Source organism: Euleptes europaea, unplaced genomic scaffold (assembly GCF_029931775.1).
Source record: "Euleptes europaea isolate rEulEur1 unplaced genomic scaffold, rEulEur1.hap1 H_3, whole genome shotgun sequence".
Lineage (NCBI taxonomy): Eukaryota > Metazoa > Chordata > Lepidosauria > Squamata > Sphaerodactylidae > Euleptes > Euleptes europaea.
The window spans coordinates 404,812-649,704 of NW_026612051.1; the positions used below are offsets into that span (position 1 = coordinate 404,812).

A 244,893-nucleotide genomic window follows, 5' to 3' on the forward strand; every position below is an offset into this window, starting at 1 on the left:
GCTCTAACTGCTAGAAAATTCTTCCTAATGTCTAGACAGAAACTCTTTTGATTTAATTTCAACCTGTTGGTTCTGGTCCGGCCTTCTTGGGCAACAGAAAACAACTCAGCACCATCCTCTATATGACAGCCCCTCAAATACTTGAACACGGTTATCATATCCCCTCTCTGTCTTCTCCTTTTCAGGCTAAACATACCCAGCTCGTTCAACCTTTCCTCATAGGACTTGGTCTCCAGACCCCTCACCATCTTTGTTGCCCTCCTCTGGACACGTTCCAGCTTGTCTACATCTTTCTTAAATTGTGGTGCCCAAAACTGAACACAGTACTATAGGTGAGGCCTAACCAGAGCAGAGTAAAGCCAAAAGGCTGCCTATCCATCCAAATAGGGTCCCCAATATATTGTTGCAAGTATGTATGCTGAGAAGCTGTGATTTCCCAACATGAGTGCAACCCAACATGGCTTCTGTCAAGGTACGTCCTGTTTCACTAACCTTTTAGTTTTTTGAAAGTGTCAATAAGCATGTGGGACAGAGTGAGCCTGTGGACACTGTGTATTTGGATTTCCAAAAGGCTTCTGACAGTCCCCCACCAAAGACTGCTAAGCAAACTTCATAGTCATGGGATAAGAGGACAAGTCCTCTTATGGATTGAGAGCTGGCTGAAAAATAGGAAGCAGAGAGTAGGAATCAATAGTCAGTTCTCACAATGGAGGGATGTGAGCAGTGGGGTCCCTCTGTAAGCTCTAGCCCTGCGGCAAACCCATAAACAGATTCCAGCAGACGGCAAGTCCACGAAAGCAGTTTTATTGATTAGACTCGACAGGTTACAGAAGCCATATTCAGAATGACACTAGTAAGGGGCTAAGGCAAGGCACATGGCATTTATGGAAAAGCAAAAGGAGATAACCAGTAACCCAGGCAACCCCCCTCCCAGAGGCAGGAAGGAGTACTTGGCAATTCCCACACTAAAGGAACCTATGAAGGACTCTAAGAAGTATAAACATGGGGCACGGACTGGCCTTGGAGAGAACTGCAAAACAACACCTGGGAGCACAACCATGAACTGTCTTCATGGTCTGCTCCTGACACCCTCAGGGATCTGTGTGGAGACCAGTGCTTTTCAACCTGTCATCAATGACCTGGAGTTGGGGATGAATAGCGAAGTAGCCAAGTTTGCAGATGACACCAAATTATTTAGGGTGGTTAAAACAAAATTGGACTGTGAAGAGTTCCAAAAAGATCTCTTTAAACTGGAGGAATGGGCATTAAAATGGCAAATGAGATTCAATGTGAGCAAGTGTAAAGTGATGCATATTGGGGCAAAAATCCCAACTTCACATATACACTGATGGGATCTGTGCTGGCAGCAACAGACCAAGAAAGGGATCTTGGCGTGGTAGTGAATAGCTCGATGAAGATGTCAAACCAGTGTGTGGCTGCTGTGAAAAAAGGCAAAGTCCATGCTGGCAGTAATTAGATAAGGAATAGAGAATAAAACTGCTGCCAACATACTGCCCCTGTACAAATCTATGGTGAGACCACATACTGTGTACAGTTCTGGTCACCACACCTAAAAAGGGATATTGCAGAGCTTGAGACGGTACAGAAAAGAGCAGCCAAAATGATCAGGGGACTAAAGCAACTGCCCGATGAGGAGCGGTTAAAACGCTTAGGGCTGTTTAGCTTGGAAAGAAGGTAGTTATGGGGAGACATGATAGAGGGCTATAAAATTATGCATGGTATGGAGAGAGTGGGCAAGGAGAACCTTTTCTCCCTCTCGTAATATTAGAATGTGGGATCATCTGCTGAAGCTGGAGGGTGAGAGATTCAAAACAGATAAAAGGAATGCATAAATTGTGGAAATCCCTGCCCCAGGATGTGGTGATGGCTGCCAACTTGGAAGGCTTTAAGAGGGGAGTGGACATGTTCATAGAGGAGAGGGGTATTCGTGGCTACTAGTCAAAATGAATACTAGTCAGGATGCATACCTATTGTCTCCAGTTTCTGAGGTGCTGTGGAACGCAGGCAGGATGCTGCTCCAGCTGTCTTGTTTGTGAGCTTCCTAGAGGCCCCTGGTTGGCCTCTGTGTGAACAGACTGCTGGACTTGATGGGCCTTGGTCTGATCCAGCAGGGCTTTTCTTATCTTCTTATGTGCATATGCACATTGTGACTGTATGTAAGCATTTAATTCTCCATTCAGAACCAATTTGGGGGGAAAGGGGACAAAAGTCAGGGCTAACAAATGGATGTGTTAAGCATATTATTATGTCTTTGCTGTTAAAATCAAAATAACGTAGGGATGCTTTGACTGAATTGTTCCCTTTTTGTTCTGAAATTCTGTCATAGCTGGCACAAGCTTCAGGTATGAAGTTCTTATGACCCTCATTCCAGTGATTCAGGTGCATTGCATTTAAAAAATGCCAATAGTTGTATAACATCGCTGTTTACTGTTGACAAGGCCTCATTCCCCCTCATAAAGTTTTCTTCTTATTTCTCTTTGTTTGCGGAACTGTGCGGTATAGTTTGATTTGCTTTCCTCTCTGGGAACCGATATCTGTTTCTTTGACTAAGAATGAGAGGCACAGATCCAAAGTCCAGATATGTTATATGGGACAAAACCAATACATTCAAAGAACATTTATTTGGGGAGGGGGACCTGAAGTTTGATCCAGTGGTGCATGAAGGGAAAGGAAGATATAATTTGCATAGTTCTATTTCTGCAGGCAGCAGCAAAATGGCTGCAGCAACACAGAGACAGCATTAATATGACTTTTAATGAAATACCTATGTGTGGAGTGATGGAACATACAACTGGTGTTCTGTGTGATTTCATTTAATTTCGATTGGGGATTGCATCAGAAGAAATACCTTTCCCACACACAACCACTTGTACAAGCAGGGAGTAACTTCAGCACTTCCACTTGCAGAAGGGCTGTTGCACACACAGAGATCTTCCATTGGGATCCAACCCCTCATCCTTTCATTCAAGGCTCTCCCCTCTTAGTTTGACTCAGCTTCTTCGCCTAGCCTCCCTTTCTTGCGTGCCTAGGGTAGGATGGCCAACTCTGACAGGAACGTCCTGGAGATGTAAGGGCCCAGCCTGGGGAGGGCAGAGTTTGGAGAGGCTGGGTACCTCAGTGTGGCATAATGCCATAGAGTCCACCCTCCAAAGCAGCCACGGATCTCTGTAGCCTGGAGATCAGTTATCGTTCCGGGAGAAATCCAGCCCTCACCTGGAGGTTGGCAACCCTGGTACCATACCACACAGCCAATCACTATGGGCACCAACACGGGAAACCTTACAAAGCTTTCCTCACTTGTCACTAGGACACAGATATCAAGTATTATTACTATTTCCCCCTCCTTTTCCCTAATTTTCTTTCTGTGCCCTTATTATTATAAGAAAAATAAAATAATTATATAAAAAAACCCTCACTTTTAAGCAACAGTTGAGATCCCCCCCCCTTTCTTTTCTTTTACATTTACAGGCAAAATAATAGCTCAATCCCAGAAGAGGCCTCAAAAATGAATATCTCAGTGAAGTCTCTGTACGTGTTTTTCTGCTTTGAAGACACACACCACAGCCAAATAAAAATTATAAATTTTGGTCCTCAGACTATTCCAGTTCTCACTGAAATAATGACATTGGATTAAAAAGTAATTTTACCACATTTGTTGATTTTCCAAGCGTGACGAGGTGGTTAAGAGCGGCGGACTCTAATCAGGTGAACTGGGTTTGTTTTCCCGCTCCTTCTCATGAAGCCTAATGGGTGACCTTGGGCTAGTCACGGTTCTCTCTGAACTCTCTCAGCCCCACCTGCCTCACAAAATGTCTTTTGTGGGGAGGGGAGGGAAAGGAGATTGTAAGCCGCTTTGAGACTCCTCAAAGGTAGAGAAAAGTGGGGTATAAAAACCAACTCTTCTTCTCTCTGAACTTCTCCCCTCAAGAGTTTTGGAGTTAAATTTAAGTGAGATGCTTTAGCTATTGGCGAATTCTTGCTCTCTACCCACTAAAAATCTACCCATAGCTAAAAAAATAGACGTACACTTCTAAAGTGAGCTCCGACTCATGAAAGCACAGGCTGAAATAAATGGTTGGCCTTTAAAATATATATTCCTGCTCCTGTTCAGAAAGTCAAGTGCCTATGTGCCAAAGCACGTGAACAAATAAAAAACACCAAAAAAGGTCCCGAATTATTAATTTTTTTAAAAAAAATCCAGGTAAAGCTATACCAATGCTTTTTAACAATGCTTCTTAACTTTGTATCTGCTAAGATGCTCCAAGATGACACGTAGGAATCCTGCAGTGACCACTGTAGTAAATCTTAAAAGAATCATGATCTAACAAAAATAATCTAAATTTTAATTGCAGCAGTCCAAGCCTTCAATGAAATAAAGCTACATCCTGCTTCCAAAAGCAAGTTGGAATAAATATTGGAGCTAGGGTTGCCAGCTCCGGGTTGGGAAATACCTGGAGATTTTTGGGGTGGCGCCTGAGGAGGGCGGGGTTTGGAAAGGGACTTCAATAATGCCATAGAGTCCAATTGCCAAAGCGGCCATTTTCTCCAGGGGAATTGATTTCTATCGCCTGGAGATAAGTTGTAATAGCAGGTCTCCAGCTACTACCTGGAGGTTGACAACCCAATTTGGTGCAGGCAGGAGGGAAAGGAGGGAGGGAGGGAGAGGAAGTCTGGAGATAGCAGGCTCACTCTGCTTGACAACCCTGCTTAAACTTATGGCCAGAGGCAATTGCCTCCTGAATTCCAAAAGCATGGGGTGGAAGGAAGGAGTAGATATTTAGTGATAAGGCAAAGGCAGTCTGCATTTTCACAGGGGTGTCTGCTACTAAAAACACCCCTGGTGAGGTCTTTGTACAAAATAAATGAGGAGGGAGCAGAATAGGCATGGAGAGTTTACATATAAACAAGAGGAAAATGAGGAAACATAACCCATTTTTGAGAAGTCAAGTGCACAGGTGAATTTTATTGGGGAGCAGAACGTGGTTTGCTGATGGAATCACTGTTTAACTTCTAAAGAGAAGGGAGCTGGAGGTTTTCGCCTGTGTGGGAGATACTTTCTAAACCCCGCATCTTAATTCTAAGTGTTTGGAGGGTTAAGAGCCTGCAGCTGTCCAGTGTGCAATAAGTGAGGGACACTCCAAAGGAAAAGTAAATGTAATTGTTCCTTGACAAACACAGCATTCCCCTGGCTTCCTTTAAGGATCTCCAACTCTTATTGACTGTAGTAGCTCCTCCCTTCTAGCCAGCAGGGATTCCATGCAAACTCCCATCTTCAATATTCCTTATTATAAGGATGTATCTCTAAATTACAAAGAACCATAGCCCAATGAGGAGGGGAAACAACTCTGCATATGCTCAGAGATACTTTCCTTATTATTCTTTGTTTTTCCTGTTTATGAATCTGAGCCACAAATGCATTGACTGAGGTTAGGCTGACCATAATGCTGGATGAAAGCCAGCATCTGTCAATGCATCTGTGGCTTCAGCAGCTGCAGACTACAACACTGCCATCTATAAATGGTCTGTATCTGGTTGGCCACTGTGTGAACAGACTGCTGGACTTGATGGGCCTTGGTCCGGTCCAGCAGGGCCTTTTTTATGTTCTTATCATATAGTATGTTTGTATGTACGGCAGTGTGTGTGTGTGTTAAGTGCCGTCAAGTCGCTTCCGACTCATGGCGACCCTATGAATGAAAGTCCTCCAAAATGTCCTATCTTTGACATGTACGGCAGAGGCTAGGTGAAAGTAGGAATTTCGTGGTCCACCTTTCTGTCTCTTATGAGCCACTTAAAGCATTTTCCACAAAACTGTTTCTGTACATTTGTTCCATAATCCCCACAAAAATCTTATGTAGAAGGCCCATCTTATTACCACAGGAAGGGACTGAGAGAATATTAACTTGCCCAAGGCTGCACATGGCACACATCATATTAACAACCAACCGGGAATTGTGGGATGTCAGGTTTTCATCAGCACATGCCCAAGGGAGCCTTGACCTGGATAGCCCCAGGCTAGCCCGATCTTGTCAGATCTCGCAAGCTAAGCATGGTCTGCCATGGCAAGTATTTGGATGGGAGACCTCCAAGGAATACCAGAGTTGTGAATACCAGGCAATGGCAAACCACCTCTGAACGTCTCTTGCCTTGAAAACCCCAGCAAGGGTCGCCATAAGTCATCTGTGACTTGATGTAAAAAAAAAAATGCCCAAGGGAAGGTTTATAACATGTATTTCAGGCAGGTTTATAACATGTCTGCTGCCTGCCACACTCTAGAACAGCAAATCCTGGTGGAATCCTGTGATGGCTTTATACATTCAGACAAGAGGGGACTGAAGCAAAGATCTGATTTTTGCACAGATCTTGCTGCCAACTTGGAAGGCTTTAGAAGGGGAGTGGACACGTTCATGGCGGAAAGGGGTATTCACGGCTACTAGTTAAAATGGATACTAGTCATGATGCATACCTATTCTCTCCAGGATCAGAGCAGCATGCCTATCATCTTAGGTGCTGTGGAACACAGGCAAGACAATGCTGCTGCAATCGTCTTGTTGTGGGCTTCCTAGAGGCACCTGGTTGGCCACTGTGTGAACTGACTGCTGGACTTGATGGGCCTTGGTCTGATCCAGCATGGCCTTTCTTCTGTTCTTATCTTTAATTCACACTCCCTTCTTGCTCACGATTTCCCACCTCTCACTCTCAAGCCTCAAAGCCTGGCTGATTAGGCTTCCTCCCCCTCAGATCTTAATTATATTAATGCTGTTATTCTGTGATCTATGGGCTATACCCAGGGCCACCTGGATTGCACCCATTTTATCAAGACATCATCTTCCTGCTGACTCTTGGGTGGTCCCATTTCTGTTGTGTGATGTTGACCCAGAAATAACCAAATGTGTCGCGAAATATCTGGTAACAGTAGTTTCTTTAAAGGCACAACAAGGTTAAACTAGCGATATTATTATTATTGTAGTTACTGTCATGCTTGTAAAGTAACTCAATTTTTGGTTATTGGGATTTTAATTTTAATGTCTTTCAAGCATTTTAAGAATTTAAAGTCACTTCTGTTGTACATTTTAGTAATTTATAATGTTAAAAGTATTTTATCCCATGCACGTTGTGCTCAAGACCTCTGGTCAGATGAGCCTGAAATAAAAGGAAATGAATTATATTAATGCTTTCCCAGTTTCTAGTTCCAATTGGCTGGTTTTAGCACACACACAGTGGTTGCCTAATTTTGCATCAAACTGCTGGAACGAAGATATAAGGAAGCGGATTCCTTGATCCAAAAGCTCCCTGTACTTTGTGAACTAGCCCTTTCCCTGACATGCTAGTTTTCGTTTGCAGGGATTTGTATATGGAGGAGTATCTAATTGTGTTACTCTCTACCTACAGTCTGAACTCATGCATAGGTTGGCCAGCTCAATGAGAAATGCAGGATTTTCTATGAACTGTTAAGCTGAATGAATACCAAAACTGAAGTCTGATTGTTACAGTCTAAAATCTATGTTCAGACTGCCTTGGGGACCCTGATTTGGGTGAAAAGGCAGCTCAGAAATGTTTTAAATAAAATAAACAAAATACCGGTACCTTCTAAGGTAAGAGTGGAGTGGCTGAAGATTACCTCTCCCTTCCCAAAACTCTTGCTCCCTCCTCCTCCTCTGAATGCTATGGATGACAGGATCTGCCCTCCCGGAGCTCCCAAGGACAGAGAAGCTATTTCTATGTGGCCTAGGGTTGCCACCTCCAAGTTGGGAAATTCCTGGAAATTTTAGGGGTGGGGTTTGGGGAAGGGAGGGACCTCTGTAGGGTCTACTGACACAGAGTCCACCCTCCAAAGCAGCCATTTTCTCCAGGGGAACTGAGCTCTGACGTCTGGAGAACAGTCGAAATTCCAAGAGATCTCCAGGCCCCACCTGGAGGCTGGCAACCTTAAAGTGGCCCCATCTCTTGGTGACCTCCGGTGCCTTGGGAGGACTATTTAGGCAAAGCATGCATGCCCTAGTCTGAAACAACTCGTAGGACTTGCTGTTTTTATTTCCAAGGTCTGTCTGCTATATGGATTTTTAAGATGCATTTGCTGTTTCAAATTGTCTGCTGTTTTGGCTAGTGCAATGTAGAAGTTTTTAAAAAGGCTGCTTATTGCCGTCTTTTAAGAACCATCTTCTGCTCCAATAAGTGATACTGCAGTGTTTTCTTTTTAAATATGGGGGGGGGGTGCCAGTACTCATATACACATGTTTGCACTGATTTCTACCAATTCCCCCCTCAGGACTTAGAAGAGCCACCCAAATGTTGCTGGTACTCAATAACGGTGAGTACCATCGGGGGGGGGGGGGAATCCTGTGAAAGTGGAATTATAAGACTTGGGTTTGTTTTGTTGTTGTTTTTCATCTCGGCTCTTCTCTGCTGGTTAACAGAATGCATTTTGTGTAGCCAAATGGCCTCCAAAGGCTTCTTCTTCTACTCTGGGGAATGCAGAATCTACTAATTTGACCCAGTTCTGCAACTACAAGACTGTAATGAGTAGCTACATTCCACTTCTAACACAGACACACACATTTTTTGCTTCCATCAACAGACTATGAATTAGATGTTCTTTTTCTGGGTAGTCTATACTCTAAGCTCCCTATTTTTTAAGGTACTTCTTTACATTAACAGCTATCTGCCTACGCCAAATCTCCATGGAAGACAGAGAAGTGCTAAGAATCTCATTTGTTAATGTAACTGGTGGTTAGGCAAGCATCTCCCAATCTTCTCCTCATAGAAGAAGAGTTGGTTTTTATACCCCAATTTCCTCTACCTTAAGGAGTCTCAAACTGGCTTGCAATCACCTTCCCTTCCTCTCCCCACAACAGACACCTTGTGAGGTAGGTGGGGCTGAGAGAGTTCTGAGAGAACTGTGACTAGCCCAAGGTCACCCAGCAGGCTTCATGAGTAGGAGCACGCTGGCTCTCATATTTTGGCAAGTGTGCGCCAAGTTATGTGGGTGCGCAATGACCACCATAACATTAATTTCAGAAAAGGAAAAAATTAACTTTACTGGTCTTTGCAGTCATTGCTTACAGAAAGGAACGAGGTGTGAATTGGATAATTTGAAGTTTCTTTCAGCAGGGGTGGATTTTAATATTACATTGGCAGTTGCCAAGTTTTCCCCAAATTGATTAAGATTAAAATTATTAGTTCTTGATTGTTTGTGTGTGTGTGTGTGGTTTTAGTCTGTTTAGTCTTAGTCTTAGTGTGGCACTGTTCAGAGCTGAATTGACTGTATGAGCAGTATCATTAAAGTATTAAGAGGATGATTAAGAATAATCTTAAAGCACCAGGTTTCTATTTCAGGCCAGGTTGAAGCCTCTCTCTTTCCTAGCCATTCTTGGGCATCTTCGTTCAAATGTTTCATCTTCCTGAAACTTTTCCCAGTGCAAACCAAGTCTTCCTCTGTCAACACCAAGTTCTTTTCTCCACAAAATTAAAAAAGAAATCTTAAGTCTTTCAAAAAATGGGCAGATTTCTTCCTTCGTATCTGATGGGAAACAATTACTGAGACTTACAGTTGAGCCTGGAGTTCTGTTGCCCATCTCACATCAGCCATATGGAAAGCCACTTTTCACACCTAGGTTAGTTAGAAAAACTTGCCTGGCAACCTTTTGCCTACCCATGAAGGTAGTTTTGGCTTATCTGTGAGCATCAATTGAGTGCACATTAAACATTTACCTTGCAAAATTGTAATCTTTACATAAACCTTTGTAGGTACCTTTTCATTTTACCACCACTTGGAAAAGTTTTGAGCCCATCACACCTTTCCAAAGGGACACTTTTCCTTGGCTGATGTCTTGCTACTTCCAATTATTATTTACCTCTTAGTGAACATTCCATTTCAGATTAAATTAGGTGCTGGTTTTATTTCTTTCACGGAAATCTTTATCTACTGATGCCAACTAAAGTCCTTTATTGGAAAAATTCCAGGGCCCTCAAGAAACAGCCTCATTTGATCATAACTTTGGGGGTATGCAGTGTTTAGTGAACTAGCCACAAAGTTAGTACTGCCTATATTAGAAACTAAAATAACTATTAGTGGGATTAATTCTAAATTGGTGGAAATACAGGCAACTCTTCTCACTATCTCACATCTCCAAAAGCAGATGTATGTATTTCTGTTGCAAGAAAAGGTGGATAAATCTACTTCAAGATATTTTCCGAATCCAGTTTAAGATATTTGCTTTGTAATGAGGAGTGATCTATAATATATCTTCAGTCTGATAATGATGGGGGAGGCATGTGACTTCTCAGAGATTCCTTTGCTTTTCAGCATTTACATTACCCAAAAGATATACTGTGTGATGCAGATCCAAATCCCAAGTTAAAAGCCCATCTGAAATGCCAGATAGGTCAATGTATTAAATTAAGAGGGTTTACTGATGTAAATATACTTCCAACCTTAAGATCAAATAAGTCCTACTTTTGCTTCAGATGAACTTTCTTCAATTATATAGGGATATAAATATCTGTTATTAAAGCAAAATGTGCAGGTTACTCACATGTTTCACAATACAGCTATTACCCTTTCGTTTGGTGTGGGGTATCTCGTAAAGGTTAGTAACCAAGTTGATGCCAAGACCCATTCTAAAATTCAAATTCAAATACCTTTATTGGCATAGTAAGACCCATTCTAATGCCGACTCCATAAAATAAAGATAGTGAGAAGAATATGCAAGACCAGATAACTGAGCTGAAGAAGAGGTAGTAGTAATAGTAGCAAATTATGTGGTAGTCTCCTCTCTGTTGATCACTCTTAGAGAAGGATAGGCCAAATGGCTATTGACTTGGCCCCTTCTCGAGATTTGGTTGATCTGACCACTAAACCTATATCCTCTCAACAGGTTACATCTCAAGTTGATGTTATTTTTTATCTTCCCCTCTTACTTTTGTACTCTATAATAGGTAATTCTAATTATCTCTACCTTCTGCATGACAGCCCTTCAGACAGTGATTATGTCTCTGCTTCTCTTCTCCAAGCTAAACATGCCTGTTGCTTTCATTATTTCCTCACAGGGCTTGGTTTCCAGACCCGTCACCATCCTGGTCACACTCCTGGATGCACTCTAGTTTATCAATGTCCTTCTTCAAACATGGAGGCCAGAACTGGACACAGTAGTCCAGATGAGGCCTGACCAGCGCAGAATAATTGTGGAACTCTTATTTTCTGTGTTCTGGAGGCTGCTGCTTCCGTTAAATCAGCCCAAGTTTGCATTAGCTTTGATAGCTGCCACATCACACTGCTGGATCATGTTCAGCTTGTGGTCAAATAAAACATCTAGATCCTTTTTATAGGTGCTTCTGCCAAGCCAAGTTTTCCCCATCCTATAGTCAAGACTTTGCTGGGTTGTTGTTGGTTGTTTTTATTCCTACGGGCAACACTTACCTTTATCCCTACTGAAATTCATTCCGTTCATCTTGGCCCCATGTTCCAGCTGAAATTCATTCTGTTGATCCTGGGCCCCATGTGCCAGCTGTTAAGATCATTTTGAATCCTGACCCTCTCTTGAACACATGACACTTCCTTATATTAAATCACACCTTTGGTCTACTCAGTCTGGCAGCAGAAATTTAAATACCCAGGTGCAGACTCATTCTATCTCATTTTCATCCCACATTTCCTGTAAGGATCTCAAGATAGCATAAATGGTTCTTCCTACTCCAGCTTATCCCCACAACAACCCTGTGAGGCAGGTTAGTTTGAGAGAGTGTTCCTGGTTCAAGGGTACCCACAGTGTGTCGAGTTTCATGAATGAGGATTTGAACCTGGGTCTTCAAAATCCTAGTTCAACACTCTTTACTATATCACTCTGAATCCCCATTAGTTATGCCAACATCATAATGAAAACTCTGGGACAGATTTCCACTTCCAAAGCCATCTGCTGAATTATGTGGAAAATGTTCTAAGTAGGAACATTATCATAGTTGAGGTATATTTTCCACTGCATATTTTTGGTAATTGTGAATTTAACTATTTGTTTCCGACTTTACTTTTGTATTAAGTACATTACGAGTGCACCGTCTTTCAGCAGCTAGTTCAATTTGCTTGTCCAAAATCTACATTCACATAGTGGACGTGGTGGTGGAAAGTGACGTCAAGTTGCAGCCGACTTATGGCGACCGCATAGGGTTTTCAAGTCAAGAGACATTCACAGGTGGTTTGCCATTGCTTGCCTGTGTGTATTCTGATCAAAACTTCCATCCATAGCCACTTCTCTGATGGCCAGGAGTTCTGGTTCTGCTCTCCCGGAGACCCATCATGTGGTTCTACAAGGAGGTGCCAAGGTGCAAAGAATGAGAAGTGGTATAGTCAGTTTCATCTGTGACAGATGACCCAATAATTTCCTGTTTGCAGATGACAGCCACCCTCAGAAGACCTCCTCTTTATTGGGAATTCTGTCTTGTAATCCAGGAAGCAAAGAACATATATACTGACAGTTTTGGAATATGTGGTGACATAAAACAACTCCCAAAGATGGCTTTCATCCATGGAAACTAATGAATATCTCGCTCTGCCATTCTCTCCAGAGTCAACAGCACTGACCTGTCCTATGAAAACAGCTTGGCTACTGTATTCTTTCACATACAGATGTTTGATCTCCAGGAAATTGTCATTAATATCAAATATTTTCATGATGATCAGGCTAGCAGTGGCAGTGATCTTATATCTTGGTGCTTTCTCTCATTCAAAGATCTTCTTATAGGAATCTTGATTTCAAAGCAAGAAGAATGTCTTCCCCTTAAGATACATGCCCTTTTGTTTTATCCTCATATCTCACTTTCTGAGAATGAAAACAGCCATGACGTCCCAGGTCTTTGGAAGGATACAACTTTAATTTCTGGAGTATCATCATTCTCGTCTGGGACAGCAGCCAATGTGTAGAGAGACCCATTCCACATGTGGTGTGTTTTTCTAGTCTTAGATTGCTGTTTACTTTCAAAATCTACACACCTTTTTGAACTGAATTGCCTCAAGAAGTTACATTAAATGATTTTGAAGCTCTTTCCACATTCTGAACAATTAGAAATATCATTTTGTCATTCCTACCATCTTCCATGCACATTTTTGAAACAGCAATGAGTAAAAAAAATAATCCTTTGGGTTTGTTTGAACTTTATAAGCAGAGGAATCTTGTCAATCACATGCAGCAGAAGGACTTACAAAAGAACACTGTCCACTTCTGTGGGAACCCCATTTGCAGCATGAGTTTAAAACTGATGTCCGACTGCACCTCTAGGTCTAATGGTTGTTCTGGCAAACAGTATTTTTTACAGTCATATGCTACACTCACAAAACTGCTATAATTGTGGATGCTTTTATTTCTCTCGCCTAAAAATCCTGAGCGGTTTTCTGAAAAAGTCTGTTTCCAGTGTACTGCTTTCCAAAGTAATTATTAATTAAGTAATGGCTTAGGAATGCAGGCAGAGTTTTTTTTTCTTTTGTTTAATTATAAAAGCAATAAAAAAGTATATAAAAAAAGGAATGCAGGCAGAGTGATTGTTTCTTCTATAAAGAATTCTTAGCTCCACTCCATAGGGCTGCAGGGTATTTCCAGTAGCTATCTCCAAGCGGGGGAGACTGATCTTCTCCCAACCTGCTCTCTGGCATGCAAACAATTTCGGCTGTGCAAACATGGACGTGACCTGGGTATTTAGCAACAAAGGCCACGCACGGCTCGCATTAAATTTCCTGCAGAATACAACAGAAGACCCCGCGAATGGAAATCAGCAAAGAAGTCTGCGGCGTTACTTTCTTTTGCAAGAAAGTCTGCGGCGTTACTTTCTTTTGCAAGAAAGTCTGCGGCGTTACTTTCTTTTGCAAGAAAGTCTGCGGCGTTACTTTCTTTTGCAAGAAAGTCTGCGGCGTTACTTTCTTTTGCATATTCTCCGCAGCGTTGCCTGCAGTACAAAGAGAAAGCTGGAATGTGTTTTGTAAAAAAAACAAAAAAAAAAACCCGATTCTTACCTATCAAACGACTTGCTCGGAGAGACCTTTTTCAGGGCGGTGTAAACGACAGCGCTGGAGAAAGCACAATGGAGAATGCCTTCCCGGGCTGCAAGAAAAGCAACGGAGCTGCCGACGCCCCTGCGGTAAAGGCTGCACTGTGGTTGTCAACAGCGCCACCACGTGTTTGAATGAAAAACTACACCGGATTCAATGTGAAACGTGGAAAACCTCTCTCAAGAAATGCACGCAACGGAGACCATTTCCAGCAAAACGTTTAAAGCGGTTTGAAACCACTCACGTCTCGAATTGATAAAGCATACGAATATATAACAATGGCACAGTTAACTGAAACACTACAGAAAGAGACTCAGAAACAAAATAGAGACAAATGGAAACCCTTCTATGAATACATTAAAACCAAAAAATGACAATAAAATCCTATAAGACTCAGCAGATTCATATTTGAGATCGAACACAACTAATTTATAAGTTAATGTATTACGACACCTTATAAGGGGGTGGTACAAGATATATTAATGCTGTACAATATCTATATATTTATCTATCTATATATATTCTTTTTTTATTCCCTTGCCCTTCTTTCCTTCTGTATCCCATTTATAATTAAAAATCAATAAAAATATTTATAAAAAAAAGAAAAGAAACCACTCATGACTCTTGTGGCTTTAACATGAAGCAGGGACATAACATGTAAGGAGAGATCTGTGATGGATGCTTGCAGTGTTTTACAGTACCAATGGAACAAGGTGTGCCTGTCAATCGTAACCTTTCTTACAGAAAACAACCTTTATTGGCATTTGCAGTAACAAAACACATAACCTTTCTTAGTTGACTGTGAGTGATGGTCTATCCCAATGGTCAAAATTAAGAGGTTAACGGATTTTCCTCTTAATCTCAGAATATGAGAGAACAGTCTGGGGCACAAACCTTTGAAGGGTGGAATCGTCAGTGGGTTGAACAACATTAAGTGGAACTAATGGTCGTTTGGTATCGTGTTACTTGCTTCTATCTTAAATGTGCTGCATATTCCCCGCACACAGAAGCCATAACAGTACCTGTCCAGATGGCTTGCAGCAGGGCAGCGAAGAGAAATTCTCTTAATTCCTCTTTACCCAGATTTCCCCTGAAATCCAATAATCAGTTTCTTTCCTCCTTTTTAGGAATTTGGAATCGGTTTTTAATCAATTGCATTTTGATCAAAGAGAAATCCCAAGAGAGGAAGGGCAGGTTCTGCAGAATTCCATAGCATCACTCTGTAGATGTTCAGAGACAGGCAATGTCTCCCCCAACCTCCCTATCCTTCTGCTAGAGTGCTACTGGGAATGTTTTCAAGCAGCACGACATTTCACAAGAAATTTAAGGCTTTGAGAAATCTTACATCCTAAACCTGCAGCCTCCTCTTGCAGAAATCTGATCCTTTCTCATCAATGATCTCTGGTGTCCTGTCTTCTTTTCTGTACCTGTTTGTGTGTTCTGCTGGAGAAGCAAAATCCTTAGCCCATTCCTCTCCCCTAGGGTGGCCAGATCCAGGTTGGAAAACTCCTGGAGATCTGGAGAGCCTGGGGAGGACAGGGACCTCAGCAGATATAATACTATAGAGTCCACCCTCCAACATATCCATTTTTTCCAGGGAAACTGCTTTCTGTAATTCTGCCCCTTACTACAAGTAAACCATAGAGAAGGATTGCTGCCTATCCACTAGGAAATCATTTGCCTCTGAGATCCCTTAAAGGGCATGGACACTAATACAGGGGGGAGAGGCTGAGCCTGTGTCTCTTTTTTCTGCTGACAAGTGGGTACGTGCAGGTACAGACCAGGAGATTGGAAATAGATCACACAAACAAGATGCATGTTTACACAGACTCAGAAATCTCTCCTAGACCAGTGGGATGGTGCAGTGATTGACAAAAAGGTAAAGTAATGCAGATATGCCAGTCATTATTATCCTGTTCAGCAGGAAGATGAGCTATCTACTGTGGTTGGATGATATCTCTGTCATACACGCGTCTGCTGAGTCAATCTCTCCACCTCCTTCCACCTGCTCCTCAGGAAAAGAAACCCAGATTATTACCAAATTATTATTACCAAGATATTATTACCAAATTCAATAGTGGGAGTGATTTTGGATTGTCTGTTAGATTATCATTGGACTGAATACAGTCTGAAAAAAGTCCTTTCATTATATATGTGTCCATACATCTCAGCAGTTTCTCCAGGTGCCATAACAATTCTGTTGTATGAGTTTTCCATTGGGTTGATTTACTTTGTGAATCTGCTTCTCAATTTAGTTTTAATCTTTCAGTCCACAGATTGTACTGTTGAACAAATATCCCCCCTCCCATTACATTTTCAATCCAGATCAGCATCAGGACAGTATTTAATCATAAATGTAAGTTTTATTGGGAAATGGAAAGCAGAAAAATGAGACCTGTAGTACAATTCATTGCAGCATTATTCCTGTCTACACCCATTAAGTTCAATTGACTAAGACTGGGAGTAACTTTGATAAGTATACCCCTGTTAGGGTATGATTGTTGGAGCATAAATAATTAGGATTTCCCCCCTCCTTATCACACAAGTGCAGCCAGCAAAGTAAAGAGCACTGTGTGCAGTTTATGTATGTCCTTACATGGTAAAGGATTGCACTAATTGATTCTGTAGGAATGTCCAGTTATTATTGTTCTTCAAAGAAGGTTGTGTTTCTTCTGAAATTTTTGAACTGCTCAGTTGACATAGGAAAGGAGTGCAGCTAAACCCTTTAGCCATTACCTTTTTGTGGAGAGAGGACAATCGTGTAGGAAGCCAACCAACCTGGTGCTAAAAGAGTCTGTTGCTATCTAAAACACCATGAGCAGTTTGTCAGGAGGAAAGAATTGATGTGAGGTTGCTATATGAAATCGACCCAGGCCTCATTCATTTCAGGTGGCACAAAAAGTATTTGTTATGGATGCTTCCCCCACCCCCATTCCAATCTTGACAAAATAGTGTCTTTGCAACTGTCAAGCAGGGCAGTAATTGGATTACACTAATTAGATTAAAGCTGCCCACATGGCTAAAGAGATGCCTTTAACGAACAGTGATGGAGGTGTGTTTGCTGCAGATTCAGGGGGTCTGGCATGGGAAATCTGAGGCTGGCACTAGACCTTACAAGGACGTTGTGGTTTCGGCCAAACAACGTATCTCCTCTCCTGCCTATTTCCCCGGTAACATCTAGTAAAATACAGTGCAGTAAATGGAACGGAGAAGGGTGTTTGATGGGATTTACAATACACAGGTGATATCATGCTTTAAAAAAATATATTAGACCTTCCTGGAAGAAAGAGGGCCTGCAACAAGCCAAATTGTTCCAGTCACATCTGGTTCTGCGTCATGTTCATGTTCTGTGTCGTGTTCATCCTTATCACAATGGCATCCTTTCCGTTTTGGATTTGAGGCATGATTCAGGGTCCCAGCTGTTGTGAGGATTGTCTGGCACACGTGATGAGCCTGACTAACCATCCATTTCTTCCTGCTAGGCCTGTGACCTAGCAATGCTCTCCTGTAAATCTGAGGTCTACAGGAATACTCTGTTTCAAGGAGTACATCAATGATAATTAGAGATACTTTACAGATACATGCAAGCTTCATCTGCCAGCAGTAATGAAGAGCGGGGAAGAAAACGTTTCCTTCTCGTAGTTTTGGAAATCAGAGTGGGAGTTGATTGGCAGTAAATTCAGGGCAAACTAGAGGAAGCCCTGACAAAAATGATGCTTTATGGGCAGATGAATGTATGTCTTTTTTGGGAACAAATTTTTTCTCTATTAAATATTTCACATTACTTGAAAAATGGGGGGGGGGCAACATCTAAGTCCACTCCAGCTATGAAATGATAGCTTATAAAGCTGGATTCTGCTTTGAAAATCATTTATGAACAGTTTTTAAGGAAGTGGTTTTATTATTTTATGAACATACAAACATAATATTGAAATCTGGCAAATAATAGGTAAATGTTTCCAGCATTTCATTTTCATCTCAACAGAAAGGAGAGAGCACACATAAGAAAGGTTTACCAGCCTTTCATAACTCCACAGGATTATGTTTTACCAAACTTCGGGTACAGTCAACATCCTTTGAAAACAGTGGGTTGCCGCTGATTATTCCTTTCTGCTAAAGTGAGGAATCTTCCTCCAACACAGTGATGCTCCTTTTCTGGAATGGGGCACCTTGCTTAGTGGAAAGGACTCATTGGCTTTAACACACTATTTCCTTGGTTCCAGTTGGGGATGGACTGCCCACCTCTTCACCTAACTTTTCAGCTATTCCATAATACTACTTGTTTACTCTCTTTCATCCAGAGGTCAAAATATTTCACCACTGTGAGTTTTCATCATTGCTTAAATACAGTACAATTCCCAAAATACAAATGTTTACCAAAAAAAACTAGTCCTAACCCACACAATCACGTAACCACAACTGTGTAAGCACACCACTGTAATATACTCTACAATTCTTTTGTTAAGATGTGAGAGCTTTACCATGGGATTGTGCCTGGGTTTACCCCTGAACTTTCCCTTTTGTGGAAGAGATCAGATTGGTGGCAAATCCAATTCAGTTACCATGGGGAAAGTCTCCAGCACTGGATGAGCCAGCATTTAAAGGATGTGCAGACAGTTAAAAAATGTAGGGTACTTCTCCGGTCCTCTTGAGCAGGAAAGGTGGCTAAAGTCTCCTTTTGAAAAGCAGTCATTGCAAAGGAATTGTAACTAGCTGGCATATTTTTCCTCACCATGAGGTAAATAAGAAAAGTTAAATTTCCTGAGACTTGTGCCCAGACCAGGGGTTCCTCAGCAGGGTTCTCAGCTCCAGGTTGGGAAATATCTGGAGATTTTGGAGGTGGAGCCTTAGGAGGGCAGAGTTTGGGGTACAATGCCATAGAGTCTACCCTCCAAAGCAGCCATTTTCTCCAGGTGAACTGATCTCTGTTGCCTGGAGGTCAGTTGTAATCCCAGGAGATCCCCAGCCACCACCTGGAGGATGGCAACCCTGTTCCTCAGCCATTAGTACAGGGATTAATCAGCTGAGCAAAACGGAATCACTGCCATTGTAAATGGTCATATCTTTCAAGAACACATTTGGATTTCATGTAATAATGTCCCACCTTGTACTTCTTGCATTTGGGGGCCTTTTGGCCCTGCTGTTAACAATTCCCCCCCCCCTATAACCATCCATATGGAATATATGTCTGCCAGCTAAGGAGCCACCATTCATCTGATGAAGTGGACTCTAGACCACAAAAGTTTCTGCCAGAAATACAAATGTGTTGGTCTTTAAACTGCCACAAGACTCTTGTTTTCATTTTGCTATAACAGATTGATATGGCTTCTGGAATTAAATTTTAGTGAAAGTGTGTGTGTGTGTGTTGTGTGTGGATACTACAAAAGAGAGGTTTCTAGCACTTGGCTAAAGAAAAAAGAACAGAGACAAGCATTTTAAAAAGTAAGTATACACAGAAACTAAATATGACCAAGTAGCTATGAACACAATTCACAGGAAGATTCTCCCAACTGAAATGAACGGGAGCCGAGTGATAGCACCACTCCCGTTCGCAGCTCCTGTCCTTTTCCCTGTGGCTTGTGAGCTCCCCTGTGCTTTGTGTGTCAAAGCTCTTTCTTGCTTACTGCTCAGTGTATACATACTTATTCACTTGGGACTTCCCAGGAAGGGGCAGGATACAAGTAACAATTGCGGGCCAATCTTCTATATGACAGAGAAGGGGCAGGCAATGGGATTTCTGAACGATTGCAATAAGCATTGAAAATACTTTGAAAAGCAGCAAAATTTCTACAGTCATAAACTGAAGATTAGGAAGAATCACAAGCAAGCATGCAAGGGTTTCTCTTACGCTTCCTTCACAGCTAGATCAACGGAGCAGCTGTCTGTTTTCAAATTGTAAGAAGCAGAAATAATGAAGCAGCTATATAACAGGGAAGCATATGGGTACAACCCACCCAGAAGTTCTCCTGGACAAGCCCTACTTGAATGGGTGGCAGCTGAGTTAACTGGGATTGTGTAGGAGAACTGTTGGGTGTTTCTGCCTGATGTCTTTCTCTTTTTCGTAAAGGTCTCATCATGGGGGGGGAGGCAGGCTTCAGTCTTCTTGTGCGACACTTGGTCTCCTGCTTCTTATTTGTCCTTCAGTGCTATTATGATGGACAGAGTTGGTCATCTACTGATAAGAAAGCCAGTCATTTTGGCCAATGTTTGCATTTGCAGTTATAGCCTGATTCCCAGCGCAACCTGGGCCTCCAGATCTGGCAGCTGAGTCTTCAGAGACAGCACCTCTGGCCTGCAAAGAATATAAAAGGATATATTAGCATTTCTGAATATTGTGTATAGTTTTCTTTCCATAAATGCTATCAGGTTGTTTAGCCAAAATTGCAAGTGTTCTGTCTGAAGATGAAGACATCCTGGTTACTGTAAAAGTTAATGCTCAGGTCATTTAATGGTGGGTTAAAGCTGTACCAAAGGAATCCCCCCGCCTTGCCATGCCAGCAAAAGCAAGGGGTAAGTGCTGGGTTACTACCATCTTGACAGAAGAACTTTGCTGGAAGATTGGACCCAAGGGGTTAAGGGAAGCTGCGAGTTTAATGGGGATACAACCAACATCATTCAGATTGAGTTACCCCTGGGCATGTAGCCGGGGCCATAACACTGGGAAACCACATGTATCTAGAAAAGGATATATCAAAAAATATTACAATACTAGTCTAGCAGCAGTCTAGAAACAACTCTCCACTCTGGTTGACTTAATGACCACGTTGCAATATTTTCATAAGAATGATAATAAAAATCACAATATTCCCCTGAGTATCTCCACTCTACTTTCCCCCTTCCCTCCACAGTAATCCCCACTCAGGTCAAATGTTGGCCGCCATGATACTATCTCAATCTGCTGGTCTTATAATGGAGGGCTAGATTCTGGAATGCTGTGCCTAAATAGACCAACAGACAGACAGACATTTTTCTACCAGGACACTGTGATAGAAGAGATCAAAGGAGAGAAAAACCCAACATGCTACATGAATGTAGTGCTATGTCATTCCAGTCTCTTACTTTTATTAAAGAAGTAACAGAGGTGCAGATGAAGCAATTAAGAACAAAGTAAAATTGATTAAAGGAAAGTCAAGGAACAGTGGCCAGGTATTCACCTACAGCATCCTTCTATCCTGATCTGGATCTCATCAACCCTGGTTAGTACTTGGATGGGAGACCACCAAGGAAATTCAGGGTTGTTATGCAGAGGCAGGCAAAGGCAAACCACCTCTGAAAGTCTCTTGCCTTTAAAACCCTACGGGATCACCATAGGTCAGCTGTGACTTTTTTTTTAAAATATATTTTTTATTGCATTGGAAGTCATTTTACATCTCCATACCTTTATAATTACAATTTACACTTTCTTTCTTCCAATACAAGTTTCCCCCTTTCCCTCCCCCCACGGACCAATCCATAATATCATATTTTCATATTTTCAGCCATGAGCATAACCTTTTTAGTTTTACTAAAGTCTCTTCGTTGGATTCTCCTCTTTTCACCCAATTAATATATGGGTTCCACTTAGTCTTCATTTCCATTTCTTCTGTTTCTCCCATCGTCTGTTGTTTTAAGTATCCCAATACATCTGTTTGCACGTATTCGAACACATAATTATTCCACCTGTCCATAGTCCACTTTGTTTTATCTTTCCATCCAAAAGCTATAACTGCGTGAGCCGCTAATATCATCGCTTTAAACATCTCTTGTTCACTCTTTTCTACCTTCTCACAACCCATTATTCCCATAAACATCAGGTCTACAGTTACTTGAAGTGTAATCTTAAACAATTCTCTAATTTTACTAAGTATTTTGTTCCAAAATTCTACTACCCTTGGGCACTCCCACCACAAATGTGAGAACCACCCCTCTTTCGCATTACAATGCCAACAATTCGGTCTCATTCCTTTGATCATATGTGCTATTTGGGCCGGTGTTCGGTACCACTTCAGCATTATTTTCCTTTCCAACTCTTTATATCTATCTATCTTCAACATTTTAATACCCTTCATCATTTTATTCACCATTTGTGTTGATATTGTGGTTTCTTTTGCCCATTTTGCCTGTATTATTCTAATCATAAATTCTTTATCTCTTATCATCATTCTGTATATTTTCCCTGCTAATCCTTTTCTAATATATGCTTCACTCTATTAACTCTTCCAATTCATTGTCCTCTCTTTTCATACATTCTCCCCATCTTCCTTGTTTTACTGCTTCATATAGTCCCCTCAGTCCCAGCCAATGTCTTTGGCCCACTTCATCTAATACTCTCTGAAAAGGTTTCAAATTTCCTTGGTGATCTAATATGTCCTTCACTCTATAATAACCCTTATTTTTCATTTTTAACCCTAAGTTACCATCTATAACACTTTCTTTCACACAAACTATTGGGTCCAAGGTCAGCTATGACTTGACAGTACTTTCCACCACCAATATACTGCAGTCAGTTATTCTGTATTATACAACCCTTTTTTGGTTGTATAATACAGAACAACTTAAGTGACCAAAGTCTGCCCCACTGTTGATAACTTCCTGTGCCATGCATCTTTAAACAATCAACACAAGGCGATTAAGCGTAAGACAAAAAGGCGTTTTGTGGTGCTTTAAACTAGCCGCTTTGGTATGTCTTTAAGATTAGTCTTTTAGGTTTCAGGTTAGATTTAGTTACTGTCCAGCCATAAAAGCTTATGCCCCAATACATTTAAGGAGCAACAGGGCTCCTTTTTAAAGCTGCCACAGGAATGGGGAAAGTGTGGATTTATTCTGAAAGCAAAGTGGCTTCCATACGGGGATGGCTTCCCTGTTGCTGGTGTAGCTGCAGATAAAGCACAGCAGCTATGGGGCATCCGCATGGCAAGTTTCTCTGCAGTTTCCCTGCTGAAATCCCCTGGAAGTGATCACTTGCTCTCCCCTGAGACACCAGGAAATCTGCTGTTTTTTAAAGAAAATTTATATTTATTTATTTTACATATTAATACAGAAAAAAGAAAAAATATTAGGAAGAAGAAGAAGAAGAAGAAGAGTTGGTTTTTATATGCCAACTTTCTCCACCACTTAAGGGAGACTCAAACCAGCTTACAATCACCTGCCCTTCCCTTCCCCACAAAAGGCACCCTGTGAGGTAGGTGGGACTGAGAGCACTCTAAGAGAGCTGTAACTTGCCCAAGGTCACCAGCTGGCTTCGTGTGTAGGAGTGGGGAAACAAATCCATTTCACCAGATTAGCCTCTGCTACTCATGTGGAGGAGTGAGGAATCAAACCCGGTTCTCCAGATCAGAGTCCACAGCTCCAAACCACCGCTCTTAACCACTATACCACTTGGCTCCCAGACAAAAAACAGACAAAAAAAGGATAATATAGATAGGACTGGGATTACTACTACTCATTAGAACACTTAATAAATTCAGAGCAAAGCCATAATTAAAACTTAATGCTTTAAGCTTACCTAGCACAATATTAACATAGTGTAAAAGAAGAGATATCACAATGCTTTAGAAGTCACACCACATTTGAAAACATCTTCACTGATTATCTGATAAATAATTTAAGAAATAGTTAAACCGATGAATAAGATATATGGCCTGATTCAATTATTTCTATGAAGCCCATAATTATTTCTATTCGTCCTAGCAAAACAGTCCCTTCTATATTCCCTATAGTTACTTAAAATATGTTAATAAAATAAAACATATTACAGTACATTTAAAAGTTTGCTTCTCTAAAGAAATACAATTCACATTTAAGACAATAGCCTAACTTTAACTTGGTTTTTAGAAGCAATATGAATAATATAATTTCCATTTATTTTCAAAAACATTTCTTGGCCTTTTGTTAACATAGCTTGTCAGTTTTGCCATTGCCACATATTCAGCAATTTTGCTATTCCGTTCCTCCAAACATGGACAATCTTCTGATTTCCGTTTCATTGCTAATACAACTCTCGTGGCTATAACCATATACTTAAATAGTTCTACTAAGATTTTAGGTATAGTAAAATATCATTATACCAATACAGTGTCATAACTATGGGAGTAGCAAGTTCTATAAATTCACAGCTTTTTTTTTTTTAAGTCCCTATTCCCTTATGTTATAAAGCTATACCTTTTCCCTTATATCCCTGCAAGGGAAGGAGATAGAGACTTACTTTTAAAAAATGAAAGCTGGGAATTCAGAGAACCTACTTTAGGGTTGCCAACCTCCAGGTACTAGCAGGAGATCTCCTGCTAGTACAACTGATCTCCAGCTCAGACAGACCAGATAACCTGGAGAAAATGGCCGCTTTGGCAATTGGACTCTATGGCATTGAAGTCCCTCCCCTCCCCAAACCCCACCTCCTCAAGCTCCACCCCAAAAAACCTCCCGCCGGTGGTGGAGAGGGTCCTGGCAACCCTAACCTACTTCCCCCTGAAAATTCAGGGAATGTTGTATTGTACAGTGTTGTTTCACTATAACAATATTCTAGCAGTGATTAAAAACAACAACAACCCAGGTGGCAGTGGAGGAAAAGGCTGCCATGGGGATAGGATAAGGGGAAACATCTGTCATGTGGGCTGGAAAATCCAAATCCTCTCCTCACATACACAAACACATACACTGAGCAGATATCCAGGCTTTACTGTAATCTTTTCCAAAATTTCGGCACAAAGCAGGTTTGAGAACAATCGGAGAAAAGGTGAGGAAACCCCCAGAAGTACATGAATACGCCATGATGCTGTTGGGGAAGCAGGGAAAACCCCACTTCACAAAGCACTGGACTTGGGGCAGATAACCCATTCAGAAGCCACCCAATAGTCCTTGTCATTGAAATCTGAATGAGCAAACAACCCTTTTACTACTACCACAATCCAGCCAATATATCGTTTTTACATTCATATACATAGGTAGAAGACAGCTGAAGGCTTTTCTATAAATTATACTTCCATTGATTTGGGAATTTCCCACATCCATATTTCAAAACGTTTGTTGGCTTAAGTATGCACCCATATTTTATTCTGCATAATCAACGTTCACAAATGATACAGTACAGATTAACATCTTCAGCTATTGCTTGTGAAAAGATCTTGAGTTTTCTTTTGCACCCTCTTGGAAACACTCACCATAACACATACTAATTGATGTAATATAGTCATACTTATTTGTAGAGCGATGGGTTTCATCAGTTACCAATGGGGCTTTCTTACATTAATAGTTTAATATGCCACTCGAAGAATCATAAACTGTGAATACGTTCACAACAGGAGAGTAGAAAATGCATTATAATCAATAATCAAATGAAACATTATTTTTCATACAATAAAATGGAAGATTACGCCTTATGACTGACCCAGAACTTTCGTTTAGGGCCGATGCAGGGAATAGTCATGTCCACATGGCAAGTAGCCTATGTGAGGGAACAGATATTCCCCCCTCTTTTAGGCTGGTCATTTCCCCAGACAGACACAGTGCAGATACTTGCAAGTGTGGTATGTTTGCATTCTCTCCCCCTTCCAGGGTTCAGTATTTTTTCTGGATTGGGCCATTATTTGCGCAACATAATTCAATGCATTATTTACTCAGGTTTTCCTTAAATACGTCACACATACATATTTTGGCTTTACCTTACCTGAGAGTCATTGTTAGATGCCATAGGAGCTTTAAGATCCACAGCTAGTGAAGGCAGAAGAGGGCTGAGAACTTTAAATTCGTTGGTCCCATACCCGGCTGTTAAGAAGACCTCATAGCAATTTGGATGAGAAAGAGTCCCAGAACCATTCGGACCAGAAGAATTAGGAACAAAATCAGCATCACAGTAGAAATTCCCAGAAGAAATGTGACTTCCTTTCTGGCCTTTCCTTGTTTTGTGTATCCGAATGGCTATAACTGTTATCACAGAAAACAAGAAAAGAAAAGAAATGAAACATAAGGATATTATTAAATATAAGGTCAGGGAATTGTCCTGTTCTTCTTCAGATGGTGGATCCACAATCTGCATATGTGAGTCTGAAAACCCATCAACGAGAAGGATGCTGAGACTTGTCGTACTGGACTTAGGTGCTTTCCCATTGTCTTTCACCACTATGAGGAGTCTCTGCTTAAAAGCATCCTGATTGGTAACAACACGGGTGGTCCTTACTTCTCCATTATGAGCTTCCACTGAAAACAGACCCGGTTCTGTGGCCTTCAGGAGCTCATAGGAAAGCCAAGAGTTCTGACCAGAATCTCTGTCCACGGCCACCACCTTGGTGACTAGGTAGCCAGCCTCAGCCCCCCGGGGAACCAGGTCATTGGATGTGGTAGTGCCATTCTGAAGAGGGTACAGGATGAACGGGGCGTTATCGTTTTCATCCATGACAACAACTCGGACCTTAACTTCGGAGCTCAGGGGAGGAGAACCACTGTCCACAGCCCTCACAGTCACCTGGAAATCTTTTATTTGCTCATAGTCCAGAGATCGGATGGCATACAGATTCCCAGTTTCAGAGTTGATGGAGACATAAGAGGACAAAGGTTGATCCCTGACTTTCCCAGGCAAAAGGGAATAGGTCACTTTGGCATTCTGCTCCGCATCCAGGTCCTTGGCTTGGACCAATCCTACAAGCAGTCCTGGAATATTGTTTTCCCATAGCTGCATATGATACAGTGATTTCTCAAAAATTGGAGAGTTGTCATTGATGTCAGAAATCTGAACGTTAATTATTATTGAGGAAGAGAGCCTGAGAGAACCCCAGTCTGTGGCTGTGATGGTGATGTTGTACTCAGAGACTCTTTCTCGGTCTAAGGGCTGTTGGGTCACCAGCTGGTAATAGTTATTCACTGAGGTCTTCAGTCCAAAAGGGAGGCCTGGTTCAATGGAGCAAGATGTTCTGCCATTGTCTCCAGAGTCTCGATCTGTGACGCTGAAAAGCACAACCTGTGTATCTAAAGGCGAATCCTCTCGCAATGGACTAGTGCGTGATATGACTGCCACTTCCGGGACATTGTCATTCACATCCTCAACCAGCACTAAGACCTTACAACCTGCTGAAAGACCCCCGCCATCTGATGCTTTAATGTTCATGTCATAGCTGATTTCTTTTTCATAGTCAATTGGACCCAAAACTGTGATTTCTCCAGTGCTTTCATTCAGATGGAACAAATGACGAATTTGATCAGGCACCCGATGGAATGAGTAGAAAATCTGTGCATTTGATCCAAAATCCAAATCTCTGGCTTCCACTTTCGCCACCAGTGTACCACGAGGACTGTTTTCCTTTAGCTTCACTTTGTATTCAAGTTGTGTAAACTGAGGAAAGTTGTCATTGATGTCCAAAACATTAATTTTTATTTGAACTGTACCTGTTCTCTGTGGCACCCCTCCATCAACAGCTGTCAGAGTTAGCCGAACCTCGGCCCCCTTCTCTCTATCTAGTGGTTTCTCTAGAACAAGGTCCACATATTTGCTCCCAAATTCATCACTTTGTACATCCAGCCTAAAATGCCCATTGGGACTCAGTGTGTAGTTCTGGATACTGTTTTCACCCAAGTCTGCATCTTGGGCAGATTCCAAAGGGAATCGGGTATTTGTAGGAACATGTTCAGAAATTTCCAATTTGAATTCATTATGAGAGAATCCAGGAGTGTTGTCATTCACATCTTGTATCTCTATCTCCATATTGTAGATCTTTAAAGGGTCTTGGAGCACAATTTCAGACAACAGTAAACAAGGCTCCAACTTGCCACACAAAGCTTCTCTGTCTATTTTGCCATTTACAATCACATTCCCAGAATGGGTATCCAGCTGGAAATACTGCTTATTGCTTTTGGAAACCAGCTGGGCACTGTGAGCAGAGAGCTCCCCTGGTCCCAGTTTCAAATCCTTCAGCACATTAGCCACCAGAGACCCACTTTTCTTCTCTTCGGGCAAATAATAGCGAATGGAGACACACACCACTCCAGACAGAGAGAGGAAGAACAAAAGGTACAGACCTTTTCTGATCCTGAAGCTATCCTCCATGGTGCCAGCCTCTCCTTGGTCAGATGTTTTATCTCTTTAATCAAAATCTTCTGACTTTTATTCAGTGGGTACCTGTAATGCTGGAGACGTGAATGTTGTTCTGCAGTGCTGCTTGCTGCTTGTCACTGCTGAAAACTAGCTGTTCTTTGGTTTTGAATCCTCCATTTATTGGCTCTTTAAATAAGGTTCTCGTTTCCTGCTACATGTGTTTGCCAATGCTGCCACCAAGTGGCTAAATAGCAAAAAAACATGGGAGATCGCAAATTTTCCTTCAAATGGCATTTATATGCACAATACACCATTAGGAAAAAGTTTATATTTACCATATTATGTTTTAAATAGTGGAATGCCTAAGTAATAGCGAGCTGTTGTGGCCATTACTGTACGGGCAGGCAGCCTTTTTGGACCAAATATTCCCCAAATCTGCAATGTCTGATGACACTGGTGTGGGGGAGAAGCAAGGAGAACAAAGAGGCCCTGGCTCGTGCCAGATTGACAGGTCCATGAGTCAGTGATGGGCATCAACCAGGACCACTACCTTCTCCAAGATGGTCAGTCTTAGAAGTGCTACTGGCATCTTGCTTGCTTGAGTTGAGAAATGGCCTAGTATGCCATATGCCTAGACAGCATATGCTGGGGGCTGTCTATCCCTGGGATAGTGTTATGACTCTTGATATCACACAGAGGAAAAACTACATGCCCCCCAGACAGAATCTCATCCCATGCCACTTTTGAAAAATACGTTTCCCACCCACAATTGCAAATATCTGAAAAAGTGAACTGTGACTCACGAAAGCTCATACCCTACCAGAAATGTTATTCGTTTTTAAGATGCTACTGGACTCTTGCTCTTTTCTGCCCCAGGATGTGGTGATAGCTGCCAACTTGGAAGGCTTTAAGAGGGGAGTAGACATGTTCATGGAGGATAGGGCTATTCATAGCTACTAGTCAAAATGGATACTAGTCATGATGCATACCTATTCTCTCCAGGATCAGAGGAGCATGCCTATTCTATTAGGTGATGTGTAATATAGGCAGGATAATGCTGCTGCAGTTGTCTTGTTTGTGGGCTTCCTAGAGACACCTGGTTGGCCACTGTATGAACAGACTGCTGGACATGATGGGCTTTGGTCTGATCCAGCATGGCTTTTCTTATGTTCTTAAGTTCTACTGCTAACAGATTGACTAACACAGCTATCTATTGTGATCTATCACAATGACAAATAGTTCAAGAGTCAAGGAGGGCAAAACAGAGAGATGTGCAATCAAGTTACATGGGATACTGCACAACATAATTATTTGTGTAAGAATGGGAAAAAACCAATATACCAGGATACAAAAGATACATAGAAATAGCAAATAGGAAAAAAGCGAAGGAATAATTTCAAAGTATCAGTCACATTTTCTGAAATGCAGCACACTCAGGTTTAAGAGTTATTGAATCAACAGGGGGAAGTCATAGACAAATAGCACTGGACTGAGGATGAGGTTTTTATACAGGTTCATATATTAAGGATGTAAGAGCATAAAACCATAGGAATGGGATGACTATTATATTCTTACCTGATTCATGAGTTGCCGTTCTGCTGCATGGCTAGGAACTTCTTGGGAGCCAGTTGAAATCCTTTGAACCCCCTGGGACTGAGCAGGCTCCACAGAAAACACAGGAAAGAGTGGCCTGAGAAACCTGAACTCGCTGTTCAGAGATCCACCAGCTAAGCACACCTCATAGTTGTATGCCCGGGAAAGGGATCCAGCATCAGCATCTCCACAGTTCTCTGGGAAATTAGGTCCTACTGGGAAATTCAGGGCTGAGCTCTCCACAAACTTCCTCTTTTTCTGTATCTTGATAGCGACAAACACCACTGCAGAAACCAGAAAAATGAAGGAGATGACAGCCAAGCATATGACCAGATACAGAGTCAAGGTACGGTCTTCCTCCTCCACCACTTCATCCTTAGGGATATCCACCATTTTCATATAGGGGTCAGAAAAGCCATCCACTAGCAGAATGCTCAGCGTTGCAGAGGTGGACTGGGGAGGACTCCCGTTGTCTCTGACTCCGATTATAAGTTTTTGTTTGAAGCTGTCTCGTTTATTAATGGGTCTCATGGTTTTCACTTCTCCATTCTGGACCCCCACACCAAACAGACCCGGTTCTGTGGCCTTCAGGAGCTCATAGGAGAGCCAAGAGTTCTGACCGGAATCTCTGTCCACGGCCACCACCTTGGTGACCAGGTAGCCAGCCTCGGCCCCCCTGGGAACCAGGTCATTGGATGGGGAGGTGCCATTCTGAAGAGGGTACAGGATGAACGGGGCATTATCATTTTCATCCAGGACAACAACTCGGATCATAACTTTGGAACTCAGGGGAGGAGAACCGCTGTCCACAGCCCTCACAGTCACCTGGAAATCTTTCACCTGCTCATAGTCCAGTGATCGGATGGCATACAGATTCCCAGTTTCAGAGTTGATGGAGACGTAAGAGGACACAGGTTGATCACTGGCCTTCCCAGGCAAAAGTGAATAGGTCACTTTGGCATTCTGTTCTGTATCTGGGTCATCAGCATGTACCAATCCTATTAAATGACCTGGAATATTATTTTCTCGTATTTGCATTTCATATGTTGACTTCTCAAATATTGGAGAGTTGTCATTGACATCTGAGATCTGAACATTAATTATTCTTCTTGAACTAAGCCTGGGGGAGCCTTTGTCTGTGGCTGTGATGGTGATGTTGTACTCTGAGACGCTTTCTCGGTCTAGAGGCTGTTGGGTCACCAGTTGGTAATAGTTATTCTCAGAAGCTTTTAGCATGAAGGGCAAGTTTGCCTCAGTGGTGCAGGCAGTTCTTCCATTATCTCCAGAGTCTTGATCGGTAACACTGAAGAGAGCTACAACAGTATCTGGGGGAGAATCTTCTGGTAAGGGGCTGGTGAGGGAGGTTAGGGTCACCTCTGGGGCGTTGTCATTCCTGTCCTCAACCTCCACAATGACTTTGCAGTAAGCAGAGAGCCCCCCTCCATCCGAAGCTTTGATGTTTATCTCATAATTTCTCTCCTCTTCATAATCAATGGTTCCTGCAACAGTAAGTTCCCCAGTATGCTTGCTTAACTTGAACGATCTGAGCACATTTTCTGGCACCTGGCTAAAGGAATAAGTAATTTCTGCATTTGTACCAAGATCCTGGTCGTTTGCTTCAACTTTGGTGACTAATGTGTCCAATGGGCTGTTTTCCATTAGTTTCACTTTGTACAGAGATTGGTGAAAATGAGGAGCATTGTCATTGATGTCCAGAACATCAATGATTAATTTTGCTGTTCCAGTTCTCTTTGGGATCCCTCCATCAGTAGCTGACAGAATCAGGGGGAAATGTGACTGCTCTTCACGGTCTAATTGTTTTTGTAATACTAATTCTGCATATTTGGTACCATCGCTGCGACTTAGCACATCCAGTCTAAAATGGTCATTTGGACTAAGTGTATAGTTCTGAACAGCATTTTCTCCTCTATCTGCATCTCGAGCTTTCTCCAAAGGGAATCGAGCATTTGTTTGAGTCTGCTCGGGTATTTCAAAAAGAAATTCTTTTTGAGAGAACTGCGGGAAATTATCATTCACGTCCTCTATTTCAATCTCAATTCTGTGCACTTGCAATGGGTTTTCCAGCACAATCTCTGAGAGTAAGACACACAGGTCTTTCTGACCACACAAAGCCTCTCGGTCTATTTTATCATTTAATAGCACATTCCCAGAGTGAGGATCCAGCTGGAAATATTGCTTGGTGCTTTTAGAAACCAGCCGGGCTCTACGAACAGACAGCTCCTTCACATCCACCTTCAAGTCTTTTAACACATTTGCCACCAGAGACCCACTTTTCTTTTCCTCTGGCACTGAATAGCGGAAGGACTCACATATTGCCCCACACATGCAGAGATACAGGAAAAAAGACCAACCTTGCCAGATGCTGTTGTGATTTCTCATTGTCTCAGCCTCCTTCAGTACAGATTTAACACACAGGATGGTTCTTGGTAAGTTGCCTCATTTATCTCCAATATATTTTAGAGGCAAATATTTCCACTTGCAGTATTTATTTTGGGAGCTGCAAATCCAAGCCACTTCCCTGTGCCGTTTCCAAAGATGTTCTCTCGGTGAAGAGTTGTTGCCTTTCCCTTTCAGATGTTTTTTTTTCTAATGACCATTGCTTTCCAGGAGATATTACTTCAATAGTCTATCTTGTGTTGTGCAATAGCACCACCTTGTGTTTACTCTACAATACAACTCCCCTAAATGTTAGCCTTTACCAGTTTTATCACTGGTGTGCATACAAAGTTCCTTCTAGACACAGATGTAGCAATAGATTTTGAGGGGTGAGGTGAGCTGGCTGCAAAATGTGCACAAGCACTGTGTAATTGTTCACAGTAATCTGCAAGAATGGAGACTGTGCAGAAACTGAACATGCCACCAGGTAGGGTTGCCAGGTCCCTCTTCACCACTGGCGGGAGGTTTTTGGGGCAAAGCCTGAAGAGGGTGGGGTTTGGGGAGGGGGTTCAATGCCATAAAGTCCAATGGCCAAAGTGGCCATTTTCTCCAAGTGAACTACCTCTATCAGCTGGAGATCAGTTGTAATAGCAGATCTCCAGCTAGTACCTGGAGGTTGGCAACCCTACCACCAGGGGATTTCAGCGATTGCCTGGACAATCTGGATACTTGCCGACCAACTAGGTTTGCCAGCTCTGGGTTGGGAAATACCTGGAGATTTTAGGGGCAGGGCCCGAGGAGGGCAGGGTTTGGGGAGGGGAGGGACTTCAATGTCATAGAGTCCAATGGCCAAAGCGGCCATTTTCTCCAGGTCAACGGATCTCTGCCGGCTGGAGATCAGTTGTAATAGCAGGAGGTCTTCAGCTAGTACCTGGCGGTTGGCAACCCTACCACCAACGTCAGGGCAAAATTAGCTATCTTGTTGGAGATCATTGATTAGGATCTGTGATGAGGTTCAGGGTGGGTATTTTTTATAGCTGTTATTCAAAGCATCAGCAGGGGTTGCAGCAGCTCATAGGATGAGGCCTCTATCACTGTGCACTTCTGAAGATGGAGGGGAAGGTGTTGATTGGATGCAGTGGTGGAGCTTCTGGGGCTATGACTGAAACATTGCAGGTATGCAGCTTTTGACTGGACAGTGAAATCTGGCACCAGAAAGTGATGTCATCACACTGCACTCATACTCCTTACTGTAGAATGGTAATTACTTTTCCTTGTTTTCCAATTTTAATCCCCTCCCCACCACCACCAAGCTGCAATGCATCCCTCTGGAGAAAGCAGATCTCTTGACAGCTGTATTCAGGCCAAGTTGATTCATTAGATGTTCATGGAATTCAGGGTCCTTTTAATGTTAGTCTGGAATTCCTGTTAGTTTTCCTAATTAAAGTTTTAATCTTGGCGAGCAACCTTATAGCTTAGATCTCAAATCCTAGCAGTTTTAACATCTGTGTATATGGATTCCTCACATAAATGGCATGTAAGAACATAAGAACATAAGAAAAGCCATGCTGGATCAGACCAAGGCCCATCAAGTCCAGCAGTCTGTTCACACAGTGGCCAACCAGGTACCTCTAGGAAGCCACCAAACAAGACGAATGCAGCAGCATTATCCTGCCTGTATTCCACAGCACCTAATATAATAGGGATGCTCCTCTGATCCTGGAGAGAACAGGTATGCATCATGACTAGTATCCATTTTGACTAGTAGCCATGGATAGCCCAATCCTCCATGAATATGTCCACTCCCCTCTTAAAGCCTTCCAAGTTGGCAGCCATCATCACATCCTGGGGCAGGGAGTTCCACAATAGGAGAGATATTTTCACTGATTTCCTTTCTTCCACTGAAGACCCCTGACTTTGCTCCCTAGTCTGTTGCTGAGGGTCCAAGACACCTGGGAACAAAGTTTTGGATGGCTCAATCGGCTGCAGAAGGAGGGAAAAGCAAAGACCCATTCTGCAAAGTCCATGGATGGGTGGATACATACCGTTGATGCTGGTTGGGTAGAACTGATGTCCAGTTCTTCTGGATAATTTTTGATTATTCTTTAAAAGTAAGGACATTTATCTTTGCAGGATGGAAGAGGGCCTTATTTAGGTTCTGGAGACATGATATTTGTTTCTAGTGGTTGTTGTTGTTGTTTTCCATCTTGGATGTCATGTGGAACAGCTGCTTCCTCATAAAGAATTTCAAGACTTTAAAAAATGTAATATCTTGTAATTTTGCAATTTGTCTATAGATTTGGTCCACGCAAACAGATTTGTTAGCCATCTTGCATATGCTTATTCTTTTTTAAATTTCGGTGCTGAAATTCTAGACTTATGTATCGTTTCGTAGAATCATAGAGTTGGAAGGGACCACCAGGGTCATCTAGACCATCCACCCGCACAATACAGGAAATTCACATTCCCCCCACACCACAGTGACCCCTGCTCCATGCCCAGATTGGGGAGGAATCCCCCTCCAGGATCGCTGGCCAATCTGGCCTGGAGGAAAATTGCTTCCTGACCCCAAAGTGGCAATTGGCACTACCCTGGGCATGCAAGAAAGGGCCACGAGAGCCAAAAACCTCCAAGGAAGGAGAGCCCACCCGAGGAAGCCTGTTCCACTGAGGAACTGCTCTGTCAGAAAGTTCTTCCTAATGTTTAGCCAAAGACTTAATTTTAACCCAACCTTTTGAGGCAACAGAGAACAACTCTGCACCATCCCCTATGGGACAGCCCTTCAAGTACTTGAAGATGGTTATCATATAACCTCTCAGTAGTCTCCTCTCCAGGCTCAACATACCCAGCTCCTTCAACCTTTCCTCAAGGGACTTGGTCTCCAGACACCTCACCAACTTCATTCCCCTCCTCTGGATATGTTCCAGCTTGTCTACATCCTTCTTAAATTGTGGTGCCCAAAACTGAACACAATACTCTAGGTGAGGTCTAACCAGAGCAGAGTAAAGCGATACCATTTGTGTGATCTGGACACTACACTTCTTTGATACAGCCCCAAATCGCATTTGCCCTTTTAGCTACTGCATCACACTGCTGACATGTTCAGTGTATAGCCTACTAAGACTCCTAGATCTTTTTCACATACACTGCTTCCAAGACAAATCTCCTCCATCCTATAATTATGCATTTGATTTTTCCTACCCAAATGCAGAATTTTACATTTTTCTCTGTTGAAATTTATTTTTTTATTAATTTTAGCCTAGTTCTACAGCCTGTTGAGATCATCATGTATCCTGGCAAATTTAATAAGCATCCTCTCTATTCCTTCATCAAAATCATTTATAAAGATGTTTAACAACACAGGGCCCAGGACAGAGACCTGAGGACCTCCACTTGTCACTCCATTCCAAGAGGATGAGGAACCATTAATAGACACCCTTTGGGTGCAATCCATCAACCAGTTACAGTCTCACCTAACTGTAATAGGATCCAAAACACATTTTACCAACTTGTCAACAAGAATATTATTTGGAACCTTATCAAAAGCCTTACTGAAATCAAGAAAGATGTCTACAGCATTCTCCTGATCCAGCAAGGTAGTAACTTTCTCAAAAAAAGGGGATAAGATTAGTCTGGCATTAGTTTCTTCATTAAACACCATCATATTTATTTTTCTGAAAGTTTTCTCCTTTGTCCCATGTTTTGATGTTCTCAGGGGGCTTAGGGTATAGGATTGGCAGGTGCCAGACAATCTCTTGTCACTGCACCCTCATGCCCATGACCAATCATTTTGGAGGCAGGAGGGAAAAGGGAAGGGAAATGGCATCACCTATGCTGTGACATCTGTTCTGGATGAAAAGTGATATCACAGCCCCCTGTCTCATGGTGCTCTAGGAATTATAACTAACCCTATGGTCTTTACTAGAAAGATTTGGGGAATTCCTAGAGTATCGGGAGGGGTGATGTTGCTTCCAGGTTTTGTCTAGATATGATGTCATGGTGTTGCTGATGCTGTTTTCCAGGGCTCTCCCAAGGGTCATCATCAGCAAGCTGGCAATCCTATTAGGCTGCCAAAGAACAAACTCTAGCCTTAATGCAGAGTAATTACTAAACTTAATGCAGGTCTTCCTTCCTGCAGTAGGAAGCTGGTGGCAGTCTAAAAAAGGGTAAGGAGGTTTTGATAACTGATATTTACTGCTTTTTAGTGTTTCTCTTTTTTATAATTCATCACAGGCTTATCAAAAATACAGAAAGCAATATTAAGCAACATTATTTTGATGTAGTTAATATGGGCAGCCTTTGAAACAAGTCTGGAACCTTCAGCTAACAGAAAATTCGACTTCCCATCTGTGATATGGGTGGCCCAGAGGGAGTGCATGGGTCCACCTCTAGCATAGTTGCACTGGTTACCCATTATTAATTAATCAATCAATTAATTAAATATTTAATAGACACGTGTCTTTCTTATGGAGCTTAAGGCAGATCACAGTAAATATAATAAAATATATAAAGTAGATTACATACAAAACATAAAACCAAAATTTAAAATCACAGTTTAGGACTACTTTAGTAAAATGCAGTCCTAAATAAAACTGTCTTTAGCTGCCTCCTAAAGATCAAAAGTGAAGGGGCCAGGCACACTTCTCTGGGGAGATTGTCCACAATTGTGGGGCTGCCACTGAAAAAGCCCTCTCTCGTGTACTTACCAAGTAAGCTTCTTTGATTGATAAACAGTGAGGAGGTCCTTTCCCTTTGATCCAGATAGCACTTCAGATATCATGGTCCCAAGCTATGTAGGGCTTTAAAGATCAAAGTCAACACCTTGAATTGGGCTCACGAACGAATCGGTAGCCAGTGTAATTGCTGTAATATTGGGGTCACATGCTCCCGACAGCTGGCCCCAACCAGCAGTCTTCTGAGCACTCTTCAAGGGTAGCCCCAAGTAAAGTGCATTGCAATAGCCTAGTCTAGATGTAACTAAGGCATGGATCACTGTGGCTAGTTCTGACTGACCCAGGAATTGTTACTAGGTGGGCAGCCTGACCTCCCGCCCTGGTCATGGCAACCACACCAGAGACTCACTATACTGCCTAAGCGGTAATGCCCGTCGCTTTGGCAAGCGTTCCTTTGCTTTGTGCAAGCCAGACTGTCTAGGACAAGAGACCGGGTCGCCCCTAAACAAGCCAGAGGGAAGCCATGATCCTGATTGTCTCCTGATCCAAAGAGAAGCCATGGAGCCAAGGCGAGAGCACCACGTAGCCATCTCCTGCATTTCCCCGCCTCCCAACAGTTCAATCAGCAAAACATCCGTTGCAATCTACATTAGCAGCTGGAGACAATTCCCACAGATGCCACATCCTGGAAAGCCGAGATTCGCACCTTCTTGAGACATCGCCATAAATCTCCAAGAGATAAGAATCAGATTCCAGCCAGTCCCGCGGATGTACAAATCACTGGTGTCAGGATAGCATATAATATTGCCACATCACAATAAGTCTTTGATCCCCATTGTTTTGAGAAGGAGCCATCTGAGGTAATCTCTACCCCCCCCCGGGAAGCCCCTCACCACCCTGCCCCCAGAGTAAGGTATAATTGAATCCCCCAAAAGTCCTTAGGGCTCTCTCTCTTCCTGTCTCTCTGATACTGACTGTCACTCGGCCAGAGTGAGCAGCCATGCTGGAACATACAGGGGACTCCCCCTGCCCCCTTTTTATTCCTCTCTGCCATGGAACTCGGACATCTTCTGGATTTGGTAATGTATTACCCACCAACGACCTTAGAACCGTCTCTGTATATACCACCTTTTTCTTTCTTAGGAATTTCTGTATGTGTGTATGCATCATTGAACGTTTGCTTATATAAACTCTCTTAATCCGAAAGCCATTTGCCTCTGTCTTTATTCAGGGGTACTGAAAACAACTCTGGTATACACTGGGTGTGATTCCACTATATAAATAAATATTCTGTGATTTCCAACTGCTGCTATAATTCACCAAGTTAAGAGCAGTTTGGGTAACAGAAAGGATGCAGCTGATGCACCATCAAAAGGTGGGCAAAAGCATTCCAGATCACTGCAACCATTTGGTTTTCTATGGTGACAACTTTGTTGAGTAGCTCTCCCAAGCTGTGCACCAGCCTGGCTTTTCAAGGGGAGTATATCCCCATCAGTGGGTTCTTCCACATTCTCATTTTTTATTGCTTCAGGGTTTCCCCCCCTTTTCTACCTGTATTTCGTTCCCTCTGGTGGTCAATTTGATATTACATCTCTGTAACTGCAGGGAAATATGCCAGACATACAGCGATGTAATATCGAATCAACCACTAGAGGGAGAAAAACACATGTGCAAAAGGTAAAAACCCCCAAAACAATAGGGACACAGAAGTGATGAAAATGAGAATGCAGAAGAGCCCTACGGCAGGGGAGATCTGAGGTCCCTGGTTTGCCTTTCTACTAAACCAGAGAATATCTGTCATATCAAGATTAAGTTTCACCGTGTTGACCCTCATCCAGCCCATTACTGACTCCAAGCACTGGTTCAGAACATTAACAGCATCCTTGAAATTAGGTGGACAAGAGAGGTAGAGCTAGGTATCATCTGTTTATTGGTGACACTATAGCTCAAACCTCCTGATGACCTTTCCCAATGACTTCATGTAGATATTAAGTAGCATGAGGGATAAGATAAAACCCTGTGGAACCCCACAGGTCAGTGGCCATGGGGCAGAGCAGGAGTCCCCCAGCACCATCTTCTGAGTGAGAGGTTGGCAGCTAGAATGTAAGGAGGAGAGTAATGTAGGATCAAGGAGGATCCTGAGATAGGGTAGTGAAACTAACAATCTTTCCTTGAGGGGAATAGCTCCAAGGAAAAGGGGGTGATCCTTACCAAATGTTAAAAAAGGCAAATTGGAACCTGTGTGTATGTTCCTGCCTCCACAGACTTTAGAAATTTTGTGTCAAATAAGGTTATGCCAGTTTATCTAAGGAGTGACAGCCAAGTGATCTCTCTCAACAATTACAAACACCAGCTGGTAGAACAAAACAGATAAATTCTTGAGACAAACTATCTACTGCATAAAGTTATACAAAGTTTCCCACATTCCTATAGCCTTTTCACCTGCCAAGTCTAAACCTGAAATGTCCCTGACAGTCTGACTTGACCATTTTCCCCAAAGTGAAAAATAATACCGTTTTTGTGTTGAACATTCATATCAGCCTCTCATGTGCCAAAATCAGACCTATACTAATGAAGGGGTTTTCTGTTCCTCAGCCTCCTAGGCTGGGACAGAATTTGGAGAACAAATTATCTTAAATAATAGGAACAGCTCTAGGGATGCAGGGGGAAACTCAGACCTAAGTATTCTTGCCAATGAGAGCCTTGAGCTTCAAGCTTAAAGCAGCTGGAGGCAAGATCATGCTGCTCCGCTGAGCACGAGCGGGAAGTCATAGGCATTGTTTCACAGCAGAAACACTGAAGACTAGGGTATAATAAAGACACATACCAAGAATCTTAGTGGGAATAAAATCATGTAAGAATGAAAGGAGCAGCATCAGACTGAAAGAACAAACTTTTAAAAATGTACTTAAAATAAAGGGAGGTTAAAATTACCAGTGACGAGGACCTGAGAAAGGGAGATGTTAAGAATCATATATTAAATATGACATTTTGCCTAATACAATCAATTTTCAGTGATACTGTGCCCTGTTCTAATGTGACCAGTATGAGGTAATCAAGAAGAATATCTCACTTACCTGTTCTTTTGGTTTTCTGCCCTCCAACTGCTCAGGAGTCTCTTGAGCATTAAAAGAAATCCTGTGATTCTCAGACACGTTTGGGTCTCCCATAGAAAAAACAGGAATGAGTGGCCTAAGAAATCTGAACTCGCTGCTTAGTGATCCACCGGTTAGGCAAACATCATAGTGGTAAGTCCGGGAAAGAGACCCACTCTGAGAATCAACACCAGTTTCTGGGATCTCAGGTAAGGCAGGTGGAAACTGAGGAAGGGCAGTGATAAAACTAGACTCTTTCTTGTGCATTTTGATGACAACAAACAAAATGATGCAAATCAGGAACACAAAGGACACTGCAGCCAAGCAGATCACCAGATACATCGTCAAGGAGCCATCTTCTTCACGTGCTTCATGACTGACACTTGCAATATTCAGATAAGGGTCTGAAAAGCCATCCACTGGAAGTATATTCAGCGTAGCAGTGCTGGTCTGGGGAGGGTGGCCATTGTCTCTGACCAGGATAATCAGTTTCTGCTTGTTTGTGTCTCGCTCTGTCAGTGGTCTCCTTGTTTTCACTTCTCCATTCTGCACTCCTATGCTGAAAAGGCCGGGGTCGGTGGCCTTCAGCAATTCATAGGACAACCAAGAGTTCTGTCCCGAATCCCCATCCACAGCCACCACTTTGGCCACCAGGTAACCAGCCTCCACGGACTTGGGAACCAGGTCGTTGCAGGGGGAGGTGCTGTTCTGAAGGGGGTAGAGGAAGAAGGGAGCGTTATCATTTTCATCCAGGATGACAACTCGAACAACAACCTCCGAGCTCAGTGGAGGAGAACCCCCATCTGAAGCCCTCACTGTCACTTGGAATTCCTTGATCTGCTCATAATCCAAAGATCGCAGGACATAAAGATTCCCAGTCTCAGAGTTGATGGAAACATAAGAAGCCACAGGAGCACCACTGGCATTTCCAGGCACAAGAGAATAGGTCACCTGGGCATTCTGCTCCATGTCCAGGTCAACAGCATGTATTGAGCCCATCAGTAGGCCTGGAATATTGTTTTCCCACAACTGCATTTCATACTTTGCCTTCTCAAACACTGGAGAGTTGTCATTGATGTCTGAGATTAAAACCGTAATTGTTCTTTTTGTAGTGAGCCTGGGAGAGCCCCGATCAGTAGCTGTGATGGTGATGTTATACTCAGGGACTTTCTCTCTGTCCAAAGGACTTTGAGTCACCAGTTGATAATAATTATTTACAGTGGTTTTTAACAGAAAGGGCAAGTTCATCTCCACAGAGCAGGAGGTCCTGCCATTGTCTCCGGAGTCCTGGTCTGTGACACTGAAGAGCATCACCAGAGTATCTAGTGGAGAGTCTTCTGCTAAAGGGCTGGTGACAGATATAACCAATATCTCAGGTGCATTGTCATTCTCATCCTCAATTTCCACCAGTACCTTGCAGTGGCCTGAAAGACCCCCTCCATCTGTTGCTTTGATGTCCATGTAATAGTTGGCTTCATTTTCATAGTCAATTGGACCCAAAACAGTGATTTCTCCAGTGGTTTGATGTAACTGGAACAAGTGGCCTATTTTCTCAGGCACCTGATGGAATGAATAAGAGATCTGCGCATTTGAACCAAAATCCAAATCTCTGGCTTCCACTTTAGCCACCAAAGTACCATGAGGACTGTTTTCCTTTAACTTCACTTTATACTCAGATTGTGTAAATTGGGGGAAGTTGTCATTGTTGTCCAGGACATTAATATTTATTTGTACTGTGGCTGTTCTCTGTGGTACCCCTCCATCAACAGCTGTGAGAGTCAGCCCAACATGTGCCTGCTTCTCCCTGTCTAAAGGTTTCTCCAGAACAAGGTATAAATACCTTTTGCCACTGCTGTCACTTTGTAATTCCAGCCGAAAATTCTCATTGGGACTGAGGGTGTAGTTCTGGATACTGTTTTCACCCAAGTCTGCATCTTGGGCAGATTCCAAGGGGAATCGAGTATTTGCAGGGACCTGCTCAGGAATTTCAAGATTAAATTCATTTTTGGAGAATTCTGGAGAATTATCATTCACATCTTCTATCTGCATCTCAATACTGTATATCTTCAAGGGATTTTGGAGCACAATTTCAAACAACAGTAAGCAAGAATCCATCCCACCACACAAAGCTTCTCTGTCGATTTTGTCATTTACAATCACATTGCCAGAATGGGTATCCAGCTGGAAATATTGCTTTTTGCTTTTGGAAACCAGCTGGGCCCTGAGAGCAGAGAGCTCCCCTGGTCTCAGTTTCAAATCCTTCAGCACATTAGCCACCACAGACCCACTTTTCTTCTCTTCAGGCAAAGAATAGCGAATGGAGACACACACCACTCCAGACAGAGAGAGTAAGAACAAAAGATACAGACCTTTTCTGATCCTGAAGATATCCTCCATGGTGTCAGGCTCTCCCAGGTCAGATATTTATGGTTTCCAAAACATAAAAGAAGCTGGCTACTATTGAGAGATATTTTATCCTGTTGGAAAATTAATTTTGATCTGATGTGTTCACTGTTTTCTTTCTTTAAATATGCCAATCCATCCAGCCATCACATTTCTTCTGGCTTCAGATTCTGTCTGTTTATAGCTTTCTGCTAGTGCTGCTTCAAAATAAGACTCTTTTTGAAATTCCATTTGCAACTCATCTGCTTGCTCATACTGCCATCTTGTGGCTCAACCTGAAGAAAACCATAAATGTTCTATATTGTTTAATAAACTACTAATTCCCAAAGCTTTTGAAGTGGGGTCCACTTTAAAACTTACTCTGTCTTTTGGAGTCTACTTGCAGAGTAACTCCATGGAACATTCTCACCATCATCGCTTAAAGTGCAAGAATGTCATATCAAGTGCAAAAAAAGATTATGGTATTTTTTTATTGCTGTATAAAGATCTCATGGCCATTTGCGTCATTATGCTAGTCAAACTCAAATTTGACATTGAATATATGATTGACAGGACCATACCTTTGATGAGTTTGTTGTTTAAAATCAACTTTTATGAATGTGTAAATGCCCAGCATGGGAGGGAAGGCAGCATGGTATAGCCTGATCTCATCTGATCTCAGAAGCTAAGCAGGGTTGGTACCACCAAGAAAGACTGCCAAGGTCTTCCTCTGCAGAAGAAGGCAATGGCAAACCACCTCTGCATCTCACTTACCTTGAAAGCCCCTTGCTGGGGTTGCCTTAAATCAGCTGTGAGTTGATGACACTTTACACCCACAAATGCACAACACATTTTATATTTTAGGAATATACTTAAAATTATTAGGGGTACTCCTAAAACCGCAACATGTTAAGTGGCTCCTACTGTCTTGGTTTGAGAAACAGGATTTGGCTGGAAAGATGAAACACATTACCACTCAGTGGTAAGTTAAGGCAAGGCAAAAAAATTATGTCTTTATAGATGCAGGCCAGGACTGATAAGGCAATAACAGAGACACGAAACAAATAGGAGAGGGTGAAGAATTGAGAAGAAGAAGAAGAAAAAGAAGAAGAGTTGGTTTTTATATACTGACTTTCTCTACCACTTAAGGAAGAATCAAACCAGCTTACAATCCCCTTCCCTTCCCCTCCCCACAACAGACGCCCTGTGAGGTAGGTGGGGCTGAGACAGCTGTAAGAGAACTGTGACTAGCCCAAGGTCACCCAGCTGGCTTCATGTGTAGGAGTGTGGAAATCTACCCGGTTCACCAGATTAGTGTCCACCGGTCATGTGGAGGAATGGGGAATCAAACCTGGTTCTCCAGGTTAGAGTTCACCGTTCCAAACCACTGCTCTTAACCATTATACCATGCTGGCAGCTCCATCCTCTTTTCTCTTGTTCCCTCTGCTGAGATGAGGTGAGCCCAAAGCCTCCTCTTCCAGCTCACCTTGTTCTTCCTCCTCCCTGTGAGAGAATGCCATTCCACTTTTGAGTCTTGATCTATTGCACTAAACATTTACATAATGTACACAATGCTTGTGTGTGTGTAAAGTGCTGTCAAGCGGCAGCTGACATGGGTTTTCAAGGCAAGAGGTGATCACTAACAGAGGTGATTTGCAATTGCCTTCCTCTACATAATGCTTATATTTATGGTAATTCAACATTTATATTTTAATTTTGTAAGTGGTTACCTTTCATAAGAGAGATTGTTATTGTCTTTGATATGTTAAGCCATATAAGAGCAGACAGAAAAGAAGAGAAATACATACAGAAAACAAACTATAATGGCACTTGATTCCCATTCATTCACTAGAATTCAAGCATCAAAGATTTACACTGGATGAATGTAAATACTGATATCTTAGACACTGAACCATTAGATATATTACATTAAATTATTCTCACCTGGTTCATGAGCTCAGTTTTCTCTGCATCACTGGAAAGATCTTGGGTACCAACTGAAATCCTTTGAGCCCCCTGAGACTGAGCAGGCTCCACAGAAAATACTGGAAAAAGGGGCCTAAGAAACCGGAACTCGCTGTTCAGAGAACCACCAGCTAAGCACACTTCATAGTTGTAAGCCCGGGAAAGGGATCCAGCATCAACATCTCCACAGATCTCTGGGAAATTCGGTCCCACTGGGAAGTTCAAGGTGGAGGTTTCTATGAACTTCCTCCTTTTCTGAATCTTGATGGCAATAAACACCAACACAGAAACCAGAAAAATGAAGGAGATGACAGCCAAGCATATGACCAGATACATAGTCAGGTTACGGTCTTCCTCCTGTACTACTTCCTCCTTTGGAATATCCACCATTTTCATATAAGGGTCAGAGAAGCCATCCACTAGCAGAATGCTTAGCGTTGCAGAGGTGGACTGGGGAGGGTGTCCATTATCTCTGACTCCAATGATAAGTTTCTGTTTCAAGGTGTCTCGTTTATTTATGGGCCTCATGGTTTTCACTTCTCCATTCTGGGCCCCGACACTGAACAGACCTGGTTCTGTGGCCTTCAGGAGCTCATAGGAAAGCCAAGAGTTCTGACCGGAATCTCTGTCCACGGCCACCACCTTGGTGACCAGGTAGCCAGCCTCAGCCCCCCTGGGAACCAGGTCATTGGACGGGGAAGTGCCATTCTGAAGAGGGTACAGGATGAACGGGGCATTATCATTTTCATCCATGATAACAACTCGGACCATAACTTGGAAGCTCAAGGGAGGAGAACCGCTGTCCACAGCCCTCACAGTCACCTGGAAATCTTTCACCTGCTCATAGTCCAGAGATCGGATGGCATACAGATTCCCAGTTTCAGAGTTGATGGAGACATAAGAGGACACAGGTTGACTGCTGACCTTCCCAGGCAAAAGAGAATAGGTCACTTTGGCATTCTGCTCTGTGTCTAGGTCATTGGCTTGGACCAAACCGATCAGCAGACCTGGAATATTATTTTCCTGTAATTGCATTTCATATGTTGACTTTTCAAATACTGGAGCATTGTCATTGACATCTGAGATCTGAACGTTAATTATTCTTGTTGAAGTGAGCCTAGGGAAGCCCCTGTCTGTAGCTGTGATGGTGATGTTATACTCTGAGACGCTTTCTCGGTCCAGGGGTTGCTGGGTCACCAGCTGGTAATAGTTATTCTCTGCCACTTTTAACATGAAGGGCAGGTTTGCCTGAATGGTACAGGAAGTTCTGCCATTTTCCCCAGAATCTCGATCCACAGTGCTGAAAAGGGCCACAATGGTATCCGGGGGAGAATCTTCTGGTAAGGGGCTGGTGAGGGATGTGAGGGTCACCTCTGGGGCATTGTCATTTCTGTCCTCCACCTCCACAATGACTTTGCAGTAAGCTGAGAGCCCCCCTCCATCCGTGGCTTTGATGCTTATTGCGTAATTTCTATTCTCTTCATAATCAATTACTCCTGCAACTATAAGTTCCCCAGTATGTTTGTTTAACTTGAAAGATCTGAGCACATTTTCTGGCACCTGGCTGAAGGAATAAGTGATTTCTGCATTTGGGCCCAAATCCAAGTCGGTTGCTTCCACTTTCGTTACAAGTGTATTTGGCTGGGTGTTTTCCATTATTTTCAGGTTGTACAGAGACTGAGGGAAATGAGGGGCATTATCATTGACATCCAGAACATCAATGATAATGTTTGCTGTTCCTGTTCTCTTTGGGGTTCCTCCATCAACTGCTGACAGAATGAGGAAAAGCCGTGGATCCTTTTCTCGGTCTAAAGGTTTCTGCAACACTAATTCTGCGTATTTACTCCCACCTGGGTGACTTTGCACATCCAGCCCAAAATGATCATTATGATTAAGTGTGTAATTCTGAACAGCATTTTCACCTTTGTCTAGATCTTCAGCGCTCTCCACAGGAAACCGAGTATTTGTGAGCGTCTGCTCAGGTATTTCCAAAAGGAATTCTTTTTTAGAGAACTGGGGGGAGTTGTCATTCACATCCTCTATTTCAACTTCAATTCTGTGCACTTGCAGTGGGTTTTCCAGCACAATTTCAGATAGTAAGACACATGGGTCATTCTGACCACACACAGCCTCTCGATCTATTTTATCCTTTAATAGTACATTCCCAGAGTGGGGATCCAGCTGGAAATATTGCTTGGTGCTCTTTGAAACCAGCCAGGGTCTGCGAACAGACAGTTCCTTTACATCTATTTTCAAATCCTTTAGCACATTTGCTACCAGAGACCCACTTTTCCTTTCCTCAGGCACTGAATAGTGGAAGGACTCACATATTGCCCCACACATGCAGAGATACAGGAAAAAAGACCAACCTTGCTTGTTGTTGTGATGTATTTCCATGGTCTTAGTCTCCTTCAAGGCACATCCAATGCACAGGATTGTTCTTTTTATAGCAGCTGCTGGAAGTGATGGTCTCTTGTATGTTCCCAAGGCAAATATTTCCTTTTTCTGTTCCTGTTTTTGGTATTACAATGTCTTTTTTCCTCCTGAAATTTCCGAATCTTTGTCTGCTCGTAAGGTGTGCTATTTTCTCTATGAGATCTCTATTATGTGAAGGCAACAGCTTTGTGGGAGAGCCAATACTCTCTGAAAGTGTGTCTTCTTGTGCAATTGCACCACCTTGTGTTTGAATGATAATATGACTTTCCTAAACTATAACTTACCAACAGGCACATAAAGATGTTGTGTTATAAGAGAGTAGTAGTAGTAGTAGTAGTAGTAGTAGTAGTAGTAGTAGTAGTAGTAGTAGAAGAAGAAGAAGAAGAAGAAGAAGAAGAAGAAGAAGAAGAAGAAGAAGAAGGGTTGGTTTTTATATGCCGACTTTACCACTTAAGGGAGACTCAATCACCTTCCCTTCCCCTCCTCACAACAGACACCCTGTGAGGTAGGTGGGGCTGAGAGAGCTCTCAACAGAACTGTAACTTGCCCAAGGTCAACCAGCTGGCTTCGTGTGTAGGAGTGGGGAAACAAATCCAGTTCACCAGATTAGCCTTCGCCGCTCATGTGTAGGAGTGGGGCTAACCCGGTTCTCCAGATCAGAGTCCACCGCTCCAAACCACCGTTCTTAATCACTACACCGTACTGACTCCTATGTCATAATGTGAACTCTTTTAATCCAAACTTTGTAGAGTGGATTTTTAAAGCTGCTTGGAATCTATTGAATCACTTATTCATCCCCCACCCCTGAATTATTAGTGTACTATCTCACAGGCTGCCCCAATCTTGATAGCCCAGGCTAGCCCAATCTCGCCAGCTCTTGGAAGCTAAGCAGGATTGGCCCTGGTTAGTATTTGGATGGGAGACCACCAAGAAAGTCTGGAGGCAGGCAATGACAAACCACCTCTGAAAGTCTCATGCCTTGAAAACTCTATGAGGTCACCATAAGTCGGATGTGACTTGACGGCACTTTCCACCACCATCCTGCAAGTTGGAACCCTTGTCAAAATACCCTGATTTCTACAATACAGTTAAAATGTAAGCATGTGTGTGTGTTTGTTGAAATGTGGTACTTAATGTGTCCTAAATTGTTAGATTCAACAGCTGAAACTCATAATGATTTTACTGATTGATGTTTTATGAGGTAGAATCTCATAGCAATTTATCTCAGACATGGCTAAAGTATGTCTTGTATCTGGGGAGCAAGATTCCTAGCAGGTACCAGTAATTCATGCCTATGCTTGCAGAATATACGTTTTATTTGATATTGTATGTTCACATATGGTTCCAACTCTGAGATCGAAATGAAATGACCCTCTGTCCAGAGGAACCATTCTTCTAGGAATGCTTTTCTGTATGTATATATAAGAACGTAAGTAGAACCTGCTTGATCAGACCGGTGGTCCATCTAGTCCAGCATCCTGTCTCACACAGAGGCCAACATCTAGAGGGCTTTTCCTGCCCTGGCCCCTGCCTGTTGGAACAGTCACTCAAGTGAGACCAGGGCCCTGTGGGAGCTTAAGGAATTCTGCAGGGCCTGCAAGACGGAGCTATTCCACCAGGCCTATGGTTGAGGGTAGCTATGGTTTACCATCAGTGCTGGCCTCCCTTTCGCATCCCCCCTTACATTCAATCTGTTTTATGCTTAATATCAATGGTATGGGGGGTCCTGACTGCTCGCAGGCCCCGCTGGAGTGCATATTTCTGCGACTGTCACCATCTGAATTACCTAAATTATTTCAATTATTGATTATGATTTATGTATTATGATTGTTTTATGGGGCCTGTTTTTATTCGATTGGTAATATTTTAATGTCATTTCTTGTATTTTATTGTATTGCTCTTTATTTTATTGTATTTATGAGGTTGATTGAGTTATGAGTCCAACTTGCTGGGAAGGGTGGGATATAAGAGCAAAAAATTAAAATAATAATAATAAATAAATAAAAATGACAGGGCACACAGGCCAAGGCCTACCCCTGATGCTGCCTCCCAGCACTGATACTCAGAGGTTTGCTGCCTCTGAACAGGAAAGTTCCTCTTACTCATATGGTTGCCAACTCCCCTTAGGGAACCTGGCAACTCGCTGAAATTGTCTGTGCAACCAAGTATACTGGAAAATTAATATCCTGACTCAGGAATTCATGAAATGGAAACTTTGTATATGGTTGCTTTTTTCATCCCGACGGGAAAATTGTACTGAGAGCTGTAAATGCTGTTATTTAAACAAGTTGGCACATTAACGTTGAAATTAAACGGGACTGAGGAAGACTTGAAACGATCGTATCCCTTTCTACTCACTCTTCGTTTGAAGACGTCGACCTTGGATTGATTGTTACTTTATTACTATTCAGACCAACCTTTTAACCTTACCTTGTACATACTTACCTTTAAGATAGTTTACAATAAATTGTTGTATGCTCTATGTTCAATATATTTCATTGTTAAGCCATGCTATCTTTAGTCTTTCCTGTGCTAAGCTTCCAACCCTTGGGAATAGCGCAGAGGTGTTTATTTTTGGTTGCAACCTCCAGGTACTAGCTGGAGATCTCCTGCTATTATTGCAACTGATCTCCAACCAATAGAGATCAGTTCACCTGGAGAAAATGGCCACTTTGGCAATTGGACTCTGTGGCATTGAAGGTATCTCCAGGTATTTCCCAACCCAGATACCAAAATCTCCAGGTATTTCCCAACCCAGAGCTGGCAACCCTTCTTACTCACCACGGCTAGAAACCACTGATGGACCTATCTCTCATGAATGACCTATCCTCGTTTAAAGGCATCTAAGCTTGTGGTCATCACTACATCCACAGACAATGCATTCCTTAATTACTTGTTGGGTAAAGACGTACTTCCTTTTGTCTATCCTGTATCTATTGCTCATCAACTTCAATAGATGCCTCCAAGTTCTAATATGAAAGAGGGATAAAATGCTCCCTCTATTACCTTACTCCACCCCATACATAATTTTGTAAACATCTATCATGTCCCCCCTCTTAGCTGTCTTTTTTCTAAACTAATAAGTCCCAGATTCTTCAGGCTTTCCTCACAAGAAAAGCGTTCCACCTCCTTGATCATCTTGGTTGCCCTGTTCTGAACTTTTCCCCCCAGCTCTGCAATATCCTCTTTGAGATCCCCAATTAGAACTGTACCCAGTATTTTAGTTAAGGTCGCACCTTGGTTCTATATAAGGGCATTATATGTAGTCTGGCCAGATGGGCTGGGAAAGGCAAAAAATGAAAGTCATTATTTACTAAGCTGCCATAAGCTGCCTGGAGTTCTGTAAGGAAGGAAGGCAGCTAATAAACATTTAACTAAATAAAATAAAAACTACAGCGGCAAAATATTGGGCTAGATATCACTGTATGCAAAAGCCACAGAATAATTTGGGGGAAGGAACATCAGCATTAACCTACAAATCGGGACATTCCCAATGGCCACCAATTACCTGTCCATCCAAGGAAAACACTTTCAAGAAGCTGGTTACAACAGAATCAGATATTCTTGCAGAAGGCAAGGTCAGCAACATGGCATTTTCATGACAAAATGTACAATTGCTGTGTCACACATATCATGCATATATAAAGAACATATGAATTTATTCCTTGTTGCAAAGTAACTCTGAGGAGGGAAATAGGGTTGCCAACCTCTAGGTGCCACCTGGAGATCTTCTGCTATTACAATTAATCTCCAGACGACCAAGATGAGTTTGCCTGGAGAAAATGACTACTTTGGAGGGTGGGCTCTATGGCATTATACCCTGCTGAGGTTCCTCCCCTCCCCAAGCTCCGTCCTCCTCAGCCTCCATCCTCAAATCTCCAGGTATTTTCCAACTCACAGCTGGCAACTCTAGAGGGAAAGACACACGGCAGTTTCCAAACAGTGAGCAACGTGGCGGAGAACGTATATCAATACAAATGTAACAGCCTAACAGAGCATTCCTGAGATGTGCTGGCGGCTGCACCGAAAGGCCTTTGGAGGCTGGCAATGGCCTCCACCGGCACAGGGGCCCACAGCACCGGCGCCCGGAAGGCGCACACTGGCGTTGGTGGCCCCAGCACTGGTGTGCAGACCTGGCCGCTGGTGCCTTGCCGCTGCCATGGCAGCGATGGGCCCGGACACTGCCGGAGCCTCCCGCCGGCATCTGGACGCCAGCACAGGCTGTGGCGGCGCCCCAGGAGGCGTTCCCAGGGCGTTCCGGCGCTGGTTGGGGGGTAGGGCCGCCGTCAGGCGACCTCTTGAGCCGTTTTGGCTTGGGAACACCCCTTTTTATTTTTAGCGAGATACGCCACCTGTATCTCCTGTGCAACCCTATGCGGGTTGCAAGGAGTTTTGGCGCCGGGCGGACATTTCGTCTGGGCCGAAACCTCCTTAGGAAGCAATGCTGCTGGGTTGCCTCCTAAGCTCGTTGCCTGCATTCCTCTCAGAAATGCGCTGCAGCAGAGATCCAGGGTTTTTCTGAACTGAGAAACTCGGGCAATAAGTCTGATAACTCCTTTGTAAAGAGAATTGACAGTTTCTCACATTTTGTATGTTGAATGCTAACAGGATGAGAAATTTCTTGCTTGCTCTTCTGCTTATTTCTCACAAGGGGGTGGGTGGGAATTGTACCTCCATGCAACATATCACATCATCAACTTTCAAGTGGGAAGGGAAGTAAGAAAGAAGCAAAGGCCACCCCTTTAGAAGACAGAGATTGGGATATGACCAGGTATTAAGAAAATGGACATCATAAGTTAAGCAGGTTATGTTAATGAGAGACATCTGGCTTCTGGGACTATGGTCTAAGCTTCTATAGCAAAGGACTGCTGGCAAGACATGGGTTGAACCTCATGACAACTGGAAGAATGTGTTTGGACGGAAGCCTGGCAACCTGATCAAGAAGGCTTTATAAGGAATCCCGTGGGAAATTGAGACAAGGTTCAAAGGTAAGGTGGCTCTATGGAATGGATCTCGGTAAAAATAAATGGAGAAGAAATAAATTGAGAAAAACAATAAAAACCATACTGTAGTTGGAATCTACTATGGGCTACCAAACGATATTGCTTTCCTGAAACAAATTACATGGACTAAGAAATAGTATTAATGGGAGACTTCAGCTACTCTGATACAGCTTACCTATAACTTACAAATTGTAAGGTAAAGCTTGGCAGAAATGGCTCTAAATGAAATGAGTGTAAATACATTTGCTGAGTGACAAATGAAAGGCAAATGCTCCACAAATATTGAGCAGCAATGAAGGAGCTCAAAAGTCCTTTACTGAGTTGGGCAAAGAGTGGAATCTATCTTCAGAGCTAATTAAAAATGGAGGCTTTTTTGTGTCTTCTTTATGTTCCAAAGCTGATCTATTTTAATTTTGATTAGTTTCAACCTTTTAAAGATAAGATCCACAGTTCTTGCAGTCAAATGAGAAAAATCAGTTACAGTATTAACAATACTGTAATTTAAAAAGCATTTTATTAAATTTATTATTAACAAAATTACAATAAACAAAATAAAGAAAAATTAAAAAATTAAACAGACGAAAAGATACTTCCGTTTTTGTTTGTATCAGATATAAATCTAATTAAAAATTACACCCTGTTCTCTAGCTACATATACAAAATTATTTTTAAAATTATTCTTGTGTGTGTGTGTAAAGTGCCGTCAAGTGACAGCCGACTTATGGCGACCCCTTTTGGGGGTTTTCATGGCAAGAGACTAAGAGAGGTGGTTTGCCAGTGCCTTCCTCTGCACAGCAACCCTGGTATTCCTTGGTGCTCTCCCATCCAAATACTAACCAGGGCTGACCCTGCTTAGCTTCTGAGATCTGACAAGATCAGGCTAGTCTGGGCCATCCAGGTCAGGGCAGAACTAAAAAATCAAACTTTTCTCTATCATACCTACATTCTTATTCTTCTACTCTTCAAACCCAACAGGTGAAATATTTGGGTATCACAATGACAAACATGAATTACATGTTATTTAAAAACAACAATGTTAAGCCATGGAATGAAATTAGAAAGGATTTGACAAGGTGGAACAAACTTCAATTATGTTGTTGGGGAGAATTCCTGTAATTAAAATGAACATTCTACCAAGAATGTTATTTCTATTTCAAACAATACCTGTCTTGAGAAATGAGAGTGTATTTAAGCAATGGCAGAAGCATTTGTATCAGCATTTGTATGGCAAGGAAAAAAACCTCAAGTAAAATATTAAATCCTACAAGATGCTAAAGAGGAGGATTAAGTTTACCTGATTTAAAGTTATACTTTGCTGCCAGCTCCTTACTTTGGTTGAAGAAATGGGTTATGTTGAAAAATGGAAGATTGTTAGAACTAGAGGGCCATTTAAATTATGGCTGGCATGCCTATCTTTGGTATAATAAAGTCAAAGTACATAAAGACTAATCATCATTATGTTCAGCATGCAATCTTGAGAGTATGGAATAAATACAAATTCAGAGTGTGCCCAAAAACTCCTTTGTGGTTATCACCAAAAAGAAGCATTACTTAGGTGACAAATGATACATGAAAATAGATGGATAGCATATCAGGATATGATAGAATTTTCACAAAAGGATTGTAAAATGAAAAAGAAAGAAATAATGACAGACAGGAATTGGTTTCTCAATGCACAATTATTAGATAGATTTAAAATTGACAAAAGATCTTATGGTTTTGAAGATGGTAAAACTGAATTTGAAACCGAACTGTGTACAAATGATAATGTTATTGCTAAAATGTATAAGCTGTTGCTGCGATATGAAACGGAAAAAGAACAAGTAAAAGATTGCATGGTGAAATGAGCTATTAATTTTGGATATAACATACAAATGGAACAATGGGAAAATATGTGGTTAAAGGGCCTTAAGTTTACTCTCAAGTTCTACTCTCTTAAGTTCTACCCTTAAGTTCTACTCTCAAAATGTTTATATAAATCTCACAAATCAGCTAACACCTCTGAAGATGGAGCAGCCTACACCCTCTGTCCGCCATCTTCTGGAAGCTCCAGAGAATTTCTGAAGTTTTTTATAAAATGATGTATCATTGGTACTTTACTCAAGATAAATTTGCTAAAATGTATAAAAATGTCCCAAATAAATCTCTGGTTCCCTAACTAATAAAATTCCAACTTGTAAGGGCGTGAAACAGGGGTGTGTGTTGGCCCCTTTACTGTTTAACCTATATATAAATAACGTTGTAGAGAGTCTATCAGGTCCACAATTTGTTCCACCCACCTTGGGACAACAAAAAATTGCAATCTTGTTATATGTGGACGATATGGTCCTAATCTCCTTGACCAAAATATGTCTGAGAAGATCATTACACCAATTGGGATTGTTCTGCAAGGAAGAGGAGCTTAACAGCAACTTCAGTAAAACAAAAGTAATGGTTTTTAGGAAAAGAGCAAAAACATCTTCCTGGAACATTCTGGGCAACCCAATAGCACAATGTAAAAGGTAAAGGTAAAAGTCTCCTGTGCAAGTACCAGGTCATTCCTGACCAATGGGGTGATGTCACATACCGACGTTTCCAAGGCAGACTTTGTTTGCGGGGTGGTTTGCCAGTGCCTTCCCCAGTCATCTTCCCTTTACCCCCAGCAAGCTGGGTACTCATTTCACCAACCTCGGAAGGATGGAAGGCTGAGTCGACCTCAAGCCGGCTACCTGAAGCCGACTTCCGTCAGGATCGAACTCAGGTTGTGAGCAGAGCTTTTGACTGCAGTACTGCAGCTTAACACTCTGCACCACGGGGCTCCTAAAATAGCACAATGTAGCAAATTTAAATATCTTGATGTGACATTTAAGGAGACTTTAAATTGGAAGGACCATTTGGACACAGTGAAATCCTCGGCGTTAAGGATAGTGGGATCTATTCTGAGCTTTTATTACTCAAAAGAAGGGCATTTAATCGATCCAGCTTTGAAACTATTCGAAAGGTCATCCCTCATCTCCTTTATGGAGTTAAAGTGTGGGGGTGGAATACAAGTAAAAGACTGCATGGTGAAATGGGCTATTAATTTTAGATATAACATACAAATGGAACAATGGGAAAATATGTGGTTAAAGGGTCTTAAATTAACTTTAAATTCTAGTCTCAAAGAAAATTTTTATAAAATGATGTATCGTTGGTACTTGACTCCAGATAAATTAGCTAAAATATATACAAATGTCCCAAAGACATGTTGAAAAGTGAACAGCATGAAGGGACTTTCTTTCACCTATGATGGACTTGTAAAAAAGTTTTAAAAAATTTGGTCACAATTACATTCTATAATACAGAAGATTTTGAAGGTTAATATACAAATGAAGCTAGAAATGTATCTTTTGGGCTTTATGGATAGCCAGTTGGAAAAAATATATATATGGATGTTTGCTATTATATATAATTCATCAGCAAGAATATTATATCTGCAAAAATGGAAACATCCATATATACCTACAATAGAAGAATGGCTTGTCAAGATATTGGAATTAGAGGAAATGGCCAAACTGACTGCTTTGATTAGAGAAAATAACTTATCTTTGTAGAAAATTGGAAACCATTTATAGACTTTCTGCATAATATGAAAAGAACGAATTGATGATTTGTGGGTTTGAAGAATTGAAGAATAAGTATGTAGGTATGAAAGAGAAAAGTTTGATTTTTTTAGTTGTAAGAATTAAAAAATTATTTTGTATATGTAGCTAGAGAACAAGTTGTAATTTTTTAATTAGATTTATATTCGATACAAACGAAAATGGACGTATTTTTTTGTTTCCGTGTTTGTTTTATTTTTTCCTTCTTCTTTATTTTGTTTATTGTAATTTTGTTAACACTAAATTTAATAAAATGCTTTAAAAAGGGGTGGTGGTGGAATGAGGATAATTTATCAAGCCTTGAAGTAATCCAAAACCAATTTCTAAGGCGCATTGTAGTTCTTCCTAGAGGGTCTCCAGCAGCTCTGATGAGAGCAGAAGTAGGATTGCCTTCTCTTAGGGCCTGGGCTTATTTAGCAGTTTTAAAATCTTGGAAGATAACTAAATTACTTGGACCCAATTCATTATGCCATCAATCTTTTAGATTATGTTATCCAAAGATTCGAAGTGCCAAGGATTTCTGAACAGTATTCTCTTAAGGTACTCCATCCTGGATGACCTTCTAGAAGTCTCAACTGATAATCACCAGTTGGGGTTGGTGGTATTGTCAACTTTTTTCACACCAAAGGTGGCAAATATATTCCAGGGGCTATTCAGGTTTTTAACCTGAAAATTACCCCAATTATCCTCTTTGGTGTTGCCATCTGGATAACAGTCATCAATGAATCTATAGATCGTCCACTGCTTCAGTTCTTACGAAAACTCCTAAATGCCCCTTGATGTGTTGCTGGCGTTACTCTTCGTTCCGAGTTTGACCAAATGTCACTTGAAGCTAGGCCGTGGTTGGCCGCCTTTAAACTACACCTTAAACTGTGCTTTAGCACTGAGGGGTTCCTAGCTTCTCTGAAGCATGACCCTTTTAAATCCTCATGGCAAAAAATCTTAGATGAGAAACTGGCGTTGTTGGGCTTCTCGCAGGATATGTTATTAGATCTTGGGAAAACTGAAGCTTTTGCCAAAATTAAAAAGCGCATTAAAGAGCTCGATTATAACAGCACTATTTTTTGTGCTCGTCGCGTCTGTTCATCCCAGTTCTTCGGAATCCCAGTTCTCTACGTGGCCTGCCTGCCTATACATATTATCTGACAACTCCTCGTCTCTGTAGAGCTTTTTGCTTGGCTAGACTGAATGCTAACCCTTCTATGGTAATGCAGGGCAGAATTCTGAATATACCATACTCAGACAGGATCTGCCCTTGCTCTTCTGGCTCTATTGACTCATTAGCCCATGCCCTTTTGGAATGCCGCTTTTACGAGGAACTTCGATCTACTATATTTCCCCCCTTTTAATATACAAATCCAATGCCTCTGTGACTGACATAATGCCTTTTTTACTAAGCGACAGGGACCCCAAGGCTACATTGTCAGTGGCAAGATTGTTTCAATCCTTATATCCCTCCAACACTAGATATATGCTGCTCAAGATCAAATGATCAAGGAGCTTCTAAGGGATAAAAGGAAAGGATAATCACCAGCATAGAGATTGGGTTTATAAGGCTGATGCTTTGATAGATTGTTCAGTAATCTTAAAATGTAAAGCAGCGCCACGGTATAAACTAATTAAAAATGACCACTCTAGAATCCTCTATCTAGTTAACATCATAAATGCTAACATTAGAGCATATTTTACTTCATTGCGCTTCCAATCCATGCCAACAGCATTACTGGCTGGTCGATATTCTCGATTACCAAGGGAACAATGCATGGGCATCTGTGGATCCTCAAAACCGGAAGACTTGCCTCATTATATCCTTTTTTGCCCCTTGTATGATGGTCCTAGGGCCAAATTGTTAGCAGGAATATTATCTGTTGTTATGGTATATTCAGATGAGAATAAAATTAAATTTCTGCTGTCTGACATCAATGCTTACTTAACACATAGGGTTTCTTTGTTTGCTCTAGCAACAAAGAAAATAAGATCTAAGATTTCTCAAGGAGTTTTTAATTAAGTTTAAAACAGTGAGTTAGTACATGTTGGTATGTGTTATAATATTTTAATCGCTGATTTGTTTTAGTTATATTGCTATATTACTATGTTTTAGCTATTTGTATATATGTACTACTATTTGTTGTATTATTATGTTTTAGCTATTTGTGATGCCAACGCCCATATACAATACAATAAATTTTCTGGTTTATGCTCCAAAGCTTTTCACAATTAATGTCAATGACCTGAGGACTGAACTACATATTATGATTTCTAACATGTGTAGGGTTGCTAGGTCCTACTTGGCCTCCAGCGGAAGCTTGCTTCACGTGGGACTCTGGAATTAGTGATCAGTGCGCACACCCGGTGCAATTCCGTCACTTCCATCAGTGATTCCATCACTTCCAGAAGTACCCCAGAATGCCAGCATCGTACAGGGATGCTCTAGCGATTCCCATAGAGAAACCATAGAGATTTGGGGGGGAGGGCTAGAGTGTTGCTGGAACTTCTGGGGTAAACGCCCCGCCCCCCGCTCAGTTGGCCTACATCTGCCCGTCGGCCAGCTGAGGGGCAACAAGCACCCCGGTGAGTTGGCGAGCAATTGCGCACCATCACCGGGCAGTTGGGAACCCTAAACTTGTGGGGTCAGGGTTTCCCTGCTCTGATTCTGATGGTGACAGTCATACATCAGGAAGAGGAAACTTGTTTTGCAAGTGTCTAAGGCCCAAATTTAGGACCACAGTGTGGGGAGAGAAGAGACTTCAGCCTTTCCCCCTAAGCCATTTTTCTGGCCCAAAATGGCTTCAAACAGCAGAATAGGCTTGGGAAGGAGCGGCTTTAGTGCTGAGCAACATCTTTCAGAACCTGGTAGTGGCTTTACAATGCATCAGAGAAGAGGGATTGAGCTTGGCATCTCTCAGCACCCCTCAGCAGTATATGCAGGCGAAGATAAACAAAGCTGGTGGAAACTGTTGACCACGTTTGGGGCCAGGGTGGATTTGCCAAAACAAAGGTAGCCATGACTTAGCTGCCTAGCACAGACCGCCCATTAAATATTTTTTATTTTTTACTGTCAAGTCACAGCTGACTTCTGGCGACCGCATAGGGTTTTCAAGGCAAGAGACATCTGGAGGTGGTTTGCCATTGCCTGCCTCCATGTCACAACCCTGGTATTCCTTGGAGGTCTCCCATCCAAATACTTGCCAGGGTCAAGGCTGAGACCATGGCCTAAGGTCACCCAGCAAGCTTCCATGGCACGAGTGGAGATTCGAACTTGGGTTTCCGATGCTTTAACCACTACAGCATGCTGGCTCTCTATTTAAATATTTAAATAGCATATTTAAATTTGATGACATAGATCAGCTAATTTTAATAAACTTGTTAAACCCATGCTATGGTCTTGTGTCTTTATTTGGGGTACTGGGGCAATGATGAACCAGCTAAAAAGTGTTGGTGGGTTCAGAGGGAAAACTTCTTATGGGTCATAAGCTCAGCAGGATCTGACAGCAAGAGAAACACTTAACAAGGAAAAGAACTGGGATAATAAAGGGACAGGCCAAAAGGTGATGAAGGAATACAGCTTGATATTACATACTAAATGTAAATACATACACTATTCTTAAATGGCACATATTTAGCCACAATACATGTATCCGAAAAGGAGAAACACAGTGAATATAAAGAGAATTAACAAAAAATGTGAGTAACAGTTTAGCAAAAAGTATTTCTGATGTCATACAACCCAGCTGAAATTTCAATGGTACATGGGCAATTAAGAAAAAGCAACAAGTTACTTACCATTTCTCTTTGATTTCGACCCTCCGCCTGCTCAGGAGTCTCTTGAGAAACAGAAGAAATCCTGTGATTCTCAGAGACATTGGGTTCCCGCATAGAAAAAACTGGAATGAGAGGCCTAAGGAATCTGAACTCACTGCTTAAGGATCCACCGGTTAAGCAAACATCATAGTGGTAAGTCCGGGAAAGTGATCCATTCTGAGAATCGACACCAGTTTCTGGGATCTCAGGTAAGGCAGGCGGGAACTGAGGAAGGGAAGTGATAAAACTAGACTCTTTCTTGTGCATTTTGATGGCAACAAACAAAATGATGCAAATGAGGAACACAAAGGACACCGCAGCCAAGCAGATCACCAGATACATTGTCAAGGAGCTGTCTTCTTCACTTGCTTCGTGACTGACACTTGCAATAGCCAGATAAGGATCTGAAAAGCCATCCACCGGAAGTATATTCAGTGTGGCAGTGCTGGTCTGGGGAGGGTGGCCATTGTCTCTGACCAGAATAATCAGTCTCTGCTTGTTTGTGTCTCGCTCTGTCAGTGGTCTCCTGGTTTTGACTTCTCCATTCTGGGCTCCTAAGCTGAAAAGGCCGGGGTCGGTGGCCTTCAGTAGTTCATAGGACAGCCAAGAGTTCTGACCGGAATCCCCATCCACAGCCACCACCTTGGCCACCAGGTAACCAGCCTCCACGGACTTGGGAACCAGGTCATTGCAGGGGGAGGTGCTGTTCTGAAGGGGGTAGAGGAAGAAGGGAGCATTATCGTTTTCATCCAGGATAAGAACTCGAACAACAATCTCTGAGCTCAGTCGAGGAGAACCCCCATCTGAAGCCCTCACTGTCACCTGGAATTCCTTGATCTGCTCATAATCCAAAGATCGCAGGACATACAGATTCCCATTCTCAGAGTTGATGGAAACATAGGAGGCCACAGGAGCACCGCTGGCATTTCCAGGCACAAGAGAATAGGTCACCTGGGCATTCTGCTCCATGTCCAGGTCAACAGCATGGACCGAACCCATCAGCAGGCCTGGAATATTGTTTTCCCACAACTGCATTTCATACTTTGTCTTGTCAAACACTGGAGAGTTGTCATTGATGTCTGAGATTAAAACTGTAATTGTTCTTTTTGTAGTGAGCCTGGGAGAGCCCCGATCAGTAGCTGTGATGGTGATATTATACTCAGGAACTTTCTCTCTATCCAGTGGTCTTTGTGTCACCAGTTGATAATAATTATTCACAGTTGTTTTTAATAAAAAGGGCAAGTCCATCTCCACAGAGCAGGAGGTCCTGCCATTGTCTCCGGAGTCCCGGTCTGTGACACTGAAGAGCACGACCAGCGTATCAAGGGGAGAATCCTCTGCTAAAGGGCTGGTGATGGATATGACTGATATCTCAGGTGCATTGTCGTTCTCATCCTCAATTTCCACCAGGACCTTGCAGTGGCCTGAAAGACCACCTCCATCTGTTGCCTTGATGTTAATGTCATAGCTGGTTTCTTTTTCATAGTCAAATAGACCCAGAACAGTAATTTCCCCAGTGTTTTCATTGAGGTGAAACAAGTTACTTATTTTCTCAGGCATCTGATGGTATGAGTAGGTGATCTGTGCATTTGAACCAAAATCCAAATCTCTGGCTTCCACTTTCATGACCAGAGTATCTTGAGGGGTATTTTCCTTTAAACCCACTATATATTCAGGTTGTGCAAACTGAGGGAAGTTGTCATTGATGTCCAGAACACTGACCTTTATTAGAACTGTCCCTGTTTTCTGTGGCACCCCTCCATCAACAGCTGTGAGCGTCAGCTCAAATTGAGCCTTCTTCTCCCTGTCTAGTGGTTTCTCCAGAACAAGGTCCAAACGCTTCTTTCCACCCCTGCCACTTTTTATTTCCAAGATAAAATTTTCATTGGGACTGAGGGTATAGTTCTGAACACTGTTTTCACCCAAATCTCTATCTTGGGCAGATTCCAAGGGGAATCGAGTATTTGTGGGAACATTCTCAGGAATAGAAAGATCAAGTTCAGTTTGAGAGAATGCTGGAAAGTTGTCATTTATATCTTCTATCTGAATCACAATATTGTAGATCTTTAAGGGGTTTTGGAGCACAATTTCAGACAACAGTACGCAAGTGTCCACCTTGCCACACAAAGCTTCTCTGTCTATTTTGTCATTTACATTCACATTCCCAGAACGAGTATCCAGCTGGAAATATTGCTTAATGCTTTTGGAAACCAGCTGGGCTCTGCGAGCAGAAAGCTCCCCTGGCCCCAGTTTCAAATCCTTCAGCACATTAGCCACCACAGACCCACTTTTCTTCTCTTCAGGCAAAGAATACCGAAGGGAGACACACACCACTCCAGACAAAGAGAGGAAGAACAAAAGATACAGACCTTTTCTGATCCTGAAGCTATCCTCCATGGTGCCAAGCTCTCCCAGGTCAGATATTTATGGTTTCCAGAACATAAGGAACCTTTGTACTAATGAAAGATATTTTGTCCTCTTGGAAAAATTAATTTTGTTCTCCTGTCTTCATTGCTTTGTTCCTTGAATCTTCCCATCCATCCAGCATCTACTTTCCCTCTGCTTTCAGTGTGTGTCTCCCTGTTTGGTTTCTGCTAGTGCTGCTTCAGATGAAATCTCTGAAATGCCATTTTCAACTCATCTGTTTGCTAATACTGCCATCAGGTGGTTCTTCCAGAGAAAAACCATGAAGATTTTATGTTTTATTATAGCACCAGTTCTCAAACCTTTTGGAGCAGCTTGACTGCTATTTGTGTCTTTCAGGGTCCACTTGCAAAGTCATTCCATTCTGCTCCCCCTCCCCTATGCACACAAAATGTAAGAATCTCATTTAAGTTATTATTGAACAAGTTTGTGTTTTATATTCAAGGTTTATTGATAAATCCCAATGGGAGGGAAGGCGGCATGGTATAGCTCAATCTCATCAGATCTCGGAAGATAAGCAGGGTCAGGTACTTGGAAGGGAGACCTCCAAGAAAGACTTTGCAGAGGAAGGCAATGGTGAGCCAACTCTGCTTCATCACTTGCCTTGAAAACCCTTTGCTAGGGCTACTATGAGTCGACTGTGGCTTGACGGCACTTCACACACACACACATACACACACACACAGTGTAAATCACATTAGTGACAGACAGCTTGCACAAAGATCTCTCAGCCATTTTTCACTTCATGCATACAAAATACACACCTGCTCAAGCACAATTGCAGCTAAGCACACCCTCCTGATCAGTGTGTTCAGTGCTCTTAATTACACACACTTACAATTATTAGTACATTTAAAAATGCAACAGGTGAAGTAACTCCTACTTCAGACGTCTGCCAGAAAGATGAAGGAATAAAGGGCAGAGTGCCTCAGCACTGAATGGGAAGCCAAGGAAAGGCAAGAAATATCACCTGTTTTTACAGCCTCCTCTTCTAGCTCAACGTTTCCCTCCGCCTCCCTTCTGGGAGACAATATGGCCCCAACCCAGTTTAAGAACCACTCTATAAAACAATAATCTGGCATGCATTATGCTTAAATCAGTGGTACTTAGTGGCTTGGGAGCCATATGTGGCTCTTAGACATGCCACATGAAGGTGCTTGTGAGTGCCATTCTCCAATGTGGCACCCATCACATATATCAAGAAGTTGGGCTAGGCTATTGCCCAGTGGTGCTCATGGCAGGCAGGTGGTTCCCATTTTGAAACAGCTGTCACTGCAGGATGGCTAAAATGGGAGGCTCCCTGAGCAAGAGGCCTCCTGTTGGGGATAGAAAGGGCCAGCAAACCATCATGGTTCTCTGCAGCCTCTGTTCTCTTATAACAACACCCAGGTGGCTTTTGACATTCGGAAGCATTTTTTTAAAAAACATCCCAGCTAATAAAGAGATTAGTCTGACTTGCAACCCCTTTCCCTTCCTCCATATACTCCAGGATTTCCTAAAGATCAACAGTGGTGGGGAGAGAGATCCTCTCATGCTCAGAAGTATTCTGGTAATTGAAAAGGTTACAGTTATACTTGTGTATTTAATATAAATTGATATGTATGTGTTTGTTTGGTGAGGTAGTAATCAGGTGGCTCTCTGAATCGACAGCAATTGCGAATGTGGCTGTCCATGAGCCATGCAGTCAGTACAACTGGCTTAGATTTCTACTAATTTGCCAGTTATTTTATAACATTTTACGTAGTTAATGTTCATTCTAAAGATGATTTTTAAAGTCCACTATTGTGTAAAAGCAGAAACTAGAGCAGACAGAGAAGAAGAGAGAGACGTTTGAGTGCAATAAAAAGATTTGTGTTACAAGTCCATTGATTCAGTGGTGTTAAGAGTGTGAGTGGGTTACAGTAAACAGTTACTAATATCAATATTTTAGGGATTCATTTATCAGTAATGTTATGTTAAATCAATTCTTCTCACCTGACTCCTGTGTTGATCTTCTATATGGTGACTGGAAGTCCTTGAATCCCCCTGATTTTGAGCAGGCGCCACAGGAAACACAGGAAAGAGGGGCCGGAGAAACCTGAACTCGCTGTTCAGGGACCCACCAGATAAGCACACCTCATAGTTGTAAGCCCGGGAAAGGGATCCAGCATCAGCATCTCCACAGTTTTCTGGGAAATTAGGTCCAACTGGAAAATTCTGGGTGGAGCTCTGTAGGAACTTTCTTCTCTTCTGAATCTTGATGGCAATAAACACCATAACAGAAATGAGAAAAATGAATGAGATGGCAGCCAAACATATGACCAGATACAGAGTCAGGTTACGGTCTTCCTCCTCCACCACGTCCTCCTTCGGGGTAGCCACCATTTTCATATAAGGGTCAGAAAAACCATCCACTAGCAGAATGCTTAGTGTTGCAGAGGTGGACTGGGGAGGGTGACCGTTGTCTTTAACGCCGATGATAAGTTTCTGTTTGTATGTGTCTCTTTTATTAATAGGCCTCACAGTTTTCACTTCTCCATTCTGGGCCCCCACACTGAACAGACCTGGTTCTGTGGCCTTTAGGAGCTCATAGGAAAGCCAAGAGTTCTGACCAGAATCTCTGTCAACGGCCACCACCTTGGTGACCAGGTAGCCAGCCTCAGCCCCCCTGGGAACCAAGTCATTGTTTGGGGAGGTGCCATTCTGAAGAGGGTACAGAATGAATGGGGCATTATCATTTTCATCCATGACAACAACTCGGACCATAACTTCAGAGCTCAGGGGAGGAGAACCGCTGTCCACAGCCCTCACAGTCACTTGGAAATCTTTTATGTGCTCATAGTCCAGAGATCGGATGGCATACAGGTTCCCAGTTTCAGAATTGATGGAGACATAAGAGGACACAGGTTGATCACTGATCTTCCCAGGCAAAAGAGAATAGGTCACTTTGGCATTCTGCTCCATGTCCAGGTCCTTGGCTTGAGCCACACCTATCAGCAGACCTGGAATATTATTTTCCTGTAACTGCATTTCATATGACAACTTTTCAAATATTGGAGAGTTGTCATTGACATCTGAGATCTGGATGTTAATTATTCTTGTTGAAGTAAGCCTGGGAGAGCCTTTGTCTGTAGCTGTGATGGTGATGTTGTACTCTGAGACTCTTTCTCGGTCCAGGGGTTGCTGGGTCACCAGCTGGTAATAGTTATTCTCTGAGGCTTTTAACATGAAGGGCAGGTTTGCCTCAATGGTGCAGGAAGTTCTGCCATTATCTCCAGAGTCTTGATCAGTAACACTGAAGAGAGCTGCAACAGTATCTTGGGGGGAATCTTCTGGAAAGGGGCTGGTGATAGATGTTACTGTCACCTCTGGGGCATTGTCATTTCTGTCCTCCACCTCCACTATGACTTTGCAGTAGGCAGAGAGCCCCCCTCCATCCGTGGCTTTGATGTTCATGGCATAATTTTTATCTTCTTCATAATCAATGGTTCCTGCAACAATAAGTTCCCCAGTCTGCTTGTTTAACTTGAAAGATCTAAGCACATTTTCTGGCACCTGGCCAAAGGAATAAGTGATGTCCGCATTGGAACCAAAATCCCTGTCGGTTGCTTCAACTTTAGCTACAAGTGTACTTGGCTGGCTGTTTTCCATTACTTTCACTTTGTACAGAGACTGATGAAACTGAGGGACGTTATCATTGTTGTCCAGAACATGAATTATAATCTTTGCTGTGCCTGTTCTCTTTGGGGTCCCTCCATCAATAGCTGACAGAATCAGGAAAAATTGTGCATTCTCTTCACGGTCCAACTCTTTCTCCAGTACTAATTCTGCATATTTGCTCCCATCACCGTGACTTTGCACGTCCAGTCTACAATGGTCATGTGAACTAAGTGTATAGTTCTGGACAGCATTTTCTCCTCTATCTGCATCTTTAGCCCTCTCCAATGGGAATCTGGTATTCAGGGGAGTCTGTTCGGGTATTTCCAGAAGGAATTCCTTTTCAGAGAATTGGGGGGAATTGTCATTCACATCCTGTATTTCAACCTCCATTCTGTGCACTTGCAATGGATTTTCCAGCACAATCTCTGAGAGTAAGACGCATGGATCCTTCTGACCACACAAAGCCTCTCGGTCTATTCTGTCCTTCAATAACACATTCCCAGAGTGAGGATCCAGCTGGAAATATTGCTTGGCGCTTTTAGAAACCAGCCGCCCCTCACGAGCAGACAGTTCCTTCACATCCACTTTCAAATCCTCTAGCACGTTTCCTACCAGAGACCCAGGCTTCATTTCTTCTGGCATTACATACACGAAGGATTCGCATATTCCCCCACACATGCAGAGATACAGGAAAAAAGACCAACCTTGTCTTTTGTTGGGATGCATTTCCATTTTCTCACCCTCCTTGAAGGTACCTCTGACACACAGGATGGTTCTTTGTAAGGAAGGCAGTTGCTGGAATTGCCTTTTCCCAATGAAAATTTCTCCTTTTTTCTGTATTTGTTTTCAGTAATCAAAACAGTGGCTTCCCCCCCCCCCTTATATTTCAGACTTTGCCTGCAATGACGACTGTCTGCTGCTTCTCTTCAAGATGCCTTCTATGTGATGGCGACAGCTATGAGGGACACCAGATACTCCCTGGAAGTGTGCTATGTGTAGTGCAATGGCACCACCTTGTGTTTGAACAAATCTATGCCTGGCATAAACTTCAATTTGCTAGCATTTAATGAAATAAATCTTGTAAGAGCTGGCAATACTGTTCAAATACTTAACCCACACCTTATGAAATTAAAATTTTAAAGATGGTTTGGATTCAGTGAAGCACACTTTAAAAAAAAGGATTAATGACCTACTACTCAACCTAAATACATGTACAAACATAAGCGTTCATGGTGGTGCCTAGCCATGATGAAGTTTATGGTCCCAAGACTTCTGCTGGTAGTTTATGGTCCCAAGACTTCTGCTGTGTTCCATGTGGTGATCCATCATTAGACCTTTAAAATGTACAACTATGACCCTTAATAATTGTTGGTTTTTCCCCCTTCAGTGTGCGCAATCTTATCAGACACTGGAGAAATTATGGTGGTGCAAAGTTGATGAGAGAAGGTGTTTCTCTTTTAGGCCTGAAGAATAGGCATAGATTTTCACCACCTATGATCAGATTTTTTTTTTTTTTGCAAGGTCTATATCCCAAACTGGGAAATTGATGATAGATACACCATGTACATGGTTTTGTAGGTGATAATTTATATACACCTTACTACTGATCTTCCTGGAAATTAGGGTTGCCAGGTCCTTCCTGACAACCAGCAGGAGCTTTTGGAAGGCAGGCACAGAACGTGGCGATCTGTGTCCCTACACAATGATGTAACTTCTGGCATGATTTGGAAGTGCTGGCATCGCACCGGGGGGCGCTCTAGCACTTGCCAAAAAACTCTGTGGTTTCCATAGAGTTTTGGGGAGAGTGATAGAGCATCCCTGTGGTACGATGCCGGGAATTTACATGTCATGCCGGAAGTTACATTATCACGTGTGGACATGGATTGCTCATCCACTTTCCGCCGGCCTGCTTTCACCCGTTGACCAGCTAAGTGCTGGCAGGCAGCAGCAGGAATCAATGGATTAGCAAGCACCTGGGAACCCTACTAGAATATACTGCACGGCAGCTATCTGTGTAGAAAATTCTGCCATTCTTGGTAAGTACTTTAAGAGCCTTTCCTACAAGCCCCAGATACTGTGCTGGGTCACACAACATTTACCACTGTGCTTTGCAAATAAAAAGAGATTCCTACAAGGCTAGCAGTAAATGCAGGATGCAAGCGTGACGCTGGAACATGGTAAGTTATTTGATATAACATATATACATATATCAAATTAAGTACACTGAAGTATTGAGCATGCAATTACAACCATGTTCAGTGACATTACATTGCAATTTCAGTATACGAAGACACAAAAGGAAAATATACTATACAGAAAGATCCACAGTGATATGAGAATTACGATGTTTGTGAGGATGTACGGTGGAGTCATACATTATGGAATGGTATAATTTGGTATTCCCATGAGTCATGGCCATTAGATTTGTGTTTCCAATCCCATTTTGTAATTTGCCTTGAAGCTCAGTGACAAAGGCAGGCTATCAATGAAATTATTTTATTATTATTAGTAGTAGTAGTAGGCTATCAATGAAATTATTTTATTATTATTATTATTATTATTATTAGTAGTAGTAGTAGTAGTAGTAGCAGCAGCGGCGGTGGTGGCGGTGGGGCAGTGGCAGAAGCATCAGCAGGAACACATTTACGAAGGTATTGGAAAACTTTTGACATTTTAGATGTTAATTGTTGATATGATGATGTAAATACTACTGTATCCACTGAGAGCATCACCTTGGGCCTTGCCAACCCAAAGGGAGTTTAGCTAATTCATGAAGAGTCACAGCAAGAGAGGATGCATTAGGATGTTCTGCAATGATAGTTGTTGCAATACTGCTGATGTAGATAGTGCTGATGTAGATAATTTTCAGCCTCATCAATTTTGTGCATGCAATTGGGGAAGGAAGCCCAAGTGTGTTTGTGTGTGTATGTGTACAAAAAACTAATAAATATGTTTTTCATACACACAGTGCCATACATTATAGAACACATAATTATACAACTGAGATCTTAGTGAATAAGGCAGATTATAAATAAAATACATATATTGTGTCTTATATAGACTCATTGAGATCAGCAGCCTACAAACAATCAATTCACAGAAAGTCATACACTCCTATATCCAAACAACTATAATATCACCGCTAAATTAAACTCATTTTGTCAACCAAACTTTAAGATACTTTGCATACCTAAGATTAATTATATGTTATTATTTTCTTTTCCCAGCATCGGCTGCTTCACAATCTATCCAGTCATATCATACAAAAATGACACAGTTGAAAACGTCTGATTGAATACATGGTTCTCGATTCCAAAAATCTAAAAAAAGCTTCCAACAATCAGAGAAGTAAACATGTTTAGCCCTCCCATCTCACAGCTAATAGTACAATCCTGAAGGGAAGGCCCCAAAACAGGTGAGGTGGAATGACCCATACGGTGGTGTGCCACTTACGCCATCCAAACTGGCATTGACGCCACTGCAGGGGAACTTAAGCTGCTGTAGAGGAGCCAAGTGGCAGCACGAGCCATTGGCGATGGCGCAGCCTCACTGGTGCATATCTTTGGTGCAAGGGCTCGCCTTGGCACTGAAGGGGGCATTCCCAAGGGCGGACCTGCCTTTAGGCAGCTTCCAGTGCCCTTTCAGCCCAGGAATGCCCCTTTCTGCAGGAGCTGAGTTATGCTTGCAAAAAGACAGGCATAGCCCTGTGAAACTCACAGGGTTTTCTTTAAAATACCATTTTCGGCTTTCTGTGCCCGGCAGCAAACTGAGCAATGAGTGGCATGACTGCACCATTCCCAGGCATGCTGCAACTACCCCCCCAACTTCAGGAATGGGCTGCCCATCAGCTCAATCAATTTAGATAACTTACATCCCATTCCTGAGCCTTGCAGCGGCCAGGGATGGTGTGGCTGTGGAGCTGCAGTGGGGCCTCCAAAGAGGTTTCCCAGCCACTGCAAGGCAAAAAAAAAAAAAAAAAGCATTTTTAAAAACAAAACAGTAGAAAATGGGGGCCCCATAGCAAACAGCGATGCACCACCAAAAACATGGCACAGCACCGCTGTTACAGAAGGGGGTGTTCCTGGGCTGAAAGGGGTAAGGAAGCTGCCTACTGGCAGCTCCACCACCCAGAATGCCCTGGAACGCCCCCTGGGATGACAGGGGGCAGACTTGTGCCGTCAGGACGCCGGTGGGAGGCAGAGCCAGTGTTCCAGGGTCGTGCTGCTGCAGCAGTGGAGGGAGGCCAGCTTGAGTGCCTCAACACCAGCATCCATGCCAGTCTTGGTGGTGCAAGTGGCACAGGTGCTGCAGCAAGTGGCATGGATACCAGTGCAGGCCCTTGCTCGCCTCCTGAGCACTTTCAGCCCTAAAGGTCAGGAATGGGCTGTTAGTCAACTCCTATACTTTACTTATCTAAGCCTTAAAATTTAAATGTATTGCCTCTTTTCAGTTTTTAGCTAACAATGTTTGGAGACTGTCAATAAATCAAGAACAATACTTCTGTGTTTTACAGGTACACCTCTAGGCAAAATTCCCAATAATAAACATTTAGGACTATTTACTGGGGTTATTCCTAACATTCGTTTAATTTTCCTAATTATGTCTCTCAAAAATTTCATAACCATCAGACATTTCTAAAACATATGTATTTAGTCCAAATCAAGCTGTCTACATTTCCAGCAGGCTGTATTGCTCACACAAAAATATAATTTAATTTCTGAGGGGTCAAATGCCATTGATAAGCAGCTTTATAACAAATTTCCTTCATTCCTATATTAATTGCTGATGTAACCAAAATAAAAATACGAAACCAATCCTGTTCAGACAGAGAATCACCTATGATTTCTTCCTAAAATGGTATATTGCACTGATGGGGGATCAGTTAGTAAACTTTGTTTGTTCGATTGATTTATCAGGATTAGTGACAACATGTCATCTGCATAAAGGCTTATTGTAAGTTCTTGTCCAGCCAGATTGATTGCAGTAATTCCTGATTTACTTTTAATTAATTCAGCTAAGGGTACAATGTTAATAGCAAATAAAATAGCTGACAATGGACAACCTTGACAAGTGCCTCAGTTAAGCATAATAAGAGCTGACAATATCCTATTTACCTGAAGAGGAGCATAAGGTTTACTATATACAACTTTTATAATATGCAACAATTTATCTTTAATCTAAAGGGCCTCAAGTGTTTTGGTCAAAAAACTGCATTCAATGCAGTCGAAAGCCTTTTCCTCATCAAATAGCAATAAAGCCATTTTGACCTCTTTGTGCTCCACATAATTTAAGATGTAAATAATTCTCAATGTATTATTTGCTAAATATCTACCCTTAATAAAACCACTTTGGTCATGATGATTTCCCCTGACAAACCGACCCACCCACCCCGGATCTGTATATTCTTTGTTCCTGTGCCATTGTGTTAATGTTCTTGCTTCATGCTCTGGGGGTGGGATTCTGATTTAATAAGTATATTAATTGTTGTGATTCTGGGGTACACTCTAAAAACAAATGAACATATTTTCAAAGGAATGAAAATATAGAGATTTCTAATTTAACTATATTTGGCATGCATAGCCATAAAGCTGTGAAAAAAAGTATCTTTTGTAAGGGTATCTGGTCACCCGGAAGAAAAGAAAAAATAAAACTACTATTATTAGATGTTTAGGACCTTGGAAATTATTAAAATGAAAATTTGTACCCAAATATCGTTTTCCTCCTTCTTTAAAGTTTATGATCATTTATTTGTGTTATTTCTTGATGTGGTGCCATTTGGTTATATAATTGGTAATAAAGGCCTAATAAAGGTTTTTGGTTTGATTTGATTTGAGGACCTTAGAAGGGAAAGTGTCACCCAGGAAGATTAAACATTTCAGATTGTTAAAGAAAATGAATGTGCTAGATAGAAAAAGAACACATTTTAATTTTTATCAAACTACAATTTGAGACAGTTTACAAAAGTAATTATTAGCTAGTAGGCTAGGAGTAAAGAAGGTTCTTTTAATAACAGACAACAACTGAAGAAGGACTGAGAAAATGGAAAATATACGCAGGATTTTCTTAAAGGGAATTTTATACATTAGATAAACCGTCAGTGGAAAACAGGAATTCCAATGCCTCAGATAAATTGAGCTAATTCAAACAATTAGAAGTGCCAACTGAGATAGAATTCAAATGTTTAAAAAGTTAAATAAAGTTCCGGATGTAGCTGGATTTACCTTAAAATACTAGAATGTTATATCTAAAAAAAAAAAAAACTTATTCCTAAACCTGGTAAGGATATAACACAGAGACAATCATACAAGCTTGTTTCCCTACTAAATGTGAATTACAAAATATTCATGTCCATTCTGACTGCCACATTAAATGCGATTTTCCTTCACATGTTGCAGAGGATCAGGCTGTAATTGTTTCACACAGTAAGTTATCTGATTGTGTAAGAAAACTGGATTATATTAGGAAGCTTGATAGGCAGATTTGAGGATTGGAAGCACAGATTTACATTAGTGCATGTTCTATCACCTAGTGCTTGTTCTACCACCACGCCAGCGTGGTGTAGTGGTTAAGAGCAGTGTTTGGAGCGGTGAAGTCTGATCTGGAGAACCGGGTTTGATTCCCCACTCCTCCACATGAGTGGCGGAGGCTAATCTGGTGAACTGGATTTGTTTCCCCACTCCTCCACACGAAGCCAGCTGGGTGATCTTGGGCAAGTCACACACTCTCAGCCTCACTCACCTCACAGAGTGTCTGTTGTGAGGAGCAGAAGGGAAGGTGATTGTAAGCTGGTTTGAGTCTCCCTTAAGTGGTAGAGAAAGTCGGCATATAAAAACCAACTCTTATTCTTCTTCTTCCTTCCCAAAACTTGCCTCTCTGTTTGGCCCACCTCTCACTACCCTGTGCAGCCATCAGGGTCATACTTTGGGTTAAAGCCCAGATCACCTGCTCTTTGACTCAGCAGCCCCAACCCCAAATGCCAGCTATTGAAGACAGTGGGTTGGGCTACCAGCCAGGGGGATGGGGCAATCTGTTGTACGGCATCATGGCAATGTCAGCTTTGGCACCACAATTTCTCCCGTTGTTGCACTGGGCAGCAGCAGGGATCAGAGGGTGGGAATAGTCCTCTTAACTTTGGGACCAACTTATGAGTAAGTATTTATTTATTTATTTTACACAATTTCTACCCCAACTTTCCACTCTCACAGATCAACAAACAGCTTATTCCTGAGAGCTGCCGGGGACGGCAAGGCCGTGGCACAGCCGCAATGCCTCCAATGAGGTTTTGTGGCTGCTCTGGAAGGAAAAAAGGGTTATTTAAAAAAAAAGGAAAATGGGGGGGGGAGCCCCAACTGAGAATTGACACCAGTTTCTGGGGTCTCAGGTAAGGCAGGCAGGAACTGAGAACAGTGATGCTGCAGCAACAAAAAGGTAGTGCAGAACCACCATAGCTTTAGGGGTGTTCCCAGGCTGAAAGTGGTTACAAAGCTGCCTAATGGCAGCTCTGCCCCCCGGAACACCCCCAGGAATGCCTACTGGGATGCCGGCACAAGGACTTGCACCGGGAGGCCAAGCCAGCATCCGAGGGCCACACTGTCGCCGCAGTCCAGAGGTTCCAGCATAAGCCTCCTAAGCCCATTTGGCTCCCAACCTCAGAAATGAGCTGTAAGGCTGCTAACAAATTAAAACATATATGATAAAATCACATTTTAAAACCAATCAAAAAACAAAAGCAATGCCCCAACACATCAGTAAAACCATGTAATCCTCAGCTAAAATACACACACAAACTTAACAATTAAAACATGGGGTAGGAGGGAGGGATTGCTGAAGGAACGCCAACAAAAATGTTGAAGTCTTCACCTGCTGGCTGAAGACGGCAAAAGAAGGGGCAATCAAATCTCCCTGGGGAAAGAGTTCCAGAGTTTGGTGCCACGGCCAAGTATACCTAAATATCATGTACTGTAAGCATATAAATTCTTAAACGGCATTTATTAAGCCTTGATAGCAGTCACTAACAAAGAGAAACACAGTGAATCAACACAGAGAAGAAACTGATAAATTAAAAAATGTGACTTTACAGTTCACCAAAAACTATTTCCAGCGCCATATAACCCAGCTGAACTTTCCATAGTGCATGGGGTAATTAAGAAAAAGAAACTGTTTACTTACCAGTTCTCTTTGATTTTGGCCCTCTGCCTGTTCAGGAGTATCTTGAGAAACAGAAGAAATCCTGTGATTCTCAGAGGTATGTGGGTCCCCCATAGAAAAAACAGGAATGAGAGGCCTGAGGAATCTGAACTCGCTGCTTAGAGATCCACCAGTTAGGCAAACATCATAGCGGTAAGTCCGGGAAAGTGATCCACTCTGAGAATCGACACCAGTTTCTGGGATCTCAGGTAAGGCAGGTGGGAATTGAGGAAGGGCAGTGATAAAACTAGACTCTTTCTTGTGCATTTTGATGACAACAAACAAAATGATGCAGATCAGGAACACAAAGGACACCGCAGCCAAGCAGATCACCAGGTACATCGTCAAGGAGCCGTCTTCTTCACTGGCCTCATGACTGACACTTGCGATATTCAGATAAGGATCTGAAAAGCCATCCACCGGAAGTATATTCAGCATAGCAGTGCTGGTCTGGGGAGGGTGGCCATTGTCTCTGACCAGGATAATCAGTTTCTGCTTGTTTGTGTCTCGCTCCGTCAGAGGTCTCCTGGTTTTGACTTCTCCGTTCTGGGCTCCTATGCTGAAAAGACCGGGGTCGGTGGCCTTCACCAGTTCATAGGACAGCCAAGAGTTCTGACCCGAATCCCCATCCACAGCCACCACCTTGGCCACCAGGTAACCAGCCTCCACGGACTTGGGAACCAGATCATTGCAGGGGGAGGTGCTGTTCTGAAGGGGGTAGAGGAAGAAGGGAGCATTATCGTTTTCATCCAGGACAACAACTCGAATAACAACTTCTGAGCTCAGTGGAGGTGTACCCCCATCTGAAGCCCTCACTGTCACTTGGAATTCCTTGATCTGCTCATAATCCAGAGATCGCAGGACGTACAGATTCCCAGTCTCAGAATTGATGGACACGTAAGAGGCCACAGGAGCACCACTGCCATTTCCAGGCACAAGAGAATAGGTCACCTGGGCATTCTGCTCCACGTCCAGATCAACAGCATGGACCGAACCCATCAGCAAGCCCGGAATATTGTTTTCCCACAACTGCATTTCATACTTTGCCTTCTCAAACAATGGAGAGTTGTCATTGACGTCTGAGATTAAAACCATAATCGTTCTTCTTGAAGTGAGCCTGTGAGAGCCCCGATCAGTAGCTGTGATGGTGATGTTATACTCAGGGACTTTCTCTCTATCCAGTGGGCTTTGGGTCACCAGTTGATAATAATTATTCACAGTGGTTTTTAACAGAAAGGGCAAGTTCATCTCCACAGAGCAGGAGGTCCTGCCATTGTCCCCAGAGTCTTGGTCTGTGACACTGAAGAGCACGGCCAGTGTATCTAGGGGAGAGTCTTCTGCTAAAGGGCTGGTGATGGATATGACCGATATCTCAGGTGCATTGTCGTTCTCATCCTCAATTTCCACCAGGACCTTGCAGTGGCCTGAAAGGCCCCCTCCGTCTGTTGCCTTGATGTTCATATAATAGCTGGTTTCTTTTTCATAGTCAAATAGACCCAGAACGGTAATTTCCCCAGTGTTTTCATTGAGGTGAAACAAGTGCCTTATTTTTTCAGGCACCTGATGGTATGAGTAGGTGATGTGTGCATTTGAACCAAAATCCAAATCTTTGGCTTCCACTTTAGACACCACAGAACCACGAGGACTGTTTTCCTTCAATTTCACTTTATACTGAGATTGTGTAAACTGAGGGAAGTTGTCATTGCTATCCAGAACATTGACCTTTATTAGAACTGTCCCTGTTCTCTGTGGAACCCCTCCATCAACAGCTGTGAGCGTCAATCCAAACTGACCCTCCTTCTCCCTGTCTAACGGTTTCTCCAGAACAAGGTCCAGATATTTGGTCTCAAACTCATCACTGTGTATATCCAATGCAAAATTCCCATTGGGACTCAGTGTGTAGTTCTGAATACTGTTTTCACCCAAATCTGTATCTTGGGCAGATTCCAAGGGGAATCGAGTATTTGTGGGAACATTCTCGGGAATTGATAGGTCAAGCTCTGTTTGAGAGAATGCTGGAGAGTTGTCATTTATATCTTCTATCTGAATCTCAATATTGTAGATCTTTAAGGGGTTTTGCAGCACAATTTCAGACAACAGTAAGCAAGTGTCTATCTTGCCACACAAAGCTTCTCTGTCTATTTTGTCATTTACAATCACATTCCCAGAACGAATATCCAGCTGGAAATATTGCTTATTGCTTTTGGAAACCAGCTGGGCTCTGCGAGCAGAGAGCTCCCCTGGCCCCAGTTTCAAATCCTTCAGCACATTAGCCACCAGAGACCCACTTTTCTTCTCTTCAGGCAAAGAATACCGAAGGGAGACACACACCACTCCAGACAAAGAGAGGAAGAACAAAAGATACAGACCTTTTCTGATCCTGAAGGTACCATCCATGGTGCCAGACTCTCCCAGGTGAGATATGTATGGTTTCTAAACCATAAGGAAGCTGGATACTATTGAGAGGTGATTTTATCCTGTTTCTTCCCTTCCTTGAATCTTCCCATCCATCTAGCATCTACCTTCCCTCTGCTTTCAGAGCCTGTCTGCCTGTGAGGTTTCTGCTAGTGCTGCTTCAGATGAAATGTCTGAAATGTCATTTGCAACTCATCTGTTTGCTAATACTGCCATCTTGTGGTTCTACCAGAGGAAAACCATGAAGATTTTATGTTTTATTATAGCACCACTTCTCAAACTTTTTGGAACAGCTTGACTGCTATTTGTGTCTTTCAGGGTCCACTTGCAAAGTCATTCCATTCTGCTCCCCCTCCCCTATGCACACAAAATGTAAGAATCTCATTTAAGTTATTATTGAACAAGTTCGCGTTTTATTTTTAAGGTTTACTGATAAATCACAATGGGAGGGAAGGCGGCATGGTATAGCATAATCTCGTCAGATCTTGGAAGCTAAGCAGGGTCAGGTACTTGGAAGGGAGACCTCCAAGGAAGACTCTGCAGAAGAAGGCAATGGCAAACTACCTCTGCTTAATTACCTGCTGGGGTTGCTATGAGTTGACTGTGACTTGATGGCTCTTTACACACAGAGAATAAATCACAATAGTGATCGACAGCTTGCACAAAGATCTCTCAGCCATTTTTCACTTCATCCATACAAAATACACACCTGCTCAAACACAACTGCAGCAAAGCACCCCCCCCGATCAGTGTGTTCAATGCTCTCAATTACACACACTTACAATTATTAGTACATCTAAAAATGCAAAAGGAGAAGAAGAAGAGTTGGTTTTTATGCGCCAACTTTCTCTACCACTTAAGGGAGAATCAAACCAGCTTACAATCCCCCCTCCCCCCACAACAGACACCTTGTGAGGTAGGTGGGGCCAACAGAGCTCTAAGGAAGCTGTGACTAGCCCAAGGTCTCCCAGGTGGCTTCATGTGGAGGAGTGGGGAAACCAACCCGTTCTCCAGATCAGAGTCCACCGCTCCAAACCACTACACCATGCTGTCTCTCTACTCCAGCCTTCTGCCATAAAGATGAAGAAACACAGGGCAGAGCGCCTCAACAATGAATGGGAAGCCAAGGAAAGGCAGGAAATGTCACCTGCTTTTACAACCTCCTCTTCTAGCTCACCTTTTCCCTCCGCCTCCCTTCTGGGAGAAAATCTGGTCCCAACCCACAGTTTGAGAACCACTCCATAAAACAGTAATCTGGGGTGCATTACGCTTAAATCTTGGACATGCCACATGTGGTGCTTCTGAGCACCATTCCCTATTGTGTCACCCATCACATATTTCAGGGAGGTGAGAAAGGCTATTGCCCAGTGGTAGGCAGGTGGTTCCTATCTTGAATCAGCTGTCACTGCAGGATGGCTAAAATGGGAGCCTCCCTGAGCAAGAGGCCTCCTGTTGGGGATAGAAAGGGCCAGCAAACCATCATGGATCTCTGCAGCCTCTGTGCTCTTATTACAACACTCAGGTTGCTTTTGACATACGGAAGCATTTTTTTTAAAACATCCCAGCTAATAAAGAGATCAGGAGAACTTGAAAGCTTTCACACACTTTTGTGTCATAAGTCTGACTTGCAAGCCCTTCCCCTCCTTCCATATACTCAAGGACTGGCTGAAGATCAAGAGTGGTGGGGAGACAGAACCTCTCATGCTCAGAAGTATTCTGGTAACTGAAAAGATTAAAGTTATACTTACGTATTTAATATTAATTGATATATCTTACTGTGTGTGTTTTTTTGGTGAGGTGGTACTCAGGTGGCTCTTTGAATCGACAGCATTTGCGAATATGGATGTCCATGAGCCATGCAGTCAGTACAACTGGCTTAGATTTATACTAATATGCCAGTTATTTTAGAACATTTTACATAGTTAATGTTCATACTAAATATGATTATTAAAGTCCGCTATATGTGTAAAAGCAGAAACAAGAGCAGACAGAGAAGAAGAGAGAGAGATTTGGGTGCAATAAACTACACTTGTGTTTCAGTTCCATTGATACAATGGTGTTAGAATGTGAATGGATTACAGTGAACAGTTACTAATATCAATATTTTAGGGATTCATTTATCAGTAATGTTATGTTAAATCGATTCTTCTCACCTGACTCCTGATTTGATCTTCTGTATGATGACTGGAAGTCCTTGAGTCCCCCTGATTTTGAGCAGGCCCCAGAGAAAACACCGGAAAGACAGGCCTAAGAAACTTGAACTCGCTGTTCAGAGAACCACCAGCTAAGCACACCTCATAGTTGTATGCCCGGGAAAGAGATCCATCATCAGCATTTCCACAGTTCTCTGGGAAATTCGGTCCCACTGGGAAATTCAGGGCAGAGCTTTCTATGAACTTTCTTCTTTTCTGAATCTTGATGGCAATAAACACCACGACAGAAATAAGAAATACGAATGAGATGGCAGCCAAACATATGACCAGATACAGAGTCATGTTACGGTCTTCCTCCTCCACCACTTCCTCCTTCGGAGTATCCACTATTTTCATATAAGGGTCAGAGAAGCCATCCACTAGCAGAATGCTCAGCGTTGCAGAGGTGGACTGGGAAGGGTGACCGTTGTCTCTGACTCCGATGATAAGTTTCTGTTTGAAGCTGTCTCTTTTATTAATGGGTCTCATGGTTTTCACTTCTCCGTTCTGGGCCCCCACATTAAACAGACCTGGATCTGTGGCCTTCAGGAGCTCATAGGAAAGCCAAGAGTTCTGACCGTAATCTCTGTCCACTGCCACCACCTTGGTGACCAGGTAGCCAGCCTCAGCCCCCCTGGGAACCAAGTCATTGGATGGGGAAGTGCCATTCTGAAGAGGGTATAGGATAAATGGGGCATTATCATTTTCATCCATGACAACAACTTGGACCATAACTTCAGAGCTCAGGGGAAGAGAACTGCTGTCAACAGCCCTCACGGTCACCTGGAAATCTTTTACCTGCTCATAGTCCAGAGATCGGATGGCATACAGATTCCCAGTCTCAGAGTTGATGGAGACGTAAGAGGACACAGGTTGATCACTGACCTTCCCAGGCAAAAGAGAGTAAGTCAGTTTGGCATTCTGCTCCATGTCCAGGTCCTTGGCATGGACCAAACCTATTAGCAGACCTGGAATATTATTTTCCTGTAACTGCATTTCATATGACGACTTTTCAAATATTGGAGAGTTGTCATTGACATCTGAGATCTGGATGTTAATTATTCTTGTTGAAGTAAGCCTGGGAGAGCCTTTGTCGGTAGCTGTGATGGTGATGTTGTACTCTGAGACTCTTTCTCGGTCCAGGGGTTGCTGGGTCACCAGCTGGTAATAGTTATTCTCTGAGGCCTTTAACATGAAGGGCAGGTTTGCCTCAATGGAGCAGGAAGTTCTGCCATTATCTCCAGAGTCTTGATCAGTAACACTGAAGACGGCCGCGACAGTTTCTTGGGGGGAATCTTCCGGAAAGGGGCTGGTGATGGATGTTACTGTCACCTCTGGGGCATTGTCATTCCTGTCCTCAACCTCTACAATGACTTTGCAGTGAGAAGAGAGCCCCCCTCCATCTGTGGCTTTTATGTCCATGGCATAATTTTTATCTTCTTCATAATCAATGGTTCCTGCAACAATAAGTTCCCCAGTCTGTTTGTTTAACTTGAAAAACCTGAGCACATTTTCTGGTACCTCGCCAAAGGAATAAATGATGTCCGCATTGGAACCAAAATCCCTGTCGGTTGCTTCAACTTTAGCTACAGGTGTACTTGGCTGGCTGTTTTCCATTACTTTCACTTTGTACAGAGATTGATGAAACTGAGGGACGTTATCATTGTTGTCCAGAACATGAATTATAATCTTTGCTGTGCCTGTTCTCTTTGGGGTCCCTCCGTCAATAGCTGACAGAATCAAGAAAGATTGTGCATTCTCTTCACGGTCCAACTCTTTCTCCAGTACTAATTCTGCATATTTGGTCCCATCACCGTGACTTTGCACGTCCAGTCTAAAATGGTCATCTGAACTAAGTATATAGTTCTGAACAGTATTTTCTCCTCTATCTGCATCTTTAGCCCTCTCCAATGGGAATCTGGTATTCAGAGGAGTCTGTTCGGGTATTTCCAGAAGGAATTCCTTTTTAGAGAATTGGGGGGGATTGTCATTCACATCCTGTATTTCAACCTCCATTCTGTGCACTTGCAATGGGTTTTCCAGCACAATCTCTGAGAGTAAGACACAAGGGTCCTTCTGACCACACAAAGCCTCTCGGTCTATTCTGTCCTTCAATAATACATTCCCAGAGTGAGGATCCAGCTGGAAATATTGCTTGGGGCTTTTAGAAACCAGCCGCCCCCCACGAGCAGTCAGCTCCTTTACATCCACTTTCAAATCCTTTAGCACGTTTGCCACCAGAGACGAAGGCTTCTTTTCCTCTGGCATTATATACAGGAAGGATTCGCATATTGCCCCACACATGCAGAGATACAGGAAAAAAGACCAACCTTGTCTTTTGTTGGGATGCATTTCCATCTTCTCACCCTCCTTGAAGGTACCTCTGACACACAGGATGGTTCTTTGTAAGGAAGGCAGTTGCTGGAATTGCCTTTGTTGTCTTTTCCCTATGAAAATTTCTCCTTTTTCTGTATTTGTTTTCAGTAATACAGTGACTTCCCCCCACCCTCCTTATATTTCGGACTTTGCGTGCAATGACGACTGTCTGCTGCTTCTCTTCAAGATGCCTTCTATATGATGGCAACAGCTATGAGGGAGACCCGATACTCACTGGAAGTGTGCTATGTGTAGTGCAATTGCACCACCTTGTGTTTGAACAAATCTATGACTAGTATAAACTTCAATTTGCTAGCATTTAATGAAATATGTCTTGAAAGAGCTTGCAATACTTTTAATATTTCAAAATCTTCACCTACATCTTATGAATTCTATTTTTAAGATGTATCACGATGGGTAGCCATGTTAGTCTGTCAATAGCAGTAGGAAAGAGCAAGAGTCCAGTAGCACCTTAAAGACTAACAAAATATGAGCTTTCATGAGCCACAGCTCACTTCTTCAGATACCTCACTTCTTCAGATACCTTATCTGAAGAAGTGAGCTGTGGATCACAAAAGCTCATACGCTGCCAGAAATTTTGTTAGTCTTTAAGGTGCTACTGGATTCATGCTCTTTTCTAAATAAATAATTAAATAAATTTTATTTGTGGCTAATATGCCAGATAAAACAGAAACTGACCATACAGAGTAGATGTTTACAACCAAGGCCAACAAAATTAGGAATCACCCAATTTTACACTTCCACAGATTAGGGAACATTGAGGTGATGTAGCTTCATTGCTACAGCACAATATTTTGCAAGCTTGGTGGTGAGTGGTGAGATATCTCCCAGCAGAAACCTTTTGGCCCATTCACCCTCATCAACAGAGCCCATTTCCCTAATCAAAGGGTCAATAATATTGAAGTGGGCTGACTTGTAGAGGAGACATCTAAAAATACATGCTCTTTTCTGTTTTTTAAGATGGTTTGGATTCAGTGAAGCACACTTTAAAAAAATGGTTAATGGCCTTCCCCTCCAGCTAAATACCTGGTTCAATCATCCTGATTACTAAAAAATTCTTGTGTACAAACATAAAAGTTCATGGTGGTGCCTAGCCATGATGAATTTTGTGGTCCCAACCAAGACTTTTGCTGGTAGCTGCTTTTGTGATTCATGTGGTGACCCAACACTGGACTATTAAAATCTACAACTGTGACCATTAACAGTTGTGGGGTTCCCCCCCCCTTTACCTTCAGTGTACACAGTCTCTGCAGACACTAGAGAAATTATGGTGGTGCAAAGTGTGATGAGGGAAGGTCTTCTTTCCGTTTCAGGCCTGAAAAGAGGCCATAGATTTTCATCACCTACAATGAGTTGTGCAGATCGTGATTTTGTGTGTGCAAGGTATACATCCCAAACTATGGGAAGTAGATGGTAGAGACAGCATGCATGTGGTTTTGTATGTAATCACAATTTATATACACCTTACTCCCCATCCTCCTGGGAATATACTGCATAACAGCTATCTGTGTAAAGAATTCTGCCATTCTCGCTAAGTTCTTTAAAAGCCTTTCCTATAAGCCCCAGAGTGCTGTGTTGGATCCCATGACAGTTACCACTGTGCTTTGCAACTAAAGAGAGCTTCCTAGCAGGCTAATAGTAAATGCAGGATGCAAGTGTGAGTATGGAACAGGGTAAGTTTATCTGCCAGTATTTCATCCTGGATTCAGTGCTAAGGCTTTATGCAAGTAATGTATATGTATATAACGTATACTCATACAGTACACTGAAGTATTCAGCATGCAATTACAACCATGTTTAGTGACGTTACATTGCCACTTCAATATACAAGGACACAAAAGAGAAAGGACACTGTGCAGAAAGATCCACAGTGATGTGAGAATTATGGTGTTTGTGAGGATGTCAAGTGGAGTCATATGTTATGGATTGGTATAATTTGGAATCCCCATGAGTCATGGCCATATAGATATGTGTTTCCAACCTCATTTCAGTCTATTAGATGTAGCTGCACTATATTAGGTAGCCACTGAAACTGTACCATAGCTGCATATTGATTATGATATTGACTGGGGGAGGGATAGCTCTTATACATAGATCAGGTTCTTTGCATTGTTTTCCAGTTCTGTATCTTACAGCTCATTCCTGAGCTGACTGCGTATGGGGACAGCGGGGAAGAGGCGCAGCTGTGCCTCCTCCTAAGCCGTTTTGCATATGCTGCGAAACAAAAAAAAGCCATCTTGCAGCTTTTTTTGTTTAAACGGGGCCTTTCGCCACATAGAGAACAGCGAGGCTGCGCCCGCTAAAAAGCAGGCGCAGCAACGCTGTTCCCGGTGCCGGCGTACTGGTGCAAACAGGGACAGGAAGCCGCCTAACCAGGACTTCCGCTAGAGATGCTGATCTGAGCGCCACATTCCTTGGGAGCTCCCGAGGGACCCAAGAAACATTCAAATTTGGGGTGCAAACTGCACCCCTACCTGGCTCCTAAATAGTGGACCGTGAAGCAGGAATACCCCTGCAGCCTTGAAGAGCAGTCTGACCCCCATTTTTTCTGAGAGAGGAAGACTCTTGGGGAATTGGGTGCAGTCCCGCTGGCATTGAGGGGAAACACAACGCCGCAAATGTTTTTTTTGGCATCAGGCTCAGATCTCCTCTACCTATTACAACCTAAGCAACTATATGGAAGCAAGAATACCTACTCTTCTAAAATCTGAGTAAGTTACAAGATCTCTTTTGTTTTACCTGGATCTGGAGGTTCTGAAGGATTGCCAAATACATCTATTAAATCCGTGCCTCCCCACTTGATGTATAAATATAAACAAGAAAATATCAGATAAACCAGCAGGAATCCTATCAATTTGATCAGTGGGTAGACATAACAAACAGGATCTTTTGAAAGACGTTACAACCACCAATCAGATACTTCGACGTTGAAAGGGAAGGGAGGAAGGAAGAACCCTCCTCCCACTTTAGTGGTGTCGTCTTTCCATCTTCAGTGCTTAATGCCATTGCGAGAGTATCATAGATTGTAAGACCGGAAGTGTGGCTCCCTTGTGCAACTGGCAAATATTTCCCAAGTTCCTGGACAAGAGGAGGTAACGGAAGGTCCAAGGTCCTGCAACCTTTTGGGTATATCCTGTTCTCTGCAGCAGCTCCATACTAGAGTATTTTTAACTCGATGGAATTTTAATACTAAAGTACTACCCACAATACAAGAATCCTATCAAATTATCTACAAACTTTTCTTATTTTGGGGTGTATTTGTCTGGATTTTACCAACAAAGTTTCAACAGAACTCTTAAAAGCAGCAAGCATGGAACGTGCGATTAAACAGATGGATCAACTACTTGCTATGATAAATATCAATATCAATATCAAGCTATTAACCAAAAATTGGATATTATTCTGGATGTAATTAAAGAAATAAAGGACCAAGCTACTACAATGAAGCCAGACGTGGGAACAGTGGATTCTCTGATTGAGAAGACGGCGGAAGAACAGAAATTTTTCATAAAGGAAGTGGAGAGCCAGGATAAACAACTAGAGGCTGCATCCCCTCAACAAGAAACTGCAACAGACCAGCCGCTTATGATGGATATGAATGAGAGAGACTTTTAGTTTTGTCTTTACAATCTGCCTGAAGAATTCTTTGATGCTAGCTTGGAGGACTTGAAGGGTGGAAAGGCTGGAGCTACTGGGATCTTTCTTTCTGACTTTGGAATTGAAGAAACTACAATGCAAGTTTACTATGAGAACTCTATGTTTGCAGAGGGAATTTTACCAACAATCTCCAAGGATGTTCTTCGGTGTTTGGAATTAAAGAGGAAAAGTGGAAGACGCTGGAAATTCTGGGCAAATGGACTGGTTAAAAGAGTCTAGATTTTTTGGAATAAAAAAAGGAACTGGTGAAAAGACTTGATTTCGGTAATATGGAGGGTTTACAGAGAAATTGTTTTATAGAGGAGATAATAAATGTTACCTATTGTTCTAATCCATTTACTATTAATGAGATCTATTAATTCTTTTTTTCTGTGTTAGTATTAATTATTTTCTAATGAATATGTTCAATGCTATATCTTTAAAATTGCATGAGATTTAGTTTAATGAATGAAATTAAAAATATTAGGATTGGAATTGTTGATACCAAAGAGTATACAGGTTTATTAATGGATGGAGGAAGAAGTAGGGGAAGTCCTGTTTTTATATATATATATATTAGATATACTTTCAATAACAACATTATTTTTTGATGATTTTTAACAAATGTTAAAATGTATATGCTTATTTGTTTCAGAAAAATAATAAAAATTATTTTTAAAAAAGGAAGTTGCCTAACCAGTGGCTCCTCCCCCTGGCCCGCCCCAAGAATGCCCCAGGAATGCCCCACCCACCCCCAGGAACGCCCCCCCTCGGGCGCCGGCAGAACTGCCCTCGCCACCAGCATATGTGCGTGTTGTTGCGTGATTACACGCACTTACGCTGGCGGCAAGGTCACACCGCCTCCAAAGAGGACTTGCCCCTCCCTCAGGAATGCATGGTTAGTCCTACAGCCTTGTTCATTGGAGGTTTTTGCTGTCTTATTGAATTGCTTTGCATATTTTGTAATCTACATTGAGTCTCAGTGAGAAAGGCATAATTAATATTATAAATAATATAATTAAAATAAATGTTATATATTAATATATTATATAATATATAATATATTGTATTAATATGTATCGTTATGTAATATTGTTAATATAATTAATAATATTATTATTATTAGCAGCAGCAGAAAGAACACATTTATGAAGGAAATTGAGAACTTTTGGCATTTATGACGTTAATTGTTGACATGATGATGTAAATACTTCTGTATCCACTCAGAGCATCACCTTGGGCCTTGACAACCCAAAGGCAGTTTAACTAATTTGTTGAAGAAGACTATCAAAGCAAGAGAGGATGAATTAGGAAATTCTGCAATGATAGTTGATGGAATAGTGCTGATGTAGATAGGGAATGGTGAATTTGGGGCCATCAATTTTGTGCATGCAATTGGGGAAGGAAGCCCTAGTTTGTGTGTGTGTGTGTGTGTGTATGTGTGAAACACTAATTAAAATTATTAGTTTTTTATACACACAATGCAATACATGATAGAACACATACAACCTAGATCTTAGTGAATCAGGAAGATTATAAATAAAATATGTATTTCATGTCTTATCTAGACTCACTGTGATAAGCAGCCTATAAACAAGCAATTCACAGAAGGTAATAAACTCCTATATCCAAACAACTATAATATCTCAGCTAAATTAAACTTGTTTTTTCTCCCAAAAGATACCTTACATGGCTAAAATTAATTATATAAGATTATTTTATTTTTCCAGTCATCTGCTACTTCACAATCAATCCAGCCATATCCTACAAAAATGACACAGTTGAAAACATCAAATTGAATACCTGGTTCTCTATTTCAAAAATCTAAAAAGGGCTTCCAAGAATCAGTAAGCATGTTTAGCCCTCGCATCTCAAATCTTAACCAGCTTAGTCAATTTAGATAATAGGCAACCCATTCCTGGGGGCAGGCAGGGAAGAAACACGGTGGCTGGAAGTGGTCCAGCCGCACCACCTCCTGTGAGGCTTCCTGGCCAGAAAAAAGAAATAGAAATTCAGTTAAAAACAAAAAACAAACACAAAATAGCCTGTTGACTTTAGCAAGGCTATGACAGCTATTTTGCTGGTGTAGCTCCACTGCAGCATGAAGGGGTGCTCCCAGGCCAAAAGGGGTTAGGAAGTTGCTTAAAAGCAGCTCCATTCCCAGATACAGCCTGGGAAAACCTCCCAGGATGCTGGTTTGCATGGCGAAAGTGGCATGGACGCCAAAGTATGGGTCACAACGGTTCCTGTGTGGCTCTACAGTTCCCCAACTTTATTTATCTAAGCCGTAAAATTTAAACATATTGCCTCTTTTCTGTTTTCAGCTAATGTTTGGTGGCTGTCAATAAATCAAGAACTGTACATGTGTTACAAGTACATCTCTAGGCAAAATTCCCTATAATAAACATCTAGGAGTATTTACTGGGGTTACTCCTAATGTTCATTTAATTTCCCTAATTATGACCCTCTAAAATTTCATAACTACCAGACACTGATAAAACGTATGTATATAGTCCCCATCTAGCTGTCTATGTTACCAGGCAAAATATGATTTTTTTCTGAGGGGTCAAATGCCATTGATAAACAACTTTATAAAAGCTTTCCTTCATTCCTACGTTAATTGCTGAAGTGGTCAAAGTAAAAATACTAAACGTCTCCTGTTCAGATAGAGAATCATCTATGATTTTTTTGCCAACTTCTTAAAACAGTATATTGCGTTCATGGGGGATCACTTAGTAAACACTGCTGTGTGGCTGAAACTACATTCACCTTTTACCATATCTATAAACCTTATATGGTTATCAAGTTTATTTAAAACAGTCATAGACCAGAATATAAATAAGAACACAATTATTCCATAAGTAAAATAGCTTACATACTACCAATATACATCTTGTTAAAATACGGATTTACATAAGGCATCTTTATACGCCACTCCGCCTTTTCTTAATTTTAAGAACCAGCCAATCAGATTTGGCAACTTTACAGGTAATCTCCTGCTGCTTATCCGATAGCAGGATTGAAAGAAGAGACCTTCTATTTTCATGAGGGTAACATGCAATTATAGGCACAATCAGGGATTCTCTAATCTGCCTATATATTCTACACTCGAAAAGAATATGTTCTAAAGTCTCTACAGAGCCATCACGGCACTCACATAGACAACTTCCATATGGCACGCCTCTATATCTTCCCTCTAGAACAGCTGTGGGTAGCATGTTATATCTTAACAAGGTAAAAATCCTCCTATATTCCTGGTTATCCAATAGCTTAATATATGGCATCATGACCACCCTATTCAACCCACTTAAAGATGGCTCCTTAGCCTATTCATATCGTGCTGTCTTTCGACATCCAATATACGGAGTTTAACAATTTCTCTTGCCTGAGCATAGTCATTTGTTTTGTAAAGTTGTTTCGACAGGCCATAGTAGCTCAGTTTTTGATCAATCATCTTACTCCAAGGGGAGACAAAGGTATCTGCCAGGGTGAGTGAAACAAGTCGCCCAGAGAAGTAAATCAGCTTAAGCCAGTAAAAAATGGCAGCAATCCAAAACTCTAGCCTCGACCGTAACCATTCCAACCTCCAGTCGAATGGCAGCATTTGACACTCCAGTAGATACTTGAAGGATATTTCTTAAAAATTTAGATTGAGTTTTTTCAAGCAACATCTTATTTGCCATTATACAGAGTGGGGCTCCATATAATAATTGAGCCAAGGATTTCATATTAAAAAGCTTAATAGCGGCCGCCACATTCCTACCCCCCTTAGACCAATAAAATCTTTGAATAGCCCCCGCACTCATCTGAGCATTCAGTGAGACATGGGCTAAGTGGGCATTCTTCGAACCAGACTCTTGTAAAGTTACACCTAGATATTTAATGGTATGTACCTGTTCTATCGGGGTAGTGTCTATACGCCATGAGTGGTTTTTTGGCCTCTTAGCAAAGGCCATTATTTTTGTTTTTGAATAATTGATCTCCAAGCAGTTGTCCTTACAGTACTGGTTAAATGCATGGAGGGTTCATCTGAGACCAATGGGAGTTCTAGATAATATTACTGTATCATCAGCATAAAGAAGAAGATGTAGGTGTTTATCAGCTAACTTAGGGGGATGAAACGCTGGACTTCTCAAATAATCCACAAGATCATTAATGTAGAAGTTAAACAGTAAGGGAGCCAATATACAGCCTTGTTTCACTCCCTTTAGTGTTCTTATTTCCTTGGTCAGCTGACCCTGGGGATTACATCTTATTTTAATAGAGGTGTTTTCATGTAGGGCTCTAATCAGAAATAACAGTCGCCTATCTATATTGGTTGCTTCCAGTTTTCCCCATATGATTCTAGACACAGAATCAAAAGCTGACTTAAGATCAATAAATGCTGTATATAGGGAGACCATTGATTTGGAGGAGTATTTAGCTATTAAATGCTCCATAATCATACAATGGTCCAAGCATGAGCAGCCCTCTCTAAATCCGGCTTGTTCTTCTGAAAGGCAATTTTCCTGTTCTAACCAATCTCTACATTTCCATTGCAGATGTCTTGCGTACAACTTACTAATTATGTTTAATAGACTAATAGGTCTATAATTGGCTGGGTTTTCTTTGCAACCTTTCTTATAAATAGGGAAAATTATTGCTAGGCCCCAATCATGAGGGATCCTACCTGTTCTATCAACTGCAGTGAATAGTGCGGCCAGGAGGGGTGTCCACCATTCCACATTCCTTTTAATTAGGTCTGCAGAGATTAAGTCACTTCCTGGAGCTTTACCGTCCTTTAGTGTACCTATAAGATTCCTCACCTCTGCATACTGCACAGGGGGCCAGCATGGGACACTATTCAAGTTCTCAGTGGAGGGGGCTGGGCTCTCCAAGCTAGAGTAGAGGGATCTAAAATGTTTTTCCCATGCTTCAGGTAGAATAGTATTATTGAACGCCATAGTGGAATTGGTTAAACAGCTCGAGGTCAAGGACCAAAATAACGATGAGTTTTTATCCCTTATTGCTTGTGTTAGCTGTTGCCAAGCTAACTCCATCGACTCCTTTTTTTTTCTTACAGATGAAGGCTTTATAGTGAGACTTTAAGCTCTTCATTACCCCCATCAAGGCCTCATTCTCACTACATCAATATTTAACATAGGTGGCACTAAGGGCCCTCTTGGCTTCCCTGCATTCACTGTCAAACCAGGTTTTGGAGTGTACATTTATCCTCTTTTTATGTATATAGTTAGGCTTAGTAATCACTTTGTATATTTCATCCGTTATCTGTTCATAGCATTCTAGATGTGTGTCAATGTTTTCATCATCTAGTAATCTCTGAGCTAAGGCATTTAGAGGACCCAATTGAAGGAGTTATTTAATACTTTTATCAGCTCTATCATTCCACCTGACTCTACAGTGTTTCCTCTTGTAAGAAAGGGTCTCTTTGTGTGTTTCTATAATGCACAGGTTAATATCTGGGGATTCAAACATCATGATAAGTGATAAGTGATCACTATCATAAAAAGAGGACACCTCAAAGGATTCAACAGCTTGGACAAAGTTGTCAGATACCATAATGCAATCTATAACACTCTTCCTAGTTCCTGAACAATAAGTAAATTCCACCGGATGGTCGTTAGGGTATGAGCCATTTAAAATTAAAAATTTGCAGCTGTTTGCCATCTGTGTCATCCTGTATCCGGCATAATTTGATTTTAAATCTTTAGGGGATCTAGGAAATGGAAGAACTGGATTCCTAATTTCGGGAAAGCAAACCTTGTATTTCATGTGTAAGCTATTGTCATCCCTTCCCACCCTGGCATTAAAGTCCCCGCCAATGATTACATAAGTTGTCAAACTGATCTTTATAAGATGTCCTATGTACACCTCAAGCCCCGCCCATACAGTCTCAATTTGAGATTTAGTTTTAAAAGGGGGACAGTATATATTAATAATTAAATAAGATATCTTCTTATAAAATATGACCACAGCCATAGCAAGCTTTAAGTAAGGAGCTAAAACTTCAACTCTACTATTCAGGGCTGTGGAAACTAAAATCACGGGGGATCACGTAGTAAACATTGCTGTGTGGCTGAAACTACATTCACCTTTTATCATATCTATAAGCCTTATATGGTTATTGGCAATCCAACTTGTCCAAAGAGGCATAATCTCAAAGCCTCGGGTATAGATAGATAGATAGATAGATAGATAGATAGATAGATAGATAGATAGATGGATAGATGGATAGATGGATAGATGGATAGATAGATAGACAGACAGACAGACAGATAGACACACACACACACACACACACACACACACACATATATATATATATATATATAAAATGATTACAGTAATGACATTGATGGATTCGTTTTTTTCTATATGAGAAAACTATTTATTAAGAGGCAATCATTCTTAAGACATTCCTTTGTTACTTCCTTTATTTTAACAGCATACCATGGTAATTGAGTCAAAAGAATCTTACATCCAGGTTGTTCAATAAGGAGCTATGGAGCACTCCTGATATATATATATATCAGTTCATGTTCTATCTCTTATCCCAGAACTTGCCTCTCGCAGTCCTGTGTGGCCCTCAAGGTCATACTTTGGGGTGAAAGACTAGACCACCTGCTCATTGACTCAGCAGCCCCACCCCACAAATGCCAGTTGTTAAGCACAGTGGGTTGGGTTGCCAGCCAGGGGGGCTTCAACCCCTTTGAAAGCAGGGAAATGTAATGCATAACATCATGGCAATGTCAGCATTGGCAGAACAATTTCTCCCACTGCTGCACTGGGCAGCAGCAGGGAGTGGAGGGTAGGAATGATCTCCCTAATAGGGGAACTACTAAGAAGTATGTATGTATGTATGTATGTATGTATGTATTTTACAAAATTTCTACCCCATCTTTCCACTCTTACAGATCTACCCAGGCTGCAAACAAATTAAAACATATATGATAAATTCACATTTTAAAACCATTAAAACCAACAGCAACAAAAACCCCTCTCAACAAGTCATTAATACAATTTAAACCACAGGTAAAATGCATACAAAAACATAAGCTCTCAGCTCTTGATGGGGTTCAATTAATACTATCTTCCTCCATCAGAAGCTTGGGAGTGATTCTGTATACTTCCCTTTCGTTGGAGGTCTAGATTACAAACATTTTTCCACCTTTGCCATGCCCACCAGCTAATTTCCTATCCATCCCACTCTGATCTAGCCACAGTGATCCATTGGGTCACCTCTAGATTGGACTACTGTAACTCACTTTATACAGGGCTGCTCTTAAGGCTGCTCCAGAAACTACAATTGGTCCAAAATGTAGCTGCACAGGTCCTTACTGGGACCCCATGGAGAGCACATATGACCAGTGGTCTGTTAGCAGCATTGGCTCCAGACTGAAAACTGGATCAAGTTCAAGGTGCTAGTGCTTATCTTCAAAGCTTTTTTTATATACAAAATTTTTATTATTTTCCCAAAATTATTAATCACAGGGTTTAACAAAGATATAAACAGTAAGAAGCAATAACAGATAGGTAGCTTTGTTAAATATATATATATATATTTAATCAAAATTTTGTTTTTTATAATTAATAATATCATATAAAGGAGAGATAAAAAAGTAAAAGAAAAAGAAATAGTAAATCTCCCTACAAATAAATGGATTAGTATAATAAAAAGCATTTAATTATTTCCATTAAAAATTAATTGTTTTATAAATCCTCCATTTCTCCCTAACACTCATTTAACATATATTGTTTTTCTAGTAATTTGATATCATATGTAATTCTATTTCCATTATAGCCAATCCTTTTAACCAGTTGCTTTTCAATTATAACCAGTAGAGAAACTAGACTCTTTTTAAATTAGTCCCTTTATCCTGAATTTCCAATATTTCTTTCTTTTCAACATTAACAGTAATTGACAAGGGGCATCCTTGAAGACTGTTGGTAAAATCTCTTCTGCAGAAGGACCATAGTAAAGCCATGTTGCATTATCTTCCATCCCAAATTCCAAAAAGGAAATCCTGACAGTCCCAGTTTTCCTACTCCTCAATTCCTCCAAACAGCTGTTGAAAAGTTCATCAGGCAGATCCAGGTAACAAGAGTTGAAATCAGTCACTTTGAAGAGTTCATCAGACAGATCCAGGTGGCAAAAGTCAGAATCAGTCACTTTCAATTCCATTATTATCAGATGGGCTGTTGTAGATTGCTTTTTATAATTTCTCATTTCTTTTGCAGAATTCTTCTGTTCTTCACCTTTCTTGAGAACTGGAAGGCCCTTTGGTGTCTCCTCTGACCCAGTTGTAATAAGTTGAGTTTTTAATTCTTTAACATCATCTAGGATAATGTCCAGTTTTTGATTAAGGCATTGAAATGTAATGTTCGTCAAAGCCAAAAGTTGTTCCATCTGCTTAATCAAATGTTCCATGGTTGCCCTTCTAAAAATCTATTAAAACTCAGTTAGTAAAATCCAGGCAGGTTCCAGTGTAATGAATAGCAAAGAGGTGCTGCAGGAATCAAAAAATGTAAACCTTCCCTCTTCTTTGTAGTCAGGAACTTGGGAGTTATTTACTAGTAACACACTGGTGCAACACTTCCGATTCCAAGTTCGCTGGCTCTCTCGCTATGATAAGTCATTTCCAGGAAGGACGTGGCAGGAATGCTTTGTTTAGTAAGAAAGACTGCCTTCGGGGTGGGGGGGATTTCTCCTCCCTCCCCTTAATTCGTAATGGCTCCTGATTGGTAATTGAAGTGTCTTTCAAGAGTCTTAATTGTTATATCTTCCCACTGATCAAATTGATAAAGCTCTTGCCGAGTTATTTGATCTTTTCTTGTTTTTAAAGAGTCATTTAATCATTGAGTGGGGAGATACGGATTCACCAGATGAACTTAGCAATTTCCTGGGACTTCCAGATCCAGGTAAAACAAAAGAGTTCTTTCAAACTTACTCACATTTCAGAAGAGTGGGAATTTTTACTTCTGTATAGTTGCCAGATGTTGATAGATAGGGGAGAGCAAAGCCAAAAATTCCAAAGAGACGTCTTTGGTGATTTATTGCTCCTTAGCTGGCGGTGACTGCTACGGAGTCTCCAAGTCGTAAAACCCAGAGATTTTCAGGAGTCTAACCGCATTTCGAGGCTGCAGGAGATTTCCTGTCACCCGTTCCACTATTTAGGAATCAGGGGGGCACATTTATGCTCCTATTTACGACGTTCTTAGTTCCCCTCAGGGAGCCCCAGGGAGACGACTGCTTCGCTCCGCTGCCCTAGCGGAAGTCATCTTCAAAGCTTTAAATGGTCTGGGACTCTTGTATTTACAGGACCACCTCTCTCTCTATACCTCCAGAGAGCTTAACACTCACCGGGAGACAACCTCCTGGTGGTCCTTGCCCAAAAGATCATCTGGCTGTCATCGACCAGGGCCAGAGCCTTTTCAGTGGTGGCCCCTACCTGGTGGAACTCTCTAGGGATACCCAAGCTCTGAGAGACCTGGCTCATTTTCACAGGGCTTGCAAGGCAGAAATGTTCCGCCAGGCCTATGGTTGAGGACAGCAATGGTTTCCATAGTATGGCTGTCTGTCTCTTGAACCCACTCTTATTCCCCCTATCCTTGTCTGGTTTCCATATCCAGTTGCTTCATCTGGTACCATCTAGAGTTGGTTTTTGTTTCTGTCTGATCCCTTGCATTTTACTGAAGATACCCGCATTTTAATCAGTGCCATGGGGGAAGCTACATAATGGGCACTATCATTGGACATGTTTTTATGGAACTGAGACATTTTATATTTTATTTAAATTTATATTCTATTGTATTACTTTTTAATATATTGTTGGATAATACTGTTTCTATGTGTTGTAAGCCACCATGAGCCCTGTTTCAGCAGAGAAAGGGCGGGATAAAAATCTAATAATAAATAAAATGTAATAAAAACATCAATTAAAACATTGGGCAGGAAGGAGGGTTTATTAAAGGAAAGCCAAATAAAATTTTAAAAGTCTTCACCTGCTGGCTGAAGATGGCAACAGAAGAGGCAGACAAATCTCCCTGGAGAAAGAATTCCAGAGTTTTGGTACACGATATTCAGGTGTACCACTACCAAGTACACCTGAATATCATGTACTGAATGCAAATACAGAACTTGACCACATGGCTTCCGACTTCTGACTTCCGGCATGATACTGCAGGACGCCCAGGGACGTTCTCTGTTAACTGGTTTTATTTTTCCTTGTTTTAGCGTTTAATTCGCTTTTAACTGGGCTCCTATTTGTCTTTTTTAATCTTCCACTGCCTGTTTTAAGTTTGTTTAAGCTTTTATCTTTGTTTTGCTGTTTTATTGGCTCCATTTCTGAGTGTGAGACTATAGACGCTTAAGGCTCGTTTCACATTCAGGGTTTTTTTAACCTTGCTTTATTTTACTTCTACTTTCCCCCCCTTTCTTCTTCTTCCCCCTTTTTTCCCTTTCTTTGGACCCTTTTCCTATTTTAATATTTTCGTTTCGCCAGAGCTCTGATAATTTTGTTCTCCTCTTTGCATTTTCCAGCCCAATCTTATCCTGCTTTGGACTGTTCTATCAGTCTGCTACAAGCTACAAGCCAATTATAACCCTATGTGTAGGGCTGGAATTACTGGAATAAAATCCTCAAGTAACTGACCAGCCAACATGGGGACGAATGCAAATACATTCTTAAATTGCATTTATCTAACCACGATAGACATCAACAAAAAGGAAAAACACAGTGAATCAACACAGAGAAGAAGAAATTCATTAATAAAGACTTATGACAAGTTCAGTAAAATGTATTACACTGCCATAAAACCCAGCTGAATTTACCATAGTACATGGGGTAATTAAGAAAATGCAACTATTTACTTACCAGCTCTCTCTGATCTTGGACCTCCATCTGGTCAGGAGTGTCTTGTGAAACAGAAGAAATCCTGATATTCTGAGAGATGTTTGGGTCCCCCATAGAAAACACAGGAATGAGAGGCCTAAGGAATCTGAACTCGCTGCTTAAGGATCCACCGGTTAAGCAAACATCATAGTGGTAAGTCCGAGAAAGTGACCCACTATGAGAATCGACACCAGTTTCTGGGATCTCAGGTAAGGGAGGTGGGAACTGAGGGAGGGCAGTGATAAAACTAGACTCCTTCTTCTGCATTTTGATGACAACAAACAAAATGATGCAAATGAGGAATACAAAGGACACTGCAGCCAAGCAGACCACAAGGTACATAGTCAAGGAGCCATCTTCTTCTCTTCCTTCCTGACTGACACTTGCAATATTCAAATAAGGATCTGAAAAGCCATCCACTGAAAGTATATTCAGTGTAGCAGTACTGGTCTGGGGAGGATGGCCATTGTCTCTGACCAGGATAATCAGTCTCTGCTTGTTTGCATCTCGCTCCACCAGTGCCCTCCTGGTTTTGACTTCTCCATTCTGAGCTCCTATGCTGAAAAGGCCGGGGTCGGTGGCCTTCAGCAATTCATAGGACAACCAAGAGTTCTGACCCGAATCCCCATCCACAGCTACCACCTTGGCCACCAGGTAACCAGCCTCCACAGACTTGGGGACCAGGTCGTTGCAGGGGGAGCTGCTGTTCTGAAGTGGGTAGAGGAAGAAAGGAGCGTTATCGTTTTCATCCAGGATAACAACACGAACAACAACCTCTGAGCTCAGTGGAGGAGAACCCCCATCTGAAGCCCTCACTGTCACTTGGAATTCCTTGATCTGCTCATAATCCAGAGAGCGCAGGACGTAAAGATTCCCATTCTCAGAGTTGATGGACACGTAAGAGGCCACAGGAGCACCGCTGGCATTTCCAGGCACAAGAGAATAGGTCACCTGGGAATTCTGCTCCATGTCCCGGTCAACAGCATGGACCGAACCCATCAGCAGGCCCGGAATATTGTTTTCCCACAACTGCATTTCATACTTTGCCTTCTCAAACACTGGAGAGTTGTCATTGATGTCTGAGATTAAAACTGTAATTGTTCTTTTTGTAGTGAGCCTGAGAGAGCCTCGATCAGTAGCTGTGATGGTGATGTTATACTCAGGAACTTTCTCTCTATCCAGTGGACTTTGAATCACCAGTTGATAATAATTATTCACAGTGGTTTTTAACAGAAAGGGCAAGTGCATCTCCACAGAGCAGGAGGTCCTGCCATTGTCTCCAGAGTCTCGGTCTATGACACTGAAGAGCACAACCACTGTATCTAGGGGAGAGTCTTCTGCTAAAGGGCTAGTGATGGATATGACCGATATCTCAGGTGCATTGTCGTTCTCATCCTCAATTTCCACCAGGACCTTGCAGTGGCCTGAAAGACCCCCTCCATCTGTTGCTTTGATGTTGATGTGATAGCTGGTTTCTTTTTCATAGTCTATTGGACCCAAAACAGTGATTTCTCCAGTGCTGTCATGCAAGTAGAACAAATGTTCTATATTCTCCGGTACCCGATGGAATGAGTAAGTGATCTGCGCATTTGACCCAAAATCCAAATCTCTGGCTTCCACTTTAGAAACCACAGTACCATGAGGACTGTTTTCTTTTAGCTTCACTTTATATTCAGATTGTGTAAACTGAGGGAAGTTGTCATTGATGTCCAGAACATTGACCTTTATTAGAACTGTCCCTGTTCTCTGTGGCACCCCTCCATCAACAGCTGTAAGAGTTAGCCCTAATTGAGTCTCCTTCTCCCTGTCTAATGGTGTCTCGAGAACAAGATCCACATATTTGCTTCCAAACTCAGTACTTTGTACATCCAATCCGAAATTCCCATTGGGACTCAGTGTGTAGTTCTGGATACTGTTTTCACCCAAGTCCATGTCTTGGGCAGATTCCAAAGGAAATCTGGTATTTGTAGGGACATTCTCAGGAACTGCTAGTTCAAATTCCTTTTTAGAGAATCTGGGAGAATTGTCATTCACATCTTTTATCTGAATCTCAATATTGTAGATCTTTATGGGGTTTTGGAGCACAATCTCAGACAACAGTAAGCAAGAATCCATCTTGCCACACAAAGCTTCTCTGTCTATTTTGTCATTTACAAACAGATTTCCAGAGTGGGTATCCAGCTGGAAATATTGCTTACTGCTTTTGGAAACCAGCTGGGCTCTGCGAGCAGAGAGCTCCCCTGGTCCCAGTTTCAAATCTTTCAGTACATTAGCCACCACAGACCCACTTTTCTTCTCTTCAGGCAAAGAATAGCGAATGGAGACACACAATACTCCAGACAAAGAGAGGAAGAACAAAAGATACAGACCTTTTCTGATCCTGAAGCTATAATCCATGTTCTGAGTATCAGCCAGTGATGATTTATATTTCTTAGAAAGTTGTGCCGCTCTTTTAATTGCTTTCCTTCTTTGAATCTTTTATTTCCGATCCTTCCAGCACTCACCCTTCCTCTAGTTTCAGACTGTAACTGCTGATATGTTTCAGCTAGTACTGTTATAAAATAGGCAATTCTTTTTTAAACCAAGGATGGATCTGATCTGTTTGCCAATGCTGCCATCTTGTGGTATGGCCATAGGAAAATTAAACAAATTATATGTTCTCCATTAAACCAGTGATGCTCAAACTTTTTGAACTGGGATCCATTTCTAAACAGTCTATCTCTTAGACCCACTTGCAAAGTAATTCCGTGCAACATTATGAACACCACACAAACAAATACAATGCAAGAATCTCACTTCAGTTAACAATGACTAAGTGGCTTCTACTATATGCGCTGAAGAAACAGGATTCTGGAAGGAAGACAAAGGAAATGATCACACTGCCATGTACTGGGAAAGTAAGACAAAGCACTATATTTTGTCTCCTTACAGTTGAAGGCCAGGGATGCTTACAAAATTGACAGCGTCAGAACTAAAGAGGGGAGGGTGAAGAAATGAGGCAGTTCTTTCCTCTTTTTCTCCTTTTCACTCTGCTGGGATGAGGTGACCCCAGAACCTCCTCTTCCAGCTCACCTTATTTCTTCCGCCTCCTATTGAAGTCATGCTTGACTTGCAAGAAAGGAGCAGCCCACTTTTGGGTCATGGTCCATGGCACAAAGAAGAAGAGGAGGAAGTGGAAGAGTTGGTTTTGATAACCCACTTTTCTTTACCTGTAAGGAGTCTCAAACTGGCTTACAACCCCCTCCCCTTCCCCTCCCAACAAAAGACACCTTGTGAGGTAGGTGGGGCTGAGAGTTCTGAGAGAACTGTTGACTAGCTCAAGGTCACCCAGCCAGCTTCATGTGGAAGAGTGGGGAATCAAACCCAATTGTCCATATTAAAGTCCGCTGCTCTTAAACAATATGCCACTGTGGCTCTCATTTATCTAATGCACATTATGCTTATATTTATGCTAATTTACCATTTATATATGAACTTTAAACATGGTTACCATTGATAGCAGAGATTATTATTTGTGGCCATGAGAGCAGGCCATTGAGGCCTGGTAGTGTCAGGAAACTTCAAACATACCAACTGGAAGACAAGTGGCTGGCTGTCAAGGGTGAGGAGACCCAGGCAGGGGGTGGAACCTGAATGAGCAAGCCGCACATTTGAAAGGAGATAATGAGCAAATGTCTGAGGGGGCAGAACGGATAGCAGAAGACGCTCAGGAGCTTCCAAATTAGGGTTGCCAACTTCCAAGTACTAGCTGGAGATCTCCTGCTATTACAACTGATCTCCAGAACTGATCTTCTGGAGAAAATGGCTGCTTTGGCAATTGGACTCTATGGCATTGAAGTCCCTCCCCTCTCCAAACCCCACCCTCCCCAGGCTCCACCCCCAAAATCTCCAGATATTTCCTAACCCAGAGCTGGCAACCCTATTTCCACATGGATCAGTGAAGCAATGAAGCAGCTCTCAACTGTGAGCTGTTGGCTGGGAGGCAGCTACAGCAGGAAAAGCCTTGGGGAAGGGAAAGAGAAGACGGGGCTCACCCAGAGAAGGCCAAGCAGGTACAGGCAGCTCTAGCGATTGAGGACTAAGAGACAGCATGGGTGAGAAGGCCTGGAAGGGGAGCACAGTGGGAAGGCCGAGGAGGACACCCTGGGGAGCGGAGCCCCGGTTTAAAGTGCCAGCTCCTGGTCTGAGGCCACAACACATTTGTCAAGCTATTTTATACATTTCAGTAAGATGTACAAGAGCAGACAGGAAAAAAAGAGAAATACAGTTGGGATCAATGAAAATCAATCTCAGTAATTCACTTGGAGTTTAAGTATAAAAGAGTTGTCCTGGATTGTTGTTAACATTGATATTTTAGGAACTGAACCATTATGGATTTTATATTAACTTAATTGCTCTCACCTGACTTATGAGTTGACTTTCTGCTTGATGACTGGAAAGATCTTCGGAACCAGCTGAAATCCTTGAATCTCTCTGAAGGTGAGAGGGATCCGCAGAAAACACAGGAAAGAGGGGCCTGAGAAACCTGAACTCGCTGTTCAGAGACCCACCAGCTAAGCAAACCTCATAGTTGTAAGCCCGGGCAAGGGTTCCAGCACCACCATCTCCACAGTTCTCCTGGAAATTAGATCCCACTGGGAAATTCAGGGCTGAGCTTTCTATGAACTTTCTTCTTTTCTGAATCTTGATGGCAATAAACACCAAGACAGAAACCAGAAAAATGAAGGAGATGACAGCCAAGCATATGACCAGATACATAGTCAGGTTACGGTCTTCCTCCTCCATCACTTCCTCCTTCGGGATATCCACCATTTTCATATAAGGGTCAGAAAAGCCATCTACTAGCAGAATGGTCAGTGTTGCAGAGGTGGACTGGGGAGGGCTCCCGTTGTCTCTGACTCCAATGATAAGTTTATGTTTGAATGTGTCTCGTTTATTAATTGGCCTCATGGTTTTAACTTCTCCATTCTGGGCCCCCACACTGAACAGATCTGGTTCTGTGGCCTTCAGGAGCTCATAGGAGAGCCAAGAGTTCTGACCGGAATCTCTGTCCACTGCCACCACCTTGGTGACCAGGTAGCCAGCCTCGGCCCCCCTGGGAACCAGGTCATTGGATGGGGAGGTGCCATTCTGAAGAGGGTACAAGATAAATGGGGCATTATCATTTTCATCCATGACAACAACTTGGACCACAATGTTTGAGCTTAGGGGAGGAGAACCACTGTCCACAGCCCTCACGGTCACCCGGAAATCTTTTACCTGCTCATAGTCTAGAGATCGGATGGCATACAGATTCCCAGTTTCAGAGTTGATGGAGACATAAGAGGACACAGGTTGATCACTGACCTTCCCATGTAAAAGAGAATATGTGACTTTGGCATTCTGCTCTGTGTCCTTGTCATCAGCATGCACCAATCCAATTAGAAGACCTGGAATATTATTTTCTCGTATTTGCATTTGATATGTTGACTTGTCAAATGCTGGAGCATTGTCGTTGATGTCAGAGATCTGAACATTAATTATTCTTATTGAAATAAGCCTGGGAGAGCCCCGATCTGTCGCTGTGATAGTGATGTTGTACTCTGATGCTTTTTCTCTGTCTAAGTACTGCTGGGTCACCAATTGATAGTAATTATTCACAGACACTTTCAACACAAACGGTAAGGTTACCTCAGTGGTGCAGGAAGTTCTGCCATTATCTCCAGAGTCTCGATCTGTGACACGGAGGAGGGCCACAACAGTATCCAGGGGAGAATCTTCTGGTAAGGGGCTGGTGAGGGATGTGAGGGTCACCTCTGGGGCATTGTCATTTCTGTCCTCAACCTCCACAATGACTTTGCAGTAATCAGAGAGGCCCCCTCCATCGGTGGCTTTGACGTTTATCTCATAACTTATCTCCTTTTCATAATCAATGGTTCCTGCAATAGTAAGTTCCCCAGTATGTTTGTTTATATTGAATGCTTTGGACACATGTTCTGGTACCTGGCTGAAGGAATAAGTGATGTCCCCATTGGAACCAAGATCCCTGTCAGTTGCTTTGACTTTTGTTACAAGTGTATTTTGCTGGGGGTTTTCCATTAGTTTCACTTTGTACACAGAATGACCAAACTGTGGCACATTATCATTGTTGTCCAGAACATCAATGATAATGTTTGTTGTGCCTGTTCTCTTTGGGGTCCCTCCATCAACAGCAGACAGAATCAGGATAAGACGTGCATTCTCTTCATGGTCCAATTGTTTTTCCAGCACTAATTCTACATTTTTGCTACCATCACCCAACCTAAAATGGTCATTAGGACTAAGTGTGTAATTCTGAACAGCATTTTCCCCTTTGTCCCAATCTTGAGCTTTCTCCAAAGGGAATCTGGTACTCAGGGGAGTCTGCTCAGGTATTTCAAAAATAAATTCCTTTTTAAAGAATTGGGGGGAATTGTCATTCACATCTTCTATTTCAACCTCCATTCTGTGCACTTGCAATGGGTTTTCCAGCACAATCTCTGAGAGTAAGACACAAGGGTCCTTCTGACCACACAAAACTTCTCGGTCTATTCTGTCCTTCAATAGCACATTCCCAGATTGAGGATCCAGCTGGAAATACTGCTTGGTGCCTTCAGAAACCAGCCTGGCCCTACGATTGACCAGCTCCTTCACATCCAATTTCAAATCCTTTAGCACATTTGCCACCAGAGACCCACTTTTCTTTTCCTCAGGCACTGAATAGTGGAAAGACTCACACACCACAATACCAAGGCAGAAATACAGAGAAAAAGCCCAGACTTGCCTGTTAAGGTGGCTGTTCTGCATTCTTGCAGCTTTTCCCAAGGCTGAAGTGAAACACAAGGAGGTTCTTCGTAAAGCACCTGGTTCCCTTTCTTTCCTTTGGTCTTCTTGTTGTTGGAGAGTGATTCTGGAGCCTGTTCCTCCTAGCATTTATGATTGTTCTCTTACAAGACAGAGCTGCTGCCTGTTTCTTTGATATTGCTTTGTCTAATGGCCACAGCTTTTGCGAGGAGGATTTACTCTTTGACAATTTTTGCTGTGTTGGCCAACAGCACCACCTTGTGCCTGAATGAAAATACAGCAACTGCACATTTTCCAAACTATTCTATCTTCATTAATAATCTGCACAGAACATTTCTGGAGTAAGAGCCTTCAATGGTTTTATTACATAATGCTTACACCCGTGTCAGGAAGCCCATTCCTGAGGGCTGAACACTCCCGGGGACAACGGTGCATGGAGGTGCACTGTCAGGATGCCAGCAGGAGGCCGGGCCAGCATCCCAGGTCTGCACTGCCATGGCAGCGCAGGGAGGCTAATGTGAGTACCCCAACGCCGGCGTCCATGCCACTCTGGGCGGCACAACTGGCCTGGGTGCTGGTGCAAGTGGCTCAAATGCCGGCACAGGCCCTTGCCCACCTCCTAAGCACTTTCACCCTTCCAGCTCAGGAATGGGCTTTTAGAAGTAAAAACAAAAATCTTATGTATAGAAAACCTGAATGCCACATAAAGTCTATTGATGGTTTGGCTTTCTTTCTTTCTTTCTTTCTTTCTTTCTTTCTTTCTTTCTTTCTTTCTTTCTTTCTTTCTTTCTTTCTTTCTTTTTCTTTCTTTCTTTCTTTCTCTATCTATCTATCTATCTATCTATCTATCTATCTATCTATCTATCTATCTATCTATCTATCTATCTATCTATCTATCTATCTATCTATCTATCTATCTAGGATGCCCACCATTGTTATGAATTGATTTCTGCGATTAAATCCTTTTGAAAGCTTGATTAAATGACTCTTGAAAGCTTATACCTTGAAAATCTTGTTGGTCTCTAAGGTGCTACTGGACTCAAATCTAACTGTTCTAACTGCAAACCAACACGGCTACCCTCTGAAACCTATTAAATTCTAGTAATAGTTTTGTTTTCATTTTAGTTTTCCATCCCGTTTTCCTGGTTCATGATGTTTTTTATATTTGCTTTGATATTTTAATAGGAGATTGCCTCTGTTAACTGACTTAACTTTTTATGCTAGATGGCTTTTAATTTCTTATGAGCCCCCTTCTAAAGGAGAGTGGCAGGCAATAAATATTGTGAGAGCCAGCACGGTGTTGTTGTTATAGTGTCAGGCTAGCATCTAGGAAACCCAGGTTCAAATACCTACTCTACCATGGAAGCCTGCTGGGCGACCTTGGACTAGACACAGCCTAAACTACCTCGCAGGGTTGTCATGAGGATAAAATGGAAGCAAAGAGAACAATGTAAGCTGCTTTGGGTCCCATGAAGAATCCAGGAGGTTGTGCTGGCTTAGGAGCCAGTTGATTGACAGCTAAGGAATTCTGGGAGCGGCTAGTGAGAGCTGTGGGCTGTCTGAGGAGCATTTGCGCTCAGGAGTACAAATCAAAGGAACACTATTTAAGTGGTTTGACCAAGGCAATCTTGGTATTGAAATTGGGAGATAGCTCTGAGGAAAAGAGGGTTCTCAAAGCCAGGGAGAGGGAAGTCAACTCAGATGCACTGAGTTATCCCTAAAGGGTTGAGGAGCATTATTCTCCAGAGTCCAGAGTGAACCCAGTCCAGTTTAAGGATTAAACTGGGAAAGGGATTTGTGTAGTTCCTTACTCCAGAAAATTAAAGCAACCTTTGGTTTTAAGTAAACAAGTGAAATCTGAACTGATAAACTAAAGCAAGCTGATAGACTAAAGCTCATACCCTGCCAGAAAATATTTTTGTTAGTCTTTAAGGTGCTGCTGGACTCTTGCTCCTTTCTACTAAAGCAAGCCTCTCAGTGAAAACAAATATCCAGAATTTTGAAGTGAATTTAGCGTTACCATCTGAAAACAACCAATCCTCTCTTGTACATATATTTAAGTGTGAAGTCCCTACTCTTTATTGGTTTACCACCAACCTATTAGTTTGGAAACCAGGTAGGCCTGTTTAAATCCTCATCCTATGCTGCTGTCATTAGTAAAATCTGTTGTTTTGAACTTTTACCTCACCAAGTCTCTATGTGCCGTCAATTTCTGACAGACATAATTTCGTTGAAAGATCATTCTCCCCTTCGATCCGTGACAGGTCCCCACTGGGGAGAAAGTCAGGGTATAAAGTTTAAAAATGTATGAATATATAGATATAGACACACAGAGAGAGTCTGAATCCTAAAAACCTCAGTAAAACATTTATACTATGAAAATAAACTTCAGATGGGGAACAGGATTGGGAATGACTATGTACTGTTTGTAAAATGGGAGTTCAGAGGGATCAGTGCTGGATGTTCATGAACGCATGGGACAGGAAAGGGATGGAACATTTTGTTTCCTTTGTCCGTTCATTTTTTTTTTATACATTCATTTCATTCATCTATCTAATCATGAAAGATCAACAACCTGCAGTAATTTCTGACAGTCTTCAGCCATGATTGTCTACGTTTCACGCACACAATGTAATGGAAGAACAAGCAGGAGGGGCTTATTCAGCAGAGAATGTAACTGACGGGCATTTTTCAAAACAGGTATGTCCACTGAAGAGCAACATCTTGATAGATGTACATAGCATTTCCACTTTGCCCCAATTATTACACTGTCTGATATCTGCTCTGATGCTGCATCTGCCAGCTTGGACCAATTCTTTGGGGGAGTTTATCCCACTGGAATCCATACTTTGCAGAGTGAGTGATGGAAGCTGGGCCACATAACTTCCTTCCCCTAAGTGGTAGATATCATACTCGCAGGTGAAGGAAGCAAATATTTTGTTGAGTTTGTACTCTTTGAAAGGGAGCCACACAGACTTGTATGGACATTGGGAAGGGAAGGTTAAGAATGAATCCCCCCCCTCGTGAATGGAAGGACCAGGCCACATGATCCATGAGACATCTCTGATGAGGAAGGTCTGAAGTCTCTCTATGTGAGAGGGAAACAAGGATCAGATTGCTAGTATTGTTGGCAGAGTGTGTTAAGTACGCAGAGAAGCATCAGACTCACTGATTAAAGATAAATTTGCTCTTTATTGAGGGAACTACATTTCAGATAAGAAAGTTGAGAGACACAGCCTTTAGTTGCCTAACTAGCTAAGGAGGGAGAGAGACGGTAGAATGACTTCCAAGAAAAAACAGGAAATTAAACATAAGAATATCAGTCTAAGGACAAACAAGAGGTGTGAAAAGGGTGGAAAGGTCTCTAGCCTTAAAGCCCTAACTAGCTGACCACCTGCCCATTCCATGTTGGGTCTTCTCAATTCCTTTGGATGCTAGACATTGCTACTTCCAACAAATATCTCTCTAATTTAATGTGAAATTAGCTGCACTATTTCCCCAAACAAATCCCATTCCATCTGTTATTAGCCCTGGTAAGGAAGAATATAGCCAAACTGGAAAGAGGTTCTTGTGTAAAGAAAACACTGGGTGGAGGGGTCTACTTTTAAATCAAAATTGTGGACAAGCTGAGAGGAACTAAGCTTTGCTTCTTCCTATGCCTTTGGGGGGGGGGGACACACACACACCAAAATCGATTAAGCACACACAGGCACTATACAAGAGTACAGTTTATATTCACTGTATTGTGCACTCCAGTTTTTAAAATAAATAAATATAGCCGTGCTATAAATAAAATAGACCCCCCCACACACACACACACTTCAGAATTCAGGGGAAAACACTCATCTGCCTGCTTTGCAAGAGAGAAATTGCCTAGACAACAGAAATACTTTCCTCTCAATGCCTGAATTTTGGTACAGAGGACATTCTGGAAGAGGGAGAATTTCATGCTCATTGGATAGTTGAGATTTAAAAAAAAAAAACCTTGAAATTAGAAGCGTGCTTCCCATTAAAATCAATGGAAATGAAAACCAGATATCATAAAGAACCTAAAGAGATGCAAAAAACTGTTATAAAGAACTTTATTAAAGAACCAAAATAACTGAAATGACCCAAACAAGATAAATAAAATTAGGCCCAAGCTGAAAATATCCTCCCAACGAATATAAATGTTGATTTTGGTGTCTAGACCATATCCAGTAGTGGGCCCTGACCAATCACCAGAAATGTTATGGTTCCATTCACAGCAATCTCAATCACTCTTGGGTTGTTAGTGTGCCCAGGGCCTTCTCCCCACTCTGCCTGCTTCCACCTCTCCCTGTTTCCAATTGCCATTTATGCCAATATATTATCTCCTTCCAGCCTTTTTCACAAGAACAATCCCCAAGCACTTGGATGCACTTGCCCCGGTGCCTGAATGTTCCCAATCTTCTTTCAGCCCTTCTTCACATTTTATTAGTAATGTATAATAATAAACAATAAATACATAATGGCAATTTCCAAATAATCTCAACATATGTAATTCCTAAATTGGGTTAAGAAAAAAAATGAGCTATTTTCATTTTCATTTAAATAACAGCTTGCTCTGCCGAGCCCAATTTTGTCCCAATGCTACCAAGAAATCTTATTTTGCAGATACTGAGAAGGCATTTGATAGGACTGAGCAGAAATTCTGAAAGAAGCTTTTACTCTTATTTGGATTTGATCAGCAATTTACAAATTAGATAGATTTAAGTTATAATGTTACCCACTGTAAGGATCCTATGGAAAAGTTTAACCTCTAATATTGAGACACAACACGGTTAATATATGCATAGAAGTCTTGACAATACAGGTCAGATCTACAACAAATATACAAGAAATTAGCATTAAGGCAAGATGGATAAAATGCTTTATACATGTGTAGTTTTCATGATGCCCTGACCTGGATGGCCCAGGCTAGCCTGATCTTGTCAGATCTCAGAAGCTAAGCAGGGTCAGCCCTGGTTAGTATTTGGATGGGAGACCACCAAGGAATACCAGGGTTGCTGTGCAGAGGAAGGCACTGGCAGACCACCTCTGTTAGCCTCTTGCCATGAAAACCCCAAAAGGGGTCGCCATAAGTCGACTGCGACTTGAATGTACTTTACACACACACACACACACACAGTTTTCATGACCCAATGGGATTTGTTTATAAGTATAGTTAAAGTGATAAAGGAATTTAGCTTGACATTTCAACTTAGTTTGACATTATTATTCACAGATAATCATGAGGGCAGCTACTAAGCAAGATTCGGTGTTCCCAGAATATGTTTTCTAATTCCATTAAATATGGCGTTGATTGTAAAATAAACATGAAAATTGTTCACTACCAAGTCAATGGTGGATACAGTTAAGAGAACCAGCTTTAGTTTGTACTCAGTAATCTGTTATCAGTGTGTAAGACTGTATCACATGAATATAATCAAAGATATAGAAGAAGAAGAGTTGGTTTTTATATGCCCACTTTCTCTCCCACCAGCTTCCCTTCCCCTCCCCACAACAGACACTCTGTGAGGTAGGTGGGGCTGAGACTAGCCCAAGGTCACCCAGCTGGCTTCATGTGTAGAAGTGGGGAAACAAATCCAGTTCACCAGATTAGCTTTCGCCACACATTTGGAGGACTGGGGAATCAAACCCAGTTCTCCAGATTAAAGTTCACCGCTCCAAACCACTGCTCTTAACCACTACACCACGTTGGCTGGTATCATTCTTCATCTCTTCATATAGGTAAAGAGAAACAAAAAGGAGAAAAGGGTTTGATCCTCCCATTCATAATTATTTCAACAGAGGGGAAATATACTCAACTCTCTCAGTGCCGAAGAGAATTTTGAAATGTAATATTACAAATGTAAACATTAAGTACTTATGCAAAAAATATTTAAACAAAATTATACTGTCACCTGACTTACAAGTTGACTTTCTGCTGGATGACTGGAAAGATCATGGGAACCAGATGAAATCCTTTGAACCTCCTGGGACTGAGCAGGCTCCACAGAGAAGACAGGAAAGAAGGGCCTGAGAAACCTGAACTCACTGTTCAGGGACCCACCAGCTAAACACACCTCATAGTTGTAAGCCCGGGAAAGGGATCCAGCATCAGCATTTCCACAGTTCTCTGGAAAGTTTGGTCCCACTGGGAAATTCAGGGCTGAGCTCTCTATGAACCTCCTCCTTTTCTGAATCTTGATGGCAATAAACACCAACACAGAAACCAGAAAAATGAAGGAGATGACAGCCAAGCATATGACCAGATACATAGTCAGGGTACGGTCTTCCTCCTCCACCACTTCCTCCTTTGGGATATCTACTATTTTCATATAAGGGTCAGAGAAGCCATCCACTAGCAGAATGCTTAGCGTTGCAGAGGTGGACTGGGGAGGATGCCCATTGTCACTCACTCCAATGATAAGTTTCTGTTTGAACGTGTCTCGTTTATTAATGGGTCTCATGGTTTTCACTTCTCCATTCTGGGCCCCGACACTGAACAGACCTGGTTCTGTGGCTTTCAGGAGCTCATAGGAAAGCCAAGAGTTCTGACCGGAATCTCTGTCCACGGCCACCACCTTGGTGACCAGGTAGCCAGCCTCGGCCCTCCTGGGAACCAGGTCATTGGATGGGGAAGTGCCATTCTGAAGAGGGTACAGGATGAATGGGGCATTATCATTTTCATCCACAATAACAACTTGGACCATAACTTGGGAACTCAGGGGAGGAGAACCGCTGTCCACAGCCCTTACAGTCACCTGAAAATCTTTTATCTGCTCATAATCCAGAGATTGGATGGCATACAGATTCCCAGTTTCAGAGTTGATGGAGACGTAAGAGGACACAGGTTGATTGTTGACTTTCCCAGGCAAAAGTAAATAGGTCACTTTGGCATTCTGCTCTGTGTCCGGGTCCTTGGCTTGAACCAAACCTATCAGCAGACCTGGAATATTGTTTTCCCATAACTGCATTTTATATGTTGACTTCTCAAATACTGGAGCATTGTCATTGACATCTGAGATCTGAACGTTAATTATTCTTGTTGAAGTGAGCCTGGGAGAGCCCCGGTCTGTGGCTGTGATGGTGATGTTGTACTCTGAGATGCTTTCTCGGTCTAGAAGCTGTTGGGTCACCAGCTGGTAATAATTGTTCACAGATGCTTTTAACATGAATGGTAAATATGCCTCAGTGGTGCAGGCAGTTCTGCCATTGTCTCCAGAGTCTCTATCTGTGACACGCAAAAGGGCCACCACTGTATCTGTGGGAGAATCTTCTGGCAATGGACTGGTGAGGGATGTGAGGGTCACGTCTGGGGCGTTGTCATTTCTGTCCTCAACCTCTACAATGACTTTGCAGTAAGCGGAGAGCCCCCCTCCATCGGTGGCTTTGATGTCTATTGCATAATTTTGATTTATTTCATAATCAATGTTCTCTCCAACAGTAAGTTCCCCAGTATGTTTGTTTAACTTGAATATTCTTTGTACATCATCTGGCACCTGGCTGAAGGAGTAAGTGATCTCTGCATTAGAACCAAGATCCCGGTCATGTGCTTCCACTTTGGCAACAAGTGAGCCTGGTTGGCTGTTTTCCATTATTTTCACTTTGTACACAGTTTTATCAAATTGAGGAACATTATCATTTGAATCCAAAACATCAATGATAATTTTTGCAGTGCTTGTTCTCTTTGGACTCCCTCCATCAACAGCCAACAGAGTCAGGAAAAGACGTGTTTCCTCTTCCCGGTCTAACTGTTTCTCCAACACCAATTGTGCAGATTTGGTTCCATCACTGTGACTTTGCACATCCAACCTAAAATGGTCATTAGGACTCAGTGTATAATTCTGCACAGCATTTTCTCCTCTGTCTGCATCTTTGGCTTTCTCTAATGGGAATCGGGTATTTGTTGGCATGTGCTCAGGTATTTCAAAAAGGAATTCCTTTTTAGAGAATTGTGGGAAATTGTCATTCATATCCTCTATTTCAACCTCAATTCTGTGCACTTGCAATGGGTTTTCTAGCACTATCTCTGAGAATAAGATGCAAGGGTCCTTCTGACCACACAGAGCTTCTCGGTCTATTCTATCCTTCAATAGCACATCCCCAGATTGAGGATCCAGCTGGAAATACTGCTTGGTGCCTTCAGAAACCAGCCTGGCCCTGCGAGCAGAGAGCTCCTTTACATCCACTTTCAAATCCTTTAGCACATTTGCCACCAGAGACCCACTTTTCTTTTCCTCAAGCACTGAATAGTGGAAGGTCTCACATATTGCCCCACATATGCAGAGATACAGGAAAAAATAACAGACTTGCCTGTTGTTGTGATGTAATTCCATTGTCTCAGTCTCCTTCAAGGCACATCCAATTCACAGGATGGTTCTTTGTAAAGTAGCTGTTGGAAGTGATTGTCTGTCATGCGATTCCAAGGCAAATCTTTCCTTTTTTCTGTACTTGCTTTTGGTTATAGATGGCAGTGGCTTTTATCTCCTGAATTTTTTGACTCTTTGCCTGCAATGAAGGCTGTTTTCTCTTTGAGATCCCTTCTGTGTGAAGACCACAGCTATGTGGGAGAGCCGAGATTCCCTGAAAGTGTGTTTTGCGTTGTGCAATTGCACCACCTTGTGTTTGAACAATAATATGACACCTCTAAATTGCCTCTTATGACTGAACATGAACTATCTTGTGTAAGGAGAGCTTGCATTGTTTATAATCTTTCACATTGCACATTCTCCTAACTTACACTTCAGTGACTTGGCTCCTATAGACCCTTGAGACTCACCAACCTTTTCAAGTTCCCCCAGAAATGTAAGCATATTTCTCCCCCAGCATGCTTGCTGAACAGCTGAAATGTCATATTTTCCCCATATGTTGTGTGCATTTGTGTTTTATACATGTTATTATCTCACAGCCATTTACCTCACAGCCATTTACCTCATAAATAGGTAAAGTAATGTTTGCATTGGGGGAGGTGGGTTCCCAGTAACAACCAGTAAGTCATGGCTATGGTGTAGAAACCAAGTTGTATTTCTGAGTGCCATGCTGAAACATTCACACCAGCCTTTGTAATATAAGTTAAGAAGAAGAAGAGTTGGTTTTTATACCCTGCTTTTCTCTACATTTAAGACGTCTCAAAGTGGCTTACAGTCACCTTCCCTCCCCCTCACCCAACAACAGACACCTTGTGAGCTAGGTGGAGCTGAGAGAGTTTTGAGAGAACTGTGACTGGCCCAAGGTCACACAGCAGACTTCATGTGGAAGAGTGAGGAATCAAACCCAGTTCTTCAGAGTAAAGTCCACTGCTCTTAACCACTATGCCAGTTCACTTTCTAAAAATTATATCCTTTACTCTTTGCAAATTCTAGTTATGTGGTATTTTACAAATTTAAAATACAATTTAAAAGCAGCCTGCTATTAACAATCCAACTGCATTAAAATGAACAATAAAACCAGAAGTATGGAAGTACTTCATAACAACAGTAAAACCACCAGTGACTGTAATATTCAGGGTTCCAGGAGGATAAAATGCTTATTTGTACAAGGAAAGCAGGGCGGGGAAGGGAAACAGAATGCTCTGTGGAAGAACTTCTATCGTGGAGGGGCCACAACAGAGAAGGCCTGTCTCTGAGCATACTGATCAAACCCACTGGCATAGATTTTCAGTGATGAGCTCATTAATTTGGAAGAAGCCAGAACTTTAAATACTCTGGTCTTGGACTATGTAGAGTTTCATAACTAACGGCTGGCACTTCTAACAAGAAGTTTCATGGGTTTCCACACTTAGAGGAAAACTCAAGATGACTCTAAGTTTAGGAGACCCTGTTAAGGCCTAAACTAGGGCAGTTAGGGATGTTTAAAGACCCGTCGCTTCGGCTCATGCTCTGTTTTCTGACTGCATGCCTTACTCTTGCATACACTTCCACTTTGAAGAGAAGGACGAGAAATCCGGCAGAAGAGCTCTGCACAAGGCAGCCCTACATTCTGCGGCAGTGGATTCTAGGACAGGAGAGGCTGCAGCTTCACATCAGAAATCAGCTCCCCTGCGGAGACAAGTCCTTGAGCCATAGCAACCACTGGCAGGTACCAGCCCTTTGTCCGGTCACTCCTGCATGACTGCATGCAGAGAGCAGAACTTTAATTGAGCCTGTTGGGCAGCTGCCTTACGTATGGTCACATGGTACAGTACGGCGCAATCAGCAGCATTTCACGAATGCACATTCTCACACAGCCCAACGGGACTCCTATTGTCCCTCCCCCCAGACATGTCATCATCGCACATCGTTTCACAGCCAATTATTTAAATAACAAGTGAACAAACTAGTCAAACACTTATTTCTAAACACTGCGTGTGATCTTTTAAAAACAGTCTTACTATTTTTTATTCATCTATGTCTGTGTTACTGACATTATATCATTCTTGTGCGTTTTAGTGTCTCATAGGAGTTGTAGTCACCCCACCCACCCTGCACACAAATTTAATTATCGGACCCAACTCTGTATGACCTTGGGAGAAAATCTATTTCAACTACTGTGCAGATGCAAAAGGGACCACAAGGGAGAAGGAAACAGAACTCCACCACAGCTTCTGCACAGCCACAAAGCTGGCTGGCAGGTGCTCAGGTCAGATGGCAGCAAAGCAAGGAGATCAACGGCTCAGGTCCCAGGTGATCATGGCTGTCAGAAGGGGTGTATTCCCCCGCCAAACTTGATTCATGATTGTTTCATTGCTTGCTTAGGACATTTGAGCTAAGGAAGATCCTCCGAGGAAGCGTATGCAAAACACGTAGGGGCAATTTAATTTAATTATTAAATACTTTTCCCTTCCACCAATTGCTGTTTTTTGGCTTCGTGTGGACACTACCCAACCACCTGGCTACGGCTGCCAGCTCTGGGTTGGGAAATTTCTGGAAATTTGGGGGTGGAGCTTTGGGAAGGCAGAGTTTGAGGATGAAAGGGAAGGGACCTTAGCAAGGTCCAATGCCATAGACGCTACCTTCCAAAGCAGCCATTTTCTCCAGGAGTACTGATTTCTGTTACCAGGAGATCACTTGTAATTCCAGAAGATCTCCAGGCCCCACCTGAGACACACCCCTTTCATTCACACTTTACAGATGACTGATCACTTACAGAGATCAATTCAATATTCTAACTATTTCTATCACACGTGTAGACCACCTTGAGTCCCAGTGCGAAAGGCGGACCATAAATGAAAACCAATAAATAAAAAGAATTTATTGATGGGCATGGAGTAACTCCAATTACGATACAAAACCACCATTAGTGGGGAAAGCGTCCAGTGGAAAGGGGAACAAAGCACAAGGAAACTCCCAGACTTGGCAAAAAAGGCAGGGGTCAGAGTAAAAGATGGGATGAAAAAGAGTGGTCTGGGGCAGAGAGACCGGAAATATATTAGATTGAAGGATGAGCCATCTATAGCATGGTGGCAGGCTGAGAGAAAATTATCACACAATACTTAGGAGCAGGAGGTTTGTGTGCTGACACTGAGGAACAAAGTCTCACAGGAAAGGAAACTGGGGAAATTGATAATCGGAAAGGAGATGCAGGAGTGGACTGGATAATACACAGGTCAGCAGCTATCTAGCCATCATACAAGGAACAATGTTCAGAAAAAGAGGATGGAGGAAATAATCAAATATGATTCACAATTCAACAAAAACTACATTCAGTCATACAATCCTGATGAAAAGTGTTTAGTATTTACGGAATTAACAAAACTTACCTGTTCTCTTTGTTTCCGGCTGTCCAACTCCTCTGGGGTCTCTTGAGAGACAGAAGAAATCCTGTGATTCTCAGAGATGTTTGGGTCCCCCATAGAAAAAACAGGAATGAGAGGCCTTAGAAATCTGAACTCGCTGCTTAGTGATCCACCGTTTAGGCAAACATCATAGTGGTAAGTCTGGGAAAGTGATCCACTCTGAGAATCAACACTGGTTTCTGGGATCTCAGGTAAAGCAGGTGGGAACTGAGGAAGGGCAGTGATAAAACTAGACTCTTTCTTGTGCATTTTGATGACAACAAACAAAATGATGCAAATCAGGAACACAAAGGACACCGCAGCCAAGCAGATCACCAGATACATAGTCAAGGAGCCGTCTTCTTCACTGGTTTCATGACTGACACTTGCAATATCCAGATAAGGATCTGAAAAGCCGTCCACCGGAAGTATATTCAGTGTGGCAGTGCTGGTCTGGGGAGGATGGCCATTGTCTCTGACCAGGATAATCAGTCTCTGCTTGTTTGTGTCTCGCTCTGTCAGTGGCCTCCTGGTTTTCACTTCTCCATTCTGGGCTCCTATGCTGAAAAGACCAGGGTCCGTGGCTTTAAGCAATTCATAGGACAGCCAAGAGTTCTGACCCGAATCCCCATCCACAGCCACCACCTTGGCCACCAGGTAACCAGCCTCCACGGACTTGGGAACCAGATCATTGCAGGGGGAGGTGCTGTTCTGAAGGGGGTAGAGGAAGAAGGGAGCGTTATCGTTTTCATCCAGGACAACAAAGCGAACAGCAACTTCTGAACTCAGTGGAGGAGAACCCCCATCTAAAGCCCTCACTGTCACCTGGAATTCCTTGATCTGCTCATAATCCAGAGATCGGAGGGCATAAAGATTCCCATTCTCAGAGTTGATGGAAACATAAGAAGCCACAGGAGCACCACTGGCATTTCCAGGCACAAGAGAATAGGTCACCTGGGCATTCTGCTCCACATCCAGGTCAACAGCATGGACCGAACCCATCAGCAGGCCTGGAATATTGTTTTCCCACAATTGCATTTCATACTTTGTCTTCTCAAACACTGGAGAGTTGTCATTGATGTCCGAGATTAAAACTGTAATTGTTCTTTTTGTAGTGAGCCTGGGAGAGCCCCGATCAGTAGCTGTGATGGTGATGTTATACTCAGGGACTTTCTCTCTATCCAGTGGTCTTTGGGTCACCAGTTGATAATAATTATTCACAGTGGTTTTTAACAGAAAGGGCAAATTCATCTCCACAGAGCAGGAGGTCCTGCCATTGTCCCCAGAGTCCCGGTCTGTGACTCTGAAGAGCACGGCCAGTGTATCTAGGGGACAGTCTTCTGCTAAAGGGCTGGTTACGGATATGACTGATATCTCAGGTGCATTGTCGTTCTCATCCTCAATTTCTACCAGGACCTTGCAATGGCCTGAAAGGCCCCCTCCGTCTGTTGCTTTGATGTTCATATAATAGCTGGTTTCTTTTTCATAGTCAATTGGATCCAAAACAGTTATTTCACCAGTGTTTTCATTCAGGTGGAACAAGTGGCTTATTTTCTCAGGGACTCGATGGAATGAGTAGGAGATCTGTGCATTTGAACCAAAATCCAAATCTCTGGCTTCCACTTTTAAGACCAGAGTATTTCGAGGGCAGTTTTCCTTTAGCTTTACTTTATATTCAAGTTGTGTAAACTGAGGGAAGTTGTCATTGCTGTCCAGAACATTGACCTTTATTAGAACTGTTCCTGTTTTTTGTGGCATCCCTCCATCAACAGCTGTGAGAGTCAGCACAAACTGAGCTTCCTTCTCCCTGTCTAGTGGTTTCTCTAGGACAAGGTCCACATATTTACTCCCAAACTCATCTCTTTGTACATCCAGCCTGAAATGCCCATTAGGACTGAGTGTGTAGTTCTGAATACTGTTTTCACGCAAGTCTGCATCTTGGGCAGATTCCAAGGGGAATCGAGTACTTGCAGGGACATGCTCAGGAATTTCTAGATTAAAATCATTTTTGGAGAATTCAGGAGAATGGTCATTCACATCTTTTATCTGTACCTCAATACTATAGATCTTTAAGGGGTTCTGGAGCACTATTTCAGACAACAGGAAGCAAGACTCCATCACACCACACAAAGCTTCTCTGTCTATTTTTTCATTTACAAAAAGATTGCCAGAAGTATTATCAAGCTGGAAATATTGCTTACTGCTGTTGGAAACCAGCTGGGCTCTGCGAGCAGAGAGCTCCCCTGGTCCCAGTTTCAAATCCTTCAGCACATTAGCCACCACAGACCCACTTTTCTTCTCTTCAGGCAAAGAATAGCGAATGGAGACACACACCACTCCAGACAGAGAGAGGAAGAACAAAAGATACAGACCTTGTCTGATCCTGAAGCTATCCTCCATGGTGCCAGACTCTCCCAGGTCAGTTATTTATGGTTTCCTGGGTACTCCCCAGACACAATTAACTCTGTTGGAAAAAATAATCCTGATATGCTGTGTTCACTGCTTTCCTTCCTTCAGTCTTCCAAGCTATCTTCCCCTTTGGGTTCAGAGTCTGTCTGTTCATAGGTTTCTCCTAATGTAGCTAGAAAATATGATTCTTTCTGAAATGCAAGTTGCAACTCATCTGTTTGCCAACACTGCCATCTTGTGGCTCAAACAGAAGAAAACCAGAAAGATTGTATGTTCCCTGTTAAACGGGTGATACTCACATTTTTTGAAGAGGGATCCACGTCTCCATTTAATTGATCTTTCAGGACCCACTTGCAAACTAACCCTAATAAACTAACCCACACATATAAAATGCAAGAATCTCATAACAATGTACAAGTTTATTTACTAATATATAGCAATATTGAGTAACCAGCTGTGTAAAGATGGAGAGGCAATCCCAAATTTGACACTGACTATATGCTCAAGAAAAGCTGCAGCCTGTCACATCCTCCAAACAGCATGACATCCAATGCTCACATTTATAAATATGTGAATGCCAAATTCAATTTGTATTTCTAGGATCACACATAAAATTATTACAAGTACACCTAAAAATGTAATGTGTGAAATAGCTTCTACTGTGTCATGGTTGAAGAAACAGACTTCTCCAGAAAAGGTGAAAGAATAAAGGGCAGAGTGTGATATCAATGAATGAGAAGGCAAGACAAGGAAGGAAATTTAATCTGTCTATAGATTCTTCTCTTCTTGCCTGATCTTGTCAGATCTCAGCAGCTAAGCAGGGTTGGCCCTGGTTAGTATTTGGATAGGTGACCTCCAAGGAATACCAGGATCGGGATACGGAGGAGGGCAATGGCAAACCACCTCTATATGTCTCTTGCCTTGAAAACAGTATGGGGTCACTATAAGACAGCCGTGACTTGATGACACACACACACACGGGGAGAGGGGTGGCTCAGTACATCTGTTTGGCATGCAGAAGGTCCCGGGTCCAATCCCCAGCATCTCCAGTTAAAAGGAGAAGGTAGGGGGTAAAAGACCTGAAATCCTGGAGAGCCACTGCCAATCTGAGTAGATAAGACTTCTTTGCTGAATAAAGGGTCTGATTCAGTATAAGGCAGCTTCATGTGTGTTAACCTCAGTGTGTTCCTTCTTCATTCCTGACATTGTGACCAATATTGTATGATTGCATATTTTATGATTGCAACTCACGGATTGAGAATCATGGCATTTAACAGTAGTCCAGTGAATATTATGAATAGGTTAACACTAAAGTGTCACTTACTAAATATATGGTTCTCTTTCCTATGAAGCATGATGTTTAAGAAGATGTACAAGAACAGACACCCTATACTTTCATTTCTAGTGATTCAGTGGGGTAAAATATCAAATAGTTAACTAATTTGAGACTAATGAGATTCATTAATTAATAGCCATATAGTAAATTAATTATTCTCACCTGGCTCATGAGTTGACCTTCGGCTGTATGACTGGAAACTTCTTGGGAACCTGGTGAAATCCTTTGAACCCCCTGGGACTGAGCAGGCTCCACAGAAAACACAGGAAAGAGAGGCCTGAGAAACCTGAATTCACTGTTCAGAGACCCACCAGTAAAGCACACCTCATAGTTGTACGCCCGGGAAAGGGATCCCGCATCAGCTTCTCCACAGTTCTCTGAGAAATTCGGTCCCACTGGGAAATTCAGGGCTGAGCTCTCTATGAACTTCCTCCTTTTCTGAATCTTGATGGCAATAAACACCAACACAGAAACCAGAAAGATGAATGAGATGACAGCCAAGCATATCACCAGGTACATAGTCAGGGTACGGTCTTCCTCCTGCTCCACTTCATCCTTTGGGATATCCACAATTTTCATATAAGGGTCAGAGAAGCCATCCACTAGCAGAATGCTTAGCGTTGCGGAGGTGGACTGAGAAGGGTGACCGTTGTCTCTGACTCCAATGATAAGTTTCTGTTTCAAGCTGTCTCGTTTATTTATGGGCCTCATGGTTTTCACTTCTCCATTTTGGACCCCCACACTGAACAGACCTGGTTCTGTGGCCTTCAGGAGCTCATAGGAGAGCCAAGAGTTCTGACCGGAATCTCTGTCCACTGCCACCACCTTGGTGACCAGGTAGCCAGCCTCAGCACCCCTCGGAATCAGGTCATTGGATGGGGAAGTGCCATTCTGAAGTGGGTACAGGATGAACGGGGCATTATCATTTTCATCCATGACAACAACTCGGACCATAACTTCGGAGCTCAGGGGAGAAGAACCGCTGTCCACAGCCCTCACAGTCACCTGGAAATCTTTTATCTGCTCATAGTCCAAAGATCGGATGGCGTACAGGTTCCCAGTTTCAGAGTTGATGGAGACGTAAGAAGACACAGGTTGCTCGCTGACCTTCCCAGGCAAAAGAGAATAGGTCACTTTGGCATTCTGCTCTGTATCCAGGTCCTTGGCTTGCACCAAACCCAAGAGCAGCCCTGGAATATTATTTTCTGATAACTGCATTTCATATGTTGACTTCTCAAATGCTGGAGCATTGTCATTGATATCTGAGATTTGGACATTAATAATTCTTGCTGAAGTGAGTCTGGGAGAGCCCCGGTCTGTGGCTGTGATGGTGATGTTGTACTCTGAGACTCTTTCTCGGTCCAGAGGCTGCTGGGTAACCAGTTGATAGTAATTATTCACAGCTGCTTTCAACACAAAGGGCAAGTTTGCTTCGATAGTGCAGGCAGTTCTGCCATTGTCTCCGGAGTCTCTGTCTGTGACACGGAAGAGGGCCACCACTGTATCTGGGGAAGAATCTTCTGGTAAGGGGCTGGTGAGGGATGTGAGGGTCACGTCTGGGGCGTTGTCATTCCTGTCCTCAACCTCTACAATGACTTTGCAGTAAGCAGAGAGCCCCCCTCCATCCGTGGCTTTGATATTTATTGCATAATTTCTATCCGCTTCATAGTCAATTGTTCCTGCAACAGTAAGTTCCCCAGTATGTTTGTTCAACATGAATGATGTGAGTACATTTTCTGGCACCTGGCCAAAGGAATAAGTGATGTCCCCATAGGAACCAAAATCCCTGTCAGTTGCTTCAACTTTAGCTACAAGTGCACTTGCCTGGCTGTTTTCCATTAATTTCACTTTGTACAGAGATTGAGGAAACTGAGGGGCATTATCATTGTTGTCCAGAACATCAATTATAATCTTTGCTGTTCCTGTTCTCCTCAGTGTCCCTCCATCAACAGCAGACAGAATCAGGGAAAGACATGTTTCCTCTTCCCGGTCCAGTTGTTTCTGCAATACTAATTCTGCATTTTTGCTACCATCACTGTGACTCTGAACATCCAACCCAAAATGGTCGTTAGGGCTAAGTGTGTAATTCTGCACCGCATTTTCTCCTCTATCTGCATCTTTAGCAACCTCCAGCGGGAATCGAGTATTCAGGGGAGTCTGCTCAGGTATTTCAAAAAGAAATTCCTTTTTAGAGAACTGTGGGGAATTGTCATTCACATCCTCTATTTCAACCTCAATTCTGTGCACTTGCAATGGGTTTTCCAGCACAATCTCTGAGAGTAAGACACAAGGGTCCTTCTGACCACACAAAGCCTCTCGGTCTATTCTATGCTGTAATAGCACATTCCCAGAGTGAGGATCTAGCTGAAAATATTGCTTGTGGCTTTCAGAAACCAGCCGTGCCCTACGGGCAGAGAGCTCCTTCCCGTCCACTTTCAAATCCTTTAGTACATTTGCCACCAGAGAGCCACTTTTATTTTCCTCAGGCACTGAATAGTGGAAAGACTCACACACCACAACACCAAGGCAGAAATAAAGAAGAAAAGCCCAGACTTGCCTGTTAACTTGGCTGTTTTGCATTCTTGCAGCTTTTCCCAAGCAAAAGTGAAGCACAGGGGGGGTTCTTTTTAAAGCACCTGGTTCCCTTTCTTTCCTTTGGTCCACAGCCTTTTCCTCCCAAGCTTTCAGATTATTCCTTTGCAATGCAGAGCTACTGCCTATTTCTTTGATACTGCTTTGTATAATGGCCACAGCTTTTGTGAGGAGGATTTACTCTTTGACAATTTTTGCTTTGTTGGCCAAGAGCACCACCTTGTGCTTGAAGTAAAATACAGCAGCTGTATGTTTTCCAAATTATTCTATCTTCATTGTTCTGCACAGAAAAGTCCTCTGTAATAACAGGTGGCAACGGTTTTATTGCATAATGCTTACACCTGTATCTTATGGGTAAAAATAAAAATCTTATGTATTAAAAAACCTGGATGCTGCATCATAGTCTGTTGTGCATGTAGAGAGATATAGATGTAGATAAAGACAAACAGAGTCTTAATACTAAAAACCTAAGTAAATTATTTATACTAGGAAAATAAACTTTAGACAGGGAATAGCATTGGGAATGGCTACGACCTCTTTGTAAGATGGAAGTATAAACAACGTTGGGCCATGTAAGGCTAGAAACTGGGTGTAATGTCTTTATTTTATTTTGTCCATTTAGGTTTTTTTGCTATGTTTTCATCTCATTCATCTACGTAGCAGAAATGTGCATTCGTAAATCCATTAATCCAAAATTGATTTGTATCTCTGTATTCGTTAATATCCCTGTATTCATTAATATGTTTAATAGACCAAATCTGGTAACTAAAAATTAACAACCTGCAGTAATTTCTGAGAGTCTTCAGAAATGGCTCTCTTCCTTTCACGCATACACAAAAGTCAGGGAAGGGCAAGCAAGAGGGGCCGTGAGAAGGTTTATTCAGCAGAGAATGTAACTGATAGGGGCATTTTTCAGCCTCGAGAGTTAATGGACACTTACACTGAAAAGCTACTTTTCCAGTTTACCCCAATCATTGCTCTGTCTGAATGGCTTTGAGACAGTTTCATTTATGCTACAGAAGTAGAAGTAGAATTAGTCGAATATGTAGAATTGGGGAGGGGCTGTGGCTCAGTGGAAGAGCCTCGGCTTTGCATGCAGAAGGTCTCAGGCATCTCCACTTAAAAGGACCAGGCAGTAGGTTATGTGAAAGATATCTGCTAGAGATCCTGGAGAACCTATGCCAGTTTGAGAAAACAATACTGAACTTGAAGGACTGATGGTCTTATTCAGTATAAGGCAGTTTCATGCAAACTAGGAATAGGTTTTTGTGTAAAGAAATGAGGATGCTATTTTAAAACAAAAACTGAGGAGAAAGGTGATGGGAGCTAAGCCCTGCTTCCTCCTTGCCTTACTCCAGTTCTTGAAGTACTTTTCTCCCAGCCTGATCGCTTCTGGTATTATGAGCCTGGCTGGGAGAAAAAAGCACCAAAGTCCACTAAGACAAGGTGCAAGAGGGGACAGAGGTTAGTTCCCCTCAAATGGGGACTCAATTTTTCTAGAAATAGACATCCCATAAAAAAATCCTTCAGAATTCAGGGGAAACTGTCATATGCCTGTCCTGTGAGACAGCAATTTAATTGTCTCCAAATAAGAATACTTTATTCCTATTGGGAAACAATTAAGTTTTGTTAAGTAGGATCCACTGAAAAAGGCAGAATTTCATCCACAGTTGGATAGGTCAGTGAAAGAAAAAAATGTTAAAGGTATTTGTTTACTTACTTACTTACTTACTTACTTATTTCATACCTCACCTTTTCCCCCAATGGGACCCCGAAGTGGTTATGTCAATCTCCTCCCTTCTCCTCAATTTAATTCTCACAACAAATCTGTGAGGTAGGTTAGGCTGAGAATGTGACTGTACCCAAGGTCACCTAGCAAGCTTCCATGGTAGAATGGGGATTCCGACCTAGGCCTCCCTGATCATAGGCCAACACTAACCACTACAACACATTGGTTTCTCGTTGAAACTAATGGTAATGAAAACCAAATGTAAAAGAGAGCCCAAACTGATGAAATAATAGTAATAAACAAGATTATTGTGGAACTAAAATAACAACATGATCCAAATAAGGTAAATAAAATCAGGCTCAAGTATTGAAACTATTCTCCAGCTGAATCAACAAATGTTGATTTTCATGTCTAGCCAACAATGGGCCCAGACAGCCAGAAATGTCATGGCTCTATTCACAGCAATCTCAATCACTCTCACGTTGTTAGTATGCCCAGGACCTCTCTCTGTGGAAATGACTATGGAAGGGTGGAAGGACACTGGGTGAGATATTACAACAGTCCATGAAGAGCTAATTGCTTCAACTATGGTTGCCAGCCTCCAGGTACTAGCAGGAGATCTCCTGCTATTACAACTGATCTCTAGCCAATAGAGATCAGGTCACCAGGAGAACGACTGCTTTGGCAATTGGACTCAATGGCATTGAAGTCCCTCCCCTCCTCAAACTCCGCCCTCAGGCTCTGCCCCAAAAACCTCCTGCCAGTTACGAAGAGGGACCTGGTAACCCTAACTTATCCTCTAAAGAGACAGAGTCCTGCTTAAGCAAAGGAAAAATAAATTTAGCTCTCAAATCTGAAAATTCAGGGCAACCCAAAAGAATATGATCTATAGATAATGGAATACCATTAAATCTTCCTAACAGCACAGCCGATGACAAGGTGTTCAAATACCCAAGCATATATGCTCTTCTATACTTTAGAAGAGATAATTCAAACAGGTAGTTTGGCATTTTTATCAGGGGAAGAATACCAACTGAAAAAAATGGACATACTCTGTGCGCTCTAACCAGCATATTCTTATTATCATAATCCCTCAAATATCTTTTAATTCACTAGTTCAATTCACAACTACTCATAATTCCTATCATATAATTGTTAATGACCAGACGTAATAATTTAAATTCCAAATATTTGTCCCAATCACTCGCATGATGATCCAGCTTAACTAATCCAAGAAGACCTGATTCTGAATCCAATTGCAATATCCTAATTTTCAGAGTAAATGCTCTTCACCAAGCCTTTGCTTCAAAAGACATCTCCCCAATCTCGCGTCTCAAATCTATTACTGCCACACCTCTCGGAATTCCCAGGATATTGTGTAAAAATCTTAGTAATGGTCCATCAATATTATCTATTACCACACTAGTTCAAACCGCCACAGCATACAGCAACTGCCCAGAAAATTTATTGTATCCCTTGTGCCCAAACCTTGCTTGTGAGTATCATTCATCTCTTATCCTTTTCCTTCTACAGATACATCCGCAGCAACTCAATATCCACATCACATAACAGCAACCCCCTCCCAAGAATCTTGCACACTTCAAAACTAAATAAAAACAGACACCTCTCAACCTTTCCCCAATATAAACCTATGGCAGCATCTTTGTTACCACACCATTCCAATAGAAAATTTCCACCTTGCCTACCTCCATCCCTACCTGTTTTCCAGTGCCATTCTATGCCTATATCTCTTTCCCAGTTTTACCCCAAGAACAGTCTCTGAGCACCTGGGTATCCCATAAAATATGAACAGTTGTCCCAATGGCTAGATGAGAGCTTTACAAATCCCAAGCGCAGTTCACCAAGGCACCTAGAAATTTCATTATGCCACCTAATATTTTCAGCAGTGATTTTATTTTTGCAGCTCTCAGCAGTTCTCAGTGGAAGTACAAAAAGCTGGATCCTGTTGGATACTTGAATCATTCGTGTATATGTTTTAGTAAACCAACAAGATAAGAAAGGAACACAAGGCTTACCAAATTCCTTCACAGCAACTTATCTAGCCTAGCCCATGAAATGGTCTTCTGAATATTATATCCAACCAGTTTTTCTGCTTGTGAAAAAGGAATGGAGGGTTCACCTTTGACCACCAAAAAGCTAAGCTGGTTGGATCCATCTCAAATTTATCATTTTGCATCAGAATGTTTCATTATATGCAAACTTACCTTTACATCAGTAGACTCTATTTTACAGATACTGAGAAGGCATTTGATAGTATTGAATAGAATTTCTTAAGATAAGTTTTACGAAAATTTGAATCTGGCCAGTGGTTTAGACATTAGATAGATTTCATTTAGGATGTACTTACTCCAAAGACAGAATTGTTATAGCTCCTCTAATATTAGGACACAGCATGTTTGATACATGTACAGACGTTTTGGCAATACAGTTCAGATCTGGACCAAATATACAAGGTATTGGTATACAGGAAAAGATCGCTGAGATCTTTTAAACAGATGATATAGTTGTCATGATGACAGCCCCTTGGGATACATTTATTAAAAGTAGTTGGCTTAATAAAGGATGGATATCAATTTGAACAAACTGTGGAGCTCTTAAGAACTAATATACAAGCTGAACTGGGAAATAAAATAGTAAATCTAAGAATATCAGATATTTATGGGTATAGCTGTCAGACTCAGTGAAGTATTTAATGGAGATAATCTCATCCTTTTAAAAATAATAGATTTCCAAACTGGGGAAATTTCAGTAATTATGATGCTCCCTTTAAAAAGGATCAGAACCATGCAATGTGGAATCTGCAGATGTAGTGTCAACAGAATGACAGAAAAGGAAATCAAAATCCTCAAAAGTCACTAAAAAGCCCAGGAAAATTCCTAATACAGATCATAAACTAAACCAACCAAGGCTGCTTCAGTATCAACACCAGAATGAAAGTCAGACTGATCAGAATCTAGATAAGTCTGTGAAACCAAAAAGTCCAAACAAGTTGCTAGGCAGAAATCTTGTAGTAAAAGGTTAGCAGTGTATATGATTATAATGTCTCGTTCACTAATCTCTACCAGGATCTTGAACAGTAAAAAAAGAGCAAGAGTCCAGTAGCACCTTAAAGACTAACAAAATTTCTGGCAGAGTGTGAGCTTTCATGAGCCACAGCACACTTCTTGAACAGTACACTTTCATCTTTTACATTCATGTTTATGTAATAGCTCATTTATTGTTCATAATCAAATTGGCTCCATATGGTGATTTCCTCAGCCTCTTTTAGTGACTTGTTGCCCAAACCTAAAACCTCAATGCTGGTGCATTGCCGATTGCTGTTAGTCAGTATCCTATCCCACTCAACGGAGGGAACAAATGTGAAAGAAAAATCTCTCACCAAGATGTATAGAGCATAATGATTGTAGTGGAGCCCACAGCAACCCCTCAAAATCCACCAGTGCCATGTGGTATGGTTCTGGTGCTCCTGTGAGTTGCATACAGGGAAGCACAGGATGCATGAAATACTTTTTATCAGGACCAACCCATTGACACATAACAGTGTGCAAGCTTTCAAGCTCACCAGAACTCTTTGTCATGCCCGATGTTAGCATTTTTTTAAAAAAATGAAGTTAAAAAAGCAGCCAACCAATGCATGCAGCAACACATACACACACCCTCTGACGTCAGGCCAGTGCAGCCCATAAGTAGAAAACACTGAGGAAGGGAACAAACACAACCCAGCACCATCCATAACAGAACTGCAAAGAGCCCTGGAGTTAAGGTTCTCCAGGGAGCTCTACAGATGTTATTCTGAGTTATAACTGTGTAGGGCTTAGTTGCCATACTAAACTGCTTATGATTGTCCTTTTATTTACTCAAGCACACACAATGGAACTAGTAGCTGAATGCCATGTTTAAATCCCAATCCCAATCACTGGCTTCTATTTTCAGAGACCAGAATATCCTGAGGTCTGCTTCCCCTTAACTTCACTCCATATGCAGATAGTGCAAACTAAAGGAAGTTATCACTGTTGTCCAAAAATTGATCTGAGACTATTAAGCAGAGATTCTCAATCTATTTTCTCCTTTACAAATGCATTCCTACAGCAGGTACAAGCTGGAAATGCTCCTTGGGGCTTGTCAAAACAGACTGGGTTCTGCAAGCAGAACTCGTCACAATTTTCAATTTTCAGCACATTCTCCAGAGACCCATTTTCCTATCTACAGACGCCAAATAAGAAACTGAGATGCACATCATGCCAGACAGAGTAAAAGCAAAAAATATGAAAATTGTCTTTCCTGAAGCAATCTTCAATGGCTTTCCCAGTTCAACAATCTCTAATCAAAATAAAAAATGTTGGATGTTTCTTGAGTGCTGAAAGGGAACGAATTGGGTTATATTGGAATAAACGACTTCCTCTCTTCAACCAACCCTCCATTCTTTAATTCTATCTACTTCTCAAGATGGTGACTTCAAAGCAAGACTCTGTGTTCCCAAAAATATGTTTTCCAATTCATCCACTTTTTGTTTGATTAGAAAACAAAAACAGCTTGAAGCCAGATAAAGTTTGGAAGAAATGCTTGTTTATGCTCAGTTACCCACTATTTTGTATAACTGTACTAGATAAACATGCCTCAATAATATTGTTAATATTCTCCCACCTATAAAAAAAAGAAAAAATGGTTTTTATCCTCTTATTAAAAATGTTTTCAAAGAAGGAGAAGGAAAAGGAGAAGGAGAAGGAGAAGAATTGGTTTTTCTATGCCGGCTTTCTCTACCACTTAAGGCAGACTCAAACCGGGTTACAATCACCTTCCCTTCCCCTGCCCACAATAGACACCCTGTGAGGTAGGTGGGGCTGAGAGAGCTCTAACAGAGCTGTAACTTGCCCAAGGTCACCCAGCTGGCTTCGTATGTAGGAGTGGGGAAACAAATCTAGTTCACCAGATTAGCCTCTGCTGCTCATGTGGAGAAGTGGGGAATCAAACCCGGTTCTCCACATCACAGTCCACCGCTCCAAACCACCAACCTTACCCGCTACAACACTTATGCTTAATTGCCACTGGGGGGAGACCATACTAGATAGTGGCCAAGAATTTTCTTCAAATATTAGAAATGTCCATATGAACACATTTAATCATTCAATTGAAGCAAATTATACTCTCACCTGACCCCTCAGCTGACTTTCTGCTTGATGACTGGAAAGATCTTGGGAACTAGTTGAAATCCTCTGAACCCCCTGGGACTGAGCAGGCTCCACAGAGAGGACAGGAAAGAGAGGCCTGAGAAACTTGAACTCGCTGTTCAGAGACCCACCAGCTAAGAACACCTCATAGTTGTATGCCCGGGAAAGAGATCCAGCATCAGCATCTCCACAGTTCTCTGGGAAGTTTGGTCCCACTGGGAAATTCAGGGCGGAGCTCTCAATGAACTTCCTACTTTTCTGAATCTTGATGCCAACAAACACCATCACAGAAATGAGAAAAATGAAGGAGATGACAGCCAAGCATATGATGAGATACATAGTCAGGGTACGGTCTTCCTCCTCCACCACTTCCTCCTTCGGGATATCCAACATTTTCATATAAGGGTCAGAGAAGCCATCCACTAACAGAATGCTTAGTGTTGCAGAGGTGGACTGGGGAGGGTGACCGTTGTCTTTAACGCCGATGATAAGTTTCTGTTTAAAGGTGTCTCGTTTATTAATTGGTCTCATGGTTGTCACTTCTCCATTCTGGGCCCCCACACTGAATAGACCTGGTTCTGTGGCTTTCAGGAGCTCATAGGAAAGCCAAGAGTTCTGACCAGAATCACTGTCTACTGCTACCACCTTGGTGACCAGGTAGCCAGCCTCAGCCCCCTTGGGAACCAGGTCATTGGATGGGGAGGTGCCATTCTGAAGAGGGTACAGGATGAATGGGGCATTATCATTTTCATCCACAATAACAACTTGGACCATAACTTGGGAGCTCAGGGGAGGAGAACCGCTGTCCACAGCCCTCACAGTTACCTGAAAATCTTTTATCTGCTCATAGTCCAGAGATCGGATGGCATACAGATTCCCAGTTTCAGTGTTGATGGAGACGTAAGAGGACACAGGTTGATTGCTGATCTTCCCAGGCAAAAGAGAATAGGTCACTTTGGCATTCTGCTCTGTATCCAGGTCCTTTGTTTGCACCAAACCTATGAGCAGCCCAGGAATATTATTTTCCGATAACTGCATTTCATATGATGACTTGTCAAATTCTGGGGCATTGTCATTGACGTCTGAGATCTGAACGTTAATTATTCTTGTTGAAGTGAGCCTCGGAGAGCCCCTGTCTGTGGCTGTGATGGTGATGTTGTACTCGGAAGCTTTTTCTCGGTCTAAGGACTGCTGGGTCACCAGCTGATAATAGTTATTCACAGAGGTTTTCAACATGAATGGTAAGTTTGCCTCAGTGGTGCAGGCAGTTCTTCCATTATCTCCAGAATCTCTATCTGTGATACGCAAAAGAGCCACCAGTGTATCAGGAGGAGAATCTTCTGGTAAGGGGCTGGTGAGGGATGAGAGGGTCACCTCTGGGGGGTTGTCATTCCTGTCCTCAACCTCCACAATGACTTTGCAGTAAGCAGAGAGCCCCCCTCCATCTGTGGCTTTGATGTCTATTGCATAATTTTGATTTATTTCATAATCAATGTTCTCTCCGACAGTAAGTTCCCCAGTATGTTTGTTTAACTTGAATACTCTTTGTACGTTACCTGGCACCTGGCTGAAGGAGTAAGTGATCTCTGCATTAGAACCAAGGTCATGGTCAATTGCTTCCACTTTTGTTACCAGTGAGCCTGGTTGGCTGTTTTCCATTATTTTCACTTTGTACATATTTTTATCAAAAAGAGGAACGTTATCATTTGAATCCAAAACATCAATGATAATTTTTGCAGTGCCTGTTCTCTTTGGGATCCCTCCATCAACAGCGGACAGAATCAGAAAAAGACGTGTTTCCTCTTCACGGTCTAATTGTTTCTGCAACACTAATTCTGCATATTTGCTCCCATCAGGGTGACTTTGCACATCCAACCCAAAATGGTCATTAGGACTAAGCGTGTAATTCTGGACAGCATTTTCTCCTCTATCTGCATCTTCAGCACGCTCTATAGGGAATCGGGTATTTGTTGACATGTGCTCAAGTATTTCAAAAAGGAATTCCTTTTTAGAGAACTGGGGGGAATTGTCATTCACATCCTCTATTTCAACTTCAATTCTGTGCACTTGCAATGGGTTTTCTAGCACAATCTCTGAGAGTAAGGTGCAAGGGTCCTTCTGACCACACAGAGTTTCTCGGTCTATTCTGTCCTTTAATAGCACATCCCCAGATTGAGGATCCAGTTGGAAATACTGCTTGGTGCCTTCAGAAACCAGCCTGGCCCTGCGAGCAGAGAGCTCCTTTACATCCACTTTCAAATCCTTTAGCACATTTCCCACCAGAGACCCACTTTTCTTTTCCTCAAGCACTGAATAGTGGAAGCTCTTACATATTGCCCCACACATGCAGAGATACAAGAAAAAATAACAGACTTGCCTGTTGTTGTGATGTATTTTCATTGTCTCAGCCTCCTTCAAGGTACATCCAATTCACAGGATGGTTCTTTGTAAAGCAGCTGTTGGAAGTGATTGTCTGTCATGTGATTCCAAGCCAAATATTTCCTTTTTTCCACGTATTTGCTTTTGGTTAATGATAGCGGTGGCTTTTTTCTCCTGAATTCTTTGACTCTTTGCCTGCAATGAAGGCTGCTTTCTCTTTGAGATCCCTTCTGTGTGAAGACCAGAGCTATGTGGGAGAGCCGAGATTCCCTGAAAGTGTGTTTTGCCTTGTGCAATTGCACCACCTTGTGTTTCAACAATAATATGACACCTCTACATTGCCTCTTGTGACTGAACACGAACTATTTTGCATAAGGAGAGCTTGAATTGTTTATAATCTTTCACAATGCACATACTCCTAACTTACACTTGGCTTCTGTAGACTCTTGGAACTCACTAACCTCTGTGGGTTCCCCCACAAGGGTTAGTGTATTTCCCTGAGATGGAGAAATGATTAAGACAGTGGGTGGGCTTATTAGGAAAACCTTGATATTTATTTATTTAAAGCACTCCTGTGCCACATTTCCACCCAAATATGTCCCCAAGGTGGCGATCATCAAAACAATTTCAATATTAAAACATTGACGACATTAAAACATAAGATGTGTATCTATCTGTTGGACAGTAGATTTTTGCTGCGGCAAAAATCCATGCAGCCCTCATAGGGTTGCCGGAACATCCCGGGAATGCCTCCCAGGATGCCAGAATGCCCCGGGAATGACTCCCGGGATACTGGCGCAGCCTTTGACAGTGTTGGAATGCCGCTGAAAAGCCCGTCGGCGTCCTGGGGTGGTGCTGCTGCGGCAGCACCCAGGGACTGGCCTCCAGGCCTTCGTGCCAGCGCTGGGGCCACTAACAGCAGTGTAAGTAGCCTGGACACCGGCACTGGGACCCCGGATGCTGGCACAGCGCCTTCCTGGCCTCCTAAGGGCTTTCGCCCTTAGATCTCAGGAATGTGTTGTTAGATGAAAATCAAGATGAATCTAAGTTTAAGAGGCCCTTTTAGGGCCTAATCCATGATACTCAGGGATGTTTAAAGACCCGTCAGTTTGGCTCATGCTCTGTTTTCTGGCTGCACAGAAAACCTACAGCCAATTATTTAAACAACAAGTGAACAAACTAGTCAAACACTTATTTCTAAACATTGTGGGTTTGTTTTTTTAAAACCATCTTACTTTTAAACCATCTTAAACCATCTTACTATTTGGTGTTCATCTAAGTCTGTGTTATTGACGTATCTCGCTTGTGCATTTTTACAGTGTCCGATAGGAGTTGTAGTCACCCCACCCACCCTGCACACAAATATTTAATTTAATTGGATCCAATTCTGCATGAACTTGGGAGAAAATCTATTTCAACTACTGTGCAGATGCAAAAGTGACCACAAGGAAGAAGGAAACAAAACTCCACCACAGCTTCTGCACAGCCACAAAGCTGGTTGGCAGATGCCCGGGTCAGATGGTAGTGAAGCAAGGAGATCAATGGCTCTGGTCACAGGTGATCATAGCTGTCAGAGGGAGTGTATTCGCCTGCCAAACTTGTACATGACGAAGTTGACAGCCATTATAATATTCTTGATTTTAGTGAAGATGCATTAATCATTCCTACGGTTGTTCCTGAGACTTGTTACAGTAAACAAGCATTCAGCTCCGTCAGAGTCCCTGAAGTGTATTTGTGTGTGTTTCTCACAGCTATGACATGCTCACAAAGCCTTTTGCAGATAAAACATAGAGACTGCTGCTTTGAGATGACCTCGTTATTTTTTCTGCTAGTAAGTGGCCATATTAAATAATAATAATATAAATTATCATCATCATCATCATCTCCAATTATATGTTGTATCCTAGTCAGCAATGGAGTACAAATTACATGGAGACATAACCTTCAGATGGAGTAGGAACCGTATTGCCAAAGAGAACCGAATGGGAACCCATGAAATATGGTTTTGGGGAGCAGTGGCACTAACAGCAATCTCAGGGTACCTCTACACCGTATTTATCATTGGAAGTATTTCTCTGTGCACACACACACGATATGAAATAAGGCTTTGCAGTTAGCAACACTGCCAGTCTGGCATGGCATTCCTTTCCCTGATGGTGTTGTGGAAATGCTGAAGAGGGTTGGGACGGACAGGTTAGGTTCTTCCTCTCCCTAAGAGAGACCAGTGAGAGATGATGGAATGTCAGGGACAGACAGTTGGAAAACAGCAGTTAGGAGGGCAGTTAAGGAGTTGGCAGTGAGGCAGTTGGAAGGTAAAGAGTTAGTCTGACTGAGTGAACCTGAGGTGAAGAGCGGTTTAAAGCTAAATGAAAAGATCCCAAATGCTGGCATAGGGAAACAGTTCAAAAGTTCAAGGGGAGAAAAACGTTGTAACCTCTACCATACTTTCTTCAGTGTTAGGTTCAAACCACAAGTAAAAGTTAACTCCGTGTTTGTTTAACACTCTAGGCTATGCATTTCTGAGAAAGAAACACACAACCTCAAGTTAATATCTCAGTCTATAGATTATAGGATATGAATAAATGGTGATAGCATATGGATGGAGCACTGTATGAGCTCCTAAGCCCGATAACTGAAATTAGTGTTTGAGTGAGGGCCTGTTATTAAAGGGGGCTGGGCTACCCTGTCTGCTAATGTCTCTTTTAGTAAGAGAGAGGACCCGAAAGGTGAAATCCTTTCCTTTTTATCCCTTAGAAGCTCCTTGATCAATTGATCTTGAGCAGCATATATCTAGTGTTGGAGGGATATAAGGATTGAAACAAATCTTGCCACTGACAATGTAGCCTTGGGGTCCCTATCGCTTAGTAAAAAAAGGCAGTCACAGAGGCATTGGATTTGTATATTAAAAGGGGAAAATATAGTGTGATCGAAGAGAGAGAGAGAGAGAGAGAATTGATTGTGATGTTGCTTTAATGAGGATAGTGATTGCTCTTATTCTGAACTGCTGGTATCTTTGTAGCTGGAATGTTCATTTCACACATCATTCTGAATTTATACTGTTTTGAAATCCCATCTTGTAACTCAGCCTGTACATCTTTTGAACAATGGAAGAGTGAATAAATATGCAGCAAATATTCTTGCAGGGAAAAAGTGTGGATAATAGTCCTGCATTTTAAAACACCTGATATCAGGGGTGTCAAACGTAAGGCCCACGGGCCGCATCAGGCCCCTTGAGACTCTTATCCGGCCCACGAGCCAGCAGAAGCAGCCACCCCCCCTCCTACTTTCAATCTGGGCTGGTGAGGCATGGCCCAGCCCGACCAAGTGACATTTATCACATATCGGGCCCTCATAACAATTGAGTTTGACACCCCTGCCTTAAATATTACATCAGGGTTCACAAGTATAGGCTTTAAAGTTATACATTTTCATTTATAATTTACAGATAACTGGTCACATGCCGAACTCAATTCAGTGTTCTAACTCTATCATACTTGTAGTCTGCCTTGAGACCGACAGGGGAAAGGGGAACATAAATTTTAAAAATAATCCCTTGGGGGGCATGCAGTAACTCCAGTTACCATATAAAGCCATGTTTAGTGGGAAAAGCATCTAGTGGTTAGGGGAACAAAGCATGAGGAAACTCCCAGACTTGGCAAAAAAGGCAGGGGGTCGTAGTAAAAGATGGGATGAAAAAGAGCAGCCCAGGGACAGAGAGACTGGAGATATGTTAAACTGAAGAAGCATGGTGGCGGGCGGAGAGAAAGTGCTCACACGCTACTAAAGATCAGGAGATCTGTGTGCTGACATTGAGGAACAAAGTCTCACAGGAAAGGCAACTGGAAAAATGATAATCAGAAAGGAGATGCATCAGGAGACTGGATATTACACAGGTCAGCAGCTATCTAGCCATCATACAAGGAACAATATTCAGAAAAAGGGGATGGGGAAAATAATCAAATATGATTGACAATTCAACAAAAACTACATTCAGTCATACAATCCTGATAAAATGTCTTCAGTATATGTGAAATTAACACAAACTTACATACCTGTTCTCTTTGTTTTCGGCACTCTACCTCCTCTGGGGTCTCTTGAGAGACAGAAGAAATCCTGTGATTTTCAGAGAGGTTTGGGTCTCCCACAGAAAATACAGGAATGAGAGGCCTGAGGAATCTGAACTCGCTGCTTAGTGATCCACCGGTTAGGCAAACATCATAGTGGTAAGTCCGGGAAAGTGACCCATTCTGAGAACCAACACCACTTTCTGGGATCTCAGGTAAGGCAGGTGGGAACTGAGGAAGGGCAGTGATAAAACTAGACTCTTTCTTGTGCATCTTGATGACAACAAACAAAATGATGCAAATCAGGAACACAAAGGACACAGCAGCCAAGCAGATCACCAGATACATAGTCAAGGAGCTGTCTTCTTCACTGGTTTCATGACTGACACTTGCGATATTAAGATAAGGATCGGAAAAGCCATCCACCGGAAGTATATTCAGCGTAGCAGTGCTGGTCTGGGGAGGGTGGCCATTGTCTCTGACCAGGATAATCAGTTTCTGCTTGTTTGTATCTCGCTCTGTCAATGGTCTCCTGGTTTTGACTTCTCCATTCTGGGCTCCTAAACTGAAAAGGCCGGGGTCGGTGGCCTTCAGCAGTTCATAGGACAGCCAAGAGTTCTGACCCGAATCTCCATCCACAGCCACCACCTTGGCCACCAGGTAACCAGCCTCCACGGACTTGGGGACCAGGTCGTTGCAGGGGGAGCTGCTGTTCTGAAGTGGGTAGAGGAAGAAGGGAGCATTATCGTTTTCATCCAGGATGACAACTCGAACAACAACCTCTGAGCTCAGTGGAGGAGAACCCCCATCTGAAGCCCTCACTGTCACTTGGAATTCCTTGATCTGCTCATAATCCAGAGATCGCAGGACATACAGATTCCCATTCTCAGAGTTGATGGAAACATAAGAGGCCATGTGAGCACCGCTGGCATTTCCAGGCACAAGAGAATAGGTCACCTGGGCATTCTGCTCCACGTCCAGATCAACAGCATGGACTGAGCCCATCAGCAGACCCGGAATATTGTTTTCCCACAACTGCATTTCATACTTTGTCTTCTCAAACACTGGAGAGTTGTCATTGATGTCTGAGATTAAAACTGTATTTGTTCTTTTTGTAGTGAGCCTGGGAGAGCCCCGATCAGTAGCTGTGATGGTGATATTATACTCAGGGACTTTCTCTCTATCCAGTGGCCTTTGGGTCACCAGTTGATAATAATTATTTACAGTGGTTTTCAACAGAAAGGGCAAATTCATCTCTACAGAGCAGGAGGTCCTGCCATTGTCTCCGAAGTCTCGGTCTGTGACACTGAAGAGCACGACCAGGGTGTCTATGGGAGAGTCTTCTGCTAAAGGACTGGTGACAGATATGACCAATATCTCAGGTGGATTGTCATTCTCATCCTCAATTTCCACCAGAACCTTGCAGTAGCCTGAAAGACCACCTCCATCTGTTGCCTTGATGTTCATATAATAGTTGGTTTCTTTTTCATAGTCAATTGGACCCAAAACAGTGATTTCTCCAGTGTTTTCATTCAGGTGGAACAAATGACGAATTTTCTCAGGCACCCGATGGAATGAATAAGAGATCTGTGCATTTGAACCAAAATCCAAATCTCTGGCTTCCACTTTCGCCATCAGAGTACCACGAGGACTGTTTTCCTTTAGCTTCACTTTATATTCAGGTTGTGTAAACTGAGGGAAGTTGTCATTGATGTCCAGAACATTGACCTTTATTAGAACTGTGCCTGTTCTCTGTGGCACCCCTCCGTCAACAGCTGTGAGAGTCAGCACAAACTGAGCCTCCTTCTCCCTGTCTAGTGACTTCTCCAGAACAAGGTCCACATATTTACTCCCAAACTCATCACTTTGTACATCCAATCTGAAATTCCCATTGGGACTCAGTGTGTAGTTCTGGATACTGTTTTCACCCAAGTCTGTGTCTTGGGCAGATTCCAAGGTGAATCGGCTATCTATTGGGACATGCTCAGAAATTTCTAGATTAAATTCGTTTTTGGAGAATTCAGGAGAATGGTCATTCACATCTTTTATCTGTATCTCAATACTGTAGATCTTTAAGGGGTTCTGGAGCACAATTTCCGATAACAGGAAGCAAGAATTTATCTCACCACACAAAGCTTCTCTGTCTATTTTATCATTTACAAACAGATTCCCAGAATAGGTATCCAGATGGAAATATTGCTTACTGCTTTTGGAAACCAGCTGGGCTCTGCGAGCAGAGAGCTCCCCTGGCCCCAGTTTCAAATCCTTCAGCACATTAGCCACCAGAGACCCACTTTTCTTCTCTTCAGGCAAAGAATAGTGAATGGACACACACACCACTCCAGACAGAGAGAGGAAGAACAAAAGATACAGACCTTGTCTGATCCTAAAGCTGTTCTCCATGTTGCCAGCGTCTCCCAGGTTCTCAGGTATGGTTTTCAAAACATGAAGCAGCTGGGTACTATCCAGAGACAATACTGTTGGAAAAATTAATCCTGATATGATGTGTTCATTGCTTCCCTTCCTTCAGTCTTCCATTGTATCTTCCCTCTTGCTTCCAATGTATCTTCCCTCTTGCTTCGGAGTCAGTCTGTTCATAAGTTTCTCCTAATGCTGCTAGAAAATATGGTTCTGTCTGAAATACAAGTTGCAACTCATCTGTTTGCCAACACTGCCATCTTGTGGTCCAAGCAGAAGAAAACCAGGATTGTATGTTGTCAATTAAACCAGGGTTCTCCACTTTTTTGAAGGAGGATCTGCATTTAAATTTAATTGATCTTTCATGACCCACTTGCAAACTAACCCAAATAAACAAACCCACACACATAAAATGCAAGAATCTCGTAACACTTAACAATGAACAAGTTTATTTACTAATATATAGCAACATTGAGCAACAAGCTGTATAAAGATCTCATGGTCCTTTTTGCATATTATGCAGAGCCAGTCCCAAATTTGATACTGACACTGACTGTACACTCAACAGGAGCTGCAGCCTGTCACACTCTCCAAAGAGCATGTCATCCAGTGCTCACATTTAAAAATGTGTGGATGCCAAATCCAACTTGTATTTCTAGGATCACACAAAACTTTATTGCAAGTCCACCTAAAAAATGTAGTGTGTGGTGGCTTCTACTGTCTTGGTTGAAGAAATAGACTTTTGCAGGAAAGATGGAAAACAAAGGGCAGACTGTGCCATCAATGAATGGGAAGTGATGCCCACAGGCACAGAAAACTTTAATAGGGGGTTAGGCACAATCATGAGAGCCAGCGTGGAGTGGTGATTAAGGTGTCAGAGTAGGCCCTGGGAAACCCAGGTTCAAATCCCCACGCATGCCATGGAAGCTTGCTGGGTGACCTTGGGCCAGTCACACACTCTTAGCCCTGATCCTGGCTAGTATTTGGCAGGAAGACCTCCTAGGAAGGATAGGTCTATCACTGGCTACTAGACATTGTGACTAAATAGAACCCCATGTTCAGAGGCTGTAAAACTCTGAATATCAGTGCCAAGAGGCAACATCAGGGGAAAGCCTCGGTCTTTATGCCCTGTTGTTGGACCTTGAAGAGCTGATTTGCCACTGTGTGAGAAAGGAAGCTGGACTAGATGGACGCCTACTTTGATCCAGCAGAGCTCTTCTTATGTTCTTAAAAGGAAATAAAGTACATCTGTCTATAGAGTATTCTCTTCTATGGGGAAGGACAATGGCTCAGTGCATCTGCTTGGTATGCAGAAGTTCCATGGTTCAATCCCGGCATCTCCAGTTAAAAATGACCAGGTAGGAGGTGATATTAAAAAACTCAGCCTGAGACCCTGGAAAGCCACTGCCAGACTGAGTAGAGAAGACTGGCTTTGATGGAACAAGGGTCTGATTCAGTATAAGGCAGGTTTATGTGTGTTAAGCTCACCCAGATCCTTCTTCCTTCCTGACATTGTGACCAACCAGTGGACAATATGGACCTATTTTATTGTTTGAGAACAATGGCAATAAACAGTCATCCAGTACATATTATGCTTAGATTTATGCTAATGTGTCAACTATATTGTTTTATACATGGTTCCTTTCATATGAAGCATATTTTTTTTGGGGGGGGGGTATATTCAAAAAGACAAAAGCCAAGAGATCAGAAGAAGAGCACATTAGGCGCAATGAAAAGAACACCCTATCATTTCTAATGATTCAGTGGGGTTCAAACATCAATTAATTACTTTGAGGCTAATTAGATTCATTAATTAATAATAATATATTAAATTAATTATTCTCACCTGACTCATGAGCTGACTTTCTGCTGCATGACTGGAAAGATCTTGGGAACCTGGTGAAATCCTTGAATCCCCCTGAAGGTGAGCAGGCTCCACAGAAAACACAGGAAAGAGGGGCCTGAGAAACCTGAACTCGCTGTTCACAGACCCACCAGCTAAGCACACCTCATAGTTGTACGCCTGGGAAAGGGATCCAGCATCAGCATCTCCACAGTTCTCTGGGAAATTTGGCCCTACTGAGAAATTCAGGGCTGAGCTCTCTATGAACTTTCTCCTTTTCTGAATCTTGATGGCAATAAACACCAACACAGAAACCAGAAAGATGAATGAGATGACAGCCAAGCATATGACCAGATACATAGTCAGGGCACGGTCTTCCTCCTGCACCACTTCATCCTTTGGGACATCCACAATTTTCATATAAGGGTCAGAGAAGCCATCCACAAGCAGAATGCTTAGTGTTGCAGAGGTGGACTGGGGAGGGCTCCCGTTGTCTCTGACTCCGATGATAAGTTTCTGTTTCAAGCTGTCTCTTTTATTAATGGGTCTCATGGTTTTCACTTCTCCATTCTGGACCCCAACGCTGAACAGCCCCGGTTCTGTGGCCTTCAGGAGCTCATAGGAAAGCCAAGAGTTCTGACCGGAATCTCTGTCCACTGCCACCACCTTGGTGACCAGGTAGCCAGCCTCAGCACCCCTCGGAATCAGGTCATTGGATGGAGAAGTGCCATTCTGAAGAGGATACAGGATGAACGGGGCATTATCATTTTCATCCACAATAACAACTTGGACCATAACTTTGGAACTCAAGGGAGGAGAACCGCTATCCACAGCCCTCACAGTCACCTGGAAATCTTTTATCTGCTCATAGTCCAGAGATCGGATGGCATACAGGTTCCCAGTTTCAGAGTTGATGGAGACATAAGAGGACACAGGTTGATCCCTGACTTTCCCAGGCAAAAGAGAATAGGTCACTTTGGCATTCTGCTCTGCATCCAGGTCCTTGGCTTGTAGAAAACCTATGAGCAGACCTGGAATGTTGTTTTCCCATAATTGCATTTCATATGTTGACTTCTCAAATGCTGGAGCATTGTCATTGATATCTGAGATTTGGACATTAATAATTCTTGTTGAAGTGAGCCTAGTAGAGCCTCTGTCTGTGCCTGTGATGGTGATGTTGTACTCGGAAGCTTTTTCTCTGTCTAAGGACTGCTGGGTCACCAGCTGGTAATAGTTATTCTGTGAGGCTTTTAACATGAATGGCAAGTTTGCCTCAGTGGTGCAGGCAGTTCTTCCATTGTCTCCAGAGTCTCTATCTGTGACACGCAAAAGCGCCACCAGTGTATCAGGAGGAGAATCTTCTGGTAAGGGGCTGGTGAGGGATGTGAGGGTTACCTCTGGGGTATTGTCATTCCTGTCCTCAACCTCTACAATGACTTTGCAGTAAGCAGACAATCCTCCTCCATCCGTGGCTTTGATGTTTATTGCATAATTTCTATGTTCTTCATAATCAATTGTTCCTGCAACTATAAGTTCCCCAGTATGTTTGTTTAACATGAATGACCTCAGCACATTTTGTGGCACCTGGTTGAAGGAATAAGTGATGTCCCCATTGGAACCAAGATCCCTGTCAGTTGCTTCGACTTTTGTTACAAGTGTATTTTGCTGGGGGTTTTCCATTAGTTTCACTTTGTACACAGAATGACCAAACTGTGGCACATTATCATTGGTGTCCAGAACATCAATTATAATGTTTGTTGTGCCTGTTCTCTTTGGGGCCCCTCCATCAACAGCAGACAGAATCAGGAAAAGACGTGTTTCCTCTTCCCGGTCCAGCTGTTTCACGAGTACTAATTCTGCATATTTGGTACCATCACTGTGACTCTGAACATCCAACCCAAAATGGTCATTTGGAGTAAGTGTGTAATTTTGAACAGCATTTTCTCCTCTGTCTGCATCTGTAGCACTCTCCAGTAGGAACTGGGTATTCAGGGGAGTCTGCTCAGGTATTTCAAAAAGAAATTCCTTTTTAGAGAACTGGGGGGAGTTATCATTCACATCCTCTATTTGAACTTCAATTCTGTGCACTTGCACTGGGTTTTCCAGCACAATCTCTGAGAGTAAGACACAAGGGTCCTTCTGACCACACAAAGCCTCTCGGTCTATCTTATCATTTAATATCACATTCCCAGAGTGAGGATCCAGCTGGAAATACTGCTTGGTGCCTTCAGAAACCAGCCGAGCCCTGCGAGCAGCGAGCTCCTTCACATCCACTTTCAAATCCTTTAGCACATTTGCCACCAGAGACCCACTTTTCTTTTCCTCAGGCACTGAATAGCGGAAAGACTCACATACCACAATAACAAGGCAGAGATACAGAGAAAAAGCCCAGACTTGCCTGTTAAGGTGGCTTTTCTGCATTCTTGCAGCTTTTCCCAAGGCAGAAGTGAAGCACAAGGAGGTTCTTTGTAAAGCACCTGGTTCCCTTTCTTTCCTTTGGTCTTCTTGTTGTTGGAGAATGATTCAGGAGCCTTTTCCTCCTTGCATTTATGATTGTTCTCTTACAAGACGGAGCTGCTGCCTGTTTTTTTGATATTGCTTTGTCTAATGGCCACAGCTTTTGTGAGGAGGATTTACTCTTTGACAATTTTTGCTGTGTTGGCCAACAGCACCACCTTGTGCTTGAAGTAAAATACAGCAACTGCACATTTCCCAAATTATTCTATCTGCATTGAGCTGAATAAAATATTCCTCCAGAATAAGAGGTTGGAATAGTTTTATTTTATAATGCTTACACCTGTGTCTTAGAAGTAAAAAATATGCATTTCATATATAAAAACCCTGGATGCCACACGATCAACTGTTGTGCATGTAGGAATATGTAGGTACAGATGCAGATACACACACACCTAATCCTAAAAACCTAAGTAAATTGTTTATACTAGGAAAATAAATTCCAGAATTGGAAATAGAACTGGGAATGGCTACATCCTGTTTGTAAGAGATGACAATATAGAGGGAGCAGTGCTGGGAAACATAGGGCTGAAAAGTCGGTTTAAAATCTTTGTTTTATTTTGTCCGTTCAGTTTTTTGGCAAAGTTTTTGCCTCATTCATCTATGTGCATTCATAAACCCATTAATCCAAAATTGGCTTGTATACCTGTATTCCGTAATATCTTTAATAGACCAACAGTGCATTCCTGAGCAGAATGCCTGCGCCGGGCATAGAAGGCAATGCGGCTGTGCTGCCTCCTCCCAGCGCAAAAAATCCGTGCAACCCTCACAAAAAATAAAAAGGGGGGTTCCCAGACCGAAACAGCTTTGGAGGCTGACTAAAGGCGGACCCGCCACCAACCTGGTGCCGTAACACCCCAGGAACGCCTCCCGGGACACCGTTATGCCCCGGGAACGCTCCCCGGGTCGCCAGCGCAGCCTTTGCTGGTGTTCGGACACCGGCGGAAGGCTCCTTCGGTGTCCCAGGCTGGCGCTGCCATGGCAGCAGCCCGCGACCAGCGTCCGGGTCTTCCTGCTGGCGAACGGGCTACTTATGCCAGCGTTGGCTGCCCAGATGCCAGCATGGGGGGCCAGTGCGGTGCCTTCCTGGCCTCCTAAGGGATTTCACCCTGGAGGCTCAGGAATGCGCTGCTAATCTGGCAACTAAAAATTAACAACCTGCAGTCATTTCTGAGAGTCTTCAGAAATGGTTGTCTATCTTTCATGCATACAACAATGTAAGGGAAAGGCAAGCAGGAGGGGCAGTGAGAAGAAAGACTTATCCAGCAGAGAATGTAACTGACAGGGGCATTTTTCAACCTCTAGAGTTAATAAACACTTGCACTGAAGAGCTACATCTCAATACATGTACACAGCATTTCCACTTTACCCCAATCATTGCTCTGTTGGTATTTTAGGGCCATTTATAAAAACTGAAATCACTCATCTTATGGGTGGGGAGACAAACAGGTTTAACAGTGATAACACTCCAATCATTAAAAAGTGGTCTGAAGGTGAATGGGACAAAGAAAACCAATAGATACATTATGCAGTAGGGAAAAGCCGGCTCAAAATCAGCTTCCAGAAAAACATTGGGATAAAAGTGGTCTCAAAAGAGCAGGAAAAAACCAAGGGGGGAAACCAAAAGATGAAGTGAAGTCTAAAGGCACAAAAATGCATATGGAAATCAGGGTATGAACCAAAGCAGTAAGAGGCCAGAACTGAGGGGGCGAAACCCATGCGGTCAGTGAAATAAAAAATGTTAAAGGTATTTGTTTACCTACTTCCTACTTCCTTCATTCATCCCTCACCTTTTCCCTCAGTGGAACACCAATGGGCTTATTTTGTTCTCCTCTTTCCCCCTCCATTTTATCCTCACAACAAACCTGTGAGGTAGGTTAGGCTGAGAATGTGATTGTTGCAAGGTCACCCAACAAGCTTCCATGGCAGAATAGGAATTCCAACCTAGGTCTCCCAGATCATAGCTCAAAGCTAACCACTATACCACATCGGTTTCTCATTGAAACGCCTTTTGGAAACTTGTTAGATCAGTTCGCCAATTTGATTTATCTATGGCTATTCCCCCACTGAGATGGATGGAACATTTTTCAGCCATGTACCGTTCCTCTGAGTGCCCAGCGGAGGAGAAGGAAACTAAGGAATTGCTGGCCTTAACACCAGACTGGCCACGTGTCTCCCCAAAGACCGTGTTGGAGCAACTTAACCGAATGAAGTGAGGAAAAGCAGCGGGTCCAGATCTGATTCCCTTGGAGCTTTTTCTAGTAAACCCCGAATGGTGGGCTGCTCGTTTGGCCCCCTTCTTCTCGGATATTAACCAAACAGCTATCATTTCAGAGATTTGGAGGACAGCTACAATCGTGCCAATCCACAAAAGCAGTGATGCCAGCAACCCTGGGAATTATAGGCCGATTAGTCTTATTGCCACCTCTGTAAGATCTACTCTGCACTCCTCTTGGAGAGGCTACAGGATTGGCTTGATGAAGAGGCCTATCTCCACCCTGAACTGGGTGGTTTCCGTCGAGGTACCTCTACCACAGACCACTGTCTGACCCTCCTTCAGTTGGCCTCTAAGTATTCAAGTCGCCCGAGGGGATGTTTATATGCGGCCTTTATGGACCTAAGGGCTGCATTTGATTCTATCTCCCGACATAGACTTTGGAAGACACTGATGAACACCAGTATAGACCGCAGACTCCTGGTTTTGATTATGGCCCTTTACTCTAGAACAACTGCCTCAGTGCGGGTCGATCCCAGTGGTACACTGACAGAATCTTTCCCAGTTCAAAAGGAGGTAAGACAGGGATGCCTGCTTGCTCCCTCTCTGTTTAACATCTTTATCAACGATTTGGTGCCACATATCAAAGAGGGAGCAAAACACCCCCCGTATCTGGCCGGTCAGCCCATACCACTTTTATTATATGCGGATGATGCGGTTTTGTTGGTGACATCAGAAGTGGGGCTGAGGTCCACTATCAATCTCTTCTTGGAATATTGTGATCAAGAAGTACTCACTGTGAATTACGCCAAGTCAAACGTGCTTCGCTTTTCTGCCACCAAGAGAAGAGGCTCCCAGTTTTTCAAGGTCAAAAACGGACAACTCGAATGGGTTTCCACCTTCCGCTACTTGGGCATTGTCTTCAGTTACAACCTATCTTGGTCTGCCCATCTGGACCATGTGAAGAAGACAGCAAGATCCACCACTGTAATGGTAGAGAGGTTTTTTCAAACCAAGGGGGCCAAGCACATCCCGTCTGCCATCGATGTCTTTAATGCGAAGGTGGTTTCCCAGATTCTGTATGGAGCAGACATTTGGATTTCCGGCGTGGGTGAGAAGCTAGACTGGCTTTTGAACAATTTTCTCGGGAGAATTACTGGAACTCCGAGGTGTGTTGCTGGGCCTGCCCTCCATATGGAATTGGCCCAAACCTCGCTTGAGGCACGGGCGTGGAGGAGAGCAATTAAGCTTAGGTTTAAGTTGCCGGATGACAATCTCCCGTCCCAGGTGGGGTTTCTCCATCTTACTCTTAAGGACCGGGCCCCCAATCCCTGGCTGAATCTGTTAGCGGAAAAACTAAAAGTACTGGGACTCCCAATCTCTACTCCCTCTGACAACCTGGTTCCATCTCATTTAGCGGCAATCTTGAAGAGATTGAAGGAGTTAGATTGGGCCAGTACGGTTGAGAGGGCCAGACGTACTTGCTCTGGTCTGGTCTTCGGACTTCCCCCACCAGAGAAGCTTCCAGAGTTCCACTCTACTGTTTCAATCTTTTCACATCGTCGGGCTCTCCTTTTAGCTCATTTAAATGCCTTTCCATCCATGGTCATGTTGGGCAGATATACCGGGATACCTTTTCCGGACCGTCAGTATCACGGGCGAAATTGAAACGTTGGACCATTTGATGCTTCGCTGTCCTCGCTGGTCTCAAGATAGAGGTGCTCTGATTGCGCCAATCCTCACCAGCTTGAACCTCCCTCTACATGCCTGGGTGTTGCCTTTTTTGCTTGGCGACTCAACTAATGGTGCAGCCACATCAAATGTTGCCCGCTTTTTGGCCAGAGTGGCTGCTCTTAAGAAGAAAGAACTCTCAACGCCTACCTCTGCCAACTTTTAGTCAGTTTGCTTTGCCCCCAGTCTATTTTAGTTAGGAATTTTACTTATTGGGCTGACGCCTAATTTTTAGCACTGTTAACTTAAGATTGTATTATACTATGTATTATGCTCCCCATCCTCCATCGTCTTCCCCTCCCTTCCTTTCTTCCTCCCTTGGTCCAAGACTGCGGTCATAGACCTAATAATAAATTATTACTATAAAAAAATAGGAACACTTGTCCCAATGACTAGTTGAGAGCTTGACAATTTCATTGTGCCACCTAGTATTTTCAGCAATGGTTTTATTTTTGCATATCTCAGCAATTCTTAGTGGAAGTACAAAGAGCTGGATCCTGTAGGATACTTCAATCATTTAGGAACATGTTTTAGAAACAAACAAAATAAACAAAGAAAGGAACACAAGGCCTACCAAATTCCTTCACAGCAGCTTTTCTAACCTAGCTTATCCAGAGCCACAAGTAAAACTTGGACTAGAACTGCTCCAGACTCTGTTACCCTGGAAAGAATATAAAATATCAAATGGACTTCTGAGTATTACATCCAACCAGTTTTTCTACTTGACCACCAAAAAGCTAAGTTGGTTGGATCCATCTCAAACTTATCATTTTGCATCAGGATGTTTTATTGCCACTTCATGTTTATATGCAAACTTACATTTACACCAGTCAATGGTGGTTGATCAATCTGTTCCTCAACTAGTTGCCTCTATAGTGGCTTCAATTTCCAATTAGATTGAGCTTTTAAAAGCAATAATGAAGTTATGAGAAATGCAAAAGATTGTCGGTTAGGGTTAAAGGTTAGGTTTTTGTTGGTGATGACAGTCAGGCTTACCTCTATATTTATTTAAACACTACAACACTCATGTCATAGCTTTAATAAAATTATGAGAAACTGTGAAGTGGCTAGAATGATGTTTTATGGTAGTAATAATAAAGAAACATGGTCATTAGAATACAGAACCCTAAAGGCTGAGATATGACTCTGGCTCCTAAATATTTGGACTGGCTCCTAGAGCCAAAGAAAATTTCTCAGCACATGGCTTGGATACTCCCAGTTTTCTCTCCCTCTAGACATTTTATTAGACATATATTTAAAAAATAAACAAGAATTTATAAATAAATCTCAATATATGTAATTCATAAATTTGAAATTCAGTTCAGAAAAAAAGTTCTTTTCTTCTTTTGTTAAACAGTTTGGTCTGCAGAGGCTAATGTTGAGTCCATCAGGAAAGTTACTCCATTCTAACTGAGAAATTCTAATTTACAGATACTGAGAAGGCATTTGATAGTATTGAGTAGAATTTCTTAAGCGAGGTTTTATTAACAGTTGAATCTGGTCAGTGATTTAGAAATTAGATAGATTTAATTTATGGTGTACTTACTCCAAAGACAGAATTGGTATAGTTCCTCTAATATCAGGAAACAGAATGTTTGATATATGTACAGATGTTTTGACAATACAGATCAGATCTGGACCAAATATACAATGCATTTGTATTCAGCAAAAGATGGCTGAGATCTTTTAAACAGATGATGTCATTTTCATGATGACAGACCCTTGGGATACATTTATTAAGAGTAGTTGCAATAGTAAAGGAATATAGTTTGAAGGTTGGATATCAAGTTGGGCAAAGTGTGGAACACTAAAGAATTAATAGACAAGCTGAATTGGTAAATTAAATAAAAAATTGGATCTAGGTGGAAATCTAAAGGTATCAGATATTCACAGTGCATTCCTGAGATTCGGCGTGGGAGAACGGCAGGGAAGAGGTGCAGCCATGTCACCTCCTAAAGCCATTCCCTGCACGCCGAAAAACCAAAAAAAGCCTTTTAGCAGCTTTTTTTTAAAAATGGGGCTTTTTCGCCATAGTGAAAAGGGATGCTATGCCTGCTAAAAAGCAGGCGCAGCTTCGCTCTTCACTGCGTCAGCGTTCACAGGGCGAAAGGGGACAGGAATCTGCCTAATGGCAGCTCCTCCCCCTGGCCCACCCCAGGAATGCCTTCTGGGACGCCAGGACGCCTCCCAGGAAGCTGGAGTGCGCTTTTACGTCGATGGAATGCCGGGGGAAGGCCCTGTTGGTATCCTGGGGTGGCGCTGCCTCAGTAGCACCCGCGACCGGTGTTTGGGCCTTCACACCAGAGTTCGGGCCACTATGATATCCGTTTTTTATTTTTATGTTGGGCTGGGAAGCCTCTCTGGAGGCAGCATAGTGGCGCCATTCCTGATCGTCAACTAACTACCCCCACCTTCAGGAATGGGCTGTGAGTTTATGATTGTCCTTTTATTTTCTCAAGCACACACAATGGGACTAGTAGCTGAATGCCACATTTAAACCCAAATCCCAATCGCTGGCTTCTATTTTCAGAGTCCAGAATAGCCTGAGGGCTGTTTCCCCGTAACCTCACTCCATATGCAGATAGTGCAAACTAAAGGAAGTTATCATTATTGTCCAAAATATTAATCTGAGATCAGTAAGCAATAATTATCACTCTGTTTTCATCCTTACAGCAGTTATCAAGCTGGAAATCCTCCTTGAAACTCATTGAAACAAGCTGGGCTTTGCAAGCAGAACTCAATTCCCAGTTTTCAGTCTTCAGGACACTCACGAGAGATCCATTTGTCCTATCTTTAGGCACCAAATCAGAAATTGAGATGCACATCATGCCAGAGTAAAAGCAAATGAAATATGAAGTTTATATATTTTTGAAGCTATCATTGATGGTGACTGTCTTTCCCAGGTCAATAAACTCTACTCAAAATGCAAAACTTCAGATGTGTCTTGGCTGGCCACCTTTGCACAAAGGAAATGAATTGGGTTTATAGGAATAAAGTACTTCCTCTCTTCAACCAACCTGCCATTCTTTTCAATTCTATCTACTTTTCATGATGGTAGCTTCAAAGCAAGACTCTGTGTTCCCACAAATATGTTTTCAGTTTCCACCACTTTTTGCTTGATTAGAAAATGAATGTAGTTCAAAGCCAGATACAGTTAAAAGAAAAAAACTTAGATTTTTGCTGTTACCTATTATTTTGCAAAACACTACTAGATTAACATACCTCAATAATGTAGCTAATAGTCTCCCTCCAATAAAAAAGAACAAAATAGTCTTTTATCCTCTCATTGAGAATGTTTTTGACACAGAACAATTGAACTTAATGCCTACTGAAAACCCCCACTAGATAATGGCTAAGAGATTTTAATTGGAAATTGAAATATTAGGAATTTCCATATGAAAAATATGTAACCATTCAATGGAATACCAATTATACTCTCACCTCAGTCCTCTGCTGACTTTCTGCTGCATGACTGGAAAGATCTTGGGAGCCTCTTGAAATCCTTTGAACTCCCTGAGACTGAGCAGGCTCCATGGAGAAGACAGGAAAGAAAGGCCTGAGAAACCTGAACTCGCTGTTCAGAGACCCACCAGCTAAGCACACCTCATAGTTGTACGCCCGGGAAAGAGATCCAGCATCAGCATCACAGTTCTCTGGGAAATTTGGCCCTCCTGGGAAATTCAGGGCTGAGCTCTCTATGAACTTCCTCCTTTTCTGAATCTTGATGGCAATAAACACCAACACAGAAACCAGAAAAATGAAGGAGATGACAGCCAAGCATATGACCAGATACATAGTCAGGTTACGGTCTTCCTCCCGCACCACTTCCTCCTTTGGGATATCCACAATTTTCATATAAGGGTCAGAGAAGCCATCCACTAGCAGAATGCTTAGCATTGCAGAGGTGGACTGGGGAGGGTTTCCGTTGTCTCTGACTCCAATGATAAGTTTCTGTTTCAAGCTGTCTCGTTTGTTAATTGGTCTCACAGTTTTCACTTCTCCATTCTGGACCCCCACACTGAATAGACCCGGTTCTGTGGCCTTCAGGAGCTCATACGAGAGCCAAGAGTTCTGTCCGGAATCTCTGTCCACGGCCACCACCTTGGTGACCAGGTAGCCGGCCTCGGCCACCCGGGGAACCAGGTCATTGGATGGGGAGGTGCCGTTCTGAAGAGGATACAGGATGAACGGGGCGTTATCATTTTCATCTACAATAACTACTCGGACCATAACTTCAGAGCTCAGGGGAGGAGAACCGCTGTCCACAGCCCTCACGGTCACCTGGAAATCTTTCACCTGCTCATAGTCCAGAGATCGGATGGCATACAGATTCCCAGTTTCAGAGTTGATGGAGACGTAAGAGGACACAGGTTGACTGCTGACCTTCCCAGGCAAAAGTGAATAGATCACTTTGGCATTCTGCTCCATGTCCAGGTCCTTGGCTTGGACCAAACCTATTAGAAGACCTGGAATATTGTTTTCCCGTAATTGCATTTCATATTTTGACTTTTCAAATACTGGAGCATTGTCATTGATATCTGAGATTTGGATATTAATTATTCTCCTTGAAGTGAGCCTAGGAGAGCCCCTGTCTGTGGCTGTGATGGTGATGTTGTACTCAGATTCCTTTTCTCTGTCTAGGGATTGCTGTGTAACCAGTTGGTAGTAATTATTCACAGAGGGTTTCAACATGAATGGTATGTTTGCCTCAGTGGTGCAGGCAGTTCTGCCATTGTCTCCAGAGTCTCGGTCTGTGACACGGAAGAGGGCCACAATGGTATCCGGGGGAGAATCTTCTGGTAAGGGGCTGGTGAGGGATGTGAGGGTTACCTCTGGGGCGTTGTCATTCCTGTCCTCAACCTCCACAGTGACTTTGCAGTAATCAGAGAGCCCCCCTCCATCGGTGGCTTTGATGCTTATTGCATAATTTTGATTTATTTCATAATCCATGTTCTCTGCAACAGTAAGTTCCCCAGTATGTTTGTTTAACGTGAATACTCTTTGTACATCATCTGGCACCTGGCTGAAGGAGTAAGTAATCTCTGCATTAGAACCAAGATCATGGTCATGAGCTTCCACTTTGGCAACAAGTGAGCCTGATTGGCTGTTTTCCATTATTTTCACTTTGTACACATTTTTATCAAAACGAGGAACATTATCATTTGAATCCAAAACATCAATGATAATTTGTGCAGTGCCTGTTCTCTTTGGGCTCCCTCCATCAACAGCCAACAGGGTCAGGAAAAGACGTGCTTCCTCTTCCCGGTCTAATTGTTTCTCCAATACTAATTCTGCAGATTTCGTTCCATCAGGGTGACTTTGCACATCCAACAAAAAATGATTATTAAGACTAAGCGTGTAATTCTGGACAGCATTTTCTCCTCTGTCTGCATCTTTAGCACTCTCCATAGGGAATCGGGTTTTGCTTGCAGTGTGCTCAGGTATTTCAAAAAGATATTCCTTTTTAGAGAACTGGGGGGAATTGTCATTCACATCCTCTATTTGAATTTCAATTCTGTGCACTTGCAATGGGTTTTCCAGCACAATCTCTGAGAGTAAGATGCAAGGGTCTTTCTGGCCACACAGCGTTTCTCTGTCTAGCCTATCATCTAATATCACATTCCCAGAGTGAGGATCCAGCTGGAAATATTGCTTGCTGTCTTCAGAAACCAGCCGGGCTCTACGAACAGAAAGCTCCTTCACATCTACTTTCAAGTCTTTTAATATATTAGCCACCAAAGACCCACTTTTCTTTTCCTCAGGCACTGAATAGTGGAAAGACTCACATATTGCCCCAAACATGCAGAGATACAAGAAAAAATAACAGACTTGCCTGTTGTGATGCATTTCCATTGTTTCAACCTTCTGAAGGCACATCCAATTCACAGGATGGTTCTTTGTCCATCAGATGCTGGAAGTGATCATCTATTGTTTTGTTCCAAGGCAAATCTTTCTTTTTTCCTGTATTTGCTTTTGGTTACAGAGAGCAGTGGCTTTTTTCTGCTGAAATTTCAGACTCTTTGCCTGCAATGAAGGCTGTTTTCTCTTTGAGATTCGTGAAGACAGCAGCTTTGTGGGAGAGCCAACATTCCCCGAAAGTGTGTTTTGTGTTGTGCAATTGCACCATCTTGTGTTTGAACAATAATATGACACCTCTAAATTTCCTCCTGTGACTGAATACGAACTATCTTGTGTAAGGAGAGCTTGCATTGTTTATAATCTTTCATAATGCACTTTCTCCTAACTTACACTTCAGTAACTTGGCTCCTATAGACACTTGGGACTCCCTTAATCATTCCCCACCCCCAAAAAAACTGTTAGTGTACTTTCCCTGGCAATGGACAACTGATTCAAGACAATGCTGGTTAGAAAAATGTTGGAATGGGATGTGCGTCTCTGTCTTCAGCTGTAGGTGTAGAGTTCTACCCCAATATGCTTGTTGGCAGCTGAAACTTCATCTTTTCCCCATATGTGTGTGTGTTCCATATATTTTATTACGTCATGACCATTAACCTCATATATGGGCAAGGTAAGGCTCCCGCTGAGGAAGGAAGGTTCTCTGTATCAACCAGTAACTCATGTCTGTGCTTATGGAACCAAGTTTTATTTCCTAGTGCAACCGACTTCCCCACCAGCAATGTTTGAGGAATATTAAATGCTTCATACAACAAGCCCGTGCTTAAGAAGTCATGGGCTTAACCGTGCGTTTTGGGGATTGGGTGCTAAAGTGGCTGCGGTGATGGGGCGCTTCCGGGGGTAGACCCGGAAGTGATGTGATTGCATTGCACGCAGACATGCGCACGTGCAATCACCACAGCCCCACCCCCAAAAACCTCCAATGGAGAAGGGGGACCTGGCAACTCTAATCGTAACTTATAGGGTTTATAGATGGGTGCATGACTGGATTTTCCCAATAGCCCCTCTGATCTACAGAACAGACAGGGGCCTGCTTACTGCAAGAGAACTGAGCAAACCAAGACCAGTCTCTGTTTCTTTGGCTGCTCCCACAACCAAGTCAGCCTTTCCCATCTTACAGAGAATACAAACAAATCCTTTTACCTCTCTCCAAGAATGTGCCAGGTGGAGGGCTTTCTAGGAGGAGGAGAGTTAAACAAAATGTCCCACGCGGTCTACTGCCATACTGTAAGCAAAGCATTTTTTTGCTCCCGTTATAATGCTCATGTCGAACAGCTAGAATAGCTCAGGGGGGAAAAAAGCTCCCAAAGAAGAGGAAAATAATACTAGAAAATACACATCACAGGCTTTGTGATGCATTAAAGTACATCCTTTACTCTTTGTAAAATCCATTTCTGAGGTAATTTACAAATTAAATAATAAATTAAAAAGCAACCTACTATTAACAATCCGGCTGCACTAAAATTACCAATAAAACCAGCAGTTTAAAAGCCCTTCGTGTTGACCATAAAACCACCAGTAATAGTAATAAATAGAGTGCCAGGAGAATAAATTACTTATTTGTATAACAAGAGAAGAAGAAGAAGAAGAAATCAACAGAATGTTCTAGGGAAGAAATTCTATAATTGAGGTGGCACTACAGAAAATACCTTTTCCTTGGGATCACAGATCAGAGTCACTGGTGTTGATTTTAACTGATGAGCTACTTCCAGTTCATTAAATATTCTGGTCTCAGACTCTGTAATTTTTTTAAAGTAATGGCCAGCACTTGGAATTGAGCTCATAACTGGTGTAATGGCCAAGTCTTGCCACTCAAGGTGTACCTGGCACACCAGGCAAAATAGACCAAAAATCCTGTATGCCACAGAGAAGACTTGCACCTCCATCTGTAGGCACAGATCGAATAGCACCCACCAGACTGTGAACCAATATAGTTAGGAAAAGTTTCACATTTAGATTAGTAATTCATCTCAGAATCTACACATGTGGGTATATACTTTGAGGAAGGAAAGGAATCATAGAAATTTTATACTATTAGACATCATTCATATGTACAATCCTTCATTCCAAAAGCTCAATAAAATACTACAAGCTTTTGCGCAGCTACTGGAGGAGGTTGGAATCCACACTTCACCTTGAGATTCCTTACCAGTGTATCATCATTACTGCTCCTATTTCCTCTGAGGTACAATCTGCACACTGCATTTTGAGATCTTATGATACTGTTGGCTATATTTGCTGTTATTCTGATGAACTGATGTTAATTGCCCCGAGTGTTTGAAATGAGCTGTTGACGGTGGTCTCTTCTTGGAATGCATCCCACCTGAAAAGTCCCTTTGCCTTGAAGAGAGGCAAGAGCTGAAGCAAGAGTGAAAGGAACCACCTGGATCTAAACGGTTATAATCCACACCTTCACCCCAATTGATAAAAGCTGCTGAGTGGCCAGTCATGCATGCCACTGATGCATGCTGTAGGCAGCATGTGGCGGGCGTAGGGTTGTCACCCCTGGGTTGAGAAATACCTGTAGATTTTGGGGATGGAGCCTGAAGACGGTGGGGTTTGGAGAGGGGAGGGACTTCAATGGCATAAATTGCCAAAGTGGCCATTATCTCCAGGGGAATTTGTCTCTGTCGCCTGGAGATCAGTTGTACTAGCAGGAGATCTCCAGCCACCACCTGGAGTTTGGCAAACCTAGAAGGGCACCACATCAAGGGCAAGGACCCTCCCTGTTTGTCTTCTTTTTTCTACTCTCTTCTTCTTCCTCTTGTCCTCCTTTTGTTTGTGTTACTGTTATTACTTCTTCTGTGTATGGTATTATACCAAATAGAATGGCGAACATGTGATGCAATATTTCTTGTCATCTCAGTGTAATGAACACAAGACATACTAAGAAGAATACAAAATCTGATATCTTACAACAGCAATTTTCTACTTTTGAACATAATTTCTGTAGAAAATTGATAACACTAAAAGGGAGTTGAAAGATAAATTAGTACATTTAGAGAGATGATTAGTAGAATTAGAGGAAATAAAGGGGACATTGGTTCAACATATATGGGGATTAAATAACAAGTCACTGAAACAAGATGAAATATATAAACAAATAAAGTAACTTAAAGAGTTTAATGTCCTTAATAATATATTTTTATTTCAGTTGGAAATCTGTTTGAGACGCAAGTGAAGCCTTCTGGCAAAGAATTATATTTCACCAAGAAATGTGTGAAAAGAGGAAATGTAATAAATTAAGGGACGATTTAATTAATTCAATTCAGTAGTTAGAATAAAAAGCATAAGAAAACACTGAGTACAGACATTAAATATAAACTGGTTAAAGTTTGTAAAAACCAACTGGAAATGATCAACGTACACTAAGCTAGTTAAGCTATATGATTTGCTAAGCCAAAGTACTTTGAAAAAGGTAATAAGACTGATAAGATCATGAGTGAGATTAAGGAACAGGCTATACCGCCTGTTTTTTTCTCAGAGACTACAGGCATCCCCAGTAACTGATAAAAAGGCTTGTGAAGTATTTAGGGATTTTTATAGTAATTTATATTCATCTGGTAATCCTGAACTGTCTAACATAAAGCTGTCCAGCAACTGCTCAAGTTGAAAGGCAGCAAGGCAAGGAGATACAGGGTTTGGCTCACAACTCATTGTGGCTGTTGAAAATGGTATCTTCCCCAGTCATGTATTTGCCACAAAGTTAGCGGCACCTCTAATGTACATGATTTCAATGAAGCTTTTTATTCTTTCCCAATATTGTGCCAGAGCAGTTCCATCTGGTAGACATTTTCTAGGTGAATAGGGAATCAGTCACAGCCCTCATATATACAAATGTGTGTGTGATTGCTATGTCATATTTACACAGAAATCTGCTGGTAAAATCAGACACTTCTGAGTTTTGGTTCTATACTAGTTTCCTATACTGAATATATAGCCTCACTGTTTTCAATGGGGCAAAATGTCCCATTAAAAAATGTAAAAGCCTACAAAAGACTTTTTAAAAAAGCCTTTTTAAAAAAGCCTTTCAGCGGCCGGAGAACGGCTTTGGGGGCACTGCGTTGGTGCCTCGACCATGCCGTCCCCAGCCGTTGAAAGCTCAGAAATGGGCTGTTGGTCCTTGCCCTGCCTGGCTGGTTGTTTTCTCCCACAAGAGATTTGATGAGAACTTTAGGGCAATTATTAACAACTCATTGGGTGGAGATTTTGGATTCTCTCCAAATTAGCTACAACAGCATCACTCCATCCCCATACCTCGCCACATAAAAGTTGCACACTCACCTTGCTCTGGAATAGTTTTATTGCTGGATCTATCAAAAAGCCCCCTTTAGTGTGATAGAATTTCAATATAGCAGTATTCCCATATATATTTTTAAAGAACGTTCTAAGTCCTTCTCCAGTATTTTGACAAGTTCTGGCGGGTTAGAGAAATTTTTATATATGTAACTTTTATCAATGATTGTTATATGGATTTTTATCAGTTCTTGTAACGGCCTTTGGCCAAATGCAATAAACCTGAACCTGAACCACTGAGAAAGTGGATTGTTCCCCAGCCTCTTAAGGAAACAATGGTGAGGTCCACATAAGAAATTTTCATCACAGCCTGTCTGTCTTAAATCTACCATACTTTAGCAAGAGGATGAAACTGGTGGTAACTATCAGAAGAAGCTGATTATTCTAATCCATTTCAGTTTCACTTAAGACTTTTATTTTGAGACCAAAAAAAATGTTATTTGATTTCTCTGGTGAATAACTGCCATCAAGTGTTGACACTCATAGAAGTTTTTAGATCCTATGACCATGGCATTTTGTGTGTGTGCATGATTGAGGTTCAAAGAATAGTGGCACTACTTTGTAATAGTTCCATTCCTGCCTGTGATTCTCAGTTGGAGCCCTTTTCCACCTGTGTTTTACATGCTTAATGTACCTGTTTTTTTTTTTGAAACAAAGGCACACAGTGCGATCTTAATCAGAGTTACTCCAATTTAAGCCAATTGCAATGAATGGACTTAGATGGGAGTAACTCTCTTTAGGATTGCACTGAAAGTCACCATTATTCACAGATGTTCTCAAATATTGGCTTGGCACACAAGCCACCCTTTGTGGTCACCATAAATGCTCTCCCCACCGCTAATTCTTCTGGAATATATAGAAGGCTTGAAAGACAGGTGGAGTTATTTTCCTTTGCAAGGGCTTTGGAGAATATAAGACACAGGGATCTCAGTGAAGCATTCTGAGGTACATCTGTTGTGTCTGCTTCTCAATTTGCTGAGAACGCCATGGATGGGATCTGTGAAAGGCTGCCTGGCCACCTGTTATGGCAGGAGGCCTCCCTGCTTGCAGCTGTCATTATCCACAACCGCTATAAGCAATGGCAGGAGAAAAATGGGGAGGGGGGGAAATGTCAGCATCCTGTGGGAAAACCCAGAAGTGACATAAGGTAGCTCTAGGAATCTTTGAAACTCTATGGCCCACTTTTCACGGAAGATTTTGATGCTCTCTTGCCGCGGAGCAAAAAAAAAAAGTGATTTAAATTTATTTTTCATGGGCGCGATTTAAATTCATATTTTTATATCCCCGTCAATCCAGAAGTAGTTTTGGTTTTTCATAGGAACAAAGCAAGCAGTATTCTACAACAGTTTGGTCTGTCCCCTTCTGAAAAGCTCATGGTTTATGCCCGCCCCCAACTCTGCCCCAACTCCGCCCTGCGGATTACCCAGTGCAGTTCACCTCTGTGGACACAACCCCAGCCAAAAAAAGCACCAGTCCCTCCAGTTTCCTTATATAACCTTTCTATTTACCATGCTCCCCGTTCCCCCCGTACTTGGCCACCCCCCTTTCCCAGACTTTGACAGACTGTCATCATTGTGCCCCCCCCCCCGTAGAGCTCCGTCCATCCATTTCCAGGAACTTCTATCCAGATAGAGAAGGGAGACCCAGAGCAGACTGGCTGCCCCACTTCAGAAGGGTGATGGGAGTTTTGGCTTGGATTTGCCGCTCTCGGGATACCCTCTCCCCCAACACACACACACAGGATCGCACCGGCAGGAGGGAGACCCAGAGCAGACTGGCTGCCCCTCTTCAGAAGGGTGACTGGAGATTTGGCTTGGATTTGCAGGAGGGAGATCTGTCCTGCCTTGGAGGGAGGCTGTCCCTCGGGCTTGAAACTCTCCCAGCCAATCGCCGTTCACAGGGGAGGAGAAATTAGCCCACATGGGAGGGGACAATCAGTCCGAACCCAGGAACTTTTTCATGGAGTGAAAAAAAAAAAACGTGTAGCAACCACAAAGAACGAAACAACACAGGTTTGAGAAGACGTGGAGTTGACGCGGTTTTTCTGCTAAAACTCGAAGAGCTCATGAAAAATCAAAAATTTGAAGCAAGGCAAAACAAAAGCAAAACCGTGCCAAACCTCCGTGAAAAAATGACCTATGTTTTTCACCAGAATTTACATAGTGGAGCACAAAACAACTTGCCTCACCATGTCCCCACCTCCAAATCTCTCACGGGTTGCCAGGCATGGGACACCTTACTCAAGATAATTACTTGGCCCTGGAGGGCTGGTGAATGGAATTGTGAAGTTCTGGAAATGCTTCCCTTGGTAACCTCAAGACTTGATAATTGGGGTGTGTCCTATATCAGGGGTCATCAGAAGGTCCCTCGGGAGTGACCCATCATTCAAGTCATTAAAAGTAGCTCTCAGCCCCTCCTCCAGTTCTGTTGTAATCATTTTCTTATCTTTATCTTTAAAGCCCCTGGAGCACCTTCTCTCCAGTTTTTGTTCATGTGAACTAGGAGAGTGGACAGAGAGACTGGAGACACATTAGAAGGTAGAAGGATGAGCCACGTAAAGAGTGGTTGTGATGTCAGAGAAAAACCTGACATGAGTATCAGGTGTATCAGATCTGTGTTCTTAAAGTGAGGGAGGAAACCTAATAGGGAAAGAAACTGGGAAAACAAAGAGCATAAGAAAGTAATTGGAGGAGTAGGGCTGTATTTCACATGCTGATTTGAAACACTGCAGCTATTTAACAACCATTCAAGAACCAATACACAGGGGAAAAAAAGAGAGGGTTGGAAATAATTAAACAACAGAATAGCAAAAAACATTAAATTACAACACTGATAAAATTTGCTTAGAGCCTTAGACTATGATGGTAATTAAGAAGAGCGAATCACTTACATGTTCACATGGTTTTCTTCCATCCACCTGTTCAGGAGTCTCTTGAGAGACAGAAGAAATCCTGTGATTCTCAGAGAGGTTTGGGTCTCCCATGGAAAAAACAGGGATGAGAGGCCTAAGGAATCTAAACTCACTGCTTAGAGATCCTCCGGTTAAGCAAACATCATAGTGGTAAGTCCGGGAAAGTGATCCACTCTGAGAATCGACACCAGTTTCTGGGATCTCAGGTAGAACAGGTGGGAACTGAGGAAGGGCAGTGATAAAACTAGACTCTTTCTTGTGCATCTTGATGACAACAAACAAAATGATGCAGATCAGGAACACAAAAGACACCGCAGCCAAGCAGATCACCAGATACATAGTCAAGGAGCCGTCTTCTTCACTGGTTTCATGACTGACACTTGCAATATTCAGATAAGGATCTGAAAAGCCATCCACTGGAAGTATATTCAGCGTAGCAGTGCTGGTCTGGGGAGGGTGGCCATTGTCTCTGACCAGGATAATCAGTCTCTGCTTGTTTGTGTCTCGCTCTGTCAGTGGCCTCCTGGTTTTCACGTCTCCATTCTGGGCTCCTATGCTGAAAAGACCAGGGTCCGTGGCTTTAAGCAGTTCATAGGACAGCCAAGAGTTCTGACCCGAATCCCCATCCACAGCCACCACCTTGGCCACCAGGTAACCAGCCTCCACGGACTTGGGGACCAGGTCGTTGCAGGGGGAGGTGCTGTTCTGAAGTGGGTAGAGGAAGAAGGGAGCGTTATCGTTTTCATCCAAGATGACAACTCGAACAACAACCTCTGAGCTCAGTGGAGGAGAACCCCCATCTGAAGCCCTCACTGTCACTTGGAATTCCTTGATCTGCTCATAATCCAGAGATCGCAGAACATACAGATTCCCATTCTCAGAGTTGATGGAAACATAAGAGGCCACAGGAGCACCGCTTGCATTTCCAGGCACAAGAGAATAGGTCACCTGGGCATTCTGCTCCACGTCCAGGTCAACAGCATGGACTGAACCCATCAGCAGGCCCGGAATATTGTTTTCCCACAACTGCATTTCATACTTTGCCTTCTCAAACACTGGAGAGTTGTCATTGATGTCTGAGATTAAAACCCTAATTGTTCTTTTTGTAGTGAGCCTGGGAGAGCCCCTATCAGTAGCTGTGATGGTGATGTTATACTCAGGGACTTTCTCTCTGTCCAAATGACTTTGGATCACAAGCTGGTAATTGTTACTCCCAGCGTCTTTTAACACAAAGGGGAGGTTTGTTTCCACAGAACATGAAGTTCTGCTGTTCTCCCCAGAGTCTTGGTCTGTGACACTGAAAAGCGCCACCACTGTGTCCAGGGGAGAATCTTCTTGTACAGTGCTGGAGATGGATATGACCGATATCTCAGGTGCATTGTCGTTCTCATCCTCAATTCCCACCAGGACCTTGCAGTGGCCTGAAAGACCACCTCCATCTGTTGCCTTGATGTTCATATAATAGTTGGTTTCTTTTTCATAGTCAATTGGACCCAAAATGGTGATTTCTCCAGTGCTTTCATGCAAGTGGAACAAGTGGCTTATTTTCTCAGGCACTCGATAGAATGAATAAGAGATCTGTGCATTTGTACCAAAATCCAAATCTCTGGCTTCCACTTTAGCCACTAGAGTACCACGAGGACTGTTTTCCTTAAGTTTCACTTTATATTCAGGTTGCGTAAACTGAGGAAAGTTGTCATTGTTGTCCAGAACATTAATATTTATTTGAACTGTGCCTGTTCTCTGTGGCACCCCACTATCAACAGCTGTGAGAGTCAGCCCAAACTTTGCCTTCTCCTCCCTGTCTAGTGACTTCTCCAAAACAAGATCCACATATCTGCTCCCAAACTCATCATTTTGTACATCCAATCTGAAATTCCCATTGGGACTCAGTGTGTAGTTCTGAGTACTGTTTTCATCCAAGTCTGTATCTTGGGCAGATTCCAAAGGAAAGCGGGTATTTGTAGGGACATTCTCAGGAATGTCAAGATTAAATTCATTTTTAGAAAACTTTGGAGAGTTATCATTCACATCTTCTATCTTCACTTCTATACTGATGGTCTCTAAAGGTTTTTCCAGTGCAATTTTAGAAAGAAGTAAGCAAGGGTCAGTCTGGCCACACAAAGCTTCTCTGTCTATTTTGTCATTTACAAACAGATTCCCAGAACGGGTATCCAGATGGAAATATTGCTTATTGCTTTTGGAAACCAGCTGGGCTCTGCGAGCAGAGAGCTCCCCTGGTCCCAGTTTCAAATCCTTCAGCACATTAGCCACCAGAGACCCACTTTTCTTCTCTTCAGGCAAAGAATAATGAATGGAGACACACACCACTCCAGACAGAGAGAGGAAGAACAAAAGGTACAGACCTTGTCTGATCCTGAAGCTATCCTCCATGGTGCCAGCCACTTCCAAGTCAGATAAATTCCCTTGTTAAAATGGAGATCTTCTGATATTCATTCAGTGAATATCTCCACTGTTAAGGAATTGAGTTTGGCTCTGTAGGCTTGTTTACCTCTGTGAATATTCCCTCTCTATTTCTGATAAAAACGAGCAGCCTGTGCAGTTGCTATAGCTTTCTGTATTCGCAGCTTCAAGTTTTTTTCACTGCAGAACACAATTCCAACTAGTGTGTTTGCCAATGCTGCCACCACGTGGCTGAGTAAGGAACAATAATTAACTTTGGCCGAAAACGCATGGGAGGTTTTGCTTTGGATTTGCCGTTCTCTAGATGAACAGTTCCCCCCATCTGAATTCTCAAAACTCTGCATGGGGACTTTTTTCACTGTAGGGCAAGCCGAATGCAAAATACCTTTAAAAGCAAAGGCCTATATTTACGCTGCTCATTGTGTCAGGATGCTGCATTTTACCACTATCAAATGCCTACCAAATGGTGAGATCATTTATGGAAATGTGGCCACAATGATGAGCTACAGCCACATATGTACTTATTACTGCTCCCCTTTCTGTAGCCAAAGTAATTCCTGACCTTTAATTTCCAGGTTTGTTCATCACAGTCTTTGTCCTTTGGTTGCACAGCTTGCAGATGGGGCTAAGATCTGTGTGGGAATTATTGTAGTGACTACTTGTTTGTCGTTGGGGGGGGGGACATTTCCAATACATTCATTTACTTTCCTCTCCTCTCAGATCCTATGTAGTTCTTCTCTCACACAATGGCAAACAATATGGAAGAAAATACTGTGGTGGAGTCAGTAGAACTGGCTAAAACCAAGCAGGCCCTTGAAACACAACTCAGAGGATACTGATTTTGATGGACCAAGGGTCTGATTCAGTACAAGGCAGCTTCATTTGTTCATGTGTTCAAAGGTTCACAGGATGCCAGGTGCTGTAAATCCCCATTGCAGTTTCTTGGCTTTATAAAAGTGGACTTTGAATGGAAAAGTGGCTCAATGTCAATGTGACCTTTCTTTCTACACAATATGCATTGCATATCCTTGAATCTGTAGACAGAGCATCAGGGCGCCCACCTACAGCCTGAACATGAGTTGGAATGGTTTATCTGCATATGTTGTTTATCTGCATATGTTCCTTGTTTTCCACTGATCCAGATTCTGAGAGCTTTCTTCCAGCTTCCTATGGATAGTACTGGCATTAGCAGATGCCCTCCTAATTTCTGTTGCATGTACTGATGTAGTTTCACTGGCTAAAAAGGCCATTTCCTGAACCAGTGCAATTTCCAAATTTGACTTAGACCAGAGGTGCCTTTAGGGTCATTCTGAACTCTACATACAAGATAATTGTGTGACATGTCAGCTAGGATATCCCCAAAGCTCTGCAGTATAAGCAGAGATGCGCTCACCAGATTGTTGCTTTTGTCCATGAAATTTGTCTAATTCTAATCTCTGAACTTTCCCTAGAAGCTAAAATGACTAAACTGACACTATCATACTTCAGGCACATTATGAAACGACAAGAGTCACTGGAAAAGACAATAATGCTAGGAAAAATGGAAGGCAGCAAGAAAAGAGGAAAACTCAACATGAGATGGGATTGACTCTATAAAGGAAGCCATGGCCAGTCCTGAGAAAGGCTGTTAATGATAGGACATTTTGGAGAACATTGATTCATAGTGTTGCCATGAGTCAGAAGTGACTTGACGGCACTTAATACACGTACAATCTCTGAACAATGATTGATAGATATCGTTGGTGAGAAGTGTTCCTTCAGTAACCCCCATGTTCCTCAAATCTTGTAGGGAATTGGGTCCAATGAGTAATTATTGCAAAAGTCTGTACTCCACAGAAAGTCAGGAGAACCCATAGTTTCTCTTCAGGATTCCTTACCTTGTTTGTGTCAAGACAAAATGAAAATCCCTCGCTTTATCAATCCCAGGAGGCAAACTGGTTGACATTAAATTCTTCAATATGCCCAGACCAGAGCCTTTTAAGTACAGGGTCAGCCAGTTTCTAGTGAAAGCCTTCTTTGGTGTGCATTCCCCTTGCACTTACAGAAGAAATCCACACTGCCTGTAGGTTGTTCTCTTTCCCAAAAAAATCCCATCCTTCTTCCCAGTGAGTGTGGGGTTTTGTTTTTTTAAAAGGAGTTCAGAAGAACAGTAAAAAATCAAGCAGGCATTTAAAACACAGCTTAGTTACAACATCACAAGGAACTAGAGCTGGAAGAAAAGTTTATAGGAACCCAAACGGCTCAAAATTGCCTGCTTTGAATCCACCATATAGCATACAGAACACAAAAGCTTACAATAATGTGTGATGTTACTGAATAAGATCTCATGCCACAGTAACACTGAGACTAGACTACTGGAATCCACTCTACATAGGTCTCCCCTTGAAGTCAACTCAGAGTTGGGGCAAAATGCTACTATCAGGAGCTAGGTGGAACATGCATATCATTACCATTCTGTAGTCACTCTGTTGGCTGCCCATCAGTTACAGGGCTCAATTCAAGGTACTGGACAAGCACATACATATGCATTCTCTGTTACGGCCCCCATCTTATGGAATGGCCTGCAATATAAGGTTAGGAAGGCTACCAGTGGGAAGTGGGTTTTCACAAACTATGCAAAACTGAATTATTCAAGAGGGCGTTTCTACACAGGTAATAGGGGTATACTGTAATGAAATGGTTCAGCAAGGTCCTCTGGTAAAGGGAGAGTGACTGTGGACTATATTATTGTCTACTGCTATAAGTATGCTCCTACTGTGTAATCTCTGCATCTTTCCACCTGAGCTATTTAAATGCTTATGCCTTGTTTCGTCTTTTTTCAGCTCTGTTCCAAGTTTCTGCTTCCAAGATTTCTATAATTCAAACCCTATTTCACTTTTATTGGATGTCCCATGCTGTTGATTGTATTTTGTTTCCACTGTGTACCCACCTTGAATCTCAGTGAGAAAAGCAAGCTATAATTAATGTAATTTAAAAAAAATAAATAACACAAAATCATTATTCATTTGCAAGACCACCATTATTTTTTCCTCTAGGTATGAACAGGTCAAAATTGAGATTGTACACAGTCTCTTTTAAAGATCAGCTTCTTGTTGTTGTTTTTTAAAACATGTGTAATGTATTCAAGGTTGTTTTTTGGTTTGGTAATAATTTTCACTGGCTTCAATGGGAAAGACATTCCCATCTGAATTTCTCTCCATCCCCCAAAATGTGATGACATTCTCAGGAGTTAACCACCCTTACTCAAGAAGTTCTCACTGCCAAACTGAGGACAGAGAGGGGAAAGGGTCCCTGTTCATAGGCCATTGAAATTTTTCCATGCCCACTGGACTTACAGACATGTGGAGATGAGTACCATATTTACTGGAAAAGAAGATGACCTTGAAATACCCCCCAAAAAAATGTTATACACAAAAATATTTGTAACTGTAACTTGTATGCAAATTTAATATGACTGTCGCTTTCTTTCCCCTTTTTCTTTTTTTGATGGCATACCTGGAAAAGAAATCTACAGCCATTCCTCACCTCGAGGGCTGAAAGTCTTTAGGAGGAGCGTAGGGGCTGGCGCCGGCATCGATAACCCCTTACGCTAGCGCCTGTGGCCCTTGCACTGGCAAAACTGGCACGGACGCTGGCGTAGGGACACTGGCACAGCCTCCCGCCAGTGTCCTGACAGAGCAATTCTGTGCGCCGTCTTCCTGGGGGGCATTCCTGGGGTGTTCCCAGAGCGGTCCAGGGGAGGAGCCTTTCAGGCCGGGAAAGCCCCCTTTGCCCTCACCTTGATCTTTTTTAGGTGCCATATCCCCATGGAACCCTATGGAGCAGTTACACGGGGCTCGAGGGTGAGGGCAGCATTTTGGCTTTGGTGGGGGAGGCTGAATCCTCCTTTGGAGGCGATGCGGTGGCACCGCCTCCAGCCACCAGTTCAGCCCTCCCTCTCAGGAATGGGCTGCCTGTCATGCATTTGAGGAAATACTGTATTTTATTCCTCAATTCTTTCTGGCTTAATCTGTACGTCTATTTTTAAACAGAAAGGGCAAAGGATGCTAAACCCTACATGCACAAACAAATCTTGTGCCACCACTGACTTCCCCACCAGCAGACATGCTTGAGGAATATTAAATGCTTCATACAACAAGCCCATGCTTAAGAAGACATGGGCTTGACCATATGTTTTGGGGATTGGGTACTAAAGCGGCTACAGTGATGTGGAGCTTCCAGGGGTAGACGCAGAAGTGACGTGATTGTGTTGAATGCAGCCCCAAAAACCTACCGCCAATGGAGAGGGGGGACCTGGCAACCCTAATGGTAATGTATGAGGTTTATGGCTGCGTATGTGACTGGATTTCCCCCTCTTTTTAATGTTAAAAGTTGGAAGCCCAATAGCCCCTCTGTTCTACAGAACAGACACAGGTCTACCTACTGCAAGAGGGGAAGAACTAAGCACACCAAGACCAGCCTCTGGTTCTTTCGCTGCTCCCACAACCAAGTCAGGCCTTCCCATCTTACAGAGAATACAAACAAATCCTTTACCTCTTTCCTAGAATATGCCAGGTGGTGAGCTTTCTAAGAGGAGGAGAGTTAGCCTAAATGTCCCACCCTGCCTACTGCCATACTGTAAGCAAAGCATTTTTCTGCTCCCATTATAATGCTCATGTTGAACAGCTAGAAGAGCTCAGAAAAAAAAGCTTTCCTGGAAATAAAAAATCCTCCCCCAAGACAGTCAGTCAGCAATATAACTGGAAAAAGCTGTACACAAAAAGGCGAATCAGGGATTATGCTGTTTGGGACAGAACATGGGCTAGGTATTTTGGCTGGACAAGATCCACATGAGAAACGGACCTATTACATCACTCTTTTTCATCACAGCCTTTCCCAATCTGGAGAAAATAAATTTAAAATGGAACAATGTAGCAGAAGCTAAAAAGAGAGGACAGCTATAGCACAGCAATAGAGACTGATACCACCAGGGGGGAAAAATCAAACCAACCTGTGTGCAAAGTTTAGAGCTAAGTTTACCTATCCTTTCAAGACTCATGAAGAGGACCTGCTGGACAACCGCAACATATCCGACAACCCCAACTTGGAAGAAATCAGAATACAAAGATTTAGAAAAACAGAAGTAGCAGAGAAGTTGAAGCCCGCATTCAGATTTACACCCGTTTGTTTTATTTATTTGATGAGATCAAATCATAGCTAAATTGAAACTCAAATGCAAAGGTGCATTTAACATTATTTAACTATATTATTGGTATGTCAATTATATTCTTACCTGGTTCATGAGTTGCCCTTCTGCTGCATGACCAGGAACTTCTTGGGAACCAGTTGAAATTCTTTGAACCCCTGGATTTTGAGCAGGCTCCACAGAAAACACAGGAAAGAGGGGCCTGAGAAACCTGAACTCGCTGTTCAGAGAACCACCAGCTAAGCACACTTCATAGTTGTAAGCCCGGGAAAGGGATCCAGCATCAGCATCTCCACAGTTCTCTGGGAAATTCGGTCCCACTGGGAAATTTAGGGCTGAGCTCTCTATGAACTTCCTCCTTTTCTGAATCTTGATGGCAATAAACACCAACACAGAAACTAGAAAAATGAAGGAGATGACAGCCAAGCATATGACAAGATACATAGTCAGGTTACGGTCTTCCTCCTGTACCACTTCCTCCTTTGGAATATCCACTATTTTCATATAAGGGTCAGAGAAACCATCCACTAGCAGAATGCTTAGCGTTGCAGAGGTGGACTGGGGAGGGCTCCCGTTGTCTCTGACTCCAATGATAAGTTTCTGTTTGAACGTGTCTCGTTTATTTATGGGCCTCATGGTTTTCACTTCTCCGTTTTGGGCCCCCACACCAAACAGACCCGGTTCTGTGGCTTTCAGGAGCTCATAGGAGAGCCAAGAGTTCTGACCGGAATCTCTGTCCACTGCCACCACCTTGGTGACCAGGTAGCCAGCCTCAGCCCCCCTGGGAACCAGGTCATTGGATGGGGAAGTGCCGTTCTGAAGAGGGTACAGGATGAATGGGGCATTATCATTTTCATCCATGACAACAACTCGGACCATAACTTTGGAGCTCAGGGGAGGAGAACCGCTGTCCACAGCCCTCACGGTCACCTGGAAATCTTTTATCTGCTCATAGTCTAGAGATCGGATGGCATACAGATTCCCAGTTTCAGAGTTGATGGAGACATAAGAGGACACAGGTTGATCGCTGACCTTCCCAGGCAAAAGTGAATAGGTCACTTTGGCATTCTGCTCTGTGTCCAGGTCATCAGCATGTACCAATCCTATCAGAAGACCTGGAATGTTATTTTCCTGTATTGGCATTTCATACCTTGACTTTTCAAATACTGGGGAGTTGTCATTGACATCTGAGATTTGGACAGTAATTATTCTTGTTGAAGTAAGCCTGGGAGAGCCCCAGTCTGTAGCTGTGATGGTGATGTTGTACTCTGAGACTCTTTCTCGGTCCAGGGGCTGCTGGGTCACCAACTGGTAATAGTTGTTCTCTGCGGCTTTAAGCATGAAGGGTAAGTTTGTCCCGGTGGTGCAACCAGTTCTTCCATTATCTTCAGAGTCTTGATCGGTGACACTGAAGAGGGCCACCACGGTATCTGGGGGAGAATCTTCTGGTAAGGGGCTGGTGAGGGAGGTTAGGGTCACTTCTGGGGCGTTGTCATTCCTGTCCTCAACCTCCACAATGACTTTGCAGTAAGCAGAGAGCCCCCCTCCATCCGTGGCTTTGATCTTTATTGCATAATTTATATCCTCTTCATAATCAATTGTTTCAGCAACAGTAAGTTCCCCAGTATGTTTGTTTAAGTTGAATGATCTGAGCACAGTATCTGAGACCTGGTTGAAAGAGTAAGTGATATCCCCATAGGAACCAAAATCCCTGTCAGTTGCTTCCACTTTAGTTACAAGTGTACCTCTCGGGGTGTTTTCCTCCAGTTTCACCTTGTACAGGGAATCGCCAAACTGAGGGAAATTATCATTATTGTCCAGAACTTTAACTATAATTTGTGCTGTGCCTGTTCTCTTTGGGGTCCCTCCATCAACAGCCGACAGAATGAGGAAGAGCTCTGCATTCTCTTCACGGTCTAATTGCTTTTGCAATACCAACTCTGCATGTTTGGTACCATCACTGTGACTCTGCACATCCAACATAAAATGGTCATTGGGACTAAGGGTATAATTCTGAACAGCATTTTCTCCTTTGTCTGAATCCCGAGCTGTCTCCAAAGGGAATCTGGTATTCACTGGTACCTGCTCGGGTATTTCAAAAAGGTATTCTTCTTTAGGAAACTGAGGTGAATTGTCATTTACATCAACTATTTCAACTTCAATTCTGCGCACTTGCAATGGGTTTTCCAGCGCAATCTCTGAGAGTAAGACACAAGGGTCCTTCTGGCCACACAGAACCTCTCGATCTATTTTATCCTTTAATAGAACATTCCCAGACTGAGGATCCAGCTGGAAATATTGTTTGGTACTTTTAGAAACCAGCCGGGCCCTACGATTGACCAACTCCTTCACATCTACTTTCAAATCCTTTAGCACATTTGCCACCAGAGACCCACTTTTCTTTTCTTCAGGCACTGAATAACGGAAGGAGTCACATATTGCCCCACACATGCAGAGATACAGGAAAAAAGACCAAGCTTGCCTGTTGTTGTGATGTATTTCCATTGTCTCAGCCTCCAACTAGGCACATCTGATTCACAGGCTAGTTCTTGGTAAGGCAGTTCCAAGAAGTGTTTGTCTATTTCATGTTTCCAAGGCAGATCCTTGCTTTTTGTTTTAGAAATGGATACAGTGGCTTTTTCCCATCCTGAAAAGTCTGCAGATTTGCTTGCAATGAAGATCTGTTGCCTTTCTCTCTGAGATTTCTTTGTCTAAAGGCTACAGATTTGCAGAAGAGCAATTATTCCCCGAAAAGTGTTGCCTTGTGCAATAGCACCACCTTGTGCTTCAGCTACGATGTAACTCTCATAATCTTTACCATTTACCAAAACCAAAAATACCTTTCATGTTAAGAACTTGCAACCGTTATAATATTTATGTGTTTTTTTAACCTTTATCATATATTGTACCTGTTTTGACCCCTTCCTCATTCATTACACCTTTAAAAAAAATTAAACCCAAAATGAGGCACGGGTATAATGAAAGATATTCTGATTACTTAGTGGAAAATAATAAACTTGTTCTTATGTCTCTTATATAGGCAGACATCAATTATATGTTAAAACTGTTTCTATTAGCCAGACATCTGACAGCTAATAAAAGTTTATGAGTTAAGCTTGGGTTCATGATGGCAGACTTCCTGTTGTATCTTGTTTGTGTCATTTTACTGTCACAACCAAAGGCCATTAACTATCAGCACTGTATTCTGTCACTTGCCTGGATCTGAGATGGCTGGACTGACCCAAGGAAGGAGCTCCCTGTAACAGTGGATTCATTTTTTCCTTTTTTTCTTGGAGTAGCTGGATCCCATGAGTACTTTTTAAACTCCCCTCAACTTGAAAAGCAGTTGCTTGTGGGGCACTGTGGGTTCCTGTTTTTAAAACAAAATTAGGAAAACCCCACTGTGGGCTCAGAGAACTAGCTTTATGGTTCAAACCATCTACGTTTTTATCCCATGCTTCTTCCAAGGAGTTCACGGCAGTATGCATGGTTCTCTCTTCACCATTTCATTCTCGCAACAACTCTGTAAGGCAGGTGTGGTGGAGAGACAGTGACTGACCTACAGGCAGTCAGTAAACATCATGGAAGAGCAGAGATTTGAATCCAGGCGTCCTAGAACTTAGCCTGGCACTATAAACACTACACCATACTGGCTGTTCTTTGGGCCCTGCCCATTATAAACAAAGGAGACTAATGTTCAAATCAAAACAGCTGTGCAAATAAAAATCATAGTTCAAAGCTAAGAATTCTTTGACTGAAAACAGAATTAATCATTCCATGAATCCACGATCAGAAATCATTTTCAGAGAAAACCTTTACAACAAAATATGGCCAGAACTGGGGAAATTACTGAATTTCTGTAACAAAAATTAACCTTGTGCATGTATGGTACCATTCACCTGGTCATCAAGCAAAGGTGTAACTTCCCTTAGATCTTTGTCTCATAATGATTTCCTTTCTGAAATGAAGGATAATCTCCAAGACAAATGTCAAGAAGGATGCTGTGGAAATGGAGCAACTACCATGAAATTTCTGAGTTCATCTGCCATAAACCCTTTAAACTGGAGTGCATTAAAGATCTTACCTGTTTTGGAGGGCCTTCAGTTAGATGGAGGGTTCCCTATTGTGGGCTGTATTATATGCTGGCACTGGGGAAGTGCCTTCCCTCTTGAATAACATTAATTGTTTTAAGGGCTTCTACTATTATGTTTTTAAATTCCATTTTTAACTTCTTGAATATCATATATATTCAAAAGGCAACCAAAAAAACCCTAAGACAAACACACTGTCCATAGCCCTAAGACAAACACATTTACACGTTTGTAATGAGTGGGTAGAAGGGACTTGGTTTCCAATAACTGACACATGGAGAGGAAGGATTCTTTTAAGCCCAAGTAATTTACAAAGGAGCTATCATAACAGCTTCTTCTAATGCACCATAGAAAGGGAATCTCTACTACAGCATAATGCTAGTCCTTCCATAGCTCTGAGAAGTACAAAGGTTTTTTCTAACACTTATGTACATTAACGCTTTTTAAACTGATTTTAAAAAAATCTTAAATCAGACAACCAAAAAAAGTTATTCTAAACATATATAAACTTAACATAGTAGAAGAGTGAGATTCAGATTTTGGAAAAACAATTCAGACACAGAAGAAGCATGAATCCTCAAATATCTAGAATCAATGAAGAATCATAAAGATAGTTTCATGCACACATATGGAAAATTAAATTAAAACCCTTGGCATGTTATACCATATTTGAATCATTCCATTGTGAGGCCATTCTCAGAATCTGCCTTCTACTCATTTGCTAAATTTTGATAATTATGTTTGCTTTCCTTTGCTAGGATGCTAGAGAATTATATAGTTGCCATTAGGCATGCTGACAACTTCAACACAACACAATTGGCAGGTGAATGAACCTTGATTGAACTTCCTTGAACCACACAAGGCAAGCTCCTGATCAGATCACTTCAATGTTTTGTGTGGAATTTTGTCTCGAGCACCATACTAACTAATTTCACCCCTGTGCAGTAGCTCCTTATTCTACAGGGTTAGGTTGTGCCTTGGTAAATAAGGAGCAAATACCATTACATCTTGCAGATGTATTTCCCAAGTCTGAGAATTAAATAATCTCATATCCAAAGGATCACCTACTTCCTTATGAACCTACCCAACAGCTACGATCATCTTCCGAGGCCCTGTTTTGGGTGCCCCTATCTTCTGAGGTTAGGCTGGTGGCAACCCGGGAGAGGGCGATCTCGGTCATGGTACCAAAACTCTAGAACTCTCTCCCCAGGGAGATTAATCTCTCCCCTTGTATTGTCTTCTTCCACCAATGCGTGAAGACTTTTTTGTTCTGTTTGGCATTCCCTCATGGATTTCTCCTTCCTGCTCAATATTTTAACTGTTATTTTTAGGTTTTTGTATGTATTTTAGCTCTGGTTTTAATTGTTTTAATGATGTGTTTTTGGTGGTTTTAATGGTTTTTAAACTGTGGTTTTTTTATGTATGTTTTAATTTGCTAGTTGCCTTGGTGGCCCTTATGAAGACAGAAAGGTGGAGTATAAATGCTGTAAATTAAAATGAAAAATTATTTTGAATGGAAAGCAGGAAGTGAGACAAACCAGTAGGTGATCGTGCTTGATCAACTGCCATTACTATCCTCAATCTCCACACGGACCATACAGTGCCACAAAAACCTCTCTTCTATCAATCACTCTGACGTATGTCACACTTCGCTTCTTTTTCATGATCAATTTGATCCAAAACACTGATTTCCTCAGAGATTTGATTTAATTGAAACAAGTGCTAAAAGAAGTGGTTATTTGTCAATTACTTAAAAAACCATCACTGGGGAAGAATGATGTGACCAATTATCATCCAGCCTCTGATCTGCCCTTTCTGGGCAAGATAATTGAGAGGGTGGTGGCAGAGTAATTCCATGTTTTCCTGGATGACACATCTGCCATAGACCACTTTCAATTAGGTTTCAGTCTAGGCTATAAGACAGAGAGGGTGTCCATGGATGTAGCTGATTATCTTGCTTTAGATGTAGACAAATGTTGTGCGCCGTTGTTGGGTCTATCAGCAATGTTTGATACGGCAGACCATGTCATCCTGCTGAGACATTTCGAGGTATAAGTAGCTTTCAAGTGTTGTTTTTTGGAATGGTTTACATTGTTCCTTATAGATTGGACTCAGAGGGTTGCTATCAGGAAACAGTTGTCAACAGGATGGGACTTGCCCTGTGGGGTACCATAAGGCTCTGTCTTATCTCCCATGCTAGGTACAGACATTGAGAGAAACCATTTATGGTTTTTGAGTTGGTTGTTACCAATATGCTGATGATACCCAGCTCTGTCTTTCCATGTTTAGACCACTTGATGCTGCTATAGGTGTCCTGGGTCAATGTCTGACTGCAGTGGTTAAATGGCTACAGGTGAACAAGTTTAAATGGAATCCTGATATGGCAGAGGTAATAATGGTTGGAAAGTCTGAGGTCTTCAAGGGCATTGGGCTTCCCACATTTGATGGGTTTCAGCTGATCCTCAGTGACTTAGGTAAGAGCCTAGGGGTTATACTGGACTCAACATTATTTATGGAGAAGCAAGGTAATCATTTGTAAAAAAGAAAAAGAAAAAAAGAATGGTTTCTTCCAACTCCATTTAGCCTGGAATATGGCTCCTTTCTTTGACCTGGTTGATCTAGCCACGAGTATCCATGAGGCTAGACTATTGTAAGGTGATCTACATGGATCTGCCCACAAAGATGACTTGGAAACTCCATTTGGTACAGAATGCTACAGCTTGGTTATTATCAGGAGCTAGGCAGAGTATACATACTATACCTATTCTGCAGTCACTCCATTGGGTACCAGTTGATTCCCAGATTCAATTCAAGGTGCTGGTTATTCCCTTCAAAGCCCTTCATGGCCTTGGACCCAGATATATTCAGGACAGCTTGTCTTGATATGCTCCATTGAGGGAGCTTCACTCATCAAAGCAAGACTCTTTTCATGTGTCCCCGGCAAAAAGTTGACAGCAACAGCTGTCTCTTGGATGTATATTCTGTATTCCATTGTTTCTTTAATTATGTAATCCAATTTTATTCCATTATTTGTTGCACATATTATACAGGTCTTGTTTCATTGATTTATAATTATGTAATCTCCCTGCAGTCCCAGTGGGAAAGGCAGGCTATAAATGAAGTAAATTCATAATAGTAAGTGGTGTATGTTCTCTGAATTTCTCCTTTTCTGACTGGAATAGTAAATGATCTCTGCATTTGAACCACAATCCATATATGGGGACCAGAATATTCTGAGGGTATATGGAGGGTGAATGATTTTTCAGAGAAGTTCAGAGCAGATTGTGGAGCTTTCCTATTCCTGGTTGCAGAACCTTCTTTTCAAGGGATGTGTCCAAACATTCCTTTCCCTGACTGGGGGCCTTAGCTCATATGTCAGAACCTGGAGAAAAGGGTGGTTCACAGCACACTTAAGCCCACTCTCCCAGCCGCCTTCCTCTCCCCAAACAATGTGGGAGAGACCTGGCTCTTCTGGACTTCCCTGCTCACAGAGATGTGAAGTCCTGCCATATGTTGAGACAGCCCCACTTCTTCCAGATGGGGCTAGGTAGAGGTCTTCCAGCACACTGCAGCAGGGCTGCTCTGGAACACCTCTGCTGTTGGAGTGGCTGCTGGGACCAACTGGGTCTTCTGCTGCTGTAGGACCAGCAGTGGCCACTCCTGGGTGTCGCTGCAACAGCAGTGCCCAGGGAGTAGCCCCTACCCCATGGGAAGCAGCAGGTGGCTCACCCGCCTGGTGAGCTGCAGTAAGTACAGGGGGTCAGACTGCCTCCCTCGGACAAGCAACAAAACTAAGCTTTGCGAATAACAAACTGAGATGTACATTGCACCAGACATAAGCAGCAAGAATAAAAAACACAGAATATTCCCAGGGGAATCTATTGATCATGAAAGGTTGCCAATTCCCCAAGCACAAGCTAATGCCTGCTGCCTAGCTCTTTTGCACACTCTGGGGAAAATGGTCACAAAGAAAAGGAGAAGAGATAGATATTTGTCATGTTGTTGTAACTATAAATTACATGCAAGATATCATTATTTTCTTCTACATATGGATGGCAAAAAAGACGTGGGATCAAGAGATACAGAGAAACAATAACAGATTGCGCTGGGATATAGCTAATAAAGTTTTGTTGCCAATTTAGCAATTTTACATTTAACCAATATTAGGAATTTTAAATTTAACAATAAGATGTCAATTGTATTCTCACCTGGTTCATGAGTTGACCTTCTGCTGCATGACTGGAAACTTCCTGAGAAGATGAAATCCTTGATTCCTCCTTCTTGTGAGGAGGCTCCACAGAAAATACTGGAAAAAGGGGCCTAAGAAACCGGAACTCGCTGTTCAGAGACCCACCAGCTAAGCACACTTCATAGTTGTACGCCCGGGAAAGGGATCCAGCATCAACATCTCCACAGTATTCTGGGAAATTCGGTCCCACTGGGAAGTTCAAGGTGGAGGTCTCTATGAACTTCCTTCTTTTCTGAATCTTGATGGCAATAAACACCAACACAGAAACCAGAAAAATGAAGGAGATGACAGCCAAGCATATGACCAGATACATAGTCAGGTTACGGTCTTCCTCCTGCACCCCTTCCTCCTTTGGGATATCCACTATTTTCATATAAGGGTCAGAGAAACCATCCACAAGCAGAATGCTTAGCGTTGTAGAGGTGGACTGGGGAGGGCTCCCATTGTCTCTGACTCCAATGATAAGTTTCTGTTTCAAGCTGTCTCTTTTATTAATTGCTCTCATGGTTTTCACTTCTCCATTCTGTGCCCCCACACTGAATAGACCCGGTTCCGTGGCCTTCAGGAGCTCATAGGAAAGCCAAGAGTTCTGACCGGAATCTCTGTCCACGGCCACCACCTTGGTGACCAGGTAGCCAGCCTCGGCCCCCCTAGGAACCAGGTCATTGGATGGGGAAGTGCCATTCTGAAGTGGGTACAGGATGAATGGGGCATTATCATTTTCATCCATGACAACAACTCGAACCATAACTTCGGAGCTCAGGGGAGAAGACCCGCTGTCCACAGCCCTCACAGTCACCTGGAAATCTTTTAACTGCTCATAGTCCAGAGATCGGATGGCATAAAGATTCCCAGTTTCCGAGTTGATGGAGACGTAAGAGGATACAGGTTGATCGCTGACCTTCCCAGGCAAAAGTGAATAGGTCACTTTGGCATTTTGATCTGTATCCAGGTCATTAGCATGTACCAATCCTAGTAAAAGACCAGGAATATTATTTTCTCGGATTTGCATTTCATACCTTGACTTTTCAAATACTGGGGAGTTGTCATTGACATCTGAGATCTGAACGTTAATTATTCTTGTTGAAGTGAGCCTGGGAGAGCCCCGGTCTGTGGCTGTGATGGTGATGTTGTACTCTGAGGCTTTTTCTCTGTCTAAGGACTGCTGGGTCACCAGCTGGTAATAGTTATTCTCTGAGGTTTTTAACATGAATGGTAGGTTTTTCCCAATGGCGCAACCAGTTCTGCCATTATCTCCAGAGTCTCGATCTGTGATACGGAAGAGGGCCACCAGTGTATCAATAGGAGAATCTTCTGGTAATGGACTGGTGAGGGATGTGAGGGTCACTTCTGGAGCATTGTCATTCCTGTCCTCAACCTCCACAATGACTTTGCAGTAAGCCGAGAGCCCCCCTCCATCAGTGGCTCTAATACTTATCTCATGTTTGGTGTTTTCTTCATAATCAATTATTCCAGCTACGGTTAGTTCTCCAGTATGTTTATTTAACTTGAATGATCTAGCCACATTATCTGGTAGCTGACTGAAAGAAAAAGTTATATCTCCATATGAACCCAAATCCCTATCAGTTGCATTCACTGTTGTTACAAGTGTATTTGGCAGGCAGTTTTCCATCAGTTTTACCTTGTACACAGAATGATGAAACTTAGGCGCATTGTCATTGGCATCCAGAACAACAATAACAATTTTTGCTGTGCCTGTTTTCTTTGGACTTCCCCCATCAACAGCTGACAAAATCAGGAAAAGTTGTGCTTTCTCTTCACGGTCTAATTGTTTCTGCAATATTAATTCCGCATATTTGCTACCATCACTGCGATTTTGCACATCCACACTAAAATGATTGTTAGGACTTATTGAGTAATTCTGAACAGCATTTTCTCCTTTGTCTGCATCTTTAGCAATCTCCAGCGGGAATCGAGTATTCAGGGGAGTCTGCTCAGGCATTTCCAAAAGGAATTCCTTTTTAGAGAACTGGGGAGAGTTGTCGTTCACATCCTCTATTTCCACTTCAATTCTGTGCACTTGCACTGGGTTTTCCAGCACAATCTCTGAGAGTAAGACACAAGGGTCCTTCTGACCACACAAAGCCTCTCGGTCTATTCTGTCCTTCAATAACACATCCCCAGAGTGAGGATCCAGCTGGAAATATTGCTTGGTGTCTTCAGAAACCAACCGCGCCCTACGATCAGACAGCTCCTTCACATCCAATTTCAAATCCTTTAGCACATTTGCCACCAGAGACCCACTTTTCCTTTCCTCCGGCACTGAATAACGGAAGGACTCACATATTGCCCAATACATGCAGAAATAGAGGAAAATAGACCAACCTTGTCTGTTGTTGGAATATATTTCCATTGTTTCAGGCTCCTTCAAGGCACATCTGTTGAAATGGATGGTTCTTTGTAAAGCAGCTGCTGGAAGTTATTGTCTTTTATACAATTCCAAGATAAATCTTTCCTTTTCCTTTAGTCCTTTTGGAAATAGATAGAGTGGCTTTTCAAAGATTTGTTTGCATGGTGGTCTGTTGCATTCTCTCTGAGATTTCTTTGTTTAATGACTACAAATTTTCAAGTGAGCAAATTATTCCCTGAAAAGTGTTGTGTTGTACAATAGCACCATCTTGTGCTTGACCTAGAATATAACTCCCACAATCTTTACTGCTTACCAAACAACATAAAAAATATCTTACTGCATCCCCTATATAAAAATATTCAATTTCCTCATTCCTTATTCAAATAGTAATTTGAATGAACATAGTTCAAACTTCAGAAACCCCAACACACCAAAGCTAGGGTTGCCAACCTCCAGGTACTAGCTGGAGATCTCCTGCTATTACAACTGATCTCCAGCCGATAGAGATCAGTTCCCCTGGAAAGAATGGCCGCTTTGACAATTGGACTTTATGGCATTGAAGTCCTCCCCTCCCCAAACCCCGCTTACCTAAGACTCCACCCCAAAAGCCTCCCGGCGGTGGCAAAAAGGAACCTGGCAGCCCTAGCCACAGCATTCTTACATGATTACTGGAATCCAATACACCAAGAGGTGATGAGTTTTGGAAACAGCCCTCTCCTTTCTGCCACAGTCCATGGACCCTCCTAAATTTCTGCTCCTGAGGATGAGGGGACCTTCACAGGGAAGATGGTGGTTTGTATTCTGCTCCCAGCAATGAGGCTTTACTTAGCTGCTGGCCATAAAGTTCTGATTCCAAATCATCAGAAAGAATGAAGACTATCTAGCTATATGGCTCTTCTTTTACTTGTTAGTGCTTCTACAACGTCTTTAGATAATTTGCCGTGACTGATGGTATATGGAACCTCCATAGCTATGAGAGTAGGGGCGAAACAAAATTGAAATGGAAACGTCTTTAAAAAACAAAAACCCCAACCTTTTACACCATGCAGTGCATATCATAGTTTGAGACATTTTCCCCTCATGGCAGGAACTCTTGTCAGACATCCCAGTATTCACCAGGAACGTGGTAAGCTGAATCGTGGTAAGACCAAGGCCCTTGTCACACAGTGATGTGCTTGCTTGAATGAGGAATAATCTCCTACAGAAGTGTCACGAAGACACTGTAGGAATGAAGCGACTATCAGGGAATTTCTATTTGATTTCTATGGCACGAACCTACAAGCCAAATAGTAATTTGTCTCTCAAAACATAGGGTTCAGGTGAAAAAAAAAAGCATACAGATGCTGCACGTTTGCATCCATTTATGCAAAACAACGTGATTTCTGAAGCCACACTACCCTGGCCAATTTTTGTAGGAAGAAGGCTAATGCGATATATCAATTCCAGAAGCAAGGACTGCCAAACAACACAGTTCAAAGCAAAACAATGATCTTTTCACACAATTCTGTGTACTTATCTAACCTTAATATCATTTTGAGAAACAAGGGTTAGAAAAGAAATGATCAGTTTCTCCACTCATTTGAAACCACAGTGTTTCTAATGGGGGTTTTCTGCATCGCAGTACGGAACAAGCATGATCAAACATGTTGGGGAGCTTGTTAAAGTTCAAGCAGAAGCATATGGTTACTATAACTTACAGCCCATTCATGAGCCTTGCAGCGGCTGGGGCGCTGTGGCCTAAGCGCCACCATGGCACCTCCGAAAAGGTTTCCTGGCTGCTGGGAGGCAAAAAAACCCCCACCCTTTTTAAACTTAAATTTTAAAAAATTGCCCCATTGAAAAAAGCGATGCTGCACCAACAAAAGCTGGCGCAGCACCACTTTTTCTGAAGTAATTTGCTCAAATGAGGAATAATCTCCTACAGAAGTAATTTGCAGTCCACGGGCTGGAAGGGAAGCTGACTAAAGTTAGCTCCGCCCCTGAGAATGCCCCCCACCACACCGGACTTAGGTCCTGGAGAGGCTGCGGTGGCGGAGGAACCCTGTGCAGCTCTACAGCACTCAGGCACCAACGGAAATGCCCCCATGCCAGCATAACCCATGATAAGAGGGCACTTAGACTGGCACTTGGGTCACACTGCCTCCACCCAACTTTCAGCTCAAACTTCAGGAATGTTCTGTGTTTCTATTTGTCATTTTTACCATCTGTTTTCATCTTTTTTATTGTTGTCTTGTTTAACATTCCATCTTTCTTTTGTGTGTTCTTTCTTTTGTGACTGTGATGGTCATTATGTTTCCAGGCGGGGCGTCTTCTTTTCAGGTCTCCTCCCAAGTAATTTGCAATAGCATTGTTGCTGCTGTTGGTTAAATCAGCTAATTTAATGGGTCAGAATAATTGGGTGATGTTTTCTCAATAGGCACTAATTGTTCTGAGATAACAGAACCATCTAATCATTAGGGTTGCCAGGTCCCTCTTCCCTACCGGCGGGAGATTTTTGGGGCGGAGCCTGAGGAGGGCGGGGTTTGGGGAGGGACTTCAATGCCATAGAGTTCAATTGCCAAAGCGGCCATTTCTCTAGGTGATCTGATCTCTATCAGCTGGAGATCAGTTGAATTAGCAGGAGATCTCCTGCTACTACCTGACAGTTGGCAACCCTACTAATTATCCATGGAACCTTGGAGGAGATGACCCCTCCTGCCAGAAGGGGTGCCAACTCTGGGTTGGGAAATACCTGATTTTTGGAGTGGAGCCAGAAGAGGGTGGAGTTTGGGGAGTGGAGGGACCTTCAATGGGGTATAATGTCCAAAGCGGCCATTTTCTCGAGGTGAACTGATCTTTGTTGCCTGGAGATCAGTTGTAATCCCAGGAGATCTCCAGCCACCTCCTGGAGGATGACAACCCTGCCTGCTAAGGAAGGAGAAGGTGCATTTCTATATGTGGGAAAGCAAGAAAGAGCAACAGCTATACCTGCTGATTAAAACAAATCACATAGATCAGTGCAACCCTATCATGTCAATCAATCCAAATCTATAGTATTTAGAAAGAAATGGGATGATTTCTTTTGAAACAAAGAAAAAAGAATAGAGTATGGATCTGCACTTTAGATAGAGAGAAGAATTTCAGAGTGCAGCAATAATCATGGGCATTTAGACTAGAAGACAGGAAGGATATTTTTAAACCTGATGGATTTACAACGGTGAGATTAACATTTCTTCTATTTTGCCATAGGAAGGGAAACCAATATGACAGAGCATAACACTAGTCCATTAACAAGTCTGGGAAGTAGAAAGGATTTTTAAAATACTTTACATATAGCAACATGTTTTAATCAATTAAAAATATTAAACCAGGTATGTGTACGAGAGGATTTTTAATCAGTATAAAATTAACATAATGCTATCTTAGAAGAATCACCAGAATTCAGGTGTTTGGAAAAACTATTCAGGGAATAAAAAAGCAGAGCTCTTTCAAATATACATGTTTGTGCATCAATAGGGAAAACTAAATTCCTTTAAAAGATCCCTTGCATGGTATATAGTGCTCTGAGTGTATATGTCATTACAATTTGATGCTGGTCTTGGACTTGTCCTTCTCCTTGTGTGCTAATATTTTTGAATTAAGGTTGCCTTTATTAGAAACAAAAGAATGTTCACCGTAGAGTAGGGTTTTCTGGGTTGCATCCAATCAAGTTTTTCTCTGGTGAAAAAGGAAAGAGGAGATCCCCTGCGACCATCAAAACTGTGCTTGGAATCATGGGCTGTGCACAGAGAAAAGCCACATGGGATGGGGCTGTGGTAAGGAGGGAAATTAGATGAGACTGAGTGAAAAACCTGGACTGATCCAAACCTCTAATTGCTATATCCACCATCTAAGCCTTTGGCACTGAAAAAAGTCACCATTGGGTTCAGAGGCAAACCTTACATATGTTCTGATGGACTGTATGATTGCCACCTCTGGAACGATGTTGTTATCATCCTCAACCAACACAAGGACTTTACAGTGCCACACCCTTTTCATCTATCACACTGACACCAGCGTAATACTTGGTTCCTTTTCCATAATCAAGTTGACCCAAAACACAGATTTTCCCCGGTTTTATTCAAATGAAACAAGTAATGGGTTTTCTCAGGCACCTATTGGAATGAGTAGGTGCTTCGTGCACTTGAAACAAAATCAAAAGCTTTAGCTTCCACAGTGTGGACAAGAATATCCTGAGGTCATCTGTACGTGGAATTCGGTTTTGGACAACTTGAGAGCATCATCCCTCATGTCCTCTAGCCAAATTTTTAAAAATACTGCAGAGTTCAAATAGGTGTTTAAGCACTGTTGGCGACCAGTTTCAGCAAGAATCAACTCAGAAGTTCCCATTCTACCTTTTTAACAATACATTCAAGAAATATTGTTTAATGTTTTTGGAAACCTGCTCCAAAGAGACAGTTCCCCACTTCTTGGTTTTCAAAGCCTACTAAGGTTAGTAATGAAAGACATTGATTTCTATCACTCATGGAGCAAAGAATAGAGATGTTCATCAGTACAGACTTAAACAGCAAGACAAATCACACAAATGACTCCCATGTGGTTTGTCACATGAAAGGTTGCTGATACTGAAAGCACTCACATCACCCAGGTGCAAACCCAAACATCACATAACATCAGGGACCACTGTGGCCCATATGTTCTCTCTAGTCTCCCTTCTTGGAAGTAGCTAATTGAGTTTTTAGGCATTCGAACAGCAGGGATTTCGAAACTGAACACGTAGCTGGGATGCCAAATACATTCTCATCTCATTCATGAGTCGACTTCTTTGCAACATTAGATATTCCTTGGGAACCAGATTAAATCCTTGAATCCAGGATACTCCAGTTTATGATTTATATATTTGGTGATACCAAATCATAGTAATAGTGACACTCAAATGTTAAAGTGGATTTAACAATAGGAATGGGATGACAATTATCTTCTTACCTCGCTCGTGAGTTGCCCTTCCGCTGCATGACTAGGAACTTCTTGGGAACCTGGTGAAATCCTTTGAACCCCCGGATTTTGAGCAGGCTCCACAGAAAACACAGGAAAGAGGGGCCTTAGAAACCTGAACTCGCTGTTCAGAGAACCACCAGCTAAGCACACCTCATAGTTGTAAGCCTGGGAAAGGGATCCAACATCAGCATCTCCACAGTTCTCTGGGAAATTCGGTCCCACTGGGAAGTTCAGGGCTGAGCTCTCCACGAACTTCCTCCTTTTCTGAATCTTGATGGCAATAAACACCAACACAGAAAGCAGAAAAATGAAGGAGATGACAGCCAAGCATATGACCAGATACATAGTCAAGGTACGATCTTCTTCCTCCACCACTTCATTCTTTGGGATATTCACCATTTTCATATAAGGGTCAGAAAAGCCATCCACTAGCAAAATGCTTAGCGTTGCAGAGGTGGACTGGGGAGGGCTCCCATTGTCTCTGACTCCAATGATAAGTTTCTGTTTCAAGATGTCTCGTTTATTAATTGCTCTCATGGTTTTCACTTTTCCATTCTGGACCCCAACGCTGAACAGCCCCGGTTCTGTGGCCTTCAGGAGCTCATAGGAGAGCCAAGAGTTCTGACCGGAATCTCTGTCCACGGCCACCACCTTGGTGACCAGGTAGCCAGCCTCAGCCCCCCTGGGAACCAGGTCATTGGATGGGGAAGTGCCATTCTGAAGAGGGTACAGGATGAACGGGGCATTATCATTTTCATCCAGGATAACAACTCGGACCATCACTTGGGAGCTCAGGGGAGGAAAACCGCTGTCCACAGCCTTCACAGTCACCTGGAAATCTTTTATCTGCTCATAGTCCAGAGATCGAATGGTATACAGATTCCCAGTTTCAGAGTTGATGGAGACATAAGAGGACACAAGTTGGTCACTGACCTTCCCAGGCAAAAGAGAATAGGTCAGTTTGGCATTTCGTTCTGTGTCTAGGTCATTGGCTTGGACCAAACCTATCAGCAGACCTGGAATATTGTTTTCCCATACCTGCATTTCATATATTGATTTCCCAAATACTGGAGCATTATCATTGACATCTGAGATCTGAACGTTAATTATTCTTGTTGAAGTGAGCATAGGAGAGCCCCGGTCCATGGCTGTGATGGTGATGTTGTACTCTGAGGCTTTTTCTCTGTCTAAGGACTGCTGGGTAACCAGTTGATAGTAATTATTCACAGACTTTTTCAACACAAAGGGCAAGTTTTGTTTAGTAGTGCAGGCAGTTCTGCCATTGTCTCCAGAGTCTCGATCTGTGACACGGAAGAGGGCCACCACCGTATCCGGAGGAGAATCTTCTGGTAAGGGGCTGGTAAGGGATGTGACAGTCACCTCTGGGGCATTGTCATTCCTGTCCTCGATCTCGACAATGACTTTGCAGTAATCAGAGAGCCCCCCTCCATCAGTGGCTCTGATATTTATCTCGTAGTTTATGGTTTCTTCATAATCAATTATTCCAACTACAGTTAGTTCTCCAGTATGTTTATTTAACTTGAATGATCTAGCCACATTATCTGGTAGTTGACTGAAAGAAAAGGTTATATCTCCAAAGGGGCCTAAATCCCTGTCAGTTGCATTCACTGTAGTTACAACTGTATTTGGCAGGCAGTTTTCCATCAGTTTTACCTTGTACACAGACTCATGAAACTGAGGCGCATTGTCATTGGCATCCAGAACATCAATAACAATTTTTGCTGTGCCTGTTTTCCTCGGACTTCCCCCATCAACAGCTGACAGAATCAGGGAAAGTTGTGCTTCTTCTTCACGGTCTAATTGTTTCTGCAATATTAATTCCGCATATTTGCTACCATCACTGCGATTTTGCACATGCAGACTAAAATGGTCATTAGGACTTACTGAGTAATTCTGAACAGCATTTTCCCCTTTGTCTGCATCTTCAGCGCTCTCCAAGGGGATTCGGGTTTTTGTTGCGGTGTGCTCTGATATTTCAAAAATATATTCCTTTTTAGAGAACTGCGGGGAATTGTCATTCACATCCTCTATTTCAACCTCAATTCTGTGCACTTGCAATGGGTATTCCAGCACAATATCAGACAGTAATATACAGGGGTCCTTCTGACTACAGAGAGCTTCTCGGTCTATTCTGTCCATTAATAGAACATTCCCTGATTGAGGATCCAGCTGGAAATATTCCTTCATGCCTTCAAAAACAAGCCTGGCCCTACGAGCAGACAGCTCTTTCACATTAACTTTCAAATCCTTTAGCACATTTGCCACCAGAGACCCACTTTTCCTTTCCTCAGGCACTGAATAATGGAAGGACTCACATATTGCCCCACACATGCACAGACAGAGGAAAACAGACAAACCTTGCATGTTGTTGGAATATAATTCCATTGTCTCAGCCTCCTGCAAGGCACATCTGATGAAATGGGTGGTTCTTTTTAAAGCAGCTGCTGGAAGTGGTTGTCTTTTATATGATTCCAAGGTAAATCTTTCCTTTTCCTTTAGTCCTTTTGGAAATAGATAAAGTGGCTTTCCAATAATTTGTTTGCAGTGGAGGTCTGTTGCCTTCTCTCTGAGATTTCTTTGTTTAATGACTAGACTACAGATTTTCAGGAGAGTAAATTATTCCCTATAAAGTAGCACAATAGCACCACCTTGTGCCTGACCTAAAATATAACTCCCACAATCTTGACTGTTTACCAAACATAAAAAGATCTTATTGCATTTCCTGTATGAAAATACTTGGACCATTTCCTCATTCATTGGGGACTCAAAAACATGTAAACTCAGATGAGGCACACATACAATGAAAAATACTCTGACTACTGGGAAGTAGTAAATTTATTTTACTTTACTGTACATTTATACCTTGCCTTTCTCCCCAATGGGGACCCAAAGCAACTTACGTCGTTCTCCTCTCCTCTGTTTTATCCTTACAACAATCAACGTGAGATAAGTTAGGCTGAGAGAGAGTGACAGGCATGAGGTCATCCAACCGATTCCATTAGTGATTGGGGATTTGAACCTGGACTTCTCATATCCTAGTCTGACACCCTTACCACCACACCATACTGACTTCCATAGCTGGTTCTTCTTGATCTTTTATAAAGACACAATAAATTGTACCTTAAAACCACTTCTGTTACCTCAATATCTGAGACCTCATGGTTTATGAATTAGGCTTGGGTTGCAAGATTGTGGATTACAGTTGCATCTGGTTTGTAAGTTTCATCTTCCTGTCAAAGCTGAAGGCTGTAACTATCAGCAGCACAGAGTTCAGTTCCCTGTATGGGTCTTGGTAAGTCTGGTCCAAGTAGCTCTCCTTAAAAAAAATTTTTTTTTAACTCTCTGCAATTTGAAAAGCAGTTTCCTGTAGGTCATTGTGGGAGGCTCCTTAAAACTAAATTTAAGCAAACACCACTTTGGGTTCACAGAGCTAGCTAATGGTTCGATCCATCTAGTACATATCTATCTCACAGTTCTTCCAAGGAGCAAAGGACATCATGCTTGTTTCTCTCTTCCCCATTTTATCTTCACAGCAATTTACTCTATGGAGAAAGAAAGAAAGAAAGAAAGAAAGAAAGAAAGAAAGAAAGAAAGAAAGAAAGAAAGAAAGAAAGAAAGAAAGAAAGAAAGAAAGAAAGAAAGAAAGAAAGAAAGAAAGAAAGAAAGTCTAAGGTCAACCAACTAACGTGGTCAGAACAGGAATTTGAACCTGGACATGCTCATTGCCACAGGGTACCTATGGGGGCAATGCTCCTTTAGAAATGCTCCTCTCTCTGATTCCTTAGCTTTCTTTTTTAAGTCTTTAGGTATTTTTACTGTGGAGTTACAGGGGAAATGTGCAAGTCAGTTTTGTCTGGATTGTCTGGGAAGAAATGAAGGATGTGAAGCTTCAAGAGTGCTTGGAACTGAATCAGTTATCCCTTTCCTGATGGATGGCGGATCTCTTTTCCCTGGATAGCTAATGGTGTGCCATACTGCAGATATATGCCCTCTGCCAAAATTTATCTGCATGCTTGCTTGTAGTAACCACTGCACATGTATCCTGGAGATAGGAGATAATAATTGGCACTAAAACTTACATTTAACATGATTAATTTCCATCTTATCCCCCGCCCCCGGTTAAACAGCTCATTTCTCCAAAGACACACCATTGTGATTACATACAGGTCCCATGTGGTCTATACTTACCATGACATGATCTCCATGACATAGGGTTGCCAGCTCCGGTTTGAGAATTACTTGGAGATTTTGGGGGTGGAGCCTGAGGAGGGCGGGTTTGGAGAGGGGAGGGACTTCTATACCATACAGTCCAATAGCCAAAGTGGCCATTTTCTCCAGGGGAACTGATCTCTATCACCTGGAGAACAGTTGTAATAGTGGGTGATATCCAGCCACCACCTGGAGGTTGGCAACCCTACCATGACATCATCATGCCCTTCCCAGTATGACTAAGGGTTCAGGATGATAGGGATCTGGAAACCCAACCCTAGCCTCAGTATGCACCTGCTCCCTCACCATAAAACGTCTGGCCACAGGCCTAAACCTGGGTGGCATATATTCTAGCCCCGTGTTGGCGAACCTATGGCACGTGTGCCACAGCCGGCACACCGAGCCCTCTCTGTGGGCACGCGCGGACCCATCGCGTCTGCCTAGGGCTGTGCCGTGTTGCCGTGGTGAGGGCGCTGAGGGCGGTGCTCCTTCTCCCCAAGCCCATGCTCCCCAAGCCTGCGCTGGCGCCCTCCCTCTCCTTGCACTTGGGGCAAGCCCCTCCCTCTCTCTCAGCTGAGCTGTGGCCGCATCTCAGCTGTTTGTCGGGGAGCCTTGCCGGTCTTCAGTTTGGACCGGGAGGCTGTGGCCGAGCACCTTGCCACGCCCTCTCAGCTGAGCTGCAGGGCAGCTCAGCTGTTTGTCGGGGCCCTGCCCGTCTTCAGTTTGTCTGGGGCCCCGCCCGTCTAAAGAAGCATTTAGAAAATTCTACAACATTTGCAGACAATCCTTCAAGCCATCAGGAAATCTACAAGGAATTTTCTAGCATTGTAGCAGCTGCAAAGGTGAATTTTAGTAACAGATTTTTACAGTTCCATAAGATGGAGACAACCCTGTGTTTTCTTACTTCTCCAGATAAAGCCAAATTTGAAGAACTTGATCTTTCCTGCCTACACTGGTTAGATTTAGAAAATCTGGAAATGGAGCTAATAGAATTTCAAGAAAGCTCTATCTGGAAAAATAAATTCTATGACCTGCGTGAAACACTTGAGAAGATAGAAGGGATGACAAAGGACAGCACAGTTAGTTCTGAAAATGAAATCCTTAAAGTGTGGAATTCTCTGCCAAATAATTCTAAGTCAATGAAAGCACTTGGGATTGCTTTCCTTACTTTGTTTGGATCATCTTATGCTTGTGAGCAGCTGTTTTCAGCTTTGAATTATATCAAATCTGACATCAGAAACAGGCTAACAGATGACCTGAGTGCTGCATGTGTTGCTCTCAAACTTACAAAGTATGAGCCAAGGGTAGACAAATTATTAGCATGCACACAACAGCAAAAATCACATTGTTCAAAAAATTTGACGATGTCCTCAAAGATGTCACAAAAATGGTGAATTACATCATGGCTCGTGCTCTGAATTGTCGACAGTTTCAAGCACTTCTTGAGGAGGTTCAGGCACAGTATAATTGTTTACTTATGTACCATAATGTCCGGTGGCTGAGCAGAGGATGAGTCCTGGAGAGATGCATGCCAAATGCAAACTTTTACCTTTCAATAAAAAGTTGTTTGTATCATTGAAAGCTCTGTTATTGTGTTTTTCTTTTAACGCAAAATATGTGAATGTATGAGTTGTTTTTTCTAAACTAAAACCTCAGTATTCAGGTTAAATTGCAGTATTGACACTTAGCGATAAATAAGTGGGTTTTGGGTTGCAGTTTGGGCACTCCGTCTCTAAAAGGTTCGCCATCACTGTTCTAGTCTAACACTGTAACTACTACACCAAACTGCTCTTCTTTGGAGCTTGTCCATTATATACAACTGAGACAAATGTTCATATAAAAACAGTTATTTGAATAAATATCATAGTTCAACTTCAGAAACCCCAATGTGCCACAGCATTCTCACATGATTACTGGAATCCAATAAACTCCAATAGGTGCAGAGTTTTTGAAACAGCCCTCCTGCCTCCCTTTGCTGCCGCAGTCCATGGACCCTCCTCGAATTCTGCTCCTGTGGACTAGGGGACCTTCACAGGGAGGATGGTGGCAAAGTAGACTATATTGAGGAACAAAACCAGCAAAAATGGTGCTCATACCTATCTGTGAAGGCACTCAGGCAAAAATGATGGTAGGATACAAGACCACACTTTTTACAATTATCATCATGATAACAAAAAAAAAGTTCATTGGGAAATCCCGCAGTCTTTGTGACAGAAATACATCCTGTGTGCATATGGTCCCACTCACCTGGTCAATAATGTTGACAAGATTTCCTTTTGGTCTAGTCTACACGATACACTCACCATGGGAGATTTCTGTTTTCACATGACATATCTGATGGTTTCTAAGTTTCCGTGTGCATTTAGTATATTGAGTTGATAGCTTTCCACCTCAGGAAGCCACCTCAGGAATTCCAGCTGTTTCATGGGATCTTTTTGCCTGTGCCAGGAAGATGGTTTGCATTCTGCTCCCAGGAATGAGGCTTTCCATACTGCCGACCGTAAAGTTCTGATTCCAAACTTTCAGAAAGAATGAAGACTATCTAGCTGTACAGCTGCCTATGGCTCTTCTTTTAAGTGTTAGTGCTTCTACAACTTCTTTAGATAATTTGCAATGATTGATGGGATATGGAACCGCCAGAGCTCTGAGAGGAGGGGCGGAACAAAATTGAAATGGAAACATCTTTAAAAAAAACTTTTACAGTATGCAGTGCATATCATCATTTGCGACAATCAGCCCTCACGGTAGGAACTCTTGCCAGACATCCCAGTATCAGCCAGGAATGTGGTAAGGAGAATCGTGGTAAGACCAGGCCCTTGTCCCACAGTGATGTGCTTGCTCAAATGAGAAATAATCTCCTACAGAAGTGTCACAAAGGATGCTGGGGGAATGAAGCGACTATCAGGGGATTTCTGTTTGATTTCTACGGCACGAACCAGTGTGAAGGTTCCATGACCTACAAGCCAAATAGTAATTTGTCTCTCAGAAGGTAGGGCTCAGGTGAGAAAAAAGCATACAGATCTTGTATGCTTGCATCCATGTATGAAAAACAACACGATATCTGGAAGCCACTGCCACACTACCCTGGCCAATTTTTGTGGAAAGAAGCCTACCATGATATATCAATTCCAGAAGTAAAGACTACCAAACAACACAATTCACAGCCAAACAATGATATTTTTACACACTTCTGTGTACTTTGACCTTAATAGCATCTTGGGAAACAAGGGTCAGAAAATAAATTATCAGTTTCTCCACCCATTTCAAACCACAGTGTTTCTAATGGGTGTTTTGTTTGTTGTGGTTGTTTGAATGATTGAATGAAACAAGCATGATCAAACTTGTCCGGTAGTTTGTTAAAGTTCAAGCAGAAGTATATTGGTATCATAACTGCATTCTAGCCATTGACATTGTTTTTACCATCTGTTTTTGTTGTCTTGTTTAACTTTCCTTCACTGTCTGTGATCTTTCTTTCATGACTATTATTGTCATTATGTTTCCACAGCTAGACTAAGTTAGCTGAGTTAACTAACATTTGCAACAGCATTGTTGCAAATGTTGGTTAACTCAGCTAACGGCATTGTTGAAAATGTTGGTTAACTCAGCTAACTTAGGGGGTTTTCCCCCCAATATTTTTTCCTTTATTGCCATTCTCCTTCCAAATAATACATAGACTTCACATTACATTTTACTCTCCCGTGATACCCCCCGCCCCTGGAACGTCTCAAAAAACAATCTTTAAACATGAGCATAGCTTTTTAAGTTGTTGAGCTATATTTGGGTTGGCTTCTCCTCTGTTGACCCAGTCCGCATACAAAGTCCATTTTACTTTAATCTCTTCAATGTTGTTCTCTCTAGTTGTATCCTTTATTAAAGTTGCTACAATGTCTGATTGAATTTATTCAAATAAGTAATTATTCCAAAGATCCAGAGTCCATTTCTTCTGATCTTTCCATCCATGTTCAATTACTGCCTGGGCTGATAACAACATAGCCTTGCAAAGTTCTTGTTTTCCTGGACTTAACTCTCCCCATATTGCTTTGAATAGTATCTCTATATTAACTTGAATATTAATTTGCAGCATATTTCCCATTATTTTACTAATTACTTCCCAGAACCCTTTAACTCTGTCACATTCTACCCACATATGCGAGTACCACCCCCTATGTTGTCCACAATGCCAACATTTGGGGGCTCTAGCCCCAAACATATATGCTAGTTGCACGGGGGTCCGGTACCATTTCCATAGTACCTTTCTTCCTAATTCTTTATATTTCCATAATTTCACGCTTCGAATTCCTTTCTTCAATCCATCCTAGTCATGCTCTGCAACTTGTCTTTCTGTGTGCCATTTACTTTGTAACACTCTTAGAAGATCCTGCTTATTAAAAACAAGCCATTTATAAATTGTCGCTGATATACCTTTTTTTGTCTTTAGCATCTTCTAACTCAGCTAACTTAGTGGCTCAGAACAGTTGAGTGATGTTGTCTCAATAGGCACTAATTATTCTGAGATAACAGAACCATCTAATTATCCACGGGACTTTGGAGAAGATGACCCCTCCCCTGTCAGTAGGATTGCCTGGTTCAGGTTGGGAAATACCTGGAGATTTTGGGGGTGGAGCTTGAGGAAGGCAGGGCTTGGGGAGGGGAGGGATAATGTCATAGAGTTCACCTTCCAAAGTGGCTATTTTCTCCAGGTGAACTGGTATCTGTTGCCTGGAGATCAGTTGTAATCCCAGGAGATCTGTAGCCACCACCTGGAGGATGGCAACCCTACCTGCTAGAGAAGGAGGAGGTGCATTTCTATATGTGGGAGAACAAGAAAGAACAACAGCTATACCTGTTGATTAAAACAAATCACATAGATCAATGCAACCCTATCATGTTGATCAATCCAAACCTATATTGTTTAGAAAGAAATAGGATGTTTTTAAAAAAAAAAGAAAAAGAAAAAATAACATAGTATGCATCTACATTTTAGGTAGAGAGAAGAATTTCAGTTTGCAACAGTATCTGCAAGCATCTAGACTAGAGGACAGGAAAGATATTTTTAAACCTGATGGATTTACAACGGCGAGTTTAACATTTCTTCTAATTTGCCATAGGATATGACTGAGCATAACACCAGTCCATTAACAACTATGGGGAGTAGAAAGTTTTTTTTAAAAAAAATACTTCACATATAGGATTTTTTGAAGTATTTAAAAAATCAATTAAAAATCTTCAACCAGATAAGTGTAGAAAAGGAATTTTAATTAGTATAAAATAAACATAATGCTATCATAGAAGTATCACCTGAACTCAAATTTTTGGAAAAACTATTCAGGGAACTAAAACCAGAGATCTTTCAAATATACAAGTTTGTGCATCAACATGGAAAACTAAATTCCTTTAAAAATCCTTTACATGATATACGGTGCTGTGAGTGCATATATCATTACAACTTGATGCTGTTCTTGGACTTGTCCTTCTCTCTATGTGTTAATGTTTTTGAACGAATATTGCTTTTATTAGAAACAAAAGAATTTTTGCTAAAGAGTTGGGTTTTCTGGGTTGTATCCAATCAGGTTTTACTTGGTGAAAAAGGAAAGAGAAGGTCCCCTGTGACCATCAAAATTATGTTTGGGATCATGGGATGTGCACAGAGAAAAGCCACATGGGACATGGGCTGTGGTAAGGAGGGGAATTGTGTGTGTGTAAAGTGCCGTCAAGTCGCAGCCGACTTATGGCGACCCCTTATGGGGTTTTCAAGGCAAGAGACTAACAGAGGTGGTTTGCCAGTGCCTTCCTTGGCACAGCAACCCTGGACTTCCTTGGTGGTCTCCCATCCAAATACTAACCAGGGCTGACCCTGCTTAGCTTCTGAGATCTGACGAGATCAGGCTAGCCTGGGCCATCCAGGTCAGGGCAAGGAGGGGAATTAGGTGAGTGAAAAACCTGGACTGATCCAAACTTCTAATTGTTATATGTCAAACATAAGGCCCGCGGGCCGAATCTGGCCCCTTGAGAGCTTGAGAGCTCTTATCCAGCCCGTGAGCCAGCTGAGGAAGCCACCCCATACACACTCGATCTGGACTGGCAAGGCATGGCTTGAAGCAAGTGGCATTTATATCATATCCGGCCCTCGTAACAATTGGGTTCGACACCCCTGATCTAACCCTTTGGCAATAAAAAGAGTCACCATTGGGTACAGAGGCAATCCTTACATATGTGTTGGTGGACTGTATGATTGACACCTCTGGAACATTGTCATTATCATCCTCAACCTAAACAAGGGCCTTACGGTGCCACACCCTTTCCATCTATTGCTCTGACACCAGTATGATACTTGGTTTCTTTTTCCATAATCAATTTGACCCAAAAAGCAGATTTTCCCAGCTTTTATTCAACTGAAACAAATAATGTGTTTGCTTAGGCACCCATTGGAATGGGTATGTGCTCCGTGCACTTGAACCAGAATCCAAAGCTTTAGTTTCCGCAGTGTGGACAAGAGTATTTTGAGGTCATCTGCGCATGGCATTCAGTTTCAGACAACTTGGAGGCACCATCACTCATGTCATCTATTCACATTTTTAAAAATCCTGCAGAGTTCAAACATGTGTTCAAGCACTGTTGGTGACCAATGTCAGCAACAATCAACTCAGGGATTCCCATTCTACCTTTTAACAATGTAAGAAATATTGTTTAATGTTTTTAGAAACCAGCTCCCCACTACCTGGTTTTCAAAGCCTACTAAGGTTAGTAATGAAAGACATTGATTTCTATCACCAAAGGAACAAAGAATGGAGATGTTCATCAATGCAGACATCAACAGTAAGACAAATCACACAAAGACTCCCAAGAGATTTGCCACATGAAAGGTTACTGATACCGAAAGCACTCACATCACCCAGGAGCAAACCCAAATATCACGTAACTTCAGGGATCACTGGGGCCCACAGAAATCACCAAGGCCCATATTGTCTCACTAGTCTCCCTTCTTGGAAGTGGTTATCAGGGTTTTCAGGCATTCAGAGAGGGTTTTTAGGCAATCAAAAGTAGGGATTTCGAAACTAAACACAACTGGGATGCCAAATATATTGTCACCTAGACCATGAGTTGAATTCTCTACATCATTGGACACTCCTTGGGAACCAGATGAAATCCTTGAAACCAGGGCCGTGTCCGCACTTACCATTTGCGGCGCTGGCTTCCGCGGGCTTTCCTTGCATGTCCGCACTTACTCTGTTCGAAAAATCTCTGAAGCGTCATCAGAGCCCACTTTCTCCGCAGTAAGAGGATCCGCTTATTAGGCGAAGTAAAAAAATTAAGCGACTTCCTCACGGGGAGCCTTACAGTGGGATCATGCAATCAGTGCTGAATCCACTTCCTGCTGCCAGCCCACTTCCTGCTGCCAGCCAACCACCCCACTCCTCCCGCCTCCCTAAGGGAAGCTGGACCAATCGCCGTCCTCTTGCTTCCAGAGCCGACTGGGCATGTGTGGGAGCCCGTTGCTCCCAGCTTATCACATGCAGCGAAGAAAGGCAGAGCAGTGCGAGCAGAAATTTAAAAGCGAGTTGGATTCTTGTGTACTGGACACGTTGCAATTACGAAGTAAGTTGCTAGTGCGTAAACGGGCCAGGATACTCCAGTTTATAGTTTGTTTGATGAGACCAAATCATAGCAACAGTGACACTCAAATAGTAAAGTGCATTTAACAATATGAATGGGATGTCAATTATATTCTTACCTCGCTCATGAGTTGCCCTTCTGCTGCATGACTAGAAACTTCTTGGGAATCTGATGAAATCCTTTGAACCTCCTGGGACCGAGCGGGCTCCACCGAAAACACAGGAAAGAGAGGCCTGAGAAACCTGAACTCACTGTTCAGAGAACCACCAGCTAAGCACACCTCATAGTTGTACGCCCGGGAAAGGGATCCAGCATCAACATCTCCACAGTTCTCTGGGAAATTCGGTCCCACTGGGAAGTTCAAGGTGGAGGTCTCTGTGAACTTCCTCCTTTTCTGAATCTTGATGGCAATAAACACCAACACAGAAAGCAGAAAAATGAAGGAGATGACAGCCAAGCATATGACCAGATACATAGTCAGGTTACGGTCTTCCTCCTCCACCACTTCATCCTTTGGGATATCCACAATTTTCATATAAGGGTCAGAGAAGCCATCCACTAGCAGAATGCTTAGCGTTGCAGAGGTGGACTGGGGAGGGCTCCCGTTGTCTCTGACTCCAATGATAAGTTTCTGTTTCAAGCTGTCTCGTTTGTTAATTAGTCTCATGGTTTTCACTTCTCCGTTTTGGGCCCCAACACTGAATAGACCCGGTTCTGTGGCCTTCAGGAGCTCATAGGAGAGCCAAGAGTTCTGACCGGAATCTCTGTCCACTGCCACCACCTTGGTGACCAGGTAGCCAGCCTCGGCCCCCCTGGGAACCAGGTCATTGGATGGGGAAGTGCCGTTCTGAAGAGGATACAGGATGAACGGGACATTATCATTTTCATCCATGACAACAACTCGGGCCACAACTTTGGAACTCAGGGGAGGAGAACCTCTGTCCACAGCCCTCACAGTCACCTGGAAATCTTTCACCTGCTCATAGTCCAGAGATCGGATGGCATACAGGTTCCCAGTTTCAGAGTTGATGGAGACATAAGAGGACACAGGTTGATCATTGACCTTTCCAGACAAAAGGGAATATATCACTTTGGAATTCTGCTCTGCATCCAGGTCCTTGGCTTGGACGAAACCAATCAGCAGACCTGGAATATTGTTTTCTAGTAATTGCATTTCATATGTTGACTTCTCAAATACTGGAGCATTGTCATTGACATCTGAGATCTGAACATTAATTATTCTTGTTGAAGTGAGCCTGGGAGAGCCCCGGTCTGTGGCTGTGATGGTGATGTTGTACTCAGAAGCTTTTTCTCTGTCTAGGGGCTGCTGGGTCACCAACTGGTAATAATTTTTCACAGACTTTTTCAACAGAAAGGGCAAGTTTGCCTCTGTAGTGCAGGCAGTTCTGCCGTTGTCTCCAGAGTCTTGGTCAGTGACACGGAAGAGGGCCACAACTGTATCCAGGGGAGAATCTTCTGGTAAGGGGCTGGTGAGGGAGGTTAGGGTCACCTCAGGGGCGTTGTCATTCCTGTCCTCAACCTCCACAATGACTTTGCAGTAAGCGGAGAGCCCCCCTCCATCCGTGGCTTTGATATTTATTGCATGATTTATATCCTCTTCATAATTAATGGTTCCAGCAACAGTAAGTTCTCCGGTATGTTTGTTTAATTTGAATGATCTGAGCACAGTATCTGAGACCTGGTTGAAAGAATAAGTGACTTCTGCGTTTGGACCCAAATCCTTGTCAGTTGCTTCCACTTTAGTTACAAGTGTACCTCTTGGGGTGTTTTCCTCCAGTTTCACTTTGTATAGAGAATCGCCAAACTGAGGGAAATTATCATTATTGTCCAGAACTTTAACTATAATTTGTGCTGTGCCTGTTCTCTTTGGAGTCCCTCCATCAACAGCCGACAGAATGAGGAAGAGCTGTGCATTCTCTTCACGGTCTAATTGCTTTTGCAATACCAACTCTGCATGTTTGGTACCATCACTGTGACTCTGCACATCCAACATAAAATGGTCATTAGGACTAAGGGTATAATTCTGAATAGCATTTTCTCCTCTGTCTGAATCCTGAGCTGTTTCTAATGGGAATCTGGTATCCGTTGGTACCTGCTCAGGTATTTCAAAAAGGAATTCCTCTTTAGAGAATTGTGGGGGATTGTCATTCACATCCTCTATTTCAACCTCAATTCTGTGTACTTGCAATGGGTTTTCTAGCACAATCTCTGAGAGTAAGACGCAAGGGTCCTTCTGACCACACAGAGCTTCGCGGTCTATTCTGTCCTGTAATATCACATTCCCAGAGTGAGGATCCAGGTGAAAATATTGCTTGGTGCCTTCAGAAACCAACTGGGCTCTACGAACGACCAGCTCCTTCACATCCACTTTAAAATCCTTTAGCACATTTGCCACCAAAGACCCACTTTTCTTTTCCTCTGGCACTGAATAGTGATAAGACTCACATACTATCCCCCACATGCAGAGATACAGGAAAAAAGACCAACCTTGCTTGTAGTGATGCATTTCCATGGTCTCAGCCTCCTTCAATGCACATCTAATGCACAGGGCAGTTTCTCATAAGGTCATTGCCTTTTTGCTTGGTTCCAAGGCAAGTCTTCCTTTATCTGTGTTTGGTTTTGTTAGTGGCTACTCTGCCTTTTTATCCTGAAATTTACTTGCAATAAGCAGCAGCCTTTATATCTGCAATTTCTTGGTTTAATGGCTGCAGATTTTTCAGGAGAGCACTAACTCCTCAATTGTGTGTTTTGCATTGTGCAACGGCACCACCTTGTGGCGAAACTAGTATATAACCACTACAATCTTTATCATTTAGCAATAACTATATAAAGATCATTCATAGTAACAACATGCAATCCTTGCGATATTTAGTTATTTCTTTTCCTACATTAAATATGTTACCTGTGTGAAGACGCTTGAAATACCTCGTTGTGACTTTTAAAGTGTCAGATACTTTCCCATAAATTAGAACTGGAAATTAGGAACACATACAATGACAGATACTCTGATTATTGCAGGAGTAATTGATACATCTTGCTCTCTGTATAAATTTGTTTTAGATATTTAAATTATATTTTAGCTAGATAACCCATAATAGTTTATGGGTTAGCATTTCTAAATGGATTATGTAAATTAGTAACACGGCCCATTCCTGAGCTTTTGGCGGCTGGAGGTGGCGCGGCCGAGGTGCTGCCACGGTGCCTCCAAAGACGTTTCACGGCTGCCGATACACAAAAAAACCCTTTTAGAGGCATTTTGAGGGGCAAAAATTGGGCTTTTTGCCCCATACAGAGATGCTGTGCCATCGGCGTTCTGGGCTGAACGGGGACAAGAAACTGCCTACAGGCAGCTCCACCCCCTGGCATGCCCTGGGACAGTGGAAAGCCCCCAGAATGCCAGCGTGGGCCTTTATGCTGGTGGAACGCTGGCAGAAGGCCCAGCCAGCGTCCTGGGGCAGCACAGCGCCAGGACACCGGCGTCCAGGCTTCCCCTCTGACATTGGGGTCCCTCATGATGGCATAAGTAGCCCGGGTGCTGGCGCAGGGGCCCCCAATGCCGGTGCAGCTCCTTCCAGGCCTCCTGAGGACTTTCATCCTCCGAAGTCAGGAATGGGATATAATACTTGAATTGAAAGATGGGAGGCTAACAGTTTCATTTTTAATGACTTAGCTGAAGGCCATATCTATCATCACAGTTACTTGTCTGGATCTAAAGGGCTGGTTTAGCTGATCCAAGAAGTTGCCCTAGCAATGGATTTATTTGGTTTTTTTGCTTTGAACAGCAGATGCCCACACAGATGATTTCAAAAGACCCCTCAATTTCACTCACAATTTCTAGTAGATCGCTGTAAAAAGGTAAAGGTAAAGGTCCCCTGTGCAAGCACCGGGTCATTCCTGACCCATGGGGTGACGTCACATCCCAACATTTTCTAGGCAGACTTTGTTTACCAGTGCCTTCCCCAGTCATCTTCCCTTTACCCCCAGCAAGCTGGGTACTCATTTTACTAGCCTTGGAAGGATGGAAGGCTGAGTCGACCTTGAGCCGGCTACCTGAAACCGACTTCCGTCGAGATCGAACTCAGGTCGTGAGCAGAGCTTTTGACTGCAGTACTGCAGCGTAGCACTCTGCGCCACGGGGCTCACTGTAGTTGACCTTAAAAGCAGCATAGAGAAAAATCTGCCTTGTCCTCATGGAAAATTTCATCGTTCTTTTGAATCTGATCATTATATACAAATCAGGCAAATGTACAAATAAAAATAATTATTCAGATAAAAATAATCTGACCCCTTAAGAAATCCAAATTATTATTATACGGTGATTTCTATCCAACGAACAGTGAACAAGGCAAGGCTTACAGAAAACGGAGGGGGTGCGGTTCAGTGGTAGAGTATCTGCTCGCCATATAGAAGGTCCCGGTCCAATCCCCAGCATCTCCCGTTCAAAGGATCAGGTAGGAGGTGATGTGAAAGATCTCTACCTGAAACCCTGCAGAGCTGCTGCCAGTCTGAGTAGACAATACTGACCTTGATAGACAGATGGTCTGATCCAGTATATTCTAGCTGTATCTGAAGAAGTGAGCTGTGACTCACGAAAGCTCAGACCCTGCCAGAAATTTTGTTAGTCTTTAAGGTGCTCCTGGACTCTCGCTCTTTTCTACTGATTCAGTATAAGGCAGCTTCCCATGTCCATGTGATGTTTCTTGCCTTCCCCTTCCTGCTGCAGTCTATTGTGCTCCTCCCACGTAAAAGTCTGCTCCTGGGTGTGTGTGGATTTATCCACATAAAATGGGAGCAAAGTGATGGTTCTTCCATTGGCAGAAAATGATGATAAGATACAAGTTCATATTTGTAGCACGGGTTAGAAAGGTTGTCTTACCCTTTTACCCAAAAGCAATGTAATATATAGGTTCCATACCCAAATAAAGAATTCTGCAATCTATTTCCCCCACACACACACAAAAATATAATAGAATTAATCGTTCCCTTAAGTGGTGAGTGAGTGTGGGAGTGATTAGGAAATTTTTTATGCAGCTATGTTTCTGAAGCAGACTGGAGTCCTGTCTCTTCTTGGTGCAGCTGAGGCTCAGAGGCTCAGAAATGAATCCACCCTAAAATTGGGAAGCAAAAATTGATCACTTCTCCCAGCCTCCAGGCCTCCATCAAATTTGCCATTGAAAGTAGGATTGCCAGGTTCCTCTTTGCCACAAGTGGGAGGTTTTGGGGCGGAGCCTGAGGAGGGGGGATTTTGGGAGAGGAGCAACTTCAATGCCATAGAGTTCAATTGCCAAAGCGGGCATTTTCTCCAGGGGAACTGATCTCTATCGGTTAGAGCAACTGGGGCAAAAAGGGATATTGACAAAGGACCTGAGAAACTGAAGCTTTGGGGGTAGGGTGGGGATGCTCCAACTGGCCATGTGCTGAAATTGCAGCAATGTCTGAAAGGGAGTGGGACAGAGACTCCAGGAGGAAGCATGAAGTAAGCGTACACAGTTATCATGTTGTGTGTGTGTGTAAAGTGCCATCAAGTCGCACCCGACTCATGGCAACCCCTTATGGAGGTTTCATGGCAAGAGACTAACAGAGGTGGTTTGCCAGTGCCTTCCTCTGTATAGCAACCCTGGACTTCCTTGGTGGTCTCCCATAAAAATACTATCAAGGGCTGACCCTGCTTAGCTTCTGAGATCTGATGAGATCAGGCTAGCCTGGGCCATCCAGGTCAGGGCAGTTATCATATTACCATGAGTTTAAAGTTGCTGGCTAGACAGAATTTTATTGCCCAGATAGGCTTTGTTTTGATATTTGCGCTCTACCTGCTAAAGACTATCTTGAGAGCCAGAAGAAATCCTGTGATTTACAGGGAGGTATGAGGCGACTGAGAAATCCAAACCTGGTGCTTAAGGATATACTGGTTAAGTAAGCATCATAATTCTAACTCAGGGAAAGTGAACAAGTCCATGATCAACACGATTATCTGGGATACCAGTTCTGGCAGGGGGGAAGTGAAGAGGTGTAGTGAGAAAACCTCTTCTAAAATCTGTCTTACGCATTTTGATAACAACCAAGACAATGCAAACCGGGAAGAGTGCAGCCAAAAAGATCACCAGACACATAGTCAAGGTCCCATCTTCTTAATTTCCTTCAGGACTGACACTGAACATATAAATACAAGGATTTGGAAAGCCATCCATTGAAGTATAATCATAATCCTTGCACTGCTGGTGTAGGGAGGGTGGTAAGTGGGTTTTACCAAAATAATTAATCTCGGTTTGTTTTTATCCCACTCATTCAGTGGGCTCCTGGTTTTTACTCTGCTTGTGTACTGAAAAGGACACAATCTATTGTGGCTTTGAGAAACTAAAAGGTAGGTCTAGAGTTTGGACCAGAATCTACATCCACAGCCATCACCTTGGTGACCAGGTAAGCAGCCTAAATTGACTTTTGAACCAGGTCATTGCAGGGGGTGTATTGTTCCAAAAGGGGTAGAGGACGAAGAGAGTACTATTATTTTCATGCATGATAACTCAAAAAAATAGCTTCTGAGTTTAGTGGAGAACAATGACTAATGTCTTCATTAGAACTGAAATCTTTTATCTTCTCTGAATCCATAGACAGGAGAATAAACCAGTTACCCAACTTACAATTGTTGGAAATGCTAGAGACGCCAAGTTATTAACAACCTTCCAAAAAAGGAAGGACTAATCACCAGCACTTGAATATTTCCCCAGTATATCCTTTTTGTACAATTATTCCTGCAACCCCACCAATTAATCAATGACATTTAACACTTGGATATGAATGATGCTTCTTGTACTTTGACTATTTGATCCTTGACAGTGTACTCAACATATTTTTCCGTGTTCAAGAGACTTCGGGTATTACTGGCTAGCAACAAGAAAAGAGTCTTGTTTCACCTTCAAGATGGAGATAAGCTTTCTTATTAATGCCTGTACTAATAGGAAGAGAAGAATAGGCCCCCATAAAGCTAGAGATTTTGCCATTAATTCTCCACATGGACCTTTGTCAGTATCATTCTCAACCTCCACAAGGACCCTACAGTACCACAAAGACACTTTCCATCTGTTGCTCTGGTACAAATGTCATTTTTGTTTCTATCTCATAACCAGTTGTGACCCCAAACACAGATTTTCCCAGCTTTTATTCAGTTGAAACTAGTGGTATATTTTATCAGGCACTGATGGAGTAAGTAAACAATCTATTTGAACCAATTCACTGGGGACCACACTATCCTGGGGGCATAGGTAGGTTGGATTCGTTTTCATAAAATTTGGGAGCATTGCCATTCATGTCTGCTATCCATATTTATTAAATATTGCATGACCTTCAGCAGATGTTCAAGCACAGCTGAAGACTGCAATAAGCAATGATCAGCAAAAAGGTTTCCATACTACTTTTAATAACATATTCAAGAAAATTGCTTAGTGTTTCTGGAAACTTGGCTGACCTCTGAAGAGCGGCTCTCAGATCTTTCAGTACCTTAGCAAGACATGCTTGGCTTTCCATTATACACCAAACAACACACTATCATGTCGAACATTGACAGCAAGAAAAAACACAAAGAAGTCTCCCAAGAACACATATGGTTGCTGATTCACCCTAATCTCCAAAATTGGCAAGTTGACTACGATTAATAAGGTTTTCACAGGTGGTCAAATATGAAGCATTTAAGTGCATCACATCATGTGACTAGGGTGATAATTATCTTCTTACCTCACTCATGAGTTGCCCTTCGGCTGCATGGCTAGGAACTTCTTGGGAACCAGTTGAAATCCTTTGAACACCCTGGGACTGAGCAGGCTCCACAGAAAACACAGGAAAGAGGGGCCTGAGAAACCTGAACTCGCTGTTCAGAGAACCACCAGCTAAGCACACCTCATAGTTGTAAGCCCGGGAAAGGGATCCAGCATCAGCTTCTCCACAGTTCTCTGGGAAATTCGGTCCCACTGGGAAATTCAGGGCTGAGCTCTCCACGAACTTTCTCCTTTTCTGAATCTTGATGGCAACAAACACCAACACAGAAAGCAGAAAAATGAAGGAGATGACAGCCAAGCATATCACCAGATACATAGTCAAGGTACGATCTTCTTCCTGCATCATTTCATCCTTTGGGATATCTACCATTTTCATATAAGGGTCAGAGAAGCCATCCACTAGCAGAATGCTGAGCGTTGCGGAGGTGGACTGGGGAGGGCTCCCGTTGTCTTTAATGCCGATGATAAGTTTCTGTTTCAAGTTGTCTCGCTTGTTAATTGGTCTCACGGTTTTTACTTCTCCATTCTGGACCCCCACACTGAATAGACCCGGTTCTGTGGCCTTCAGGAGCTCATAGGAGAGCCAAGAGTTCTGACCAGAATCTCTGTCCACTGCCACCACTTTGGTGACCAGGTAGCCAGCCTCAGCCCCCCGGGGAACCAGGTCATTGGATGGGGAGGTGCCATTCTGAAGAGGGTACAGGATGAATGGGACATTATCATTTTCATCCATGATAACAACTCGAACCATAACTTCGGAGCTCAGGGGAGGAGAACCGCTATCCACAGCCCTCACACTCACCTGGAAATCTTTTATCTGCTCATAGTCCAGTGATCGGATGGCATACAGGTTCCCGGTTTCAGAGTTGATAGAGACATAAGAGGACACAGGTTGATCCCTGACTTTCCCAGGCAACAGCAAATAGGTCACTTTGGCATTTTGTGCTCTGTCCAAGTCCTTGGCTTGGACGAAACCGATCAGCAGACCTGGAATATTGTTTTCCCGTAATTGCATTTCATATGTTGACTTCTCAAATACTGGAGCATTGTCATTGACATCTGAGATCTGAACATTAATTATTCTTGTTGAAGTGAGCCTGGGCGAGCCCCAGTCTGTAGCTGTGATGGTGATGTTGTACTCTGAGACTCTTTCTCGGTCCAGGGGCTGCTGGGTCACCAGCTGGTAATAGTTGTTCACAGATGCTTTTAACGCAAATGGTAAGTTTGCCTCAGTTGTGCAGGCAGTTCTACCATTATCTCCAGAGTCTCGGTCTGTGACACGGAAGAGGGCCACCACCAAATCCGGGGGAGAATCTTCTGGTAAGGGGCTGGTGAGGGAGGTTAGGGTCACCTCTGGGGCATTGTCATTTTTGTCCTCAACCTCCACAATGACTTTGCAGTAAGCAGAGAGCCCCCCTCCATCGGTGGCTTTGATATTTATCTCACAACTTATTTCCTCTTCATAATCGATGGTTCCAGCAACAGTAAGTTCCCCAGTATGTTTGTTTAGATTGAATGCTTTGAGCACATTCTCTGGCACCTGGCTGAAGGAATAAGTGATGTCCCCGTAGGAACCAAAATCCCTGTCAGTTGCTTCCACTTTAGTCACAAGTGTATCTCTGGGGGTGTTTTCCTTCAGTTTCACCTTGTACACAGAATCACCAAATTGAGGGAAATTGTCATTGGCATCCAGAACATCGATGATAACGTTTGCTGTGCCTGTTCTCTTCGGGGTCCCTCCATCAGCAGCAAACAAAATCAGTAATAGATGCATATCTTCTTCACGGTCTAATGGCTTTTGTAATACTAACTCTGCATATTTGCTACCATCACTGTGATTTTGCACATCCAGTGTAAAATGGTCATTAGGACTAAGCGTGTAATTCTGAATCGCATTTTCACCTTTGTCTAGATCTTGAGCTTTTTCCAAAGGGAATCGGGTATTTGTTGGTGTAAGCTCAGATATTTCAAAAAGGAATTCCTTTTTAGAGAACTGGGGGGAATTGTCATTCACATCCTCTATTTCGACCTCAATTCTGTGCACTTGCAATGGGTTTTCCAGCACAATCTCTGAGAGTAAGATGCAAGGATTATTCTGACCACACAAAGCCTCTCGGTCTATTCTGTCCTTCAATAACAATCTCCCAGAGTGAGGATCCAGCTGAAAATATTGCTTGGTGCCTTCAGAAACCAGCCGGGTCCCACGAGCAGACAGCTCCTTTACATCTATTTTCAAATCCTTTAGCACATTTGCCACCAGAGACCCACTTTTCTTTTCCTCCGGCACTGAATAGTGGAAGGATTCACATATTGCCCCACACATGCAGAGATACAAGAAAAAAGACCAACCTTGCCTGTTGTTGTGATGTATCTCCATTGTCTCAGCCTCTGATGTACCTTATGATTCTTCGTAAACCAGCTGCTGGAACAGGCCTTGTTGTATGCTTCCAAATCTTTCCTTTATCCTGGATTTGTTTTGGAAATTGATTTAGTGGCTTTTTTTTCCTGAAATTTCTGGGGATTTGTTTGTAAGCACGATCTGATACATTTGCCTTTGAGATTTCTTCGTCTAATGGCTGCAGATTTCTAGGAGAGCATTTTTTTCCATGATATTCTGTTCTGTGTTGTGCAATAGCACCATCTTCGGGTGGATCTGCGATATGGCCCATCTACTTTATAAAGTGTGTAATGAAATATATAGAAACTTTCTCTGAAACACTGGTTGAAATGCACATGTTTCACATGAGACCACTGGTATCCATTTCATATTTAGAAGTATGCTAAAAACCTAGCTGTTGTTTATTTTCAGCTTAAGTCACTGAACTTAGAAAGGCCTAGCTCTTAGGATGGCACTGTGAATCTCCACCAATATTCTAATTGTTGAAAGGAAAGACAGCCTAGGCTCAACGGAACAAGTAAAAAATCAGTAAGGAAATAAAACCTTTTTTAAAGTGACATAAGGTAAACATCTGAGAACTTAGTAGTGTAGAAGATACAAGTACAAAGAACTAGTCGCTGTTATTTCTTTCCAAAATTGGTTTAAAAATGTCACATGAGGCTTACATATAAGACGTGGGCTGTCTGCCTCTGATGAGAAAGGGACTCATAGACAGGCATATGTGGGCCATTTAGGGAACTGACAACCAGTAACTGAAAGATCTTCTACTACTGTTCAGGGTCTGAACATTAATTTTCTGGACCCCATACACATACACCCATGTTTCTTTTTTATTTCTGGAATGACATAGATATATGTCATCATGGCAATGATCTTGTTGGGTCAGGGTCCAGTAAAGCATACATAGATACACGCACACATATACCACACTTAGGACCTGCAAGGTCCCCATATGTTTATGCATCCTGACTCTCGAGCTACTGATTACCTAGACTTTTATCTCAGGTCATTAGTGATTCATAATCCAATCTATCTCTTCCGAGAAGATTCCCAGCAAGCCCAAGTGACAAGCAGCCTCTGCAAAAAGAGGATTGAGGGGGATATCTGATATGTGAAGGGAGGAACCAAAATATATACCAGGAGGGATGGTGTTGGTTTGACTACTGGAATTTCCAAGAAAGGGACAAGAAACGACCACATGGCCAGTCTTTGAGAAGGAGTACTCATTAATTTCTGGAGACAGAAGTACAAATTTTAGCAAACAGACATTTCAGCAGGAACACATACTTCCCTTTGGTGCCCATGAACAAACTGCATCTGCGAGTCATTCACACTAGAAACTGAGTGTATATTTTGTTCTGCTATATATAATATCTTATGTTTTGTTTATCCAAATGGTATAAACTAGACACAAAATGCTGAGTGGTATCCCATAGTTAAACGGCCCAACTTTGGTATGCTTACTTTCTAGGGAACATAGTACTTTTTCTAATTATTCAAACATGTGGAAGGGATCTGATTTCATGGTAGGTACTGCTAGAATATGAACCCCACCTCTCTGGTTAGCTGGTGGCTATGTCATGGGGGAAATTGCCAGGAAAGTTCTATTCCTGTGCTATACAAATTTGATTATGAAAATAACAATCCTATTATAATATTCCCCTATGACCCATCTTCTCATCCACCCCTTTGAAAGAGAGAGCTCATCCATGTATTCCTGAGTTCATCAAGAGTGCTGCCTTGCCAGGTTGATCAGAGCACACTTCTCAACATCTACAATCGAGGGGCTGGTTCACACATGCAAGAACCTCATTCGACTGATCACTTGATTATTATACAGAATGACTCACAGCTGAACTGATTCCATAGAAAAGCACTGTGTCTCATTTAAGAAGACATTTTTAATAGTGGTGTCTGATCAGCTCATTCAAACATCAATTAACACTTGACAGGCACTAAATAATAAACATGCATGTGTGAATTCTTTTATCGATATGTTGTAAAGGTCTTCTACTCCAACACAAAGTGGTTTCTTGACAGCAGTGTTCTTGACAGCTTGCAGTGTGTTCTGCAATGAACACATCAGTACACAGTCTACAAGGACAGAGCAGCTGCAAGACAAAAACGTATCAGGGAAGATTGTACCTGCACTGACTTAAGCAAGTGAATCTTGCTAACTCCCCCTTTGCATCACATAGAACAATTAAGGAAGAATCCAGTTTTTTGCTTTTTTGCTTTTACCAGTGTGACCTGGGGGAAGATTACATGGCATTCTTCCAAACAGAACCTAGATAATGCTGTTGTTGCTTTCTAAAATTATACTGGAATTTCAAACAGAATGTCCCATCATCTAAACTAAACTAGTATTACATCATCTCAGGATGCTGAAAAAAGGCTCTAGGTGGAGGAAAGGCCAAGACCAATAAAGAGTTCTATGCAGCAATAAGATTCTGTTGCCTATTTCACTGTAAGATGGTGAAAGAATACATCAAAGGTATTGAATTCAGTTTCCTCACCTGCATCATGCATTCTTTTTCCTCTGCAAAAGGATGAATGTCCTCATAGCCTTTTGAAGGGTATGATTGACTTGACAGGTTGACCCACAGAAAGAACAGGAAACACTGTCCTGTGGAACTTGAACTTGCTGGTTAGTGATGCACCAGTTAAACCACTGGTTCCCAACCAGGGGTCCATGGACCTCCAGGGGTCCGCGAGAACTAAATTAAGGTCCGCGAAACAAAGTTATAAACCCATAATAAATTAATATTTTCAATTAAAAGTTCTCTATTATAAAATATATATATTCAAATATAATTCTAAGTTTAATGTTTAACTAACAGTTATGATTAAAGTTTATTTTCAAATTCCTGGAATTTTTATTTTGAACCTTGGGGTCCCTGCACCGAACGAAAAAGTCCTAGTGGTCCCTGGTCAAAAAAAGGTTGGGAACCACTGAGTTAAACAAACATCATAGTGGCACATTTGGAAAGTGAGCTGGAACCAGAACCCAAATAAAGGAAATTGTAGTCAAAGAGATGACCAAGTACACAGTCAAAGTATTATCTTCCTCTACATCTTCTTCCAGAACATTCATGAACTTCATAAAGGATCAGAAAAGCCATCCAATAGGAGTATATTCAGTTCTGCAGCGCTGGAAAGGGGACAGTGCCCATTATCTCTAACAATGACAATTCTTTGTTTCAATGCATCTCGCTCATTAATTGGTCTTATGGTTTTTAACTCTCTCTTTCGTGCATCAATGACGGTTTCTGTGGCCTTCAGCGGTTGAAAGGAGATCCAAAAGTTCTGACCAGAATCTCTGTACACTGCCACCACTTTGGTGACCAAGTAGCCTGCCTCTGCATTCCTGAGAATAAGAAAATTTTTGGGAGGAGGTTGTGTTTTGCAATGTAAAGAGTATGAATGGGGCATTATCATTTTCATCCAAGATGGCTACATCAAATATGGCTTCTGAGCTGAGTGAAGAGGACACATCAGAAGCCCTTACGATAACTTGGGAATTTTATATCTGATCATAATCCAAACATTGGAGGGCATACGTATTCCCACTTTGAGAACTGATTGAGATATAGGAAGACAGTGGTCCATCAGAGATCTTTCCAGACTAAAGTAAGTAGATCGCTTTAGCATTTTGCTCAATGTCCAAGTAAACAGCATGGTCTGAGCCAACCAGGAGCCTGGGAATACAGTTTTACACCATGACTTTTCAAGCATTGGAGAGCCGTCATTGACACCAGAGATCTGAATGTTAATAATTCTTGATAAAGTCATTCTAGGGGAGTTAGCTATGATGGTCCATAGCTGTAATAGTAATGTTATACTCAAAAGATTTCCTTTCTGTCCCGTGGCCTTTGGGTCACCAGCTGATAATAACTACTAAGAGCAGATTTTAAAGCAAAGGGGAGGTTTGTCTCAATGGAGAAGGTGGCTTGGCCATTGTCTTCAGAGTCTCAGTCTGTGGCATTGTTGGCTCTGAAAACAACCACCACAGGGCCTAATGAAGAATCCTCAGTCAATGGATGATGGAAGTGACAGCCAGGTCTGGGGCATTGTTGTCCATGACTTCTACAAGAAGCTTGCAGTGTCCAGAGAATCCCCCTCTGTCGGAGGCTCAAATATCTATTTCATACGCTGCAGCTTCTTCATAGTCAATGTGTCTCGAGAGCATGGCGTTTCCAGTATTTTTGTCTCACTGAAATACTTCGAGCAATTCTGCAGGTGTCTCCATGAAAGAATACGTGATTTGTGCCTTGGAATCCTGGTTTAAGTCACTGGCTTCAACTGTGGCGACAAGACTTCCCAGAAGACTGTTTTCCATTATACTTATCTATTGAAAGTCAGCCCACAACACTTGGAGTACAGCCGGAAGGGGGCCGCCTCTTGCCTGTAGTGCACCGCACGTTCATGGGGAACCCGGTGCTAAATCGTTCGTAGACTACCTGATTCTGGGTCACGGTTTCGTACGTAGCAGAGCAGCTCCCTCGCTGCGATCTATTGAAAGTACTTACTTTATATCCAGGCTTATAAAACTGTGGGACATTGCCATTGTTATCCAATACAGTGATGCAGACTTTTGCAGTCCCCATTCTCTGAGGAGACCTGCCCATCAGCAACAGTTAAGATCAGAACTATTTCTTCCTCCTTCTCTCGATCTAAAGATTTATCTGATGCCAGCACTGCATCTTTGTTGTGATCTCCATGAGTTTGCACATGCAAGCCAATATGCTCATTGCTACTCCGTCTGTAGGACTGAATGCTATTTGGCCCCATGTCAGGCTCTTAGGCTCTTTCTAGAAGGAAGGGAATTCCTGTGGGAATCTGTGGGAGAGCCAGCGTGGTGTAGTGGTTAAGAGCGGTAGACTTAATCCGGAGATCGTGTTTGATTCCCCAATCCCCACTCCTCCACATGAGCAACAGATTCTAATCTGGTGAACGGGTTGGCTTCTCCACTCCTACACATGAAGCCAGCTGGGTGACCTTGGGCTAGTCACAGTTCCCTCTGAACTCTCTCAGCCCCACCTACCTCACAAGGTGTCTGTTGTGGGGATAGGAAGGGAAGGAGATTGTAGGCCAGTTTGATTCTCCTTAAAAGGTAGAGGAAGTTGGCATATAAAAACCAACTCTTCTTCATCTCCTCTGGCATTTCTAATGTATTTACATTTTTTTTTAAGTAGGGGCATTGTCATTCTTCTTTTCTATCTGCATTTCAATTCTGTGTAGCTCTGGAGGGTTTTCCAGTACAATTTCAAATTATAAGATGCAAAGGACATTGTTTTTGCAGAGTGCCTCCCAATGTATTCTGTCCTTTATAGCCAAATCCCCAGAGTGAGGATCCAGCTGGAAGGAAGTATTGCTTGGTGCTTTCAGAACCCAGGCGAGCCCCACGAGCAGAGCAGACAGCTCCTATGCATCTACTGTAAAGCCTTTTAACCCAGTAGCCACTTGAGACTCAATTTTCCTTTTCCTCATGCACTGAATGGCGGATGGACTTGCAAACCACACCACACACTGATATATACCGAATAAGAACTATACCTTGCCCTTCCTAGGGTCTTCCTGTCACAGTTGCTTCTAAGCTGCTTTGTGGTTCCATATGATGCTAACAGGAAAAGTCTCCTTACATCAAGCATAGATATAAGCTACATAAATGGTCACTATCTTCTTTCCTTTCTGTGTGCAGGACCCTCCTTTCTTCCTTCTCATTGACTGAATGCAATGAATGGAGCTATAAATTTAGAATCTTCAAGGCATTCCTTTTTGGGACGATTGCTCCATCTTGTGGTTTTTTGAAATATGTCTTCCCAATACTCCAAACTGTTGTAGACAATAATGTTTATGGTTATTAACTGCGTAGTACTTATTGCTAAATATGCCCCAGGTGACTTTCACCTGGGTTGAATCTGGAAAAATGAATAATTTGCTAAAATGAGTCCCACTTTTCCCCTTGACCTATCTGCATCAAGTTTTTGATTTGTTAGCAATCATAGGTATCAATAAAACCAGAACATTGTTCAACATTGTTAGTATCTAATAATCTTCTCATGATTCCCCTTTTGGTCGGGAGAAATGTCTCCTCGTATTGCTCATCCCAGCTACAGCGCTGCCGGTTTTCCTTCTTCACCATCAAACTCTGTTCATTTGATTTTTCTACCCACCTTCTTTGGGTAGAGGTGAGAGGGGTTGTTGTTGTTTTTTTATAGATTTTTATTAATTTTTATAACATAAAACAAAACAAAACATACAATAGAAAAAAAAGAAAATACAAAAGAGCACTTACATAACAATTTAAGCTACTTATTATAGTAAAAAGTTACAAAATTCATAGTGCCCTGAAAAACCACCACCCACCCTAATATAGTGTCCCATCACTACATTGGACTTCCGGAGAAGTGTTATGACAGTTTTAAAAAGTAAGTATAATAAAATCATTATAAAAACCATTAATCAATTATCTACAACTCATTCACTAAATTAGTAAAATTCATTTTTGCCAGTTTGTCCCAATATGCGACGGCCTTTGACCATGTTTTTTTTTAAAATCTTCCATATCCTTTCCACGTAAGGACTCTGTTAGTTTGGCCATTCGCATATACATCCATAATTTCTCTCTCCAAGCAGTAATTGAAGGTTTATTTGCTTGCTTCCAGGTTTTAGCTATTGTGATTCTTGCCGCTGCAAAACTATATTGAAATATGACTCTATCACATCTGTGTAATTTATCTTTAGGTATACCCAATAGACAAAAGGAAGGGTCCATTTTCACTTTAGAGTTAAGCAAAAAGTTGGTTTCATTTAATACTTTTCTCCAAAAAAAATTTTTTTTACAAGTCCACCATGCATGCATAAATGTTCCTTTATCTTTTCCACATTTCCAACAGAAATCCAAATCGCCTTTTTTCATTTTACTTATCATAAGAGGGTAATATACCATCTATAAAACATTTTGTATAAGTTTTCTCTTATTTCATTGGAAATTGTAAATTTATATTCTTTTTTCCACAAATTTTCCCATGTTTCTAAATCAATATTATATCCTTTAAAATTATATGCTTTAAAAAAATTTCCCACATCCATAAGGTATAATATTTTCTTCATAAAATTCCAATTCACATTATCAAATGCTTTTTCCGCATCCAAAAATATCATAGCTACCAGAGTTGGAACATGTTCTGCAGATTCTAAAAGATCTATTACCACTCTAACATTTTGACTAATCAATCTACCTGGTAAAACCCCTGCTTGATCTTCATGTATTGTCTGGTTTAAAACAATTTTTAATCTAGATGCTAAAATCTCAGCAAACAATTTATAGTCATTATTCAATAATGAAATAGGTCTATAGTTCTTAACATCTAATAAATCCAAATTTGATTTTGGTATTAATACTATGTTTGCTTGTTTCCAGGTTTGGGGAATAGATCCACTCTGCAAGCAAACATTCATTTCTCTTAATAAATGTGGAGATAATTGCTCTTGAAAAGTTTTATAATAAAGTGCTGTAAATCCATCCGCCAATGGAGATTTATTTAATTTACTCTTACCTATGCAATTTTTTAATTCTTCCATAGTTATTTTACATTCGAATAGTTCCCTATTTTCTTGTGATATTTTTCCCCAGTCAAATTGATTAAGATAAACATCCATTTCTTTTTCGGATGCTAAATTTTTGCTGTACAAATTTGCGTAATATTCTACAAATGTTTCCATAATTTTTTGTTTATCTGTTAATATTTTACCATCTTTCTTAATTTTCAAAATTGGTAATTTTTTTCCTTTATGTTTGAGCTGCCATGCTAACAGAGGGGTTGTTGTTTTTGATCTTCACAATTAATTTATCTTTTAAATGTCAGTGATGCCATGATGCCACACTACAACAATCTTTGAACTGAGACAATCAGAAAGTTTTATTGGCAGGACAAACGTACAGCTACATAGATTTTCACACACTATTTATTAGCGACACAGAGACCAGGATGGGGGGCAGGGGACTCCAGACACTGAACAGTTAGAAAATATATCCGTTTTTTTAAAATGTTACTAAATAATTAGTATTCCATTCATTCCGGAATCAAGTCACCTGCCCATTATAGTCCATTCCCTCCATCAAATTACTAAATTTAAATTCTATTACTTGCCTTGGAATTATTGTATTCCAAAGGAGGACCTGGATAGTCTGTTCTGATCAGATCTCATCTGGGAACCACAGTCCTGAGAAACTTGAGCTCGCTCTTTAGAGATCCACCATTAAGCAAATATCATAATGGAAAATCTGGGAGGGGAACCAGAGTGCCAGAATCTATGTCATAGGTATGTTGGGACTGAGAGAAGATGTAGAGGGATGTTTCCTTTTGATCACAGTGAATCACAACATAAAAAGCAAGCTAATAAAAGAGGCTGTAGCCTTCGGTTATACAGTTAAACATAGTATCTTCTCTTTCTCCCTCCTTGAAGGTTTCTTCAATTTTCATATAAGGATATGAGGAGCTATCCACGAAGTATACTTAGAACTGCACAGGATTGAGGATTATTTGTTGCCAGAATAATATGCCACTGCGTCTTGCTCATTAAGTGCTCTCGTGGTTTTCGCCTCTCTATTTTTGTATTCCTACCATGAACATCTGGATCTGTTGCCTTCAGCAGCTGGTAAGAAAGTCTATCTCCATTCAGAGCCCATAACCTGGTGACAACGAAATTTGTCTTTGTCTCCTTGGGAACTAGTTATGGGGATGTGGTGTTCTGCAACGTATAATGGAAGAAAGGAGGATTGCCATTTTCAAACGGAACAACCGTTCCAACGATGACTTCTGAGTTCAATAAAAAGGAGTCACTGCCAATAACTATCATGGCAGCCTGAAAATCTTTAATCTGCTCATAGTCCATGAACTACCAAGCATAAATTTTGCCACATTTTGAAATCACTGAAATAAAAGCTGCTTTGATTCCCAGATCCTGGGAATTATTGGATATGTGATCTTGCATTCTGCTCCAAATCAAAATTGAATGCTTTTACATTACCAGCAAGTATTCTTTCATGCACACTATATAGGCTTCTGGGTTAAACACAGGAGAGGCTTGATTAACACATTGATATCCAAGGTTCGAGTTTCCAGAGAGGTTAGATGAGGACAGCCAAAATCATTTTTTGTGTTTGTTTTGTTGTGTTGGAAGATGCTCTCTGAGTTATTTGCTATTTGGAGCATATAGTAATTCTGGGAAAGTGGTTTTTAGAGAAGGATGATTTTTGCTGATTGAGCAATCATTTCTTCTTCCATTGATTTCAGAGACAGTGTTTGTCCCAAAACGGAACCATCACCATCTGAAGAGGGGAGTCTTCTGGTATGGGATTAGTAAGGGAAGAGAGTATGGTCAACAATATGCACAACTTCCACAATGATGCCAATATCTGAAGCTCTAATTCCCTTGTCATAATGTCTAGCTCTGTCATAGTTTGCTTTCCCACACATCTGTATTCCTTCAGTCTTTGGTTCAATTTAAATATTTGCAATATCCTGCTCTCCCATTCAGTCCTTCATCTGAATCAGAGTCACTGCCAGTGACCACCACTTGATCTAGAGAATAATTTTCCAGAATATGGCCTTTGTAAACCTCAGACAAGTGAAGATAGGAATAGTCACTGGCATCCAGAACCATGACCTGGAGCTGAGCTGTGCCAGTACTGGGTGGAAAAGAGTTACTTTTAATGTTAAGATGGCTTCCTCTTCTTGACCCAGGACTTCTGTATCAGCAACTCAGGGTATTTATCACCTTCCTTATTCACCCTCACAATAACAAGAAATCTTCATTGGAAATTAATGTGTAGTTTTGAAGGCTGTTGCTCCCAACATCCAGATCAGGAGCAGATTCTGGAAGACATCTGAAGCCAGTCAGGATGGCTGCCTGAATTTTGACAGTGGTCTCATTATCAGGAAAAAGAGAGGAATGATCATTTACCACAAACTTCCATCTCCACCTGGATCAACTGGAAAGGGTCACCAAGGAATATTTCAAAGACTTGTGGATACCTCTCACTCTGTGGATACAGCTCTTCTCTGTTCTTTCACTTATTACTTGATTGCCAGTGTAGAAATGTATCCAGAAATGTGGTTTGCTCTCTTTTGAAAAAAGTCACACCTTTTGATTTGACAAATGACTCACAGATCTTCAGCAATATTAGCAACCAAAGAATCCTTTTCCATCTCTTCGGCTAGAGGACAGTGGATTGTATAAGACCCCATCCCACATACAGAGAGAACAATTAAAGTGATTACTTGCCTGCTAAGAGACACACTTGATACCATCACCTCTGCTTTATTCTTGAAAAGCAAGCTTCAAAATTCATCTGGTGCAAGGCATTCCAATAGTTGTTACTAAGAGATTCACCCTGGAAGCTTTTAGGACCCTCCTGTAAGGCATCCTGTTCTTTCAGCACAGCTCCTAAGATGGCTTCTCTCCTCTATGCATAAAACAACTGCAAGGAAAAGCTGACTGGAGAAAAAGCATCCGCTGATATATCCAAGCTGTTCTGTGGTCAACGACGCCATCGTGTGTCTGAAATATAAATGTCATGAGTGTTTCTTCTAATTAAGTTTCACTATGTGACAAAGGGAGATTTGTCTCTGGAAAGCTTATACCGTGAATATCTTTGAATCATAACAGAATCACAGAGTTGGAAGGGACCACCAGGATCATCTAGTCCAACCCCCTGCACAATGCAGGAAATTCACAACTACTTCCCCCCCCCACAACCCCAGTGACCCCCTACTCCATGCCCAGAAGATGTGGGGGGGAAACCTCCAGGATCCCTGACCAATCTGGCAAGGAAAATTGCTTCCTGACCCCAAGAGGCAATCGGCACTACCCTGGGCATGCAAGAAAGGGCCACGAGAGCCAAACATTGACACAACCCTTCCTGCCCTCTCTCTCACGATCTGCCTAAGTTCGCAGAATCAGCATTGCAGACAGATGGCCATCTAGCCTCTTAAAAACCTCCAAAGAAGGAGAATCCACCACCTCCCGAGGAAGCCTGTTCTACCGAGGAACCACTCTAACTGTCAAAAAGACACAACTTTATTGAAGTCAATGTGCAGTTTTGGGGCTATGGATCAGAGCCTGGCATCCAGGTTTCAGGTAAATATGAAACCACATTCTTTAGACTTTCCTGTCCTCAGGGGATTTTAAGCCACAACCTCAGGGTGCTGCCTCGCCTTCCAGCGATTCAAACTAGAAGGCAACTAACGTGGAATTTGTCACTGAGGTTCCAGTTGTAGCTTTACAGCAGTTAAGTGACTCAGCCAGTGAGTCGGCAGTCCAGTGAGTCAGGCGGTGCTTCTAGATCTGGTCAGTTCGTTGTTTTCATACGAGGGATGTAAGGAATGGTAGGCTCAAAAGGACTATCCAAAAATAGATTTAAATATCTGTAATATGCTCGCAAATTTTAAAGTTTTCCCCTGAATGATGCAGGTGGACACAATTGAGTTGGTCGATATACGGCATCTCAGAATTGCAAATCTGTTGATTCCTGCAGACGTTTTCACCCAGTCTTCAAAGACTGTGGCCCACGTGGCTGTTCAGACATTGAAAGTGTGCAGAAATTGCTGAAATAGGTAACTGCCTTAGCAATCAACACTTTACCCCCCCAAAAAAAAGCCAAGATTTTTTTCATTCTCTTTCAAATACTTTTATTTCTAACCCATCAAATATTTATTTGCACATTTGTAACACTCCTCATTACTTGTCTAGAAATAAATGTACCACCAAAGCATCTGTCTATGTTTCGTTGTGACGATACCACAAATCAACGCTGCTCATTCCAGATTCTCCAGGATCTAAAAAAAGGATCGGAGAGAAGGTGAAATTGCATCAAGGCAAGAAACAAAAGCAAGCCTCTGCCTTTTCACCGAGTCATACTCACCCTCCAATTCCTTCATCTTTTCCTGGAGGAAACTCAGGGCTCCTTCCATGATGCATGACATTCAGATTCTTTCCATACGACCTGCAAATGCCCAGGCATCATTTGAAGAGCATGCTGTATCCCTGGTTGCCATTTCTCAGGCATCTCTTTTCTCTTCCTGGAAATTCTTTGATGATCAACAGTGACACACCATGGTCAACAGTGCCAATACATGGCAGCATTGACATGGATAGCAGATTGGCTTACAGATCCAAAATGCAGAAACGTGAAAATGGAATTAATTTATATTAAAGATGGGATCCACAACCAATTGTGGCTTAAAAGCCAGCATGGTATAGTGGTTAATAGCGGTGGTTTGGAGCGGTGGAGTCTGATCTGGAGAACCGGGTTTGATTCCCCACTCCTCCACACGAGCAGCGGACACTAATCTGGTGAACTGGATTTGTTTCCCCACTCCTACACACAAAGCCAGCTGGGTGACCTTGGGCAAGTTACAGTTCTATTAAGAGCTCTCTCAGCCCCACCTACCTCACAAGGTGTCTGTTGTGGGGAGGGGAAGGGAAGGTGATTGTAAGCTGGTTTGAGTCTCCCTTAAGTGGTAGAGAAAGTTATCATATAAAATCCAACTCTTGTTGTTGTTCTTCTTCTTCTTCTTCTCCTCCTCCTCCTCCTCCTCCTCCTCCTCCTCCTTTTAAAACAATCCAAAAGCAAGATGTAAAACATATCTTGAGAGATGGACTACTTAGATCATGGTTTCAGTGTAGAAATAGGATCAGTCCTTCAATTTCACCACTGACATTTCCAGGGGATGCATATTGTGATAATGTTATACAAACAGAAACAGAGTACATAACCTTTGAGAATATAATGTATAAGGGGAGTAAGATAAAAAACTTGGCAAGAAATTAAAGATGAAGGAAAGAATATTCAATGGCTACTATATTATCAAGGGGTTTCAATAATGAAAGAACAATTTAAAAAAGAAGGTGGACTTTTAAGAGAAAAGATTGCTTTTGAACATTTAATAATGGGAGATTCTGGACACCTGTTAGGGAAAATCTACAGTATGAAACTGAAACAGAACAAGTAAAGGACTGTATGATAAAAATCTGTGTGATAAAAACTGTATGATAAAATCTGTATGCAAAATCTTGGAGCAGGTATAGATATGACTCAGTGAGAGAATTTATGGTTAAAAGAAATTAAGTTTATTGAATGTCAAGTGCTTAGGAAAAAACTGGTATAAAATGTATTTTAGATGGTACATATCACCTAAAGATATTGTAAAGGCCAGTAAATGTTTTGATGGGTTGTATTGTAAATGTCAAAGTATAAATGCAACATTCTATCATATGTAGTGGACTTGTAAAAAAGCAAGAAAATATTGGAAAATTGTACATGATGAAATGCAAAGAATATTGAAAATTAATTTGTGTTAGATCAAAAGATATGTTGTTAAATATTTTGCCAAAAATATATATCAAACTATTTAAATATATAGTGACGGCGGCAAGAGTGGAGTACGCAAGAAAGTGGAAAGCAGATTATCCAAAGGTAAGTGAATGGACAAATAAAGTAGCAGAATATGCTACTATGGCTAAGTTAACGTCTTTAATGCACAATAGATCAACCTCTGAGTTTTAAGAAAAATGGAAAATATTCCTTGACTATATAATTATTCACAGAAGGTACAATCGAATTGGAAGCATAGAGTAAGTTCCAGTATAATGTTAGAATCAAATGTGTATGTTTGTATGTTTTGTTTTATCCATTTGAAAAATAATTTTTAAAAACGACTGCGCCAATACATTATGCAAACACAGGTTTTTGCATGAGCACTGCACGCACATAAGACAACAGCGATGTGCTGTCTCCTGATGACAAGATATGCCTGCTTGTTGGTGTGACATAGTGCATCATCTTCCAGACCTCTTGGAGGACGGGAGATGTGCCACAAGACATAGTGACAGAGTGATAAAGTTTATTGTTTGTGGTCAAAGGCCGTCACAATCTATCATGCAAAACATTAAAATAACATTAAGCTTGTTGGTGTGAACTCAACCCATGCGGTTACTGTTTGGCTCCTTACCTGCTTCAGTTCTATTGCTGATTCATTGATGAGTGAAATTATTATCTGGTCTACCCTAACTTCAGTTGGAATGGTTGGTGAGAGGCATTGTACGTTGTATGGGCCCCAGAGGAGCAGTACACACCTGGGAACTCTGCCACTCGGATTCAGGGGATGAAGAATCTTATTTAAACTTGTTTAACGTTTTCAGTCTTCCAGTTTATTGCTTCAGGCTTTTTATTGCTTATTTATGAATCTTGGTCTCATCCAGCAAGCCGGTTCTTTCCATTATTGACATTTTTATTCAACAGTTTTGATTATTATTATTATTATTATTATTATTATTATTATTTTAAAAAGAAAGGATTAGGCAGTTGCATGGAGAATAGATCCAGCAAGAGTTGTTAGACTTGGCAGATCAAGGAAACTTCCATGTACAAAGGCAGAATACCTCTGAATAAGATATGCCGCAGTGGTTGCTTCCTTGTGAGTTTCCTAGAAGCATCTGGCAGGCCAAAGTCACAAAGAGAATTATGGGCTGGGCTTTTGGCCTGCTCCAGCAAAGCAAATTCTGTGCTCCACTGTGCTGTTCCTATGAGGGCATATGCATCTAGTCAGATTTTTTTTTAATGGCGAACACCTTTTCTCTCCTGCAGCAAGGCTGTCTGTTCTCCCTCCTCTATTGCATGCAAGGTTATTGCGCTGTAGTTATAGAGTACTGTCTTTGGGAAGTATCCAACAACATCATTGCATTACCATGACCTGGGAAGCCTATGGTTGTCAGCTATGTTTTTACTATAAATGCTGGCCTCCCTGTTCTACCTGCTGCCGCCAAATACTATTTCAGTGCAGGCTATATATGGTTTGAACTGCCTACCTGCCTGCCTGCCTTTATAACTCTATGCACCATTTAGAAATTGTGGTTTTAATCTGTTAGGGCTGTTTTAACGTATTATTTTATGTGCTTTTACAGTTTTATTGTATTTTTGTGGTTTATGTGAGCTGCTCTGAGCCCAGCTTGCTGGGGTAGAGCAGGTTATAAGAATGATGAATAAATAAATATAAAAATAAATAAGCCCCAAGGCCCTACACATCAAGGGCAAAGCGCAGATGCTGTCTGCCCACAAATAACTTTGCAATGGGAGATAACAATCGAGGCTCCACACTGACCAGAAAGGTGTTCAACTGTCTGGGCCCAGACAGGTCCTCACACACAGACTACAAATAGGCAGTTTGGCCAGCCCCAACATGTGCGTTTGTATGTGTTGCATGCTCAGCCCACACCAGGGTGGGTGTTGCATCCTTTTCAGAGGGTTTCTAACTCACTGAGCCACATCCTAGCCAGGGTCTGGTGGGTAGATCAGCTGCGCATAGGGTTGCCAGGTCCCTTTTAATCACCGGTGGGAGGTTTTTGGCATGGAGCATGAGGAGGGTCGGTCTGGGGAGGGGAGGGACTTCAATGTTGTAGAGTCCAATTGCTGAGACAGCCATTTTCCTCAGGTGAACTGATCTCTATCGGCTGGAGATCAGTTGTAATATCAGGAGATCTGCAGCTAGTACCTGGAGGTTGGCAGCCCTAGCTGCACAGGGGTTTCCTAGGTCCTCTAGCACTGCACTAGGTTTTTCCTGCTGGATCAGGATTGGTTTCTTCTCCCCTTCCCATGGCAGGCACAGCTTTGGGGGGCAAGAATGTGTCTGCTCTTCCTGAATGTAGGGATGCCAGCCTCCAGGTGGGGCCTGGGGATCCCTGGGAATTAACGCTCATCTCCAGATGAGCAAGGATGCAACAAGGATGTCCGATAACACCAATATTATTTATTTTAACAAGGGAAATATTAGCTCCTCTTCATTATACTTGCATCAGACGTTCTTTTGAAAATCAGTTATAATAGCAGGAGATCGTTTGAAAATCAAAAACAGTTCTTTTGAAAATCCCCCTGCTAATAACACAACCTTATTGAGGATGGCGCATTATCTCTTCTTCTTCTTTTTTTGCCATCGAGTCACAGCAGACTTATGATGACCCCACAGGGTTTTCAAGGCAAGAGACGTTCAGAAGTGGTTTGCCATTGCCTTCCTCCACATCACACCCCTGGCATTCCTTGGAGGTCTCCCATCCAAATTCTTGTCCGGGGTTGAGACTGAGAGTGTGTGACTGGCCCAAAGTCACCCAACAAACTTCCATGGCAGAGTGGGGATTCGAACCTGTGTTTCCCAGATCCTAGTCCAACCCTTTAACCACTACACCACACTGGCTCTCATACTTCATACTTGTGAACATTATATTGCTATTAAAAAGGTAAAGGTCCCCTGTGCAAGCACCGGGTCATTCCTGACCCATGGGGTGACGTCACATCCCGACGTTTCCAAGGCAGACTTTGTTTGCGGGGTGGTTTGCTAGTGCCTTCCCCAGTCATCTTCCCTTTACCCCCAGCAAGCTGGGTACTCATTTGACCGACCTCGGAAGGATGGAAGGCTGAGTCAACCTTGAGTCGGCTACCTGAAACCAACTTCTGTTGGGATCGAACTCAGGTCGTGAGCAGAGCTTTTGACTGCAGTACTGCAGCTTAACACTCTGCGCCACGGGGCTCCTATATTGCTATTACATAATTTTATTTTTGGAGATTTTACTTTATTTCTATCATTTCATATTTTATTATATTTTGTACATTAATGATTTGGTGATTATTTAAACCATATGAAGTCAAAAGGAGAAAAGATAGTTTTGTCTCAACAAGTATTGTTTAATTGAAATCCTCTTTTCCCTTTAGACTTATACTGGCAGAACTGAGATATGAAGTGACATTTTCACTTAACCAGAAAATAAAAATTTCTTAGCAGTCTTTTCAGTTACCAATAAAAATGTTCTTGGGTAAAAAGATGAAGATGCTTCTAACTGTAATGTAGGACATTTGTAACCCCAAACTTCAGCACTACTTTTATTAGAATATATTTCTACATGTGCTACTTATTCAACTATTTTGTCAGTTTCTGAAACTGTTGCGCATAATTACATCATACTTTCATCCGCCAGAGGGCACGCTTCCCATACTGTGTTGCAAGAAAAGCACGAATCTGCCGATGGATTTACAAACCTCATTTCCAAATGCGAAAAAGAAAGTAAATTAATGTGCAATGTGTGCCGCCTGATACGTTTAGTGATTGTAAATCATGTGGTCAGTGAATGGCATTTTTTTCTGAATTATTTCCGTGCTATTTACATTCTTCTGCCTAACAGAAGCCTGGCAGTCCCTGAACACTCTGGGATTAAAAACATCTGACCCAGAAGCCAGGGATAAGAGCAGCGGAGATGCTGCAAAGGATTGCCAGGTGTGAATTCCCCTCCTAATGCTAAGCTAGAAAAGATTTTGAAGTGTAAGGATGTGACACTGGCCACCAAGACTAGATTAATTCATGCCGTCGTATTCCCTATTACTATGTATGGGTGTGAAAGCTGGACAGTGAAGAAAGCTGATGGGAGGAAAATAGATTCCTTTGAAATGTGGGGTTGGAGGAGAGTGTTACGGATTCCGTGGACTGCCAAAAAAACAAATCAGTGGGTTATAGATCAAATCAAGCCTGAACTGACCCTAGAAGCTAAAATGACTAAACTGAGGCTATCATCTTTTGGTCACATTATGAGACGACGAGTCACTGGAAAAGACCGTCATGCTAGGAAAAGTGGAGGGCAGCAGGAAAAGAGGAAGACCCAACAAGAGATGGACTGACTCCATAAAGGAAGCCACAGCCTTCAATTTGCAAGATCTGAGCAAGGCTGTCAAAGACAGGACTTTTTGGAGGACTTTCATTCATAGGGTCGCCATGAGTCGGAAGCGACTTGACGGCACTTAACACACCCACACTGCTAATTGTCAGTTGAGGCAATAGCAGGAAAGACTTACTGGTTGACTGGGGGTGCTTAACTCTTTCCTGCCCACTGAGGACAAATGACTTACAGGTCATGTTGTTTTTTCCCCATTGTTTTCCCCAGCTGTTGTTTTTCCCCCCATTGTTTTCCCCAGCTGTTGTTTTTTCCCCATTGTTTTCCCCAGCTGTTGTTTTCCCCCCCATTGTTTTCCCCAGCTAAGCTCTCTGAAACCAGAAGTAGGCCCGGATTTTGATGGGAGGGGGGAGAGGAATGATGGGCATTTGCAGAGTCCAAGAGTAGTTAGAGACCCCACCTGGACTCCAATTTTCCATTTTAGATGCTCCCACCCCTCCCCCCTTGTCCTTCTGTTCTGTTATCTTGGCAAACTGGGGCTGGGAACTCGCTTGCCAAGATAATAGCTAGTTCTGGTTGGAGCGCTCTGAGAAATCTACAACCTGCTATAATAGCAGTAGGGTTGCCAGCTCCGGGTTGGGCAATACCTGGAGATTTGGGGGGCAGAGCCTGAGGAGGGCGGGGTTTGGGGAAGGACTTCAATGCCATAGAGTCCAATTGCCAAAGTGGCCATTTTCTCCAGGTGGAGATAGGTGGTAATAGCAGGAGCTCTCCAGCCACCATCTGGAGAGTGGAAACTCTAAATTGCAGTCTCCAAGCCTTACTAAAAAGTGATGCAGGGATATCCATGAATCAACGTTCCCAACATTACAGGAAAGGTTGCCAACCTCCAGCTGGTGGCTGGAGATCTCCCACTATTACAACTGATCTCCAGCTGATAGAAATCAGTTCCCCTGGAGAAAATGGCCGCTTTGGCAATTGGAATCTATGGCACTGAAGTCTCTCCCCTCTCCAAACCCCTCCCTCCTCAGGCTTCACCAGCAGAATCTCCAGGTATTTCCCAACCCAGAGCTGGAAACCCTACAGGGCCAACCCACTCATTCCGTCCCCACATGACAAAGTCCTTGTTTTTGATAAGGTACAACTTGAAGGCTGTGTATCACACAGCTTTTTTTGTTTGCAACCATAGCACACAGGAAGAAGCAGCTGTAGACCCCCCCCAACCCACCCCCATGCCGCTTTTGCGTGCGCAAACTGCCCCATCTGTCTGCTACTGGCTCTGTTGTAAAAATCATGTTACTTGCATAGCGACAGCTAAGCTTCACAACAGAGCTCTCCCTCCATGTGTGTTGCATTGTCTTTGCTTCTGCCATCTGCAGAGGGCTTCAGCCTTTGATACAGTCTGCTGCATGAGGCAGGGGCACAGCTCCAGGGGCCAACCAGTTCCACTGGAGGTCCAACAACACGGCACAGAGGCCCAAGGACTTCCCCTGCTGTAGTTTTAAATAGCTTCCAAGCATCCTTTAGGGATTTGACTCTCCTGTGTTCCTTTCAGCTTCCTTTTGAGTTATTCCCCTCATTTTTGTAATGTTCCCTCTTTTGGCATCAAATGTAACAGTTTTGGGCTTTAGGGGTAACTTCGGACCTTAGGATTAACTGGGAAAGCACCAGCAGAAGCTGTTCATTCCTTGGGGCCAGTGTGATTTTGGAGAAGCTCTCCACGACATGAGGTGCATGGCTCCAGGAACAGAGAAAACACCATTAGAGGTGGAGGAACTTTGTCAGCGGTTTTCCATGTCATCCTAATTCCTAACCAGAACCTATTTAAATTAAGAGGCAGGTCATAAAATGTTCCAACCTGGTTGGTTAGTTGCTGTCATCATAGAAGGTCTGAGCACTTATAGCCTTCCTCCTGTGTAGGTTATAAACTGTAAGGCCATTTATGCATGGCTGTTTCCTCGCAGTCTAATCTGGGGCTTTGCTTTGATTGTGCTTGCATTTTCTGACCGCCTCATTCTCCCCACATGTTTCCACATGTTTTCCCTGTGTTTTTGGGATGCTGGCTGAACCCGAATCCAGAAAACGAGGGCAAAATGCACGGGGAGAGCGAGGCGGCCTCAGACGGTCGGAAAATGCAAGCATAATCAAAGCAAAGCCCCGAAGTAGTCGGCGGGGTGACAGTGAGGAAACAGCCATGCATAAATGGCCGAAGAGTTAGGCTTGCAATCTTTTGGGTTCATCCATCTGAGGCTTTGGGAATTGTGTGAATAGTGCAAGGCCAAGCCCCCACCCCCAATATATGTACATACACACACACACCTTGTTGAAGAAGAGCAGATTCCATCAGCTGATTTGGTTGCTGGTATCTTTATGAATGAAGGCACAAACTGTCTGCATGGGTTAATTGCCAGCTTCCCTTATCTGATGACTATGCCTACTTCTGGACCTGTGAAACAGAGTTATTATGAATGAAGCAAGGCACAGGGCAGTTGATTTTACTCAGACTTTGGTCCTGAATCTTATAATTGCATATGATAACAACCCATGTAGAACCACCAGAGGGTGCGCTTTCCTTTCTCTCTCCCCTTCTCTTTCCTGACTCTAGCCAGACTGAATAGCCTTATTACTTGGTTCATAAACCCCATTTCCAAAAGAGAAAAGAAAATGAATGAACCCAGAAGAAATGCTTTTTTGATGTTCTGGGCTTTGCAGTGGATTTACGGCTGCGTTGTGCTGCATATTTACATTAGTTACTTCCCAAGAAATGTGCACAGGATCTCACAAGTATTCTTGTGATTACTCATTCACTGGATGACCGATTTTCCATGCTTCCTGCAATTCCCGTCGCCTAGCAGAAAACGATGCCATTTTTTTTTTGGCTGCATCAGAGTGCACGTTTATTTTGCTGTGCATAACACGGTGGGAACTGAGGGCGTGAAAGGAAAATGTCTACTGCGAAGCAGTCCAGAAGAGGTCAGCAACGAAGCTCTCTTTCAGCCTGCACAGGGATCTATCCATGAAGGGCGTGTGAGCTCCAAACAGAGCTGGATTTAGAAGGAAATTGGGCCAAGCGGAGAATAATATTAATCATTTTATCTCAAAATACCCAGAGAGAAGGCAAGGGAGACGCTGTGGATTTATGACCAGCCTTCTGTTTCTTGGTTCGCTGGTACTGGAACCCATACGCCACATGCAAAACCAGCATTGCAAGTTCCTGTTTTGTCTCCTTCTTTTAGAAACCAGCAAGATTTCCTTCTAAGGTGGGGAGCTGGTCTTGCTGACTCAGGAGTTCTGTCATCTGAAATGAGGGAGTCTCCTCTGGGTGTGGGGCAGACAGATGAATTTGTACACAGAAAGAGGAGAGAGCATCCTTGATAAAATGTCACCATTACTGTGTCAGTCAAGCCTGGTAGGGGTCCTGTTCCCCTTTCTATGTATGTATGTATGTATCCATCCATCCATCCATCCATCCATCCATCCATCCATCCACCTATTTATTTTTAAGAACAAACAGTGCATTCATATGGCATGGCAGCCATTTGAAACCGCGAGAAATTACACGGTGCTTGTCTAAAGAGACAAAGGTTGTCCTATTGTCCTATTTTTGTCAAGGAGATCTATTTAGATCTGTCACAGTCGGCTCACATGTGATCTCCCCATGCAAAAGGCTATCTTTTATATCAATGGAAACAGGCTAGGATTTCATGAGCTGCCCATCCAAAGGTGCCTGAGCTGTATCTCTCCCCATCGCTTTTTACATACAAACCATGATGTATTTCTTTAAAAATTAAGCCCCTCCTTTAAAATGAAAGAAACTTCTGTGCCTACAGCGCTCTTCACAGGTGTTGTTATGTCTCATATTTAGGGATGGGGGAGGGAATTTCATTAACCCTTAGTCTAAACTGAAATGTAAATTTAACCATTAAAAGATAATCTGACCTTTGACTTGACTTGCATTCCAATTTTTTTAAAAAATGGATTGGGGGGGTGGCGTTCATAAAAGGAATGCTATATTAAAAGTCCATGGGCCCTGATCTAGTGAGTGGTCAAAATTGTCCAGAAGCAGCCTTCCAAGGGTAAGGTCCCCTCGCTGGTTGAGAAACATGCCATGCAAATGATGCGTCCGATGAAGTGAGCTCTGACTCACGCAAACATGTGCTGCAGTCATAGAATCATAGGTCTTTTAGGCATGGCTGTTTCATTGCTATCACTCCTCTGACTGTCAGAGGTCGCCTCACTCTCCCCCTACATTTCCCTACGTTTTTCCCGCATTTTCAAATTCGAGATAAAACAGTTCTCTGGAAACGCGGGTGAAACGCAGGGGGGGGGGCGCGAAGCAACAACCCAAAGACCCGAAGTCGTCGGAGGGCTGGCAGCGAGTGAGACAGCCATGCATAAAAGACCATAGAGTCGGAAGGGGCCATACAGGCCATCTAGTCCAACCCCCTGCTCAATGCAGGATCAATTGTTTATTCTATATTCTATGTTGATGCTGTAGACTAACACAGCCCCCATCTGGCGTTGCTTGCTTTGAATGGCCTTGTTAATGTATTAGGTGGATCTTCTATACATGAGGTGACATGAATGGCCCACCCTACTGGTGCAAATAAAATACAACCACCAGCTTTAATCCCTACTGTGGAGTTTATTTTCGCATGTCAGAGAACCCAATGCTGAGTTGGCAGCAAAACCTTAAAGTAAGAGCTGACATTCAAACAGAATGGCAGTTTAAATTATTTATGAAGTGGGGTGTTCAGACCATAATCAGACATCAGATTGAGAGACAGATGAAATCTCTTCTAAGGAGGCTGTTTTATGCCCCCACCTGGCATAAATTCATATATCTCCCCCTCCCCCTCTCTCCCTCTCTGGCTGGCAGAGGAAGGCAATCTGGTGGTCTCTGCATTGCTTGGTTTATTCTCTCCAGACCCACCCATGCTAGGGCCCCAGGTAGGATCTCTTGTTAGCAGATGTCTGGCTGTCCCCCTGCTTCCCCCCTGTGTCACGCCACTTGATTTAGTTAAATACTCTCAACTCTGCCATGGAAACTGGCTGGGTGGACCAGTCTCTCCTTCTTTGCCTAACCTACCTCACAGGATTTTAATTGTGGAGGAGGGGAGAACAAGGCTGTAAGTCACTTTGGGTCACCATTGGGGATCAAAGCAGGGTTTAATATTTAAATAGATAAAGCACTGTAATAGAAATGGAGGAAGATCCTAAGGCATTTACAATCCTGCACAGGCTAATAACCATGCATTACACTTCTGCACCAAGGTAGAGGATCCCCAGATTCTGGAGTTCCTTCTATGCTGAAGAAAATGCCCTTCCTGTTCTACCTGCTGCAAGTCTTCGGTCACTTAAATGCAACTCTGACTTTTTTGTAATGCTGCCTGGCTTCCCTTATTTGGGACTTTATGCATCTGCTCTTTAGACTGCCTGCCTGGGCTACCCATGTAGCTGCTGCCTGGCTGCCCGCTTAAGGCTCCATGGTGACAGCTCTGCCCACTCTGCAATACTGCTGCTGGTTGTATCTATTCAGGCATCAGAAGGCCAGCTCTGTTAATGAAGCTTGCCTGAGTCACTAGGGAGACAGTCAAATGACATCCTCTGCTTGCCCACCGTGCCAATGCTGCCTGTCTTCCTTCGGTGCCAAACACTGCACCATGATATGGGGTCTTGTTAAGCTCAAGACCTTTGGTCAAAGGAGCTAGTAAATAAATGGTAAAATGATATGGGGTCTCTATGTTCCCTCTGAAAATCTGCCTGCCTGTCTCAGAGCACACAAGAGTGCCAAAGGTTTCCTTGTGCCCTTTCTGTGCTGCTGCCCGTCTTCCTTGGGTGCAAGCAAAATGACTGCCACTGTCTGCAACTCTGCCTCGCCTTCCCGAGTGTGCCAAATGTCTGCTCTGCCATCACATAATCTCTCTTTTGCTTATTTAGAAATTTTCAAAAATAATATATAGAGTGCCCTTCCTTCCTCAGGATGCCAGCTTCCTTCTCCTGTCTGTGGTGTAATGTACTTCTGCCTTCCTTGGGGGTACAACTGTTCCTGCCTTCTTGGGTACCAAGTGCCCCCCTTGTGACTTCCCAGCCACGTGAGTTTTTTAACAACCTGTAAAATAGGAGGCCTTATTCGCATCTGCCTGAAATTCGGCAAAGAGGATCCCCTGAGTGAGGGATACAATCCTCATCCCAGCCACTAGAAAGCAAAGACATCACAGCTAAAAACGTTATTTACTTTTCATTGCCTGTAAGGCAGACAGTTTTACTCCCATCTGCCTACAAATTGGCAGGCAAAAGTACCTGAGGAAAATCGCACAAGGAAAGGTTACTTAAAATGTTGTCATTATTCAGTGAAAATATAATAACGTTACAGTCCAAAATGACTGTAACCATTGACAATGGGTGGGATTACATGAAATGAAAATGGAACAAAAATGAAAATGAATTTTAAAAACACACATCCATATGCCCCACCACACAGAACAATATGCACAGAAAAAAGCCATACATTGCTGGAAAATAGACTTTCAGAGTCATTTATTTACTTTGTACACCCTAACCCCAAATCATTTAGAATCCCAAATAATTTTACTTTATGGGACAGAATATATAATAGAGCTGACATTAGATCGTTTTTGACACTTTGCTGCACAAAAACCAAAAGCAAATGACAGGTGACCACCTTTTGGTGCGAAGACTGTGGTAGAGAAAGGGGGGAAAGGATCGTGGAGCTCAACAAAAAGCATTACACAAGATGACTTTTAAAACTTTTGGTAAAATACTAATGAATAGATACCTGACAATTTTCTGCCCTGCCGCAGACCCAAGCAACCGGGCATGTGCCCTCTCCTGGTTCAGGATTACTGAGGGCACCCACAAAGTCACATGCTGTCTTCAGTCAGCCCCTGATCCCCACCTGTCTCCATGCCACTCAGAGGGGGCATTGGCTTACCCGCCATCCCACCTACCTGTGGAATAGAGAATGGAAGGATCAAGAGAGCCGGGAGAAGGAAAAACAGCTGAGCAGCTCCGAGGGACTGGAAGGAGGGCAGTCTCTCGCTTGCAGATGAACTTGAGCTCTCCCACGGAGCCAGGAGTCGCGGCTGCCTGGCGGTTTGAAAGAAAGGCTGCGCAGACTTTAGACATAGCTTAGCGGGAGACCACAAGCATGAGGGGTGAGTGTGTATGTTTGCAAACTGTTCTGTTTCCCCCCCCCTTCTCTTCAGCTGCCTCTACTGCCTTTAATGAACACCTCTTTCGTTTCATATGACCACAGGCAGGCGGTGAAACATCAACATTTCAGGGATTCTGACTTGTTTGCAGTCAAAACTACTAAACATTACATGTCAACTCTCAAGTACAGGCGAATGTCAAATATTGAAATATCACATAGAATAGAATCACAGAATCATAGAGTTGGAAGGGACCACCAGGGTCATCTAGTCCAACCCCCGGCACAATGCAGGAAATTCACAACTACCTCCCCCCCAAACCCCCAGTGACCCCTACTCCATGCCCAGGAGATGGCCAAGATGCCCTCCCTCTCATCATCCGCCTAAGGTCACAGAATCAGCATTGCTGACAGATGGCCATCTAGCCTCTTCTTAAAAACCTCCAGGGAAGGAGAGCTCACCACCTCTCAAGGAAGCCTTTTCCACTGAGGAACCACTCTAACTGTTAGAAAATTCTTCCTAATGTCTACACGGAAATTTTCTTAGGAAAGAAAATTCCAAGACCACGGTTACACAGCCCGGATAACCTACAAGAACCAATGAACTCTGACTGTGAAAGCCTTCGACAATATTTTCTACACGGAGACTCTTTCGATTTAATTTCAAACCGTTGGTTCTGGTCCGACCTTCTGGAGCAACAGAAAACAACTCAGCACCCTCCTCTATGTGACAGCCCTTCAAGTACTTGAAGATGGTTATATCTCCTCTCAGTCTTCTCCTCTGCAGACTAAACATACCCAGCTTTTTCAACCTTTCCTCATAGGACTGGGTCTCCAGACCCCTCACCATCTTTGTTGCCCTCCTCTTGACCCGTTCCAGCTTGTCTCCATGCTTCAATCAAATATCAGATATGGATAAGGAATGCTGAAAATATATATTTTAAGTATTTACTTTGGCGGGAAAGGCATGAGCATGAATCAGTGAATCAGTAAATCAAATAAAAACTCTACAGACATCTAGCAAGGCCTGCTCAGTTACTTTCTAAGTTCATCTCTTTGGAGGTCTGCCAAAATCCAAGCCTCAACAAATTCCAGATGTGGCAATGTCATTCAAGCATGCTGTAATTTTTACTGTAAAGACATTGTAGTCTTTTTTTTTTTGAGGTTTCTGTTTTGTGGTCCTACATATTAGAGTAAGTGAATAGCATGTGGCATAATGTGATGGGGCATCACTTTCTATATGAGCAATATTTCGTGAGTCTCCAAACAGCTGCTTAAGCGCACAGCCAGGCCTGCTCACAAAGAGACGATGTTTGGCAAACGTATCATGAGAAAGCATCTTGATTTCACCCTAGCACAGGGTCTCGGTTTGGGGGGGAGATCAAGGCCCATGGTGGTGGTGTCCCAGGGTAGGGAAGCAAAAAGAGTATTCGGTCTGGCCATGAGTATCAGGCCTTTGCTGATAGCAGGAATAAAGGCTCTTGACATGAGTAGGCCAGTTTCTGGCTACACGTCAAGTTCTTGGTTCTCATGCCTGTGAACTCTGTGAACAGTTTCGTTCGTCCTGTTTTCCACAGCTGCGCTCTAATGTTTAGTCTTCCTTCCTGGGAATCGCTTATCTCGGGGTTGCTTAGCCATGTTTACCTTCACAGCCTGTAGTGTTTTTAAACATGTAACCTGCCTATGTTTTGCCATTACCAGCCTCACCTGCCTGTAGGCAGTCTTTTTGCTCCTAATAAAGTATTACTGCTTCAGAGCTACCTGCCTGGATGAGTTTGCTTATGGGATGCTAGGGATAGACGCCTGATCCCGACAATGAGAAGAAGGAGAAGGAGAAGGAGAAGAAGACTTGGATTTTATATGCCGACTTTCTCTACCACTTAAGGAAGAGTCAAACTGGCTTACAATCACCTTCCCTTCCTCTGCCCACAACAGACACCTTGTGAGGTAGGTGGGGCTGAGAGAGCTCTAAGAGAGCTGTGACTAGCCCAAGGTCACCCAGCAGGCTTCATGCGCAGGAGTGGGGAAACCAACCTGGTTCTCCAGATTAGCGTCCACCGCTCATGTGGAGGAGTGGGGAATCAAACCCGGATCTCCAGATCAGAGTCCACCGCTCCAAACCACTACATCAAGCTGGCTCTCTAGCGTGCCTTATTTATTCGTGAAATGCTGGAAGGAGTGGCTCGGAGATTGTGTTTTGTTATTATTGTTGTTCATACCGTTCAGAATACTTGTCCACCTAGAAAGTGCTTAATGACACTTGTCATTTATTACCCGGAGTACAGGCCGAAAGAGTAGCCAGAATAGCCTAGAATACACCAAGTTCGTCAGTGCTGGAAGCCAGGCAGGGTTAGCCAGGGTTAGCTGGCTTTGTGTGCAGGAGTGGGAAAACAAATCCAGTTCACCAGATTAGCCTTCGCCGCTCATGTGGAGGAGTGGGGAATCAAACCTGGTTTCCAGATCAGAGTCCACCCCTCTTTAATTACCTCCAAATGGTGGCTGGAGATCTCCTGGGATTGCAACTGTTCTCCAGGTGAAAGAGATCAGTTCACCTGGAGAAAATGGCTGCTTTGGAAGATGGACTCTATGACATTATGCCCCACTGCAGTCTCTCCTCTCCCCAATCCCCACCCTCCCAGGCTCCACCCCCAAAATATTCAGGTGTTTCCCAGCTTGGAGCTGGCAACCCGAGCACCAAACCCTAAGGCAAAAATAGGTATTGGGCTTTACCAAGAATAGGACTACTAATTGGGGGGCGGGGGTTCCTGGTCAATCAAAGAAGTTAGAGTGCATGTTCATTGTCTTGAGTTTTCACAGGAAGTTCTGTTTAAAAGTAGTAACTGTGGTAATCTAGTGATCTGCAATCAATGGATTACAATAATCTCACCAACCGTTTTGATTGCCTTCAAGAAGTTTTCTAAATGGAGCAACTCGTGAGGGTACCTAATATCTAATCAAGATCTAAAAGATCTGGAAGGGCTCTTCATAATCATTTGTTCTGAAAGCAGGTTAAAAAAACCACCGTTAACTTTTGATGGGGCTTCATAATATGCTTGAGCAATGTTGTTTTCCAACATGTGCAATAAAAGTTGTAATACTTTTAATTAGTTTGATGTAAAAAATTCTGGGTGAATGCTGTTTTGTCCGTTTCTATAATATCCGTTTTGGAACAACTCAAATGCAGCACACGGATGTGCTGGGATCAGTGAAGAGAGAAAGTTGCTGGAGATAAAGGCCTTAAAGGAAATTAAATATGAGGAAAGCGAGTTAAATAACTATAGCCCAGAGAAAGAGAGATAAAAGGATAAGATACAAGCCTAAACACACACACACACACACATAAAGTATGTCAACAACAGAAAGGGAAAGGAAGAAGTAGGGAAAGTGAAGAGAGATGGAACCAGAACCAACTTGACAAAATGGCTCAGGGGAGAAAATGCTGGCATCACATATGAGAAAGAAGAAGAGTTGGTTTTTATATGCCGATTTTCTCTACCTTTTAAGGAGAATCAAACCAGTTTACAATCTCCTTCCCTCTCCCCACAACAGACACCTTGTGAGGTAGGTGAGGCTGAGAGAGATCTAAGAGAGCTGTGACTAGCCCATGGTCACCCAGCTGGCTTCATGTGTAGGAGTGGGGAAACCAACCCGGTTCACCAGATTAGAGTCTGGTGCTCATGTGTAGGAGTGGGGAATCAAACCCGGTTCTCCAGATTAGAGTCCACCACTTTTAACCAAGCCCAGGTACAAAATCATTCTTGAAAACAAAGCCATTGTCCAGAGAAAAGTTGAAGAAGAGTTGGTTTTTATACCCCGCTTTTCTCTACCGCAAGGAGTCTCAAAGCAGCTTACAATCACCTTTTCTTCCCCCCCAACAGGCACCTTGTGAGGTATGTGGGTCAGAGAGTCCTGAGAGATTAGAGTTCGCTGCTCTTAACTACTACACAACACTGGCTCCCATGCTGAAATCTGTACTTCAGAACGAAGCAAATCTAAAAGATTGTGACCCCCCCCATACACCCAGATCTGCCACCCTCAGCACCTCTCTTCAACAAGTTTGCTCATTCCCCTTAAACCTGGAATTCCTTCTCCACACAGCTCTTCCTTCAAACCCCACTTCAAAGACCATTTTCCCCACAAAAGCTTATTTTTTTTACATTTTTTTAATTTGAATTTGGTTACAATTCATGTAAAAACCAAAAAATTACCAATCAAAATTCAAAACCAGGTAAGAACAGAATTTTAACAGTTGATGCAGAAGGCTTGCAGGGAAAGGGCTAATCAAAATTCCAAGGGGGGGGGAGTTCCAGAGATTGGGGTCACTGCTGCCAAGGCCCTGCTACAGATCCCTGTTGATTTTCATAGCTGCAAGTCTTGCAGCAGAATCGTATTGGGTATTCTCAGAGTATAGGCAGCTACATGTTGGTGGAAATGGCCCTTCAGTCTCTTTGGGACAAACCGTTTAGGGCAGCCCCCCCTTATGTGGTACCCATGGGGGCCACAGCACCCACCAACACCTTTCTTGGCACCTGCCAATAGAGCTGACAGCTCCAGGTTGTGAAATACCTGGAGATTTGGGGGTGGAGCCTGAGGAGGGCAGGGTTTGGAGAGGGGAGGGACTTCAATGACATAGAGTCCAATTGCCAAAGCGGCCATTTTCTCCGGGGGAACTGATCTCTATTGGCTGGAAATCAATTGTAATCGTGGGAGATCTCCAGACACCACCTGGAGGTTGGCAACCCTACCTGCCAAGTGATTTTAGAAAGTAGGCAGAGCCAGGTGTAGCCTTTGCCCAGCAGGGATTCTGATTGATCATTGGAGATCTGATTGGCTGTGCAGATTTTTAAAAAATGTTGCTTTGGCAGCAGCTGCCACCACAACACAAGGAACTTCACTGCATGATTGAAGGTAAGCGGTGTGGATGCAAGAAAATACTTTAAAACAAAATGTTCATATTAAACCAAGGTTCTGCTGGAAATGTTGAAGAGTTACTATTAGAGTTAAGCATAACCTCACTCTCTGACATTTTATGGTTGGCTCTGCCTCTTGTATCAGCCGTGTTGTGGTTGGCTCCACCTACTGAGGCAGCCGTTTTGCAGTTCCATTGGGATTGCCAGGTCCCTCTTCTCCACCGGTGGGAGGTTTTGGGGGCGGCGCCTGAGGTGGGTGGGGTTTGAGGAGGGGAGGGACTTCAATGCCATAGAGTCCAATTGCCAAACCGGCCATTTTTTTCCAGGTGAACTGATATTGATCGGCTGAAGATCAGTTGTAATAGCAGGAGATCTCCAGCTAGTACCTAGAGGTTGGCAACCCTAGGCTGCATCCCCCTCCCTGTGTCAGAATTCCAAATGTGCTTGCTGACCGGGTTTACGGTTCTAAATGTTAACACCACCACTTTCCACTGAGCCCAGAAACAAACGGGAGTCAGACAGGCAACGTATGCTCTTTGCAGTGAGCCCGTTAACATTCTGGCATTCTGATCCACTTCAAGTTTGCAGACCATCCTCCAAGCCCTCCCTATGTATAACATATTGGAGTAGTCCAATCGACATATTAACAGGCATTTGTAACTGTGGCCCAGGTTCATCTTGTCCAAGAATGCTGCAGCTGATGAACCAGTCTAAGGTCCTATAAAGCATTCTTCCAGTACAATCTTAAGCAGATTTACACTCTTCTAGGTCTACTGAAGTCTGCTTAGGATCGCGCTGTTAAACACCTTCTTCATTACTTGAATATCCAAAGTTAACAGGACTCCAGAAGTTTTCCCAGACTGCCAGTTTATTCTTGACTGGCAACAACATTGGCTAGATCCTGTGTAATGGAATCATAGAATAGAAACATAGAACCATACAGTTGGAAGGGACCACCAGGGTCATCTAGTCCAACCCCCTGCACAATGCTGGAAATTCACAACTACCTCCCCCAGCACACACCCAGTGACCCCCTACTCCATGCCCAGAAGATGGCCAAGATGCCCTTCTTCTCACGATCTGCCCAAAGTCATAGAATCAGCATTGCTGACAGATGGCCATCTAGCCTCTGCTTAAAAACCTCCAGGGAAGGAGAGCTTTCCACCTTAATAAATGAGGAAAGGAATTATATCAATTCTAGAGAATATGGAAGCAACTGTAGGCTCAAGCTGAGAAGTATCAGTACGACACCATTAGTGCCAAGTAGAGTTGTCACACACACACACCGACCACCAGCAGAGGGTGGGAGTAGAGTTGCTAGATCCTGGTAGGGAAATTCCTGGAGATTTGGGGATGGAGCCTGGAGAGAACAGGGACCTCAGTGGGGTACAATGCCATAAAGTCCACCTTCTAAAGCATCCATTTTCTTTAGGGGAACTGATCTCTCTCATCTGGAGATGAGCTGTACTTCTGAGGGATCCCAAGGTCCCATCTGTAGGCTGGCATCGCCAGTGCCAAAGCAAAATATATGTGGATGTAGATATAGATCAGTCTGCCCATCTTTCTGTCAGCCGTTGGAAGACTAGTGGAAAGAACAAACTGAGAAGTTATCCAAGTTATTTAGCCACGCTGGATTGAGATGCCTGTGATTCAAATATCCGTTGACAGCCAGTGTGGTGTTGTGGCTAGAGGATAAGGCTAGAATCTGAGAGACCCAGGTTCGAATCCCCACTCTGCCATGGAAGTTCGCTGGGTAACCTTGGCCCCGTCACACACTCTCGGGCTAGCATACCTCAAAGGATTGTTGTGAGGATAAAATGGAGGAGAGGAGAACAACGTAAGCCCCTTCGAGTCCCCCTTGAGAAGAAAGGTGGGGTATAAAAGAAATGAAATAAATTGCCTGTGCGGTCAGCATCTGCTCAGTACGGAGCCATCGGTGCTTACAAAGAAATGAAATTTGCATGTGGGCGGATGAAATGGGGACCATCTGGCCACCAGGCACAGAGTCTGGCTCCTGTATTTGAAACAGATAACAGAGAGCCGGATCTTTCTTCTTTCTGCACCTAAACCCAAAATTCCATTTCAACTGCCTCACAGGTAATTTTCAGGCTAGCATCCCCCCCTGCTAAAGAGCTCAAAATGCCAACTTCTGCAGATTCCTTAATCCAGGAATCCTTTCCAACCCCATCTGTACTTACTCTGCAAAGTGAGGAGAAAAACATTTCTACCCCAGGTTGGCTAAAATATGCACACATAGGCTAGGATTTGGCATATAAACACTGCAACTTAGTGGAGAGAATTTGGAGTGACCATCAGGATTGTAAACCTATGGTATAGAATTCTCCCATCTTTATATTAGGCAATGGGAAATTTTTCCAATTGCATCTAGCAACTTATCTGCTTGCAGACTGGACATGCTGTATTCACTAGAGTTATGCAAGTATCAGTGTAATATTATATGTGTATTTCCAGCATACCCTGATTACTACAAAAATGGGCATTTCATATTTCTCAAAACCCCAGACATGGAATCTGCCTCATAGTAGCTAAAGCATCTCTGCAACAGATGGCATTGGCAAGGCCCTGGAGAGTTCCTGCTATGTGAACTTCAACCATCTGCTGATGGGGGAATCGATATTTTCAGGAATTGATATTTTCAGACAGGAACTTAACTCTGACACACTGCAATAGGCCTCCTGTGTGACTTCATAGAATCATAGAGTTCGGACCCCCAGGGTTATCTAGTCCAACCCCCTGCACAATGCAGGAAATTCCAAACTACCTCCCCCCCCACACCCCCAGTGACCCATACTCCATGCCCAGAAGATGGCCAAGGTGCCCTCCCTCTCATGGTCTGCCTACGGTCATAGAACCAGCACTGCTGACAGATGGCCATCTAGCCTCCTCTTAAAAACCTCCAGGGAAGGTTTTCCCTTCATGGAGGGCCATGAGCCCATGCAAGTGTATCTGTACTAGGGTTGCCAATCTCCAGGTGGTGGCTGGCGATCTCCTGGGATTACAACTGACCCCCATGTGACAGAGATCAGTTCACCTGGAGAAAATGACCACTTTGGAAGGTGGACTCTATGGCATTTTACCCCATTAAAGTCCCTCTTCTCCCCAAACCCACCTTCATCAAGATCCCCCCCCCCAAATCACCAGGTATTTCCCAGCCTGGCGCTGGCAACCCTAATCTGTACACAAACAGGTACACATATTTAGAACACATTTCAGTGAGCAGCCCAATTAACCCTTTTCCGACGTATCCTGCTGCAAGGTATAGGTGGCGCAAAAGAAAAATGTGCAACAAATTACTAACCTACCTCACAGCGTCTTTGTTGTGACGATAAAAGAGAGGGCGGGAGAATTGTAATCTCCTTTGGGTGCCCATTGGGGAGAAAAGCAGGGTATAAATATCTCATTATACAAATAAATACTAATAAAAAGGGCTCAGTATAACTAAAACAAATAAGAATGTCAAAATCAACCCCCTCCCCAAATCCATAAAATTTAGCTGAGCATGGATGGTACTTCAATTGGAAATTGAAAAGGGTTCCAATGGGCAGAAAAAGTCTTGCAGTGGTAAAAACAGCACTTGTTCTGTGTTCCTGCGTCTCTTAAGCAGGCCCCGTTGCTTTATTTATTTCTTAAAATATGTGTACCCCTCCTTCCCTCAAGGCAACTTTCTTCATCCTTTTTGTGAGGAAAAGACAGGAGACCATTGCCACCACCGTGTACATGGGCGTTGGGGTCGCCAGTTCCCCTTCACTGGTGGGAGGTTTTTTGAGCGGAGGCTGAGGAGGGCGGGTTTTGGGGGAGGGAAGGGACTTCAATGCCATACAGTCTAATTGCTAAAGCAGCCATTTTCTCCAGGTGAGGAGCCGTGGCTCAGTGGCAGAGCATCTGCTTGGCATGCAGAAGGTCCCGGGTTCAATCCCCGGCACCTCCAGTTAAAGGGTCTAGGCAAGTAGGTGATGTGAAAGACCTCCGCCTGAGACCCTGGAGAGCGGCTGCCGGTCTGAGTAGACAATACTGACTTTGATGGACCAAGGGTCTGATTCAGTAGAAGGCAGCTTCATGTGTTCAACTGATCTCTATCGGCTGGAGATCAGTTGTAATAGCAGGTCTCCAGATAGTACCTGGAAGTTGGCAACCCTAATGGGTATATAACCCATTACTGCTGTTATGAGCAGTCACTGTGGTTATCTGCAGAATGTTGAGACTTGCATAGAAATGTCACAACCCACAAATTATGCCTTCAGTGGATAAGGAAGTGGGTTTTCCTTGAAAGGAAGGTGCCAAACTACTGGGAAGGCAACCACCAGAAATGCTGTAAGAGCTTTCCCTGGAGAGAACAGTGGAATAGATGCTGTCAGAGAATTCTTGGAACTGTACTTGGAAATGACTGACAGAAAATTTGGAATAACTGGGGCCGTCACTCCATAAAACAAACAAAAAAATTGTGAATTTGAACACAATAATATGCCCCCAAAGGGTTGCCAGCTCTAGGTTGGGAAAATTCCTGGAGATTTGAGCGTAGAGTCTGGGGAGGGTGACGTTTGGGGAAGGGAGGGAGCTCAGCAGAGATGTGATACCACAGAATCCACCCTCTGAATCTGCCATTTCCTCCAGGGAAAGAGATCTATGTAATCTGAAGATCAGCTGTAATTCCTGGAAAGAATTTCCGGCACCTCCTGGAGGCTTGCAACCCCAGCCGCATCAAAGGCTGACATCAAACAACCCCTTCAACTTCTAGTGTGGGATCTAAAAAAAAAACCCAAAATCAAGCTTCAGAAAACCAACTGAAAGAAATCTGGGAGTTGCCAGAATAGGTACTTAAAAAATGAGAGCATTTGAAGATTAAGCAGCTGTACAAAATTAGAAAATTGTATCCCAGAATCCTACAGCGAGAGCCAGGGGAAATGGGGCGATATTAGCATATGCACTGAGAATATCTTCGGAAGCGAAAACCACTTCGCGAGCGCCTAGCCTCACACCCAAGTATTCTCTTAAGACAAATACAGGAACTTTAAAAATCACAAGAGAGTCGGAAATGGTCAGAAACCGTTTCTGCAGCTGGGGGCCAGCTGGGGAGTTGTGATTTAATTAAGGCAAGCTAGGCTGAGTAGGATTCACACATGAAGGATTATTCTCTGCAAATCTGATAATATTGCAAAGTACTTATAAACACTAAAGAGGAAATGGTGGATGTGTATAATCACCTGATGTTTTAGACAGTTTTGATACAGGAAGACAAACACTTCTGTACAATTACAGCTAGAAAGCAAATGAAATAGTGGGAAAAATATAAGCAAGCAGATTTTCAGAGATCGACTGTTACCAGGCTGTAAACTGGGTTATGGGTGCTTATTTGTTCATGTCTTAAATTCACCAGCAAAGACGAAAAGAGCGGAGGGTCAAAAGATGCTTGCATCCAAATCTCTGCAAGCAGCATCCACAAATAACTGTCAATTTCTCCCTTTCAATGTTTTGTTTATTCTGCAATTGAACCTTCCACTGGGATCAACTGCGGTACTCAATTGCTTAAGTATTTCCCCCCCCCCCCGCCACTATCCCCAGAGCAGATGACATGTCCTGACCCCTGCTCCCCCCACCCCCACCCACAACGCTGTTACTTTATGGCTTCCCAGGATTAGAATTCACACAGCCGGATCTTACACTGCATTCACTGCATCAACACTGCCTCTGTTTTTTAATCTAATTTTCATTATCATGTTATTCTTCTTCACAGGGCTTCAGACACTTCCTCCAGGTTTTGTGTCTCTGCCCCAAATCCATTTATTCTAAGCATGGTCCTAGAAGCTTCCCAGCCTAAAGTAGCCATGCTCCTTGAGGTGTTTCGGACCATAGACAAGAATTTCTTAGGAGCAGTGGTTACAAGGAGCTAGAAGGAAGCACTCACAAGGGTTCTTAAAATATTCTGCTGTTTTGTAATTTCACTGTGAATATATCCAGCTGCCGCATTTGATTTGCTGTGACCCTCGCTCCCCTATTCCCCCCCCTCCCCACCGAAATGGCGCAGATCATGAGCTGCAACACGGGGAAGCGCATTCCCGCTGCACGTGGAAGATATTCAGACATTACACAGGTTGGGTCTGGGGTAGGATTGCCAGGTCCCTCTTTGCCACCGGCAGGATGTTTTTGGGATGGAGCCTGAGGAGGGTGGGGTTTGGGGAGGGGAGGGACTTCAATGCCATAGAGTCCAATTGCCAAAGCGGCCATTTTCTCCAGGTGAATTGATCTCTATCTGCTGGAGATCAGTCGTAATAGCAGGAGATCTCCAGCTAGTACCTGGAGGCTGGCATCCCTAGTCTGGGGTCCTCATAGGGTTGCCAGCTCCATAGAGTTGGGAGATACCTGGAGATTTGGAGGTGGAGCCTGAGAAGGGTGGGGTTTGGAGCGGGGAGGGACTTTGATGCCATGGAATCCAATTGCCAAAGAGGCCATTTTCTCCAGGGTAGATCTCCAGCACCACCTGGAGGATGGCAACCCTAGGTCCCCACCATGTGTGTGGCACCCAGTTTGGTTTGGGATGGGAAGCATGCATGGCTTCAACTTTCCTTCCGGTGCTGTGGTCTGGAGATCTCTATTTGACCAGACACCAGTGGGAAGCAGGTGCAAAGAGTCACACTCTAGAGGTGGAAATCCTTCGATCAGCAGAAATGCTCTGCTGGGTCCATGCCTGGTTCTGTCCCACCCAGATTTCCTACGGGCTTGGCCTTGCCAGGACCAGACATTAAAGGGGGCAGTGTGGTGTACTGCATAAGAAGCTGAGCTATGATGAAGCATCCAGAGTGAGTCTTGGGACATTTATGCCGGGCTGTTTCCCTTGCAGTCACCCCGCCAACTGCTCCAGTGCTTCATTGTGATTGTGCATGCCTTCTCTGGCTGTCAGAGGTCACCTCACTCTCCCCATGTGTTTCCACACGTTTTGCCCACGTTTCTGGATTCTTGCTAAAACAGCATCAGGAAAACATGGGCAAAACACACGGGGAGAGTGGAGTAACCTCTGACGGTTGGGAAAAGCCACAACGAGGCACCGGAGCAGTTGGTGGGGTGACCATGAGGGGGAAAAGGTAAAGGTCCCCTGTGCAAGCACCGGGTCATTCTTGACCCATGGGGTGACGTCGCATCCCAACGTTTACTAGGCAGACTTTGTTTACGGGGTGGTTTGCCAGTGCCTTCCCCAGTCATCTTCCCTTTACCCCCAGCAAGTTGGTTACTCATTTTACCGACCTCGGAAAGGATGGAAGGCTGAGTCAACCTTGAGCCGGCTACCTGAAGCCAACTTCCGTCGGGATCGAACTCAAGTCACAAACAGAGCTTGGACTGCAGTACTGCAGCTTTCCACTCTGCGCCACAGGGCTCCTATGAGGGGAAAAGCTCTGCATAAATGGCCTTGCCTTTGTCATGAATACTTCAGGTCTCAGCTCAGACAAGCCGCTGCAATTTGATCTACCTTACATACTGTAGTACGTGAAATGCTTTGAATATTCTAAAAGATTATATAAATACAAGACATTACCATTGCTTTTAAACCCAGGGCCTTTGCCTACAGAAATCTCACTTTGAATATGTACATTTTGTAATAGGCCCATATTGGCAGAGTTCTAAAATGTATTTCTGAATGCATACTTTAATATGAGACAACTGTTAAGGCTGGAAAAGAAGTTGTAGAAGATCACCCCAGATAACAAAGTAAAGAAAATGAAAAATTGCCACCATGACTCATCTAGTTACTCTATTCCACAAGACGACTATCAGTTCCAGGAGTCATTTTAAAGCTCTCTAATATTTTGGAGGAAATTAAACATAGACTTTGGTTCCTATCTGTGCAAAAAATCACCGTAATAACGCTTGGTCACAGCATCACTTTGGCAGAGTTTTTGTCTTCGGGCCAAGCTAGACATGAGGGTGGCAGCCATGATCATTCAGTTTTACTTACCTGGTTTATACCCTGTCTTTCTCCCCAACAGGGAGCCAAAGTGGCTTTGCATTCTCCTTCATTGTATCTTCACAATAGCCCTGTGAAGTAGGTTACACCATATGTGGCACTGGCCAAAGTCACACCGTGAGCTTCTGTGGCATTCGAACTGGGATCTTGCAGATCTTTGTCTGACACTCTAACCGCTACACTGGCTCATGCCTGATATAGGGTTTTAACAAGGACAGTACATGTTAGGGAAGCTACTGACTCCTCCCTTTCCCTCTGCCATAACTTAGGGCTGCCACGTTGCTTGGACTGGCCAGCTCAGAGCGGGGATCACATGCGTTCATGGCCGCCCACAACACAATTATGTCATTTCCAGGTTTACCCCCGGAAGTGCTGCATTGCGACAAGATGCTTTAGCACTCAAACGTAGGGTTGCCAACCTCCAGGTACTAGCTGGAGATCTCCTGCTATTACAACTGATCTCCAGCCAATAGATATCAGTTCCCCTGGAGAAAATGGTTGCTTTGGCAATTGGACTCTATGGCATTGAAGTCCCTCCCTTCCCCAAACCCCGCCCTCCTCAGGCTCTGCCGCAAAAACCTCCCACCAGTGGTGAAGAGGGACCTGGCAACCCTACTCAAATGGTTTGAGTGCAAAAGTGTCCCGTTGCGATGCGGCGCTTCTGGGGTAAACCCAGAAATGACGTAATCATGTCTCGCGTGAGATTGTCGCCCCAGCCCTGCCCCAAATACCTCCCACCAGAGGAAAGGAGGGACCTGGCAACCCTATTTAACCTCCACAAAGTCAGTTTCTTAAACTCCTTTCTCTCCCAGTGCAGGAGCCAACAACCTGACCTCGATAGCCCTAGGCTAGCCTGATCTCATCAGATCTCGGAAGCTAAGCAGAGTCGGCCCTGGTTAGTACTTGGATGGGAGACCTCCAAGGAGTACTAGGGCTGTGACGCGGAGGCAGGCAATTGTAAACCACCTCTATTAGTCTCTTGCCTTGAAAACCCTACAGGGTCACCATGAGTCAGCTGTGACTTGACAGCACTTCCCTCCACCCCCACAGGAGCATCAACAGAAAGTGACTGGGGCGCTTGGGAGCCCGAAGAGAAGGGTTCAGCTCCCCTTGCTCAGGCACTCCTTTGAATGTCAAATGTGACTGAACAGCATACATAACTACTTTAACCCTTTATCTAAGCCTGTAGTTATTTCATGTTAGCAGGAAAAGGAGCAAGTAAAACTGGGCACCAATAATAACAAAGTTATACATTGTTTAGCCAAACATCCCACAAGCATTGAGGAGTGATTAGTCATACAACTATAAGGCCAGCACTGTGATCTTATCCCTGCCCTCCTGTGGGTGTGGGTGTTAACTGCTGTCAAGTTACTTCGGACTCCTAGAGGGGCGGGGCGTCAAGCTATGTAGAAGACGTCCGATCGCTACTCTCTGCACCAATCTTCTTGAAAATCGCCGCAGTTAAATCCTAGCTAAGCCAAAAATATCCAAAAAGCTATGGGAAAATCAGGGGAAGGCAGAAACAGGAAAAGCAACCTGAAATCGCCGGATTTGAAGCCTTTTCTGCGTAGAGGACCTTCAGAGCCTCCAGAGTTCGCAGATGATATGGTTCTTTATATCACAGAACCCTGCTCATCACTCCCCTTCGTGGATGAAACTATTGGGCATTTTGCCAGTATTTCAGGTTTAAAAATTAACAAAAATAAAAGTGAACTTTACCCTATACATTTATCACCTAAATCCTTCTCAACAATCAAAGAGAATTTTGACTACAAGTGGATGTCTACAACTTGGAACCACCTAGGTTTGTCAATCCCTGTCAATATTGCTGATCTAGAAAAAATAAATATAACTAAAATAAATCAGAAACTCAACCAGTTATACTTGGAATGGCAAAGAATACAGCTTTCCCTATTTGAAAGAATTAACCTTATTAAAAGTTTAATTCTTCCCCACTTTATATTCTTATTTAGATCCCTCTCATCAATGTTTTCTTACTCCTGTTGGAAGTATTGGCAAAACAAGATCCAAAGGTTCATTTGGAATAATCACAAACCAAGAATCTCACTAAATACACTTCGGTCTCCATCCGCGAAAGGAGGCCTAGATGTCCCGGATATCCACCTCTACTATGAGGCTATTCACCTCAAAAATATAATAGTACTAATGAAAGATAAGCCTGTCCCGGACTGGTTAGACTTGGAATTCTTGAACAATTTCAATTTCCTCATTGTGAACCTTAAAGTTGAGTAGTTCTCCTGTAGTTATTACTTTTGTCTTTTTCCTCCTGGGGGAAGGTTAATTACATTAGTTGTATCAAGAAAGAAATATGGTATGGTGAAACAAGACTATGGGTTGGGTCCAGGGGATGCATTCTGGTAGAGTTGCCAGCTCGGGGTTGGAAAAGACCTGGAGATTTTGGGGAAGGAGCCTGGGGAAGGCGGGGTTTGGGGAGAGGAGAGTGGCCATAGAGTCCACTCTCTAAACAAGCCATTTTCTCTAGGGGAACTGATCTTGGTCATCTGGAGATCAGTTGTAACAGTGGGAGATCTGAGATGCAGGCCGTGCTGTGTGGCTGAGTGGCTGGCAAACGTGATTGCCTCTGATCTCAACATTACCACAAATTTAAGTGAGGGGAAAGGGGGCAGAAAAAGAAGGAAAAGGAGGTTGAAGGAAGGAAAGGGTCACTAAATTTCAATAAAGACAGTGACAGACAAATACTTGGGCTTGGAGAACAGATTGTAGAAATCTCTGTTGAACACATGAAGCTGCTTTATACTGAATCAGACCTTTGGTCCATCAAAGTCAGTATTGTCTCGGGCAGATCACCTACTTGCCTAGACCCTTCAACTAGAGATGCCGGGGATTGAACCAGGGACCTTTGCATGCAAAGCAGATGCTCTACCACTGAGCTATGGCCCTTCCCTGTGAGGAAATGACAGATTCTACATTTTAAGTGGAATGGAAACGCAGCAGTCCCACCTTGTGAGGAAGGCTGGTTGAGGCACTGGGTTCCAAACACCCAAAAGTTTTCAACAGCTTTTAGTGCATATTTCAGAAGCAGAGATAGGGAGAGAAATGCGAACCAAGTGGCCACTCTGATATCCTCAGCAACACAACTGAGTTGCAATATAAAACTAGAGACGAGGAAGCTTTTAGTGGCTAGGTGTATGGGGGGGGGGGGCAATCCCCGGTAGTGCCGCCTGCACCTCCATCTCCACATGAATGGAGCCTACACAGCAGCACCCCATGGTGGATTGCTACCATGGCACATGTACAGCAGTGATGCGCACTGAAGGATACTGTTGTGTATATATGTGATGAATTAGCAGGAGGTCACAGGTGGATGGGAACCCATTCAAGTGAAGAGCATTTTGATGCTTCAAGTCAACAACATCAAGCACTCGGGGTGCTTTCACCTCTCTGCATCTCATGGAAGAGCAGATCCCCAGAGTTATACCTTGCTTTTGAATTCGAGCACTTGTCAGAAGCAATTAGATTTGCTTCTCTTCCCAGCGAGCAGCTATTTTAAGGGGAAAGCGTGCAGGTGCCCTCCAGAACCACTCCAAATAAAACATTTGCAGTTCCTTTGGCCGTGGAAAGGTGGCTTTGAAGTCCAGAAGAAAAGAAATCAAAAGCCTGCTTCTTTCATTCGTTTCATTATTTTATATCCTGCAACATTCTCAGCTGAATAATGCTCTGAAACTCCAGATACCTATGGTTGCCAACCTCCAGGTGGTGGTTTGAGCTCTCCCGCTATTACAACTGATCTCCAGCCAATAGAGATCAGCTCCCCTGGAGAAAACGGCCACTTTGGCAATTGGACTCTATGGCATTGAAGTCCCTCCCCTCTTCAAACCCTGCCCTCCTCAGGCTCCGCCCCCAAAATCTCCAGGTGTTTCCCAACCCGGAGCTGGCAACCCTACAGATACCCCATAAGCCCAACTGTTTGTTTCATTTACAGAGCATGAGTTTCCGAAAGTTCTTTATCAGGTGTTACTGAGACTGTGAGCTGCAGACCCAGGAAATCAGCTGGTGGAAACATTACCAAGGACTATCAAGAGGACATTCACAAATCAGCATTATATGTAGAGGAATCTTGGATGCCTTCCAGAGCTCTCTTCAAGCAATACATTTCATCACTCCTCAGATCCATTATTCTGTATCTTCCAAGCACCATTATTTTTGTCTATCTGAACTTTATCTACTACTCGCACAATAATAAATTGATTTTAATATTGTACATCGTGTATTTTATTTCATATTTAAAATATATATGCCACCTTCCTGTCTCACAGTCGCTTAGGATAATAAAATATATGTACAACAATACAAATACTAATTAAAACACCAAGAGACAAAAAAACACAGTAGCACAAAGCAAAAACTACAATACAATGCAATGACAAAGATAAACTGATACAGGAAAAGAGACTAATACAGAGAAAGGAGAAGGAGAAGGAGGAGGAGAGTTGGTTTTTATATGCCGACTTCCTCTACCTTAAGGGGAATCAAACCAGCCCTTCTCTCCCCACAACAGACACCTTGTGAGGTAGGTGGGGCTGAGAGAGTTCTAAGAGAATGGTGACTAGCCCAAGGTCACCCAGCAGGCTTCATGTGGAGGACTGGGGAAACCAACCCAGCTCACCAGATTAGAGTCCGTCGCTCATATGGAGGAGTGGGGAATCAAACCCAGTTCTCCAGTTTAGAGTCCACTGCTGTTAACCACTAAACCACCCTGGCTAAGTCCTCTTCCTGGCCCCAACCCCCCTCCCCCCAGTAAACTCAAGGACCTGAATGTTCAGGACCCACTTTCATGGGTGAGAAATCATATGACCAAACTGATACTGTTCCGTTTATGCATCAGGAGGAAATCATTCTCAA

The 244,893-nt window shown here is 42.7% G+C and overlaps 14 protein-coding genes across 21 annotated transcripts; all 14 read right to left on the bottom strand.

Moving 5' to 3' along the window:
- Window positions 1-20,225: 20,225 nt before the first annotated feature.
- LOC130492932 (protocadherin beta-16-like) lies at window positions 20,226-202,210 on the bottom strand. Of its 8 annotated transcripts, none has more exons than XR_008933896.1 (2): window positions 77,836-77,915; window positions 20,226-20,345 (listed from the first exon to the last, which is right to left on the bottom strand). XR_008933896.1 is itself a non-coding variant. In XM_056866704.1 (2 exons), exons 1-2 carry the CDS (start codon window positions 202,206-202,208, stop codon window positions 20,226-20,228), a joined length of 2,538 nt encoding a protein of 845 aa, XP_056722682.1. In that variant the 5' UTR covers window positions 202,209-202,210. The 8 variants fall into 8 exon arrangements, 7 of the variants coding, with proteins under 7 accessions (XP_056722682.1, XP_056722681.1, XP_056722684.1 ...); XM_056866704.1 differs by lacking the exon at window positions 77,836-77,915 and adding an exon at window positions 199,791-202,210; XM_056866703.1 differs by lacking the exon at window positions 77,836-77,915 and adding an exon at window positions 164,597-167,014.
- LOC130492934 (protocadherin beta-16-like) lies at window positions 29,616-32,109 on the bottom strand. The gene has a single exon (XM_056866711.1). It carries the CDS (start codon window positions 32,043-32,045, stop codon window positions 29,616-29,618), a length of 2,430 nt encoding a protein of 809 aa, XP_056722689.1. The 5' UTR covers window positions 32,046-32,109.
- Window positions 38,301-42,241, bottom strand: LOC130492935 (protocadherin beta-16-like). The gene is made up of 2 exons (XM_056866712.1): window positions 39,793-42,241; window positions 38,301-38,363 (listed from the first exon to the last, which is right to left on the bottom strand). The coding sequence occupies exons 1-2, from the start codon at window positions 42,205-42,207 to the stop codon at window positions 38,301-38,303; spliced, it is 2,478 nt and encodes an 825-aa protein (XP_056722690.1). The 5' UTR covers window positions 42,208-42,241.
- On the bottom strand, window positions 44,122-46,588 carry LOC130492936 (protocadherin beta-16-like). The gene has a single exon (XM_056866713.1). The coding sequence runs from the start codon at window positions 46,552-46,554 to the stop codon at window positions 44,122-44,124; it is 2,433 nt and encodes an 810-aa protein (XP_056722691.1). The 5' UTR covers window positions 46,555-46,588.
- On the bottom strand, window positions 58,913-61,414 carry LOC130492937 (protocadherin beta-16-like). The gene has a single exon (XM_056866714.1). The coding sequence runs from the start codon at window positions 61,412-61,414 to the stop codon at window positions 58,913-58,915; it is 2,502 nt and encodes an 833-aa protein (XP_056722692.1).
- On the bottom strand, window positions 63,392-65,812 carry LOC130492938 (protocadherin beta-16-like). The gene has a single exon (XM_056866715.1). The coding sequence runs from the start codon at window positions 65,810-65,812 to the stop codon at window positions 63,392-63,394; it is 2,421 nt and encodes an 806-aa protein (XP_056722693.1).
- On the bottom strand, window positions 77,812-80,142 carry LOC130492939 (protocadherin beta-1-like). Its single transcript, XM_056866716.1, has one exon. The coding sequence runs from the start codon at window positions 80,140-80,142 to the stop codon at window positions 77,812-77,814; it is 2,331 nt and encodes a 776-aa protein (XP_056722694.1).
- LOC130492940 (protocadherin beta-16-like) lies at window positions 94,770-97,196 on the bottom strand. Its single transcript, XM_056866717.1, has one exon. It carries the CDS (start codon window positions 97,194-97,196, stop codon window positions 94,770-94,772), a length of 2,427 nt encoding a protein of 808 aa, XP_056722695.1.
- LOC130492942 (protocadherin beta-16-like) lies at window positions 107,513-109,942 on the bottom strand. The gene has a single exon (XM_056866718.1). It carries the CDS (start codon window positions 109,940-109,942, stop codon window positions 107,513-107,515), a length of 2,430 nt encoding a protein of 809 aa, XP_056722696.1.
- On the bottom strand, window positions 126,584-129,013 carry LOC130492943 (protocadherin beta-16-like). Its single transcript, XM_056866719.1, has one exon. It carries the CDS (start codon window positions 129,011-129,013, stop codon window positions 126,584-126,586), a length of 2,430 nt encoding a protein of 809 aa, XP_056722697.1.
- Window positions 135,566-139,738, bottom strand: LOC130492944 (protocadherin beta-16-like). The gene is made up of 2 exons (XM_056866720.1): window positions 137,321-139,738; window positions 135,566-135,691 (listed from the first exon to the last, which is right to left on the bottom strand). Exons 1-2 carry the CDS (start codon window positions 139,736-139,738, stop codon window positions 135,566-135,568), a joined length of 2,544 nt encoding a protein of 847 aa, XP_056722698.1.
- LOC130492945 (protocadherin beta-16-like) lies at window positions 147,207-149,630 on the bottom strand. Its single transcript, XM_056866722.1, has one exon. It carries the CDS (start codon window positions 149,628-149,630, stop codon window positions 147,207-147,209), a length of 2,424 nt encoding a protein of 807 aa, XP_056722700.1.
- Window positions 172,779-175,223, bottom strand: LOC130492946 (protocadherin beta-16-like). The gene has a single exon (XM_056866723.1). It carries the CDS (start codon window positions 175,221-175,223, stop codon window positions 172,779-172,781), a length of 2,445 nt encoding a protein of 814 aa, XP_056722701.1.
- Window positions 180,174-194,574, bottom strand: LOC130492947 (protocadherin beta-16-like). Its single transcript, XM_056866724.1, has 2 exons — window positions 192,284-194,574; window positions 180,174-180,309 (listed from the first exon to the last, which is right to left on the bottom strand). Exons 1-2 carry the CDS (start codon window positions 194,572-194,574, stop codon window positions 180,174-180,176), a joined length of 2,427 nt encoding a protein of 808 aa, XP_056722702.1.
- Window positions 202,211-244,893: the final 42,683 nt, after the last annotated feature.

Coding starts and splice junctions, on each gene's coding strand:
- LOC130492947 (XM_056866724.1), bottom strand. CDS start 194,574: ATGGAAATGCATCACTACAAGCAAGGTTGGTCTTTTTTCCTGTATCTC. Junction 180,310..192,283: donor TCTCTGAACAGTGAGTTCAG/GTTTCTCAGGCC, acceptor CAGCGAGTTCAG/GTTTCTAAGGCCCCTCTTTC.
- LOC130492932 (XM_056866704.1), bottom strand. CDS start 202,208: ATGGAGATACATCACAACAACAGGCAAGGTTGGTCTTTTTTCTTGTAT. Junction 20,346..199,790: donor AAGGGCAACTCATGAGTGAG/GTAAGAAGATAA, acceptor TATTCTTTGCAG/GCCAGAGGTGCTGTCTCTGA.
- LOC130492935 (XM_056866712.1), bottom strand. CDS start 42,207: ATGGAGGATATCTTCAGGATCAGAAAAGGTCTGTATCTTTTGTTCTTA. Junction 38,364..39,792: donor GCAGAAAACCAAAAGAACAG/GTAAGTGAGATA, acceptor TTCTCCCTCTAG/TGGTTGATTCGATATTACAT.
- LOC130492943 (XM_056866719.1), bottom strand. CDS start 129,013: ATGAAAATACATCACAACAACAGGCAAGTCTGTTATTTTTTCTTGTAT.
- LOC130492937 (XM_056866714.1), bottom strand. CDS start 61,414: ATGGAGGATAGCTTCAGGATCAGAAAAGGTCTGTATCTTTTGTTCTTC.
- LOC130492934 (XM_056866711.1), bottom strand. CDS start 32,045: ATGAGAAATCACAACAGCATCTGGCAAGGTTGGTCTTTTTTCCTGTAT.
- LOC130492938 (XM_056866715.1), bottom strand. CDS start 65,812: ATGGAAATGCATCCCAACAAAAGACAAGGTTGGTCTTTTTTCCTGTAT.
- LOC130492936 (XM_056866713.1), bottom strand. CDS start 46,554: ATGGAAATACATCACAACAACAAGCAAGGTTGGTCTTTTTTCCTGTAT.
- LOC130492940 (XM_056866717.1), bottom strand. CDS start 97,196: ATGGATTATAGCTTCAGGATCAGAAAAGGTCTGTATCTTTTGTTCTTC.
- LOC130492939 (XM_056866716.1), bottom strand. CDS start 80,142: ATGCCAGAGGAAAAGAAGCCTTCGTCTCTGGTGGCAAACGTGCTAAAG.
- LOC130492945 (XM_056866722.1), bottom strand. CDS start 149,630: ATGGAAATGCATCACAACAGGCAAGTCTGTTATTTTTTCTTGTATCTC.
- LOC130492946 (XM_056866723.1), bottom strand. CDS start 175,223: ATGGAAATATATTCCAACAACAGACAAGGTTGGTCTATTTTCCTCTAT.
- LOC130492942 (XM_056866718.1), bottom strand. CDS start 109,942: ATGGAATTACATCACAACAACAGGCAAGTCTGTTATTTTTTCCTGTAT.
- LOC130492944 (XM_056866720.1), bottom strand. CDS start 139,738: ATGCAGAAAAGCCACCTTAACAGGCAAGTCTGGGCTTTTTCTCTGTAT. Junction 135,692..137,320: donor AAAGTCAGCTCATGAGTCAG/GTGAGAATAATT, acceptor CTTGTATTTCAG/ACAGAACCATATTTTCTAGC.